General features: G+C 38.3%; 2 protein-coding genes, 1 long non-coding RNA gene and 2 pseudogenes across 14 annotated transcripts; 2 read left to right on the top strand and 3 right to left on the bottom strand.

Moving 5' to 3' along the window:
* Positions 1-31,948: 31,948 nt before the first annotated feature.
* Positions 31,949-40,312, bottom strand: LOC100059205 (14-3-3 protein theta pseudogene; annotated as a pseudogene).
* An 85-nt stretch (positions 40,313-40,397) lies between these two features.
* LOC138915116 (putative uncharacterized protein C6orf52 pseudogene) lies at positions 40,398-44,793 on the bottom strand (annotated as a pseudogene).
* Positions 44,794-84,412: 39,619 nt separating this feature from the next.
* OSBPL8 (oxysterol binding protein like 8) lies at positions 84,413-280,741 on the top strand. 11 transcript variants are annotated; one of them, XM_070254189.1, is made up of 26 exons: positions 84,649-84,783; positions 150,823-150,931; positions 151,705-151,782; positions 161,961-161,999; positions 168,883-168,919; positions 176,688-176,825; positions 220,770-220,840; positions 226,196-226,273; positions 228,634-228,735; positions 230,766-230,969; positions 233,283-233,367; positions 234,951-235,122; positions 237,013-237,250; positions 237,851-238,035; positions 241,275-241,356; positions 241,659-241,757; positions 243,549-243,645; positions 252,354-252,452; positions 254,749-254,846; positions 257,122-257,211; positions 258,464-258,600; positions 260,203-260,388; positions 260,704-260,791; positions 272,455-272,560; positions 274,663-274,765; positions 276,492-280,741. In XM_070254189.1, exons 2-26 carry the CDS (start codon positions 150,890-150,892, stop codon positions 276,619-276,621), a joined length of 2,784 nt encoding a protein of 927 aa, XP_070110290.1. In that variant the 5' UTR covers positions 84,649-84,783; positions 150,823-150,889; the 3' UTR covers positions 276,622-280,741. The 11 variants fall into 11 exon arrangements, with proteins under 11 accessions (XP_070110291.1, XP_070110295.1, XP_070110296.1 ...); XM_070254194.1 differs by lacking the exon at positions 168,883-168,919 and having other exon boundaries at positions 84,643-84,783; XM_023631859.2 differs by lacking the exon at positions 151,705-151,782 and having other exon boundaries at positions 176,697-176,825.
* On the bottom strand, positions 116,054-123,813 carry LOC138921233 (uncharacterized). The gene is made up of 2 exons (XR_011433651.1): positions 123,692-123,813; positions 116,054-118,417 (listed from the first exon to the last, which is right to left on the bottom strand). It is a non-coding gene; the product is annotated as an uncharacterized lncRNA (long non-coding RNA).
* A 1,435-nt stretch (positions 280,742-282,176) lies between the features above and the next one.
* BBS10 (Bardet-Biedl syndrome 10) lies at positions 282,177-287,234 on the top strand. Of its 2 annotated transcripts, XM_005606489.4 has the most exons (3): positions 282,177-282,523; positions 282,981-284,592; positions 286,147-287,234. In XM_005606489.4, the coding sequence occupies exons 1-3, from the start codon at positions 282,339-282,341 to the stop codon at positions 286,147-286,149; spliced, it is 1,800 nt and encodes a 599-aa protein (XP_005606546.3). In that variant the 5' UTR covers positions 282,177-282,338; the 3' UTR covers positions 286,150-287,234. The 2 variants fall into 2 exon arrangements, with proteins under 2 accessions (XP_005606546.3, XP_001488893.3); XM_001488843.5 differs by having other exon boundaries at positions 282,981-286,507.
* Positions 287,235-288,358: the final 1,124 nt, after the last annotated feature.

Raw genomic sequence — 288,358 nt, 5'->3', positions numbered from 1 at the left:
ATCAGCTATGGACCGTGGACTATCTCCTCGGAAAGAATGTGCGGCAGAAGCATAGTAGTTAAATGCCCACAGACGCTGGGCTCTGAGAGCTCCAGCTGATTGCATGGTCACTGTTTGCGATCTGCTGCTGGCATCTGTTGCCATTTGGCACAATGCTAATGGACTACCCTTGGGAGTCAGACTGGATGCTCTCCTGATAACTCACTTCTAAAATCACCTAAGCAAGTGGAGTGACTTTTATTTGCCAGCATGAATGATGCCACTGGTGAAAGTCATGGGTCCACGTTGTTAAAGCAATGTGGATTTACTATAACTTCTGCATCACTCAGATTAGGACCAGCGATTAAAGGGCTGCTGCTGTCAAGAGCCAGATACCAACAGCTTTGACTAGAAGCAAAGAGGACAGGTCATCATCTCAGCAGAGGGCTGCCTAAGTCAGTGCCTCCCGCCCAAAGGACCCATTAACATGAGAAAAAAGGCTTTGGAAATCCACTAGTTTCATACCTCCTGGCCTTGCTTAGCTGACCTTAGTGAACTATTTCTTTTCTGTGATTGTGCCTGGACCTTCCTGTGCGATGGTGTAACCTTTGCTTGCTTTTTCCTCTCACCCGATAAAGGAGAGGCTTTCCATTTCCCTTTTTTGCCCAACAGGGACTGTCGACATATCACATCCTTCTCTTTTGCCAAATGGCATTTAGATGCCATACTCACACACACACACAAATGCACGCGTTCCTAGGGTTAGAACAGCAAAGGGGCTGTCTGCAGGGAAGGCAACCAGATTATGGAAAAGGGAGAACACACCAGGAGCTGTTTCTAAAATACTCATTGTACTGAGAAGCGCTCCTCCTCTGGATGACTGTTCTGTGACCCCAAAAGCAAAGAGATGGGCTTCAGCGTTTCCACTGAAACTTGCTATCTACAGCCAGGTCAGGGGGAGGAGTTGTGGCCTGGAGGCAATGTTGGGCAGTGGGGAGTGTAATTTAACACGCCCACCTCCTTTCTTAACTCAGTGTTGGCAGGCATCCCACTCTGAATGCAAGTGGAATTCAGACATTTCAGGCTCTTCTGGTGAGCCACAGGGGTGAGGCTGTAAGAATCTGCAAGAGGGAAGGAGGAGCCCCCTGGAGAGACAGAGACCCTCCCGGACATTGCAGCTGTAAGAGCGGAGGGGCAGTTCTGAGGATATGTGGTCTCCTTAACTCAGATATGCCCTCAGATCAGGCCCAGCAGACTCATATTCCACAGGGTGACAGGACAGCTAGTAGAGAAAAACTGTGAGTAAAAAATGTTCATTCACAAAAATTCGGTGAGACAGCAGCACTGTACTGGTAAGTTTCTAGAAGGAGAAAGGGACAATTCCCACATGCGGCGGCACATCCAGGGCTTTGCTGTCTCGGCAGCATCAATGTTACTGAACCTGAAGTGAGTTCGCTCACCCGTTGCGCAGCAAGCCAATCTCTGACACGGGGGGTGGTGGAAGAAGTAGGAACTTTATTTTTGCACAGCGCTGAGCAAGAAGAGAGGGCAGCTAACGCTGAAATCCCAAACTCCCCGAAAAGCTAAAAGGAAGGGTTTTTATTTGGGGCTTTAGGTAGGGGAGGGGGAGCATATGGCCTTGCTGGTCGGAGCTTTCCCACCAGCCTGTCTTTGGCCTTGAGACATTGCAGAGAGGAGGGAGCTCATGACCTTGCTGGTCAGAAGCTTTCCCACCAGTCTGTATCTCTTTGTGGGGAGGAGATAGTCCAGGTGCTTGTCCTTGGTGGTGTCTGTCTCCATGGAGGAGGGTGGATTCTGGAGCCAGGAAGCCAGAGAGTAAGCAGGGAATGAGTGTTTTGGTTTTAACCCCATATATGCTGGGTTTAGTGTGGGGAAACTGATATCAGGGTGGATATCATCAAGTGCCAGGAGTCAGCACTGCCTGCAGGCCCAGCCAGTGAAGGGACAGCAGGGTCCTCAGACCTGCTCTACCCAGAGAAGGGGGCTGACATGCTCAGGAGAGAAGGACCGGGACAGAGGATGGAAACAAGCGACGGTTGCTGTTGGCCGACTGACCAGCCTTGTTTGGGGAACTCGTTGGGGAGACACCCCGGGACCTTCATGAACACCTGGGTTGGGGGCGACCTTTGCAGAGCTCTGAGATCCTGCGTTAGCAGGCCGAGCCAGAGCCAGCGGGACCAGCGGACGCCCATCTTTCCTGCATGCAGTCGCCCTTACGGAGGGCAGGGCGTAACCGGGAGAGCAGGCTCTGTGCAGCTCCCCTTCCAAGGACGGAAGGAGACCGTGCTCCCCAGGACCAGCGCCTGAAAGGCTTTGGCCCAGGAGTGGCACAACTGGAACACGCTGCCGCTTTAGGGAGCTGCCAACCAGCTGACGGTGTCATTGAGAACATCGCTAGGACTACTGACCATTTTATCGCTCCACTGAAGGAATTAAACTCCTGTTATTAGTTCTGGGATATTGTCGGAAAATTGTTCTAACATTTAATTTCTGTAGCTCTTTATACATTTATTCCTTTGAGACTTGGTTCATCCTCGGTGTTCAGAGACAGCATCTTCAAAGAGCGCCCATCTGGGTCAATTCTCCGTGCTTATCTTCCACGGCATTTTGTGCACTTAATTTAAAATCTTGTTTTTTTATTGCAATAATTGGCTTATATTCCTGTCTCCCTTAGTGAGGCTATAAATTCCTCATGGAACATATAGACAGGGATCATGTCAGACACGTAAATTATTTGAACTAAACTCTTTATAGCCTTCCTCATTGTCAGAGTAAGCTCATATCACTGTCCCCCAAAAACGTCAGTTCAAATTTTTTGTGAATATCCTACCATGGCTGAGACTGGTAGTTATCACCCAACGTATATTTTCCTCTTCTTCAAAAGTAATAAAAACCTGAGGTGGGCATAGGGCAACCCAGTAAATACTACATTTCCCAGATCCCTTTGCAGCTAGGTGTGGTCATGTGACAAAGATTTGGCCTTTGGGATGTGAGCAAAGTGTAGCATATCGCTCCCAGTTTGCGCCAGGAAAGGGGAAGAGAGTACCTTCCTTCCTCCACATCCTGGGGCTTGCTGCCTGGATCAGGGATCTGGGGATGAACCATCTCTGCCCTTAAAGACAAAGGTCCCCCTCTAGATGTGGTGGGAAAACCAGTGAAAAGGAGCTTAGGACCTGACAACACAGTCATTATCTGCCCTGGACTGCTCACCCCCGAACTATAATGTGAGGGAGAAATAAACTTCTATCTCATTCAGATCATTGAATATCTGAGGATAACTACTTTGTTTGGTGTGTGGTGTACATAAAAACATTTATTCCATGAAACAAGCCAGTGTTCTTATTTAGCATACCTTGCAAATGCTCTTGGCACAAAATAATAGGAAGAAGTTTAATATCAAACAATAAATAACCACATTAAGTCAGTAGCTGGTATGTGAAATTAGCAGGATCCCTTTTATAAGCTATAGAATTTCTAATATTTTGTCTTTTTATTTGTTCATAATTGTGAAATGAGGAAAGACTTTTCCCTTTCAGCATTCATCACTTCCACAGCCCACTGTCTACTGCTTAGCTATCCATTGGTCCGACTCCAGGAGTACTGAGGTCAAATTTTCTATTTCCTGTCTTTCTGATGCCTGCAGATCACTAGAGCATGCTGCCTTCCTGCCCCAACTCGCTTGCTCTGAAACTCACAGATCACATGCTGACCTCTGATAAAGTGTAATGAGAAACAAGCTTCAGTTTCTCTCGTAGTCACCTCCTTCTCTTCTTTCTCGTTATTTTATCCTCCTCCCCTCACTTCATTTTCTATCCCCCACATGCCAGTTACTTCCCCCCGCCCACCAGTACTACTGCCTTGTGCCAGAGGGAAGTGCTCATAGTATCCCGGGGAGGCTTTTGTATCCCCAGCCACTTCTGAGACTGCTGCTTACCCGACACACTCTCCGTGTGCCGAGCGGTCCCACTTGGAGGTCCTGTACGGCCTGACCACAGTGCCAGCAAGGGGGCTGAGGCACAGTGGTTGGGCCCTGAAGAACCAGAATGACCCTATCCTGAGGTGATAAGAAATGTGTAAAGATGAAGGACAAGTTTGCTAGAAAGTCCTTTAGAGAGAGCAGAAAGTCAAATGCCTAGGGCGTTTGAGCTGACATCATAAATAGGCAACAGAGCTCAAAAATCAAAAAAAAGAATGAAAACTCAAATTGGAGTTGGAATCAGGGTTCCCACATCTCAGACCATTTCAGCTTCCTTGCTGGAATGTGATCAAATCTATATTTTGTCGTTTTTGGGTTTGAACTGAAGGTAGAGAGAACTAGTTTACTCATGGCGTACTGCCATCGTCAGTCTGGGCAAGGGCTCCCTCTTATGTGGTTTTGTTTGATGTTCCCCCTTATTCTTTGATTCCTACCCTTATTCCTCTCTCCATCATAAGGACCCACTATAGTGTATATATACTATACATCCTTGCATATGTCTATACTCTTGTAAAAGATGTGGTATTATTTTGTGTCTGTATTTGTAATATGTAAATTCCAAATTATGTAAAGTAATTATGTGAAAGAACTAAATAGAGAGGGCCTGGAGTTCCATGTGATTTAGGGAGGACCCTATCCCCGTGACCTTCTGCAGCTTCGTTGTCAATAGTGACTATGTCAAAGTGAAGAGAGCGCCCTGTGCTAGGAATGCAGGGGAGCTCCCAGAGCCCTGTAGGCTTCTCAAAAGATTCCCACTCCTTACCTCACCACACTCGTTTACCACAATCTGCCTGTTGACAGACTAAAAGAGCTAATTCCATATACCCTGTGTGTTTTTTCTGTCCCACAATCCTTGTACCACTGGGCTTGGAGGTGCCCAGGAATCTTCACGTCAAGAATTGTGAGAGGGCTGAGATTTTAGCCTACTTGCAAGCTAAAAGTTACCCTGCCACGGTTTCATGGATGTTGGCAGAAGACACAAGACCCCTGGGTCGGAGACAAAGGACAGGTTATTATTCACAGCAATAGCAGTGGCCAGAGTATCATCCTTTTTCTTGTACCAATTCCTTAAAGCGTGATTCCTGCGGAGTGACACAAAGAGGGTCAGGCAACACATGCACACGTGGGGCTGCATTACAGGAGAGAAACCCTGACCTTAGGGGACACAAATCTTTTAAAATAGGTAATAAGCCTGCCTGTCTTTGCCGTATAGGGAGACATTATTTTTTTTATAATGGACAGTAAGCAAACCTGCCCTTTGTTATCACTATCTTCCAAAACTGTTTGCTATACAAACATCCTTGAAAAGATATTCCAGAATGGGCAGTCTGTTCACAAGACATGCAGAAACAAACATAAGACGCGCTTGAGATTGTCTCCCAAACCTCCTTGTATGTAATTTTCCTTCTCCCCTCCCTAAGCACCCCTCTGTGAAACTTATAACATCTGATAACCCTTTTTTGTTGCAATGGTCTATAAATCTTATGTTACTCCCTCTCATTTTCTGAAGATTTCTGAAGAAATCAGTGTATTGATTATCCTTTTAATACAGTAGCCTTTTGGTTCCATGAGTGCTTCTCCTCCAATGATCTTAACCTCTACTCTGTTTTCTGATTACTTGTGAAGTTGAACATCACTTCATGTGTCACGTGTTTGGGTTTCCCCTTATCTAAATACCATGTTCATATCTTTTACCAGTTTTTCTCTCAGGTTTATCATTTTCTTGTTTAATAAACAAAATATCTTCTCTATTGTAGATATTTATCCCTTGTTGACTTTAGTTGTTTCAAATATCCTTTCCCAATCTGAGATCTGCATATGAACTTTGCCTATTATATCTTTTGATAAATGGAAGTCCTTAATTTTAATGTATTTTCCATCCATTTCTTTTTTATCTTAGAGTTTGTACTTTGGGGAGTTGGTTTAAGAGTTCTTCCACGCCCTAAAGCCAGAAAAATAATCTTTTCCATTAGCTTTTCAGATTTATCTTTTCCACTTAAGACTTTAATCCAACTGGATGTCACCCCTCGAAGGGCCATAAACACATATGTACTATATTTGTGATATTAAAATTTCATTGGGAAAGGAGGAAATTGGGGGGGGAGTCTAAAAATGTTTCTTAAGAGGACAATAGTGAAGAAGAGGTTGAGGAACACTGATACAAGCTAAGAATCCTGCATTACTTTTCTCCGTAAAGTGACGTTTCCCTCATATTATCTATTAAACACTTTATCCATCCTTTCTCCACATGCGCAGATCAGCTGTCTGATGCCTCCAGTGAACTGGCCTCTCTCATTGCCCTTTTTCAAAATGGCTTTAATTAGTCATAATATATTTACTCTTCTTAGACATGTCGGAATAAGTAGATTGAATTCATTTGTTTAAAGTCCCACTGGAATTTTCATTGGAATTAAATTGATTTTACAGGTTAATTTTGGAGAACTGACTTTTTTGCACTGTTGCCATCCATTCCATGAGCATGGTGCAGCACTCCATTTATCTAGGCCTTTATGCCCTTAAATAAATTTAAAACTTTTTCTCCAGAAAGATCTTATTCATTGTTTATTTGGTTAAATTCATAGTTTATAGTTGTGATTGCTATTAAGAAGGGCATCATAGACTCTGTTATATTTTTAGTTGACTATTGCTGATGCAGAGAAACACTCCTGATTTTTGTGACTGGATCTTGTGTTTGGCATTCTTGTGAAATGTTTTATTAGATCTATAATCTTTCTGTTGACTCGGGGTTATCTCATCTGGAAAAAAAGAATGAAAGAAAAGAGAGAGGAGAAAGAAAGGAAGGAAGGAAGAAAAAAGAAAGGAAGGAAGGAAGAGAGAGAGAGAGGGAGAGAGAGAGCAGAGAGAGAGGGAGAAAGAAAGAAAGAAAGAAAGAAAGAAAGAAAGAAAGAAAGAAAGAAAGAAAGAAAGAAAGAAAGAAAAAGAAAAAAGAAAAGAAAGAAAGAAAAGGAAGGAAGGGAGAAAGAGAAATAAAAAAGAAAAAGTTGCGTCCTTTCTCTGAAGTAGGTAAGGAGAAACCAACCATCCAGTGACCTACAAATCGCAAGCGGAACAGTGAGTTGAACCCTGTGGAGCATATTATAATAATCAGCCAGTCTAGTTTAATGGCAGAGGTAATTTCTGCTTTGCATTTCAATGATCAGCTTATTCAGTTCTGCCTAATAAATACCTATAATTACCTTTGTAATGCTCAGTCCTTTTTTTTGCCACATAATTATGAATTTCAGGAACGTGTTATGTTACAAAAGGGTAGAAGCGCTTGTACTGCCTTGCCTCAGTGAGCAGAGCGATAATCAATACTCCATGGCCTTCTTTGAACAGCCACACTTAATGACCTCTGAACATTCTCAACGGTGCTCACAGTGAGAAGAAAATTTAAGCATGTGTATTAGAGGAGGAAAAGAATCTCTCAAATAGTTTCCTAAAGGATGACACATCAAAAATGACTAAGTCAAAGTGATCATTTTTGCCAGTTGATTCAAATTTATTGCTTAATAAGAGCTTCAAGAGATTGATTGCTTGGAGAATATACACACCATTCCCTGAATCGAACAATACATACAAAATAAAATTATGCTCCATCATAATGTACTTGGACAAGGTTTCCACACAAACACATGACTATAGAAGCTGGGAATTTCCCAAAATATGCACAAGAAATCTAGGTACCTTTAGAAACAAGTTCCTGAAAATGATCAAATTAATTGGACAGAAAATTTTTTTACCACCTAAAAAGTCCAAGAAATCACTTGGCCAACAAGTGGTTTCTACCAGAATAAAAGCATGGCACTTGGCAAAATTTAAGCAGATGTACTTTAAACACCACCAAATAGATTCTGCATAAAGCTTTTTAAAGCTAAATGGAATTCAGAGCTAAGACACACAGAAGAAACACTAAGACTAACCCTGATTAAAGAGAACAGACTTCTCTGTCCACTATGTGGGACAGATGGAAAGGCAAATTTGTAACAATGGGATCCTCTCAGCTGCCCTCCGCTGAGTAGGCAGGGCACAAAGCAAAATACAATGGCTTAGCGAGGAGGGAGAAAATCTTAACAGAAACATCTTTATGAAGGCGATCCTGTGTAATTCTTTCAGAAAATATGAGAAAAACGTGAGGTTTAAGGGAAACATTTTCTAACAAAACATTCAAGTAGTGATTTAAAATAGGTCATCATTAAAGACAGCAGCGCTGCCAGTGGTATTGCTAATTCATTATCCTTCAGGCATATCTCTGTGAAAACACAGATTCACCCTATGTCATAACTATGAGCAATTGGCAGTCAGGAATTCTGTGTTCCTCTCGCATTTTGTTTCTTAATCTCATGCACCCAGCACAGTGCATAGGTATGTGACAGGCGTTCACAACCTTGGAAATGCTTTGTGTTTTAACATAATGAAGTTATATGACTTAAAACTTTGCCCTATTTCTAGATGTGTTCATTATCATTGGGTTTGTCTGTCTAATAGGCATACATCTTATTCTGCCTGAGCTGTATGCCTTGAATTAGTTCAGTCTAGACCAATTATTCTAACCCCCAAGTTGGACTTTTAAAACTCTGCCAGATGTTATTTCACGGTAGTTTCCCCCAAACTGAAAACTTTGCCAAGCACACATTATGCTGTTGTATAATTACAGCTTTCCAGTGCTCGGTGTGGTGTCGTGAGCCCCGGCCGTAGCTCATTGAGGGGGCACGATCCCAGCGCTCTCCTCAGTGAGGACTGACCCACCAGAGGGGCGTTTCTGCTGTGAGTTTTTATCTACTTCAATTGACAATAGATATGGTTATTGCTAGGACTCCAAATTTTGAGAAAGTTTGATATTCATACTGCTTTTGAAAGGACCTTTGGAATATCTAGCATTATACCAATATCTTAGACCTATTATTTCGGCTAACGATTACTGAACATTAATATTATTTGAGTAACACTTCAATGTTTTGCTTCTTTCCTCTGGTGGGCGCCTGGTGGGAAAATGACAAGGGGTGAAATGGTACAAAAGTGTGCAAGTCTTAAAGAACTGTTCTCTGGAGAGTTATTGCTCACTAAATTTTCATAATGGCTAGGGCATATTCACACCTCAGTAAATTACACTTGCCATCCTTCCATTTATGTATGTTCTAGCTTCCAACACCTCTCTTTAAGAGGCACAGGAGTTAGTCTTTAAGTAATTGGTAGTTGTATGTTCTCACAGGGATCAGGATTGTCCTGGAGACGAGGTGGTAAGTCTGGGAGGAACCTGGGGGTGGCAGCAGGAAGCCTTCAGTTGCCTGGGTGTTTCCTCTCTAGGGAGCCTCGTGTCTTACTGCTCCCTCGTCACAATTACACGTCTCTGCTGGGCTACCGCGCCTTTGCCTATGGTTCCTCTAGGATTTACTTGCTTTACAAGAGAGGTTAAAGACTTAAACATATGGCACTTAACTAAAGCTCATAATATCAATAACTGAAGAAATTTAATTTTTTGTGTGTGAGGAAGATGGGCCCTGAGCTAACATCTGTTGCCAATATTCCTCTTTTTGCTTGAGGAAGATTGTCCCTGAGCTAACATCTGTGCCCATCTTCCTCCACTTTGTATGTGGACGCCTGCCACAGCATGGCTTGATGAGCAGTGTGCAGGTCCACGCGGGAATCTGAATCGTCGAACCCCAGGCTGCCAAGCAGAGCACAGGAACTCAACCACTACGCCAGCGGGCTGGCCCCAAGAACTTTAATTTTTTTAAAAGAAAATGTCCTGAAGACTATTATTTTACCTTCCCTTATAGAATTGTCCTAAATAATGGGTTAATACTTTTGTACATTATTTCACACTCGTAAAGCTCTGTGAAACTCAGGAAGAAATCTTTGCAGGTGTCCAGTGTATATTCCATTTTACTCCAAAGCACTCAATATTTCAATTCAGAGAAACTGACTTTTAGGGAATCACCTTCAGTTTTCAAGCTATTCATAATTTACATTTTAACAATATACTTTTAAATATTCTGAAGATGAAAGCCATATTAAGGCTCTCTTTCCATTTCCAAATGCACATAGAAGTAATTTTCATCTATGTGGTTAAAGTTATGTGTGCTCATATAGGCGGGAGAATTAATCTTAATTCAATAAAAGTCTTCTTGGTATTATATAAAAAGATGCTTACCAGCAGAATAAGTTAATAAATTATAGTGGGCTTCTATTTTCTGTGCTCATTTTCAGACTTTGGTTTGACCAATAACATAGACACACACACACTTTTCTTAATGCTAAATCATGTTATAATAAGGTTCCACTTAAGACATCTTGACACTTCCGTTGCACTGGTCTTGTGACCATTATAGAACCAAGTGACCATTGTGAAACTAAGTGATGGGCGACATAAAGAAAATGGGCCTCTCTTGACAGGTGCTGATGAAGGGCAGAAATGTCAGAGCTGCTTGAGACCTTGGAGATCCTTTAGCCCATTATCACCATTTGCAATCCTGAGTCCACCTGACTTGTAACACTCAGACTGTCTCTAAAGGTAAAACCTGACATCATCATCATCCAAGGGATTATTAAAAGGAAAGTCTTTTGTTTGAATAAACAAATCAGTTAGTAGCTTGCAAAAAGAATTACCCTTACAGTGTTCATGTAGACACACACCGTGTAGTATCTGATTATTAAGGCCTACAATCGCGAAATGTTTAATGAAGACTGAGTCCAACGTGTCACCCACAGTTTATTAGAAATCTCTTATAGGAAGCATGTGGATTAGATGCCATGAGTCATTTTAAAAGTTAATGAAAAGAAGGAGCAGAGAAGGGAGGGACAAAGAAAGAAGACAATGCCCACCCTCCAGAAACTTACTTCCAGCCAAAAAAAAGGTATTGCTATTGAAAACTTGTCCAAGCCTTCATAAGCATTCTGTACTGTGTCTGTCTCTGCCATTACATGGAAAGCACTTGGAGGGCAGGGAGTGCACCTTGCTCACTGATTTATCTCCCAGAGGGAGGGCCTTCTGTCAACAGCATGTGCTCAGTAAATGCTTTCTGGATTGAAATGAATTCCGTCACTATTATGGTGCATCTAAACGCCAATAATAGGATCAATCCTGTCTTTCATACACCATTTCAGACTCATTAATGTACATCCAATAAAGTTTTGCATAAAGCATATTATGTTTTTTAAACAACAGTTGGCACAAGTGGGTTTAAAATACTTGAGGGAAAAGTACATGATGAAAACATTCATCTGTTTTTTTTCTTTTTATTAAGCTTATGATAGTTCACAACCTTGTGAAGTTTCAGTTGTACATTATTGTCAGTCATGTTGTAGGTGCTCCACTTCACCCTTCCCCCCCCCCCCCGGTAACCTCCAATCAGTTCTCTTTGTCTATAAAAACATTCATCTTTTTAAAATCCTCGTTGAATATTTTAGATTAAATATCTGTATGATTTTTTTTGAAGTGAATAGTAACCGATGTAGAAACACACTCATTGACATTCTTGCTAGTCGTTTAATTGTGATTCTGTAGGTAAGCAGGCAATCTCAGTCAAAGATGGATGCTTTGGCTCTGCATGCCTTTACTAAGTTACAGCAGGTTGAGAGGGGGGATAGCTGAGTTAAAGGCAAGGAAGGGTTTATAAACGGGATGAGGCCCCTGAAGACACATGATCAGTGGACAGACATTTGGTCCGTCTAATGGAGACAAGGGTGAGGTTAGGCTGTCGTGGAGGACGGCCTAGGAGGAATCGGCCAGAAGGAAGAGTTGGAGGAAAGGCACAGAGGTGAAGGCTCAGGGTCCACTTCCCTTGTGCTGGAGACCTGGGTGCCACTGTGGGTACCAGCTGACAGTGGTTTCTGTTTTGTTTGCTGTGCCCGAGGGCTTCTTGGTGTCTTGCCTTATCCCCCAAGTCTCTTTAGCACTAATGTCTTGCTTGGCTCTTGCCAGCCCCACCCTCACCCCCAAATAGCTGAACCCTCCCACCTCACCCCAGAACGTGCTCACCACATGACTAACTTCCCAAGCGCTGGCCGCCTCTGCCTGGTTGTCTGGGCTCTGGGTGAACTTGAGTAAGTGACTTAATCTTTTCTGAACTTTGATTTGCTTACAAGTAAAATAGGAGAAATAATATCCATGATACTGGTTTGCTGTGAGGATAAAGCAGTAATGTCTGTAAACTGCCTAGTATGATGCCTGACACAGGGTATGTGCATTCCCTTCTGAGCTCTGTCTACCAGCTGGGACATCCCTGCTATTATGCGTTGCTATCACCTTCACCCTCCACACACACCCAGGCACATGGACTACTTTGCTGACATACCCCCATTTTCTGTTGGCCTTCTCTCCTGGCTGTGCTCCCTGTGCCAGCAGCCGGCCACGCCTCTCCAGCGGGAGACCTCATCTCTGGTGCGGGCTCCTCCCAGGCTGCAGCTTCCTGATGACAAGTTATGTCCTGAAATAGGATGCTAGGAACCTGTAGCGGGGAAAAGAGAAAGCTCGGGGAAACAGAGCTGTTTTCTAATATTTGAAGACCTCACTCACAAGCAAGGAATTAGAACAGGGTTTCTAAACATTTTATACCCTTTGGGGGTCCAGGGAACCTTATGGAAGCTTTCTTAGAGTAATGTATTTAAACGCACAATCTGTAACACGTAGTGTTACAAGGAAACCAACTGTATTGAAATACAGTTATCAATCATACTCAATGGACAAAAGCTGAAAGCCATCCCTCTGAGGACAGGAACAAGACAAGGGTGCCCACTTTCACCACTCCTATTCAACATAGTTCTGGAGGTGCTGGCCAGAGCAATTCGGCAGGAAAAAGAAATAAAAGGAATCCAAATAGGTAACGAAGAAGTAAAACTCTCGTTGTTTGCAGACGACATGATCTTATACATAGAAAACCCCAAAGAATCCACAGAAAAACTATTAGAAATAATCAACAACTACAGCAAAGTAGCAGGGTATAAAATTAACGTGCATAAATCAGTAGCATTTCTATACACTAACAATAAACTAACAGAAAAAGAACTCAAGAACTCTATCCCATTCACAATCGCAACGAAAAGAATAAAATACCTTGGGATAAACTTAACCAAGGAAGTGAAGGATCTATACAATGAAAACTACAAGACTTTCTTGAAAGAAATAGGCGATGACATAAAGAGATGGAAAAACATTCCTTGCACATGGATTAGAAGAATAAACATAGTTAAAATGTCCATACTACCTAAAGCAATATACAGGTTCAATGCTATCCCAATCAGAATCCCAAGAACATTCTTCACAGAAATTGAACAAACAATCCTAAAATTCATATGGGGCAACAAAAGACCGCGAATTGCTAAAGCAATCCTGAGCAAGAAAAACAAAGCCGGCGGAATCACAATCCCCGATTTCAAAACATACTACAAAGCTACAGTGATCAAAACAGCATGGTACTGGTACAAAAACAGGTCCACAGATCAATGGAACAGAATTGAAAGCCCAGAGATAAAACCACACATCTATGGACAGCTAATCTTCGACAAAGGAGCAGAGGGCCTACAATGGAGAAAAGAAAGTCTCTTCAACAAATGGTGCTGGGAAAACTGGACAGCCACATGCAAAAGATTGAAAATTGACCAGTCTTTTTCACCACACACCAAAATAAACTCAAAATGGATCAAAGACCTAAAGATTAGGCCTGAGACAATAAGTCTTTTGGAAGAGAATATAGGCAGTACACTCTTTGACATCAGTTTCAAAAGAATCTTTTCATACACTGTAACTCCTCAGTTGAGGGAAACAATAGAAAGAATAAACAAATGGGACTTCATCAGACTAAAGAGCTTCTTCAAGGCAAGGGAAAACAGGATTGAAACAAAAAAACAGCTCACTAATTGGGAAAAAATATTTACAAGCCACTTATCCGACAAAGGGTTAATCTCCATAATATACAAAGAACTCACACTGCTTAACAGCAAAAAAACAAACAACCCGATCAAAAAATGGGCAGAGGACATGAACAGACATTTCTCAAAAGAAGATATGAATATGGCCAATAGACACATGAAAAGATGTTCATCATCGCTAATCATCAGGGAAATGCAAATCAAAACTACACTAAGATATCACCTTACCCCCGTTAGATTGGCAAAAACATCCAAAACCAAGAACGACAAATGTTGGAGAGGTTGTGGAGAAAGAGGAACCCTCATACACTGTTGGTGGGAATGCAAACTGGTACAGCCACTATGGAAAACAGTATGGAGATTTCTCAAAAAGTTAAAAATAGAAATACCCTATGACCCAGCCATCCCATTACTGGGTATCTATCCTAAGAACCTGATATCAGATATCTCAAGAGTCCGTTGCACCCCTATGTTCATTGCAGCATTATTTACAATAGCCAAGACGTGGAACCAGCCTACATGCCCAGAAACTGATGATTGGATAAAGAAGATGTGGTATATATACACAATGGAATACTACTCAGCCATAAAAAAAGACGAAATTGGCCCATTCACAACAATGTGGATGGACCTCGAGGGCATTATGTTAAGCGAAATAAGTCAGTCAGAGAAAGACGAACTCTATATGACTCCACTCATAGGTGGAAATTAGCATATTGATAAGGAGATCTGATCGGTGGTTACCAGGGAAAAGGGGGGGTGGGGGGAGGGTACGGAGGGGGAAGTGGTGTACCCACAACATGACTAACAAAAATGTACAACTGAAATCTCACAAGGTTGTAATCTATCATAACATTAATAAAAAAAAAAAAAAGAAATACAGTTATCAGAATATTTTTAAAAACAAGTTTGCGATATAGCAACGTATATGATATTTTTATTAACACAATAAATAGCAAGTTGTAGCAGCAGGCCTCACAGCCTCCGAAATTGCAAAGCGACGCTGTCAATGATACGTCAAGATTTCTGGAACCACTGGAATGTGATACGAAAATATGTGTGATTTCTATTGTTGACAAAGTCATAGGGACTATGAAGACTATTGTGGTTTTTTGCCTCCATTCATAATTGAAGGACATCTAAATTCTGTTGGAGATAAGTGAAAATAAAGGTGTCATTTTTTTCCCATCGAAGTTCACAGACCCCTGAAATCCACGCGTGAACATCCTTGGCCCGGGCCTTGCCCGCACGCACCCTGTGTGAGGACGGCGAGGACCCTACGCTGGGCTCGTTCTGTGCCATTCCAAAGAGCAGGACGCGGCCCAGTGGGCTCACATCACACGAAGACGGATTTTAGTTCATCACGCTGAAGAACCTCCTAACAATTAAAAATCCTCGAAAATAACAGGCCACTTAGCGAAGCCATAAGTTTTTCATCACTAAAAACTATTCAAAAGAGGTCAAATATGATCAAGTAAGGATTTCTGTATTAGAAATGAAAGTTGGGGTTCCATTTCTATAAAATATAATGTGAACGATGCTTTCTGGAGATGTGCAATGCAGAGGCCTGCAGCAGCATCAACTCACTGAATTCTGACAGAATGCCAGGAGCTAGACATTATCTCCTAAATCTTAGCTCAGTTATTTTTAAATATCTTGGCCACACCAAGCATCTAAGACGTAGAATTCAAACCAAGGTCTTTCAGACCCCAAAGCTTAGTAGTTTCCATCTGTAAAATGGAGTTAATGACAACTACTTATAGGGTCACTATGAAGACTTCAATAAATAATATATGCCAAGTGCACACGTCAGATTATCGAGGATAATAATATTCTAAGTGCTTTACGTGCATTAACTCATTTCGTCCTCACAGCAGCTCTATGAGGTCAATGATATTATCATTTCCATTTTACAGATGAGGCAAGAGAGGCACTAAGATAGCTCGCCAAAAGTTGTACAGCTGGTAACTGGATTTGAACCCAGGCTGTCTGACTTGAGAGTCCGTGCTATGCTATGCTGCACCCAGATGTGGTACCAACAATTTATGTGTGCGAGAGATTGACCTCCCCAACCAGACAGTTATTGTTCAAGGGTAAAAAGTGGAACTGCCTTAGCAAAACTAGGGTTGTTTGGGGTGCATAAATTCAAACGAGGCCCACGGTTTTGTACATCGCTGCACAGCCCATAAACACTCTGCATTGAAGATCTCTGACCATCTTCCTAACCTACATTTACTGCACGTGCTAGTCTCTAAGCAAGGAAGACAGAGAGTTTCTCGCCTCTTCATTCTTATTCCTTCTATCTGTCCAGGCTGTTGGATGAGCCAAAAACAAATGACCCTGAGCCAAAGCAGAGAGATCCAGGCAGCTCTTCTCCTTCTACCTGACTGTCTTTGAGGGAGGTCAGCAACATTTACCTACATCCTTCTGCAAAACAAACACTGATCACTTAAAAGGACCTTATAATCTCGGGGCTGGCCCCGTGGCCGAGTGGTTAAGTTCGCGCGCTCCGCTGCAGGCAGCCCAGTGTTTCGTTGGTTCGAATCCTGGGCGTGGACATGGCACTGCTCATCAAACCACGCTGAGGCAGCGTCCCACATGCCACAACTAGAAGGACCAACAACGAAGAATATACAACTATGTACCGGGGGGCTTTGGGGAGAAAAAAGGAAAAAAATAAAATCTTTAAAAAAAAAAAAGGACCTTATAATCTCACTTGTCGATCTAGGCCCTTTCGCCCTCCTGCCATATCTTCCTTGTCACCTCACCTCCATCTGAGGGGCACAGCAAGGACAAAAGGAAATGTGAAAATTTCAAAGTAGTGAAATAAAAAACAAGACTTTTCAGTGTCCATCCCTGTTCGACTCAGAACTGGCTGTCCTGCCTCTCTTGCTTTCTTTCTTTTAATCGTTGATATTATTTTTAATCTCGGAAGACATCTTCTTCATAGTGGGTCACCGACAGTTCACTGCAAGGAAGAAACAAGAACCACCCACTCTCAGGGAAGCTTCATAATTTGTTGCTTCTATTTTTGCTAAGCTGGACTTCTCTGTCCCACGGTGGGCTCCGGGATGGTGATTCACAAGCTATTTATGACTTGCTATGTTCAAAGAGACTAGTAAAATATTTATTTCTGTCATTTCTCTCAAGAAGTCACTGAGTCCCTCACATCTCTCTCAGTACTTAAATGGCTATAACTTTGGGTAATATTATGACAATTTTCGGAAATGAATATAGGCTGGTAGATATAATGAGGTAGATTTGGTCAAGATAATTGCACCAAACACCTACTAGCCCACTACTTGCAAGGCAGTGTGTTAAACATGCAGACACTCTCTCGTCTGGTCCTTACGAAAGCTCTATGTGGCAAGTAGTTGACGTGGTTCCCATCTTACATGAATGAACAGACACAAGGTGACTGAGCCGTTCACCAAGGGCCCACCCTTGGAAAGTGGTAGAACCCGAATTCAACCCACATCTGTCAGATGCCAGAGCTCGAGCTCTTAACCCTCTATTTTCAGTGATGAGGGAACTTTCTCAACAACCCAGGTAGGCTGCTGGCAAGTAACGCTGAAGTATTGGGTTATAGCTATGCATTGGGGTCCTCTATCCCCTTATAAAAATGTACCCCAAGCTACTTTTCCTAAAAGCTTTTCAGGAAATGCTGTTAATACCTAGTGAGCACCTCCACATGCTGGTCAGTGCAAGAAAAATTATTTTTAGCAATAAGAAAACAGTCTTTTCTGGGGGTCAGTTTCATAAATGCTCCCCATCAGTGGGATCCAGCTGAGTCTGGCTGAAGCCACTGGGATGAGAAGCTGAAAATCTAAGCATGAAGCTCAGTGACATCTAAGACACACTCCACAATCTCCACTCTCAGGATCTCCTGAGAGGAGCGCGACCACCAGGCCAAGTCACAGGGGGGACAATTTGGACCTCAATAACCAGATTCAGATGCTCACTGTTTCTGGAAGGTGGCATTCACCCCTGGACAACATTCTCCTAAGGGACTCTCCTTTGAGGAAAATCTTTTTAGTGCCTCTGGCTATTTCTTGACTTTCTGGCCAGGTCTTCACATTTCAAAAATAACCATTTATGGAACTGCCAGAAGTTACTCACGTAATTTTTGTTAGTTCAAGTCAAGCACTTACTCCCTATTACTTAAGCTGCCTGTGGCTGCTTTGCTAAAGGATTGTTTCATCAAGAAACACTAGGCTTTACCTAATAATTCTATTTGCAGTGCAGAAGTCCAGAAATTTTATAGGACACTTGGTAGTAATTGCTGTAGTAAGAAGCATTTCATTGGAATTTATACTCTCCTTCTTTAAAAGAAAGATAGACTATAAATGTTGGAATCTTCTAGAAGGAAAAGGGGAAGTCAGGTTGGCTGAGTTGGAAGATTTTGTTTTTGTATTTCACAGCATCATCTTGACTTCAGTTTACAAAGCCTGAGAAGTCTTTAGATAAATACAATTAAGAAGAAAGTTTTTCTGTGAGCCAGAGAAGCATTTTAGTATTTGTTCTGGTTTATTTTTAATTCCTTTCCTATAAAACAATGAAAGATATTTTCTGAAACAAGAAGTGCTAATGGCTGATAAACACACAAAAAAAGTGTTCAATCTAATTATTGCAAGATTTTCAAAAAATCAACTTCAATTTTCCACCTGTGAATTAAAAAAGAGAGCATCAGTGGTTACAATGGTGTGGTTCTTACACAATTGGTGAGTTTAAATGGAAACTTTCTGACAAATTCTTTAGCAAATGTTATAAAATCCTTAAAAAGCTTATATCCTCATATTGTTTTAATCCAGTAATGTAGCTTCTAAAAATCCATTCTAAGAAAACATTAGCAGAGGCCAGCCCTGTGGCCGAGTGGTTAAGTTCATGCACTCCACTTCAGTGGCCCAGGGTTTCACAGGTTCAGATCCTGGGTGTGGACCTGGCACCGCTCATCAGGCCACGCTGAGGTGGCGTCCCACATGCCACAATCAGAGGCACTCACAACTAGAATATACAACTATGTACTTGGGGGCTTTGGGAGAAGAAGAAGGAAAAAACCCAAGAAAATTGGCAACAGATGTTAGCTCAGGTGACAATCTTTAAAAAAAAAGAAAAAGAAAGTTGCAGATAGAATCAATGATTTGCAAAACAAATGCACTGGTCACAACATCATCAGAAGAGGCCGCTCGTGTTGCTGAGACGTCTAACTGGTCGCTATAAACTTCAGTGCTGACAGCCGTCTTGCATAGTAATCCGAAGAACATTTTAGGCATGGAGTTAGAAAAACTCAGGGGTCAAGTTTTTGTTTGACTCTTATTTACCAAGTGACTCTAGAAAATTACTTTTTTGAGTCTGCTGTTTAACATTTTTGTCTGCAGCATAAAATACTCTTTAAGATGGCGGACTTTGGAGGCAGACTCGAATCCCCGTCCATATCTATTAGCCAGTTGAACTTGAGTAAGTAGCAAACCTCCGTGCCTCAATTTTTCCCTCTGTGAAAGGAAGATAGGAATAGTTCCTACGATATAGAGCTGTTTTGAGGACTAAATGAGTTACCATCTGTAAAGCTGGTTTGTCAGTGCTTGGTACCCAGCAAGCACTATGTCGCACTAAGTTTGAAATAAATCTGCACGATGAAGATAATAACCCCTTGTTCACCAAGGATGGAGGGATTACACGGGACGATATAGTGAAAGCATTCCATAAACTACAACACCCCATGCGATGTCACGTCATTATCACTGCCGTAGTTGGAAGTGAATGTCAATAATCTCACAACTGTATGGAAAACACCTTTCCCTGGTAGAAATGGGTGAGCGGTAAGTGACTTAGCAGGCTACAAAAAATTGGAACCTAAGTCTGCATAGGAGGGAGAAAGAGTTGGGATGGAGGAGGAGAGCATGCAGCCGGCCAATAAGAAGCAAACTGAGCCACAGAAGGGCCCAGGAATCAGAGGCTCCGAGGACCTCACTGGATGTCGGGATACAATTGGGCCTATAGGATGGTGACCGCCTTCATAAGCCAAGACTTGGGAGTCTCTCAACAAACTGCCCAGTTCCTGCCCAACTGCCCCCCAGTGAAGCCCACATGTGCAAACACACAGACAAGCCCCAATCGCACAAACAGGGCTTCCAGCACATTCTGTACCTTACACAAGTAAGAACCACTTAAGGTTCACTAGTTTTTTCTTTTCTTTTTCTTTCTGAGGAAGATTAGTCCTGAGCTAACATCTGCCACCAATCCTCCTCTTTTTGCTGAAGAAGACTGGCCCTGAGCTAACATCCATGCCGATCTTCCTCTACTTTATATGTGGGACCCCTGCCACAGCATGGCGTGCCAAGTGCTGCCATATCTGCACCCGGGATCCAAACCAGCAAACCCCGGGCCGCCGAAGCGGAACGTGCAGACTTTACCACTGTGCCACCAGGCTGGCCCCTAGGTTCACTAAATTTTTGAGGAAAACTTTTAACATGAAATACAAAGACCAAGCACCTTCCAAGACAACACAGAGGCAGTTTTCAGAGAACACAAGTAAACTTAAAACAGAAAGATTATAATCATATCCTCCAAAAGATAAAAAGTAAAGTATCCTTGAGACAAAACCAAGATATTTTTAAAAGGAATATTCAGAAAGCAGTAAAAGGACTTGGGCAATAAACAATAAGACGGTAGAAATGAAAAATCAAAAGCAAGCTTGAACAGGGGCCGGCCCTGTGGCCGAGTGGTTAAGTTCACATGCTCCGCTTTGGCGGCCCAAGGGTTTCGCAGGTTCAGATCCTGGGCACAGACACGGCACCACTCGTTAGGCCACGTTGAGGTGGCGTCCCACATGCCACAACTAGAAGGACCCACAACTAAAATATACAACTATGTACTGGGGGGATTCAGGAAAATGAAGGAAAAAAAGGATAAGATTGGCAACAGAGGGTAGCGCAGGTGCCATTCTTTAAAAAAAAAAAAAAGAAAAGAAAGCTTGAAGATATGGTTAAGCAAATTTCCTAGACAGAACGAAAAGATGAAACACGGGAGAAAGAAAATTAAAGGAGAAGCACAAGGCAGTTTTCCAGAACTGAAGGACAGGAGTTTTCTGATGGAAAGATCTCACTTAGAGTCCCACAAAAAAACAAAACCAAAGAACAGCATCATGAAATTTCAGAAAACTGGGGATTTAAAGTACATACGTACGAAAAGTTCCTTAAGAGGAAAACTAGCTCACAAAGGATTGGGAATCAGAATGGGATCAGAATTCCCGGGAGCAACCACTAGAAACTAGAAGGCAGTTGATGAAAACTTTAAATTCTAAGGGAAGATGATTTCTAATTAGAATTTTATACTTCTGCAAATTCTAAACCCATTGCAAAAATAAAATAAAGATGTTTCCAGATGAGCAAGGAATGAAATGATTTCCCTTCCATCTCCCTTTTCAGAAAGCTCCTAGGAGTGACGGGGCTCCAGTAGAATAAGGGAGAAACTAAGAAAGAGGAAGAAGGGGCGTGCACAGGAAAGAGGCCAGGGGCAGTCCCTCGAGGGCAGCGAAGGCAGGAACCAGGCAGCAGGCCGGACAGCAACCAGTCCAGGCTGGAGCAGGAGCAACGTTACCAAGGAAAACTGGGACCAGCAGACTGGCAGATGAGTTTGGTCATGTCAGAGGGGCTTTACAGACAAAAGCTGTGCCAGGAAGGAAATGTAATTTAATACCTATGTGGATCAGATAAGATTTATATTTATGGTGATAATAATGTAATGATCTGACATTAATTACACTATTACTAATAAATACTCATCTAACCCAGTACAGGTTATGTAACTATATTTGAGGCATGAGATTTGGAAAAGCATCAATGTGTGAGTGGGCAGGGGAGGGTGGTGAGAGAGGATCAAATCCTCACCTTTCATAACAGGAGGTTGTTCGGAATCAACTGAGAGAGGGACATAAGAGACAGACAGATGAAAATCAAAATATCAATTTCCTACCGAGAGACGAGAAGTGGGTCCAGGAAGATTTGGGGGGAAGTGACCCTAGGAAGTAAGTGAGGACATGGGAATGAGAGACAGGGAAGGGAGAAAAGCCAGTAAAGGATGTGTCAAATGTGTCAGTGAGGTCAATCCTGCAGCCGAGCTTCTGGGAAACCGTGTGGAACCCACCTTAGAACTGTCCCACGAGAGAATGGGAGTCTAGGCCCTCTCTCAGAGGAGCAAAGAGAAGCAGGAACTGTCAGCAGGATGGAAGCTGTCACTCCAGCCGCAGCAGGTGAGGGATACGCAGCGGGGGTTCACGGCTTCTGTCCAACAGAAGCTGGATTGAAGCGTGGAGGGTGAGCTTTCCACTGTATCAAGTGTGAGCTAGGCCGACTTAGCAGCTCCATCATTGGCCTCGCGCCCAGGGCAGACCCTGCCCCAGTAGCTCACGGAATGGGAGAGCGGAACAGAAGGCACCTTGCCTCAGGCAGGTGCTTCCAGGAGAGAGAGGAGGGGGCTGAGTGGACCTGCTTGCTTGCCAGGTAAGCCACTCCTCCCTGGAGGAGGGAGCCCCTGAAGGTCAGGGTTAACTGACCTCGGTCCACGTGGAGACACGAGGGCAGGAAAATGGAGGGCCCCAACAGAAATCAGCACATAAAGGCTAATACGGAAATTTAAAAAAAAAAAGAATATAGTGGTATTCGTGTGTTATAGCAGATTCTCAAGGTACAAACCTCGCCAAAAAAGCTCTCTATCAGGGAAAGGGAATCAGCACCCGGAGGAATAGAAGAGGCGCTGCTCTTTGTCACTATAAGCTTCATCAGACAATTGGACTATTTTAGTCTCCATACATGTATTATTTTGATAAAAATTTAAATATTAAATTTGAAAAAAACTATTAAGCAGACCCACTGCATCAAGGGGGAAAATGTTTTTTAAACCCATATGACAGAATAATCCTCATTTAAAAAATTCTATGAATACTTTTTACTTTTATAATCAGGAAAATACAAATACATACTAAAAATACTTAAAAAAATAAATAAAGTGAAGACAAGGGGCCGGCCCCATGGCTGAGTGGTTGGGTTTGTGCTCTCTGCTTCAGCAGCCCAGAGTTTCACTGGTTCAGATCCTGGGCGCAGACATGGCACCGCTCATCAGGCCATGCTGAGGTGGCGTCCCACATGCCACAACTAGAAGGACCTGCAACCAGGATACACAACTATGTACTGGGGGGCTTTGGGGAGAAGAATAAAAAGAAAAGATTGGCAACAGATGTGAGCTCAGGTGCTAAGCTTTAAAAAAAAGCAGAGCTGAGTTGGCTCGCTGATGTTGCTTCTACATGCTAGGCCCTTATCTGATGTTATCTCGGTAATATAAGAAGCAACAGTGCAAATAAATTTAAGAACATGAGTAGTTATACTATGCTGGTTCAAACACTCCTGCTTGGTTGAGATGTCTGGAGCCCATAGGATATAAATACTACTAGCAAGACACCAATGTGAAATGCAAGAGCCTCTGGATTTGGAGTCAAACAAACGAAACTGGAGGTCTGGCTCTGCCACCCACTAACTCTGCGACGGTGGTGGAGTTCTCCAGCATCGCTGAGCCTTGCTTTCCCTCTGCAGAAAGGAGAGAGGAACACTGAACTGGCAGGATTATTGCCGAGATGAAGTGAAATAATGTATGAGAACACTGTAAACAGCTATAGAACCATAGGTAAATATTTGAAAACTCTCCTTCAAATATTAGATTTTAAAGCCCAAATCTAATTATAGATAACCTATTAAAAGAAAAGTTATAAGGGAACATTTTTTTTATTGAGGTAATGTTGGTTTACGACATTACATAAATTTCAGGTGTATTTCATTATATGTAAATATGTGTAGATTACATCATGTTCACCACCCAAAGCCTAATTACCATCCATCACCACACACATGTGCCTAGTCACCCCTCTGACCCTCTCTCCCCCCTTCCCCTCTAGTAACCACCAATCTAATCTCGTCTCTTTGTGTTTGTTTGTTGTTGCTGTTGTTCTTATCTTCTATTTATGAGTGAGATCATATGGTATTTGACTTTCTCCCTCTGACTTACTTTGCTTAGTATAATACTCTCAAGGTCCATCCATGTTGTCACAAATGGCAAGATTTCATCTGTTTTTAATGGTTGAGTAGTATTCCATTGTGTTTAAATACCACATCATCTTTATCCATTTGTCCCTTGATGGGCACTTAGGTTGTTTCCAAGTCTTGGCTATTGTGAATAATGCCTCAATGAACACAGGGGTGCATATATCTCTATGCAATCATATTTTCAACATGAAAAAAAATTTTTTTGATAAGTACCCAGCAGTGGAATAGCTAGATCATATGGTAGTTCTATCCTTAATTTTCTGAGGAATCTCCATACTGTTTTCCATAGTGGCTGCACCAGTTTATATTCGCACAAGCAGTGTATGAGGGTTCCCTTCTCTCCACATCATCCCCAATACTTGTTATTTCTTGTCTTATCAATTATAGCCATTCTGATGGACATGAGTTGATATCTCATTATAGTTTTCATTTGCATTTCCCTAATATTAATGATCCTGAACATCTTTTGATGTGCCTGTTGGCCATCTGTATATCTTCTTTGGAAAAATGTCTATTCAGATCTTTTGCCCATTTTTTAAATTGAGTTGTTAGTTTTTGTGTTGTTGAGATATATGAGTTCTTTATATATTTTGGATATTAACTCCTTATTGGATATATGGTTTGTAAGTATCTTCTCCCATTTGTTAGGCTGTCTTTTTGTTTTGTTGATGGTTTCCTTTACTGTGCAAAAGCTTTTTAGTTTGATGTAGTCCCATATGTTTATTTTTTCTGTTGTTTCCTTTGCCCAGTCAGACATAGTATTTGAAAATATGCTAAGACTCATGTCGAAGAGAGTACTGCCTATATTTCCTTCTAGAATTTTTATGGTTTCAGGTCTTTCATTCAAGTCTTTAATCCATTTTGAGTTAATTTTTGTGTATGGGGCAAGATAATGGTCTAGTTTCATTCTTCTGCATGTGGCTGTCCAGTTTTCCCAACACTGTTTACTTAAGAGACTTTCCTTTCTTCATTGTTCGTTCTTGGCCTCCTTGTCGAAAATTAGCTATCTGTAGATGTGTGGGTTTATTTCTGGGCTCTCCGTTCTGTCCCATGGATCTGTGTCTCTTTTTGTGCCAGTACCATGCTGTTTTGGTTACTATGGCTTTGTAGTATATTTTGAAATCAGGGAGTGTGATACCTCCAGCTTTGTTCTTTTTTCTCAGGAATCCTTTGGCTATTGGGGGTCTTTTGCTGTTCCATAATAAATTTTAGGATTTTTTGTTCTATTTCTGTGAAAAATGTTGTTGGAACTTCGATAGGGATTGCATTGAATCTGTAGATTGCTCAGGAAGTATAGACATTTTAATGATGTTAATTCTTCCAATCCAAGAGCATGGACTATCTTTCAATTTCTTTGTCTCTTCTTCAATTTCTTTCAACAATGTTTTATAGTTTTCAGTGTACAGGTCTTTCACCTCTTTGGTTAAATTTGTTCCAAGGTATTTTATCCTTTTTGTTGCAATTATAAATGGGATTGTATCCTTGATTTCTCTTTCTGCTATTTCATTGTTAGCGTATAGAAATGCAACTGATTTTTGCATGTTGATTTTGTATCCTGAAACTTTACTGTATTAGTTTATTATTTCTAAAAGTGTTTTGGTGGATTCTTTAGGGTTTTCTATATATAAAATCATGTCATCTGCAAATAGAAACAGTTTCACTTCTTCCTTTTCAATTTGGATCTCTGCTATTTCTTTTTCTTGCCTGATTGCTCTGGCTAGGACTTGCAATACTGTGTTAAATAAGAGTGGTGAAAGTGGGCATCCTTGTCTGGTTCCTGTTCTTGGAGGAATAGTAAGGGAACATTCTAAAATTAAAATTTCATTAGAAAATTCATTTTAACTTAATGTGTATTTGAAGATAAATATTACCACCACTAGGGCTTGGCTAGTACCTTGACATACTTAAAACAATCTTGCATTTTTCACCTTACAATTTTTTATCTGCTTATAAAAGTAACACATTCCTATTGATATATCCTCAAATGTATCTCCCAAAAATAACTTTTAATGGCCACAAAACATTCCATTAAGCAGCTGTGCATTAATTTAACATCTTCCTATTGTTAAGAGAGTGCAATTGCTTCCAACTCTTCCGTATTATAACTAAGCTGGGTTCAATATGCTCCCACACAAATTGTTACAACCTGAGACATGATTGCCTATTGACTTATCTGTTCCACCACCCCCCCCCCCCCCCCCCCACTGGACAACAAGCTTTGTGAGGGACTGTTTCTTTTTGACATTGTTACTTAGTGCCTAGTATTTTCCCTGGCACATAGTATCTACAGATATCCGCCTGTGCTAAGTGAATGAACAAAGGGATGAATTAATGAACACTGGTATTTATCTCCCTAGAGAACTCAAAGGGTATTTCAGGGGAGCCTAACAAAATGAGAAAAGCTTTATGAAAGTGCTTTGTGTGATTTAAACTTTATTATCTTTTAATCTGCATGATTTTTATTGTTACCATAAACCAGAGCAACGAGAAGAGATGTCTGAGAGGCAAGTGTGGATGTTAGTGGGGGCGTGGAATGGGAGAGAGGGCACCACACACCCATTCCTCTCCTAGACACTGACAAACAGGCTCTATTTAGAGCCCTTTGTCTGCCTTGGCAAGGACAAAGCTTTCATCTTAATAGAATCTTCTGCTGGCAGTGCAGTAAGTAGCTGTTTCAAAGCAGGAAGGAAAAAAGAGAAAAAGGAACCGCTGTGGGGGAGGGGAAATTACGGAAGGAAAACATTTTTCTCATTTTCTACTTGAAGTATGAGTTAGAAATACACAAAAGGAAGTACATGGAAAGGAACGCAGCGTTGACTCTGTATTCCTAATGTCTATGCCCAAGGCCAACAAATACGTATATTTGCTAAAATCTGGATATGTGTGCCCTTCCAGAGCAGCACGTTGAAACCACACTGAGGTTAGAAAGCCTTGGAAGCAGTGTGCGTATTACAGGAGGAGTGCTGTGTTACAGTAGTTTCTGGCTTAAAAGGGCACAAAAGAACTTTCTGGGTGATGGAAATATTTCATATCTTGTTTGGAGTGGTGGTTACATGGGTGTATACAATTGCTGAAACTCTTCAAATTGAACACCTAAGATTTCTGTGCATTTTATTGCATGTAAATTATACCTCAATTTAAAAAATTAGGTAAGAGATCTTTCTGACTGCAAAACTAGCACACATTCACTCCAGAAAGTTTAGAAAATACAGATGAGCAAAACAACCGAACTAAAAATCACCTGGACTTTTACTGCCCAGAGATAATCACCCTTAACGTCAGAGCTGTTGTGATCTAGGGCTCCATTATCTCACCATCCCGGTGGTTAGGTCACCCAAGAAAGCAATAGCTATTATGATACGGGCATATTCAACTAACGACCTGACCACTTCTAAAATTACTCCCCACCCAACATCCTCCAGCTTGACGCTGGCTTCCACCCCACCCATCCTGTCAGGGTGCTTGTCAGGAAGCTGGTCCACGAATGTTGGATGCGAACATCCACAAATGTAATGGAATTCGACTCTCAAGTGGATTGTGAATTTTTTAAAAACAAGATGTGTTCCATAAAATCAGTTCACATAATGTTGGGAAACTGCCAGCTCACAGAAAAGCCCTCAAATTACCTTTGTTACAAAATTCATGATGGTACTACAAAGTCAAACACAAAGTGGCGAAGAATGTTGTGTCACACTGTCACACAATTTTGTCCAAAAGAAAAGCTAAAATATCAACATTTTAAATGTTAATTCCCACTCAAACATTTTAACAACTATTTTCTATAACAAAGCTTCTCAAATATTAATGTACATAAGAATCACCTGGAAATCTTGTTAAAATGCAGCTTATGGGGGCTGGCCCTGTGGTATAGTGGTTAAGTTCACGTGCTCTGCTTTGGCCCACGGTTTGTGGGTTCGGATCCCAGGCGCAGACCTAGCACTGCTCGTCAAGCCATGCTGTGGTGACATCTCACATAAAATAGAGGGAGATTGGCACACATGTTAGCTCAGCAACATTCTTCCTCACACACAGAAAAAACGCAGATTGTGATTCAATTAGGTAGAAAGAGGAGCCCTAGATTCTCCCAGCAGTGCTGATGCTGGCAGTCTCTGGGCCTTACTTTATTTTTTTTATTTATTTATTTTTTTTTAGGAAGATTAGTCCTGAGCTAATATCTGCTGCCAATCCTCCTCTTTTTTTTTGCTGAGGAAGACTGGCCCTGAGCTAAGATCTATGCCATCTTCCTCTACTTTATATGTGGGATGCCTACCACAGCATGGCTTGCCAAGTGGTGCCATGTCCACACCCAGGATCCGAACCCATGAACCCCAGCCACCGCAGCAGAACGTGTGAACTTAACCACTATGCCACTGGGCCGGCCCCTGGGCCTTACTTTAAATAACAAGACTGTAAAATTGTGGTTTAAGTAAATTCACTTTGAATGGCCTTTATCAATATGAATTACCTTTGAGTATTGAGAAACGCTCCCTATTCTTCCAGCTCTTTCTAATTTAGCTGTTCTGACTGTACAATACATGGGTCTCAGATTATAAACAAAATCACCTGGAGGGCTTGTTTAAATGTAAGTTGCTGGGCCCCACCCCCAGAGTTTCTCTCTTGGTAGATCTGGGGTGAGGTCCAAACACTGGCCTTTCTAATTAGTTCCCAGGTGATGCTAAGGCTGCTGGTCTGCAGACCACACTCTATGAACCATTGGTTTAGAATGATTGCAAATAACTTCCAGGGAGTTGCTCACAATACCCAAATTATACATTCTGCTTGTAACACCTGCAAAACAAAGGGGAAAACAGAAATTGTACAGATCGTATGAACAAGCTCCAAACATTTAACTATGTATTTGAATGTTCCTGTTATTTACTGAACTCAATGATCCAGCTCACTTCCCAAGGTTCAGTTTTACTTGTACATGTACGTCAGTAGTCTCCAACCATTGTGATTGCAAAATTACTTTTACTAATGATTTTCTGTAATTTGTATATTATTAGTTATATTTCTAGAGAGAGCAATGAGACCACATCTATTAGATCTGCTTAGATCACCGATTCTTTCTCACTTTGCGGCTCACAGAGGATTCCCCTCACTTTATAAGTGGTGGCTCTGCCATCTTCTTGTTGGCTACTTGTGCCGGCATCATTAGAATATGCTAACATATACACACACATTAGTATGAACTGCTCATCCCACACAGTTTGTTTGTATAGGTCTTTTCCGGGAGCCCTCTCATTCTGAGGGGATGACTTGGTTAAAACCAGTTCATACAACCTGTCGATGCGCTTCCTGAATTTGTAACCTGCAATACAACACAATAGGCAAATAACGAACAAACAACTTGGGCTTCACTGCAAACCCTCTCCCTCTGAGGAGCTCCCCTCAGGACACGGCAACCCTGTAATCACTACTCTTCGTGTTGTCATTCAGTAGACAGTGTAGTACAGAACCGCATCTTCATCCGGCACACAGGTGTGCTACTGGTCCAGAGCGCATCACGGGACGCTGTGTCAGATGCCCCAGGAGGAGGCAGAGCCGGCGGAAGAGAAGCGTCCTGGCTTCGGAGCCAGACAGTCTGCTTTAGATCCTGGCTCCACTACGCACGGTAAGCTCTGTGGTCTTACACAAGTGACTGGATCACTCTGTGCCTCAGTTTCCTCATCTGTACATGGGGATAATAACAGGACATATTTCACAGTGTCATTGTGAAACTCAAATAAGTTAATATGAGTAAAGCATTTAGAACAGTTCCTGGCACAAATTAAGAATGCAGTAAACATTAACTATTTTATTATGCCGTGAACACTGAACTGGAAATCGGAAGAGCTGGATTCGAGTCTTGGCTCTGTCGCTAATCAGTTTTATGACTTTAGACAAGCTATTTAACCTTTCTGAGCTCTCTCTGCAAGATGGGGCTCACAGTCCCCGCCTTGCCAAGCTGACAGAGCTGTGATCTCAAATTAAATAGTACATGTAAACCTGCCCTGACAAACCGTAAAGCACTATACAAACATGAGTCCTTCTTTACAGTTTTATTTCTCTTATATCTTAGTGCATTTCTACTATATGAAATGTTTTATAGTATAGAAACAGGGTCAAAGCAGGAAAGTATTCTTAGTGAACGCTTTCTTTTCTTACGTTTTATAGCCACTCATTCAGCAATTTATTTTAAATATTTTTCTGAGATTTAAAATCAAACTCACTAGAATAAAATTTCCAGAGCACCCTTTTCCCCATTAAAAAGAAAAAGGTGAAACATCTGGCCAGCACTAGTCCTCCAGCTGTGTCATGTGGTATAAAGAGTGTGAGCTTTGAGAACAGACCAATGTGAGTCCCATGTGAGCTGTGTGGCCTCACACAAGTCACTCAAGTTCTCTGAGCTTTGGTTTTATCACAGGGATAACAGTGGCTGCCCAACTCGCCTCCCTGGGCAGGACCTGGAGAGGACCTAATGAAATACCAACTTTCAGAGTCGCCACGGGTTACAGATAATATCAGATGTGTATCTAGCCCAGGAATCAGTGAACTTTTTTTTTTTTAGCAATGACTAAATAGATCATTAGACTTTGCAGGCCACGCCCCTCTGTCACAACAACCCAAACCCACCATTGTTGTGCAAATGCAACCACAGACAATACGTAAACAAATGGGCATGGCCGTGTTCTAATAAAGCTTTATTTATTGATACTGAAGTTTGATTTTCATATAAATTTCACCTGACATGAAATACTCTTCTTTTGATTTTTTTCAAACCATTTAAGTTTCCATTTTTAGCACAAAAACAGGCAGCAGGTTGAAACTGGCCTGCGGGCCATCGTTTGTTGACCTCTGGTCTAGCACAATGCCTAGCATGTGGCAGATAACAGTAGCTAATATTAGGCATATAAAGTTGCTTTATAAACTGTAAAAATCATTAGATACAATCTGTTGGCAACTTTCTTTTTTTTTTTTTTAGATTTTTTTATTTTTTCCTTTTTCTCCCCAAAGTCCCTCCGGTACATAGTTGTATATTCTTCGTTGTGGATCCTTCTAGTTGTGGCATGTGGGATGCTGCCTCAGCGTGGTTTGCTCAGCAGTGCCATGTGCACGCCCAGGATTCGAACCAACGAAACACTGGGCCGCCTGCAGTGGAGCGCGCGAACTTAACCACTCGGCCACGGGGCCAGCCCCTGTTGGCAACTTTCTTGTTCTCCCTCGTGCCTTAACGACTATGAGCTGTTGTCTCATTGTCACATCTGTCCTCTCTTGATACCTTAGGACGTAACGCATCTGGAATTGTGGGCTCGGCATCATCTAAGCATTGATTTGAACTCTCACCAAATCTTTTACATACGTCATATTTTAATTCCTTGTTTTTCAATAAAATATTAAGAATTTTCTTTTAAGGGGCCGGACAGGCGGCGCAGCGGTTAAATGCGCCCGTTCCGCTTTCCGGCGGCCCAGGGTTCGCCGGTTCAGATCCCGGGTGCGGACATGGCACCGCTTGGCACACCATGCTGTGGTAGGCGTCCCACATACAAAGTAGAGGAAGATGGGCACAGATATTAGCTCAGGGCCAGTCTTCCTCATCAAAAAGAGGAGGATTGGCAGATGTTAGCTCAGGGCTAGTCTTCCTCTCAAAAAAAAGAAAATAATAATAAAATTAAATTTAAAAAAAGAATTTTCTTTTAAGTAAAACAAAAGGTAATACTCTACATACTTTAGTAATACTGTAAAACATTCAGAAAATAGAGAAAAGTAGAAATAATGACTAGGATCCCTCACAATCATACTATGCACATCAGTTCCTACTTAGTTATGTTTTCTACCTCCCCACTTTGAGGGCCATTTTCTTTTTTTTAAAAAAAAAAAAGAAGTAAAGCAATAGCTAAGTAGCTAGACTTTCTCTGCCGTCTGTCAGCGTTATGTCACTTTCTTGCTCCAAACAGAGTTTCGCTTTTTTAAACCGAGTTGTTGCTGTTCTCCTCACCTTCGCTGGCCTGCGCCTGCTCCTTCCTGAGCTCTGTCCTCCCCACGTGTCCTGGGGGCGCAGCCTCTTTCTGTCATCCGCACACAGCTCCACAGCGCCCATCCTCTTCAGCACGTGTGTTTCTGTAGTATCTCCCTCATCAGCTTTACATGTGATTGTAATTTCTTATGGCCCATGGTTCCCTAGCCACACCAACCTAATGATAAAATGAAACCATATTAACAGTAACAAAAGTATTTTTTCTGATTTTCATTCCAACCCTCTATTGTGGGACTTCTGGCCGCTATCAAGGTGTCATCCAGTTGTCTCTAGGAAGATCATAGGCGGCAGGACCCATGTGCTCATAAAGGAGTCATGTCAGCCATCACCTGTGTCTGCCGTGATTCTCTCCTACCCGGGCCCCCTTTGGTGATATTTGCTGCCAAAGCCTCTGCTTCCCATGAAATGACTTGTTAGTGCATGACCATTGCCACTCTAGCAGGTGACACCTAAGGGTACTGTCTCCTAAAGCTACAACCTTTAAAATCCCTCCCACTCTTGGAAGTGGTTCCCACTGCTGCAGGGTGATGAGCGCTGGCCCCCACCGCTGCCACACCTGCCAGGGCTGGTCTGCACTGCAGACTCGCTCACTGTTAAAGGTGGGAGGAGTCTTCCACGCACTGAGCCCCTGCTGCACCAAAGTGCACTCAAGGCTTTTCTCTTGCGTGTGTTAGCATCAACAGATGAGTAACTATCTTGTGATCCTAGTATTTCACATAGTTTATTGAAATAGGGCTTTCATTTCTTGTATTACCCTCTCCCCAGAACTCTAACATGGGTTTATAGAGGCTGAGCCAGGGCTAAATCTGAGAGATAGGCACCATGCAGTACTAACTGTCCCTCTTGTCTGGCCAGTTCTTGGTGCAAATGCAAGAGCCCTGCTTTCTCTTCCTTTAGAATGAATTTTTTCCCGGGAGGCTCCTTTTCCCCGCATGCACAATCATGGAGGACGCATCTTCTGACACTACACAGGCAGGCATACTGAATACCAATGGTGACCAAACTTAGGTTCAAGCCAGAATCCTCCACTCCATCAGAATTCCACTTCTCACTCTCTCTCATTCTTTTTAATCTCTTGTCCATTTTTAATGATGTTGACCATAAAACCATAGTTATCTTTACTCTAGGCTTTTAGAAATATGTTTTCCAAAACCTCCCATATGTTGCTGGACATCTGTTGTTTTTGCGTGTCTCCTCAAGAACATTGCTCCCCAGGGGCTGGCCCCGTGGCCGAGTGGTTAAGTTCGCGCGCTCCGCTGCAGGCGGCCCAGTGTTTCGTTAGTTCGAATCCTGGGCGCGGACATGGCACTGCTCATCAGACCACGCTGAGGCAGCGTCCCACATGCCACAACTAGAAGAACCCACAACGAAGAATGCACAACTATGTACCGGGGGGCTTTGGGGAGAAAAAGGAAAAAATAAAATCTTAAAAAAAAAAAAAAAAAAAAAAAGAACATTGCTCCCCAATTCTGCCTTCACTCCCTTACATCATCAGTTTCCTCTCTCCACCAGATCCTTCTATCAACATATAACCTTCTCTCATTAAAAAAAGAAAAAAACTTCTCTTGACATCCCTTTTCTAGCTACTGCCCTATTTCTCTGCTCCCTTTTATTGCAAAAACAGATAGAAATAAACTGTTGTGCTGTTGTTGTTGTTAATATTTGTGGTCTCCAAATTCCTTTCTCCTCATTCTGTCTTGAACAGACTCCAATAGGGTTTTTCACGTTCGTACCATTTAAACTGCTCCTGTCAAGACCTCCAGGCAGGTAAATCCAGAGGTCAGTCCTTATTTTCACTTGCTCTCTCTTCATTTGATGGAATGATCTCTCCCTCCTCGAAGCATTGCATTCCCTTTGCCTCCAGGATGTCTCACCCTCTTAGACTGCCTCCTGTCTCCTCAGCTTCCAGTCTCCTTTGCTGCTCCCTTATCATCAGCCTGACATCTAAACATCAAAGCACCTCATTCTTGGAACTCTGTGTTCTCTGCTCTCTCTCCTCCAGTGGTCTTATTCATGGTGTTAAATACCATCTATTTACCAATAACTCTGCAGCCAAGAGCTCACCTGAATCCCGACTCACATATTCAATTGCCTATCAACATCTTCACTTTGAAACATAATAAGTGTCTCAAATTTAACGTGTTTCCAACAGAACTCCTATTCTCCTCCTACCAACATGTTCCTCCCGCAGTTTTCTCCATCTCAGTTAATGAGAATTCCAGCCTTCCAATCACTCTTGCCAAAAACCTCAGCATTATCCTTCTCACTTGCCTCCCCCAATTCACTACCTTCAAAATATATCCAGAATCTGACCATTTTTAACCAACTCCACTGTGATCAGTTTTGTGTAAACCATTAATAACTCTAATCTGGATTATGCATTAATCTCTTACCTAACCCTCCCTCCTCCCTTCGGTCTACATTTTAAATGTCAGCTAGATCATGTCGCCACCCTGCTCAGGCTCTCCAGTGCTTTCCCAGTTTTGAATAAAATCAAAGTCCATAGCCCACAAGACAGTTTACAGTCTTTGACCTCATCTCCTACTCTCGCCGGCTCACTGTGCAAGGTACGAACCCACATGCGCACCGCTCTTCCCTCACCGTCTTCACCCAGATACCTACAGAGCTCATTCTCTCACCTGCTTTGGCTCACATGTTCCCTTCACAGTAAAGCCTTTTCTGATAGCCACACATAAAATTGCAACCCCCTCCTCCCCAGCAATCTCTAGTCCCCTTCCCTGATGTTTTCCTTCACAGCACCTATCACCACCTGAAATAGCACATATTTTATTAACATAGCTCTTTATTGTCTCTCTCTCACCTCAACTAGAATGCAAGGTCCAACAGAGCAAGGATTTTTGTCTATATTGTTCACTGTTATACACCTGGAATCTAAAATAGCCCTACATATAGTGGGCACTCAGTAAATGTTTGTTGAATGAATGAATGAATGAATCCACAGCACCTATAATTCTTGTAGTGGCACCTTAACTTTCCTTCCTGGAACTGTTCCTTTCAGTCTGCTAGCGCTGACTTTCCTTCCTCAGCTGCAGACCTAGTATGTTATAGTCCTACTCCCATCCCCTCACAGGCCGCACAATTGGTTTACGGATGGGCCTACAACACAAAGGTGTCAAATAACGCTCAAATCTCAGACTTTTGTGCAAACTTGGGAAGGAGAGGCTCTCTTTCTCATGCGGTTGCTAACCTTGCAGGACAGAAGCCCAGAGCTGTTGGAGGTCATCTTGCCACTATGAGAGGTGACCCTGTCTTGAGAATGAAGCCAGCCCACAGGAAAGCAAATAATACCAACAGAGAGGTACTGATTCCTGATGACTTCGTTTGAAAACTTGGATCCAACTGGACCTGAGTCAATTTCAATTGGATTCCTGCCACTTACAAGTAAAAGAATACTAACAAATTCAGAGCTACTCCCAGGGTCCAACGCCAATATGACAGTCTCTTTTTCTCGATATTCTTGTAGCTTCTACATACTTCACTAACCAGTTTTTCCTTATTAGTAAAAGTCAAGTCTAGAGTACAACTGCTCCCTCAGTCTTCTGAGGAGTAAAATGATCAGAGAGGCAAGAAAGAATTTTTCAAATTCTCTGCTTTTGGTAGAAAGGAACCTTCAACAGACATGGGGATGGCTGCAGTCCCTGCTCTGTAACTGGCCTCTGCACCTGGAATTAGAAAAGCAGCGTCTAGAACATCTGCCTTGCTAGGTGGCACCCAGCACATTCCTGCAGTAATGCCACTTGCATTTCCCCTTTTTATACGGAACAAAATTATTTTCACTATCTCTATCCTTGGCTTTCTAGTTCTCCTTACAGGTGAACTTTATTTATGAAATCAGGAAACATTTGTTGAATCCAAACTCCATGCCTGGTACTATTCTAGATGCTGGGAATATAAAGATGAAATTTCATTTTGCTATCTGGCATTCTCTTGTCACATAGTGGGTGTTCAGTAAACATTTGTTGAGTTAGTATAAGTGGACACATTGATATGTAGAACTACTTGAATATTCATTGCATCTATTTCCTTTGAACAAGATGAACCTTTCTGATGGCATAGTTTAGTCCACTCTAACAAGTCTTGGCAGTGATGATGATAACACAAGACGTCGATTTGCAGAGTACTAACTGACAATACATGCAATGTTTTATTTATATTATCACTATTCCAGTCAGCAGTCTTTAGGTGGATGCGAACAAAGACTGATTCAAGTTAACTTTAAATAAAAGGGGCTTATTGCATACGGCAATAAGTGTTGTCGTATCAATTCAAGAATATCCACGAGTAATTGCTGGAATAGGAAGTGCCGGAGAGGAGTTCTGGATTCAAGGCGTTTCTGGGGACCTTAGCAGCAGGAATTTATGAACATGACCCTTTTGCATTATTGTTAATTATGGTGACTCAGTGGTATGCCACATGCCTGATTCTTTCTCTTATTCTCTGGTCAACTGGACACTGCTGGTTCAAGCAGCCCACGGCCAGAGGCACAAAAGTATGCTATTAAATGGCAATTGGCACTCACTGTGGGAAAGACTGCTGACAACGGTGGAGACTGGGGTGCATTTAAGGGAATTCAAGTCTTATTTAAAGGGGACTACCAATCATTGCCGTGTGGACATATGGATCTATTGTTACCACAATATCTGACTTATCACAGGAAGCTGAAAATCCTGAGTGAAATTTCTTAATTTTTGCAGGATGGCCACTAAGTAAAAGAAAAAGAAAAGAAAAGAAAAGAAAAAATAACTACATGGGCAAACCCCAGCCCTGTGCCAAAAAAGGGTTAACATGACAGTCTAACTGCTTATTCTTAGAAAAGCCTACTTGCAAGGTTGCCTCTTGGCTGGCATCTGGGAACCTGGATTTTGGGAGGTTCCCACCATTCCTGGAACTGATAAGAGCGGCTCACTGAGCCCAACCTGTTTGTACAAACAATATGGTTTACGCCGAGCACCTGCTCTCCTTCCAGAGTCTAGAATATTGGGACGTGCCTGGCAGAGGCTGCCTACATGACTCGGTCCCAATAAAACCCTGGGCACTGAGTCTCTAACAAGCTTCTTGGTTGGCAGCATCTCACAGGTGCTTCACAGCTTATTTCTGGGGCAATGGAGAACATCCCGTGTGACCCCACGGGACAGGACCCCTGGAAGCTTGGCCTGGTTTACCTGCACTGTGCCCCCAGATGCTTTTCCTCTGCTGATTGGCTTCGCCTCCTTTGCCATAATAAATCAGAGGCGTGAGCATGACGACAAGCTTAGTCCTATAGTTCCTCCTAGTGAATCATCCAACTGGAGGTGGTCTTGAGGACCCCTGACACAAGACAACAAAACTTCTCTTTGAGCCAAATCCAGCCCACAAGGTATTACTTTTCAACCTCTAATCTAAGAAGGCTCATGGGCAGTGCAGGTACCACCCCAAAACAAAGCATTTTTCATGCCTTATCTCATTTAATCCTCACAACAACCCTGCAAAATAAACATATTTATAACCCCACTTTATACACGAGGAAACTCAGCCTCAGAGAGTGTAAGCTTGCAAAAAGTCATATAACCTGTAAGGGGAAGAGGCAGGACTGAGAGCCGAATCCCATTTTATTTCCATATTGACTCTGTGAAATTATACTTCCCCCCTCACACTGAAATTTCAGAATCACTTTGTTTATTCTCCATTTCCTAAGTATAGCATTCACATCTCTGGAGCTAAAAGTATTCTTATCACTCTTCTTCTTTATAATATCTGCTTTTCTCTTATTCCATTCCAATCTCCCCTTCCTGTCAGCCATGAATGAGGCTTTCTGAGCCAGCAGAGAAAGAAGGAAAGGAAGGTGGAAATGGACAAGAAAGGGAAGGAAAACTCATTCTTTTCTGGTCTGGTCAGTATCCTTATAATAGGATCTGAAGTGATGTGGGGAACACAGGGTAAACGTGGGCTGGGGTCCACATTCAAGCGGCGGTGCGATAATTATTCTATGTCCTTGACTATAGAAGTACTTGTCAGGGGGCAGTGGTAGTTGTTCCAAGGGATCCATGGAGTTTGAAGCAGACTCTCATCCAGTATCCGAGTGACAGAGGCATAGTTTGGGTATCAGGATAAGATGGTGGAAAATGGATAGACAGGCTGTCAAGGCCCTAGCTGGGGTCCAGAACTGAGCTACATGCTCAGGAAAAATTGACATGAAAACCAGGAAGCTGAGAAAAGCCACACTCTAAGAACTGAACTTGCAGAGTCAAAAGTTAGGAAGGGAAAATGCATTTTGGTGGCTGAGCAAGTACTCCGGAAGCCCCCTCTGGTCCACTGAATGCCAAGCTTAGAACAGCAAGACTAATTCCAGCCTCTTTCTTTGAGTGGCCTTCTGATGATGATAGAACTGAGTTCATAAAGCTGAAGGTCTTGCTTATTACCCATGTCTGGGCAGAGCCAAACAAGGTAGGCACTGACACTTTCCACCTAGGGAATAAACCCAAATAAGGTTTGCCTAGCTTTGCAATATTGATACAACACTTCTCTGGAAAGATTCAACAAAGCGTACATAAACTCTATGTGAGACTCAGAGAGATACCATCTCAGTGAGGCTATATATTTTCCAAAGTAAAGAGTCACGTTACCGATGCAAATATCATTCCCTCACCAATCTAGTCTGTGGATATTTTAATGCCAGGTGGTCTCTGACTTATAAATATCAGGTTTGTGAGCATCCTGTCCAATTATGCACCCACTAGTACGTGCTGATATTACACGTGCCCACTATGTGCCTCACGGTCGTTGTGCAGAGTCAGAATGCCTGGTGTCTACTGAGCATTTACTCTGTAATTGGTACTGTTGCATTTACCCACGTTAACTCATTGCTCACAATAACCCTATGAGGTAAGCATCGCTATTGTATTCATTTTACAGGGAGGAAACCGAGGCACAGAAAGGTGCAGTGCAACTTGGAATTGTACCTGGAAGTGCCCTTGTGTCAAGCAACGAATGATTTAGAAAGAGAGAGCAGACACATTCACATTTAAACAACCAGTCCCACCGCCCCTCCCCGCCCCACGTTAGTGCAGAGGCTCCCTAATCCTGAGTATCTATGTCTGCCCTTTGTGCCAGTTGGCATGCAAGTTGCTCCAATGCCACCTCTTGACCAGCACAGGGAACTGTCTGACTCAGTACCTCCCCTATAATCTTATTTCTTCTTCTAGTGGGATTCTGTCCTACACCCCATTTTTTTCTAGTTTTAAAATTCCCACTTTACTCCATATAATGCTTAGCACATATCGTTTGCACTTGAAAAGAGATGGTTTATGAGACTGACCTAGGTAAACCACTCTAAGACATGCAGCCCATACCTGGTGAAATTTCCCGCGGTTGACTCCACACACGAATGGGTTTCTTTGCTACCCAGAATCCAAGTGGGATGAGGAACGGAGATGTGTTCAAAGACGACCTGCAGGAAGAAGGAGCACCCTCTGCGGGCACCCAGTTTTCTGTCCCTCTGCTCCTCACGGTCTTCCCCCGCATTGTCTGATGTCTGTCATGTTAGGCTGTCTCTCAGCTACCGCACGATGAGGGTGTGTCTCTGTATGAGTCTTCATTCAGCGCATCAAGTTCTGTGATGGCTTCATCAGAAGGGATTTCAGCCAGCGCGCAGGCCAGCTCTGGGTTATGACGGACCTCATGGTAAAGTATAGAAGAGTTAAGAGCCAGCCCCGGGTCGATCGGGTGTGCGAGTTGCATCTCTTTCTTGTTTAATATCAAAAGCCTTTTGGGAAGCTCCTTGGGAATTATCGAGAGTTTGTTTTTGATCATCACCACGTGCCACAAAGGTACTGGAAGTAATCTCCGTTTTCAAATAAAAGACTTTCTGGATCAGGTGCATTGGCTGTTAAGTACTTCACCAGCAATCGCAGGACAGTGGTGCAGAAGGATCTCAGTTCAGACTCACTCTCTCCCGATGGTTCTTGATCAGCCGCAACTTCTTGCGAGGGTGCTGGTTTTCCGCTCGATGGTGCTCGCGAGGACCCTGCCGACGGCCCTGCGGCCCTGACTTCGTTCTTACAGGCCGCCCGGGGCCGGCCGCGCTCTCGTGGGACCGCTCGGTGCGGCCTCCACCAGCGCCTTCCTGCAGGGGCCGCGTCAGCGCTGCGCTCGGCCGCCCGTCCCGGGCTCGCCCGGTCCCCTCCAGGCCGGCGGGCGGGCTGCGTGCCCGGCGAGCGAGGGCGAGGCGCCCGGGAGGGAGCACAGAGGGGGCCGAGCGGCCTCTAGAGCCGCCGCGGCTGCGCGGCCGGGTGATCCGCTTCCGGCGTTAGCAGAGGACCCTTCTGGGGAGAGGGGAGACCGCGGCCTACACCCCATGTTTAATTGATCTTTCTTCCTGTTTCCAAATCTTGGCTCATTCTCAGAAAAATTCGACTCCCTCTTTCTTTACCCCGTTTGCGATTCAGAAGTGCGTATCACCTTGAGGATCACACTCCTGACCTACCTGCAGGAGAGTCTCGATACTGGGGGTAAAATAAATGAAAATTAAAAACCTGAATTGAACGGGTTTGAAGGTTGCTCAAAGCCCCTCTCAGAATCACCAGAAATCCTCATTGACCACTGCACTCGTTTTCACTTAAGTACTTCTCCAAGCACCAAAATTCAAGATAAAGATTTCTTGTCCCCGGGCTCTCAGGATGTTCCAGTTAGAAGGAGACTTAGAGGTCATTTAGATCAGTTGGAGGTCCACCCTTTGGTCTAAGGTTCTCCCCTGTTTGGCACCTAAAATCTGTTTCACAGGGAGCCCTCTGCTGACCGCCTGGCTGGACTTCCTTCTCATTCTTCCCTTTCTCCACAGCTGAGAGATTTTCCCTGCTCTCATTCATAAAGGAAGATCTGTGTTGGTAGCTGGGGTGGGCTCCCTCCACGACTGGGCGTGCCACATTTCCATTCCCTCTGGCAGGTCTCCTGTGTTGTTGTGCTGGTCAGTTTATTTGCGTTACATCCTATCACGTCGATCACTTTAAGTCCTGGAAGTTTATATTTACATACAGAATCCAGTACATTCCTGGGAGAATATACATACATATATACACATATTTTGCAGAAACAAAAACAAAACAGGATACAATTAGAGTGATAGTTGGGTAGCTTAATGAACATCTTATCTTGCTTCTTTGGGGTCTCATCTGGGATTTGAGAGTGAACTGTGTCCAGAGCTGCCAGTGGCAATTCATGAGGCAGCCATAGAGTTCTTCACTTTTCACTGTAAGCTCTTTGTTTCATTGATCAAGATTCAAATGAAGATTTGGATCTTCCAGAGGGGCTTCGTCTTGACTTCTGGCCAGAACTGTGGTTTCCTCAGGTGTAACCAGTGTTGCAGCTGGGTGTCCCCTGGCCTCACGGGCAGAAGGAAGGTGGTGTCCATTTCCACAAGCTGCACAGCCGCAGCTGTAGCCAGAAAGAGAGCCACAGCCTTGCACATGCTCGTAGCAGTTGCCAAAGAGGTAACGCTAACAGGGCTGGAACTCCAGCTTCACCCTTTGCTGGTACCAGTAGTAACCATTTTGTGGGCCATGCCAAAACCTGCGAACTCTCCTGTCCAGCCGCGTGACAGGAGTTAACCCTGAGATGGGTTAACTGCTCGGCTTCTGTGGCCCCAGTTCCCCTCTCCACTGTCATTCCAGGGACACCAAGTGGTATACAAATGATGGCACAGCTGTGCACTGCTCTGGACGTGGGGCTTCAGTCGCGCTTCCAAGGCCTTTCAGTGTCTACCACCATTGCCCTCCAAGTAATTTCTAAAGAAGAAAAAAATAAATAAATTTCTCCTTTAATGGAGGCTTCCTCCTCCTGTCCCATGATATTTGGCAGTGGCAGAGCTGAGGGTACCCGGGGATTGCTGGCCCCATAATTTCATCAGTGTCCCCTCCCCAATTCTTTGATATTGACCTTTGACATTCTCTCAGTCTGATGTGAAGTACTTTGTAAAATCAGCTTTAAGGACGCTCTTCCAACCAGTCGGCAGCCTCTAATCCATCCCAGACAGTGCCTCTGGACGTGCCGTTGCTTCCTGGAGACCTTTAGCAGGGGATGAGTCAGAGTGGGGGTTGCGGTCTTTCCTAAAGCGGACCCGCCGTTTGAAGCTCTCTTTGCTCTAAGCTGGATAGACGTAGAGGTGCCTCAGTCTCGTCTCCATCGTTTGCTTGTGTCCAGGAGCAGGAGAACCCTGCATCGGAACCTGGCTTCTGCGCCAGCTCACTCAAGGGGTGTCCTTTGTGGCTAATGTTCTTCAGAGTTTGTGGTGTAGGGTCAGGGCCTTTCTCAGGTTCATTGTGGATAGAGTTGCCTTCTCTAATTAACTTCTTGCAATTGGCTTTAGTGGGTAGAGGAATGGGAAGGAAACTTTTTTAAATGTACTTTTACTGCAACCTTTTCTAACCTTTCGTTTCACAAGGGAAGAAGCCGAGGGCGGGAGAGGTAAGCTGATGAGGCCGGATGCACACAGCCGGAGAGGGGCGAGCAGGCTAGACCAGGGCTTCTGCTTTATAAGCTAATGCTTTATTTTTCCTGTTTTGTTTAAAAAGCAATATTGCAACGGTTTTTAAATACTGTCTTTCTTTTTAAAATATTTGATATTTCAACTACATTACGAATTCAGTTAATGGCCTCCCTTCAGAAATGAATTATTATTTAAATCAAGTTTTCTATGCGAAAATGCATTTCTAAATCCAGATAGTCAACTTCCTTGTCATCTTGGTCATTGGGGCCATTAAAATGCCATCGCCTGGGGGGCTTCAGCAACACGTGTTCATTTTTCACAGTTGAGAGGCTTTGAAGTCCAAGATCAAGGGGCTGGAGGATTCAGATTCGTGTCTGGTGACATTTGCAGATGGCCGCCTCTTTGCTGTGTCCTCGTATGGGGGCACCGGGTTGGGGAGGGCAGTTCTCTGGTTTCTTTTTTTTAAGGTTGGCACCTGAGCTAACATCTGTTTCCAATTTTCTCTTCTTCCTCTTCTCTTTCTCCTCTTCCTCCTCCTCTCCTTCTCATCCTCCTCCCCAAATCCTTCCCATACATAGTTGTATATTCTAGTTGTAGGTCCTTCTGGTTGTGCTGTGTGGGATGCCGCGTAGCATGGCCTGATGAGCGGTGCTAGGTCCATACCCAGGATCCAAACCAGTGAAACCCTGGGCCACCAAAGCGGGAGCGCATGCACTTAATCACTTGGCCGTGGGGCCGGCCCCATCTCTCTGGTCTCTTCTTATAAGGGCACCATTCATCATACGAACCCCACCTCAAGACCCCATCTAAACCTAAGTACCTCCCAGAGGTCCCATCTCCAAATATCGTCACACTGGGGATTAGGGCTTCAACATACGAGTTTTGATGGGGACGCGTATGTTCAGTCTGTAGCACTTATAAATCTTTGGAATAGGACCTAACACCTAGCAAAGATTTTAGGACACCAGTTGAATATTGTAAAATTCTTATGTGGAAAAAAATTGATTTCAGGCTTTCCTCTGAAGGGACAGTCCCTGCACCATAGAGGAAGTAGTGGAGTGGAAGGTTAGCCCACTCCACCATCAGCCCAGGTTTTAGTTCAGTGTTCAGATCCATCATCTGAGTAGCTCACATTACTAATCTCGCCAATATGCTCTTTTAACCATGCTCTCCTTATTTCTGTTTGGCTGTATCACCTATCTTCTGTCAGGAGTGGTATTAAAGTTACAGATAAATTATTGTCAGGCCATTTAAGAACATTAAGTTATATGAATGTTAATCATTAATAACGAAGACAAAAGTCCACAAGTTAGGAAACATTTCCCCAATGATTTGCTGTGGAGATAGAAAAAAAGCCCATCTTCAAACACTTTGGGGTACCACAGAGAAGATAATAATAAGAGCTACCACTTGGGAATTCTGTTTTCATGAGGAACCCAAGTTGCACAGGAAGAAAGTATGAAGAAGATTTGAAATTGATCTTAAAGTTCCTAGTACACCGTGACTAATACTCACCAGAAGCAGTGATGAAGCAAAAACTCTATCCCCAGCCCATGGTTTTTTCAAAAAGCCAGCCTGACTATATTACCCCACCACTCTCAGGAGGAGCCTTGAGCTGGTGTTTGAGCAGCTGCCCGGGAGCCCCTCTCCCACCCTCAGTCCTGTGCCTCGTCCCCACCGGTCCTTCAGTGGATAGACTACAGAGACTGAGATTCCAGGCTCTAGAGACAGACTGTCTGGCTTTGAGTTCCTGCTTCCTCATCTACGAGCTGTGCGGCCTGGAGAATCCAACAACTGGGAAATTCTTTTTAAAAAGGAAAACAATCAAGGGAATTGTCCAGAGCCTACATGCCCAGGAACAAGAGAGACTGGTTAAGAGAAGCTTCAGCGGGTGAGAGACTAAAAGGAAAGACACATACAGGAGCTTTCAAACTGTCATAAAATACACTTCATTCTGAACTCAAAAGTTAACCTAGAGAAACAATGAAGGAAAGAAATCCCGCTTCCTAAGAAATCAGGAAAAGCAAGAGAGTTCTCTACATGGACTGGAAGAAATGAAGAAGCTGTGGATCAGATTACCTTTGTGCCTACAGCTCGTGTACCAAGGTTTCCCCACATGGATTACAGCAGCTTGGTGCCTTCATTGCCTGACCGAAATGTGACAGGTGGATGACCCAGTGCGGACCAAGAGTAGTGAAGAAGAGTGAAGGCAAAGCCCATTCTGTGGACAAGGATGGCAAACCAATAAGCACCTGAGAAACCCTAGGCAGCTTTAGCTCAGGGATGCCCTGGCCCTGTTCCCTCAAAGATACACGGCCCAACTCACCCGCCGCTTGTTGGCCCCTCCTCGCTTCATGTTGCCCAGGCCTGGACTGGGTATCACACAACCCTAGAACCGAGCAGATCTCTAAAATCCAGGAGACATCATTCCAGCACCAGATAAGATAAATATTATTTGGTCATGCACCCAAAAGTGAGTTTGCTTTTCTCGCAAAATGATTTTTAGAGAGTTTTCTGCTTCCCTGAGAGTCCACAAAAATAAAATTTTTTCTTCAAGTAGCACTCTTGCTCAGCCCCTTAGACTCCTGATGAGCAGTAAGTTTATACTAGCGAAATGAAAGCCCTTTTTCTCATATTGTTTGGGAAATAATGGGAAATAGAGATCCATGGAATTCAACTACTTTCCCAGTACTCGGAATCAGTTAATGAAAATAAATTGGATGATAGTAAGAAGGATGGGTTTGAAATGGGAAGCAGTTTCCACCCTGACTGCTTCCAGTTAATGAAACAAAAGCTCTCACCTGTTTGTTTGAGGAAGGAAGCCAAGTTGTGGACGTGCCATTGACGCGTGCAGAAAGGGGGAGAAAAGCGTTTTGAAGCTCTTCCCCTGGCTTCGCGCAGAAACCGCACAAATATTTAATTACTTTTTAAAAAATGGAGAAGTCAATTTTAATACAATTACTAGGGAAGCAAACTATTAAGTTAGAATTGCAGACTGTTGGACGCTATGGGGAGCTTCTCAGAGGACGCAGCCCCAGCCTCCTCAGATTTGGCTATCTTTAAAAGACTCCTTTGTACAAATATTTTCCCAAGAGAGTTTTATAATAGCAAGAAGACAGTAGAGGATTAAACATTTTTGCAAGTGCTCCAAACTGAACAGGAAAGGAAGCCTGGTCCTTTTGTGCATGTGCTCGACCCTTTATCAACCCTTTATTGGAAACGCCTTCAGCTGCTGAACACTGTCTGCTGCTCTGTGAGGGGAGAAAAAAACAACTATCTCCTCTTTGCTTTTCTGAAAACTTTCAGGGGAGATAGAAAAGGGCAATGCCTAAATCTTACTAAAGAAATGCGTGTTCATTAGAACCTCTGGTAGCAATTGATAGAGACCCAACTGAGCTACATATGGGGGAGAAAGGGGATTTGTTACGAGGAATGAGGTTGTCTCACAGAACCCAAGGGCGGAGATGCAGCAGGACCGCAGTGGATAACTGGAACCAGGCCTGAGCACCGTGGGGAAGTCAGGGGAGGCTCTCCATCACAGGTCTCTGTTTCGCCTCCGAGTATCCAGGCTTCTCTCTCCCTGCACAATGGCTGCCTCTGTTCTCCAGGCCGCAGGGCAGAAATATCCACCATCAACAACTCCCTCCCTACATTATATCTCCTCTGTTCAAAGCAGTTGAAATCTTAGGTCCGGATGCCAAATTTCCAAGGCCGGAGTTTCATTGGCCCAGTCTCAAGGATGAGTGTCTGTCCCCGAGAGGAGGAAGGGTGTCACAGCTTAGGAAGACTATATATCCCTATGGGTTGGGAAGATGAGCCCCAAACTCCCAGAATATGGAGAAAGAGTGCTGTTCCCAGGAAGCTGGAGGAATGGGCAAACCATCACTCTATGGATGCCTCTCTGATTCAGGCAAATTCTCGCAAAATGGTTCTATCCTGGGCAATCGTATTTATACCTTTTATAGGTAAAAGTACCCTATTACATTGGAAATATGATGTACTCTGTATCAGTACCTTTCCGGCTTGTTATCAGTGCTTACTTGTGATGGGTGGTGTCTTCAGGGCACTATTGAACTAGCCTCACTCAAATAAATTTGTGTTCCCATTTCAACTGGTCCATTTGGAAGCAATAAGTTCATATGCTAACGTGTAATTCTGACCCACATAAACTGTCCATAAGAATATCAGATGTGTTTTCAAGCTAATAAGCCCTGAGAAGCAATGGCCTTCTCTTGTTTTACTGGAACATACGGAGGGAACTGGGAGAGAAGAGGCATTGTTTAATTTACCAAAGTTTGAGTACGGATATTTGATTTTTACCAGAGTGATCTATTTTCTTCTACCTATTTTGTCATAGTAATCCATGTTCTTAATTTCACAAATATGAAATAAAAGCCATTTAGGAAACATTCAGTAAAAAGTTGCTCTTGCCTATGCTTTCCCTCTCTGGGAGAGTTTGGAATTTCTACCGGAATATAGAGAATTGGGGAAGTTTTGTTTACTCAAGAAAATACCTATTCGTTTATTCAATGGACAAATCTCTATTAAGTTCTCTCTATAGCCTCGTGCTTGGCATGCAGTGACCAAGAAAATAAACAAATTCCTTCCCCTTCCAGAGATTACATTCTAGTGGGAGAGGCAGTCAATGAATAAGTAAATACATAAAATTATATCAGGTGGTGATCAACAATATAAGGGAAAATAAAAGCAGTAGAAAGGGAGAGAGTGAAAGTCAGCTAGCTTAAGCAGAGTGAATGGCCAAGGACGCCTCTTGGAAAAGGTGGTACTTGATGAACATCTAAAGGAAATGAAAGGAGTAAGCCAGGCGAATGTTGGACGGCAGTGGGTTTGGCAGCTCTGAGTTTTGGTTGACTCCCTCACAGGCTCCAGCGAGCTTCTCGAAGTCATGCAGCGAATCTTCCTGCAGGACAACCCTGGTTCAGGCAGTGAGCGCACTGGCTCCTGTCCCCTCCACCAGCCCTGCCACTGCAGGCTCTGGTCCTGCCCCCATGGTAATTCTCTTCGGCCGCAAAGCACCAACGACAATGCTAAGCACCTCAGTTCTTTGTAAGACTTTCTGGAGAATGCAGCAACTCTTCCGGCCAACCTTGATGACTACCCTAAGGGTGACTAGGGTGGGCTGGGGGATGTGTGTGGATAGGCGGGGACTTTTATTCTCATCCTCATATCTCCATCAGCTGCCCAGACAAGCCCCACCAATAAATATACAATCTAAGTTAGAGTGTACCGTGCAAGCAACTTCAAAATAAGTGCCCAACGTGAATCCCCCTCCACCTCAATCTCCTCAAACACACACACATACACAAAACAGAATGCTGCACCCGATGCACCAAATGGAAATTCTGGCACCGACACTGACTGGCCTCATATGGTTCCAGCTCATTTAGCTCTCACCAGCTCGCCTTCCCTACTGAATTCATAGTTCCCATGCTGTTGCGCGCTGGGCTCCCCAGGAGCTGACTCTAAGACTAAGCTAACGTGCGTGATGTTCATTAAGGAGTGTCTTGTGATTAGCCCCTGTGGAAGGGAAGGGAGCAAGAGTGGAAAGAGGGAGAAGTCGAGCTATGATGCAGTCCCAGTGACAGCCTTGCTGATGCCACAGGGAGTTCTAGACCTGGAATGGCCCTTCAGAGCTGTCCCAAGTAGGGCAAGATGGCCGCACCTTTATGCTTTCGCACTGATCAGTTATTTTCAGGAAGATTAGGCCACATAGAAAGGCCATGTGTACATGTTCCAGCCAGAAGCCCCTGCTGAGGCCCCACCCGATAGCCCACATTCTCCTGTACACATGCGGATGAGGAACCTCAAGGTGACTCCAGCCTCAGCCACAGTCTGACTGAACCCCAAGACCTGAGCCCAGTCAGCACCCAGAACCACGTGGGGTGATAAGAAAAAATAGACTGTTCTGTGCTACTGAGTCGAGGTGGGTAGTTCCACAGCTGTAGATAACTGGAACACGAAGAATCCTCCCAAGGGACTGAGGCACAGCTATCTCAACACGTCCTGGTCGGAAGCACTCATTGTTGTCTTCAGATCTAACCACCATCCCAAAGTTCCCTTCACGATTTCCCTCAAGAGACATTTACATCCTTCAACATAAGATCCTTAGATCTGCCTTTAACCTCCCTGAGGCAGACAAGCAGATAATTTTCGTGTAGTGAGTGGCAGGTAGATTATGACCCTGAGGACACTAGAGTAGCCACTTACGTTCTGTGGAGAGCATCTGCACTACACCACGGAGCAGGGCAGCTGCCTCCAGCGCAATATTGTAGTTTATTGCTCTGCCTTTTATCTACTCATATTTACTAGCTCATTCTGAGACTTTGTTACAACAAGCAAAAAGTTAATTAAAGGAAAAAATGTCAATAGTGAGAGAAAAAATTTTTCTTTGAGTTGATGGAAGCCACTGAAGGATTTAAACAGGAAATTAGCATGTTCCAATTTACATTTTAAAAACCATTCTGTTTCTGTTGTGTGGAGAATAGAAGGAAGGACCCAAGTTAGGAGGCTGTGGCAGTCATTCATCGCAAGGAAAGATGACAGACAGAAAAGAATCAGCAGCATGTGATGATGAGATCAGATATGGAAGGGAAGAAAATGAAATTATCAAGGATGATTTCCAGGTTTCCAGGATGAGCAGCTGGAAGGAAAGGCTGAAAGAGAGCGGAACTGGAGGGGAGGGAAAGACCAAATTTGAGTTTTAGCCATGTTCAAATTCAGATGTTTCCATGAATGAAAATACCAGGAAAGAGCAGTCAGATAATGCCCTCTGGGACCCAAAGAGATGTGTGGGCTGGAGGGGAAACAGGAAGAGCACGATCCAAGTTGTAAATGTGCTCCTGCATTCGTTGTTGTTTAATCAAATATACTTTTTATTTCCTTTAGCTTCTTAAAAAATTATTGCTCAATCTTGCAGAAATGAAGTTGTCTTACCTGTCAAGTTGCTGTGAAACGTCTGCCACCTGGTGGACAGTCATGAGGCTGCTATAAATCTACGTGTCCAGTGGAATCGAAACTGCTTGCTAAGTTCAGTAACAAATCTTGTCAATATCATTGTCTCCCTAACAAGCATTCACATCTTTATCTATATTTCTCATAAGGGGAAACTGATTGCCATGTTGAAACCTAAATCACAGAGAAGTGTGCAGCATTGAAAAGGTTTATAAAAGGAATCTTTAGTTTTATAAAGTGTTAAAACATAATTTCAAAAGCTGGATTTTCTAGGAGCTACGTTGAGAAGATGTAGTCTTTTGGCTCTTTAACAGAAAATAAATGCATGTTTATTTTTCCCCCAGGTGGCAGCCAGTGGGCGATGGAGCCGGCCTGCACAGGCTCCTGAGAGCTGACTGTGCGCCTCTCTTCCCAGCTCTGTGTTCGGGGACTCCTGGGCGGTAGCTTAAGACTGGCCACAGTGGGAGTATTTATACTAAAGAAACCAACAAAGACTTCAAATCAGAGGGGTTTTTTTCCTCCAGAAAGCCAGTTTACCAGCATTCTCTGCATGTATCTCTTTTCTCTCGATTCCACCATTAAAAAAAAAAAAAAAAGCACTCCATGGAACTCTTGTTAAAAAGAAAAGAACAGGGGCCGGCCCGGTGGTGCAACGGTTAAGTTCGCAAGTTCCGCTTCTCTGCAGCCCAGGGTTCGCCGGTTTGGATCCCGGGTGTGGACATGGCACCACTTGGCACGCCATGCTGTGGTAGGCATCCCACATAGAAAGTAGAAGAAGATGGGCATGGATGTTAGCTCAGGGCCAGGCTTCCTCAGCAAAAAGAGGAGGACTGGCAGTAGTTAGCTCAGGGCTAATCTTCCTCAAAAAAAAAAAAAAAACAGTTTATTTTATTTAAATACACATTTCCAGATTTGGGAGACCATAGAATCTTTCAGGAAATGCTATTTGAATTTTACATTTTTCTTTTCTTTTAGTTGGAGGAGCCCAAGTGAATTTTTAGAAAGTTGTTATTATTAAAATTGTTACATAAAAGTAATATATCTCATGTTTTGGGCAGTCTTAGTAGAACCATTAACAGTCCTGGCATTGGGATTTCTTGTAATGATGATTGTTAGCTAATCGGTGTGATGAATGACTGTATAGCTCCAGAATTGGGACCAGAAATCTAAAAGCTCTATATACACATCAACAGAGGAATACATGCTTTGAGACCTTCCTGGTCTGTTTTTAGAGAGGGGACTCCGGAAGTTTGTTACTGTATTTGTCCGATGCCTCAGAAAGAGTCCGCTGATGTTTTCTGAGGGCAGTGTGGTCAGGTACCTTTGCCTCTAGCTGCACAGTCTTAAAGAGGCCTAAACCGTGAATGTGAGGGAATTCGTTTTTTAAAGCCCAGATTTCCTGTAAACGTGTAAGGACCGGTCCTAGACATAAACTGTCGGGTCAGGGTCTTTACGTTCAGCTCTCCATCGTGCCATATTCTGAAACAGGATTTTCAGATCTTATGGGTTCCACAAGCCCTCAGATCAAAGAAAACGCAACTCTCTGCTTTCTGAAACAAGAATGAGTAGGGCTGTTTCATCTCAGCTGAGGTTCAACATGGCAGAGAAATTTCGCTGAGGGGAAGAATTCATAGGCTCCTTCAATGAACCTTCAGTGGTAAGAGGCGATACTGTCGTATAATTGGTGCAAGTGGATTGAGATGGGGATTCAAACAGAAAGGAGATTTGAGTTGCATCATATTAGGAGGCAAAGGAGGCAACATTTTTGGGTTCTTTTGTTTTTAAGATTTTATTTTTCCTTTTTCTCCCCAAAGCCCCCCGGTACATAGTTGTGTCTTTTTAGTTGTGAGTGCTTCTAGTTGTGGCATGGGGGATGCTGCCTCAGCGTAGCCTGATGAGCGGTGTCATGTCCGCATCCAATCCATGTTTCGCAGGATTAGAACCAGCGAAACCCTGGGCCGCCGAAGCGGAGCAAGCAAAATAACCACTTGGCCACGGGGCCGGCCCCAGCATTTTTGAATATTAAGGGTGACAATTAGAAAAGTTTTACTGATGTAATACATTCACAGCCAGAGAGTTTCAACATTCATTTCCTTGAGGAAGGCCATTTTTGTATCTTCTACATCTAGCTTAAAGCTTCAAAAGATATTTGTTCATTTTTTACAAAGTTTTACAGGTAAAAATGAATGCAATTATTTATTTAATGCCTGTTTTCCCAGGAGACTGACAGTTCCATGAGGTCAGGGATCACATCTGTCTTATACACACTGCATCCTCAGGGCCTGGCATGTAGTAAGTAATCATAAATATTTATTGAATGAACAAATAGAATATAGATATTAGGTACAATATATAGATACTGGATCCAAAACAGGTCCATTTAAATTTGTTTTGCAGGTATTCTGGCTTACCCAGAACGCCTTACTATTTTTTATTGGTGATTAGATAAAGGAGATTAGGTGGCCTTACTGAACCATCTTATGATATAGAGGGTTCTGATTTTGTGAGGGTCTGAATTTAATACAGTAAGGAAATTTTCCCAGTTTCTAGGAGTCATAACAGATACGAGTTGAGGGAAGACCCATTCTCTTGTTCTGTTTCAGGGTTCCTCTTCTGCTTCTCCTTTAGAGAACCTGAAGTCTGTGGTTCTCCTGAGTCAACTCAGTCAATACACTTTCCTCCCCTTTCATGGAATGAAGGAGCCTGAAATAAAGGCACAAGAACATGTCTTAGGCAAGGTTATGTGTCTTTACTTGTAAATAATTTCTTCCCTTCTTAATAACCAAATGTTTCTTAAATAGGTTATAGTCAAAGTTTATGATCTTCCTGGTCAACATGCCTATCATCAGAACTCTGAAGTTCTGGTCAACCTCACGTCTTTCCAGTTTCCCCTCATGCTGTTGGCAGATGGGTCTCCTTTGTGTGACATGATCACACCATATTTTTGCTTTTCTTCATGGCTGATAAACCTTCAAAGCTCTTTTTCACTTATACAAATGCTGTCAGTTCTAAAATCTCCCCCTCATGTCTGAGACATTCCATGAGAATTTCTTTGAAAACTCTGTCATAATAAACAAGCGGTATATCTTTGCAATGCAAAATGTCACACTCATTCAACCCTGGAGATAAAGGGATTAAGAGTAGTGTCCTAAGCTACTGCATGAGGAAAGTCCAGTGGTTTTACACAAAAAGTGTCACAGGTCTTTACTTATGTGACATCCATGCTCAATTTGGATTCCAAGCAGAAAGATGTTTCCTGTCAGAAACACTTTTTCTCATCATCACAGCTCAATGACCAGAGGAACATAGGATCATTTGCTACAGGGAGAGTGCAAACCCAGTACATTCAGGTCTGAGAGACTGAACTGAAGACTTATCCAGTCATTCTCAGCTTAAATGAGTAAAGATTCTTATATACCAGTACAATGAGAATGACAACAGTTTATTCCTTGGGATTCTTTCTAATATATGGAGTAAACAAAATGAGATGTGTGTAAACATTTTATAAAATGCAAAAGAGAAAGGGACTGAAAATTAGAGAAGTGATGTCAGCATCATGGCAGAGTGAGTTGCTCCCTTAGTCTCTCCTTTTTAAGTTACAACTACATGGACATTCATTAACCAGCAGAGGATTCCCTGAACACCACAACAAGACATCTGAGAGATCCACACAGGTGTACATCTGAAGGTGGGTGGACTGGATCCCTAGGATGCTGTGGAACTAGGTGAGCGCACCCCTCCTCCTCCCCAGCAGCAGGAAGCAAGGTCACAGATCCTCACACAGTGGCCCACATGACTGTAAGAGGAAGCGAGGACAGCCTGGCCTGTGTGAACACTTTCAGAGTTGCAGCCCAGCCTGCTGGAGCACTGACTGTGCCACAGCATACCCACCAGTGGGAACACTGTACACCGAGTGGCAGTGGCCCAGCCCACATGTGGACACCAGCCTCCTGAGCACAGTGCAGGTGAGAAGGTATCCCCGCCTGCTCAGAAAGTGCCCTGCCCACAGAGGACAGCAGCCCATAGATCTCACCAAGGATCATCTCAGCCCTTTGTAGGCACACCTCCTGCCCAATGTGCAGCTGCTCAGCCAGTCCCTGCCAAGCATAGAGGCCCTGCCTACAATGCCCAACGAGCCTACCCTGCACAGAGGCCCTGCTAACGTGAGCGCAATCTGCAGAGCAGTGGCAGCCAGCCTGGGCAAACGCAGAGGAGCCCTACCTGCACAAGTTCCAGCAGATGGGCAGGATCAGAGAACACAGCTCCTGCTCCCCTGCAGCAGTGGCAGGTAGAATCTGAGAGCTGATACTACCACAAATGCACCAGCAAAGGATCCCTTTATCAAACACCATGAAGAACTACATTAACACTTCAGAGCAGAGGAAAATGACAAGTCTCCAGAAGCCAATCCTGAACTCACAGAAATTTACAATCTAAATGACAGAGAATTCAAAACAGCTATTGTAAAGAAACTCAACAAGTTACAAGAAAACTCAGAAAGACAGTTCCATGAGCTCTGGAATAAAATTAATGTGCAGAAGGAATACTTCACCAAAGAGATTGAGACTTAAAAAAAAACAAATAGAAATTCTGGATATGAAGAACACAATTAGTGAGATAAAAAAATAATCTAGAGGGCCAGTGCTGGTGGCCCAATGGTTAGGATTGGTACTTTCCACTTTGCAGCTCGGGTTCAGTTCCTGGGCATGGACCTACACCACTCTTCTGTCAGCCATGCTATGGCAGCAGCCTATGTAAAAAAAAGAAAAAAGAGGAAGAGTGGCAGAATTAGTGATTTAGAGGATAGAAATATAGAAATTCTCCAGGTGGAGGAGGAGAGAGAACTAAGATTTTTAAAAAATGAAGAAATTCTTTGAGAAATATCCAACTCAATTAGGAAATGCAACATAAAGATTACAAGTATTCCAGAGGGAAAAGAGAAGGAGAAAGGAGCAGAGAGCGTGTTCAAAGAAATAACAGTTGAGAGCTTCCCAACCCTAAGGAAAGAACAGGACTTACAAGTACATGAAGCCAGTAGAACTTCTAACTACATCAATGCAAAAAGACCTCCTCCAAGGCATATAATATTACAACTGGCAAAAGTCAATGACAAATCAAAAATGTTAAGGGCAGCAAGGCAGGAAAAAATAACCTACACAGGAACCCCTCAATCAAAAGACGTAAGTGGCTGGATGGATTAAAAAGCAAGACCCAACACTATGCTGCCTCCAAGAAACACATCACAGCTCTAAAGAAAACACAGGCTTAGAATGAAGGGATGGAAGCCAATACTCCAAGTAAATGGTATGAAAAGAAAGCAGGTGTTGCCATAATTATATCAGACAAAGCAGACTTCAAGATAAAAAAGACAGTGAGAGAAAAAGAGGGGCAATATATGATAAAGGGACATTCCACCAAGAAGACATAACACTTGTGAATATATATGCACCTAACAGAGGAGCACCAAAATATATAAAGCAACTGTTAACAGACCTAAAAGGAGAAATTGACAGCAACACAATAATAGTAGGGGACCTCAGTACCCCACTTACAGCAGCTTACATCAGTGGATAGATCATCCAGACAGGAAGACAACAAGGAAACAGTGGCCTTAAATGAAATACTAGACCAGATAGACTTTATATATAGAGAGAGAGAGAGAGGCAGCAAGCGCGCGCGCGCGAGAGAGAGAGAGGGAACATTCCATCCAAAAACAGCAGAATACACATTCTTCTCAAGTGAACATGGGACATTCTCAAAGATAAACCATATGTTGAGAAACAAGGCAAGCTTCAATAAATTTAAGAAGATTGAAATCATATCAAACATCTTATCTGACCACAATGGTATGAAACTAGAAATCAACTACAAGAAAAAGCCTAGGAAGGTCACAAATATGTGGAGAATAAACAACATGCTACTGAACAACCATTGGATCAATGAAGAAATCAAAGGAGAAATCAAAAAATACCTGGAGACAAATGAAAACAAAAACATAACATACCAACTATTATGGGATGTAGTGAAAGCAGTGCTAAGATGAAAATTTATGGCAATACAGGCCCACCTCAACAAACAATGAAAATCTCAAATAAGTAATCTTAAACTACACTTAACATAATTAGAAAAAGAAGAGCAAATAAAGCCCAAAGTCAGCAGAAGGAGGGAAATAATAAAAATTAGAGTAGAAATAAGTGAAATAGAGACTAAAAAATCAATAGAAAGGATCAATGAAGCTGAGAGCTGGTTCTTTGAGACAATAAACAAAATTGACAAGCCCTTAGCCAGACTCACTAAGAAAAAAGAGAGAAGACTCAAATAAATAAAATCAGAAATGAAAGAGGAAAAATTACAATGGATACCACAGAAATACAAAAGATTATAAGAGAATACTGTGAAAAACTATACGCCCACAAATGGTATAACCTAGAAGAAATGGATAAATTCTTAGCCTCACACAACCTCCCAAAACTGAATCAAGAAGAAATACAGAATCTGAATAGATCAACCACAAGTAAAGAGATTGAAACAGTAATCAAAAACCTCCCCAAAAACAGAAGTCCAGGACCAGATGGCTTCTCTGGAGAATTCTACCAAACATTCAAAGAAGATGTAATACTATCCTTCTCAAACTATTCCAACAAAATTGAAGGAGATGTAGCACTTCCTAAGTCATTCTATGAGGCCAACATCACCCTGATCCCAAAATCAGACAGGGACAACACAAAGAAGGAAAATTACAGCCAATATCGCTGAGGAACATAGATGCAAAAATCCTCAACAAAATATTGGCAAACCAAATACAGCAATACATTAAAAGGATCATACACAATGATCAAGTGGTTTGTTTATACCAGCGATGCAGGGATGGTTCAACATCCGCAAATCAAACAATGTGGTACACCACATTAACAAAGTGAGGAATAAAAGCCACATGATCATCTCAACAGATGCAGAGAAGCCATTTGACAAGATCCACCACCCTTTTATAATAAAAACTCTCAATAAAATGAGTATAGAAGGAAATTACCTCAACATAATAAAGTCCATATATGACAAACCCACAGCCAACATCATACTTAACTGTGAAAAACTGAAAGCCATCTCTCTGAGAACAGGAACAAGACTAGGGTGCCAGAGGCCAGCCCTGTGGCCGAGTGGTTAAGTTCGTGTGCTCCGCTTCCATGGCCCAGAGTTTGCTGGTTAGGATCCTGGGCATGGACCTATGCACTGCTCATCAAGCTATGCTGTGGTGGCATCCAATGTAAAAGAACTAGAAGGACCTACAACTAGGATATACAACTTATGCACTGGCTTTGGGCAGAAAGAAAAGGAAGATTGGCAACAGACGTCAGCTCAGAGCGAATCTTCAAAAAAAGAAAAGCTTTTTTAAAAAGAAATACAAGGGTGCTCATTCTCATCACTCCTATTCAACATACTACTGGAGGTTTTGGCCAGAGCAATTAGGCAAGAGAAAGAAATAAAAGGTATCCAAATTGGAAAGGAAGAAGGGAAACTCTCACTCTTTGAGGATATGATTCTATATATAGAAAACCCTAGAGAATCCACCAGAAAACTATTAGAAATAATCAACCACTATAGCAAAGTTACAGAGTACAAAATCATCTTACAAAAATCAGTTGCATTTCTATACAATAATGATGAACTAGCAGAAAGAGAACTCAAGAATACAATCCCATGTACAATTGCAACAAAAAGAATAAAATATGTAGGAATAAATTTAACCAAGGAGGTGAATGACCTCTACAATGAAAACTATAAGACATCATTGAAAGAAATTGAAGAAGACATAAATATATTCCATCCTCCTGGATTGGAAGAACAAACAGAGTTAAACTGTCCATATTACCTAAAGCAATCTACAGATTCAGCGCAATCCCAATCAGAATCCCAATGAAATGACGTTCTTCATGGAAATAGAACAAAGAATACTAAAATTCATATGGAACAAGAAAAGACCCCAAATAGCCAAAGCAATCCTGAGAAAAAAGAACAAAGCTGGAGGCATCACAATTCCTGATTTCAAAATGTACTACAAAGGTATAGTAATCATAACAGCATGACACTGGAAGAAAAACAGACCTAGATCAATGAAACAGAATGGAAAACCCAGAAATAAAACACACATCTATGGACAGCTAATCTTTGACAAAGGAGCCAAGAACATACAATTGAGAAAGGAAAGTCTCTTCAATAAATGGTGTTGGGAAAACTGGACAGCCACATGCAAAAGAATGAAAGTAGACCATTATCTTACACCATACACAAAAATCAACTCAAAATGGCTTAAAGACTTGAACGTAAGACCTGAAACCATAAAACTTCTAGAAGAAAATATACGTCGTATACTCTTTGACATCAGTCTCAGCAGCATCTTTTTGAATACCATGTCTACTCAGGCAAGAAAATATTTGCAAATCATAAATCCAACAAGGGGTTAATATCCAAAATATGTAAAGAACTCATACAACTCAACAACAAACAAACAAATAACTCAATCAAAAAGTGGGCAGAGGATATAAACAGACATTTTCCAAAGAAGATGGCCAACAGGTACATGAAAAGATGTTCAACATCACTAATTATCAGGAAACACAAATCAAATCCACAATGAGATATCACCTTACACGTGTCAGAATGGCCATAATTACCAAGACAAAAAATAACAAATGTTGAAGAGGATGTGGAGAAAAGGGACCCCTCATAGACTGCTGCTGGGAACACAAACTGGTGCAGCCACTATGGAAAACAGTATGGAGATTTCTCAAAAAATTAAAAATAGAAACTCCATATGATCCAGCTATCCCACTACTGAGTATTTATGTAAAGAACTTGAAATCAACAATTCAAAGAGATTTATGCACCCCTATGTTCATTGCAACATTATTCACAATAGCCAAGATGTGGAAGAAACCCAAGTGTCCAAGAACAGATGAATGCATGAAGAAGATGTGGCATATATATATATACAATGGAATACTATGCAGCTATAAAAAGGACAAAATCATCCCATTTGCAACAACAGGGATGGACCTTGAGGGTATTATGTTAAGCAAAAAAACCCAGACAGAGAAAGACAAACAGCATATGACTTCATTCATATGTGGAAGATACACAAACACATGGATGAAGAGAACAGACTAGTGGATACTAGAGGGGAAGGAAGTTGGGGGGTGGGTAAAAGGAGTAAAGGGGCACATATGTGTGGTGACAGATAAAAATTACATTATTGGTGGTGAGCACAATGCAGTCTATACAGAAACTGGTAAACAATAATGTACACCCAAAATTACACAATGTTATAAAGCAATACGACTTCAATAAAATAACTGAAAAAAAAAGTGAAAGGAACTTACATTCACTGAGCACTCACCAAGGGCCAGGCGGCCCATGTAGAAGACTAGCACATGTGTTTTTCTTGGATCTCTGCTCACTGCGCTCCGTGGGAGCACCCACTGTAACGTTAATTTCTCAAACTCATTATCCTCTCTCTTCCCTTCTGTCAAGGAAGACCCCCACACTGGGATGCTCAGACTTGCTGTTAAGGTCCTTCTCTGCTCTTTGTCTGGATTTAAAGTGGTTTCCGAGGAACTTACCTAGCTCTATTATTTTTAAGTGACTTTCGCTACATTTTAAAACTGTTATATTTGCTCTTCTTAAGTTGTGGTATTTAAATTAAATCAGTTTCTTACTTACCATCTCTCTCAGTCTTAAATAAGGGATGGGAATTGTCATTCCAAGGGGGGAAAGTAGTTGTCCCAAGAAGGAGAGCCCCTCAATGGAGAAAAGACGGTCTCTTCAATAAATGGTTCTGGGAAAATTGGATATGGAAATGTCAAAGAATGAAACTAGACCCCTATCTTATAGCACTCACGAAAATTAACTCAAAATGGATTAAAGACCTAAACATAAGAACTGAAACCATGAAACTCCTAGAAGAAAACATAGGAAAAAAGCTCCTTGAGATGGGTCTCGGCAATGATTTTTTGGATATGACCATAAACAACAAAATAAAAAATAAACAAGTGGGTTCACATCAAACGAAATACCTTCTGCACAGCAAAAGAAACAATCAACAAAGTGAAAAGACAATGTATGGAATGGGAAAAAATATTTGAAAACCATATATCTGATAGGGGGTTAAATATCCAAAATATATAAAGAACTCATACAACTCAATAGCAGAAAAAACACAAATAATCCAATTACAAAATGGGCAAAAGATCTGAATAGACATTTATCCAAAGAAGATACATGGAAGGCCAAGAGAATACATGAAAAGATGCTTAACATCGCTAGTCGTTAGGGAAATGCAAATTAAAACCACAATGAGATATCACCTCATGCCTGTTAGAATGGCTATTATGAAAAAGACAAGAGATAACGGGTGCTGGCTAGGTTGTGAATGAAAGGGAATCCTTGTGCACTGTTGGTCAGATTGCAAACTGGTACAGTCACTATGGAAAACAGTATGGAGGTTTGTCAAAAACTTAAAAATAGAACTGCCATACGATCCAGCAATCCCACTTCTCGGAATATATCCAAAGGAGAGGAAAATACTAACTTGAGAAGATGTCTGTACCTCCATGTTCATAGCAGCATTATTTGCAATAGCCAAGACACAGAAACAATCTAAGTGTCCATCAATGGATGAAGGGATAAAGAAGTTGTGGGGTATATATACAATAGAATATTATTCAGCCATTAAAAAAGAGGAAATACTGCCATTTGTGACAACATGGATGGACCTTGAGGGCATTATGCTAAGTGAAATAAGTCAGACAGAGAAAGACAAATACTGTATGATTGCACTTACATGTGGAATCAAAAAAAAAAAAATCTAATTCATAGAAAGAGATCAGATTTGTGGTTACCAGAGGTGGGGAGGTAGGGGAAGAGGAAATTGAAGAAAGGTGATCAAAAGGTTCAAACTTCCAGTTACAAGATAAATAAGTACTAGGGATGTAATGCACGGCATGGTGACCATAGTTACCACTGCCAGACGATACACAAGAAAGTTGTTAAGACAATAAATCCTGAGTTCTCATCAGAAGGAAAAACTTTTTTTCTTTTTTTGTTTTCTCTTTTTATTGTCTATATGAGATGATGAATGCTAACTAAACTTATTGCAGTAATCGTTTAGCAATATATGTAAGTCAAACCATTATGCTGTACACCTTAAACTTGCACAGTGATGTATATCAGTTATATCCCAGTAAAAGTGGAAGGAAAAAAAGAGGGAGAGCCCCTGAGCGCAGGACTTTTGTAAGATAGATCTCCTCAGCAGGCATTAAATGAATCCACATACAATCCTATAGTAAAGACCAATAGTCCATGCTGAAAGGCACTATTTCCTCTTCATTCTGTGAAAAGGAAAAGGGAGGGAAGCAAGGCGATTCTTTAGCCATATAGAGTAGAAGAAACAAGGACTTTGAAACTACATAGAATCTGGTTTCAAATTTCATTCCACCACTTCCTGTTTGACCTTGGGAAAGTTACTTAACATCTTTGCATCTTAATTTACCTTATAAAAATCCAGATAATAAAATTTAGCATAATAAATAACATGTACAACTCATTCAATAAATATATATCACTTTATAAGAGCTGTCTTGGTGATATACGGATGACAGAAAAGCCACAGATCTCTGTTAGGTTTGTTTAGAGAGAAGCTCCATAGAAAATTACAATACTGACTGCATTTTTCATTTTCTGCTTTACGAATTGCAAATAGACAGTATAAAGGCAGTCCAGCTATAAGCACAACCTTCTAATACCTGTTAGGGTCCAGTTCTTGTAAGTGCTATAAAATTAGTTCCCCCTTAAGTATAGCCATTTCTGGGCCTAACAAGTAGAGAATGGAACTCTTCATGCCTCATACCACAGACCGTTCCTTTTTCTGACTTCCTGATTTCTTTGAATAGCATTACCCTTCTCCCAGTAACTCATGATTGAAACGAATCATTTTTGACAACCACTTCTTCCTCACCACCACCTACTGATCTTACTTCCTCATTGTTCTCAAAATCTGTCTCCACCCTTCTCCATTTCTAGGGCCACCACCCTCCTTCAGGCCTCCAATCTTAAAAATTCTTTTCTCCATTCAAGCCTCTTTTCTCTATCAAATTCTTTTCATCTATTGTTGCCAAATAAATCTTAAGCAAATAATGTTTTGATATTGAGTCTATTTCACCCCATGACCTCTGCCTTTTCTGAAACATCTTGGGTAGCTTCCCACTGCTGACTCAATGCACCAGGCCTTCCATGAGATGACCCTACACTGCCTACCTGGCCTTGTCTTTAATTTCTCTACCTGCCTCCTCCTTGCCTTTCTCCAAGCTAACAATGAATGTATGAATGAAACCTAATTCTACCCTGAAATACTAGGTTGATTCCTGGAAACAAGATCAAGAATTAAAATGAGGGGCCAGCCTAGTGGCACAGCGGTTAAGTTCTCACTTTCCCTCGGTGGCCTGGGGTTTGCTGGTTCAGATCCCAGGTGCAGACCTATGCACCGCTCGTCAAGCCATGCTGTGGCAGGTGTCCCACATATAAAGTAGAGGAAGATCGGCACAGATGCTAGCTCAGGGCCAGTCTTCCTCAACAAAAAGAGGAGGATTGGTGGCAGATGTTAGCTTAGGGCTAATCTTCCTCAAAAAATAAAAAGAATTAAAATGAAATCATTAGAAGATTAATGTGGGGTTTGATTAGGTAGATAAAAACAGAGGCAAAGAATCTTTACTGTGGCAAGAAGAATAGAGGGTTGGAAATGGGGACCTGAGCTAGAACCAAGAACAGAATGTGATGGGTCATGATTATCAGCCAGCAGAAAATGTTGATGAGAGAGCAGTTAGGCCAGGATTGGTTAGAACAGCACAGACTCTTCTTAGAAAGTCAAATTGTGTGGAAAATTGGTTGCTACAACTTAAGACTTAGGTTTGCTCTTAGCCTAAGTTAAACGTGGTCTGCAGACCCCATGGAGTCCCTGAGAACCTTTCAAGTATCCACAAGGTCAAAACTATTCTCACGATAATAGTAAGACATAATTTACCTTTCTCACCATGTTGATATTTGTCCTATGATACAAAGACAACGGTGGTAAAATCCCTGGTATCTTAACAGAAATCCAGGCAGTGATACCAAGCTGTGCTTGTGGTCATCGTATCCTTCATTGCGAGATACTCGAGAGTTTCTTTTAAGAATAAGCTTCATAAAATAGTAATAGTTATTAATTTTATTAAATCTGAACCCTTGATTACATGTCTTTTAAAATTTTTGTGAGACAAAATGCATAGAGCACTCTTACTGCATCCAGGGGTTGTCTCAAGGAAAAGGATTTGTGTGATGAATTGAAAGCTGAACAAGCCACTTTTCATGTGAACGCCATTTTTACTTGAAAGAATGACAGACAAATTACAGGTATTCAGCCTTGGGTATTTGGCAGACATTGTCTCAACGCTTAGTGAAATAAGTCTGTCACTTTAACAAAAATGACTTACAGCATTTGTTGTTAAGGAGAAAATTTGAGCATTCAAGAAAAATTTAGAATTTTGGAGAACTTGTATCCCTCCCTGTGGCTTTGGCAATTTCCTAATTCTTAAGGACTTTTCTGATGAGACCAGTGGTGATATTAATGAATGTGAGTTTTTGATATTTCAAAATGAAACGTGTCAGCATTTGGAGGATGGGCATAACTCGGTGAACCATTATATTCCAAATGACCAATGCATGATGTTACAGAATAATGCATTGGTAAAAGGTCCATTCAAAGTTCAAGGTACACCATAATACACCAAATGGATTTAACATCACAGTATACAAATGTCCATTCATGTGGTTTCAGATTCCGCATTGCTACTAACCTTGTAGAGTTTGGTGGTGTGATATCAAAGAAGAATATTCGCAATTGTCTTTTTAAAACACTATTAAAATGGTCTATTCTTTTCCAATTACATATGTGTGTGAGGCTGTCTTTTCTTCACTTATTTCAATCAAAACAACATATCTGAACAGACTGAATACAGAAGTAGATACAAGAATCAATCTGTCCTCTGTTAAGCCAGACATCAAAGAGATTGGCAAAAGTGTAAAACCAATACCACTCTTCTCACTAAGTTATTTTGGAAAATACAGTTAGTTTTCATGAAATATGTTATTTATGTTAAAATATAATGGGTTTATTATGGTAATTTTTAAAGGAATCAATAAACTTTTAAAAAATTATCAGTTTTAATTTTTAATATGGTAAATATCAACAAATATAATCCACATAGACAAAAGCTGTTTGGAATTCTTCACAATTTTTAAAAGTATGAATGGATCCTGAGACCAAACATTTAAGATCTGCTGCATTTGACAGCCCCACCCCAGGGCAGCCTTCTGAGGTCTTTTGGGAAACAGAGGTTAGCAAACAGATAGCTCCCCTGTGTAAGTGGTTATGTTTCCATCATCCAGAAATTGTTCAAATCTATCTTGGGTTGAAGTGGCAGAGAATCTAAGAGTCAGATAAAGTTAGGATTACCTGCATCACCTGGTTTATTGATGTCTGATCCAAACTTTAGCTTTATTTGGTCAGAGTTCTGATGCCCCCACTTCAAGGTAGCGTCTAGAAGGCAGACTTGGGCCTAGGCTTAACGGCAATAGAATCTCCAGACTAGTTGCAATGTGTGGATTTGAGTGCTGAGGTCCTAGGATTATTCTTCTGAGTCATATTCTTCCTATCTTCACTAGTTAGGTGATCAAGTGGTCTAAACTCACCATCTATATCATTCACTAGAATGGGAGTGGAGAGTCATTAGCCTGTTTGCTCTCAGATCCATCATTCCCAGCCCTTCCCTCACTCTACTCTGAATTGCAGGACATAATCAGGTTAAACTATATTTCCTAGTATCCTTTCGCCAATGGGCTTCTGGTTAGGTTCGGCCAATAGAAGGCACTGGTGGGAGTCTGGAGGGGAGAATGAGGGGAAAAGCACCCTACTAGTAAGAAAGAGGCACAGTGAACCATCATATACAACACTTGGGGTGACCTGGAAGGCTGCTAGTTTTGAGTGGAATCAGGAAAAGAAATAGTTACTGGGTACAATTACGCTTCATCTATGCACTTGTGAAACTAAAAAAGAAGTTATCTGCCTCCAACATACCCAACATTCAATGGTGGGACAGGTTTAGTATGACAGCTATAGACATTCCAGTTCAAAAGGGGGGAAAGTGGAAGGTAAAAAGAAGTCCCTGCTCCATAGCAGTTTTGGAATGCAGCTGGGTGAATGTCAGGAGTTCCTTGATTAGGTTCTTTGGCTTGGATATAATCCCCCATGGCTCTTGGCTCAGCCCCTTGACTCATCTTTCTTTTTTTGTGGAAGGTAGCAAGTGTTCCACAGGTAAGTAGTTTTATCAGCCTACTTCTTGCCAGTAAAATTTGGGGGGTCTGACAGCCTCCTTTTGTTTTGTGTTCTCTCTGTCCTTCTTGTTCCAAGTCCACTGTTTCTGTTGAAATGAATTTCTCAAGAACTTTGTGGGTCTTCATGTGTTTCAATGGGGTTCATACCCTTAGACAAAACCCACACGATCCAGAAACTGTTTTATAATAATCCCACCTCTATCTTTGGCTCCTGCTGAGAGCCTAAAGGCTTAGGAACAGCATCTTTAAACTTCTTAGAGACCCGGTGGTTTGACTGAGAGGATCGGAGGCATGCCCTCAATCTCTTGAAATGGTCCTTTGTGTGACTAAACACCTTGGCCTTTTGATCTCTTTGAGGTTTTAACAAAAAGTTGTAGAGCTACTCCCTGGACATTTTCTCTAGAACAGACTTTTCTGACAGTGTTCAGAAGCCATCTCCTAGCATTAGCATTTGTTATTATCTGGGGGGGATGGAGATTTCAAAAGCATCAAGTCCTGATCCCTTTCTGTTTAACAATTCTTTCCTTAAATGGTCTCTCTTTTCTTTCGTTTTTACTATAAGTAGCAAGAATAAACCAGTTGTCACCTTCAACACTTTGCTTGGAAATCTCCTTAATTATATAACCAAGTTCATCACTTACAAATTCTGCTTCAACATAACTGCAAGAGACAATTTCACTAAGTTTTCTGCCATTAGATGACAAAGATTCTCCTTCCTCTAGTTTCCAATAACATGTTCCTCACTCCCTTCTGAGCCTTTAACAGCAGTGTCCATATTTCTACTGATAATCTGGTCATGGAAGAATGTTGAAGAGCAGGATAAAGGAAGCCTAAAACACCATGACCAGCCTCCACCCACTGCTTAGTTCCAAAACCACAGACACATTTTTAGGTATTTGTTACAACAGCAGCCCACTTCTAGGTATCAAAATCTGTATAAGTTTCCTGTATCTGTGTAACAAATCCCATAAACTCAGTAGCCTAACACAACACACATTTATTATCTCTGTTTCTATGGGTCAAGAGTCCAGGCACAGCTTACTTGGGGTTTCCACTTTGAGGTGTCTCAAGGCTACATTGAATGCCTTGGCTGGGCTGTGTTCCCATCTGGAGGCTCGACTGAGGAAGAATCTGCTTCCAAACTCTCTCAGGTTGTATGCAGAATTCATTTCACTGCAGTCGTAGGACTGAGAGCTTCAGTGGATTTTTGCTGGCTGTCAGCCAGAGGTTGTCTTCAGCTTCTAGAGGCCATCTGAAATCCTAGCCACAAGGTCCTCTCCATAGGCAGTTCACAACATAGCAGCTTTCTTCTTCAAAGCCAGCAGTAAAGTGAGAAAGAGCAATTCTGCTAGCAAGATGGATTCTTACATAAAGTAACATAATGGTGGGAGTGATGTATTCCATCACATCTGCCTTATAATGTAACATAATTATAAGAGTAACGTCCTATCATCTTTGTCATATGCTATTGGTTTGGAGCAATTCACAGTCTCTGCCTACATTGAGGGGTAAGAGCTTAAAGAAGGGCATTAATACAAGAAGGCAGGGATCATTGGGAGTTACCTTAGGGTCTATCTGCCACATGGGGCAATGGGAGCTGGAAATGTTCCCCTCTTTTTCACTCAGGCAGACAATGCTAGAAGACTTCTAGACAACTACTCAAGGATCCAGAAAAATGAGCCCTACTTGCCTACAACAATGTCTAGATTGATCATGTACTGTTGAATTGGCTTTCCTTCCTTCCATGTTTTCATTTCCAGTCCTCCACTCTTATTCATTGGGGTCTCTTCCCAAAATCCACTACCTGCACGTGAATTATCGTCTCAGACTTTGACTTCAGAGAGGAAGCCAGGTTAAGATAGAAGGAGTGAATAAACCTGTAGAAATGTTACAAAATAGGAGGGATGGTAAGCAGGAGGCTTTTTTCCGTAGAGAAGAATTATGCCTGCCCCTCTACCACCACCCTGCCACCAAATGATATAATTTCTCCGAACTATCTGTAATGAAGCAATGCTAAAAGTTCATGGAAGAAAGCACAGAAAAGGATTCCAACATATGGTATCTTAACTCTCTCTTCCATAAAGCCAGAACTTGCCTTGGATACTGGATTGGGCTAGGCTGTCAAGTGGAGCTCAATTAGTTACCATTATATAGAGAGATAATTCTATCAAGTATGAACCTGGCAGAGCTTGACAGCTCAAAAAGAACCACAGAAGTATTTGAATATAAAGGAGAAAACTATTAAAGAACATTTATCACAAAAAAAAGCACCTGTTTCTTTAGTTATCTCTATTTTCATGGTGCCTGCCATCTCAAGTAGGACTACCATTCTCTCAATTCTGGTAGAGTGACTACCATGCACTCCACTTTGGCCAAGTTATTTGTCAAACTGTAAGAGTGTAATGAGATGACTGTCAGGTCATAGGTTTGGGGATGGGGGCATGGATGGAATTACAAAGAAAGGAAAGCCATCACACTTGGGGAAAGAGTTATGAGGAAGGAAAACCAATGGAATGCGTAAGAAAAGGACATAAGTCACAGTCATCTGGACAGCATGCCCAGCACAGTGAACTATAATTCTCCATAAAACTTCTAAAATGATTGCCTTAAGATTACACTGGCTTCATGGTCAGAGTTCTCATCTCCTTTCTTAGAATTGAGCTGGTGCTCTTTGAAACATCTTAAGAGAGGTGGCTACAATTAGCTGAGTATTGAATGTACAGGCCCAGCACTGAGCTAATTGCTTTGCATGCAATTTCACAACATCTTTATGAGGCTAGATGCTATTATTATCCTTTCCCCTAAGTATGGGGAAACTATTAACCTCAGTTAGGATATTGAGTAACTTATCCAAGGTCACATAGCTAGTAAATGACAGAGCCAGGACCCAAGCTCATGTCTGCTGACTCTGAGGTTTAGGCCTTTGATCATGCATCACACTGCTGCCTGAGGCTTCAAGATAGGAAGTCTCAAAAAAAATTTTTAATATTTACAAGGAATTTAAGTTTTTAGATATCTCATTTTAGTCTCAAACTAGTGAGCTTAAAATTTCTATTCTTCTCTGGAAAATGAAACTAATCTACAGTGACAAAAAGCACATCGGTGGTTACTTGAGGCTGGGAGAGGCCTGGGAGAGACAGGAGGAAGGAAATACAAAGTGGCACAAAAAAATTTGGGGGAGCGATAAATGTGCTCATTATGCCAATTGTAGTGATGGCTTCATGGGTGCATACATATGTCTCATCAAGTTATACTTTAAATATATATAGTTTATTGCACACCAATTATACTTTATATTACAGATGAGGAAATAGGTATCAAGCAGTTCAAGCATCTTATCCAAGATTAGCCAGAGACACAGTAGCAAGGACAGGATAAAAATACAGTTTCTAAGATTCATGAACAAGTACTTTTTTCCCCTCTCAATTTGATAAGTTATTCCCACATTGTTTCAAATGGGATTTGAAGAGATATGAAATATGACGTGTGTGTTATAAAAAGAAGATGACCAAGTTTAAGAACTCTTGGTTAACCTACATATCTCAATTGAGCACTGGGAATTCATTTGATGGAAAAGTTCAATTCTTCTCTTTGGAAGTTTGTCATCTTGTGCAATCTACTGAGAAACATGTATTTTTAGGAATTCTATAATTCTGTGACCAGCAGGGGGCAACTAAATACTTCAGAAACAGCATCTTGTACAGGATAACAAATTAAAATTGGAGACTGTTAGCATTCTTAATTGTTTAGGAGAACTGAATTCCTTTTAAAGTGATAATTAACACCTAGCTACACATTCTCACAACGTGGAATTTGTGAAGCTAATTAGAACACTCCCCTAAGTAGACAGGTTATAAAACCACATTGTAAGGCTTATGTGTGGCAGATTGTTTTGGTTGTTTTTTCACTCTACAAGATTCTTTGAAAAAATCTATGTATTTTATAATCAATGAGTTTTTTAAAACTTCTTGTATTATAGAAATATAATAAACATTGATTTATTTCTGTGGGTCATTCTAGGATTCTGCTATTTCACTCGACATTCTAAGATCAAAATAAATAGAGTTTGCATAGGATCTTGTTCTTAACCTAAAATTTAGCAAAGTATCATTTCCTAACCTTCTTTTATAGAGGTTGTTATATTAGACATGGTTCTCCAGAGAAACAGAACCAACTATATAGAGAGAGAGAGAGAGAGAAATGGATAGAGATTTAGTTGTATCAAGGAATTGGCTCATGCAATTGTGGAGACTCAGGGAAGAGTTGTAGTTCAAGTCCCAAGGCAGTCTACTGGCAGAATGCCTTCTTGCTTGGAGGAGTCCAGTCTTTGTTCTATTAACTCCTTCAACTGATTGGATAAGGCTCACCCATGTTATGGAGAGCAATCTGCTTTCCTCAAAGTCCACTGATTTAAATGTTAATCTCATCCAAAAATACCTTCACAGAAACATCCAGCATAAAGTTTGACACACTATCTGGGCACTGTGACCCAGCCAAGTTGACACATAAAATTAACACCATCGCGGTTATCTCATTTGTTTATACCACAGTCCCAAAGTTGGAAGAGATCTATATGGTCAAATAATCCAACCTTTCTCCAGGTGCAACTGCAATGCCTGGCACAAAGAGAGTATTCAGTAATGTATGCTGATTTGGATTGAACTGAATTTAAATAAATTGAATGAAATAGCACTAGTGGTGACTAGATCCTGCCAGGCTTCCAGTATGGTGTTGGGAGGCAATGTGGTGTAGAGATTAAGCACAAACTCTGGAGCCAGATTATCTGGGTTCACATAATGGCTCCTGTGCTTACTTTCTACATAACCTTGGATAAATTGCTTATCTTTGCTAAGCCTCAATTTCCTACCTATACAAGAAAACAGTAATAATAGCTATTTATGGTACACGTTGCTAGTGTTAATCAATAATCAGTTCTATTTCCCTTCTGGGCACTCAGTGGATTGACTGTATTTCTCAGCAAGCCTACAATTGGATGGGGTCATGTGACTCAGCCTGGCCAATGCAAAATTGTAGAATTCATATGTGTCAGTTTCAGGATGAGGCCATGAACTGCAGATATGAAATTCCCGTCTCTCTTCCCCCACTGGGGCAATCCTGGAAGAAGACCCTTGCCAAGATGGTGGCACTACAAGGTGGAAAGAACCTGGATTATCATGTCATCACGTGGAGGACAGTTGCCTGCAGACAAAGACAACTTTTTGGAACAAGAAATAAATCTGTTTAGTTAAACTATTGACTTTTTTTTTAACTGCAGCATAAGTTAGACTATTCTATCCTGTCTCATAGAGCTTGTTTTGATGATTCAATGGATATTATATGAGAATTGCCTGTTTGATAAGCAATAAGCACTCAAATGTTATAATTATTATGTCAAATCAATCATATCAGCTTTGAATATAAAACATTGCTCTGCTGTTGATTACTATAACAATTCAAAACTCAGCCCAATTAGAGCACCAGGTAACTTTAGTTTAGAGTGTTCTAACTCTTTAAACTTCTCCGTGGAACACTGCCTAATACAGAGTAGACATTCATGAATAAATGAACAAATTTCTATTTTGCTGATGCTCTGATAATTGCTGTCATTCTTTTCTGGAATCTTTTATTCCTTTATTGTCAGACTGGCAAGATTTCATTTTCCATTTATTTTGTTAGGCCTAGGTCCTCATTAAATAACCACTTTTGGATAGCATTGTCCTATCAGTAATGGAGCTTAGCCAGTGACAGCTGCTCATATGTCTTAACTCACTTCTGAATTCAGAACTAATTGATATGGAGCCAGATAGATAAAGCTGATAAAGCTGCTTGGACACTATGACTTCAATGCATAGCCACAACCAGGTTTTTTAATACTTCTCCCCAAGTCCAAATGGGAGATGATATACCAAAGGAAAAATTGGGTCTGCGGGACAGATAAACGTAGGCAGAATCACTGCTTTACACTTAGCGAAGTCAATGGAAGAAAGAATGAAGGTTAGGCCTCAGGCCTGCCTCTAGGAGGCAAGCGTGGGCCTGATTTATGCAGGTTTAGTTTATTATACAGAATGAGGAACAAAACAGAACATAATCTGTTGTGGGCAGGTAGATTTGAAAAACGTGGCAAGAAAGGGGCTGGGTCTTATTTTCTTCTCCCCAAATCACCAATTAAATAAAATACTCTTTCTCCTTGGGGAAATTGTTAAAAAATGGAAGTTCCTTTTCCCTAAAGTTCTGAAATAAGAATATTCCTATTTTCAGCACCAGATAGGGGAGCATCTAAATATATAAAACAAATATTAACAGACCTGAAAGGAGAAATAGATAGCAATACAATAATAGGAGGAGAATTTAATATTCCACTTTCATCAATGGATATATGATGCAGACAGAAAATCAATACAGAAGCATTGGCTTAAATGACATGTTAGACCAGAGGGAGATGATAAACGTATACAGAATGTTGTGTCCAAAAGCAAAAGAAAACACATTCTTCTCAAGCACACATGGAGTATTTTCCAGGAAAGATCATATAATAGGCCACAAAACAAGTCTTAAGAAATTTAAGAAGATTGAAATCATATCAAGCAACTTTTCTGACCACAATGGTATGAAACTAGAAATCAGATACAGGAAGAAAACTGGAAAATTCAAAAATATCTGAGGACTAAATAACATGCTACTGAACAACCAACGGGTCAAAGAAGAAATCAAAAGGGAAATCAAAAAATATCTTGAGACAAATGAAAATGGAAATAGAACATACTAAAACTTGCAGGATGCAGAAAAAGCAGTTCTAAGAGGGAAGTTCATGGTGACAAATGCCTAGATTAAGAAACAAGAAAGATCTCAAATAAACTAATTTTACACCTCAAGGAACTAGAAAAAGAAGAACAAACTAAGCCCAAACTTAGCAGGAGGAAGGAAATAAAAAAGATCACAGCAGAAATAAATGGTGTAGAGATTAAAAAGTTGATAGAAAAGACCAATGAAACTAACAGCTTTTTTTTATTGAGATGGAATTTACATATAACATTAATTTCAGGCATACAACATAATAATTCAATATTTGTATATATTGTGAAAGGATCACCACAATAAGTCTAGTTAACATCCATCACCATACAAATTTACAATTTTTTTTCTTATGACGAGAGCTTTTAAGATTTACTCTAGGGGCCAGCCCCACGGCCGAGTAGTTAGGCTGGCATGCTCCACTTCAACGGCCCAGGGTTTCGCTGGTTTGGATCCTGGGTGTGGACATGGCACCATTCATCAGGCCATGCTGAGGCAATGTCCCACATGGCACAATCAGAGGCACTCACAACTAGAACATACAACTATGTACTGAGGGGCTTTGAGGAGAAGAAGAAGAAGAAGGGAAAAAAAGAAGATTGGCAACAGATGTTAGGTCAGGTGCCAAACTTAAAAAAAAAAAAAAGAATAAAAGCTCAAGAGGCCAGGCCAGTGGCGTAGTGGTGAAGTTTGGCATGTTCTGCTTCAGTGGCACACAGTTTGCAGATCTGGATCCTGGGTGCAGGCATACACCACTCATTTGAAAAAAACAGATTTACTCTAACAGCAACTTTCAAATATACAGTACAGTATTATTAACTATAGTCACCATTCTGTTCATTACATCCCCAGGACTTATTTATAACTGGAAGTTTGTGCCTTTTGACTGCCTTCACTCATTTTGTCCCCATCTCCACCCCCACCCCACTTGACCTCTGGCAACCACCAATCTGTTCTATTTGTGAGTTTGGGTTTTTTTTAGATTCTACATATAAGTGAGATCATACAGTATTTGTCTTTCTCTGTCTGACTCATTTCACTTAGCATAATGCCCTCAAGATCCATCTATGTTGTAGCAAATGGCAAGATTTCCTTCCTTTTTATGGCTGAATAACGTTGCTATATATTTATCTGTCAGTGGACACTTAGGTTGCTGCTGTGTCTTGGCTATTGTAAATAATGCTGCAATGAACATGGGAGTGCAGATGTCCTTTCCGGTTTGTTTTCATTTCTTTCAGATAAATACCCAGAAGTAGAATAACTGGGTCATATGCTAGTTCTATTTTTAATTTTTGAGGAACCTTCACACTGTTCTCCATAGGGGCTATACCAATTTACATTCCTGCTAACAGTGCACAAGGGTTCCCTTTTCTCCACGTCTTCTCCAACTTGTTATTTCAACATCAAAACCCATCAATTATTTCTTCAAAACATAGCTCTATCTTAGTTTAGACCACATTTAGCTCTTGCATGGACTTTAGCACGAATCTCCTGTCTCTCCGCTTCCTCTTTTACTCTCCTCCGGCTCTCTACAGAGAAGCTAGACTGATCTTTTTCAAAGCAAATTTGTTCAGGTCACTTATCCGCCAAAAACAACCCAGTGGTTTCTGAATAAAATCTAAAACTCTAACCATGCCACATAACCTCCTACAGGATCTGGCCTCCATTTACTTCTTCAATTTGATTTCCAGCCAGGCCTGTTTTGCTCACCACAGTATATATTCAGGTCCTAGCATAATTTGACTCTCAGAAGGCACTTAATAACTTTTGAAAAATTAATGCATAAATGGAGACGATGACGTAAGTTTTAGACATATTTGGAGTGAAATGTCTAACTGGAGATTATAATCATTAGTAATTTCATAAACAATTATGTTGCTCAGAAGAGGACTACGCTAGAGATATACATTTGATAGACTAAGAATAATGAGAACACAAGATCCATTTTCTCCCCTCTTTTCTAGGAAGAAGATGTAGAGTGAAAAGAGAAGAGGGCTGAGTATGGACTTAGGGGGCAATTAAAGAAACAGAGAGAAAGATAACATTGCAAAGGAGACTGAAAAGTAGGGTGTCAGAAAAGTAGGAGGAAAACTAAGAGAATGTGATGACATAAAAACTGCAGAGGAGAATTGCCGTCCAAAGGCAAACAAGAGATGCACAAAGGAGTTGCCAGTTGGTGATGACTGCGAAGGTGAGGAGGCTAGGTGGGTCTGGTGCTAAGAGCCGTGTGCAAGATGCACAGGCAAAGGAAATCAGTGGGCAAAGAGAAGAAGCAACCAGCGGGGCTGTTGCTCTGGCAGCCTCCGTCCTGGAGCGTACAGTCTCGTGTTGAGGATGATTCAGAAGCTATATGCAGGCACAGTAGGAAATAGTGATTTTTGAAAAATAACCCTTTGTTGTTATAAAAGCAGTATATGCACAGAGAAAGTCAGAAACTGTATATAAGCAAAATAGGAAAACAGAAACAACTGTATTCCCCATCCAGAGATTACTACTGTTAACAGCTTATTGTATATCTTTCCATATCTTTATTTATCCCTATATATGCATATATATTAATAAGCATTTTTTAACTAAAGTGGTATCATACTCGTGCAGTTTTGTAATCTATTTACTTTTTTAACATTAACAGTCTTTACCAAGTCAATTTTCTTATCTAAAACTCAAATTCAGGTTTTACCATTAGTCTCTGAAATATCTTTACTTTGAAAATTAGTAACTAAAAGTAAAGAATTATTATTTATTTTTACTTTCCTGTGGGAACTATATTTCAGAGTAACCAAATGGTTCCAGGTAATAAAAGCAAGTTCTAGTTTACTGAAGAAAGTCAGAATTTAGAAAGAATAGTGGAATTAGAATTATTTAGCAATTCTTATTGAAATTAATGACTCGTGTAAGGGTTTTCAACAGGTATTAAAGCATGAGGTGTGTGTTTGAAGGAGAACTGGACATCTGTATGGTATCAAAGTAATGCCATACAAATCACTTCCTAGTCACAAGTTGATAAAGTAAGGATGAGACTGCCACGTCATTAACTCAGTTATCAGTCTAAACATCAACAACCGTGCATCGACCAAAGAGCATGAAAGACGCTATATAAAAATATACAACATCACCCAAAAGTATTCTAGCCCGAAACGCTTAACTTGAAACCATCAAGTCTTTACGTCTAATGTCTTTCAAAGGAAGATTTCAAAAAGCCATTTTTACATCTATCAAAAGTTACAGACAAAATAAGATGCTCTGGGTTGCCAAGCAACACCGTGAAGGCAGAAGAATAAGGACATGTATGCATTAGTGTATTGTGCTTAGAGAGAAATTTTGTTTTACCCTGAGTCGTTGTATTTAGGAAATAAGTTTGGCAAGAGAGGACTGGCTTAGGGTGTTGACTCTATATTTTAAGAGGTGGTTTTGTTAGAAGTCTTACTTGAATGGAAAACACAACTCTGAAATTGAGTCTGTCTCCTGGTTGCTAACAAGGTGGATTCATTCTCACATCACATGTGACATCTTGATATTCGAGTTGGGGATTGTAGATTCTTAAGTAAATCTGCTTTCCTGGCCTGAGGTTATGCTCGCCTACGTATTTTCTATAATTCTCAGAATTAGGCCAGTTGCTGCAAAAGCTTTGATATTAGTGGAGGTTGGTAGAGTGTGTAGTCTGTGTGTAATTTTCTTACAACTGAGTAGAGTGAAAATACAGTTAGTAATATTGTGTAGAATGCCATATTCCCAAAAGGTAGTAATCATAATAATTTATATTTTCTTGAGTTCTTTCATTCTTATAACAGCACTGTAAAACAGATTTGTTTTAACTCCAATCTACAGATGAGGAGAAGAGCCACGGTGAAGTCATACGGCCAGCAATGCTGGGGCTGGGGTTAGAACCGAGCTCCATCTGGCTTTAGAGTTGGAGTTTGTCCCCTCTACACTATACTACTTCAATGAGTCAAATCTGTATTCATGAGCTTTGTATTATTGATTGAAGCGATTTTGAGATTTTCTTTGGACCTAATTCTAACGCATAACAGTCTCTGGATTATCACTGCTAACCTAATGGGAACATCTATGCATGAAGTGAAATACTTAGTTCTTGTCAAATATTAGCACTAAAGAAATAAAACATTAACAGAATACTTTCGATTTTTTTCCCCAGATTACAGTCACTGCTATTCAAAGCAAAGCCTAAACTTTTACTTGACATTTTTTGCTACTTTTTATGAATTTGACAGTTGTGCATTTGGAATCTGCTCAGATTCCATTTGTAGCTGAAGCATGTGAATGCAAGGAGATCAGTACATCTGCTTGTTAGCATCTCTAATCTGTATTGCAGAATGCTTTCTATAAATTTGAGCATGGTAGCGTGTTCAATCAGATTTACCACGTCATATGCTATTAGGCCTTTCACAGTGCTTTAACAGAAGTTTGGAGCAAATAACAGGTAGCATGAGTTGCTTTTGATTTGAATATTTTTACTAAAAAAATCACAGACATGACAAGGAGGAAATGATTACTATATTTGGTTAAGGGTAGAAAATAAGAAGCAGTGGTTGTGGAGTACATTCCCATGAACTTCGCCTACCGGTAAAGAAAAGAAAGTGGCGTATTTTGAAGGTTATTTTCTAAAGCAATAGCCCAGTTGTAGAGTATGTCTCTAAGAAATGAGACATTTAAAAAAAACAGCATAATCACATATCATCATCATACCTAAGACAATTAATAATAATTCCTTAATATCATGTAACGTCCAGCCAGTATTAAAATTTCCCTGATTGTCTCACTAACGTCTTTTTGTGAAAGTGGTTTGTTTGACACAGAATCTAAAAAAGACCCATTTATTGCATTTGGTTGACGTGTCTAGTGAGTCTATTTTAATCTATAACCGCGCCCTCCTTTTTTTCTTTGCCTTTATTTGTTGAATAAAGGTCATTTTCTTGTAGAATTTTCCCTGTTCTTAGTTTAGATAACTCTATTTACATGGTGTACTGCTTTTGTAATAATTTAAGGAAGGGAGGGGTTAGGATGCAAATGATGTCGGGTTCAAGACCATTGTCTAACAGCAAAAGGAAGTTAGTGGGAAGTAATCAACAATGTGGGACCCCAGGGGTGAGCTCTTTGGCCATGTCTGGAAAGGAATTGACATTCAAAGATGAAGTCTTAAACAGAGGTGTGCCAACTCCAGTGCATTTCCAGGAGAGCATAACAGGGATTAAGGCTTAAAGGAAATGACCCAGGGAACGGGATTGGGAGTCGGGTCTCCACTGTGCATGTACGAACACCAGGCGAAAGCAAGGCTCCTGGAGGAAGTAACTGAAAACAACTAGGGAGAATAGCAGCAGGGCCCAGAACTGAGGGATGAACCTGACAGGAATGCAGTGGATAGACGTTACTGGAATACAGGGCAGGTGCCCTCTTTCTCCACCTTGTCACCTCTGAGCACCAGTGTTCTGGAGGGGTAAGAGAGACATCAAATGCTTAGGAGATCTGGCAGAGGCATCAGGTGGGACCCATACTTGTTAGGAGGGCTGGGGAGATGGCTGCCACCTGATAATACTGTATGTGTGTGTGCATGGCATCTTCACACCCAGCAGAGAACAGCAGGAATGAAAGTTTGAAGCTGTTAGTTTATAGGGCAAGGCCTCCTGCTGGCTTCCCATTCCTTTCAGGAAAGAGACGGAGTAACCCACAGATACTTGATAATTTTTTTGTAAACAGGATGGGACTCTGACCCTGTAAAAACTGATATGATAACTCATTAAATTAAAAGAATTATGTACAATTTGGTTTATACAAATTGAATTACTTGTCACCTCTCATAAAGTTTATAGATGTATAAACACAGGTCGAACAAAGCTAACCAGAATACTCTATACCAGGAATATATAATCTTTTATATGTTAAAAGATATAAAGAAATAAAAGTCATTTGGACATTCTGCAGTGAAATTATAGAGTTGGTTTTATCAAGAATTATAAAAGTAAGTATGTTTTGAACAATCTCCTATGGTTGAGGGAAAGAAAGAGAGCAAAGCTTTGGTAAAAAAAGTAAGGTATAATTTCTTTGCATTATAGTTACCACAACTTGGGAAATTTAAGGGAGTCTGTGTTCTATGGTTCCCGCGTTTACATGATTGTGATAAACAGCTTTTTCTACACTCTCTTGAAATTGAAATTAAAATCATAGTTATACCTGGAAATGTTTAGTCTGGGTAGCTATCAGAAAGAAATGGGCTCTTCTTCTTCTTTTAAGAATTTATTTGGAGTTTAGGATGCCCTCTGAGCTGAATTAAAACTCGGCAGTCAATCCTTATACCCTGAGCATAAATTTCGAACTACTTCCAGAGATGGTGTTAAAAGTCATAGCACGCACTTAGTTTTGAATAGGCAACGTGGGTGGAAAGAGTAGGCAGAGCTTTTCAGTAAGACTTAATTGTCTTTAACCTGTGAATACACAATTATATAATTTGTTATGCTGAACTTTCATTTTTAGACTTCTATGGTGGGAGTCATTAATGCTTCATAGTTATGTGAAAAATAGTATATAATTCTGCTTTTTATTACTCTAAATCATGATCTCCTAAATACATGCTAATTTCTTAGTTTGATTATTAATAAATCATCTTCATTGGTACATTATGCAAATTTGAAATACTAAGAATGTCATTATGAAGGAAAGCACTTAAAATGCTGCACCAGTGAAGTTATTTAAAAAGAAAATACCAGTAAAATATTAATACAATTTTGCCTATATGGATGAGAAAAGAGGAAAAAAAATAAATGGAAATGTTTAGTGTTTTTGTTTTTAAAGGCCTATCCCAGATGGAGATAATAATACAAATGAATAAAGTATTTGGTCTGATGAGGTCTGTGTAATAGTAGGTATAAGGTGAGAATGTGATTGGGCTTATTCTGATATTAGGCATATGAGTGATGGTCATTTTTTCTTTTAAAAATACTATTAAAATAATTTTAACAGTTCTTACTGTTTTGCGTAGTCAATGGTTTTTAGATTTATGCAAATATTTGTGCAAAAATATTCTTCCTTTAGTCCCAACTCTCAGACTTTCCATTTGGGATCATTTTATTTTTATCTGAAGAATGAAATTCCTTCAGATTTTCTATTAGTGAGAATCTATCAGCAGCACACTCTGCTTTTGCTTGCCTGAAAATACGTTTATTTTGGCCTCGTTCTTGAAAGATCTTTTCAACAGGTACTGAATTCTAGGTTGACGATCATTTTCTTTTAGCCCATTGAAGACGTGATTCCACTGTCTTCTGGTGTCTATTGTTACTGAGGAAAAGTCATTTATTAGACACTTTGAAGATAATCCGTAATTTTTCTCTATTTTTAAGGTTTTCTTTCTCGTTTTTGCTGTTCTAAAGTTTCATTATGATGTATCTAAGTGTAGATCTATTATTCTTCAAGTTTCTTAGGATTTGGGGGCCTTTCTAAGTCTGTGGGTTGGAGTCTTTCATTAGTTCTGGAAAGTTCTCAACTATCGTGGAATTTTGCCTCTGCCTCATTTTCTCTTTCCTGTTCTTCTGGAGCTGTAACTAGATTGATTTGAGATCTTCTCACAATGTCTTCTGTGTCACTTAAAGTCTCTTTTATATTTTTCATTTATTTTTTTTTTCTGTTGCATTTGGGATAATTCCTTCATCTCTGCCTCTCAGTTCACTGGATTGTACTTCTTCTGTGTCAGATTTTCAAACTTGCCTGCTAGGTTTTAAATTTTAATAATTTATATTTTTCAATTCTTTAAGTTCTATTTTTTTTCAAATATCTTCAGTCATTCTTTATGGTTTCTTCTTCTCTTATTTTTCAAGCTTGTTTTTTATTCCTTTATTCATACTTTATGAAGTTATTTTATAGCCTGTGCCTGGTAATTTCAGTATTTGAAGTCCTTTTGAATCTATTTCTGCTGTCTTATGTTTGTTTCTCACTGATGTTGCCTTATTTTATTCTGTGTTTGTTATTTTTTAAAATGTGAGCTGCTCATTTTCCTCGGAATTTTATTTATAATCTTTCTTTAAGGTTTAAAATGAAGATGGGTTCCTCCAGAGGGTTAGCATTTGCTTCTGCCAGATGTCCGGGAGCACTATCAGTCAAAATCATTCTTCAGTAAATTATTAGCTTCAGCTGTTTTGAGATTGCCCAGGTAGTATAAATTCAAGTTACATTTTTGTTTTTTATTTTTTTGTTTTTGATGAGGAAGACTGGCCCTGAGCTAACGTCCATTGTCAATAGTCCTTTTTTTGCTTCAGGAAGATTGTCCCTGAGCTAACATCTGCGGCAATCTTCCTCTGTTTTGTATGTGGGGTGCCACCACAGTATGGCTTGATGAGCGCTGTATAGGTCTGCACCTGGGATCTGAACCTGCAAACCCCAGGCCGCTGAAGCAGAGCACACAAACTCAACCGCTACTCCACTGGGCCAGCCCCCAAGTTACCTTTTTGTGTGAGAGCTGGATTGTAACTCCAAATTCTCAGATACGATTTTGCTTTTCCCTTGTCTACTAGGTACCAAGGTCAAAAACAGTTAATTTTTTTTGTAGACCCTGGGGAAGCATGTGCATGCTAGTAAGGGGCAAGTTTATTTCTAGCACATCTTTACCCTGGATGAACAATCCTCGGAATCACAGCTTTCCCTGCATGTGCAAGGCAGGCCATGGGTTCTGTCTCTTATAAGGCCATGAAACCAAACCTCACATTGACCGGGTTGGGCAAGTACCCTTGGAGGAAAGGCTGGCTTTAGTTTGTGCTCAGCTCTCTAGGCTTCAGCTTTCATTTCAGTTTCTGACCTAATAACTTCTTACTTTACTGCCAGTTAATCAATATATTTAACAAGATCAAAAAATATTTTGTCAGGATTTCTATTTGTTTTCAGTGTGATCATTGATTAAGGTACCTAGTCCACGATATTGCCCAAAACAGAAGCCTATATTTGTTTATTATCCAAATTTTCTTTGAGGGATAGTTCTTTTTTTTTTTTTTTTAATATTGGTACCTGAGCTAACATCTGTCACCAGTCTTTTTTTTTCTTTTTTCTTCTCTCCAAAGTGCCCCCCCCCAGTACATAGTTGTATATTCTAGCTGTGAGTGCCTCTGGTTGTGGCATGTGGGACGCCGCCTCAGCATGACCTGACAAGCGGCGCCATGTCAGCACCCAGGATCTGAGCTGGCGAAAGCCAGGGCCGCCGAAGCAGAACACGTGAACTTAACAGCTGGGCCTCGGGCCAGCCCTGAGGGATATTGCTTTAAAACAAATAACACTGCACAGAAATACTTAAAGTCTATATGCAAGAAAATCTGTAGATTTTATAAACAGACTACTTTTTAAAATAAATTTTAGTTTATCTGGTTGACTATTTTGTAAGATGTCTACTTTATTTTATTAAATAGAAGTTTAGATATTATTGTTCTATAGTGCACTTAGCCTTTGAACCACTAATCTGTTGGTTCAAACTCACTTTAGATGATTTTCGAGATTATGCTATACAACGATTTCAAAAATCTCTGTGATTTAGAATAAATATTTGTTTTACTCTTGTTTCACATTAGCAGCTGTGGGTCAGCTGCTGCAAGTACTGCTCCAGCAGAAAGGTCAATTTCAGGTCCGCTCCACCTATCTTCTCCTTCTGAGACTCTATTTGGAACAGGTCTTTCTCGTTGCAGGCAGCCCAAGACTAAGAGAGCCACCTCAACACTGCACTCAAATTTAAAGCAGTTAGCATGTGTCACATCTGTTCACAAACCATTGGCTAGAGCAGGTCACGTGACCAAGAGTAATTATACAAACTACCACAGTCTTCAAAGTTGTGTTGAATAACTTATTCATGTTTGAGATTGCTTTCAATCTCAATCTTCTTTCAGGAAATGAGGATTTTAGTGGCAAAATAAGTGTCTAAATAGGTTGATTAAAACAGAAAAAACCCTCACACCAAATCTCTCTAATTCTAGGTTAGAGTTGGAATAGATTCTGTGGGAAAGATTATCATGCCTGTCAGTGCTTAAACTTCTTTGGAAAAGAGAACTCATTCTTAGAAATGCATAATTAATTAAACACTAGGCAAAAGAGAGGAATTCTCTTTGGAGTTAAAATTGGAGAGTTATAATAAAAAGTTTTACTTTACTATGTTACTCTTAAAATCACTGTAAAAGTAGTGAACTTGCATGGTATCTCTTTACATAGGAAATGGGAGTTACTGGATATTTTTCTGTTATAGTGCAGGATCACATATTACAGTTTCTGTTTCTGTTGTGATTACATTGAAAATGCTAGCCTGAATGATTTCTTGGAATTATAGAATATTAGATTTGAAAGGCTCCGAGAAGCATGTATTTTTCAACTGTAGTATATTGATACATTTTGTTGCAGTTGTGAGGTATGTCAAGAATCATAAATATTCATGACAAGTAACTATTATTAGCAATGGTTAGAGAAGATTGTGAAATGTATACTTACATTTTTTTTTAAAGATTTTATTTTTTTCCTTTTTCTCCCCAAAGCCCCCGCTACATAGTTGTATATTCTTTGTTGTGGGTCCTTCTAGTTGTGGCATGTGGGATGCTGCCTCAGTGTGGTTTGGTGAGCAGTGCTATGTCCGTGCCCAGGATTCGAACCAATGAAACACTGGGCCGCCTGCAGCAGAGCGTGAGAACTTAACCACTCGGCAACGGGGCCAACCCCTATACTTACATTTTGTTTTCCTATAATATATTCACTTTCACTTACTTGCATTCTGATTTTTTGTTTTGGAATGTGGCTGAAAGGATTTACAGCTAGTTTGGCAAGAATTTGCATAATCCTGGATATACCATGGCTATTTGTTTCAAACGTGAATATCATCCATTGGAAAAAAAAGTTGAGTATCATTCCCTAAAGAGCATGTTAGCCCAACGCCCTACTTTTATCAGAACTTGAAATGCAGAAGGTACTTTATCCAGTCACATGTCTAATTAGCTAAGTCTATAATTTAGGCCTCCTTGCTTCCTGTACAGTGCTTCCCATTTCAGTAAATGACCGTTTGTTTTCAAGAGCCAATATAAGAAAATGGGGCTAAGGTGGGAGAGGATTAAGCAAGGCAATTTGCCTTTTTCTAATCTTTAGTCTCAGTTCCCAAAGTAAAGGACAAGCAGAGAGAAACAGAGCCCAGATGGTATATTTTGCATGTTATCTACGCTTTAGGGACATTCTTTTTCAAATCTATTTGATTGCAACTCACAAGAAATACAGTAAAAATCACAACATAAGTTACCCTCTCACCCTCCATAACTGAAACAAAAGTTTCACGAAGCAATTCTTGTCCTTACCAGGTATGCACTCTGATCTTTTATATTCTATTCCATTCTCGCCTATGAACTTAAAAAATGAAATTGATTTTTGAGTCAGTTCGAAAAATAATGCTTTAGAAAATAGGAGACAAGTTTCAATCTCTTGGCAAGGTCCAAAGTTACCAGCTTTGCTGAAATAGTATCATTCATATTAATTGAACTACAAGTTAATTTGAACTACAAGTACAATCTCTGACTTCAGAACAGAACCTGTAGAATCTTTTCCTCATTGGAACAGTAGCTCATTACAATATCTCATAGATTCCAAGAAGCATTGTTTTTCACATTGTAACAACTCTGAATTCAAGATGTGTCTTAAAAAAATCAGTGGCATGGCATAGTTTAGTTGGCAGTGTTCCTTTTCCTTCTTGGGTAACATGAGATAATGGTGAGTCTTAAAAGTCCATGATTTCTTAGACTTTCTACGAAATATATTAATAATAAGGGTTATATAGGCCAAACTCTATTGCTTATTCATTTCAAAGCATCTGGCCTATCAGAATGCTTTTTGATGTCTTGTGAAGAAAATGTCATGAAGAGATGAGAATTTCTTAAGAAAAAACCTTAGTTCTGGGCTGGAAGGAAAAATGTTACAAACTGAGTTATTACGGAAAGCTTTCTCATGGGCTTTCATTGTCAGCAGGGTTTGACTGGTTTGCTTTTCGACCTCCCTTATTTCTGTATTGTAGACTTTCTTTCGGTAACTAGCATCCCACCCTTTTCCTCTCATCAACAGGGTTGGGCGGAGAGTCCTCAGACCACGGTTAAAAAGGAAGACAAAAGGTTATGTTCAAAAGCGAAGATACTTGAAAAAAATCAAAAATCAGGTTTTATTTTAAAAATGGGACGAATTGCCAAATTCCTGTGTGTCTGTTTAAACCGCCACCAACTAACACATTGTAAAACTCCATGACTGTAAAACTGGCACGAAGGATCCTGAACATGACTAGGAATAAAGATAGTTTGCTAGGGTATTTTCATGCCAGCGTGATTGAAATGCACCATCCTTTCTTCAAAAATAAAAACCTCTAAAGCAGAAAACAGTGAATTAAATGCCACAATTAACGTGCCACTAGAAATAGGAACAAGTAGTTAAACTGCTTCCAGCCAGACACACGAGGCCTCCTTTCTCCTCTGTTGGACTGTCACTCCGGCGCGGCCCCGCTGGCGGCGTCCCCGCTCGGCCCTGAGTGGCGCCCGTCGCGCGGCCTCCCCCGACCGGGCAGGGGCCCTCACGCCCGGTCCCGGGTCTTGCCTCAGCGCGTCCCGGGGGCTGGCGGCGGTGGGCCGCCTGGGCGTGTGGAGGCGACGCCGGGCGGTCGCCCTCAGGCAGCACCTGGCGTTGACAGTTGCCCCGCGCGGCCCCGCCCGGCCTGCCTCCGGGAGGGAAGCTACCCGGCCCCTCCGCGACGCCTCGTGACGGGAAGGGGGCGTGGCCGGCGCCCGCGGGCCGGGGGCGGGGCCGCCGGGGAGGGCGACGGCTGCCAGGGCCGAGCGGCGCTGGGTGCCCGAGAGGCGGCGGCGCGGTCGATGACAGCATTAGGTCGCGACGCGCTGCTGGCCGGGCGGCGGCGGTAGCTTTCGCCGCAGCGGTAGCGCCGCCGGTTCCCAGCAGACGGAGGGAGGGCGGGGACCGCGGGCCGCAGTCCCGCCCCCTCGCGGGCCGAGCCGGCAGCGCCTCCGCGGCTGCGAGACAGCGCCCTCGGTCCTGGCTGGCGCCCCAGCAGCCGCCGGCGACAGCGGCCGAGCGAAGTTGGGGTCCGGCCGGACGCGTGCAGGACTCCCCAGGAGCCGACCCCGCGCCTCGCCTCTCCGGGGGCTCCGCACCGGTGAGTGTGGCGGGGTTCCACGGACGACTGCACCCCCTCTTCCCTCGTTCTGAGCTCGGGCTGCGGGGACGCGTTCCTCTTGGCTTTGTCCCCTTTCGGAGCGGCGGCTTCTCGAGGCTAGCGGGGACGGAGTGCGCTGGGCCCGCCGGGGTGCGCCGGCGCCCGAGAGAGCCGCGGCGGTGCCGGGCTGCGCGCGTGGAACGCCCCGAGGGTCGCCTCCTCCCGAAGCTCGGGCGCCCGGCGGGTCGCGGGCAGCCCCCGCGCCCGGCAGGCTGGCGCTGTGTCACTGGTGCGATGAAGGCGAGGCGCCCGTGTCCCTGTGGCGGCCCGAGGGGCTGCGCCGCGCACTGCAGAGCGCGCCCTTGAGAGCCGAGGGACGCGCCTCCACATCCCGGGTCCTGGGCCTGCTCGTCGTGTAGCAGGAAGCGGAGCCTCTGCTGCGCTCGCGGCGCTGAGCTGGTTTCCGAGCGCGCTCTTGGAGCGGAGTCGGGCCCCGGCAGCTTCAGGCGGAGCTGCCGCGGTTCACGGAGCCGCCCACTCAAGGCGGCCGAGGCAAACCGCGGGACGGGCAGTTTCCGCTCGGAGTGGTGTAGCACTCTTCTTTGTGGCAGGCATCTGCGTGGAGCAGCATACCCGGTTTCATTTTACTCAGTGCTGTCTGAAATGATAGGTACCTTGGGCTCCTATTTAAACAGATGGGAAGACTTACCCAACTGATGGTATCAGCGGGTTTGCGTTAAATAATTTAATGAAGTTTTTGCCTTCCTGCTGCTGGAAGACTTAAATGACTTCTAAGTAGTATTAGAATGCTGAGTGTATGGAAGGGTTATTAGTTTTTATTAACCTCCCCTGAAATTTAGCGTCAAATTAGTGCCACTTTTGGTATTTTCAAATAATCATTTAAAAGTTTTTTTTTTTTAACCTCCGTTCAGATTCCAAAGAGAGAGGAGAAACGTGGGCTTGTTAGCTTTTCTCCATCCCGTTAGGTGTCATTTACAGTTGATCATGCTGAGAGACTATGGTCAATTTCTATGCTTGCTAGAATCTCTTTTGCAGTGAAATTATTAAGATCATGCTAGTTTTATAAAACAGGTTGAGGAAGGAAGAGTAAGGGCATGTAATTTGTCCTCTATTAAAAGCACAACTAATTTCAAATGCTTGTTACCCCCTTTTTGATAGCAACTATGTATGGAATGACTACAGCGTGCCTGTCCAAGTACTGGGAAAAGAATAGATGAAACATAAGAACTACCTTTTAGGTCTTTAATTATGGAGATTAAGTTGTGGTCCAATTCCATGTGAACCATTTGAGCCGAAATACGTTGTACACAGGTGCTTAGAAATACCTGTTTAATTAGAAATGGTGATGGTTTATTTCTCTTTTGTTGAATCATATTGTATCTGTCATCTGTGAAAAGATGCTACTATACGTTTTCAGTTAGGATGTTATTACAACTTTAGAGGCAATCAAATATGTTTCTTACAACACATTTATGGCACTTAGGAATTTGGCAAACTAGTTTCTTAGTTTGTTTTTTAATTGAAAAACTTTAAAATATACTTTTGGGATAAATGTACAATTCTTTGTAATGAAGTTATGTGTTTGTGCTGATTTAAGAAAAAAGTGATAAAATTATGAATTTACAAAATCTGCATTACAAAACAATCTTTCTTGTTAAACAACAAATTGCAGAATTTCATTAACTAATGAGTGCACTTAGTACATATAAATTTGATTTGGTTCATAAATAGTCCTTCAAGAGTAGGTTACTTGAATTGAAGCCTGAGTGACAAAATAAGGAATTGATACTTAGATGTAGTTTTCCAATATTTTTGGAAAATTCTTATCTTAATAGCAGCACTTGAAGTATTTTTAATATTCAAAGCTGAACACATTTATAGCAATGATCTTGGAGCACTGGGGGATTCAAAAGTAGAAGATATACGTTGTACCTTATGCTTGTGAGTATGGCCTACAGATTATGCAGAAATACAACTTGAATTAGAAAGCCTCTGAGTACTTCATTAATAAAGGTGGCTGAGTGCAAGGAGATTGATGGAGGTGCTCGATTGGAGCCATTGCCGCTGAAGTATAGTTTCCTTGTGGATAGGACACAGAAAGAGATGTCTGGACTGATGTTGTGTGAAGATTTCGTGTCAGTATGTGGGAAAGCCCTGAGAGATTTTAGATCTATCCTTCCTTCCACCTCGGTCCCCACCCCCTCATATATCCTCTCAAAGGCATGAAGTTGAAGGTCTCGTCTGCAAGACATAGAAGGGATTTTTCCTCCCTGAAAAATGTTATCGAGTTTGCAAGGGAGAAAGCTTTGTTCAGAGGCTTTGGAGGGAAGGAATCCTTGTCCTGGAACAGCATACTCTTATACCTTATGTTCTTTTTCCCTTTGTTGAAGTTGCAGACACTGTAAGCTCTCCATAACAGCAAGAACCTTGTCTGTTTTACTCACCGTTGACTCTCCAAGTGCTTAGTAGTTACTGAATGAAAAACTGTAGTTGCACATATATGAGTGGAGAACAAAGATGGAGTATGTGTTAATAAATTCCAAATTAAGTACAAGATGAGGTGAGAGAGGAAGGACGTTGGCTTGGGAGGAGGGAGCAGGTCATTTAATCTGGGAAACTTTCTTGGAGGAGGTGATTTTTGAGTTAGGTCTTGCTGAAAGCTGTATACCTGAAGATAAGCAGGTATTCTAAGGGGATAGGCAGCATGAACCAAAACATTTAAATTGTACTGGTAATCATGTCAGATTGAGCACAGGGAGTCTTTTTTGGTAACACTGTGAAGACTTTTTCTCCTCCGCTTAACAGCTGTTGCCTCTCTGAGATAAAAAAGATTGGTACCTTATAAGAGCTAAGACTTAGAGTACTTGAGTTTTGGAAGTGACAGTGGTACTGTGAAAGCAGGAGCATTGAACTGAGGGTCAGAAAATTTGAATTGGATTTCTCATTGCATCTTATACCAGCAAGTGCCCTTGGGCAAATCACTGGACGTCACTTTTCTCACTTGTAAAAAGAGGATAATAATCCTTATCCCACATGAGTTGGGAGAATGAAATCACATAATGAATATGGCAGTACCTACCTTAGTGTCTAACACATAGGAGAACTTCAACAGAAATTATTTAAAACATTTCTTTGTCTTTAGACCTTTAAAAAATGTTTTGGCATATTTATCATGAACTCTAATGTCTGCTTGACCTTTGGGTACCCATGGTATTTACCTTTAAATTTATGAGTATCAAAATTTTAGATGCTTAGCTTTCTTTCAGTCAAGCACAATGTTTTCTCATACAAATGAGGTTTAATTGTGTTACTTCTTAATGTTACCACAAGGAATACTAGATGCCTCAAATTTTTGAAGCTTTACGTAAGGGATATGTGTGGCTGAAAGTCTGAGCCTTTAGGCTTTTCTTATCTACAGTCATCATTTTTGAAGAAATTGCCCTTGCCTATCATGCCATCTAGCTATTCATTGTGAAGAAACGGGATTTTCCTACTATTAAGGAAAAAAAGCCCCCAGAAATATCCTCTGTGTTTAGTGGTCTGAGTGACTAAACCATGAAGGATCTCTGCCTGCTGTCCTTTATTTTAGAATTCAGTATTTTTTGAGCGGGCTGATAAGACTTCTGCATCATTTCTTATCTAAGCTTTTTGCTCCAGTAGCTATTTGTTCTTTTGTGAATCTCAAAATTTCATTATACTTTGTGGACTCTTTGTAGTGTTTATAATCCATGGAGCAGTCTATCCTTTGTATAATACTTGGAAGGAAATTTTATTATAAAAAGACCAAAAAGAGTCTTGAGTCTTGAAATGATAAAGAAGACTGTTATCCACCATCTTCTGTATTCACAAAGGATTGGAAAAAAAGAAAAAAGGTTTTTGAGCTTGAAGACTCTTTTCGGATAAAAAGGAGAAACTTTTTGATTTAGTGTTATTAAAAACATGATAGATTCAGAGGAAGATTGTTATAGCTCCTGAAGGTGTCTTAGTAGGAGTGATTGGTCATAATAATAATAACTAATATGCTAAACTATGTGCCAGGTACTACTTTAGAAGTACTTGACGTATGTTATCACATTTAATCTTCACAGTGATCCCCCAAATCAGGCTGTTTTCTTGTCCTTTTTTAAACTTCAGGTACTGAGATTAACTAGTAGGTAATGGAGCCAGGATTTGAACTAACCCTGAGTTGCAGGGAGGCTAAGCAGCAGGGGATGGAGCCTACCAAAAAGATCTGAATTCAAGATTTAACCTGACCTCTGACTTCAGAGCCGGTCCTTTTAACCACCACTTTATACCGCCTTGTGTAGTTTATTTGCACTTGCCCCTTGTGACGGATCTTGACCTTTGTGATCTTTCTGAGTCTATTTTGACTGTATGATTTGGTGAAAATACACTTTGTAATAAGATGGCCTACAGCCTTGATTTTTCTTTTTCGTTTCATGTGCATTTGACTGACATGTTATTTTTTAAATCTTAAAATACTTGGAGTAAAGCAGATAATCCCTTATTGTTTATTCACTTGCCATTTTCTCACTAGGAAATTCCAGACTAAGCTGGAGATATAAGAACATAATGATACAGTATTTTAAGGTGACTTGTTACAATTTTTAAAATTTATACTTTTTTTTTAAGGAGTAAGATTGATGCACAGAATTGGTATGGGTGGTTTTTTTGTAGGATATTTGAGGAACACAAATTTATGTAATTGAAATTTATCCTATTGAAATTTCAGTTTCCATCATTAAAGTAACTGGTTTTTTGGTTGTCAAATGCCACATATTAGCAGGAGTAGTTTATCAGATTGCATAGTGTTTTACAAAGAAGGTTCAGGCCCCTGTGGAATTGGTGAAAGCTGTGTAGGGACATTTTGGTGGGGTGGGAGCATGGTAGATCTGGGGAGAGAGCAGTCAAGTCTAAGTAACGTTATTACTGGGTAAGAGCAAGCAGGTGGGATGCTGTAGACGTGAGGGCACAGGTACATTGCTCAAGTGAAGATAGGCTGAGGGACTTCTGAAGACTGGCTTTGCTTGCTGTATAATTTTGCCTATTGTTTTGACTATAATAATATTTAAGAGTAGTACCAGAAGTAAAGAAAGGCAGTGCTCTGCAGCACAGTGGGGAGTTTGTAATAGTTCCTAGGCTGTTTTGCAAGATGTGGCTGCTTCATAAGTATTCCTCGATGATCATGGGAGGACTCTCTTACTCCCTGTTGCTTTAGAAATCTAGAAAGGCAGAGTAGCACAGTCTCTGGAGCCAGACCGCTTAAGTTTAGAACTTGCACAGCCACTTGGTGGCTTATTGTCCTGGCCCCAGCTCTATGCTGACTTGAGGTGGCCGTAGGGGAAGAAAATGATGTACTTAGGTAGGGTGAGGCCCAGAGATACACCCCGTGAGTTTCTCGTGGTCCTTATGTGGTCTGAAAGAGATCTGGAAGTTCTCACATAGTCCTAGTGAGGGAAATAGAAGTTAACAGAGTGAGAGCCAGCAAGCCTGTCATGAGGCTACTCTTGTGAGAGGGACCATGCAATAGGGGTTGTGGGGAGGGTGGCTGTGGCAGATCCAGCTCAGTGCCGACCAAAATTTATACTCCGTCTTGCTGTAGTATAGTTAACACTGGGAAGTGGTTGCTCAGCCAGGAAAACATTTCTCAGTCATTCTCTCCTCTACCCCCATCCTCCCTCCCTGTATGTAGGTGGGGCCATGTGAATGGAAATTGCCGTGTTGTCGCTCCTGGGTTGAAGTGGCGGAAAAGCAGGTGTTCTTTCTCCATCTTCTCTTTTCCAGTCCAAGGACCAGATGCAGAGGCTGGGGCTCTTAGAGGATCCCAGAGCCATAAGATTGGAAGGATCTAGAGTCCTTAAATTACCACGTGGAAGAAAGCTGTGCACCAAGCAAGAGCACCCACAACAGATTGTAATTTTAATGAGAAATTTTAGTTGTGTGAGGTTACTGAAAATTTAGGGTTTATTTGTTAAGCAGCTAATGTTTCCTTAACTGTAGGCATGGGCTGCATAGAAGAGGTAGTTGAGGCCCTAGAATAGCCACACCAGCAGGTGTGGCTGACGGGCGGCCAGCTTAGGAGATCTACTGGTTGCTGTTCCAACATACTTATCAGCATGTGCCATTAAGACTCTGTCAAACCTCAGAGGCCCATGAGCACCCAGAGCGCAGGCTATGGGTCTTTATTCATACCAATCAGAACACTCCCTGTGACCACGAAAGCTTTCCTCTATGCCCAGATACCATCATAAGAGTGAGGAGCAGAGAGAAACTATAAACACTTTTCTATAGACGTCTGAAGAGTTTCCTTAAAGCAGGGTTTCTCCAGCTTGGCACTCTTGACATTTTGGGCTGGATAATCCTTTGTTGTGAGTGGTTGTCCTGTGCATTGTAGGATGTATAGCAGCATCCCTGTCCTCTACCATTAGACGCCAGTAGCACCTCCCCTGATAGAACCAAAATTGTTTCCAGACATTGCCAGATGCCCCCTGGGGCAGCAGTCAGCTCCTAGAGAACCACTGCCTTGAGAACTGAGTTAACCTGAAGTAAATTATTTTAAACTGAAAGGAACTTATCTTTAATTAAAGGACTTTTTCTCCTCTTAGGAGATAGGTGGAGTTCATGGGGAGGTTTTGTTTGTGAATATGCAACAAAGGAAGCCCTGTTGTTTTTATAAAACACACTAGTTTCTATTGAATGTTGATTCACACCTATTTACTTATCAATTTAGACATTATCTTGATTTGCCATTTTTTCTTCCTTTTTCCTTTTCCCTCTAAACTGTTAGCTACACTTTTTATTGTCGAGATAAACACATTCCCCCAAACCCCTGCAGCCGCAGCTGTCATGTGCATAGAGGTTCTCTCTACATGATGGAAAGCAGTAATTTTGATATTATGACTATGTAAGTATTATTTAGTGCTGGGCCAGGTTGTGTGCTCAGATTATTATTTCTTTTCTACAGATCCTATTAAGCAGTCCCTAGGCCACTTGAAGAAAAATGTTGATAACATCAGTGTCCAATGGATTTTATTTTATTTATTTTATCAGTTGCTCAAGATCTTGCCATTGAATTAAAAAAATTTGACATGACTCCCTGTTTTCTTGGTATTTCTAATTGCCCCCTTTTCTTGTACCGTATGCCTTGGTCATAGTCTCCCCTTGCCCCCAGTTCTTCAGCATACTACCAGTTGTGTTGTGTTTCCTATTTATCTGGAATTGCCTATAATTCTGCCTCAACTTGGACTAGTTGCCTTTTAGGTCTCTTCCTGGAACTTTCTTTCACTGTACTCTTGAATTGATCCATTCTATTAAAGATCTTTGATTTTTCCTAAATTTACTTGATCTTTTTTCTGTAGTGCATCCTCAAGTAACTTCCTAAAAAAGGTGATTTGAAAGCAAACTTTCTGAATTATTCTATATAATTGCAAATTATATAGGTTGCAAATAATTTTCCTTTAGAACCCTGAGAGCATTGCTCTGTTAGCCTCTAGCATCCAGGGATGCTGACTGGCAGTCGTAGGTCATCTAATTTGCTGTCCTTTTAAGGCATATTATTTATTCTCTCTGAAAGCTTTTAGGATCTCCTCTGTTTTCTTTCTGCTACAAAGTCATAATGAGGTGTGTAGGTTGTTTCTGTTTTGTTTTGGTTATTTGTTCTAAGCACTCAGTTGCTCTTATTGTCTGAATCAATTCCTCTTCAACTCTAGGACATTCCCTTCTGTTCTGTCTTTGGTATTTCCCCTCTTCACTTTCTTGTTTGCTGCTTTGCTCTTCAGTAGGCAGATGTTTTCTCTCTTGGATTGATCCTCCTTAGCTCATTTTTACTTTCATATTTTGTGATTCTGTTTGTTCTGTGTTCAGGGAATTATTTTTTTTCCCCTAATTTTTGGCTCCCTTTTGGGGGGGTAATCTATGAATTTTCTTGTTCTCATTTCTTTTCCTACCATTTTTTCCCCTTATTTTATGTTGTGATACCGTCTCGAGTCTCAGAATATGTAAAGTAGATTTTTAAAAGATATCTTGTGTTTCCTCAATTATCTCCGTTTCCCCTCTGGTCAGTTTTATGTTTGTTTTTGTAGTCCTTCTTTTTCACGCTTGGTTTTCCTTATATGCCTGATGATTCTTGATTGTCCGTTAACATTTCAGAAAGAAGGACTGGGTTCCTTGTCTGGGTCTGCCCGCTCCCACCTGTTCCTTGGACTGTTTCCGCTATTAGGTTTTTCCTTGGAGTAGGAATTCTGGCTACAGCTCTTTGGGGGCAGGACAGTAGAGCGTGGGACTTCTCTATTGACAGGCATTGTTTTAGGCTAAGAGTGAGGGGAGCTAGCTTCCAGGCTGTGGGCCCTCTAAATGCCAGATGGGAAGGGTTTATTTCTCTGTGCTGGCATGTCCCCACTTAGCTTTCCCTAGATAGTCATTCACTTTGTTTAGACAAAAGCTGGCTGTCTTTCTGCCTGTGGGTAAGTGTCAGTTGTTTAGCTGCTACTTGGAGATGAGGGATGGGAAATGTAGTTGTCTCTCATACAGTCAGTTAAGTAATATTTAATTTTCCTGTTTTTAGCCCCACTAGTCCCACCCTTTGCTGTACCATTTGTTTTGCAATCATGCTTCTTTTGGGTCCTATCAGATGTATTGGTTCCCACCCTTTTGCATCACTCTTAAAGGATATAATGAGGCTGTGCTTCCTCTGCTTGTTATGTCAATCAGTCTCACATCTACTTTCATCTTCTGGAAATTTTTCCCTCTCTACTTCTATCACCAGTTTTAATTTCTTTGCTCTTCTGGTTTTCTTTTTGTAGAAATTGTTTTATTTCAATGGGATATGTGGAGTAACTGGAGGGAAAAGTTATATTTAGTCCACCATCTTCTATTGGAGTCCTTTTCCAGCTTCTTAAACAGAAGGTAGAGAACTGTTGAACTGTTTTTCTGTTAATGCAGGTTTATTCATAGGAATTGTGATCATGATACTGTGTTAAAATACAGTGATGTTCCAACACTATTGATTTGTATAGTTCTTTGTATGTTTATGCCAGTTGGTCCTAAAACTTGTACTCTTTTTGAATTCTTGTTTGCTTCTTAGTTTTTGTATTTCCTCTTAAGTTGTCATCTACTCCAACTTGCACATGTCATTTATGATTCTCTTGCCATTTCTAGTTTTTTACTTGGAAACTGAATGAGACCTTTTAGAACTGTGGATAAAATAATAACTTTGCTCCAGAAAATGGCATATCACCTTTAAGCCCTTGTCTCTTGTGACATTTTGATTATTCAGAAGTCTTTACTTATTTTCTGTTTCTCAACTGTGTCTGGACAGGTGGGGTGTTGTTCTTTTTCATTTACTTCTTGTCTGAGTTGTTATAGCTACTTTGGCTTATTAGGTATTGATATTTTTCCCTATAACTTTCTCTTCTCTTCTACCTTGTTGTCTTTAGTACTTCAAACGTTGAGCTTAGATTACCTGGCTAGTTCATTGGAGGCCTTAATTTTCATCTCCTTCTTTCATTTTGTACTCATAAAAACTTCCCAGCATGGTTTTATGCTTTGTTTAGCTTGTTTTAGTTCCCAGTTTCTTGAATCTTCAGGCTCCATATCGATTGACTCTAAATTATCCTGGGCAAATACATTTAAATTGATCTGATTCTTTGGCCTCTCTTCTGTGATATTGCTGCGTTTCCCCATTAATCTTGTTCAGTTCTTTTTTCATGAGACTCTCTAGTTCTTTCTTCAACAGCTATAGTTTTGACTGCTGGAATGTGTGTCTTGTATGATTGGAGTTATAGTTCTCCTGCAATCAGAAATTTTCACAGTCCAGATTTAAAAAATGCCCACTGCTTTGAAGTTGAAATCCTCTCAGAAGGATTGTGATTTGGAAGGCTTAACCCCCTAGATTTGGCCTGATTATATAAGATATTGTAGAACCCACATGGTAAATACTTATTTGAAATTTAAAGTAGCTTAGAAAATAAACTGGCTCTTGTGCAGCTTCTTTATTTGCCTGATGTAGAGGAAGTCAAAGTTGTAAATATTCCCTGATGCAGTTGACATCTTTTTACTGATTATTTTGTGAACTTTCTCTATGTTCTGTAAAACTCCTGATTTTAGAATCCGGAGATTCAATTAGATAGTGGTTAGATATGTCTCTTGCTTTATCTGTTTCATGTATTCTAAGCATTTTCCCATTCAGATATCTGTCATGATTAATTTCCTTCTTGAATGACTCATTACAATATCTTTTTTTTTTAAAGATTGGCACCTGAGCTAACAACTGTTGCCAATCTTCTTTTTTTTCCTACTTTTTCTCCCCAAATACCGCCAGTACATAGTTGTATATATTTTTTTTAGTTGTGGGTCCTTCTAGTTGTGGTATGTGGGACGCCGCTTCAGCATGGCCTGGTGAGCGGTGCCATGTCTACGCCCAGGATCCGAACGAGCGAAACCCGGGGCCGCTGAAGTGGAGCGCATGAACCCGACCACTCAGCCACAGGGCTGGCCCCTCATTATAGTATCTTTTATTGCTTTTATTATGTTTATAGTTTTGGTACTTCTCCTCACTGTTCCTGAAATTTTAAAATAGAATCTTCAGCATTATATAGATAATAATTGGACTGTCTTCAAAAGTTTGATTATTTGGGAAATTATGGTTTTCATATCTTTATTTTCCCAAGAATTTATGCTTAGGATGTAGGAATTAAAAAAGAATATCCTGTCGTTATTGAGGAAAAATTCCTCTATGAAAACAGAAATCCATTTAAGAGGTTGATTGCTTAACATACTTAGTGTTTTAACTAGCAAGCTCTTGTTTATTTGGTTATCTTTTGGTGTTTCTTAATTTACAGTAGTAATAATTAGCCTCTTCAAACTCACAAGTTGAAATTCATCAGTGATACATTTTGTGGCTATGAGACAAATTATGATTTTAATTTAATTCAGAATTCTTCCATTGTCATCGTATTGACCAGTTTTCTTGTAGGAACAGGCTTTTACTATAAGAATTATCTCCATAGTTTCTCATTTTTGGTAGTCATTCTTAATTTAAGTATTAAAAATTGTGTTGGTTCTCATAGATCCTTTTTGAGTTGGCGTGCAGAAGTGTAATTATGTGTCTTGGTTACTTACACAATAAATTAAAGATGATGAGTACTTTAGTTGTGGTAATTTATACCTTGAATTCAAAACCCAGAAACATCTAGGCCAGAGTTGGGCACTCAGATACTCATTTTTCTTTCATGCCCAAGATAGAAAGCCATTACTTAGTCTGTATCAAAATAGGAGGAAATTGCTTTTGGGATTGAATAAGAAAGTCAGTAATACAATTCCTTGAGATTATCTTGAATTAACTTTAGATCTTGCATTTCAGTCTTTGATTCTTAATAAAGAACCCTCAGCTTAAGTATAGGTGTGAATTTTACTTGCAGGAAACTGGGTAACTCTTTTGGTTTATTATAACCAGTTACGTACTTAATAAATGAGAAGCACATTCATTTTTTTCTAGTATCTTGATTTAAAACAAGGTTCATATTTTCCTTAGAAAAGAACTTTTAGAGAAAACAGTGAAAATTTATGCAGAATGAGGTAGTTTTAGCTGTAATTTAAAATATGAACTTTAAAAACAGACTTAAAATCCAAGGGAGACATTCAATATATAATAGGACTAAATTATTAACATATGATTGCCAGTGTCATATTTGTAAGCACTGTCCTTAAGAAGCCTTGAGTAATTACTGTCTCAGAAACCCTCTTTGAGACCCTCTGTCACAGGCTTGTGCAACCCAGTTACAAACCCCAAGCGATTTAGTAAACAGACGCACTGGGAAAATAAGACACCTGCCAGAAGTATTGTCTTTCCTGTTAAGCAACTATGTGACCTTGGCAAACCACATAGTCTTTGTGGGTCTTAGTAAAATGGGGAGTTTAGAACAGATAGCCCGTAGGTTCTTTTGCGGATTCCTTGAAGATGTTAGGGACTAGAATTCCAGTCAGATAATATATTATGTAATATAACCCTTATATTAGCTCTGAAATAGATGGTTTTATTTACATTTTACAGATGGAATTATTCATGTTGTACAGACTGGGTGTTCAAGTAACATGCTCAGTCATGTAGCTTAAGTCATGTCTTAATCTGTAGTTTGTAGTAAATGTGCATTTGCATTATAGCATCTGTTATGCAGGAAATCAGAAGTCAGGGATCAGCCCTGTCTATGAGTTGTGCCCAAAGTAGAAATGTGACCAGTTTTTAAATATATGTACTAAAAGTTGCGTGTCTAAGAGAGGACTGGTGTGTTCAAAGTTAGCTAGAATTTATTTTAGTAATGTCATTGTTGTTCAAAAACACTTTTGGAACCATTCTTATGGCCTTTCTGTAGTGCCTTCAGCCTCATTCTTTTAACCTATATTTTACGGTGGCAAATGACATCTTTTGAGAATGGATTTGATATTTGGAAAAAGTGAGAAGTCATTCTGAACCGAGTCTCATACATAAAATTAGGGATCGAAATGAGGAATGCCATTTTTAGTTAAAAATAAGCAGTGATCAAAGGGATGAAACCTATTATTTTTGTGTCATTGATAAAGTAGCTAAGAAAATAATTAGGAAAAAGGAGTTCCAAATTGTTTTGTGTGATGGCAACTTGAAATGGTTCCTAAAAATGTCTACTCTGAATGGAGATAACCTTCATTTGAATGTCAGTTCTGCTTATATTAGTTACAGTTTCCTCGTAAGATAGTTGTACCTGTTAGTTCTCCGTTGGCCACTTAGGCCAGGGCTGTGGTGATTTAGCCTGTACTTCAGAGAAAAAAAGAGTTGGTGAATGAATTGTACATGGCAGGTATTCTTTTCATTTTAAAGGAGATCAGAATCTATAAAACATTTATTTGCATAATAATTTAATTCTTGGTTATATTCATATTTATTATGTAATTTGTGCGTATCTGTGTTTAGGTTTAATTCAAGGCAGCTACCCCATCCTATTTTCTATCATGAACTAAAACCACCGCTGTTGCTAAGCCTGAGTGTACTCTTTGATGCAGGTTTACATGTAAATTATTTTTTTTGCCAAAATTATCTTAGGCTACATTATAAACTTATATATTACTCAATGGCTTTTGGATACCAGTGCTGTAGTCCATGGTTGTAGATGATAAACAATAATCTGTGTGTATATGTTGTTGCTGAGGAACTTGTGATTGGAAGATGTCATTTTCTCTGAAGGTATTATTTTTCTTGATTTGAACTCCCAGATGATGGAGTTTAATGAAGATCCTTATTTGTAAGTATTAAAGGATACTAAAAAATGCCTCTACTCCCTTTTTAATAGTACTTTTCCTCTTGAGGTTTCAAAATAATTTAATGTGACAAGACTATTAATTGAACAGATATTTGAATGCAAGTCACTGTACAAGGGGCTGAAAATTCACTAGGAATTAGAGAGGCATGTGACCTCTTTGAGCTTGTGTGTGTGGGAAGAATGGGTTTAGTTTAGAAAGTAAACTAATTGCACAATTCACTGTGTAATCACCACTGTGGAAAGTGCTTAGATGAAGAAATATAGGGTGATAAAAGAATTTGCTGACATAGTGGGGGAGGGGAGCCAAGGAAGGTGACTTAAGCTGAGGGAAAAATGAAGAATATTTCTGGCAGAACATCTTGTTTAAATATCCTGGAACAGCAAGGAACTTGGCTTTTGCTAGGAAGAGAGAGTCCACTGTCTGGAGTGTAAGAAAAATGAGAATGATAGCAGTATGGTGCTGTAGGCAAGGACTGGGTCATGTGAGGCTTGATAGATCATGTTAAGCATTTGGATTTTTGTCTTAGGATCCTCCGAAAACCAGTAGAATATTTTGAAATGATCAGGTTTAGAATGATCACTCTGAATGCTGTGTAAAGAATGGTTTGGAGATGACCAGAGTAGATGCTGGGAGACCCATTAGGTTGTGTTGAAATTAAGACACCTCTGGTTTATCCAAAGGAGAATCCTATAGGCCAGTCGTTTTCTGAGTGTGTGTCACTTGGCAACTTATTAGAAGTGCAGATTTTTGGGTTCTACCCAGACCTATTGAATCAGAAACTTTGTGGGTGGGGCTCAGAAATCTGTTTTTGAACAGGCCCTCCGGACGATTCTGATGCATCCTAAAGTTTTTGAACCTCTGCTGCAGATCATTAGATATATGGTTTTTGAATGTAGGAGAAAGTGCTAGGCTGGTGGTATAGTTAGGGAGTAACTGCATGAAGGTGGTAGTTGAAAGTGAGAGGAAGAGAAGAGGCTCTAATGGAATGAAACCTTGAGACACTTTAGTGTCAAAGTCCTGGACAGATGAGGGGGCTAATGAAAGAATCAAAAGGTTGGTTAGAGGAGAGTCTTTGAATAAAGCTGTGGCTGAGTAAGTATTAACTTTGAAAATGCTCTTTGTATAATTGTAGTAGAGTTACAGAGGTGGACACCGGCTTTCAATGTGTTGAGAAGGAAATGGAGAGAGGAGGAGTGAACGGAATAAAATTTACTCATTTAGGACATCTTTACTCTTTGGACAGATATTTAGTATTCCAAAATTATAAGAAATAAAAGTAAATAACCTTGAGTGGCAGCTAACCAGCAAGATTCTGTTGAGAACCATATAATAAAATCTCATTGTTTGGACATATTGGTTTTGAAATTCATAATTTACATAGAAGAATGAGCTCAAGTTTACCATTGTTTTTACTGTCTTGCAAGGAATGCCATAGTAAATAATAAAGTTCCAGGAGGTGGGTGGGGTTTTTTTTTTAGCCTACCAAGAATGCTGTTTTTAACATGATGAAAACCTCTTTTGCAGTGTGCATTTATATAAAAATAATTTTTAAATTACAAATACTCTTATTCAAGTACACTAATTGACTTTCTATTACTATTATGTTTCTAAAGAAAAATGTCTTTAAAAACGTTTTATAATTCAGACTTTTACTTTCTTTAATTACCTTAACGTGTTAGAACTATTCTAACATGTTAGTGTTATGCTGTTCTTAAGGGAAGACCATATTTAATGTGAAGACAAATGAAGATAATTTCAAGGTCAACCCCAATTACAAAGTAATATCTTTGGAGGGGTGTGTGTGTGTGTGTGTGACCACGCATGCACACAAAAGTTGGAGAGGAGAGGAAAGGGAGAGAGAGGGAGACTGAGACTGAAGTCATTTTGAAATGCATTTTCTTTTCTGGATGAAATATATGTCTAAATTTTTTTTAAAAGAAAAATGTGGTTATTACATCAACGTGCTCACTATAAAATGCAGCAACTGTAGAAACTTATAAAGTTAGTTTCTGTTGCTGCTAGACCCCACTTTATGTACAAAATAGCCCACTTATTAGCAGTTTGGTATTATTCTTCTACATACTTCTCGCTCTCTGTACACACTTGTATTATAATTTTTTTTAAAACAGAGCTGGGATTATAATTCTGTTCTGTGGTTTCTTCCCCCAAGCAATACATCTTAAATCTAAAAGGCTAAATCGTAAAAGTCCCTTCCATTGAGTTTATATTTTGTTCTTAGAAAATTAGCCTGGGACTTAAGAGAATTGGGTTCTGGTCTCTTTTTGCTCCATGATCTGGGGCAAGTCACTTAACCCTTCTATGTAGTTTCTTACTCTGTAAAATTTAGAGATGGTGAGTGGTTGAAGATTTCGGATAGCTCTAAAATTCATTTAGGAACGCTAGGATTTCAGAGGGCAGACATTTCCTTGAATTTTATGTGGAAAGTGATTAATTTAACCCACATGTGAATACTTAAAGGGATACGTTCTTGCCAAGTTAAAAACAGAATAGCTGGGGGGAAGGGTGTTAGCAACAAGATTCAGAAAGATGAACTCCTGTCATTTACTAGTGTACTCAGTAGGCATACCTGCTGCTTTTAGAGTAGCACTGACCCAAAAAAAGCTTTCTTAGAGCCGATTAAATTTTTTGACTGAAAATTCGCATGCCGTTTTTGGGGTGTGGGATTTGGGTAGGTCTGTGTTTAGTTGGACCTGTTGACTGTTCAGGGGAGATAAGACAAATGAGACTTAAAGCCCGCTCAGCATTTTTTAAGGAATTGCCCTATCTTCTCTCGTAACTTCTCTCATGTCTTAGAAAAGCTAGGGCACTAGGATAGGAGTCTTTGACGTGAGGCCAGGAGCTGTGCTCTCTACTCTGGCTTTCTGCTCTGAGGTTATTGGCTAAGGAAAGTTTTCACTAAAACCTTGAGGAGGCAAAGCAGTCTTAATTTGAAGAATCTTTGGGTGAAGGTGTTCTGCTTTGAATTAGCATTGCTGCCATCTTATTAATATTACATTGATTTAAAGAGAGTTTTTGTTTTTCTGCTTTCAGTGTCTTAAGTTGCCGATTTTATTTCCTTTTAATTGTTATGTTTTTAGTTGTTTTCATCTTTTTTGTCCGTAGTGTTCTTTGTCCACTAATATTTTATGCACTCTTTTTTCTATTGAGGTCATATTGGCTTTTAACACTGTGTGAATTTCAGGTGTGCATTATTATATTTCAGTTTCTGTATTGATTGCATTGTGTTCCCCACAATGTAGTCTAGTTTTTATCTGTCACCATATGCACTCTTTTCTTGTTCTTTATCTTTAGCTTTTCATTTTTCTAATATTTTCCTGTCATATTTATATATTTTAAATTTCTTTGCCCTTTCATTTGATTTTTTTGTTTAAACTCTTTTTAAAATTTATTTTTTCCAAATAGGGTTTTATTAAGGCAGAGACGCAAATAAGCATAAAGAAGAATGAGAAAACTAATGACTCCAACAGTGGCTTGCCCAGGGAGAGTTTTAATTTAAATTTACTTTTTATTAGTATGTGTGTATTCTTTTTTCTATAGACATAGCTGTTGGGTGGCATGGTTCTAAGGTGGATAGCCCAAAATATACTTCAAACTCTATGCAAGAGATTCAGGATAATTTGTTTCCCTCTACTTATCCAATAGTAGTCCTTAGGGCTTCTCAGAAGAGACTTGCTTTTCCCTTACCTTTTAAACCTCTCCCTCAAAGCTCTAATCTGAGTAATGCAGATGCACTCCAGGCACATTTCCCATCTCTAAATAAAATAAGCTTATTTCCAGTGATAAAGCCTTTGAACTCCACTTAAAGGGACTGCTCTCATGTTGCCTGTAATTTAAAAAGTTTCACAATCTTTATTTTAAAAACAGTAAATAATCTCTAGCAGTATCAGCCTCCAAAAATCTTTCAACCAAAAACAAAACAAAAAACAGTGGGAGGTCTTAACTAATATTTTACTGCTAATCTTATTATTAAAAACTTTTTTCTAATTTATATTTCTTAAAATAAGAAATTCCCTTTTTTTAGTTTATGTATAGAAAATGCTTTGAAAAGTATTTTATAGTATAAAATACTATCATCATGAAAAGAAATGTTAAAGGGAAAGTCATTTGTGATTCTGAATGATATAACACATCAATAATTTTTTATGTGTTTGTAAATAGTTCAGCTATTACATTGATATATAGCATATGGGCTCAAGAAAGCAAAAGTAGTTAAGGTCATTCTTTAGTTTGTAGGTGTTCTACCCTGAGCCAGGCCTCTAACTGGATATTGCTGTGATGCAAGTGGAGTAGATCAAACCTTGTTTGTTAACTTGAGTTAATTTACTCCTGTATCTTTCTTGTCCTCACCACAGCTACGTTGCTGCTCCTCTGTTCAAAGGTCAGCATTATTGCCCTTAAATATGTCCTCTCTCCTTATGCATCTCATTCTCAGTCTACATTTCTGTACTTGTCTCTCATTCTGGCAACTAAATTAGCTCAAATTATTACTAGATAGCTTGGCTGTCTCTTCCCAGAAATAAAGCATTGAAAAGACACTTTTCTGTTCTATGTATATAAAATATAGAAAGGAATAACTATGCCACATATGTAAAATCTTAATAAAGATTTAGGTTAATTTAAATGCCATAAGAATGCCAATCCTGCATACTTTCATTAAACACTTTTAAATGTATACATGTGAAAATACGTTAAATTATAAATGCCCAAGAATCCTGATCTTGGTCACATTAGGTCTCTTGAAAGATAATTATGTTCTGATACCTTATAAGTAGCATGTCATGAGATAATTCTTATTGCAGCTGACAGTTTTTTAGGGAGTTTTTTTATATCTTGTTTTCCAAAATAATCACTTATAAAATTCAGATTCTGGAAAATGTAAAGGCTTTCATAATTTCAGGAGCATAATGACAGCTGCACAGCAAGTCCATATGTTGCTTAGCTATAATTATATTTTAATAATTATTTTTTTGCAGGGGAAGAACTGTGGCTAACCTCCAAGAGACTGAAGCTGATGATTGTAGGCATTCATATTTTCGCAACAGAGAGAGCTTTTTCTTTTTTCTTATTTTAAACAGTTGAATATATGCTTGTATCATAGCATCAACTGGATGAAGTTTTCTATTCTGGATCCTACTGTAAAATTAAAATGAATATTTGCGTCAGATGGGACGATTACCCTGGTTTTTTGTTGTGGCCGTATATGGACTTGCTGCCACAGGCATGTTAGTTTTGCCATCGCCTACACATGGCTTGCTCCTTCCCATCTCTGTTCTGCACGTTACCATTCCCTCCACCTGCGGTGCCTACCTTCCTTCCCATCCATTTCCTTTTCTCCTTTGAAAACTGGTATCTAAAATCATTTCCTCCAGAAGTTCTTTCATGATTTACTCCATGTAGCTGTTATATTTTCTTGGTTTTGCCTTAACACAATATGGATAAATACAGATTCAATTAATATGTGTTGTGTTTCTGAGATGTACCAGGTATAGTGTTAAATTAACTGTCATTTAAATTTCAAAGCTGTCCTGTGAGTTATTCCTATTTTACAGATGAAATAAATTCCCTCAGTGATATTCCTAGTTTTAGCTTTGCTAGCATTTGACCTTTTTTTGTGATATTAAAAATATTGCTTTTTTACAATGTTATTCTGCCTTTCTCTGTTTCTGTAGTTTATCCTTTTTTCCTCTCTACCACTTAACCTACCATCAGCGTTTAAAAACAGCCCCCAAATTCAAACCTATTTTATTCAGATATAATTTACATAGAATGAAATGTACCCATTTTAAGTATATAATTTGATGCATTTTGACAAATATATGCACTCATGTAGCTACCAGCACAATCAAGATAGAAAACGTTTCCATCAGTCCCCAGAAACCCTTGTGCCCTTTCCGCTTAATGTCTCCCCTTCCCCACTGACTCAGGTCTCTCCCAGGCAACAACTCATCTGGGTTCTGTTCACTGTCTATTGTTTTTGTCCATTCTAGAATTTCAGATAAATGCAATCATACAATATATACTCTTGTCTAACTTCTTTTGCTCAGCATATGTCGGAGATTGTTCCTTTTTATTGCTGGATACTATTCCAGTGTATGAATGAATATACTGCAGTTAGTTTATCTATTGATAGACGTTTTACTTGTTTTTAGTTTTTGGCTGTTAGAAATAAAGCTGCTATGAAAAATCCATGTACAAGTCTTTGAGTGGACGTGTTTCCATTTCTCTTGGATAAATACCTAGGAGTGGCTGTACTATTTTGCATTCTCATCAACAATATTTGAGAGTTGCAGTTGCTCTACATCCTGTCAAAACTTACATTGTCAGTTAAAAAAATTTTAGCCATTCTGGTGGTTGTCTGGTAGTATCTCACTGTGGCTTTTCATTTGCATTTCACTGATGACCAGTGGTATTGAGCCTCTTTTCATGGGTTTATTGGTCTTTTTAATCTTTTTTTTTTTTGTAAATTGTTTAAATATTTTGTCTATTTAAAATTTTTTTTTCTTCTCATTGACTTTTAAGAGTTCTTTGTGTAGTCTGGAACCTAGTTCTTTGTCATATATATGTATTGCGCGTATTTTCTTCTAGTCTGTGGCTTGCCTTTTCAATTTCTTAACTCTGTTTTTGAAGAGGAGAAGTTTTAGTTTTTATGAAGTTCAGTATTACTAATGTTTTCTTTCATGGCTTGTCTTTTTAAAAAATTTTTATTGAGGTTATGATAGTTTACAACCTTGTGAAATTTCAGTTGCACGTTATTGTTTGTCAGTCATATTATAGGTTCACCACTTTTTTTCATCCTTTGTGCCCACCGCTCCCTCTTCCCCTGGTAACCACTAATCTGTTCTTTTCATCCATGTGTTTGTTTATCTTCCACATTTGAATGGAGTCATACAGAGTTCGCCTTTCTCTACCTGGCTTATTTCACTTAACATAATGCCCTCAAGGTCCATCCATGTTGTGAATGGGACAATTTTATCCTTTTTTATGGCTGAGTTGTATTCCATTGTATATATATACTATATCTTCTCTATGCAGTCGATGGGCACTTATGTTACTTCCACGTCTTGGCTATTGTGAATAATGCTGCAGTGAACATAGGAGTGCATGGGTCTCTTTGAACTGCTGATTTCAAGTTCTTTGGATAGATAACCCAGTAGTGGGATGGCTGGGTCATATGGTATTTCTTTTTTTAGTTTTTTGAGAAATCTCCATACTGTTTTCCATAGTGGCTGCACCAGTTTACATTCCGACCAGGAGTGTATGAGGGTTCCTTTTTCTCCACAACCTCTCCAATATTTGTTATTTTTTGTTTTGGTTATTTTAGCCATTCTAATAGGTGTAAGGTGATATCTTAGTGTAGTTTTGATTTGCATTTCCTTGATGATGGGTATCTTTTCCTGTGCCTATTGGCCATCTGTCTATCTTCTTTGAGAAATGTCTGTTTATATCCCCTGCCCATTTTTTGATCGAGTTGTTTGATTTTTTGTTGTTGAGTTGTGAGTTCTTTATGTATTATGGAAATTAACCCTTTGTCAGATATATGATTTGCAAATATTTTTTCCCAGTTAGTGGGTTGTGTTTTTGTTTCAATCCTGTTTTCCCTTGCCTTGTAGAAGCTCTTTAGTCTGATGAAGTCCCATTTGTTTATTCTTGCTATTGTTTCCCTCATCTGAGAAGACATGGTGTCCGAAAAGATCCTTTGAAAACTGATGTCAAAGAGTGTACTGTCTATATTTTCTTCTAGAAGCCTTATGGTTTCAGGTCTTACCTTTAAGTCTTTGATCCGTTTTGAGTTTATTTTTGTGAATGATGTAAAAGAATGGTCTATTTTCATTCTTTTACATGTGGCTGTCCAGTTTTCCCAACATCATTTGTTGAAGAGACTTTCTTTTCTCCTTGTATCTTCTCAGCTCCTTTGTCGAAGATTAGCTTTCTGTAGATGTGTGGTTTTATTTCTGGGCTTTCAGTTCTGTTCCATTGATCTGTGTGCCTGGTTTTGTATCACTACTGTGCTGTTTAGCTTACGATAACTTTGTAGTGTATTTTGAAGTCAGGGATTGTGATACCTCCAACTTTGTTCTTTTTTCTTAGGCTTTCTTTAGCAATTTGGGGTCTTTTTTTGCCCCATGTGAATTTTAGGATTCTCTGTTCTATTTCTATGAAGAATGTCATTGGGATTCTGACTGGGATTGCATTGAATCTGTAGATTGCTTTGGGTAGTATGGACATTTTAACTATGTTTATTCTTCCAATCCACGTGCATGGAATGTCTTTTCCATCTCTTTATTTTGTCATCAGTTTCTTTCAGGAAAGTCTTGTAGTTTTCATTGTATAGTTCTTTTACTTCCTTGGTTAAATTTATTCCAAGATATTTTATTATTTTTGTTGCGATTGTGAATGGGATTGTGTTCTTGAGTTCTCTTTCTGTTAGTTTGTTATTAGACTGTAGAAATGCTACTGATTTATGTAAGTTGTTTTTGTACCCTGCAACTTTGCTGTAGTTGTTGATTACTTCTAGTAGCTTTCTGATGGATTTTTTAGGATTTTCTCTAAGAGCATGTTGTCTGCAAACAGTGAGAGTTTCACTTCTTCGTTGCCTATTTGGATTCCTTTTATTTCTTTTTTCCTGCCTAATTTCTCTGGCCAAAACCTCCAGTTCTATGTGGAATAAGAGTGGTGAGAGTGGGCACCCTTGTCTTGTTCCTGTTCTCAGAGGGATGGCTTTCAGTTTTTCCCCCTTGAGTGTGATGCTGGCTGTGGTTTTGTTATGTATGGCCTTTATTATGTTGAGGTACTTTTCTTCTATACCCGTTGTATTGAGAATTTTTATCTTAAATGGTTATTGGATCTTGTCAAATGCTTTCTCTGTGTCTATTGAGATGATCTTGTGGTTTTTGTTCCTCATTTTGTTAATGTGGTGGATCATGTTGATTGACTTGCGGATGTTGGACCATCCCTGTGTCCCTGGTATAAATTCCACTCCATCATGGTGTATGATCTTTTTCATGTATTGCTGTATTCGGTTTGCCAATATTTTCTTGAGGATTTTTGCATCTATGTTCTTCAGTGATATTGGCCTGTAATTCTCCTTCTTTGTCTTGTCCTTTTCTGGTTTTGGGATCTGGGTGATGTTGGCCTTGTAGAATGTGTTAGAAAGTGCTCCATCTTCCTCAATTTTCTATAATAGTTTGAGAAGGAAGGGTATTAAATCTTCCCTGAAGGTTTGGTAGAAATCTCCAGAGATGCCGTTTGGTCCTGGACTTTTATTTTTGAGGCATGATTTGTCTATTTAGTCTCCTAAGAAATTTTTGTCTACCCCCAATTTGTGATGGTTTTTCTCTCACATTTTATTCTAGAAGTTTTATAGAGTTGGCTTTTATATTTCACTCTGTGATTAATTTTAATTTTTGTGGTTAGTGTAAGAGTCAAAGTTTTTTTCTTTTAATGAATATATATTTTTTATTGAAAATATTTTTCTATTGGTGTTCCTTGACACTTGTTGAAAATTAATCAACCATATATGTGTGGTTCATTTCTGGGCTCCCTATTCTGTTCTGTTTATATATATGTGGTATGCCATTATCACACTCTTTTACTTTATTTTTATAATAAGTTCTGGAGATAGTGTAAATCCTCCAACCCATTATTGTTTTGAAAATATAAAAAAAAACTTTGCATAATTTACTCTCTTGCCCTTGTTGCTTGTGTTTGTGTAGGTGGTATTGATTTTTGTTTTTCATTTACTTGTTTTTCTTAGTTTCTGCTTTCAAAGATGTTGCTGCCCACAGGGGCCTTGTGCTTGGTCTTGTCCAGGGCAGACACTGTTTGTATTAAGGAGGATGTTAAGTACTCTGAGCTGGCGAGAGGGGATTAGGTAGTAGTCATGTTCTTGCTTTTCCTCACTCTCATGGGTAGTAAACAACTCTAGCTTCCAGTGGTACATAGGATTTTTGAGAAAGTCTGTAAATTGGGGTTGCAGTAGCAAAAGTGTGTACCAGAAGCCAAATGTTTAAATACCAAATCTGGAACTTGACAGGAAATGAAATTGTAACACTTTTCAACTGCTTTAAAATCATATCTTTCTTTTTCTCCCTCTCCTGTTTCTCTTTAACAGAAAGTCCTAGCCTTGGCTAAAACAGTCTTTTGCATATGTGAGAAGCTCTCATGGCAGTTGCCAAAATTGTAGTGTGTGCTTAGTGGGAACATGTTGATTGAAGAAATATGTTCTATACAGATTGTATTTAATTTCATTTCTGACCACATGTAAATAGAAGTAAAAAATCCTAAATTAATGTTTACCATTCTTGGTCTCTGAAAGGTACCCAGATGCTTTCATTTTTCTTCTTTTCTTAAACTGCCTTACTTTAGAGTAAAAATAATAGGAGAAAAGGTAAACGTAACAATTCAATTATGTATTGATTCTTACTTACCAAGTCAATAATATATATTCCATGTGTATTCCTTCTGATTAAATTGTGTGCATCGTAGACAGGGGTTTTATTTTCCATTTATTTTGTATTCCTTTTTCTTCGCTTCTCACATACTGGAAAAGTTGATGGATCCTGATTATGTATTTTATTTAACTTGTATGAATGTGTCCTAGCCTATAGTAGAAATACATGTGTATTTTTTTCTTCCTACTGAAATCACATTTCTCCTTTGAAAGACGTTTCTAACCTTTGCACTTGACACAACTTAGAATTATTGAAAACAGGTGGGCGATGAGGTAGCAGTGGGTTAATAGCTTCCCCTGTTTAAGTTGTTGGTATAGGCTGATTGTGGTCCAGGGCCTAAGAAGGATTGGTCATCACTCTGTGTCCGCTCTCGTGTTTGCTTTATAAAGACTGCAGTAGATTATAAGATCAGTCAGACAAATGGAACTGTCAGTCAGCTGCTGAAATAGATATTTTTAGATATGTCTCTCTTCTTAGTACTAATCATGCAGTTGACCACAAATCCTTCATTTGATGGTGGGTGAGAAGATATGAAGCAGGAGCTCCGGAGGAAGTGCCTTGGATAGTAAGATCCAGATTCAGACTAAAATTGAGGTAGAGATCATATTTCTGATTAAACACAGTTTTTTCTCTTTATGATTCTGATGAAAACCTGATCTTGCCTGATGTTCATATGATAGATCTTATTTAATGGAATTAAAACATGTAGGTGAATATTACACTATTGTTGTCTTTTTTCTTATGATAGCATATATGATGTTTTATGTTGTAGACCTGACATTGATTTCACTTTTGTAAATTTATTTAAAAATATTTTCAAGTTAACTTTTATTTTGCTTTGTTATTCAGAGGTCTCCTGTTTTGTTAATAAATGGTTGAAATAGCATCTATCCATTTAGGGATCTTTGGTTCAAGCAATGGGAAGCTTTGGCTAACTTAAATCAAATAATTTACCAGAATGATAAGCTCATATTCTCTGAGTTTTAGAAACAACAGACTCGAGCAGCTTCAGGGATTAGAGAGCGGGGAGCAATGGATAGTCTTTATGGAACCTCTGTTAGGAGAGAGAGTTCTTCTCTAATTGTTTTTCCGTTCATGTGATCACTCTGCTCATGATTCAGAGTGAGACAGATAGGGCCTGATTGGCCTACCTTGGGTTTATCACCCACTCTTTGGTAGGAGAAGGTGGAATACCAAGATGGCATGAATTGGAGGAAGGATGCTTTCCTCAAAGGAAGATCAAGGTGCATGTTATCACACAAAGGGGAAGTGGATGTGGACAGGTGGAAAAAGATCCACTACTGCTCTACAGAGGTTGACATAATATTTCTTTATCATAATATTCTAGGTTGACATAATATTTCCTTAATTTTATAATACAGTATTAACTATTTCTTGGCTGAGCCCAAACCTTTCAGCCTTTATAGATTTGTTGTGATCATAATATGGCATTTATTAAGTGCCCCTGAAGACTAGACTGCTTTACACTTCAATTGCTTTTCCACTGTCTTTTGTTCATACCCTTAAGTGAATGATTTAAACTATCTAGTCTTAATTGCTTTTAAGAATTTTTTCTAATTTCCTTTATTCAGTTAATGAATTTATTTTTCGGTAGTTGTTATGTGCCAGATACTGTGCAAGAAGGTGAGTTTCAAAAATAAATACCAGCTTCAGGCTTCCCACCTCCCCCCAGCTTCATTGGAATATAATTGACATATAACATTGTATAATTTTAAGGTGTACAATGTGATGATTTGATAGATGTATATGTTGTGAAATGTTTACCACAATAAGGTTAGTTAACACATCCTTTACCTCACATAATTACCACGTTGTGTTGTTGTGGTAAGAACCTTAAAGCTCTATTATCATAGCAACTTTTAAGTGTACACTTCGGGATTGTTAACTATAGTCACCATGCTGTACATTACATCTTTGGAACTTATTTATCTTATACCTGGAAGTTTGTACCCTTTGAGCAACATCTCCCCATTTCTCCCACCCCTTGGCCCCTGGCAACCACCATTCTATGCTCTGTTTCTACAGAGTTCAGTGTTTTTAGATTCTTCCTATAAGTGAGGTCATACAGTATTTGTCTTTCTCTGACTTATTTTACTTAGCATGATGCCCTCAGGGTCCATCCATGTTGTTGCAAATGGCAGGATTTCTTTCCTTTTTATGGTTGAATAATATTCTATTATGTATATATATATACACCACATCTTCTTTATCCATTCATCTTGGACATTAGGTCTTTTCCATATCTTGGCTGTTATGAATAATGCTGCAGTAAAAATGGAAGTGCAGGTCTTTTCAAGATAGTGATTTCATTTCCTTCAGGTAAGTACCCAGAAATGGAATTGCTGGATCATATGGTAGTTCTATTTTTAATTTTTTTGAGGAACCTCTGTACTTTTTCCCATACTGACTGTACCAATTTACATTCCCACCAACAGTGCACAAGCGTTCCCTTTTCTCCATGTCTTTGCCAGTATTTGTTCTCTTATTTTTTTGATGATGGCCATTCTAACAGGTGTGAGATGATACCTCATTGTGGTTTTGATCTGCATTTCCTTGATCATTAGTGGTGTCGATCACCTTTTCATGTACTTCTTGGCCATTTCTATGTCTTCTTTGGAAAAAGTCTATTCAAGTCCTCTGCCCATGTTTAAATCAGATTTTTTTTCTATTTAGTTGTATGAGTTTCTTACATATTTTGGATATTAATCCCTTATCAGACATAGGGTTTGCAGATATTTTTTTCTCATTCCATTGGTTGCCTTTTCATATTGTTGATTGTTTCTTTTGCTGTGCAGAAGCTTTTTAGTTTCATAAAGTCTTGTTTATTTTTGCTTTTGTTGCCTGTGCTTTTGGTGTCATATCAAAAAAATCATTGCCAAGATCAATGTCAGGGAGGTTCCCTATGTTTCCTTCTGGGAGTTTTATAGTTTCAGGCCTTACGTTTAAGTCCTTAATCCATTTTGAGTTGATTTTTGTGTATGGTGTAGGAGAGAGATCCAGTTTCATACTTTGGCATGTGGCTATTCAGTTTTCCCAGTGCTATTTATTGAAGAGATTATCCTTTCCCTGTTAATATTTTTAGTTCTCATGTCAAATAATAGTTGACACTATGTATGGGCTCTCTGTTCTGTTCCATTGGTCTGTGTGTCTGTTTTGATTATTATAGCTTTGTAATATAGTTTGAAAAGAGGAAGTGTGATACCTTCAGCTTTGTTCTTCTTTCTTAAGATTGCTTTGGCTATTCTGGGTCTTTTGTGGTTCTGTATGACTTTTAGGATTGTTTTTTCTAGTTCTGTGAAAACTGCCATTGAAATTTTGGTAGGGATTGCACTGAATCTATAGATGGCTTTTGACAATATGTACGTTTAACAATGTTAATTCTTCTGATCCATGAACACAGGATATCTTTATATTTATTTGTGTCTTCTTCAGTGTCTTTCCTCAGTGTCTTATAGTTTTCACTGTATAGATCTTTCACTTCCTTGGTTCAATTTATTCCTAGGTTTTCTTATTCTTTTTGAAGCTATTGTAAATGGGGTTGTTTTCTGTGTTTCTTTTTCAAATATTTCAAAATTAGTGTATAGAAATGCAACTAATTTTTGTATATTGATTTTGCATCCTTTAACTTTACTCAATTTGTTTATTAGGTCTAATAGTTTTTTGGTGGAGTCTTTAGGATTTTCTATATACAAGATCATGTCATCAGCAAACGAAGACACTTTTGCTTCTTCCTTTCCAATTTGGATGCCTTTTATTTCTTTTTCTTGCTTAATTGCTCTGGCCAGGACTTTCAGTACTGTACTGAATAGGAGTGGTGAGGGAGCACCTTTGTCTTCTTCCTGATCATAGTGGGAAAGCTTTTAACTTTTCATTGTTGTGTATGATGTTAGCTGTGGGTTTGTCGTAATGGCCTTTATGTTGCTATATATATTCCTTCTATACCCAATTTGCTGAGTTTTTAAAAAATCTTGAAAGGATGTTGAATTTTGAATTTTGTCAAATGCTTTTCTGCATGTACTGAGATGATCATATGATTTTTGTCTTTCCTTCTATTAATGTGGTGCATCACATTTATTGATTTGCGTATGTTGAACTATCCTTACATCCCAGGGATAAATCCCACTTGATCATGCTGTATGATCCTTTTAATGTGCTAATGAATCCTGTTTGCTAGTATTTTGTTGTGAATTTTTACATCTATATTCATCAAGGATATTGGCCTGTAGTTTTCTTTTCTTGTGGTATCCTTAGCTGCCTTTGGTGTCAGGGCAATGCTAGCCTTGAAAATGAGTTTGGGAGTATTCCCTCCTCTTCATTTTTTTGGGAGAGTTTGAGAAGAACTGGTGTTAATTCTTTAAATATTTGTTAGAATTCACCTCTGAAGGTATCTGGTCCTTGGCTTTTCTTTGTTGGGAGTTTTTGATTATTGATTCAATCTTTTTACTCGTTATTGGTCTTTTCAGGTTTTCTGTTTCTTCCTGATTCAGACTTGGTAGGTAGCATGTTTCTAGGATTTTCTCCATTTCTTCCAAGTTGTCCAGTTTGTTGTATATATTGTTCATCATAGTCTCCTATGATTCTTTGTATTTCTGTAGTATCAGTTGTAGTGTCACTTTTTTCATTTTTGTTTTAGTTATTTGAATCTTCTCTCTTTTCTTCTTGGTAAGTCTAGCAAATATGTCAATTTCGTTTGTCTTTTCAGAAAACCAACTTAGTTTTGTTGCTCTTTGGCGTTGTTTTTGTATTTCATTTATTTCCTCTCTGATCTTTAGCTTCTTCCTTCTGCTAACTTTGGACTTAGTTTGTTCTTGTTTTTCTAGTTCCTTAAGTTGTAAAGTTAGATTGTTTATTTGAGATCTTTCCTTTTTTTAAATTTAGGCATTTACCACTGGAAACTTACTTCTTAGCACTGCTTCTGCAGCATCCCATAAGTTTTGGTATGTTTTATTTCCATTTTCATTTATTTCAAGATATTTTTTGATTTCCTCTTTGACTCATTGGTCCTTCAGGAGCATACTGTATAATTTCCACATATTTGTAAATTTTCCAGTTTTCTACCTGTTGTTGATTTCTAGATTCATACAGTTGTGGTTGGAAGCAATGTTTGGTATGATTTCAGTCTTTTAAAATTTGCTAAGACTTGTTTTGTGACCTAACGTATGATCTGTCCTAGATAATACTCCGTGTATGCTTGAGAAGAATATTCTATGCTGTGGATAGAATGTTCTGTATAGGTCTGTTAGGTCTATTTGGTCTAAAGTATAGTTCAAGTCCAGAGTTCTCTTATTGGTTTTCTGTCTGGATGATCTATCCATTGTTGAAAGTGGTGTTTTCAAGTCCCCTACTATTACTGTGTTGCTGTTGCTCTCTTCAGATCTGTTAGTATTTGCTTAATATATTTAGTTGCTCTGATGTTGGGTGAATATATATTTATAATTGTTATGGCCTCTTGATGAATTGACTCCTTTATCATGTAATGACCTTTGGCTCTTGTTATACTTTTTTTTTTTTATTGAGTTATTGATAGGTTACAATCTTGTGAAATTTCAGTTGTACATTAATGTTTGTCAGTCATGTTGTAGGTGCACCACTTCATCCTTTGTGCCCACCCCCCACCCCACCTTTCCCCTGGTATCCACTAAACTGTTCTTAGTCCATAATTTTAAATTCCTCATATGAGTGGAGTCATATACAGATTATCCTTCTTTCGCTGGCTTATTTCACTTATCTTGTTATACTTTTTGACTTCAAGTCTGTTTTGTGTGATAAAAGTATGGCTACACTGACTCTCTTTTGGTTTCCATTTGCATGAAATATCTTTTTCCATCTTCTCACTTGGAGCCTCTGTGTGTCCTTGAAACCAAAGTGAGTCTCTTATAGGCAGCATATAGTTGGGTCTTGTTTTATATCCATTCAGCTGCTCTGTGCCTTTTGATCAGAGGATGTAATCCATTTACATTTAAAGTAATTATTGACACATAGGTAGGGACTTACTTTTGCCATCTTGTTAATTATTTTCTGGCTGTTTTGTAGTTCCTTTCTGCCTCTCGTGCTTTCTTTGTTTGTGAATTGATGATTTTCTGTAGTGGTATGCTTTGATTCCCTTCTCTTTATTTTGTGTGTACCTTCTGTAGGTTTTTGTTTCGTGGTTACTCTGAGGATTACCTGAAATTTCTTATAGATATAACAGTTTATTTTAAGCTGATAACAACTTAACTTTGGTCTTATAAAAAACTGTGTTCTTTTTTTCCTTCTCCTTAACATTTTGTTTTTAATGTCACACTTTACATCTTTTTATATTGTATATCCATCTACAAATTATTGTAGCTATAGCTGGGTTTTTGTGTGTGTGTGTGAGGAATATTGGCCCCAGCTAATATCTGTTGCCAATCTGCCTCTTTTTGCTTGAGGAAGAGTGTCCTTGAGCCAACATCTGTGCCAGTCTTCCTCTGTTTTGCATGTAGGATGCTACCACAGCACGGCTGTAGTCTGAGCAGTGTGTACGTCTGTGCCAGGCATCCAAACCCATGAACCCCAGGCCGCCAAAGTGGAATGCGTGAACCTAACTACTATACCACTGAGCCAGCCCCCATAGCTATTTCTTAGTACTTTGGTCCTTCCACCTTTATGCTAGAGTTAAGTGGTTAACTAAGTTAACTAAGTTAAGTGGTAACTAAGTTAAGTGGTTAAGAGTATTCTGAATCTGACTGTATACTTTCTTTACCAGTGTGGTGTTTATTTTGTAAGTTTTCATGTTACTAATGAGTGTCCTTTAGTTTCAGCTTGAACAATTCCTTTCAGCATTTCTTATAAGGTAGGTCTACTGGTGAAGAACTCCCTCAGCTTTTGTTTGTTTGGGGAAGTCTTCATCTTGCCTTCATTTCTGAAGGGCAGTTTTACTGGGTAAGGTATTCTTGGTTGACTGTTTCTTTCAGCACTTTGAATATATCGTATTCTCTCCTGGCCTGCAAGATCTTTGCTGAGAAATCCACTGATAGACTTATGGGGGTTCCCTTGTATACAAGAAATGCTTTTTCTCTCCCTGCTTTTAAAATTCTCTCTTTGTTTTTGATTTTAGACTGTTTTATTTTTGTGTGTCTTGGAGAAGATCATTTTGTATTGAAATTTTGGGATAACTTATTAGCTTCATGAACTTGGATGTCCATATTTCTCCTCAAGTTTGAGAAGTTCTTAGCCATTATTTCTTTAAGTTTTCTACCGCTTTCTCCCTCACTTCTCCTGCTGGGACTCCAGTAATGCACACCTTGTTTCTTTTAAGGGTGACCCATAAGACCCGTAGGTTTCTTCATTCCTTTTTTTTTCTTTTTGCTTCTTTAACTGGAAAATTTCAAAAGATCTGTCTTCAAACTCATGGATTATTTTTTCTGCTTGGTCTCATCTGCTGTTGACACTCCCTATTGAATTCTTTGGTTTAGTTATTGTATTCTTCAGCTCCAAAATTTCTGTTTGTTTTTTTTTAATAATGTTTTCTATCTCTTTGGTGAACATCTCATCCTGTTCTTGTATTGTTTTCCTGATATTGCTGAATTGTTTGTCTGTGTTCGCTTGTAGCTCTCTGAATGTCTTTAGAATGATTATTTTGAATTCTTTCTTGGGCAATTCCTGGATCTCCATTTCACTGGGGCCAGTTACTGGAAGTGTACTGTATTCCTTTGGTTGAGTTATGTTTCCCTGATATTTCGTGATCCCTGTAGCTTTGTGTAGGTGTCTGTGTATGTGAAGAAGCAGTTACCCCTTCCCAACTTTATGGATTAATTTCAGTAAGGGAAGATTTTCACCTGCAGGTGGGGCCATGCTGGAGCATACTGTGACTCTAAGTCTAGTGGTGCAGGGTGCCAAGTGCAGGAGCATGTGGCAGCACTGGGTCTGGAGGTGGCGTGGTGGCTCATTTGCTCAGGTCATTAGGGTTCATAGCACCAACAGTTGTGTGTTCCTTGGCTAGTACTGCGGGGAATCTGCAGAGGCTTCAAGGGCTGTTAGAGTCCTCAGTGCCACCTCCAGGTCCAGTGGCTAGGGTCCAGGGCAAGCACTATTAGTGGCCAGAGCTGGTGATGTGCACACACTCAGCTTCAGGGTCCAGCTTCAGGTGCCTGTGTAGTGGCAGTTGTGGTTGCAAATACACATGTAATGGTAGGGCCCAGAGTAGGCAGCAAGGGCTGGAGCCAGCTGCGGGCACACTGACATCTGAGGGGGCTTGGGTCATTGGTGTGCACTACCATATGGCTGCTGCGTCTTGCCACGGGTGCATAGCGTCAGAGGCCAGTGATGGGGGTCAGGTCAGGCGCAGGCGCACAGCTGGAGGGGTTAGCTGCCAGTGAGCGAAGTGTACAGGCCACTGACAGAAGATAGGGTCTGATTTGGACCTGCAAGCAGCTCCAGTGGCCCCGGCTGTTGGTGTGCTCTTCCATGGCTGCATGTTCCACCCCAGGTGTACTTATGGCAGTGGAGTTTGGTGTCAGGCATCAGGCCAGTGGCATGCAAATGCACAGCTGGAGTGGGTAGTTCTGAGCATGCACATGGTAGTGGAGGTCAGCTGTGGGTGTCTGGGCTGACATTTTCCACTCTTGCAGCTGCAAAGGCCTGGGTTGGCTGCTGGTATGGTCCCAGGCTCCAGTAGAGGCAGATGAGGGGAAGGTGTGGGGAGGAACTCAGGCAAGTGGGTGTCACTGAAGGTAAATAACCGTGGGGCAAAAGCTGGTGAAATCTGCAGGTGGTCTGCAGCTGCTGTGCTGGCCGTTCGTTTTTTCAGTGGAGAAAGCTGCCAGGATCCTCTGCAGAGCAGGGCGCTGGGAGCAGTGGTCACTCCCACTGTGTGGCCAATATTGGTTACCTCCTGCTATTCTTTATTTTTCTTACTGTCTATATGTGTCAGCTCTGCCCGTCTCTGGGTGGGGTGAAATCAAAGCAGGTCCTTTGTGCAGTGCCCAGAAGGGCTGGGGAAGCTAATTGCTCACTCTGCTTTTCCTTTCCCGGCAAGGGGAACTTTTTCTAGCTAGGGATTTCCCTCTTGGTGCCAGGGGATGGATGATGTAGGCAAAATGAAGCTGTTTGCCTTCCCTTTTTGTGTGGTTATTCTCTGTTTTTTGGTTCCATTGTGTTGCTGAAGTCTTTTAAGTGGACTCCAGATCTCTCCCAAAGCTGTTTTCGTTCATGGATAGCTGTCTAATTGTTGGTCTTTGTGGGGAGACAGAGGCTGGGGGCTCCTATGCCACCATTTTGATGCTTGGATCTTTTTGAATGATGGTTAACTTTGATGTAGGAGGCATTCAGTAATTAAGACTGGACTTGACAAGGTGTGATTTATATGTAAAAAGATTCTTCAAATTGTTTAAAAGCAGATAGAAAAAGTTTGCTAATCACACCTCTCAGTAGACATTTGCAGAAATGGTTTTAGGAATGGCTTGTGAATCACTGATGATTTGATCTATTATTAATGATAACATATAGCTCTACATGAAATGTTATGAGGTGTTGTATTTGACAGTAGCTAAGTAGATGGGGATGAACAGACTGTTGGAAGATAATTCTCTGTTGGTGTCTTGTGTTTCTGCATGTCTTGCAAATAAAGCACTAACTGCCTTTTGTTCTGGACTTTTTTTCAGGGATATTTGGGTAGTGATTAGCCCTGGAAGACAGAGATAGTGTCTTCCTCCTGAGGAAAGGGTAGGCATGCTTGCTGCCCATTATAAAAAATATGGGCTTCCTAAGCTCAGAGTTCTTCTCCTGTATTGCTTCTGTAGAACCCACTGCTTCTGTAGACATCCATCTGGGCTCGTGCACGTGGCTCCCTTGGGGCTTGGTGTGGATAACTGGAAAATGCAGGAAAACAAATTGTGAACATTTAGGAGGATTCTCTAAATTGATGGCTTTGCAAGTGTTTTTAAGCTTTGCTTCATTTTAAAGAACTAACACTAGAGATCTCAGACAATGTATTATAACTGTGGTTTAAGCAAGAAAGATGATGCTTAACTCTAATCTGTAGATCCATAGTCAATGAAAATGCCATTCTATCAAAAGATTGGACGTGTGTGTGTAATAAAATATTTAAGATATATAAATATTGCTTTGATTACCTACTTGAACTGATTTCTTTTTTTTGAGGAGCTGACTGTGCTGGTCATGTAAGGGTAAAAAAAGTTTTAACTGAATTTGAAAAAACTTAGAAAACTGTAGTGTGTTTTATTGATCTTTTGTGGTTATTGTCAGCTGCCTCACATTCTTTTTTCCCCTTTAATATGTTACTTTGAAGACAGGTCCTAGTATGGACCTTAAAGTTGAGACGGATGGTACCTTACAATTTATATTCTTCTGCATTGCAGTGGTTATGTCAGCAATATTTAGACAAGTGGTAAAACTGCTGGCTGTTAGATTGTAGAATGTTAGAGTTGTAAGGAATCTGGGTAATGTCCATTTTAGCTTCATAATCTTACTTATGAGGAAACCGAGGCCCAGAGATAAAAAATAGTTTGTCTAGATACCAACGAAATACAAGAGATCATAAGAGAATACTATGAAAAACTATATGCCAACAAATTGAACAACCTGGAAGAAATGGACAAATTCCTAGACTCCTACAATCTCCCCAAACTGAATCAGGAAGAAATGGAGAATCTGAATAGGCCAATCACAAGTAAGGAAATAGAAACGGTAATCAAAAACCTCCCCAAAAATAAGAGTCCAGGACCAGACGGCTTCTCTGGAGAATTCTACCAAACATTCAAAGAAGACTTAATACCTGTTCTCCTCAAACTGTTCCAGAAAATTGAGAAAGATGGAGAACTCCCTAACACATTCTATGAAGCCAACATCACCCTGATCCCCAAACCTGACAAGGACAACACAAAGAAGGAGAACTACAGGCCGATATCACTGATGAACATAGATGCAAAAATCCTCAACAAAATTTTGGCAAACCGATTACAGCAATACATCAAAAAGATTATACACCATGATCAAGTGGGATTTATACCAGGGACACAGGGATGGTTCAACATCCGCAAGTCAATCAATGTGATACACTACATCAACAAAATGAAAAACAAAAACCACATGATCATCTCAATAGATGCAGAGAAAGCATTCGACAAGATCCAACACCCATTTATGATAAAAACCCTCAGTAAAATGGGTATAGAAGGAAAGTACCTCAACATAATAAAGGCCATATATGATAGACCCACAGCCAACATCATACTCAATGGACAAAAACTGAAAGCCATCCCTCTGAGGACAGGAACAAGACAAGGGTGCCCACTTTCACCACTCCTATTCAACATAGTACTGGAGGTGCTGGCCAGAGCAATTTGGCAGGAAAAAGAAATAAAAGGAATCCAAATAGGTAACGAAGAAGTCAAACTCTCGTTGTTTGCAGACGACATGATCTTATATATAGAAAACCCCAAAGAATCCACAGAAAAACTATTAGAAATAATCAACAACTACAGCAAAGTAGCAGGGTATAAAATTAACGTGCATAAATCAGTAGCATTTCTATACACTAACAATGAACTAACAGAAAAAGAACTCAAGAACTCAATCCCATTCACAATCACAACGAAAAGAATAAAATACCTTGGGATAAACTTAACCAAGGAAGTGAAGGATCTATACAATGAAAACTACAAGACTTTCTTGAAAGAAATTGACGATGACATAAAGAGATGGAAAGACATTCCTTGCACATGGATTGGAAGAATAAACATAGTTAAAATGTCCATACTACCTAAAGCAATATACAGATTCAATGCTATCCCAATCAGAATCCCAAGAACATTCTTCACAGATATTGAACAAACAATCCTAAAATTCATATGGGGCAACAAAAGACCGCGAATTGCTAAAGCAATCCTGAGCAAGAAAAACAAAGCCGGCGGAATCACAATCCCAGATTTCAAAACATACTACAAAGCTACAGTGATCAAAACAGCATGGTACTGGTACAAAAACAGGTCCACAGATCAATGGAACAGAATTGAAAGCCCAGAGATAAAACCACACATCTATGGACAGCTAATCTTCGACAAAGGAGCAGAGGGCCTACAATGGAGAAAAGAAAGTCTTTTCAACAAATGGTGCTGGGAAAACTGGACAGCCACATGCAAAAGATTGAAAATTGACCAGTCTTTTTCACCACACACCAAAATAAACTCAAAATGGATCAAAGACCTAAAGATTAGGCCTGAGACAATAAGTCTTTTGGAAGAGAATATAGGCAGTACACTCTTTGACATCAGTTTCAAAAGAATCTTTTCAGACACTGTAACTCCTCAGTTGAGGGAAACAATAGAAAGAATAAACAAATGGGACTTCATCAGACTAAAGAGCTTCTTCAAGGCAAGGGAAAACAGAATTGAAACAAAAAAACAGCTCACTAATTGGGAAAAAATATTCACAAGCCACTTATCCGACAAAGGGTTAATCTCCATAATATACAAAGAACTCACACGGCTTAACAGCAAAAAAACAAACAACCCGATCAAAAAATGGGCAGAGGACGTGAACAGACATTTCTCAAAAGAAGATATGAATATGGCCAATAGACACATGAAAAGATGTTCATCATCGCTAATCATCAGGGAAATGCAAATCAAAACTACACTAAGATATCACCTTACACCCGTTAGATTGGCAAAAACATCCAAAACCAAGAGTGACAAATGTTGGAGAGGTTGTGGAGAAAAAGGAACCCTCATACACTGTTGGTGGGAATGCAAACTGGTACAACCACTATGGAAAACAGTATGGAGATTTCTCAAAAAGTTAAAAATAGAAATACCCTATGACCCAGCCATCCCATTACTGGGTATCTATCCTAAGAACCTGATATCAGAAATCTCAAGAGTCCGTTGCACCCCTATGTTCATCGCAGCATTATTTACAATAGCCAAGACGTGGAACCAGCCTACATGCCCAGAAACTGATGATTGGATAAAGAAGATGTGGTATATATACACAATGGAATACTACTCAGCCATAAAAAAAGACAAAATTGGCCCATTCACAACAACGTGGATGGACCTCGAGGGTATTATGTTAAGCAAAATAAGCCAGTCAGACAAAGACGAACTCTATATGACTCCACTCATAGGTGGAATTTAGTATATTGATATGGAGATCTCATCGGTGGTTACCAGGGAGAAGGGGGGTGGGGGGAGGGCACAGAGGGGGAAGTGGTGTACCCATAACATGACTAACAAAAATGTACAACTGAAATCTCACAAGGTTGTAATCTATCATAACATTAATAAAAAAAAAAAAATAGTTTGTCTAAAGGTCCACAGCTAGTTCTTAGTAGAGGCGCGGAATTGAAATGAGGTTTACTGATATTCTTTATATCTCATCATGCTCCATTACACCAGGGAAAGTGAATGCCTCAGGAATGGATGTAGGGATGAAACAGTTTGTGGCAAGGTCTCCCAGTATTTGGTATAGTGGTGTGAGATGACTTTAAACAGTACATTGCTGAACGTTTTTAATTTTTAAAGTTATGCATTATGTCTGTTAGACAAAATGGGACTTATGGCTCAAACCAGTAAATTCATGAATTTTATTAGAAAAGGCTAATTAAAGTTAAAATAAAGGTGAATAAACAAAATTAAGTAAATAACTATGCTAGTAGTACATGGCAAAAATTGTGAATTTGGTGCACCAATGACTATTGAGAAATACTGATATAGAGAAAAATAGTCAGATTCATATCTGGCAGCATATGGCTGTTGGAGAAACATTTGAAAAACATTCAATTCCGTTGTGCTATATATTGGTGAATAGATACCAATGATTTAATTGAGTATTTGCCTATTAATGTTAATATTTTGTTTAACGTATACATCTCTTTTCTCCTCTTGGGTTATTTAAAATATCTGTCATCACAGTGAGACATGTAGTACTCTTTGGCTACGCCAGAAGTTTGTTTTGAGGTTCTTTGAACTCAAATTGAAGTAGGATATATATGAACAGTTAGCAATGATGGAAGGCAGAATAAATAAGCTTTCACAAAAAAATTGATGTACAATTTATATTCACTAAAGTGCACAAATCATAAGTGTATAGCTCAGTGAATGTTTATGTGTGTATACACCGGGGTTTCCACCACTCAAGTCAAGATAGAGGACATTTCCAGCCCCCAGTAGGCTCTCTCATGCCCTCTTCCTGTCAATAACTCCCCCTCCAAGGATAATCACTTATTCTGACCAATTCTTCTTAAGCTCCTAGAACTGTGGTTGACACTTAGTAAGTGCTCAAAAATATTAGTTTAATAAATGAATGAGGTCTTAAGACCCTATATGCTTCAAGGGATTCTTTGTACATTAGAATTACTAACTTTGTAGCTTGTTTTCCCTTTATAGTGTTTATTTTTTTCCCTTTATAATTTTTTTAAAATGTTTAAAATGTTATTACATTTGGCCATTTTTCTATATTTCTTGTGCTCCCTCAAAGATAAGTTATTTCTTCATGCAGTAGGTAAATATTCCATTTTCAATTCCCCCTTCATAATATGACCTAAAATGTTTGTCTTATTTGATCTGCAGTTAGTTTTGTTGTGGTTCTAAACTGCTATCTGTTTTCCAATTTGAGAGTAGACATTTTAAAGTTCAAATAAATCAAGTATTGGGTTAGGACCTTGTCCATGTACCTTAATCATATCACATTTTTTTTCATGTGTTATAGTTGGATTTTACTTAGGCACTTTTTTACTCTTTTAAAACTTTGAGTTTTAAACTAGTTAATTTGGGGGCAGTCCTTAAGAAGCAGCAAAGTCATAGTCTAATTTAGTTAAAAGATTAAAGATTTAACCTATTAATATGAAGGGCAGGGTCATTTGCTCACAAATGAGACAAGAGATTATCAAGCTTAAATGATTCTGTGAATAACTAGTGCATCATGGAAAGGGATCTCAATGCCACTATCATTGATTTATTTCTAAACAGAACTAGACAAATTTCTCGTCTTTGAGGAAGGTTGATATCTCTTGAACCTGATCTCTAATTATGCTATTTCTAAATAGGAAAAATTTATACCACTTTTTTCCCTCCCAAATTAAAAAAAAAATTGTGGTAAAATACACATAATACAAAATTTACCGTCTTAACCATTTCTAAGTGCTGTTCAGTACAAGTTCAGTGCTGTTAAGTACATTGATATTGTTGTGCAGCCATCACCACTGTTCATCTCCAGAACTGTTTTTGTCTTGCAAAACTGAGACTCTGTATCATTAAACAATAACTCCTGTTCCCCCTTCCCCTAGCTCCTGGCAACCACCGTTCTACGTTGTTTCTATGGTTTTGACTAGGCTAGATACTTCCTATAAATGGAATCATACAGTATGTGGTTTTTTGTGACTGGCTTATTTTACTTAGCATAATGTCCTTAAAGTTCATCCATGTTTTAGCATTTGTCAGAATTTCCTTCTTTTTTAAGGCTGAATGATATTCCACTGTATGTTTATACCACGTTTTGCTTATCTGTTTATCCATCAATCGACACTTCCACATTTTAGCTATTGTGAATAATGTTGCTATGAACATGCATGTACAAATACCTATTTCAAAACTCTGCTTGCACTTCTTCTGGATATATACCCAGAAGTGGAGATGCTGGATCATATGGTAATCCTATTTTTAACTTTTTGAGGAACCACCATACTGTTTTCCACAGCATTTGTACCATTTTACATTTCCACTGACAGTGCACAGTGGTTCCAGTTTTCCACAACCAGTTTTTTTTTTTTAAATATTTTCAACTTTTTTTTTTTAAAGATTTTATTGTTTTCCTTTTTCTCCCCAAAGCCCAGAGGTACATAGTTGTATATTCTTCGTTGTGGGTCCTTCTAGTTGTGGCATGTGGGACGCTGCCTCAGCATGGTTTGATGAGCAGTGCCATGTCCGCGCCAGGATTCGAACCAACGAAACACTGGGCCGCCTGCAGCGGAGCACGCGAACTTAACCACTCAGCCACGGGGCCAGCCCCTCCACAACCAGTTTTTAATGTACTTATTTTGATAGAAACATTAGTCTTGTTATTTACACTCCTTTACAGTCACAGCATGTTTGCATAATTAGGACTTGAGTTTTGGCTGCTGTGAAAACCCAAGGTATATGTTATGAACAGTTAAGGTTATTATCATTCACACTATGTTAGTGTTGATTTAGTGGGTGTAAGAAAGATTTGGACCCTGTCATTGGATTCCTAAAGTACAAGAAATGCTTTTAGGAAGAAAATGGCAGATAAATAAGGTGATGGAAAGAAATTCTTTGCCTTTGCTATCCAATGCATTATTCTTTTGAGAGCTTTCTTGTTCTAGAGCAGAGGATGTCACAGTTGTGCCCGCTCTAATTGCTTCCCTGCCGCCTTACCCTATGGTGACTAGGAGAAGCAGGACTGAATGGATCCTCACCAATGGTCTATTTTCATTTCTTAAAAAGATCCAATTAGTAGCATGTTTAAATGTGAGTTGTGAAATTCAAAATACACAAACTTGAGTGAAATAGGGCTGTTCTTATATTGACTTAATTTTTTTTCCTCCTGTCCTTCCATCATCTCATTATCACTGATGTAATAGATCTACTATGCAATATGTGGTGCTGCTGGAAACATAGAAAGATATATGAGTGGCCCCCTACCTTAGGGCTTATACATACTCTCTGCTTGGAATATGTTTCTTGCCATTCTTTGTTTAGCTAACTGCCACTCATTCTTCAGGGCTCAACTTAAAACATCACTTCTTATGAGAAGCTTCCCATGACCTCATGGACTCTACATGAGGTCATGGACCATGTGTAGTTTGTGCACTTTGGGTCTCTAGAGGGTAGCATGATGCCTGGCACTTATCAGGCACTCATTAATTTGTATAAACTCACTCTTATCTTTAGATCTAAATCCAAAAGAGCTTTGGATCTAAATGAGAGAGATGGATACACAAATATTTAGAAATACAGTGTGATCACTTCTGTACTGGAAGCATTTTAAGGGCACAGAGGAGGAAACAGCTACACTAAAGGAGAAATGAAGTCCATTTGCTCCTGTCCCTTTTTAGAACTAGTATGATGTTAGTATGTATCTTTCAAGTTCATTCATTCATTTAAAATATTTGGGGTATCTGTTTATGCCAAGAAGTTCATAACAAAGCTTTCCAAAAAATTAAATTACACGTATTTTGGATCTTATAGCCTTTTGTTTAGAGTTGTTGTCTTTGAGATGTTTTATAGGATGGTGTGTGGGAGATAAGTGGGAGGGGAAACTGATTCTTTTTCCTGGTGGGTTTTTATTAAATAATAAGCTCTTTGTATGTCATTTTGATTTTTGGGGTTCTTGAAGCCAAATATTTAAAATTTACCATTGTCATCTATCTCAGCAAATATAACCTGTTTGTATTATATGTACAATTATAGTGATATTCTTAAAACAGTTAGTTTAAGTACCAGGTGATGGAAGAATATAAGTGAATGAATACATTGATAAATAATATTTATGTTAAAAATTTGTAATGGACATTTGATAAAATTATTAATTTACCTTTATTATTAAAATTTCATTTGTAAGTAATTAGCGTAAATATATTCAGGAACTTGCCTGAAATTTTAAAATTATAATTACCTCCAGAAACATATTCTAGAGAGCATGAAAATGGTTATTTTATTAGCCTTTGTGCTTTAATTTTTTTCTGTTGCCTGCTTTTATATTGTCACCTTTCTATTTCAATTCTACAGTAGAATTGAGTGTGAAGAAGATCCAAGTTATCTTCTACTCAAGCAATGTAGCTGACATGTTATAAGATGATCATATTTAAAAAGTGATTCTACATGTATCCAGTGAATAGAATTAGGGCATCAACTCACTGTAATGTAAGAATGCTAAACTTTAAATTTGATGTATTATGGCATATTGTGTTAGATTTAGTGGGCCACTTGTTTTTTCTAAAAAGCAATTTTATCAGAAATTCAGAGTTTGAAACCTCTAAAAGGGCTTTTACACTCCATTCCCTGCCTACGTCTTATTTAAATTATTTTTGCCTTAGAATAGTGAGGTATTTTTAATTGTAAGAATAACGCATTTAGACATATGTACAATAAACAAATGTAGGGTTCAGTATATTCTTGCAAAGCAGCCCTTGTGTAAGCACTGACGAGGTCAAGAAATGGAACGTTGATAGCTTTCAGAAACCCTGTGTCCCATCTGAATCATTACCCATCCATCCTCCTCAGAGATAAACCATTATCTGGATTTCTATGCCATTGATTAATTTGTCTTATTTTTGAACCCTATTTGAATTGGATCATATATATACTGTTGTGTAAGACTTAATATTTTGTTGATGAGAATGATCCATATAATTGTAGTTTTCTTTTGCTATAGAATATACCATTGTTTGAATTTACTACAGTTGTTTATATCTTCTACTGTTGATGGACATTCCCCCCTCCAGATTTTGGCTATTGCAAATAATATTGTTGTGCATGTTTTTGTATATATTTCTTGGTGTAATTGTGAATGCATTTTTTCAAATGTTAGTGTATAAATCTGAGAGTGGAACTACTGTATCTTTGGGTCTCGTATCTCCAACTTTAGAGGAAAGATAAGGCTAAACTGTTTTGCACAGTAAGTACTCACTTACTGCTCTCAAACATCAGTGTGTGAGAGTTTTTATTCTTCCTTGTCTTACCGATACTTGATATTGTCAGTCTTCTTAATTCTAGTTATTCTTATGGGCTTGTAGTAGCATCTCTGTGGTTTTAGAGCTCATTTCATGGACTTATTAGACATTTGAATGTCCTCTTTTGTAAAATGCCTGTTCAAGTCTCTTCCTCATTTTTTCTGTTGGGTTACGTGTCTTTCTTATAGATTTATAGGAGTTCTTTATAGTCCAGATATGAGCCATTTATCTGTAATATGTGTGGCAGCTCCCTTGTACACTGCTACTTACCTTTTCCCTAGCTTTATGATGTCTTTTGATAAATAGAAGTTCCTTTTAATGTAGTTTATCACTTTGTATTTATGATTAGTGCTTTGTTTTTAAGAAATCCGTTCATGTCTTTGAAGGTGTTCAAGATGTTTCTGTAGGTTTTATTTGATTAGGGAGGTTTCCTTCTATTTATAGTTTGTAAGAGTTTTTATCATGAGTGGATATAAATCGTATCAAATTTTTTTTTAGCATGTTACAATGCACATATCCTTTTTATTATAATGTGGTGGGTTATATAGATTGATTTTTTTTTTTTGAACAAACTTGGTTATGATGGTCATCCTTTTTACGCTAGATTTGGTTTTTAGATACTCTGTTTAGGATTTTGATATCCGTGTCTTGAGTCATAATTTTCCTGTTTTCAAATGTCCTCGTTTAGTTTTATATCAGGGTTAAGCTCGCCTTATAAAACTACCCGGGTAGTGTTCCTTCATTTTTGCTTTTCTGGAAAAACTTGTGTAAAGATGTCTGTCTCCGTCCCCTTCCCGCCCCACAGTGTTGGATAAAGTTCACTAGTGAAGTAATTTACAATGGGAATTTGCTTTGTTGGAAAGTTTTTTATTATGGATTCAATAGGATTATTCTGATTTCCTGTTTGTTCTTGTGGAAGTTTCAGTAAGTTGGATTTTTCTAGGAATTGGTCTATTGTAAATTTTCAAATTTATTGGTATAGAGTTATTTATACTTTCCTTTTAGGATGTTTTTAACATTTGGAGGATTTGTTATGATGTCTCCTTTACCAATCATAATACTGGTCATTTCTGCTGTCTCTTTTTTTTCCCCTTGTTTAATCTTACCTGGCACTTGTCAGTTATATTCTTTTGAAAGAACTAACTTTTGACTTTGTTGATGTTTTTCTCTTTTGTGTTTTAGTCTTCTATGTCATTTATGTCTGCTTTTTGTTGTTTTCTTCCTTTTACTTTGTTAGGTTTAATTTGCTCCTCTTTCTAGTTTTTTCGAAATCGGTGATTAGCTCTTTGATTTTCAAACTGCCTTTTATAGATATAACTTTTCTCTGCAAAGATGTCCCATCTTTGGCTATTGGAAGCCCCTTTGAGTTGGCTGCTGAGTCTTCGTTATATGACTCCAGTGGTCTTCGATGGCTTTCTTGCTTGGATATGCGAACTACTGGAGTGTAAGATACTCTAGGCTAACTTGTGCCTTTGTTGTCTTAGACCTGGAATGTGCCATTTCACCAAGAAGCCCTGGTGTCTTTTAATGAGAAACGATATTTAAAGCCCACAGACTGGGTACTAAGATCTGATTGCTAGTGGGTTGGTTGTTGTTTCTATGTGCTATTTTGCTATTTCTTTTAAAACACATAGAACTACATATTTCACTTTGGAACGATCTTTTTTCTTCTTGAGGTTTTAAAGGAGAAGTATGAATGTATAGTAAGAGAGGTCTTATGCAGCCTTCTGTCACTTGGCTTGATCCTTCTGGGAAACTTACATTACTTTAAGTGAGTTATATTCTATTGTTCATAAATACTTTCTTTTCTGTATCCAACTCTGCAAAATGTCCAGTGATTTATATATATGATGGAATCTTGCCATAACCAAAGTTTATTTATTTTCAAGCTGGCAAATTACCTTTCTAATCTATTCCTTTTCCACACATTTTTAAAAGAAAAATAATAAACTATATGGTAATTTATTTGAGATTACTTCAGTTATTCTCTTTATTCTTGCATAGAATTATGTAGCTATTGGGAGATAATGTAAACTAATTTTTTAGTTTTAGTTTTTAGATTAGTGACGAAATCTAAAACCAAATAGATGTATTTCAAAAAAATGTAAACCTCCGTTCAAAATAGACTGCATAAGTTAAGAAAACCCTTAGATTATAAATATTTATAAAAGTTTCTGCATTAATTAATGCTAGTTAGTTTTATTTATATGTTCTACTTCTGGTGGTTACTTTGTATTTAATATAAAGGGACTTTTGCAAGAGTGTTCTTAAAAAATTTTTTTAATTCTCATTCTACCATGTCTAGAAACCTGAGTTTAATATCCTCATGTGCTGCTGCAGGTACTATCATGTACACACCTTTGTGGTAAGGCGTATTACATTGTGGTATACTGGTCAGTTTATTTGGCTGTTTCTCAGCCAGGACAGGAGTGATATTTATTGTTCTCTCTATATCCAGAATCTAGAGGAGTGTCTCCTACATGACAAGAAGTAAATAAGTACTTGATGAATGTGTTTTGGGCCCTAAATAGGACACACAGTTGTGGTGAAGCAACAATAGGTATTAAGATTTATAAACCATAAGTTTTATGAATTATATATATTAGTGGTTGATCCAGAGCTAATGGGAAATGGAAATTGTTTTGTACCTTGCAAGAAACTTAGTAGTTGTGATTTCCTATTTTTTATTGAACTTAGGCTAACACTGTTGGTTTTCCTCTGGGCAAAGTGCTGACAATATTGTTTTGGCTGGATTCTGCATAAATAGTGTGTATTTTATAAAGCAACAGATCACAAAAATCTTTAGTACATTTTTCTTTGTGCTTTTTATTAGTAACCATTGGATGGATAATTGAGATATATAATATATCTGAAACAATGCATGTATCTTTAAGTATTAAATAAATTTGCCAAATCAGAAGATGTAAAAAAGTATTTGGACACCCTTCTAGTTCAGAGTTTAAGTAATTTATGGGGTTTTAATATGTTGTCAGGTAGTCGTTAAATAAAGGTGGACTAGATTATAATCACTTTGTGAAATAGACACACATATAAGCACAGTAGTGTATGTTTATTTAATGTCTATGAAATAGCTGCTTTTTTATGAGTGTTTTTTGGGAGGGGGTAGTGCTTGGGAATACCTGCATACCTACATGCTCCAGAGAAATCCAGGTAAGTGGAGTCATCTAGATATTGTCCCTCTTTTCGCTTTTATATTTTTAGGTAATTTACCATGTCTTTCCCTCTTGTAAGAGTTACTGTGATTAATTCAGTCTGTGTCCTCTCTCTAGCTCCCAGATTGCATATCTTTCTCACTCATCTCCCTAAAGGTATACAGCCACAGTGGGTTAATTTGCCCTGCACATTCCTATCCCATTTCCACCTTACCCATCAGTGTCCAGCTTTTTGCCTGCCTTCTGGTCTTCCATTATCATCATCATCATCTTAACTGTTTTTGTTGTTATTATTTTTAGAATGGAAGGAATCTTAACATAATTCATAGGTGCCAAAATATTATACTCTTGGAAGCACATGTAGTACACTATTTTGCAATAATTTTAATGAAAGCCATTTGAATAAATAGACTGCTTTAATCAAGAAATCCACTTAGATTTTTTTTCCTTTCAAAGTGCTTATAAATAGGACTTTGGTGCTAGCTTGCCCTTGGGGAACTGTCACATTTGTATAATTAATTTCTCGTTATATTAGGCTTTCCTTTAAGATTTGACCTAGTGTAAATCTTGTAGATTAGTTCAGACTAGCTAAACCAAGTTGTGCTTATTTGCAATCTAATTTTTCTTGTCAAGTTGACAATAAGTGAGATTAATATTATTGAATTTAATCGTAGTTTCCAGTGATAAGATGCCAGTATTCTTTAGAACATGGTGTTTTCATTGATAAGCATTCTTGCCTCAGAGAATTTTTGTTTTTGTTACATAATGCATTTAACAAAACAAAACAAAACAAAACTTCTGGGGCATCCTGTGAGATAGGAAGCCACAAACTAATCACATATAGCTTGTTGTTACCTTCAGATGCAGCCATCACTCAATACAGCATCATGAGGTTGTTAAGATTGAACAATGTTTGTTAAAGCCTTTAGCCTTGCTCAGCCGATGCTTCTTCCTTTTCTCTGTGACTAAATAACAATTTAAGCCTAAAATAGAGAAGATTTTTATAAAAATTACTTTCTCTAGGAACTTTCTTAAAGTGTACACAATGAGGCACCAGTTCCTCAAACAATATCTAGAGTACTGATAATATAAGGAACAAAAGAGGGAACATGATCTTCTTTAGACTTAGGGATCAACTTGTAATTATGTTTAAGTAAGGATGCAGGGCTTGCTTTAGCCTGGCAATTTGGAGAAAGGAATCTTCAGGATTGTGATATGCTGTACTCTTTTACAAAAAATTATTAGACATTCTTTTTGGTTATAGAAAGAACATACACTGTTTAAAAAAATTAAAATGGGAGTGAGGTCAGTAATCATGGTGGAGTGAGCTCTTCCCGTAGTCTCTGCCCACTAAGATACAATGAAAAGGACATTCATAAACAAATAGAGGACATTCACACAACACAATAGGCATCTGAGAGATCCATGCAGCCTTAGTTCTGAAGGTGGGTATGCTGGGCCCTCCCAGAAGGCAGTGGAAGGAGGTAAGGGGATCTCCCTTCCTCCCAAAGGGCGGTGATCTAGGGTGTGGCACCCTGCACAGCAGCCGGTGCATGACTCTGAGAGGAGAGGGGGGAAAGAGTGGCTCTCTGCAGGAATTCCTTTGCTCTCAGAGTGGCCTCTCAGTGCGTGGAAATGCTGCACATCAAGGAGGCTAAGCAATCGCGGGGACTTCTTCACCAATCTGAGCAGCCCAGGAGGGCAGACAGCAAGTGCAGAGTGGGAGCACCAGGCATCATGCATGTGAAAAGAAGTGCTACTCCCTGGTCTCCTGCTTAGAGCACCACGTCAGCAGTCAGTTAAAGCAGGAGACCCCTGCCAGAGCACCTGTGTGTCTATATGTGTAAAGCAGTGGCGGCTAGCAGGCAAATGCATGTGGGCCCTGTCGGCACAACTTCCAGTGGACAGGCACAGCTGCCAGGGATCACAGTGGGCTCAGAATACACAGCTCCTGCCTCCCCAAGTGGTGGCAGGTGGAATCAGGGATCAGATACTACCCCTGTGTGGCAACACAAGTCCATCCCATCAAATAGCATGAAGAGGTATATTAGCACTCCAGACCAGAAGGAAACTACCAAGAAATCAATCCTGAAGGCACAGAAATTTATAATCTAAATGACAGAGAATTCAAAATAGTTATCATAAGGAAACAATGAATTACAAGAAAACTCGAAAAGACAGTTAAATGAAATAAGGAATAAAATTAATGAACAGAGGGAATTCTTCACAAAAGAGACTGAAACTATAAAAAAAAAACCATCAGAAGTATTGGAGGTGAAAGACACAATACATGAGATAAAGAAAAATCTGGAGTCCTTAAATAACAGAGCTGATTTATGGAGGACAGAATTAGTAATTTAGAGGACACAAATATAGAAATGCTTCAGATGGAGGAGAAGAGAGAACTAAGACTAAAAAGAAATGAAGAAATTATCTGAGAAATTTCTGACTCAATTAGGAAATGCAACATAAGAATTATAGGTATTACAGAGGGAGCAGAGAGGAAGAAAGGAGCAGAGAGCTTGTTAAAAGAAATGATACCTGACAACTTCCCAAACCTGGGGAAGGAGATAGAATTACATGTAAAAGAAGCAAACAGAACTCCTAATTACATCAATATAAAAAGACCTTTTCCAAGGCATATATTAATAAAACTGGCAAAAGTCAATGACAAAGAAAAAGTAGTAAGGGCAGCAAGGCAGAAAAGTAACTTACAAAGGAACCCCTGTCAGGCTTTCAGTGAATTTCTTAGCAGAAACCTTACAGGCTAATAGAGAGTGGCATGATATATTCAAAATTCTGAAAGGCAGAAAATTTCAGCCAGTAATACTCTATCCAGCAAAAATATCCTTTAGATATAATGGAGAAATAAAAAGTGTCCCAGATATACAAAAGCTGAAAGAGTTCATTGCCACAAGATCCTGCCCTACAAGAAATGATCAAGGAGGCCTTCATACCCGAATGAAACAACAAGGGGTTTATAAAGCCTTGAGTAAGGAGATAAATAGGCAGACAAAATCAGAAAATTGTAGCTCTCTATCAGAACAGGTTAGCACACAATTATAACATTAAAAATAAAGAGAAGGAAAACATCAAAAATAACTATAATCTCATTATTTTAACCACAAACACACAACACAAAATGGGATGAGTTGTGACAACAATAACTTAGAAGGGGAAGAGGGTGGGGATGGAACCTATGTAGACTAAGAAAATAAGAGGCTATCAGAAAATGGACTATCTCATCTATAAGATCTTTTATACAAACCTCTGGTAACCACTAAACAAAAAATCAGAACAGAGACACTAATGATAAATAAACAGGAAACCGAGAAAACCATTACAGAGAATCACCAAACTGAATTGGCAGTGAGAAATACACGAGATGAGAAACAAGGGAAATACAGAACAACTCGAAAACAAATGATAAAATGGCAGATTAAGCCCTCATATATCAGTAATCACTTTAAATGTAAATGGATTGAATTCTCCAATGAAAAGACCCAGAGTGGCAGGATGGATTAAAAAACAAGACCCAACAATATCCTGCCTCCAGGAAACACATCTCAGCTCTAAAGAAAAACAAAGGCTCAGAGTAAAGGGATGGAAGACAATACTCCAAGCAAATGGCAAACAAAATAAAGCAAGTGTTGCCATACTTGTATCAGACAAAGTAGACTTCAAGATAAAAAAGGCAAAGAGAGACAAAGAGGGGCAGTATATAATGATAAAAGGGACACTCCACCAAGAAGACATAACACTTATAAATATGTATGTACTAACATAGGAGCATGAAAGCACATAAAGTAACTATTAACAGACCTAAAAGGAGAAATTAACAGCAACACAATAATAGTAGGTGACCACAACACCCAACTTACATCAATGGATAGATCATCCAGATAGTCAACAAGGAAACAGTGGAATTAAATGAAAAACTAGATCAGATGGACTTAATGGAGATATATATATAAAACACTCAATCCAAAAACAGCAGAATACACATTCTTCACAGGTGCACATGGGGCATTCTCAAAGATAGACCATATATTGGGAAACAAGGCAATCCTCAATAAATTTAAGAAGATTGAAATCACATCAAGCATCTTCTCTGTGACCATAATGCTGTGAAACTAGAAATCAACTACAAGAGAAAAGCTAAAAAAGTGACAAATATGCAGAGACTAAACAACATGCTACTGAACAACCAGTGGATCATTGGTGAAATTAAAGGAGACATAAAAAAATATCTGGAGACAGACGAAAATGAAAATACACCATACCAGCTCATGGGATGAAGCAAAAACAGTCCTAAGAGGGAAATTCATAGCAATACAGGCTCACCTTCACAAACAAGAAAAATCTCCAATAAGTAATCTTAAACTACAACTAAAAGAACTGGAAAAAGAAGAACAAACAAAGCCCAACATCAGCAGAAGGAGGGGAGTAATAAAATCTAGATGAGAAATAAATGAAATTGAAACAAACAAACAAAAAAAACAGTAAAAAGGATCAATGAAACTAAGAGCTGGTTCTTTGAGAAGATAAGCAAAATTGACAAACCCTTAGCCAGACTCACTTAGAGAAAAAGAGAGAAGGCTCAAATAAATAAAATTAGATATGAAAGAGGAGAAATTACAGTGGATACCACAGAAATACAAAGGATTATAAGAGAATACTATGAAAAACTATATACCAACAAAGTGGACAATCTAGAAGAAATGGATTAATTCTTAGACTCATACAACTTCACAAAACTGAATCAAGAAGAAACAGAATCTGAATAGACCAATCACAGGTAAAGAGATTGAAACAGTAATCCAAAACCTCCCCAAAAATGAAAGTCTAAGACCAGATGGCTTCTCTGGAGAATTCTACCAAACATTCAAGGAAGATTTAATACCTATCCTTTTCAAACTATTCCAAAAAGTTGAAGATGATGGAACACCTCGTAACACATTCTATGAGACCAGCATCACCCTGCTCCCAAAGCCAGACAAGGACAACACAAACAAGGAAAATTACAGGCCAATATTGCTGATGAACATAGATGCAAAAATCCTTAGCAAAATATTGGCAATCCAAATACAGGAATACATTAAAAGGATCATACCCCATGATCACGTTGTATTTATCCCAGGGATGCTGGGATGGTTCAACATCTGCAAATCAATCAATATGATACACCACATTAACAAAATGAGGGATATAAACCACATGATCATCTCAATAGATACAGAGAAAGAATTTGACAAGATCCAACATCCATTTATGACAAAAATTCTGAATAAAGTGCGTGTAGAATGAAAGTAACTCATCATAATAAAGGCCATATATGACAAACCCACAATGGGGAAAAACTGACAGCCATCCCTGATAACAGGAACATGACAAGGGTACCCAGTCTTGACAGTCTTATGCAACAGAGTACTGGAAGTTTTAGCCAGAGCAATTAGGCAAGAAAAAGAAATAAAGTATATCCAAATTGGCAATGAAGAATTGAAACTCTTACTATTCACAGAAGACATGATGGTTATATATAGAAAACCCTAAAGAATCCATTGGAAAACTATTAGAAGTAATCAACAACTACAGCAAAGTTGCAGGGTATAAGATCAACTTACAAAAATCAGTTGCATTTCTATGCCTAAATAACAAACTAACAGAGAAGTTAAGAATACAATCCTATTTACAATTGCAACAAAAAGAATAAAATATCTAGGAATAAATTTAACCAAGGAGGTGAAACACCTATACAATGAAAACTATGGGACACTATTGGAAGAACTCGATGACAGAAAGAAATGGAAAGATATTCCTTGCACATGGATTGGAAGAAAAACTATAGTTAAAATGTCCATGCTACCTAAAGCAATCTACAGATTCAGTGTAATCCCAGTCAGAATCCCAATGACATTCTTCACGGAAATAGAACAAAGAATCCTAAAATTCATATGGGGATACAAAAGACCTCAAACCGCTAAAGCAATCCTGAGAAAAAAGACTGACTTCAAAATATACTACAAAGCTGTAGTAATCAAAACAGCATGGTACTGGTACAAAAACAGACACTCAGATCAATGGAACAGAATTGAAAGCCCAGAAATAAAAAACACATATCTGTGGACAGCTGATCTTCAACAAAGGAGCTAAGAACATACAATGGAGAAAGGAAAGTCTCTTCAATAAATGGTGTTGGGAACACTGGATAGCCACTTGCAAAAGAATGAAAGTAGACCATTATCTTTTGCCATACACAAAAATTAACTCAAAATGGATTAAAGACTTGAAGGTAAGAGGTGAAACCATAAAACTCGTAAAAGAAAATATAGGCAGTACAATCTTTGTCATCGGTCTAAGGAGGATCTTTTTTTTTTTTTATTGAGTTATTGATAGGTTACAATCTTCTGATATTTCAATTGTACATTAATGTTTGTCAGTCATGTTGTAGGTGCACCACTTCACCCTTTGTGCCCACCCCCCACCCCACCTTTCCCCTGGTATCCACTAAACTGTTCTTGGTCCATAGTTTTAAATTCCTCATATGAGTGGAGTCATACACAGATTATCTTTCTCTTGCTGGCTTATTTCACTTAACATAATTCTCTCAAGGTCCATCCATGTTATTGCAAATGGAATGATTTTGTTCTGTTTTGCAGCTGAGTAGTATTCCATTGTATATATGTACCACATCTTCTTTATCGATTCGTCTGTTGATGGGCACTTAGGTTGCTTCCACGTCTTGGCTATTGTAAACAGTGCTGCAATAAACATTGGGGTGCACAGGACTTTTGGGATTGCTGACTTCAGGCTCTTTGGATAAATACCCAGTAGTGGGATGACTGGATCGTATGGTAGTTCTATTTTTAGTTTTTTGAGGACTCTCCATACTGTTTTCCATAGTGGCTGCACCAGTTTGCATTCCCACCAGCAGTGTATGAGGGTTCCTTTTTCTCCGCAACCTCTCCAACATTTGTTGCTATTAGTTTTAGATATTTTTGTCATTCTAACGGGTGTAAGGTGATATCTTAGTGTAGTTTTGATTTGCATTTCCCTGATGATCAGCGATGATGAGCATCTTTTCATGTGCCTATTGGCCATCAGTATATCTTCTTTGGAGAAATGTCTGTTCATGTCTCCAGCCCATTTTTTGATTGGGTTGTTTGATGTTTTGTGATTGAGTTGTGAGAGTTCTTTATATATTAAGGATATTAAGCCTTTGTCAGATATATGACTTGCAAATATTTTTTCCCAGTTAGTGGGTTGTTTTTTTGTTTCAATCCTGTTTTCATTTGCCTTGAAGAAGCTCTTTAATCTGATGAAGTCCCATTTGTTTATTCTTTCTATTGTTTCCCTTCTCTGAGAAGGCATGGTGTCCGAAAAGATCCTTTTAATACTGATGTCAAAGAGTGTACTGCCTACGTTTTCTTCCAGAAGCCTTATGGTTTCAGATCTCACCTTTAGGTCTTTAATCCATTTTGAGTTTATTTTGGTGAATGGTGAAAAAGAATGGTCAATTTTCCTTCTTTTACATGTGGCTTTCCAGTTTTCCCAGCACCATTTGTTGAAAAGACTTTCTTTTCTCCATTGTATGCCCTCAGCTCCTTTGTCAAAGATAAGCTGTCCATAGATGTGTGGTTTTATTTCTGGGCTTTCAATTTTGTTCCATTGATCTGTGCACCTGTTTTTGTACCAGTACCATGCTGTTTTGATTACTGTAGCTTTGTAGTATGTTTTGAAATCAGGGATTGTGATGCCTCCCGTTTTGTTCTTTTTTCTCAGGATTGCTTTAGCAATTCGGGGTCTTTTGTTGCCCCATATGAATTTTAGGATTCTTTGTTCTAATTCTGTAAAGAATGTCATTGGGATTCTGATTGGGATGGCGTTGAATCTGTAGATTGCTTTAGGTAGAATAGACATTTTAACTATGTTTATTCTTCCAATCCATGTACATGGAATGTCTTTCCATCTCCTTATGTCGTCATCCAATTCTCTCAGAAAGGCCTTGTAATTTTCGTTATATAAGTCCTTCACTTCCTTAGTTAAATTTACCCCAAGGTATTTTATTCTTTTTGTTGCGATTGTGAATGGTATTGTATTCTTGAGTTCTTTTTCTGTTGGTTCATTACTGGAGTATAGAAATGCTACTGATTTATGCAAATTGATTTTATACCCTGCAACTTTGCTGTAGTTGTTGATTACTTCTAACAGTTTTCCAATGGATTCTTTGGGGTTTTCTATATATAAGATCATGTCGTCTGCAAACAGCGAGAGTTTCACTTCTTCCTTCCCTATTTGGATTCCTTTTATTCCTTTTTCTTGCCTGATTTCTCTGGCCAGGACCTCCAGTACTATGTTAAATAAGAGTGGTGATAGAGGGCATCCTTGTCTTGTTCCTGTTTTCAGGGGGATGGCGCTCAGTTTTTGTCCATTGAGTATGATGTTGGCTATGGGTTTGTCGTATATGGCCTTTATTATGTTGAGGTAGTTTCCTTCCATGCCCATTTTGTTCAGAGTTTTTATCATAAATGGCTGTTGGATCTTGTCAAATGCCTTCTCTGCATCTATTGAGATGATCATGTGGTTTTTATTCCTCAGTTTGTTGATGTGGTGTATCACGTTGATTGATTTGCGGATGTTGAACCATCCCTGTGTCCCTGGTATGAATCCCACCTGATCCTGATGTATGATTCTTTTGATGAATTGCTGAATTCTGGTTGCCAAAATTTTGTTTAGAATTTTTGCATCTATGTTCATCAGTGATATTGGCCTGTAGTTCTCTTTTTTCGTGGTGTCCTTGTCAGGTTTTGGTATCAGCGTGATGTTGGCCTCATAGAATGTGTTGGGAAGTGTTCCATCTTCCCTAATTTTTTGGAATAGCTTGAAAAGGATAGGTATTAAATCCTCTCTGAAAGTTTGGTAGAATTCCCCAGGAAAGCCATCTGGTCCTGGGGTTTTATTCTTTGGGATGCTTTTGATTGCTGTTTCAATCTCTTTCCTTGTGATTGGTCTGTTCAAATTGTCTGCCTCTTCTTGAGTGAGCTTTGGGAGATTGTAGGAGTCCAGGAATTTATCCATTTCCTCTAGGTTATCCATTCTGTTGGCATATAGTTTTTTGTAGTATTGTCTTATAATCTGTTGTATTTCTGCAGAGTCTGTTGTTATTTCTCCTCGCTCATTTCTGATTTTGTTTATTTGAGCTTTCTCCCTTTTTTTCTTTGTAAGTCTGGCTAGTGGTTTGTCAATTTTATTTATCTTCTCAAAAAACCAGCTCTTTGTCTCATTGATCCTTTCTACTGCCTTTTTCGTTTCAGTAGTATTTATTTCTGCTCTGATTTTTATTATTTCTCTCCTTCTGCTGACTTTGGGCTTCATTTGTTCTTTTTTCTCTAGTTCAGTTAGGTGTGCTTTAAGGTTGCTTATTTGGGATTTTTCTTGTTTGTTAAGATGTGCCTGTATTGCGATGAATTTTCCTCTTAATACAGCTTTTGCTGTATCCCATATGAGTTGGTATGGCATGCTATCATTTTCATTTGTTTCCAGGTATTTTTTGATTTCTTCTTTAATTTCTTCAGTGATCCATTGCTTGTTCAGTAGTGTGTTGTTTAGTCTCCACATCTTTGTGCCTTTCTCAGCTTTTTTCTTGTAATTAATTTCTAGCCTTATAGCACTATGATCTGAGAAGATGCTTGTTATTATTTCAATTTTTTTAAATTTGTAGAAGCTTGCCTTGTTTCCCAACATATGGTCTATCCTAGAGAATGTTCCATGTGCACTTGAGAAGAATGTGTATTCAGCTCCTTCAGGGTGGAGTGATCTATATATGTCTATTAAGTCCAATTGTTTTAGTTTTTCATTCAGCTCCACTATTTCCTTGTTGATTTTCTGTCTGGATGATCTGTCCATTGATGTGAGTGGGGTGTTGAGGTCCCCTACTATTATTGTGTTGTTATTAACATCTTCCTTCAGGTCTGTTAATAGTTGCTTTATGAATCTTGGTGCTCCTGTGTTGGGTGCATAGATATTTATAAGCGTTATTTCTTCTTGATGAAGTGTTGCTTTGATCATTATATATTGTCCCTCTGTGTCTCTCTTTACCTGTCTTATTTTGAAATCCACTTGGTCTGATATGAGAATTGCAACACCTGCCTTTTTTTCCTTGCTATTTGCTTGAAGTATTGTCCTCCACCCCTTCACCCTGAGTCTGTGTTTGTCCTTGGGGCTGAGGTGTGTTTCCTGGAGGCAACAAATTGTTGGATCTTGTCCTTTAATCCATTTTGCCACTCTGTGTCTTTTTATTGGAGAGTTCAATCTGTTCACATTGAGAGTGATTATTGATGCATGTGGACTTAATGCTGTCAATCTGTCACTCATTATCTTGTTTTCCTGTGTTTCTTTTCCTGTGTGCTTTAGACTACCCATTTAATACTGCAATTTCTTATGCTGGGTTTCTTAGATTTTTCCTTATCTATGATTTGTGATTCTGTTCTGTACTTTATTTTAGTGTCTACCTTGAAGTTTGTATTTAGAATCTCATGTATAATATAGTCTATTCTCTGGTGGTCTCTTACTTACTCGACCAATACTGATTTAGACCCTTTGCTCTTCCCCTCCTAAATAATTATTTTCATTTTTTATTCCAACTCGTCTTATTAATTTGTAGTTAGAGTGCTAAGATCGTCCTTGTTTTGGTAGTTTCCTTATTTTTACCCTAATGCTATAGTTGAATATTTGCTATCCTGTTCTGGTTCTATCCATCGGTCTCCCTAGTCTGTGGCTTGTGTCCCCTTTCTCCCTTTTTTCTTTTTTCAAGTATGAGAGCCTTCTTGAGGATTTCTTGTAATGGAGGGCTTTTAGTTACAAATTCCCTTAACTTTTGTTTGTCTGGAAAAGATTTAATTTCTCCCTCATATCTGAAGGAGATTCTTGCTGGATAGAGTATTCTTGGCTGAAGGTTTTTATCCTTTAAAGCTTTGAATATATCGCTCCATTCTCTCCTAGCTTGTAGGGTTTCTGTAGAGAAATCCGCTGACAGTCTGATAGGGGCTCCTTTATAGGTTATTCTCTTTTTTTTTCTTACTTCCCTGAGTATTCTTTCCTTATCATTCCTATTTGCCAACTTTACTATTATGTGCCGTGCGGTGGGTCTTTTTACATTGACAAATCTAGGAGATCTAAAACCCTCCTCTACACACATTTCTCCGTTGATCCCTAGATTTGGGAAATTCTCTTGAATAATTTCATTAAGCACACTTTCTGCTCCATTTTTAAGGAGGATCTTTTTGAATACCATGTCTACTCAGGCAAGGGAAACAAAAGAAACAATAAACAAATGGGACTACATTAGACTAAAGAGCTTCTGAAGGCAAAGGAAACTAGGAACAAAATGAAAAGACAACCCACCAACTGGGAGAAAACATTTGCAAATCATATATGTGACAAGGGGTTAATCTCCAAAATACATAAAGAACTCATACCACTCAACAACAACAAAAATAACCAACCTGATCAAAAAAGTGGGCAGAGGATATGAACAGACATTTTCCCAAAGAAGATACAGAGATGGCCAACAGGCACATGAAAAAAATGTTCAACATCACTAGTCACTGGGGAATTGGAAATCAAAAGTAGACTGAGATATCACTTTTCACCTGTTAGAAGGGCTATAATTACCAAGACAAAAAATGGGAAATGTTCGAGAGGATGTGGAGAAAAGGGATCCCTCATACTTTCCTGGTAGGAATGCAAACTGGTGCAGCAACTATGGAAAACAGTATGGAGATTTCTCAAAAAATTGAAAATATAAATACGATATGATCCAGCTATCCCACTACTGGGTCTTTATCCAATGAACTTGAAATCAACAATTCCAAGAGTCTTATGCACCCCTATGTTCATTGCAGCATTGTTCACAATAGCCAAGATGTGCAAGCAACCCAAATGCCCAATAGCTGATGAGTGGATGAGGAAGATGTGGTATGTATATACAATGGAATGCTACTCAACCATAAAAAAAGACAAAATTGTCCCGTTTGCAATAGCATGGATGGACCTTGAGGGTATTATGTTATGTGAAATAAGCCAGACAGAGAAAGACAAATACCGTATGATTTCACTCATATGTGGAAGATAAACACATGGACAAGGAGAACAGATAAGTGGTTACCAGAGGGGAAGGGGGTTTGGGAGTGGGCCCAGGGGGTGAAGAGGCACATTTATATGGTGACTGACAAATAATGTACAACTGAAATTTCACAATGTTATAAGCTAGTATGACCTCAATAAAAAAATAAATAAAATGGCAGGAAACACTACCTTTCTTCTCCTGAAGCCTCCTCCCTAGAGCCTAGTGCTGTTAAGTTTGTTTTTAATTACTGTTTTAAGTTAAAAGAATACTTTCATCTTTCCAGATGTGTTATCATTTGAACGTCTCTTGCTTTCACCTCTGAAAGATGAGGAAATTAGTGTGCTTCTACTTTAAGCCTGCAATCACCCTCTCCCTCCAGGATTTTTTGTTATACGTTTTTAGATCTAATCTTTGACTTCAAAGAAAATACTAAAAACTTGTATCTTGACATATTAGTAGTGTCTCTTCTCTTTGTTCCCTGTTATCATCGGTGAGAAATTCAGGGCTTATCCTTAATTTTATCTTTTCTTTCCTCTTACTGTTCCCTTTTTTATTCATGTTGTGATTTGATTTTTACATTGTGTGTGTGTCTTCTTTGCTTTTTATATACGGTAATTCTGTCTCTACATAAGGTAATTATATAGAGTAATTCTGAAAATTGAAAACTGGAAGTTGGGATTCATTTATTCATTCTATAAATATTGATCCTAGTATTCAAGTACCCCAGGCTCTGAACTCGGTCCTATTTCTGTTTGCATGTTCCCAAAGAGAGCTCATCCAGTCTCGTGGTTTTAAATTCCATCTATATGCTGGCCCCCAGTTTACCTTTCTAGCCTGGCCTCTGCTCCTCAGCCTCACATCTGTGTGTTCAACTGCCTTCTTGCTATCTCTCTTCAGATGTCTAACTGCATCTCAAAGTGAGTATTCCCCACAGGAGCTCCTGATACTCATCCCTTCTCTCTCCAAGGCTCCCCACAATGTACTCCCTGTCTCTTAGTGGCAATTTCATTCTTCAAGTTGCTCACACAGAATCTTCCTAAGTTCCTGTCTCTTTCTTTTTTAAAACTCATAGTCTATATCTGGTTCATCGACAAATCCTTTGACTCTATCTTCAAAATGTTTGAAGAATTCGACACTATTCACCACATCTCCTGCTACTATTGTAGCACAAAGCACCTTGTTGTCTCTTGCATGGATTATAGCAATAGTGTTCCAATTTGTAATATCTTCTCAGGCAGCAGCCAGAGTGATACTGCATAAGTCAGAGTCTGTTATTTTTTTACTTTCCTTTCAGTGGTAACTTTCCATTTCATTCAGAGTAAAAGTCAAAGTCCTTTTGTCCTTTGAGGCTGTCTGTGATTTGAAATGTAGTTATCTTTCTGTTCTCATTGCTCACTACTCTCTTCCTTATTCCACTTGCCATATTAGCCTCGTTGCTATTCTTCAGACATGCCACATGCTCCTGTCTCAGGATTTTTGTGCTTGCTGTTTTCTCTTCTGCCTGGAAAGGTCTTCTAGATGGTTGGGTGGCTCATCCCCTCATGTAATGAGATCTTGACTCAGTCAGTCCTATCTAAAATTCTCCCCTACTCCTGTGACATGTCATATAATTCCTCCCTTCTTACTTTTTTCTTCTTGGCACTGATTACTATCTTATACACAATGTGTTTTAATTATTTAATACTTTAAAAATTATCTGTCAAGCCAGGTTCATTGATGAAAACAAATTGCTATAGGTACTTTAAGCAAAAGGGAAATTAATAAAGGGAATTGGATGCTTATAAATTTATTGGAAAAGCTGGAGGTGTGGAAGTTGGAAGGGCATTCCCGGCTTTCAGGTTAGTCACTGCTGCTGGTGAATTGTAGCTGCCTGGCAGTACTAAATGGGGAACTGGCCAGGGGAGCATTTGGTGATCACTGTAAAACCTCATGTCTGTTAAAGCCCCTGTATCTGTTGACTGCCATCAGAAGAAGAATGGTCTGGTTTCTGTTTCCTTTCTGCCTTCCAGATGTTATGGAAATGCATTGCATTGGCCAAATGTAAATCACATGCAGAATCCCAGAGGCAAAGATATTTGCAAAATGGAGTTCTTATGTTTTTAGCTTCTGTGATACAGAGGAGAGCACAGAAGGTGATGAGAATAAATGATGAGATAAATATATCTATATCTATATTTATATGGATAAGATAAGAATACACACATATCTATTGTATTAGTCAGGGTTCTCCAGAGAAACAGAACAGATAGCATGTATGTATGTACAGAGAGAGGGTGGGGGAGGGAGGGAGAGAGAGGGAGGGAGAAAGAGATGGATTTTATTTTAAGGAATTGGCTCATCCAGTTGTGGGGGCTGGCAAATCTGAAATTTGCAGGGTGGGCTGACAGGCTGGAAACCCAGGGCAAAGTTGATGCTGGAGTCTTGCGTCTGAAGGCAGTTAGGAGGCAGAATTTCTTCGGAGGAGGAGGCCCTCAGTGTTTTTCTTTTTAAGGCCTTCAACTGATTGGATGAGGCTCACCCACATTATGGAGGGTAATCTACTTTAGTCAGAGTCTAAATCACATCTAAAATTACCTTCACAGCAACATCTAGACTGGTGTTTGACCAAACAACACATAAAATTAGCAATCACTGTCCACCTGTTGTCAAATTGGCACCCATGTACGTCTCCTTGAACGGAGGCTGAATTGTTAGGGGCTGAATTGTGTCTCCTCAAAATTCATATGTTTCAGTCAGTCCTAACTCCCAGTACTTCAGAATGTGACTATATTTGGAGATAGGGTCTTTAAAGAGGTAGTTAAGTTAAATTTATGAGATCGTTAGAGTGGATTCTGATTCATTATGACTGATATCCTTATAAGCAGAGGAAATTTGGACACAGACATATACAGAAGGAAGACCAAGTGAAGGCAGAAGGAGAAGAAGCCATCTACAAGCCATGGAGAGAGACCTCAGAAGAAACCAACCCTGCTGACACCTTGATTTCAGACGTCTAGCCTTTAGAAATTGTGAGAAAATATGTCTCTGTTGTTTAAGCCACCCAGTCTGTGGTACTTTGTTATGGCAGCCTTAGCAAACTAGTATAGTACTTAATCTCCAAATAAAGACAGTTACAGGGTCATGTTTCCACTTAATATGATGCAGCTGTCCTGCATACAATGCACTAACCCTTTCCTCAGAAGGGGATGCAAAGTCCTTGCATTATGTTCACTCCTCTTGGTATTCTGTAACTTAAACACTGATGTAAAGTTAATAGTCATTGAACACTATGATGTAAAGTCAGTGCTGCTTATGTTACATGATAAGTGGATAAGAAAGGGAGGAAAACAAAGGTATTTGATACATACACACAAATATGTTCATAACAAAATTAGGAAGAAAAATACTCCTAGCAATTCTCACTCCTATAACTGGTCATGAACTGATAGCTAGTATTTATAACTATGTTCTTCCATTACCCATTCCGTATTCCTCGTTGCCCTTGGTAAGCACCTCAGCTGGTCATGGTTCTTTACCTGGTGGGGCAACCCAAACCTTCATCCCTGAAGGCTCTGGGCCATTAGTAGCCCTGTCTGGTTTGGGTTATTGTAGTTTTCCACTGATTTTAATCACAGGGCTTGGTGGTACTCATGGAAGCCCTTAGGGATCATCTGTATTTCAGACATACTCTTCCTTACCTCCGTTGTGGAAGAGTAGTCCAGTTTCCCCTTGGTCATCAGGATCAGTCACCCCAGCCTGCACAGTAGCTCTCTTCTTTGCCTGTTGATTCAGAGGCATGAAGAACCCTAAGTGGCTAGGTGGCAGTCTTAACTTCCAATCCAGTGGAATCATTGTTGTGTCTCCTGGTGGATGCATTCCTCTCTTTGGAAACTAAGACCTGTAGGCCAGCAGAGCATAAGGTTGTGGAGACAGGAAGCAAAAATTTTGCTTAATGGGTCAATAGGGATAATAATAAATGGTGTCACTCACATTTTCTTCCTCTGACTGCTGGATCTGTGAATCCTGGCCATGGGAGAAACAGCATATGTTGACATTGATTCAGAGTATATACAGCCTTCTGGGGAACCTCGCCCCAGCCCTGCAAAGTATTGCTGCTTGGCTGGTGCTCTGAGTCTTCAAAAGGCCATTCCACTTTTCTCTCAAGCCAGCTGCTTCAGGATCATAGGGAACATGGTAAGACCAGTGAATTCCATGACCATGGGCCCATTGCCACACTTGTTTTGCTGTGAAGTGAGTTCCTTGATCAGCAGCAATGCTGTATGAAGTAATAGGATGTTGGATGAGGCATTCTATAAGTCCACGGATGGTAGTTTTGATGGAACCATTTTGTGCGGGGAAAGCAAATCTGTTTCCAGAGTAATTGTCTATTCCAGTAAGAACAAAACACTGCTCCTTCTGTGGTGGAAGCAGTCCACTGTAATCAACCTGCCACCAGGTAGCTGGCTGATCACCCTGGGGAGTGGTACCATATTGAGGAGTCAGTATTAGTCTTTGCTACTGGCAGATTGACACTCAGCAGTGGCTGTAGCCAGGTTGGTCTTGGTGAATGGAGATCCATGTTGCTGAACCCATGTATAACCTCAGTCCCTGCCACCATGGCCACTTTGTTCCTGAACCTATTGGGCGATGACAGGAATGGCTGGGGAAAGAGGCTGGCTTATGTTCACAGAATAGGTCATTCTGTCCACCTGATTATTAAAATCCACCTCTGCTGAGGTCACCCTTTGATGAGTATTCACATGGGACACAAATATTTTCACTATAAAGGGCCAAATAGTAAATATTTCAGGTTTTGTATACCACATATGGTCTCTGTCACATATTCTTCTCTTCTCCCTCCTTTTTCTTCTTTATTACAACTATTTAAAAATGTAATAGTCATTTTTAGATTGTGTGCTGTAGTTTGCTGACCTCTGGCTTAAATGGTGAAAAAATGCAAGGTTCAGTTAAGTGAAAATTATATTGGGAGGAAATCCACATTTCCAGATTGTGAAGGTTAAGGATGGCACAGCATTAATTTTAATTATAAATTGGGATAAAGCCAAGAAAGTCTTAATAAGGCAGCGAATGCTACACAGACGACAAACACACGTATATGCACATACATATGTGTGTGTGTGTGTACATTACATATATACACACACCCATATAGAGTCATTCAAGAAATAGTTACAAATTACCTAAAAATTTATAGCAAGTGAATTGCCAAAGTTGAGGTCACAAACTCAAGTGCCTCCAAGGACCTGACAGATAAAAGAATGAATTTTGGGCTGGCCTGGTGGCGCAGCGGTTAAGTGCACACGTTGCGCTTCGGCGGCCCGGGGTTTGCCGGTTCGGAACCCAGGTGCAGACGTGGCACCTCTTGTCAAGCCATGCTGTGGTAGGTGTCCCACATATAAAGTAGAGGAAGATGGGCACAGATGTTAGCTCAGGGCCAATCTTCCTCAGCAAAAAGAGGAGGATTGGCGGCAGTTAGCTCAGGGCTAATCTTCCTCAAAAAAAAAAAAAGAATTTTTTTTCTGGAGATATACGTATATATAAAATAATCTGGCAGTCCTCACCCACTGAGATATAAAAGGATACACTCATGCTAGAGATAGACCCAGGGGGTCTACACTATGGAGTTTTCATCACTGTGACTAGACAAGCGAGGATCACCAGACACTTGAAGAAAACCCATAAGACAAAAGAGAAGGATCAAGATGAGGAACTAAAATGACTTTAGAAGAAACAGGATTCCCTGGAGAGAAGAACAGTGAACAGCAGAACATTTACAAGAAAATCTAGCTTGTATTCCTAGAAAGATTCAAAAGAATACCACAACTATAATGAGAACAGGTTACTAATGTGTAATCAGGAAATAAGGAAGTCATTTTTTTTGTGTTAAAAAATCATTGATAAAAATAAGAAGTCTGTGGATGGACTGAGGAATAAAATGGACTAAAGACCAGTTTGGTAACCTGGGAAATAAAGTTGATAAAATACTAAAGGATGTAGAACACAAAAATACAAATAAATGAAAAATACAAAATTAAAATTAAGAAATATGGAGTTCCGATATTTGCCTAATACAAATTCTAGCAAGAAAGAATAGAGAATAGGAAGAGAGAAATAATTAACAAAAAAAGCAGAGGAAAACTTCTCTGAACTGGAGAAAGATAAAGTCGTCAGTCTGAAAAGAATTCCTTGAGAGCCGACAGGATTAATCAAGATAACCCACACCTAAACAAATTCTTGTGTGATGTCATAACTAAATTCCTGCGTATTTCCAGTGAAGATGGAAATAATGTGTCATTCAGTGATCATTTTTCTTCTTGTTTAACTGAGTAGGGTAGATGTAATTGTTCTTTGCCTTTTATGAATAATTTCTCGCAGGGCTAGAGAAGAGACATACATTGTCAGATTTATGTAATATTTTGGTATTCATTGTTTGGTAACAGTTCTGTATTTTAAAGTGTCAATCGTTTGGCAGCAGTAGATTTCCATACTATATGCTTGCCCCTAAGCACTTAGGACCTTGAGCTCCCATAGCACTTTGTTCAGATGTCTTATATAGTACTTGTGTAGTGATTTATTTACAGTAGATCTTTTATTGGATTGAATTCCTTTATTGGGGAGGCATGCAGTAAAACTATGTTAAATGATTGAGCTAGATGGGCTATTTTATTTACTAATCACGTTCTTGGTAATGTTGCAGAATTTTTATCTTCTGTTGATGTCTTCTGCATATATGGTTTGTTTTTTCTCATGGCATTACCTTTTAGCATACTGTATAACTTACTAATTTATTGTTTATCTCCTTCTTCTAGAATATAAGCTTCATGAGAGCAGGGTTGGTTGTTTGTTTTGCTTATTGATGTATTCTAAGTGCTTAGTATAATGCCTAGGAATGAATGAATTCCTGAAATGGAATGGACAGGATGAGAAAATTGGAAAAATATTTTTGAAGTTGAAGTTTCCTATGGGAATTTTGTTATTTTGTTAATAATATTGCCGATTTCTAGAAGATAATATCTATCAGTATTCAAATAAGAATTTTAGTTTGCATCCCATAGACATAAATAATTTTTGTATCTTTTGCTATTTTGAGTTATTACTTTATTCTTATAGATAATTGAGTTGACAGTATTAGTTCAGTACAACAAATGTTTATTAAATGCCTACCATGAGCTAGCACTGGATAGACAGACAGATCAGTAAAACACAGTCTCTGCCCTTGAAGAGATTGGATCATGAGAACAAATAACTACAATGCATTGTAATATATGTAGTGAGGAAGGTTTGTAAGGTTTATAAGTTGAAAGGCAACTTAGCTTGGGCTAATCTTATTGTGTTTGGTTTTGTTAGATGTGTTAAGGAAGAATTATTAGAAAAGTTATAGAGACTTCTGAATATCTATAGTTTACTGTAGGAGTTCAGCTTGGAGAAAAAGACTTGTGATGAAGACATACTTCTAAGACTTTTCAAAATAAAAATAAGTATAAAAGTAATACATGTTCATTGTAAAAATTGAAAAATACAGAAACACAAACAGTATATAATGTTCTGTCATTTGATTTTTCCACTTAATGTGTTCTTCTTTCCAGTTTGCTACATATAGATCTTCCTCATTAAGAAAAAATTGTTGCATGATATTCAATTATATGTCTGTAGTATAATTTAAGCCAGCTCCTAATGATTGACATTAAGGTTGTTTCCAGTTTTTCCCATCATATCTATTAGTTTGTTGGATGTGCTTGTTTATATATCTTTGTGCATTTGTATAAGTGTATATGTGGCATAATTCTTAGCCTTGAAACTGCTGGATGAAAGCATATATATTTTAAACGGTCCTCTAAAACTTATGATTTATATTCTTATCGTAAAATTATATGAGGATACCTGTTTTCCTACATTCTCACCAGTGTTGGATATTAGCACACTTTTTAGTTTATGCCAATGTAATAATGAAAAAAGTTATATTTAACTTTATTTCATTAATTGTATGCAGTTTTAAGCATCTTTTCAAATTTTGAACAGTCTCATGTCTTTAACCTTGCTGTTGCTATTCCTCTTCAACTTGGAATATTTTCTTTTTTCCTTCCATTTTTCTCTGAATCTTTATCATTCTTCAAGGCCTTGTCAAAATCTGTTTTTTCCTTTATTGGATTTCCCAATAACCTCAGTGTAAAATGATTTCTCCCTCCTAATATAGCTAATGCTCTGTCTTCCACTTAACATAGTTTTATACCAGTCCTAATACATATGATTTTCTTCTTCTAGGATTTCCGAATTTACAGGATGGCTGAACGTTAATGGAGAGAGAAGCATAGACCTATCTTCTTTCACTATGGAGGCAGGTCTGGCAGATGGAGAACCTGACCGAACTTCGGTGAGTGGTTCAATTACAGCATAATAAGGTAGTATCGTCTGTGGCTATAAAGTATTTGATAGAAGCCATGATTTTATTTAAAAAAATATATTTAAAACAAACTTTTGAAAGGATAGTTTAAAATAATACTTTAACTCCTCTGTTGATATGAAAATTACAGATAGTTTAAAGCTTGTTGGAGCACAACCGAGTCAGTTTTCTGAAATTTCTGCCCCATCTCCTCCCACTCTTCCCTCACCTTCACAGCCATATAGTGTAAGACATACTGATATAGTAGTTTGTGTTTATGTTTTTCCCTGAAAACTTTGTCTTAGTGAAACAAGAGGATGTTAACAGTTGAGGAGATTAAATGCCTCCAAATCTCAAGTCACATGCGGCCAGGAGCAGATAAAGGGAATGAAACAAAATAATTAGGAATCAAGAGCAGTTGCCACATTTATTCTTTCTGTAAAAACATAAAGATTTAATAAGCATTGCTGCCTTGTGATTGTGATTGAATTGTATTCTGAAGTTAAAATAAATAAGTAGGCGTACTGGATAGTATACCTTATCTAATAAGTAAAAATCAAATTCACCAGTAGGGTAGATTAAATGGTGATTTATCATTGTACAAAAACATTTTGTTCCACGATAATTTTATTTTCAATTCTCCTGTTGCTTTTGAGAGAGTCTATTAAATATTGATTTATAGACTCTGTGAAGAAGGTTTCTGCTACCTAAAGGAATGTTGCTCCTGGGTAACGTAGTCAGCTGGTACCTCTATGGTTTGTTAGGTGGTGGATTCTTGGACAAATTTCTGTTGTTGGAATAGTGCGGAGGCCAACTTTCCTGTCTTTCACATTGCTGTGGAGGTGAGAGTCACTGTCATATTGAGGTGTTTGTAAATTTTAACTTAGTAAATGTCCTTTGTTCTGGCTAAAATGTAGGAACAGCCTAATGATTGATAGCAAAATGCAGTTTTGCTTACTTGTATTAACTTGGTCCTAACCTTTCTTGAATTTCTGGTTCAAACTTGTTTTACTTTCTTAAATAGTCAAAAAAAGTTAAGCTTTAAAATCGTAACTTGTTAATAGAGAATAAAATGGACATGGAAGTAACTTGATGTATGAGGAAGGTTATTGTCATGGCGATTATAAATGGAAAACTGATGGTAGGTTATTTTATTTTTACTATGATTTCAGCAAAAAGTTAAGATTAAAGCCTTGTCTTAGAACATGATGTTTACTTTTCCATAAATAGCTTCTTATTTAAAGCTAATGGACTTTCTTAAGTTCTTTTAGCTAAAATATTTTAAATCTCTTAGTGATAATGAAAATGCATTTTCATTCTTTTACTAACAATAATTGCTATTTTCTAAGTGTATGCTTTGTGAAACTGTCCTCATAATAGCCATTAAAGGTAGATATTTGTCTATCCTCACTTCATGGATAGGGAAATGGGCTCAGGGAGGTTAGTTATGTTCTCTAAGAGCTCACAGTTGGGCAGCTGAGGTTTGTTTGTCTCTGAATATTTACTTTGCCATTAAGGGTTGACTTCGTACTTGTCTTTCTGAATAGAATTGCTTAAAATGTATTGTTACCTTTTAAAATAAATAAGTAGATAGTATTAAATTCTTTACCAGAATACCTGTGCTGTAGTAATAAAGTTGTAATCATTTTTTATTTTAAATTCTGTTGATGTTGAGAGGTTGGAGCAAGTTATTTAAAAAGCAGAGCAGTTTTTTTCTTCTTTTCATTGTTTCTTTTATGAAATATTGTAGCTCATTTTAGAGAGAATACCAATAATTTCAATAAGAACTGCTGAAATATTCTGTATTTAAAACTAATCTTGAGGTCCATTTTGAGTTACTTATTTATAAAAAGCACCTTTGCGCTGTGCGGCCTAAGCCAGTTACTATTTAGGTGTAGGAGAAGTGGGATGAGAGCAGGGGCTCTGTAGACATTTAGCTACTTGTTAAAATCCGAGCTCTGTCGCTTAGTTGTATAACCTAGTTAATTAAATCCTCGGGTTTCCAGTTTCCTCATCTTTTAAATAAAAATAATAGGAATATCTACCTCCCAGACTTCTTTTGCGTTTTAATTGAGATAATATATCTATAAAATGCCTCTTACAAAGCTATGCACATTGTAAACATCTAATAAATAAAAGCTACTATTGTTATTGTTAATATAACTGTTAAGATTAAGCCTTCTCTTCTGAAAGATAAATAATTAGAAGACAGGAGAGACAATAAAGCACATTGAAAAAACCCTAGGCTATTTGGTAATTTTGGCTTTACGCTTTCTCTGGATCTCAGTTTTTCTGCCTAAAATATTGAGGCAAATACTCTACTTCAATAAAAAATATATAGGGAAGAATACTTGTCCTGCTTACTTGTTACGGACAGTTTGACCTAGTGAAACCAGAAATTTCTTTGAAAATATAATGCAGTGTGTCAGTACGAGGTGGTGGTGTTTTTAAAAATCTGATTGCATGCACTGGTTTTTAAAATATTATTAGTAAACTTTTTTTGAATGCAGCCTTTGTGCAAAGTACTATGCCAGATGAAGGGGATGCCAAGAGATTCACGATGTAGTCTGTCTGAATTATGTTTATTTTGGGAAGACTAGAGGAGAAATGGATAGATAAGACAATAACAGTGTTTACTAGGTGTTAAATGAGGGCCATATACAAGGCGTAGTTCACAAGTTCTGAAGCTTGGGTCGTTGCTCTACACTGGGGTGGTTAGAGAAGCTTTCTTAAAACATAAACTTTGAATAACACAGGTAATAGGGATCATGAGATTGAAAATGAGCAAGGAGAACATTTTAGGAAGGGAGGATAGCAAGAGGCAAGGCTAAGTGGGGAATTAATTGCTCAAGGTTTATTCAGGGAAAACTGAGTAGAAAAATTGATTAGGTAGATTGGAAAGTAGTGGTATTTACAGGAATAATGATTGATGTGGCAGATAGATACTAAACTTATGGAAGTCTTTGAGTCCCAGACCACAGATTTTGAACTTGGTCCTGTAGGCTGTGGTATGTCATTGACTCTCTTTATGTAGTTGGATAAGATGAATCTGGAATCAGATATAAAATGATTTGGATGAGTGAGAGATAAAGATATTAATTAAGATACTATTGTAGTAGTCTTGGTTGTGAAGTTGTCAAAGCTTGGGCTCAGTCTGACCTCATTCATTTAATTTTCTTCTTTCAAAAGTTATCATGAGATAACTTTTTATATATATATTTATTTTGAGGAAGATTAGCCCTGAGCTAACATCTGCTGCCAATCCTCCTCTTTTTGCTGAGGAAGACTGGCCCTAAACTAACATCTGTTCCCATCTTCCTCTACTTTATATGTGGGACGCCTGCCACAGCATGGCTTGATAAGTGGTGCGTAGGTCCGCACCCAGGATCCGAACCGGCGAACCGTGGGCCACCAAAGCAGAACGTGAAAACTTAACCACTGCACCACTGGGCCGGCCCCAGAGATTACTCTTTATGTTTTTAAAAAATTCATTTGCTTATTCATTATCCCAGTTGCCTATAGTTATATTTTTTGTGGTAGTGTTGTTTGTCTTAGGTGGTAAATACTGAAAAACATGGATTAAATTTCTCAATGTGGCACTAATATACTGTAGGACACAAACGTACATTTAATATATGTCCTAAAATATTTTGTAAGAGTCCAGAATTTATATCACTTTAGAAATTAATCTCTAAGGAATTGTCGACACAGATGGTGAATGACTATTCTATAGATAAGGGAGATATGGTGACCTTTACTTGAGCTGTGCTGAGGGCAATAATCTGGAAAGGCAGTCTCCACAAGGAAGAAAGCATTCTGGAGAAGCATGGTTTTCAGTATAGTTTTATACCTTTATAGAACAAAGAACATACATTAAACACACCCAGGATACACATTCACCAAAGTTTCAAAGAGATATTGAGTTGCAGATTAGCAGGTCAACATGCAGCTGATGTCTCCTGAGGGAATTTATCTTCAGGAGTACTGATGTGGGTGTTACCAGTAGTACTGTAGGAGGGGGAGTATGCATCTTTATCTTCAGAGTGCCTTCTTTTACTTTTGAGATAACGTTTAAGGCATGCTTTACTTTAGTGGTAAAAGCACATGTACAATGTATGTTTGATAGGTCATAAGTCAGATTTTTGTTTAGGCCAAAGTAACTACTCCATATACTTCAATATGTGAAAATTACTTATCAAAATGCTTAAAGTGTAGGAGTCAATTTTTATTAATAGATTGAGGTGGACTAAATAAGTGAAATATCTTTTTAGATTTTAAAAAATTAGAATATCTTCCTTAACTTAAGGAAAGTCTTACATCTTTTGAATATCTAATATGTTATTTCAGTTACCAGAGGAAACTGCTTTTTAAGTTCTATTATAAGTCAAAATCTTTTGTTGTATTAAAAATTGATTATATAAGTGGCTTTTTAGAAGAGAATAAAAGTTTTAAAAATATGTGTGAATCTTTTTAGTATTATAATGGGCGCTCAATTCAGGAAATCTTTCTTAAGAGTCTCATTTAAATTGGGTGCTTTGAATCAAAGCCTTTCTGAAGTAGAAGGAACCACAAAGATGATTTCAATTATTCTCAGAAGGTGGTAAATGAGTGTCTTCCTGATGGACCTAGAGATAATCCAACTTCCTGAAACTTTGATTTTGCATACTTACTGGGTAAGTTTTTCATGATTGCTGTGATTTGGTGTTCATAAAGTAAAGTTGGTATTTTATTAGAGTTTATTGAGAGCTTTAAATCATATTCTCAATGTGGCTACTATATGTAACATTTAGCAACATTGTACAGCTTGTGTATATGGTCGTGCAAATTAATAGAATTGCTCCAATTTTTGGTAATGTCAGATATTATTTTTAGTGGGTCACAGTTTTTAAATGTTGCTATTTTTGTTAGGAATATTAATAGTTTAGCTTCATCATTATCTTTATTGATTTAGTATATTGTGTGGTATTGGTGATAGCATATTTGTAATGACAGTATTTTTGGTGCGTAGTTTCCCAATAACTGGCCTTTAGAGCATTTATGCATTCAAGTCAATTGTAAATCCATATGCCATTTACAAATCCTCCCACAGTATTCTTGTAAAATGGGACTTGGTTGTTCTTATTAGATTCCATCCCCTGCTGAAAGGTGAGAATGAGTGAAGAAGGGTTGTGAAGTCTCTTGTCTCATCTATAATAAATGGGCTTCAGTCAAAGTTTGAGGGCCACCAAATTTGGTACATATTCTCATCTGATACTTGAATATCCTTTGAGACCTGCCTACTAAGTGTTTGGCTAATGCTTAAATACTTCAGAATTGCCTCTGTAGAGGCCTGTTTGATTTTCTTCCCATTTCATAAAGACTGTGCTACCAGCAGAGCCTTTTGCAAACCTGAGTCCCCCTTAGTCTTTGTGGGAAACTTGGAGATCATTTAGTCTAATGATCTGCCTGATGTAAGAATTCTGTCTACAGTATTCCCCGATGGCCAGTGGTCCAGCATCGGCGTGAACACATGTAGTTACAGGTAACTCAGTATCTCAGAAGGCAGCGGAAATCATTATAGTTGAGCCAAAATAGGCTTCTCTGTTAAATGTCACTGTTGGTCATTATGCTAGTTTCCTATTGCTGCCTTAACAAGTTACTGTAACAAGTTACCACAAATTTCGTGGCTTAAAACAACACAAGTTTATCATCTTTCAGTTCTGGATATCAGAAGTCTAAAAGCAAGGTGTTGTGTTCCTTCTGGAGGCTCTGAGGGAAGAATCCATTTCCTTGCTTTTATCAGTGTCTAGAGGTTGCATTCATTCATTGTCACATAGCCCCTTCCTTCCATTACGTCAGCCTCTGACTTGTGTTGTCACATCTCCTGCTACTCGCTTTTATCTTCTTAGCTCCTTCTTATAAGGACCCTTGTGGTTACATTGGGCCAACTCAGAGCGCAAAGTCCCTGGTACAGTGTAAGATAACACTCACGGGTTCCAGGAATGAGGATGTGCACATCTTTGGGAGGCTCTTATTTTGCCTATCACAGTCATAGTCCTAATCTCTGTGCAACCCAGTCTAGTGGAATGGGTCCTGCTGCTGGATAATCCAAAGTCTGTGGTCTGGTGGGGTATCTCACCTAGGTAGTTGCCAGTTAGATGAAGCCTTGAATACTAATTTAACAGTTCGAGTTTTCTGTTTTTAAGGTAATGTCAAGCCACTGAATTTTTTTAAAGCAGAGAAACAACTTATGCAGAGTTGTGGTTTACTTAGCAGAATTATGGAATATTGGAGGGGCAACAACTGAACATGAGAGTTATCTGGAGTGTTTTGGAAAATCCCAGTACTCAGGCTGCACCTCATTGAATTTGAGTCTCAGAGGGTGAGATGCAGACACCAGTACTTTTTAAAGTCTCTCAGGTGATTTCAATGCACAGTTAAGGTTCAGAACCATAGAAATAGAGGCGGTTAGCACAGGGAACAAGTTAGCATGCAGTTGTGTAATCTGTGTAAAAGACAATTAAAATCTGTAGGGTAGTAGCAGCAGAGTAGAAAATACTTCCCTTCTGGATTTTACTTCCTAGAATTCTAGAATCTGTACTCTCCATATTTGGGTTACTGTATTTGTGTGGAGAGAAAAAAAAATATGTTTTATACACTTACTATGTGCCCCTACCTGGGCTTGACATCTCACACACTTTCTCATTTAATCCTCTCCACAATACTGTGAGGTAGATATTACTCTGATTTTAGAAATGAAGAAACTGAGGGTCTGAAGGGTTAATAATTTTCCTAAGATCGCATAGCTAGCCAGGAGGTTGTGGTAGGATTTAATCGATACTCTCATTCTGTTATTCTTGTCATCGAATGCAAAGGCTAGTGTTTTTGTGTTATAATCTCACCTATATTACACCTAGCCTTTCAAACATCTTTTAAAGTTTTTACGTGCATTATCTAATATAATGTATGCTTTTAAAACTATTTGGTACATGATCTTTTTTTTTACCCAAAGCTTTCTTCTTGTAACTAATTTTGACTTTTCTATCTGAGATGAATGTTTTGGCATTTAGGCAGCATGTACTGGTAGTTGCTGAGACATCAAGAGCAGTAGCTAACTGCCTTTTTATGTGAGGTGGATAGATATTATGAGTCATGGATGTTGACGTTTCCATATTATTATTAGCAGTCTTATCTATGGCTTCATACTGAACAACATGAAATACTAGTTAGTGATTTGTTAGAAGTAGAACTCTGGAAGCAAAGAAGGTAGTTGTGTAGTCCAAAGGCCAAGATCATGGGTGTAATTATTTTAGTGGACAGTTAACTTTTTTCTTGTTTCATAACCATAGACTTCACTAACAGTCTCATCAGCTACATGACGTTAGTTACAACTGACATATTGATTGATTTTGAACTTTGTACTTGTATGTGAAGACCTTGATGAAGGAGGTTGGTTTAATCATGACAAGAGACCACCAGTACCAGAAGAAATATGACTTACGCTTCACTACCAGAAACTGGTGGTGAGTCTGTAACGATGTTATTTATGAAGGATAGAATTATTTAAGAAAAAGGATAGGGGAATTCCTAACAATGGAATTTGGGCATATGATGGCCAAAGACTAAAAGTGGAAGAAAATATGAATATGCTTTAAGTTACAACTAAGGATATTCTTAGGGTTGAGGTAATTTTCTATGTTGAATTGTTAGTATAACAGAATTTTAGGACTGTAATAGATCTCATGAGCAAATAAGAAAACTAAATTCAAGGTATTTATTCAAGCTTATATTAATTCAAGTTATAGTTTGTGTATCTATATTAAGCACACAGAATGTTAAGTTTTGGAAAATACAAAGATGAGCAAGACTTGTTTTTTGCCATAAGAGAGTTTAAACTAATTCATTTAATTTAGAGGAACTCAGCAAACTAGCTGTAAGAAATTCTTTGCTAGGAATTAGGGCTATAGTAATGAGTAAGCCTTTTCTTACATTTATTCATTCAGTGTTTGCTGAGTGTCTACCATGTGTCAGACTCTGTGCTAGTCTTAAGGGATACAACACTGAACAAAATAGACAAAGTTCTTACTCCAGTGGAGCTAACATCCCAGTGGAGGAAGACTAAAAAGATGCGTAAGTATGTTCTGTGTTGTGAGATGATTGTTGGGATGAAAAATAAGCAGGGTAAGGATAGAGTGTATCAGAATATGGGATAAGTCTTGCTGTTTTCTACAAATATCGTGTATGTCTTCTGCTGAAGTGGCTTTTGAACCATATGCTAAAGTAGTTTTCTGGGCAGAGATGAGAGCCAAGTGTGGAGTTCACAGGTCTGTTAGGCAAACTGTGGTGGTTAGGCTGTAAGTGTTGAGGTTCAGGGAAAGATGAGTGAGGGATCTTTCTCCCTCCTCAGGCGGGAAGATGGAGATACAGGAGCAGCGTCCCTAGGAATGCCTGCAGCTCTGTGGGGTCTCTTCTGCAGTTCTGCCTGATAGTAGGATGCAGTGACAACACAGATAGAGTATCAGTTTATTATGCCTGGCTAGGGTGTAGTATCCATTTGTTAGGCCTGGCGTGGAAGGTCAGGAAAGCCCTTTCTAAGGATGTGATGTTTTATCTGGGATAAGAAGAATGAGTTCACTAGAAGGGTAATTGGGATGGCCTTAAGGAGCAGGAGCTCAGGAGAGGTTAAGATGGGAAACTAATTTAGGGAGTGGTCAGTGAATAGAGCCCATTTAAAATTCAAGTCAATGGAATCATCTAGGGAAAATATGTTGAATGGGGACAAAAGCGATTCTAGGATGCAGCTTTAGGGAATAATTGTCTTAAGGGGGCAGATGGGGATGGTGCGAAGCAGAGAGAGGCAAGAAGAGAAAGGAGAGAAAATAGCTTGGAAACTGAGGAAAAGGAGAGAGTTTTGAGAAAAAGAGTGGTCAGTAGTGGCAGATGCTAGAGAGTGGTCAGTTAGGTTGAACTGGGGGAAGGTAAGATTGTGCTAGACCTGAGATATCCATTAGGGTAGCCACTTATGGCTAATTTACATTTAAATTAATTAAATTAAATAAAAAATTCAGTTCCTCAGTCTCTCTAGCCACGTTTCAAGAACTTAATAGCCAAATGTAGGCAGCTATCCTATTGGACAGTGCAGATGTAGAATATTTCCTTCATTACAGAAAGTTCTATAGCACTGTACTAGACTATTATAATAATAGGGGAAAATTAAGTAAAATTTAATTTTTTTAAATTTATGATAGCACTAGAGAAAAATACTATAAGATAACTAACTATGCATTGTCAAAGAATTGGTATTAGGAAGTCAGAGTTAGGGAAAGATAACTTCAGCTTGGACTTTGGTAGCAGAATTAGTCATTTGAGTTGAGGGTTCAAGGAACTTTTGAGCTCTTGAACAGGGAAGAAAAAGAAAGTAGGGAGGAAACTGCAGGTCACTGGGAGCAAATCAGTTTTACTAGACAGAATTTAGATAAGTGGAGTTTGGGAGTTGCAAGGCTATCTCATAGGAGATCAAAACATTTCTGTGAAATGAATAATTGGGCCAAATTGCAGAAGATTTAAATATCAGGGTTAGGGGCTTATCTTGTAAAGAATGGGTGCTATCAGACATTTTTAAGTGGAGGAGCAACATGGCCAAAATGATAGGGAATTAATTTGGTAAATTAATCCTTCCCTTCTCTGTCCTTTCTTAGTCTTGGTCAGTTGTTGTACAACTAAGTAATTCTGCCTTATGTCTATATACTGCTTTAAAAAAAATCTGCAAAGTACACTCATGTAAACTATTATTGAGCCTCAACAGTTCTGGAAAGTTGTAAGGTTTAATAATTATCTATTCACAGAGGAGAAATAAACCTCAGAGAAGTTAAATGAGTTGCTAATGATCAGGCTAGCTTGAAGAATGAATAATATTGGGTAGACTTGAGATAACTGATCTCAACGTCAAATAAATTACTTTATAATAGTGCAGCCTTCAATATATGGTGATCTTCTTGCTAGTAGGGACCATATCTTTATTTGTTTTGAATTCTAGTACCTAGCATAGTAAATGAATGAGGTGAGATTGAATGCAGGGACATCTATTGAAAGGGAGATAGAAAAGTTACGAAAGGAGGCCATGTAGGTCTGGTGTAGGTGGCATTAATGGGAACTGAAAGAAAGGACTGGACGTGAGATAGACATTGGGGTCTAAGTAAAAATCATTAGAACTGAATAACTTGATCAGAAGTTGGGGGAAAAGAGAATTTCAGATGATTTAAGGGTTTAAGTCTGAAAGACTGAGAGAAAGATGGTTCTATTGAAAGAACTGGGCAAATTGGTGCAGCTGCTAGTTTCTGAGGAAAGCTACTGAGCACTATTTTTGACATAAGGATGTTTTATAAAGCAAGCTCAGAGCCCTTCCTTTGATAACAAAATTTTAGAACCAGAAGTTAATTAGCAATTAATGTCTGAACATACAGGTAGCAATGTTTTAGAATGAAGTTTCAGAGATAGGCTAGGTCTGCAGAAGAAACTTGGAAGTTGTTTGAATAAATGTAATTAAATGAGCCTTGAGTAGGAATGGAATCTGCAGAAAAAGAGCAGGTAAAGAAAGAACAAATAGTTGAGGACTGAACGCTGGTTACAGCCACTTACTCACTGAATGGGAGGACAAAGTGGAGGCAAGAAAACGGGAGAAGGGACGCCGGAGCAGGGGAGTATTTTAGAAACCAAGGGAGAAGAGGGCTTGCTTAGTGGAAAGACTGGCAGAACTAAATTCATGCAGGGAGAATACGAACTGTGGAAAAGCCCCAGGACATTCCAGAGAGGACTACACAGGGTGGCAGATAGACTGTTATTTCCAGAAGCCTCAGGATTTTTTTTTTTAAAGGACTTAGTTTCCAGTATAAATGTACTATTGTACTTTTTTTTTTTTTTTGCTACTTCTTGAAAGGTTAAGGCGCCACTTGATTCATTTGATAAACTCTGAGTGCTCTCTAGATTCAGATTCAGGTATATGAGAGAAAACCACGCCTGAGAAGATTTGTTTTTTTTTTAGATCTTGCCATATTCAGAAGTTGCTGAAGTTCAAGAGACAGTGAGTAATACATGGTGCTATGTTTGAAATGTTAACATTTTTATGTTTTTTAAGGATTTCAAGTTGGAATCTTAAAATATATTTTTCACTGTATTTAATCATAGATGATTTTGTCACTATGAGAAGTAGCTAATGTAGATTGAAAAGATCAGTTTAAAAAATTGTTTCCTTTTTTCCAAAATGTAAATAGGTTAAATCTTTTTTGAATATAAAAATAATGCATACGAATGTGGCATATTTAAACAATATAGAAAAATATAATAAATAAAATCCTACCTTATAAAGGTAACCACTGTTAATATTTTGGTGGCGTCTTTCTTAAGTTTGTTCATATGTGTATATCTTACATATGAAATTTTATGAAAGTGGAGTCATATACAAACTTTTTTATAACCTACTTTTTTTTTTTTTTTTAAAGATTTTTATTTTTTCCTTTTTCTTCCCAAAGCCCCCCGGTACATAGTTGTGTATTCTTCATTGTGGGTTCCTCCAGTTGTGGCATGTGGGACGCTGCCTCAGCGTGGTCTGACGAGCAGTGCCATGTCCGCGCCCAGGATTCGAACCGACGAAACACTGGGCCGCCTGCAGCGGAGCGCGCGAACTTAACCACTCGGCCACGGGGCCAGCCCCTTTTATAACCTACTTTTAAAAGTGAATATATAATAGATGTTTTTCAGTCAATGAAAAAAATGACTACATAGTATTTCATTGTGTGAATGTATTATTTGTTTAATACCCTGTTTCAAATAGGTTACTATTTTAGATTACTGTAAATGATGATGTGATACCTATCTATGCACACGTCTTTTTGAACATGTTGGATGATCACCTTAGTATACACCCCACAGTGTTTACTAAGGTGATCATCCAATTCCTAGAAGTGGAATTGCCGGATCAAAAGCGTGATTAGGTTATTTTTAAATACCTGCCTGGGAGGCCAGATCATGTTCTCTAACAGTGATAGGCTCCAGTTCCTAGAAAAATATTCCCTTAAAATCTTTCTTGTAAAACTCAGGGATAAAATGTGCACGTGTGTGTTTTGCAGACAATTGCAGGAATATGAAAAATTCAGTTAAGTATGGAGTGATGACTCCTGTTGAAAGAACAAACAGATCTCAGCTGCATTATGTATCCCTCAGTGAAGTTTCTTACTCTAAGGGCCAAAGATAACACTAAGTAGAGCACTCAAGATGTTTTATATAATCCTGCTTCCCAACTGTGGCTTCTCACAGCCAGCTGCAGTGGGATTGCTTCTATGAGTACAACCTGATCAGTTTTATTGGGGGAAGAGGTGCCACCTGCTTGAAACTTTATTTTCAATTTGTGCTCATATCAGTGTTTGATAAGCTCTTTGTACTTTCACTTACGCTCAAAAGATGACTTAAGTCAAATCAGTATGTATGTCAAGTGGGAAGTGCTGTGCTGAAGGCAGTGGAATCAAGCTATAGATCGCAGGCATTGTTTTTGTGTTAGAGGGTGGCCATCTGTCCTGGAGTGCTCAGGACTGAGAGGTTTCCCAGGATGAAGGATGATGATGAACTTCTGCCTATTCTTCTATATTTCTTTCTTTCTTTTTCTTTTTTGTGAGCAAGATTGTCCCTGAGCTAACATCTGTGCCAGTCTTCCTCTATTTTGTATGTGGGACACCACCACGGCATGGCTTGATGAGCAGTGTGTAGCACCCGGGATCCAAACCTTCAAACCCCAGGGCACCGAAGCAGAGCATGTGAACTTAACCACTGTGCCACTGGGCTGGCCCCGTACATTAATTACGATGGTCTGGAAAATATTTAGAAGTAGACTAAAATAAAATCTCATTTTTTGCATAATGCTCTTTTCTTGAGATTTTTAGACTAAGATCAGTAAAGATTTAGATAGTGGTATATTTCATGCTTTTAATTAAAGTATGTTGAGTAGTATACTAATTAATAATAAAAAGGAAAATTCTAGACATGTTACTATTATTTTACCATTTTCAGCCCATACCTTTTGCTAAAATAGAGAATTGATTTATATGATAAAGAAATTATTGAGATGACTTTGTGGATGTTGTCTAAGGGATAATGGTAAACATGGTAAGTTACTCAAATAGAGAAAATGTTTCCCTCATATCTTAATGGTCTTTTGCTCTACAAGCTGAAGAGAAGTTCCTGGATTATTTGAGATTCTAGTAGTATTTTGGTTCTCTAACAAAACCAAGAAGAGTGGCTAGCTTTTTTTTTTTTTAAAAAGATCTTTCTAGATATTTGTGTAGAGTGTTTCTACATCAGTAATTTCACATTGTCTTTCTTCATGTGTTACACACCATGGAACTACACAAATTAGACCAGGTCCTACAAGTAGTAAGAATAGGAAGTTAGTAGGGTGCAGTGTGGCCATGTGCAGAGGACTTCAGGGATGTAAGTTACTTGGTAAAATTAACATGTAATCTTCAAGTACTTGTGTCCCATTTCCCATTAGTATCACTTGCAAGCCACTCTGGGAGGATGATTTCACTTCCATCCCAATTTAATGCCTTTGTATCCACATCCTTCTGGGGAAGTTTTCTGATGCCATGCTTATTTTTCATTGTGTTTCTGCTTTTATTTGGAGTGTTTCAGCTTGATTCTTAGTTCTTTTGTTCCATCGTAATATTTGTTTTCTAGTGCCTGTTTTATCCTGTGGCATTTTTCAATCTGTGATTAAGCCATTGAGGTCGTATACCCTAACTCTCACATATCATGATTTATACTATTTTCTTACCAGCCTGAACCTTTCCCTGTACAAGTCTGTCCAACTGCCTACTTGACATTTTGACTTGGATGTCTAACAGGCATTTCAAACTTCAGCTGTCCCAAACTGAGCTGCTTATATTTCTCCCTGTAAACTAGCTCCTGTCTTTGCCATCTCAGAGAATAGCAGTTCCATCCTTCCAGGTGCTCAGACTCCAGCATTTGACATCATTTTGATTCCTCTTTTTTTCTTTTGCCTCATACTCGGTCTATTTGAATATCCTGTTCACTCTACCTTCAAAGTTTTTCAGAGCTTGACTACTTCTCATCACCTTCCCTGCTACCACCTTGGTCCAAGTCTCCTTCATCTCTCCTCTGGATTATTGCAGTAACCTCCTCACTGATCATACCCTTGTCCCTCTAGTCTCTTTTCAACATGGCAGCCAGAGGTATCTATTAAAACATAATCAAATCATGTCACTCCTTTTCTTGAACCATCCAGTGGCTTCCTATCTCATTCAAATAAAACCAAAGTCCTTTACAGGGCTACGCCCTATAAAGTCTGATATAGTCTGGCACCACATGTACGTATTTGACTTTGTCTCCTCCTACTCTCCTACTTGCTTGCTATGTTCCAGCTCTCTGGCCTTGTTACTGTTCCCCAAACACTCCAGGCCTGCTGCCATCCCAACCCTCCACTCTTCACTTGCTCCTCCTTCTGCCTGGAAGACTCTTGCCCTGTATGTCCTTATGGGAGGTTCCCTCATTTTATTCAGTCAGCTTTCTTAGGCCACCCTGTCTAAAAACTTACCTCCCTCTTCCCTAACATTTTACATATCCCCATTCTCTGCTTATTTTTCCTTAGTATTTATGCTATATAATGTACGATGAATTTTTGGTTGTATATTATGTTATTGTTCATCTCCCCCCTAGAACATAACTAGCACAAGGGCAAGATTTTTGTCTACCTTGTTCACTGCTGTGTCCCTCAGTGCCTAAAATGACACCTGTCTATATAGTAGTTACTCAGTAAATATTTGTTGGATGGATAGAAGGATGATGGATCAATGATAGGAATAGACAGATAGTAATTATTTTGATTATTCTTCAGTGCCTCATTCTGAAAAAATAGGATTAATCCAGTAAAATCAGATTTATATGACACAAACATGTGAAGATATAAAGTTGAGAGCATAATTTGGAACAAATATTCAGAAGTTGCTGTGTGTGCTAGAAATTATTTTCTAGGAATAAACAGTCAAGGAGTACAGCTGTGCAGAAGTTGACATAATGCTGTTAATCAACAAAATTTGAGAATATAACCAAACTTCACGGTGACAGTGAACATAGTCTTTTACTCTAAATAGAAGACCAACTCAAAAACCTTCACATATGATTGCCCTGTGAAATGAAATATTCCCAACCACGCATAGACACTTAGAACCATTGCTGTCCTTTAGGAAGTTACTACTAAATTTAGGGAAGCTAGTAATTATTCATATCAATATAGGAAGATTTTTTTAGAAGATGTCAATGAAGCATTTGCAAAGTTTGCCACAGTTGCCTCTGTCATTTTCCTAACTTCTTTCAGTTTTCCATTATTATCGTAGTTATTTATTGGTGTGTACTCATTCCCAAATTAAGTGGTGTAAAACAACAAGCGTTTGTTATTTTGTAATTCCTGTGGGCCAGGAATCCAAGAGCAGCTTTGCCGGATGTCTCTGGCTCAAAGTCTCTCATATGGTGGCAGTCAGGCTACTGGGGCGGAAGGCAGCTTCATCTCATCTGAAAACGGGACTGGGTGGATTGGGTGGGGTGGGTGAAGGTGGAACATCCACTTCCAGGTCACCTAGTGTTTGTGGGCTGACGTCACTTCTTTCACCTGTTGGACCTCTCTACAAAGCTGCCTTGTGACGTGGCAGCTGGCTTTCTCCAGGGTGATGTATCTAAGAGAGAGTGAGAGATGGCAAATAAGATGCAAGTCATAGTCTTTTTGCAATCTAATCTCCAACATGATATCCTATCTTTCTGCCTTATTCTCTTCGTTAGAAGTGGTTCAACAAGTGCAGGATACACTCAAAGAGAGGGGATCACTGAGACCGTTTTAGAGATTGCCTACCACATGCTTTTATCTCTTCCCACATGCTTGCTAGTTGTGATGACATGGCCATCAGTAATAAGGACTTGACCACAATTAGTTAATTGTCACCAAAGTTGTATTTTTTTAGTTTATCTGTGAAACTGAAATCAGTTTATAAATGAATGAGCTTAAATGGGGAACTACAGAAAAATGAATACAGCCGGGCATTGCTTTATGATGGGGATGCATCCTGAGAAATGTGTTATTAGCCTATTTTGTCATTGTGCATACAGCATAGAGTGTACTGAAGGGGAACAAAATTTGCCACCTCAAAATATGTCTCTTTAACATGAGGATTATTTTATAGGCTGATCATTTTTAAGAAACAAAAGACTCAAGTTTTTCTCATTACCTCCCCTTAACTGCCTAAAAGAGTTCAGATAAAAAACCTGTCTCAGGAAACGAGCTCTCACCTTGGCATAACATGAACTAGGGGGTAGACAGGGAGGAACCTAGAAAAGCCCATTTGTTGGGCTCTCCTCTGTGTTCTTCTGTTTCTGTGTGGCCAAACACTTGTTTTCCAAACGTTTGCTTCTTTTCCTACCTGTGAATTGCCTTCCTTCCCTTTGAAGTCTCTGACTCTCCCCACCCCCAACATCTTCTTTTGTCTTTAACTAAGGATGATATTTAAGGTGAGGGCTTTGGGCATTTTGGTGAGTTCCTTGGTTTTCTTGGATTTCTCCCATGTATACTTGTTATTAAACTTTTTGTTTTTCCACCTGTTATGCTGTCTCATGTCAATTTAATTCTTAGGCCAGCCAGAAGAACCTAGAAGGGGAGAGGAAAATTTCTCCCTCCCCTACAGTACTTACACAAACCTAGATAGTATAGGCTACTACACACCTAGGCTAGATGGTACTAACATTATGGGTCTGCCATTGTATATGCAGTTCATTGTTGATTGAGACGTCATTGTATGGCACGTGACTGTAGAGCAAATGCCTCCAAAGGCACTAGAACATAATTTCAAGCACTGTGAAATAGCCATCACTTTAGGGAAGTAACAGGGCCAAGATTTTTTCCAAAGAGACAACAGAAGCACAAAACAAACAACTGCTACCTTTTTTTTTTTCTCTCACAGCCAATTAAGATTCCCTCACTCCCTGTAGATACGACCAAATAATAATGTAATCAGTGTGAATTTTCTGTTTTTGTTGTTACTTTAGTTTTGGTATGTTACCATACTTGGTATTTGAAATGAAGGAGAGCTGAGGACTCTGTTCCTACCAAGGGACACCAAACCACTTGTCCATAGGTGACATTTAGTGTAATGTATGTTAAAATAGTTACTAGACAAAAGGTCAGCAGTCTAGCTGACTGCAAGTTATTCATTTGAGAATTGGGTCTTCTGACTTCCTAAAGACCAGTAGCTCCAGAGGATGTGTTTGATATTTCGTGGGTCCTAAGAAAATGTGGTCTGACTTAATAAAATTTATCTTTCTAATCAATATTCCTCTTTGATTTTTTGCCATTTGAGAGAAAAGTTCTACTTTGTTATGTCTTTCTTAAAACTCTTTGCACAGTGCTTGGCGTATAATAAGCACTCAGTAAATGTTCCTTTCTTTTTTTCTGTGTAGTGGTAACTGCTTTCATGGCATGCAGAACTAATATTTAATAGTGCATGAGTGTTATATATTTTTAAACCACTTAAATTTAAAGAATGAATAACTTTGGGGCTGTCCCTTACTTTTTACCGCTCCTAACCCATATCTTGAATTATAATTGAAAGTAATTTTTGACTTGAATAATTTTAAAAAAAATACTTGGGTGATTTCATTTTTCTCTTTCCTCCTTCATTTTCCAAAATTAAAACTAATATTTGATAATGCGTAAGCCACGATCTTTTTATGTGTGGAAAAGGAAATTCCTTGTGAATTATGATTATTAAGATTGACATGCATGTGCTTTCTACTTAGAAACTAACGCTCTTTTCCTTGTCCTTTTGTTTCACTGCTGCTTCAATCCTGGTGCATTGTGCTTCTTCCTGGTGTGGATTGTATTTATGTGCTGCTCAATTACCCTGCACTAAAAGCTTCTTGGGGATAGCAAAGATGTCCTTGGGCCATCAAGTAAGTAGCTAAAGTTGGAATGGCGTGTCTGGGGACATGATAATATTTTGATTTGTACTTACTAAAGGTAAATGGTATTTCTGTTTTTCTTTTTTTCTAATTGGATAAATTTGACATGTAACGTTGTGTAAATTTAAGGTGTCCAGCAAGTTACTTTGATACCTTTGTCTATTGTGATATGGTTGCCATTGTAATGAGTTTTATCGTATTACATACATATAGTATAATATTGTTGTCTGTATTCAGTATACTGTATATTAGATCTCTGTGGCTTATTTATTCCTTGTTACAAGTTTGTACCCTTAAACGCCATCAGTCTTATCCCCCCAGCTCCCAGCAACCACCATTGTACTCTTTCTTCATTTTAACAGGTTTGACTTTGTAGATTCCACATATAAATGATATCATATAGTACTTGTCTTTCTCTGTCTGAGTTATCTTGCTTAGCATAATGTGCTCAAGGTCCATCTGTGTTGTCACAGATGGCAGGATATCCCTCTTTCTCATGGCTGAATAATATTCCATTGTGGTATTTCTGTTTTCATTATTAAGTCTTTAACTTTTCTTTCCAAGCATTGAAATACAAAGTAGAGATAAAAATGGTCATTCACTGCCTGTCTGTTTCGGTGTCCATCTGAGATTGATAGACAGTGTTTGTATATTTACGTCTTGATTATCTAAAGATGGATTATTTACTTAGCCCATTATGTGATTCATCATTTAGGATGTCTTCTTCATAGTACCCTTTCTATAATCATCACAAAGCATAAATCAGACTACTTTGAGGCTGGACATGATACACGAAACTCACTGCCATATGAATATGAGAAATACTGTTTTATTTTATCAGAATTTTTACGTGATAGATAATTATGAAAAAAATTTTATTTATACTTTGGGAATTACATGAGTGAAACATGTTTCATCTTAGAGACTTGGAAGATGTACTCATTAAAGTTAGTTCCAACAAGATTTTTTTTGGCCAGACACTGTGCTAGCTTTGGGGGATGCATGATGAACAAACATGTGCCCTACCCCTAAAGATCATTAGAGTCTAGTTGGGAAGTTAGGCCCATGAATAGATAGTTTCAAATCATTGTGACAGGGGCAATTTTTGTATTAAAAATAATAGAATTATTGAGGTGAAGGGAAATTCAGAGATCATGTAATAAAGCATTATTATTATTGTTTATTTGGTGAGGAAAATTGCCTTGAGCTAACATCTGTGCCAATCTTCCTGTACTTTGTGTGTGGAATGCTGCCACAGCATGGCTTGACCAGCAGTGTGTAGGTCCGTGTCCAGGGTCCGAACCTGCAAACCCCAGGCTGCCAGAGCGGAGTGCACAAACTCGACCACCACGCCACCAGGCCAGCCCCAGAGCATTAATTTCATAGATGAAAAGGGTGAACCTAAGAACTGAAATACCCAAGGAGGTAGAATTGGTTACTAGGCAGTGTTTCTTCTACTGATTTTCAAAAACCAGAGTGAAAATATCAGTTTGCTGAATTCAAGTCTAACCAAATAGTTAAATTTTACTACATCATAAATCGGACAAAGATTTTAACTTTATTGAAGAGCAATGTGGAAATTATATTGATTTAGGAAGTTTTAATGTCTGTTCCTAAATAGTTATTGATTGTTGTCAGTTCACCACTTTGGGGCTCATGTTTTCATTGGCTAAAGGAGGAGAATAAGTAAGATAATGGCAAGGTTTCTTCTAGTTGTGGAATTCTTTAGTCTAGATCACTTGCTGTTTGTTTCTAATGCTGGTTATAGTTAACGTATGTAAAAAGGGAGATGATTTAAAGTAATACGCTCAAATTCCTTTTTTTATTCTTAGTTGCAGCATTTCATAAAATTTTAAATGTATTGTTTATTATACAGCCAGTATTATTAGAATGTAGAAACTTTAAAAGTAGAAAAAAGTATATAAATCCCAAAACATTTTTATGTTTTCTTGTTTAGCCCTACTTGTGATACCTGGCAGATATTTTCAGTTACTTTAATTACCTCGTACATTTAAATGTTGGCTCAGGTGAACTGATTTGCACCGCTGAACTTTACAAATAGCATTGAAGTTTAAGTATCAATGGAAATGGTTCTGTTTTAGGAAGTGGGTTGTATAAATGGAGGTCTTTAATTTCTACTTGGAATAGGAAAAAATTATTGCAGTTATATATTTTAAGCATATATTAATAAAAATATGCAACATATGTTAGAGATGAGTTTATATTGTAGTTTGCCAACTATTAAAAGGCAGGAGCTGTATAATTGTTTACTGGAGACCATATATCTTTTAGAGTGAAAAGTAATTTCATATAATACTATATTAGGATCTGTACTATAGAATGAAAAAGCTACAGTGATGTATACCAACGTATTTAAATGCTTTGAGTATTTGAGAAAAGGTATACCATCTGTAAGGGGAGCCTTAGGATTTATATAGAAATTATTTCTGACTTTAATTAATTCATCTTATTTTAGCTTTCACTTAGATTAAGGGAAAACACCAGACTTTGAAGCTTGTAAAATTCTTCAGATTTTATATTGATGAGTTGAATTCAGAAAGTAAGGAATATATTTATCGAATCATATTCTTTTTAGAAGTTGTAGCTGGTATGTTAATTATATTACTATTAATTATTCTAGTGTGATTAGTTTCTACTGTACTTAAGAGAGTAAAGCAGTATGAATAGCAAAGGTTACTTTACTTCCACTACAAAGTAGAACCAGCAGAGGGCACTGTAATGCTGTCTTTATTAGGTGAGGCAATTGATTGTAGTGTCAAAAACTGTACTGGAATCATGCAGTGATTCATTCCGCAATGATCTGTCCGGTCATTTAGCAAGTAGTTATTGAGTGTCAGTTTTATGCCAAGAGCTCCAGATAAAAACAGTCGCTGCCCTTCTTGAGCTTATATCTGAATAGTCTACTATTGAACCACTGATGGAGGGCATCAAAAGGATTTTTGTGTTTTGCAGATCCTCTTTTGTCTGTGTAGTTGTTAGTGTCTGAGAATGAGGTAAGAGAAAACAAATAGAAAAATGGGCTTTCTGTTTTTTTCTAAAGAAGTGCACTCTGTATATTGCTGCTTCTACAAACTCTTTCAGTTCCAAATTATCAAAATCATAAACAGTATATACCTCAGTCAATAAAGGGTTAGAAACAGGTGAATAGAACTAAATTTACTCTTCTCAGTTGCTTTTCCTTTTTATATAATGAAGTTATTCAAGACATAGATACCTGTGTCTTACTGATAGGATACTGAAGCATACTTGAATTCTATTAGTTGTTTTTCTCATAGTGTGTTTTAAATTAGCCTTAAATGTGCTGTCTGATACTACAAAAGAACATATGTAGCATATGTAGATTATAAAGCATAATCATACAGTGAGTGTGTGTTGAACCCACCACTCAACTTAAGGACTTGAATCTTCCAAATACCTCATGTCCATCCATGTACTGCTTCTCTCTTCTGTGCCTGCCCCCTAGAGGTGAAGACTAATTTGTATTTTTTGTTTATCATTCTTTGCTTTTTTAAAAATAGATTTGTGATCTTTTAATTATGTATGTATCACTATGTGTTGCTTGGTGTGTAATTTTATAAGAATAGTATCATGCTGTATGTCATCTTCCAGGACTTGCTCTTCATAGTTAACATTTTATTTCTAAGATTCAGCCACGTTGTTGAGATAGACATGGAACATTCCTTTTCAGTGCTATATACTATTCCATTATATGCATATACCACAATATATTAATCTCTTTTATTTTCAATTGATGAATATTCAAGTTGTTTTGAATTTTGCTATTAGGAACAGTGTTGCTATGAACATTCTTATTCTTGCCCCTTGGTATGCACATGTAGGAATATTTCTAGGTATAAATCTAAGAATGGAATAGTTGGACACATAGGGTATGCTGGAATTCAGTTATACCAGACAGTTCTAAATTGTTTTCCAAAGCACTTGCATCAGTTTATCCTCCACCAGCAGTGCTTAAGATGTGTTGTTGATCCCATCCTTGTCGGTATTTGGTATTATCAGACTAATCAATTTTTCTCAGTTTTACTGAGTATAAAATATCTATTTCACTGTGATCTTGATTTTTATTTTCCTGATTACTCAAAAAGATGAACCTCTTTTTGTATATTTTTTGGCCATTTGCATTTCTTCTTCTGTGAAATCACTGTCCAAGTTTTCCCCCCATTTTTCTATAGCATTGTTGGTCCTTTTCTAATTGATTTGTGGGAGTTTTTTTTTTTTTTTAACAAACGTATTCTGGATACCAACCCTTTGTTAATTGTATGTGTTGTAAATATCTCCTCTTGTTGGTTTTTTGTTTTCCCCAGGAAGATTGGCCCTGAGCTGACATCTGTGCCAATCTGCCTCTATTTTATGTGGGATGCCACCACAGGGTGGCTTGACAAGCGGTGCTAGGTCTGCACCCAGCATCTGAACCCACGAACTCTGGGCCACTGAAGCAGAGCATGTGAACTTAACCAGTACGCCACTGGGCTGGTCCCATATCTCCTCTTGTTTTGTGTTTTGTTTTTTGAATTTTGTATTGTATCTTTTGATTAAATGAATTTGTAACTTCAATATAGTAGAACTTGTCAATTTTTTCTTTTTTGGTTAGAGCTTTGTGGTGTCTTTTTAAAGGAATCATTAGTTTGTAGTGATATTCTCTTATATTTTTTTCCTAAGAGTTTTCAAATTTCAGGCTTCCAGCTTTTTACATTTATGTCTTTAATTTTCATAAAACTGTTCTTTGTGTGTGATATGAGGGTAGGGATCTATTTTCCAACATGGAGAACCAGTTGTCCTAATATCATTAATTCAATAGTCTTTCTTTTTCCTGCTTCTGTTGTGTATCTAGCCTCCATATATGCATGGGTTTGTTTCTGAAAGCTCTCTGTTATGCTCTGTAGGTCAATTTCTCTCTCTCTACATTAGCACCATACATTTTTAATTTCAATAATAATTTTTAGGAATTAAATGGATCTTGGATTTAGTAATCAAAGGAGCCACCATATGCTTTATAATAATGAAGTTTCATAAAAATATAAAATGTGTCGATTGATTTATTCAGTCAAATTCTATTGAACAACTTCAGTATGCCAGGAACCATACCAGGACTTGAGGATTTGCGGGAAAATAAGGCAGACAAAACTCCTTTCTCTTGTGGTATTTACAGTCTGGTGGAAAAGGCAGACACTGAACTGTAGGGGAGGAAGACATTTCCTCTACCTGCTCTGGGTCCTTCTGGCTGGAGAACAAATTAAATTCACATGAGACAGAATAACAGGAGAAAATTAAACAAAGCTTTATGACGTGTATACATGGGAGAGGCTCAGGCAAACTGAGCAACTCGCCAAAATGGCGGAAGTTCTTCCCTTAAATACCACCCTCAGGTAAAGTCAAAGGAGGATGTTGGGGATGGAGGTAGTTGATCATGGGAGGTTACCAAAAAGTACAGTAGAAAAGGATAGGGTTATTATGCAGATTTAAGTCCTTGCCTTCTGCATTAAGTTTCTAGACATAAGGTCATCACCCCTTCTTTCTGGTACAGAGAGGGAGACAGCTTTACAGATGGAGATTTCCCTTACAAATGTAAATATCTCTTGACAAAGGGTAAGTAAATTCTACTTTTCAGAGTTTCTTTCCTGTCTGCAGTTTTTAAAAGTAACCAGCCCCAAAATAATCCTCATGCCAAAGAGACATATCTTGGGGTGGCCAATTCCAGTCCCTCACAAAACAAATGATAGAATTTCAGATAGTGATAAGAGCTACAATGAAAATCAGGTAGGATATAGTGATAGAGTATAACTGTGAAGGAGAGGGCAAAAATAAAAAAGAATTGATACATTGTACTATATTAAATGAAGAACTTATTTATCACAAGGCACCACAAAGGACTTTTCTGAAGAGAAGACGTTTGAACACAGACAACAAGTGATTAGAGGGGTCACCCATCAAAGATCTAGGCTAGGAGTGTTCTAGGTAGAGGCAATAAGAGATGTAAAGGCCCAGAGACTGAGGCAAGATGGCGTGTTTTGAGGAATACCAGAAGGCCATTTCGGCAGGAGCCAAGTGAATAAAGAGGAGAGTGTTAGAGAATGAGGCTGGAAAGATAAGCAGGGGCCAGCCACAGTTGAATCTTCAGGCTGTGGATTTTATTGTAAGGATAATGGAAAGCTATTGACATATTTCTGTGGGTGCAGATCTGATTTATGATTTACAAAGATTGCTCAGGCTTCTGCCTACAGAATGAACTCTACACAAGTAAGGAGCAAGGTGGCAAGTCTGGAGACTAGATAGAAATCTGCCGCTCTGACCCAGTGGAAAGGTAATGGTGGCTTGAACAGGGTGGTCGTTGTGGAAGTGGGGAGAAGGAGAAGGATTCGAGATAACTTCTGAAGGTAGATTCTGAAGCTCTCACAGATGAATTGGATGTGAGGTGTGAAGGAAAGAGAAAAGTTGAAGAATATGTCTAAGGTATTTGGCCTGAGAAAGTTGTCGAGGGGAATAGTGATTCCACTAACTGAGATGGGGAGAGGTGGGTTTGGAGGATAGGCAGAGTCAAGAATTTTGTTCTGGATAAATTTGAGATGCTTGTTAGAATATAGAGGGGATTATAAGGCAGGCAATTGGATATGTGAGTTTGAGTTCAGAAGGAGATAGAAATTTAGGAGTCATCAGCGTATAGATTCTGTTTTTATGGACTTGATGGGAAAATAAATTTTTTATATTTTGGATGATAAGTGAAAGTGTGTTTGAATTTTTACTTTGAAATTTAAGGAACTAAAACATAATTTTGAAAACTTGAGCACAATAGAAAACATGTTAAAGCAATTTGATTTAAAAGATATGGTGATAAAAATGTGAACGTGAAGTTCTGGTTAAGTTAAAAATTAAGTCTAGAGTGAAGACAGAATCATTCTCTCTCATGATAAAACTGAAGTTTTTGTACACTGAAAGCACAAAAACATAAAATGAGAGAATGAGGAGATCCTAGGGCACATGGACTTGCTCACGATTTTCCCTATTCCTTCATTGAGTATTTTTCTCTTTTCTGTCCTCTCTAGAACTAGCATTGCTTTCCTCTATTAGTAGCTTGACCAAATGTGTGAATATTGGCCTTAAACACTATTTAAATTGATTATTGGGGTGGCAGGCTTTTAAGAGACCAGACCTTGGAACCAAATGGTCCTGAGCTAGAATCTTACCTCTATTACATAGTCTTAGGCAAAGCAATCACTGAACCTCAAGTTTCCCCATCTCTAAAAGAGGAATCATACCTACTTCCCATGAAAATTAGAAATCGGAGTAGAAATTCTAGTGAATGTAAAACAGTATTTTAAACTGCTACTAATTTTGGTTTTTTGTGTGTTTATTGACCATTTGTATTTCTTCTGTGAAATTACTTTGTTTTTTGCTTGTTGTTCTATTGACAAATATAAAGAGTTAACAGCATAGCAAAGCTTGGCGTACTTTTCATTATCAGTTGAATATGTGTTTTCATTTTTATAATGTCTATAATTTGTATAATTTTACTCATGCATACCTGTTAATTCCTCTTAGATTGATAGCAAACTAAAATTAAAAGAAAACCAAACAATTATGCAAATTTATGAAAGTATTGAGTTGGTAAAATGAATGAAATCATTGGGGCCATTTCAGTCATAATCCTTTTCCATGTTATTAACTATGCCGTTATGGAAATCTGTGATGCAAGTACTAATTCTTTTTCCCCTTTTTCCTTGAGCTGTGGTAGCAAACAGTGACGAATCTCAGCTTCTGACACCAGGAAAGATGAGTCAGCGCCAAGGGAAAGAAGCGTACCCAGTGCCAACCAGAGATTCGTATCAGCCATCTTTCAGTCCTGCAAGTCCTCACAGCCAAGGTAGGAAGTTGTGTTTTTCATGTATTGTTGTTGTTGTTGCGGTGGTTGTTTTTTGAGGCAGATTAACCCTGAGCTAACATCTGCCAATCCTCCTCTTTTTGCTGAGGAAGACTGGCCCTGAGCTAACATCCATGCCCATCTTCCTCTACTTTATATGTGGGACGCCTACCACAGCGTGGTGTGCCAAGCAGTGCCATGTCTGCACCCGGGATCCCAATCGGCGAACCCTGGGCCGCCGAAGAACATGCAGACGTAACCACTGCCACCGGGCTGGCCCCAGTTGTTGTTTTTAAGCGGAGAATAGCATTTGGGTCTGTCATAACTTTTTTCTTTCTAGTTATTTGGTTCTGTAGGGGTTTTTGTTTGTTTTATTTTGGTCATCCATAGTTCTTCTCTTAGAATGAGTACATTTTCCTTTAGACTCCTTTTAGTCCTCTTATATACTCCAACATTCTTGGTTAGTTATACCATGCTTCTAATTCAGTGATTATCAACCTTTTCGATTAGGACTACTTTACACTGGTAAAAACTTTTAAAGACCCAAAGAGCTTTTGTTTAAGTGGGTTAACCTATTGATATTTACTGTATTTTAAATTAAAACAACATTTAAAAATGTTTATTATCCGTTTAAAATAAGAATAATAAACCCATTATACTTTAATGTGAATAACATATTTTTATGAAAAATAACTGTGTTTCTTTCCCCCCCTTCCCCCAAAAATTGGGTGAGAAGAGTGCTTTGGTTTCCCACAGGGTCTCTCCACCTTGGCACTCTTACCTTCTTGGGCTGGATCATTCTTTGTCGTTGGGGCTGTCCTGTGCGTTGTGGGATGTTCAGCAGCATCCCTGGCCTCTATCTGCTACATGCCAGTAGCACTTTTCCCAGGTGTGACAACCAGCAATATCGGTAGACGTTGCCAAATGTCCTTTGAGGGACAAAGTCATCTTTGGTTGAGAAGTACTATTTTACAGTTTTTGCAAATCTCTTTAATGTCTAACTTTAAAAAAGACACTTGGATTTTCGTATCTGCTTCTGCAATCAATCTGTTGTGATATAATGATTTGATTGAAATATATGAATAAAATCTGGCCTCACACACATATCTAGTCAGAAAAGGGAGTTTACATGAATAGCTTTTCTATGTAATTGTGGATATTCTTCTTTGATACTACACCAAAACTTGACAAGTGTTAGTTTCTTAAATGCTGCTTGTAATATGGAATCTGAAACTGTATCTAAGCTTTTCTTACTCCATTAAATTAGAATCCATTGATCTATCTTGAATTTGAATGACTCTTTACTCATGCATGATTTTAAAACATCATGCATTAGTCATTTGGAAAATAGTTGCTGACTGTATTCCGATCTACCAAATGCTGACATATTTTAAATATAATACAAAGAAGTGCTTTGTGTATACTTCTCATTTTGTCACACAGAATATTCAAACCAGGTGTACTCAAGGTTTAAGATTAATTTTTATGCCTTGTGAAGGACATTTGTAAGTGAAACTGGCCTCCTTTTACTGCAAGGGCATGGCGTGGCAGTGAAGAATTCAGTGAATTGGTGCCTCTGCCTTGATTTGTGCTAAGGTGCCAGCAGTTTTACGTAACATTGCTTTTGCGCCATCAGTGAAAATGTCAACACAATGAAAAGTCTTATGAAACTAGTTTTGACTTTGCAGACCCTCTAAGGGAGTCTTGGGGACTCCCAGGGATCACGGATCTCATTTCCTAACTCTTATTAGATTCTGCTTCTTAGCTAAAGTTTATTTAGTCGAATCTTTGAACTCTCCTGCGGTACTACTGATAGCTGTGGTAGAAAGACTTATGCTTTTAAAACTGAGAACTTAAATTTGGTCTTTGAAAGCTAATATACACTTAAATTATCGAGTATTTTTAAAAATTAAATTGTTAGATTTTGGTATTGCTACTGTTGAATTATCCTTTCTAATTAGGCTTTAGTTACTTCTTTTTAAAAGAGTATTAACTGGTAAATAGTAAGTAAAGTTCACTTTATTTCAGTGGAAAATGTTTTTCTAGTCAAGTGATAGATGGAAACATTTTTACCTAGCATTACTGGAACTGGAAAATCTTTATATAACAAGATAGAAATAATTACTGTTAACACTTATTGCTTAGTTGTTGAATAGACTTTTGGAAAGTTAGCATTTTTCTTGTCAAAATGCTTTTTTTTTTTTTTAATTAAATTTTTTCTTTTCTTTTTTTTTTTTTATTTTATTTTTTCCTTTTTCTCCCCAAAGCCCCCCGGTACATAGTTGTGTATTCTTCGTTGTGGGTTCTTCTAGTTGTGGCATGTGGGACGCTGCCTCAGCGTGGTCTGATGAGCAGTGCCATGTCCGCTCCCAGGATTCGAACCGACGAAACACTGGGCCGCCTGCAGTGGAGCGCGCGAACTTAACCACTCGGCCACGGGGCCAGCCCCTCAAAATGCTTTTTTGAGGCCTGAAAGTGGATATATGGTACACAGTAGTGTAAATAAGCTTCATTAATATAAAATCTGAAAGGGTGCAGCTTATGGGTTTTTTTTTTTTTAATGTGCAACAGAATTTTGACCGTAATAGATATGGTTCATCTGATTCATGTATCTGTGTATTATAACATCTAGAGGAATTCTTTTTTTTTTTTTCTTTGAGGAAGATTAGTCCTGAGCTAACTACTGCCAATCCTCCTCTTTTTGCTGAGGAATACCGGCCCTGAGCTAACATCCATGCGCATCTTAGAGGAATTCTTTAACTTGCAAGTTGATGCAACAAAAGGGTTAGGTACAATAATTAAAACTACCTTCATTTATATCTATCAAGAACATTTTCAGGCAAACAGGGAACCTGAGAGAATAGTACAATGAACACTAATATTCCCATCATGTAGATTTAAGAAATTATTAACTTTTCGTTGTGTTTGTTTCATTTTATTTAGAGATGGGGCTGGAATATTTAGAGCAAATTATAGACCTCATGATATTGTACCCCAGAATACTTAATGCATCTCTAAAAATTAAGAACATTTTCTTGTATAACCATAAAACCTTTATTACCTCTGACAAAAATTAATGATAGTTACTTACTATAACCTAACATCTAGTCCATATTCAAATTTCCCCAGTTGTCCCCACGTCTTTTTACAGTAGGCTTGTTGAAACCAGGATCCAAGTAATGTTCATACATTGTATTTGGTTGTTATGTTATTGTATCTCCTTTAATCCTGAAGAGTCTCCTTGTTTACTTTTATTTTCTGTTGTGCCTTTGACTTTAAGAAACTGGGTCTGGAGGCGGGCCTGGTGGCACGGCGGTTAAGTGCACACCTTCCGCTTTGGTGCCCGGGGTTCCCTGGTTCGGATCCTAGGTGTGGACATGGCACCTCTTGGCATGCCGTGCTGTGGTAGGCGTCCCACGTATAAAGTAGAGGAAGATGGGCATGGATGTTAGCTCAGGGCCCGTCCTCCTCAGCAAAAAGAGGAGGATTGGCAGCAGTTAGCTCAGGGCTAATCTTCCTCAAAAAAACAAAAAAGAAAGAAAGAAGAAGAAACTGGGTCAGTGTCCCTAAAGAGTGTTTGACCTTTTGGATTTGTTTGATTGCCTCTTTGCAGTATTGTTTAATTTGTTCCTCTGTCGTCTATATTTCTGTCAACTAGAAGTGAAATACAAAGGCTTGATTGTGTTCAAGTTGAACATTTTGGAAGATTGTTTTGTAGGGTGTGTGTACTACTTCATGCTGCATCACATGAGAATCAGTTAGATCTGATTGTCCCACAGTTAGGGATGTGAAGCTGATCAATAGGTTCAGGTGGTGACACCTAATTGAAAGTTGCATCTTTTCTCCTCTTATGACCTGAAAGTAAAATAGATGAAGTTGGCACCCATCAACTTTTCACTTACAAATGTAAGTACCCTTTGATGATCATTGAATCAGTTACAGTAGGGGTTGAAAAGTGGTGATTTTCTACTCGTCATTATTTTTACATGTGTTACTGAAGTTTTTCTGTAAAGAAGAGATCTTAATTGTCTTAGGGCTACTTAGTAAACGTTGAAATATAGTTCCCACAGGAAGACAGGATAAGCGGTTATTTCCTCCTAAGTACCAGTTTTTAGATTAATTATTTTGGCCTTTAAAATTTTTTTTACATCATAAAGAACTCATCTATTTTATTATACTCATTATGTTTGAATCATTGGTGAAATGAAGATAATAATAGTATCTACCACATTGACTTTTATAAGGCTTAAAATGAGTTAATACATATAAAAAGCTTAGAACTTAGATAACCACTCATGATAGCTGATTAATAATACTAACAATAATTATTGTCATTACTATTATTATTATTTTAAGTAAATGATTCTATTTAGGTTGGAAGCTGATATTTCAGTCTTTGCTGTACTTCAGCATCTTATAGAGGCTCATTTAGAAATTCTTTTAGTGTAGATGGCCCATGTATAATTTTTTATTTTTTAGTTATTTTTATTATTTTTTAATTTTTGCATTTAAAGCAGCCACAGTGTTATATGTTGATTTGCACCTGAATGTTCCTGGGTGGGTTATGGCTAAATTAATATTTATAGAGTGACTTACATATTGAACTCAACCTATTGGCTTTTCATAATGCAAAACATCTCCCTCTGGTTTACCTACTGAAATTTCCTATCATAGTTTTCAGAAGTTTCTTTAAATAATATATCCAGTAACTCTTGGTTATGGTGAAGATAAACTGCTGGAGGAGATAAACAAATGTCTAGAAAACCTCTTTGATCTGTCTACCATGTGTCAAGTATTCTTGGTCAGTGTTTCAACTTCTGAATGGAAAGAATTAAGAGTTCCAAAAACTTATTGATAGTGATAATGACTAACATTAAAGCTCCTCATGTCTCTGAGTGCTTTTTCAGGCATTAGCTCCTGGAATTCTTATAAGAACTTTATGATATATAAATGATCCTCTCTATTTCACAAACAAGGAAACTGAGCAGTTGGTAAGAGTGATTTCCTTGCCCCAGTGCACACAACTGGGATGTGATAGAGCTAGAATTTGAGCCTAGATGTTATGACTCCAGAGCTTGTTCTTTTTAAGATTCAATCAGTTTAGTCTTAAATTTTTTGAAGCTCAAATTTTTGAAATTTTAACTCTATCTTGTATGTCTTTTGATATAACCCCATAATGTGTACAATGCTTTATGTAGAGATAATTGTTTTCGGTTGTTTTGAGTAATATCTAGGAGTGCAATTGTGGAGTCATATGGTGAGTGTTTTACTTTATAAGAAGTGGCCAGACTATTTTCCAAAGTAATTGTGCTATTTTACATTCCTCCTGGCAGTGAACGAGCATTTCAGTTACTCTGTATTCTCAATCTTTATTATTTTTACCCATTCTAGTGAATGAGTAGTAATATCACAGTGTGGTTTTACTTTGCATTTCCCTGATAACTGATAATGTTGAACATCTTTTTACATACTCATCGGGCACTTGTATATTTGAAGTGTCAGTTCAGAGTTGTTGCCCGTTTAAAAAATTGGCTTATTTGTCTTAAAACGTTGTCTTATTATTGAGTTTTAAGAGTTCTTTATATATTTCAGTATCGTCCTTTGCTAGCTTTGTGTACTCTATTTTCTTCCAGTCTTGTCATGCCTTTTCATTCTCTAAATGATTTCTTTTAATGAACAGATGTTTTTAATTCGGGTGAAGTCCGATTTATCATTTCTTGTCCTGTGACTCAAGTTGTTGTACATATTGTTGTTTTTTCTATTAAAGAAATCTTTGTCTACCCTAAGGTTACAAAGAACGTTTTCTGGAATTTCTTTTAGAGGTGTTGCAGTGTCAAGACTCTGCTCTCTCTTCATTTTCATTCTTACCGTCACCGTCTTAGATCAGGTCCTTATCACTTCATGGCTCTATTACATAGTACCACAGCCTTCTAACTTCTATTAGGACCTCGCTCTCCTACATGCCAGGCTCATCTTTTTTAACAAAACAGCCAAATAGAAAATCATTGTTACATGTTAAGATGAGATTATGATGGGATTGGGGTTATTATAGTTGTGTATGGCCAGAAAATACATGGATCCTATGAGGTAGGTATCTGAGGGAAATAATATGAATAAAGAGAAACAGAAGATTGTAAATGAAAATACCATGTTTTATTATTTAAACTTGTAACTGAAAACTTCACTGGATGCCTACATTTATATCTCTTTCATTCTCAAAATGTCAGTGCCAACTATTGCCTAGAGCAGTGGCTTCTGAGTTGGGCTGTGTCTGAGTATCACCTGGGAGCTTTGCTTAGATACAGATTCTACTGCAACTTTTCAAAATCTCTACGGTGAGGTTGTGTATTTATAAAGCTCTCCAAGTATATCTGAGTAGCAGCCTTTGGACAAGCAAGTGGAAACCAGCAGTCAAGAGCATAAATTGCAGATTCTGTGAGCTGGTAGTCAGAACTCTTAGAATGTTTAATTTTACTCTACCCTTCTAAATTCATTTTGTGTCTCCCCTCATCGTGAACCCAGCTAGATGGCTTTCTTCACTGTTTCCTAGCAATACTGTGCTTCTATTTATCCTCATCCTCCACTGTGGAAAGTCTTCTCCTTTCCCTTTGCTTGTCTAAGTACTTCTCAAATCCCAGGGTCCTGTCGGTAAAAAAAGGCCTCCTAGTATGGGTCAGATCAAGAGTGCTTCTGTAAAATTCTTTGTTGAGACCTCAGAAAGATTTAAACAATGCCTCTTAGAGCCTTTCAGCTAGACAAAAGGCTTCAAAGAGTCTCAGAAGCGTTCCTTTTTAGAACGTCTCAGCTAGTCAAGCTTCTAAAGTTCTTAAGTCTGCTGTCTCACAGCACCATGACACTCAGCCCAAAGTAGAGAGTGGCCTATCTCAGAGAGATTTGTGGATGTGGCATCTGTCTATTGGGGTTAATTCCAATAAAATTAATAGGAAGCCCAGAAATTTTTTACAAGAATGGTACTATTGAAGCACCATCAACTTAGAAAAAGCAAGACATAATTCAACTAAAAAGAGCCTTTATGTGTGTGGGAAATCCAAATCTTGTATGGGCAAGAAGCAGGCTAAGAAAGCTAAACTGTTGCAAACGTGGACCGTTTCTTATGAAATAGGAAGAATGATTCAGAAGATGCAGCCAAGAGCCCAGAGGGCATAGTCAAGAGCCACAGAGGACTATTTTCAGGGAACAGAACTGTGTTCTAATCAAGTTGCTGATGACATGCACCTGGCAGATTTCACAGTTGCTGTGACACTGTTACATGTCTTCTGTGTAACTCCTCATCCCCTACATCTTTTGAACTCAAGTGTCTATTGGAATCCTATCTTTGGCTTACTGCAGTGGGGCAGATAAGTTATCTTTTGAGGTGATGGGATTTTGGCTTATGAGGAGCTGTATCTATAGAGCTGTGTGTGAGCAGCTAAACCCATCTGCACTTGAACCTGATTTAGAGAAGATTCTGGCCTTACAGCCAATGCTGTAATAGGATGACATTTTGGTGGGAGGCAGTATTGAGTGTATTTTGCATTTGGAAGGAATGTGAATTAGGTGGACTGTGGTATATTTCATTTTCAAAGATGAATGCAACAGTATCTTGTATCTCATGTGCTCTTTGACTAGTGTCCTTACAACTTGCTCATCAAGAAATGGAGTCTATTCCTCCTCCACTCCTACCCCTATTGAATCCAGGCTGGCCATGTGGTTATTATGACTAATAGAATGTGACAGAAGTGACATTCTAGGATTTTTGAGACCAGGTATTAAAAAGACCTGGTACCTTCTGCTTTTGCATATTGGAGGAAGCCATCTTCCATGTAAAAAGTCTCACTATCCAGGTACTACCATGCTGTGTGGAAACCCAGCACACACAGCCCCCAGCTCTTCTAGTTGTTCCAGATGAAGGACCAGACGTGTGACTGAGGAAACCATATTGGGTGTTCCAGCAGATGCTCTGTGGATCAGAGACAAGCCAGTCTCCCTTGCCTAAATTACAGATTTGTGAGCAAATAATTTTAGTGTTTTAAACCACTAAGTTTTGGGTCATTTATTGCACAGCAATACATAACTGTAATAGTAGGGAACACAAAATGATTAGAGTTGCATTTATAAATTTAGAAGAATACAGTGTATGTGAGAAGACTCATTCCTAGACTGCACTGTCCAGGTGAGGCGAATACAGCCTGGATGAGAGTGACAGTGATGGCAACTAAAAGTGTGGAGAGACGCTTAGAGGGAAATTGGTCAGGGATTAGTGATTGATTAGGTGGGGGTGACATGGAAAGAGAGAAGGAGGAATCACCAGTGACTCCTAGATATTTGCTTGAGAAACTAGGTTAGTAGTTTACCTAGGTAGGGAACTAGGGAGGGAGACCATGTTTGGGGCAAAGATGCTGAGAACTCCAATTTTGGACATTGTGAGTTTGAAATATTTTAAAGTTATCCACTTGGAGTTATTCAGGAGGAAACTGGCTTTATGGGTTTGGGATTTAATAGACAGTTCTGCACTGGACATGTCAATTTGTTTTTTGTTTTGTTTTTTCCAAGGAAGATTAGCACTGAGCTAACATCTGCCAATCCTCCTCTTTTTGCTGAGGAAGATTGGCCCTGAGCTAACATCCATCCCATCTTCCTCTACTTTATATGTGGGACACCTACCACAGCATGGCGTGCCAAGCAGTGCCATGTTTGCACCCGGGATCCAAACCGGTGAACCCCGGGCTGCCAAAGCTGAACGTGCACACTTAACCACTGTGCCCCCGGGCTGGCCCCTGGAAATGGCAATTTGAAAGTCATCTGCCTAAATAGAGTAATTGAAGACAGAAAGTTAAAACAATCATGTAGATTAGTTTAGTCATTCCCAGACGGCATTTTTTTTTAATGAAATAGAATAGGATCAAAAGATTAGAGCTTATCTGTGAAATTTTTATCTGGTACTGATATGTATACACACACTCACACATGCACACACTTGACGTAAAATATATTTCTCATTGTGAGTTGTGAAAAGTTTGGGAAGATGTGTATCTTGAGAAAAGAAGAGAGTTGGAATACAGTCCTAAGAAATGTCAACATTTAAGGATCTGATGGAGAAGGGATTGGCCAAGGAGAGTTGTAAAGTGGTGTTGTATCCCAGAGGAACGAAACAGAGTTTTACAAAGGAGAGGAGTGACCTACAGTTCTATATACAGCACAAAAGTGAGGCCAGGTAAGACAACTGAAAAATTGTCCATTGACAAGATAGCCTGGGTAACTTTTGTGAAGTCAGTTTTGAAGTCAGTGATGAAGGCAGAAGCTAGATGGCAATAGAATGAGGAGTAAGAAAGATAAGGAACTGGAGATAATTAAGATAACAAATTCTTTTCGGAATTGTGCCCCTTAGGAAGGGGGAGAAAAGTGTGTGGTAGCTAGAGAAAGACATGGGCAAAAAGGAGATTTATTTTAAGGTAGGAGATATTTGTGCATGTTTAAACATTGACAGGCAAAGTCAGTAGAGAGAAATACAAAATATTGGAGAAAGATGGGGGAATTTATAAGGCAGGTTCTCAGAGAAGGCAGCATGGATTGAATCCAGCGTGAAGGTGAAAGGATTGATTGGACTAGGAATACAGCTGGAAAGTGGAGGAGCCGTGATAGTGAGATTGCCAAGTAGTGTTTAGGCCTCAGTTGAGGTTTGTATCAATCTGCCCTAGTGTGGGATTTTCTTCTGTAAGGTTACACTTTTACTAGGTGTGTGCAGTAAAAGAATAGTGGCAGAGTGAGTGTGGGATGCTGGCAAGGGAGTGGAGGTTTAATGGATGAGTTTGGTGAATTGCTTTGCTGGAAGTGGTGGGATCTGTAGGAGGAAATGTCAGAATCAGTGGGTGGCTTAGAGGCATTGTGTGGGTGGCTTTGGGGGCTGAGACAAGGGCTGTCCAACAGAGGAATACTGAACTGATAAAATAGTGGAGGATTAGAGTAAAAGGAAGAAAGTTGTAGAGAGTAAATGTCTTTGTTAGCTCCTCAGGGCAGAGTTTGTCTTTTTTTTTCCTTTTTTTAAATATTCCCCCGTGCCCAGCGTAGTACCTGGAACAGAGCAGGAACTTTTGTGTTTAATAAGAGAATAAGTGTCTTTATTGAGCATTTGTTATATGCTGGTCCCTGTCCTTGTGAAACTTACAGTCTCATTTCTTAATGAATAAATGCAATTTTGGGGGTGGTCTTCATGTGCTGGAAGCCTGTTCTCCAATATGAACCTCACATGGAATATTGTTCCTGTGTTTGCTAAAGAGAGAGTCCTACAAGATAGTGGATGACCATGTAGCAGGAAAAAAATGGCATTTGTTTTGGTGCTTGCTGGACTCATATGAATATCTCATTTTTTGAGTACTTACTAAGTTTGGTTATTATGTTAAAAGTTGTATGTGCCACATTATATTTAACTCTTGAAACAGCCCCATAAGACATAGGCACAGTTACTATAACTGCTTTAGAAGTGAGAAAACTGAAGATTAGGGATGTTAAGAAATTTGTTCAAATTTACAAGTCTAGTAAATATCAGAGGCAGGTTTCAAACTCAGGACTGTCAAGGCCCATAGACTTAACTAATCCACTTTGTCAGAGTGAATTACAGTGTCAGCTGTTTTGTTTTTTGTTTTAGATGTGCTTAGTGCTAGAAATTTATGTTTTGCCAGTGCTTTGGAGTGACAAAGATTCTTACTGTTCCTGTTTTCTGGCTGAGTCTCCTTCATGAATATTGATTCATGTCGTTTAATGTAGGTCATTATCCCTTAAAAACAATTCTTAAGTTTGTTGTTTGCAGTGTAGTTTCCTTCTATCATTTTAGGATTTTCTCTTCTTTTTTTGGAGAAACTGGAGAGACTGACTCTCCTCACTAAAGCCCACACACATCAAGACAGTCTTTTATTTGTTTTATGTTAGATTATGGTGGTAAATCAGATTATCCCAAACATTGTGTATTTGCTGGAGTTTTTCCCATATTCAAAGACTGAGTACCAGTTTACTTCAAAATAGTTTTGACTTAAGTATGATTACAGTCTTTTAAATAGGATGGTATTGGTTTTATGCTGATTTGTTTGAGCTTAATGTATGTCAGTTGTTTCTCAAGAAAGAAAGACATGTAGATTAATTAGGCTTGTTGTCTCCCTTTCCCCTCTACTTTTGAATAAGGACAATGCCAGGAGAGCCTAGAGACTAAATTATAGCTCATCTCATGGATAGTCGTCTGTTCCCTCTGGATCGTGTTTGAGATTGTCATCAAAGCTTGCTGAGTTACTGTAATTTATCTTGTAGCTACTCTTTCATTCTTTGGTCCTGATCAATTTTGCATGCTTTTGTTTTTAAAAAAACATCTTTCAATTATAATGATTTGTGAGCGAATATAAAATATTGCTTTGCCAAAACTAAAATGAGTTCATTTCAAACTAATTTTTAAATGTTTAAAATTTAAAACTTTTTGAAACTACAAGTTTTACCTGCATAGTCTTGTCAAAATTTAGGCCATGCTCGGTTTATCTAGGCTTGAATTAAAATGTTTATGCTTCGTCTTGTGTTTCTCTTACCCTTTAGTAAATTCTCTTAAGCCTACAGAATCCCTTCGCCTTGAATGCTTTGGCAGCATTACACATGACATGATGGGTCTGTATCTACAACTTAACAGAAAACTGCAAAGTAAACGAGGACTCTTTTTGCAGAGAGTTTACTAGCGTGAAAGTGTTGTACCAGATTACTCGGTGACAGTTTTGGACACTGCTAATATAATCTCAGGTGATTAACACAGAGTACTTTCATTAAAGCCGTTCGCAGACAAAAGGAGGCCTAGAAGTCAGTTTTCTCCATGAATGGAAGCGACTCCTCCTTCCTTGGTAAGGCATTTCTAGGGTCAATTTTGAACGTATATGAGACCATACACACGTAACATATGTGTTCTTGAATATATGTGTTATATTTCATGAAAGTTGTTGTACATGAAAGAGAACTTGAATTTCTCCCTCCCCATCTTTAATGTTTTTTTCCTAAATACCATACATTGATCTATAGCCATAGATTGTTTTCTTTAGAAATAGTATAGATCAGAGGTTATGTTAATTTTCTTCTGAGGTTTTGAATCCTCAGTATGTTAGATTTCTGAAGTAATTACATAAGACACAGTTGTTTGCTGGTTTGAAATGCTTTGTGTTTGGGTAGTTGCTTCATAGAGCTATGAAAGTACCTATTAAATAATGAGACAGTATAAAATTTGGCAAGTAAAATAAAAATAAAATATTTTTCTAAATTTGTCTTGTGAAATGTTGCAATATCTGTGTTCTTCAACTGTTCCTATGCTCCTACAGGGGAAACGGAAATACTTTGAGAGAATTTATTGAAAAGTGAGAATGAATAATTCAGCTTTGTTTTAAGCATCTTTATAGAGATGAGAAGAGTTGTCTCATTCTTGCCAAGCCTTATTAATTGCTTCTTTAACAAAGCAGCAAGATGCGCATTAAGAACCATAGAGGATACTTTTTTCCCCATAAACACCCTTTATATATATATATATATTTATTTTTTTATTTTTTACTTAAAATAACATTAAAGAATTGTCAAATATTCCCTTCAGTAGTTTGTCAGCTCTTTTCTGGTGGATTTCTCCCATTTGTTTCCAAGGTCTGAGGGGTTGAGATCTCCTTAGCAAGAGTGGTAAAAGAATTGCACCTCTAGAGTTGACTGCTACAATTTTCCATTCCCTATTTGACACATGTAGAGGGAAGCTTTCTGCATTTTTAATAAAAGTATAGCAAGATATTACCATTTTAATTTACGAAGTAATATTTGCATAATTTTTCAGAGAAGATAAACTGTAATTTCATAGAAATTTTTCTGTTTCCTTTTCCTTTGGTTGTTATAACTTTGAACATACGCACATTTCATTTAAGAATGAAACAGTGAAAGGTTAGCAAACTCATCTCTTTCCAGGAGAAGGAAGTATGTTTGTGGGTACAGGATTTTCCAAGGGTCTCTTCCACCAGGCTGACCTTTATTTAGCCTGCTTGGCTTATATGTCTGTAATGGAAAGTGAGAACAAATCAAAAATGCCATCCTCAGCCGTTATCTTCAAGAATTTAATTTGTAATTGGGAAATTTAGGGACAAGAATTAGGGAAAACATCAGGAAACTTGAAAACATGTAAGTGAACTTTCAGTTCCTGTAGCATGGCAACCAAATGTTCAGAGAAAACTTTCCTAGTAAGAACATCAAAATGCTGAATACAGTGTTTTAAAATTTTATTTTTAAAGTGTGGCCAAACTGTCAGTAAATAAGGGAATTAATAGGAGGAGCATAATGATTGAGAGAGTGGGAGTCCAGAGAGATGATGAGCTCTGCAGCCACTATTTGTCAGGCACTTGCTGATTCCTGAAGATCTAAAGCTTGGGGTTTTAACAAGAGGAAGGAGAAGAGGCTTGTGGCCCTTTCATGATGGAAATTTGGATTGGGGATCTCTCCACATGAAGTTAGGAGTCCTGAAGGGTAGCATTCTTAGTTTTAAAAAACTGGAAAACGTGCCCACAGGGGAAGATGGTGGTGTATTTGCCCCTCTTGGTGTTGACTCTAGGTAGAATAGGGGAGAGAGAAGCACAGATACACACTTATGTAGGCTTGGGACCAGAATTCATACTATCTCTTTGGCAAAAACAAAAACACCCCCAGTTTAGTTTAAAGTGATCTTGGGTTATGAGTATTCTCAGGTACCTGGAAGAATTGACATACATCTTCTTTTAGAGGGGAGTAGTTTAAACACAGGCCTCAAAGAATGACATATGAATTCCTAATTGAAAATCAAAAAACAAAACAACAATGAGCTGTTATTATGCACCTGTTAGAATGGCTAAAATCCAAAGCACTGACAACACCAAATGCTGACAAGGATGTGGAAAAATAAAAAAACACATGAAGTAACAAGCCACCATCAGAGAGAATCTGTGTAAACTACTTACCATCCAGACCAAAGTCTGCACCAACTGGAATTATAAGTTTCAGAATGTAATTTAATGGGTTAAAGGCAATATTAAAGAAGATAATGCTGAGAAACCTTCAGAATTGATGAAAGACAACAACCCTCTGATTAAGGAGACCTCACAATTCCCCAGCAGAAAATCTAAAAAATAATAGTTTTGGTGCTCATACTTGACAAGAAGGAAGGCTGAAATGTGGAGAATTAAGTAAGCATTTAACTTAGAAAAATAATAGAATAAACCCAAAGTAGATAGAAGGGAGGAAATAATAAAGAGAGTAGACTTAGTTGAGAGTATAAGGAAAGACAGAGTTGGTTGTGCAAAAGGCTAATAAAATTATCAACCCTTTGGCAAGATTAAGAAGAGAAAAGAGGAAATAAACATCATTAGGAATGAAAAGGGGACGCAAAAATATAGGCAGATGTTTAAAAGATAATATATACAACTTTAAGTCAATAAATTTGAAAAACTAGATGGAATGACAAATTTCTAGAAAGATTATGTCCTGAAATTGACTCAGTAACAAACAATTCCAGTGACTTTTGTAATCTAGTAATATAGATTACCTTTACAAAGACAACATGAAGCCCAGATAGTTTTTTTTTTTTTTTTTTTTTTTAAAGATTTTATTTTTTTTTTCCTTTTTCTCCCCAAAGCCCCCCGGTACATAGTTGTGTATTCTTCGTTGTGGGTTCTTCTAGTTGTGGTATGTGGGACGCTGCCTCAGCGTGGCTTGATGAGCAGTGCCATGTCCGCGCCCAGGATTCGAACCAACGAAACACTGGGCCGCCTGCAGCGGAGCGCGCGAACTTAACCACTCGGCCACGGGGCCAGCCCCAAGCCCAGATAGTTTTACAAACAAGTTCTACCAAACATTTAGGGAGAAAAACAATTCCAAACTGACATTAATTCATTTATTCTAAAAAGCACCCCCCTCCATTTTAACATCTGTACGGTTGGGTTGGATCTTTAATTGATGGTGTTTTACAACTTTATTGCCATTCTTAAACACTTCATATCATTTCTGAATTTGGGATGTGTGTTACACATCTTATAATTGTCATCAGCCTCCTTCCCTCCTCTCATATTTTGTATCATCTCTGAAGACAGGAATGTAGCTAATAGTTGATGGCATCTTAGAATTGATGAAATTGAAAAAGAAGTATTTCCCTAAATGAGGCTTGTATTTGAAAAGCAGACAAGGACGTTACAAGAGAGAAAAGTTACAAGACATTCCTGCTCATGAACCTACATGCAGAAATTCTAAACAAATTATTAGCAAACTGAATCAAGCGAGATATAAAAAAATAATAATACATCATAAACACATTGGAGTTATTCCAGGAATGCAAGGATGGGTTTCATATTAGAAAATCTGTGGTTGTCACTTAACACTTGAAGAGAAAAACTGTCATCATCCTACTAATAAAGAAAACATATTTGAAGATTTTAACATACGTTCATGATGTTAAACAAACTCTTAGCAAATTAGGAATAAAAGGGAACTTTCTTAACCTAGTAAAGCAAATTAGGAACAAGAAAAAGTTGTGTACCATCTATACTTCATTTCAACATTGTATTTGAAATTTAGCTCGTGAATAAGGTAAAAAGAAAAGTAAAGGAAAAAATAAATTTTCCTTTATTTGCAGCTAGTGTATTGTATAGAACCTCTCCCAAATTCATGCATAAATTATTAAAATTATTAAGAAGTTACTGGATATATGTTAACTGCAGCTCTTTGTACCAGTAATAAATTATTAGAAAATGCAATTTAAAAGATATCACTTAACAGAGGCTGGCCCCGTGGCCGAGCGGTTAAGTTCGCGCGCTCTGCTGCATGCGGCCCAGTGTTTCGTTGGTTCGAATCCTGGGCACGGACATGGCACTGCTCATCAAACCATGCTGAGGCAGCATCCCACATGCCACAACTAGAAGGACCCACAACGAAGAATATACAACTATGTAGTGGGGGGCTTTGGGAGAAAAAGGAAAAAAATAATAAAATCTTTAAAAAAAAAAAAATACCACTTACCAGAGAGTGACATCAGCATCATGGTGGAATGAGCTCTTCCCTTAGACTCTTGCCCCTCAGATACAATGAAAAGGACATTCATAAATGAACAGAAGACTTTCACACAACCTAATAGATGTCTGAGAGACACATGTGGCCATACATTTGAAGGGGAGGTGCCGGACCCCATCAGAGCAAGTAGAAGGAGGTAAGGACATCTCCTTTCCCTCCCCAGCAGTTACCTAGGGCACAGGACTGCATGCAGCTCTGAGAAGAGAGGAGGGAGGGACAGCTCTCTGCAGGGATTCCTTCACTCTCCAAATTGCCTCCCAGCCATAGGAAAGCTCCACACAGAGGAGGCTAAACCATTGCAGGAGTGTCTTCATCAAGCCAGCGCCCAGGAGGGCAGCTGGTAAGGGCAGAGTGAGAATGCCCTTGGGATCATGCATACGAAAGAAAGTGCTCCTCCTGCTGCCAGGCACACCAGGTCAGCTGGTCAGCCAGAGCAAGGGACTCCTGCTAGAGCACCTGTGCATACATCAGTAAAGCAGCAGCTGTGAGCTGGCAGTTGCATATGGGCCCTGTCAGCATAGACCTCAAAGGACAGGCACAGATGCCAGAGATCACGGCGGTCTCAGAATACACAGGTCCTGCCCCCTGTCCTGCCAGTCATGGCAGCTGGAAGCTGCAACCAGATAATACCAATATGCAAAGGCACAAATCCACACCATCAAATAATATGAGGAGGTATATTAATATTCCAGACTAGACGGAAAATGACAAGCACCCAGAAATCAAACCTGAAAGCACAGAAATTTGTGATCTAAATTACAGAGAATTCAAAATAGCTGTCATAAAAAACTCAACGAGGGGCCAGCCCAGTGGCATAGTGTTTGGGTTTGTGTGTTCCACTTCCATGGTCCGGGGTTCGCATGTTTGGATCCAGGTGCAGACATAGTATTGCTTGTGAAGCCATGACACAGCATGGCAGCATCTCACATAAAATGGAGGAAGACTGGCACAGGTGTTAGCTCAGTAACAGTCTTCCTCAGGCAAAAAGAGGAAGGCAAAAAACAGAAATTAGCTCAGGGCCAATCTGCCTCACAAAACATCAAACAAAAATTCAATGAGTTACAGGGAGATTCAGAGAGACAATTCAGTGAAATCAGGAATAAAATAAATGAACAGAGGGAATTCTTCACAAAAGACATTGAAACTATGAAGAAAAAAACCAATCAGAAATGTTGGAGATGAAAAACACAATGAGATAAAGAAATCTCTGGAGTTCTTGAATAACGGAGCTGATATCATAGAGAACAAAATTAGGAATTTGGAGGACAAATATAGAAATGCTTCAGATGGAGGAGGAGAGAGAACTAAGACTAAAAAGAAATGAAGAAATTCTGCAAGAAATATCTGACAGACTAGGAGAGAGTGGAATGATATATTCAAAATTCTAAAAGACAAAAACAGCCAAGAATACTCTATCCAGCAAAAATATCATCAGAGGTGATGGAGAAATAAAATTTTTGCCAAATAAACAAAAGCTGAGGGTATTCATCACCACAAGATCCCCCTACAGGAAATGATGAAGAAGGCCCTCATACCAGAAAAAAAAAAAAAAGAAAGGATTTATAAAGCCTTGAGCAAGAAGATAAATAGGCCAACAAAATCAGAAAATTGCAGCTCTCTATTAGAACGGGTTAGCAAAAACTTAATTATAACGTTAAAGATAAAAGGAAGGAGAACATCAGAAATAACTATAATCTTGTTTGTGGTTAAAATAACCACAAACTCACAACACACAATGGAATAAATTGTGTCAACAGTAACTTAGAAGGGGAAGAGGGAAGGGATGGAACTGCTTTAACTAAGGAAATAAGAGACTATCAGAAAATGGACTATCTCAGGTATGAGATTTTTTTATAGAAACCTCACAGTAAACACTAAATAAAGAGCAGATACGCAAATGGTAAATAAAGAGAAAACCGTCATAGAGAACTACCAAACTGAATTGGCAATCCAAAATACATGGGACAAGAAAGAAGAGAAATACAGAACAACCAGAAGACAAGTGATAAAATGACAGCATTAAGCCCTCATGTATCAATAATAATCATTCTAAATTAAGTGAATCAGATTCTCTAATCAAAAGACACAAAGTGGCTGGATGGATTAAAAAACAAGACCCAACAACATACTGTCTCCAGGAAACACATCTCAGCTCTGAAGACAAACACAGGCTCAGAGTGAAGGAATGGAAAACAATACTCCAAGCAAATGGCATTCAAAAGAAAGCAGATGTTGCCATACTTGTGTCAGACAAAGTAGACTTCAAGATAAAAAAGGCAATGAGAGGGGCCGGCCTGGTGGTGCAGCAGTTAAGTGCACACATTCCGCTTCGGCGACCTGGGGTTCACCAATTCACATCCCAGGTGTGGACATGGCACTGCTTGGCAAGCCATGCTGTGGTAGGTGTCCCACATATAAAGTAGAGGAAGATGGGCATGGATGTTAGCTCAGGGCCAGTCTTCCTCAGCAAAAAGAGGAGGATTGGCAGATGGTAGCTCAGGGCTAATCTTCCTCAAAAAAAAAAAAAAAGGCTATGAGAGACAAAGAGGGGCAGTATATAATGATAAAAGGGACACTCCACCAAGAAGACATAACATTTATAAATATATATGCACCCAACACTGGAACATCAAAGTACACAAAGGAACTATTAACAAACCTAAAAGGAGAAATTAACAACAATACAATAATAGTAGAGGGCCTTAACACCTGACTTACATCAATGGATAGATCATCCACACAGAAAGTCAAGAAAACAGTAGAATTAAACGAAAAACTAGATTCGATGGACTTTAGATACATATAGAACACTCCATCCCAAACCAGCAGAATACACATTCTTCTCAAGTGCGCATGGGACATTCTCAAAGATAGACCATATGTTGGGAAACAAGGCAAGCCTCAATAAATTTAAGAAGATTGAAATCATATCAAGCATCTTATCTGACCAAAATGCTATGAAACTGGAAATCAACTACAAGAAAAAAGCTGGGAAAGTGACAAATATGTGGATACCAAACAACATGCTACTGAACAACCGGTGGATCATTGGAGAAATAAAAAAATATCTGGATACAAACGAAAATGAAAATACATGATACCAACTCATGGGATGCAGCAAAAGCAGTGCTGAGAGGGAAACTCATAGCAATACAGGCCCACTATAACAAACAGGAAATATCTCAAATAAGCAATCTTAAACTATACCTAACATAACTAGAAAAAGAAGAACAGACAAAGCCCAATGCCAGCAGAAGGAGGGAAATCTAAATTAGAAGAGAAATGAAATTGAAACCAAAAAAACAGTAAAAAGGATCAATGAGACTAAGAGCTGGCTCTTTGAGAAGATAAACGAAACTGACAAACCCATAGCCAGACTCACTAAGAAAAAAAGAGAGAAGGCTCAAATGAATAAAATTACAAATGAAAGAGGAGAAGTTACAATAGATACTACAGAAATACAAAGGATTATAAGATAATACTATGAAAAACTATATGCCAACAAATTGGACAATCTAGAAGAAATGGATGAATTTTTAGATTCATACAACCTCCCAAAACTGAATCAAGAAGAAATAGAGAATCTGAATAGACCAATCACAGGGGAAGAGATTGAAACAGTAATCTGAAACCTCCCCAAAAATGAAATTCCAGGACCAGATGGCTTCTCTGCAGAATTCTATGAAACCTTCGAAGAAGACTTAATACCTGTCCTTCTCAAACTATTGAAAAAAAGTGGAGAAGATGGAACACTTCCTAGCACGTTTTATCAGGCCAACATCACCCTGATCCCAAAGCCAGACAAGGACAGCACAAAGAAGGAAAATTACAGGCCAATATCGCTGAGGAATATAGATGCAAAAATCCTCACAAAATATTGGCAAATTAAATACAGCAACACATTAAAAGGATCATACCCCATGATCAAGTGGTATTTATACCAGGGACACAGGGATGGTTTAACATCTGCAAGTCAATCAGTGTGATACATGACATTAACAAAATGAGGAATAAAAACCACATGATCATCTCAATAGATGCAGAGAAAGCATTTGACAAGATCCAACATCCATTTATGATAAAAACTCTCAAAGAAATGGTTGTATAAGGAAGTTACCTTTACTTAATAAAGGCCATATATGACAAACCCACAGCCAACATCATACTCAACTTGGAAAAACTGAAAGCTGTCCCTCTGAGAACAGGAAGTTCAAGACAAGCGTGACCACTCTCACCACTCTTATTCCACATAGTACTGGAGGTTTTAGCCAGAGCAATTAGGCAAGAAAAAGAAAGTATATCCAAATTGACAATGAAGAAGTAAAACTCTCCTTGTTTCCAGAAAACGTGATGTTATATATAGAAAACACTGAAGAATCCATCAGAAAACTCTTAGAAGTAATCAACAACTACAGCAAAGTTGCAGGGTACAAAATCAACTTAGGAAAATCAATTGCATTTCTATACTGTAATAATGAACTAACAGAAAGACAAGTTGAGAATACAATCCTATTTACAACTGCAACAAAAAGAATAAAATATCTAGGAATAAATTTAACCAAGGAGGTGAAAGACCTATACAATGAAAACTATGGGACACTATTGGAAGAACTCAATGATGACAGAGAGAAATGGAAAGATATTCCTTGCACGTGGATTGGAAGAATAACTATAGTTAAAGTGTCCATACTACCTAAAGCAATCTACAGATTCAATCCCAGTCAGAATCCCAATGACATTCTTCACAGAAATAGAACAAAGAATCCTAAAATTCATATGGGGATACAAAAGACCTCAAACCGCTAAAGCAATCCTGAGAAAAAAAAGACTGACTTCAAAATATACTACAAAACTATAGTAATCAAAACAGCATGGTACCGATACAAAAACAGACATCAGATCAATGGAACGGAATTGAAAGCCCAGAAATAAAACCACACATCTGTGGACAGCTAATCTTCGACAAAGGAGCTAAGAACATACAATGGAGAAAGGAAAGTCTCTTCAATAAATGGTGTTGGGAAAACTGGACAGCCACTTGCAAAGGAATGAAAGTAGACCATTATCTTTTGCCATACACAAAAATCAACTCAAAATGGATTAAAGACTTGAAAGACGTGAAACCATAAAACTCCTAGAACAAAATATAGGCAGTACACTCTTTGACATCAGTCTTAGAAGGATCTTTTTGAATACCATGTCTACTTGGGCAAGGGAAATGAAAGAAAAAATAAACAAATGGGACTACACCAGACTAAAGAGCTTCTGCAAGGCAAAGGAAAACAGGAACAAAATGAAAAGACACCCTACTAACTGGGAGAAAATATTTGCAAATCATATATCTGACAAGGGGTTAATTTCCAAAGTATGTGAAGAACTCACACAACTCAACAACAGAACAACAAACAACCTAATCAAAAAGTGGGCAGAGGATATGAACAGACATTTTTCCAAAAAAGATATACAGATAGCCAATAGGTACATGAAGAGATATTCAGCATCACTAATCATTAGGGAAATGCAAATCAAAACTACACTGAGATATCTATAACCTTACACCTGTTAGAATGTCTATAGTCACCAAGACAGAAGGTAACAAAATACATACACTGCTGGTGGGAATGCAACTGGTACAGCCATTGTGGAAAACAGTATGGAGATTTCTCAAAAAATTAAAAATAGAAATACCATACAACCCAGCTATCCCACTACTGGGTATTTATCCAATGAACTTGAAATCAGTAATTCAAAGAGACTTATGTACCCCTATGTTCACTGCAGTATTATTCACAACAGCCAAGATGTGCGAGCAACCCAAGTGCCTATTGACTGATGAATGGATAAAGAAGATGTCATATATATACAATAGAATACGACTGAGCCATAAAAAAAGACAAAATCATTCCATTTGCGACAACATGGGTGGACCTTGAGGATATTGTGTTAAGCGAAATAAGCCAGATAGAGAAAGACAAACACTGTATGATTTCACTCATATGTGAAACATAAACTAGCACATGGACAAAAAAGAACAGATTAGTGGTTATCAGAGAGAAAGGGGTTTGGAGGTGGGCATAAGAGGTAAAGGGTCACACTTATATGGTGACTGACAAATAATAATGTACAACTGAAATTTCACAATGTTATAAACTATTATCACCTCAATCATAAAAATATCGCTTAAAGTAACAGAAAATAAGGTACGCAGCAATAAATCTAACGAGATGTGAAATATCTTTGCATAGAAGAGTATAACATTAAGATTATGTTCTTAATAAATGGAGAGACATACCATGTTTCCGATAGGAAAATTCAGTATAAATAGCATGTCACTTCTCAAGTTGATTTTATCTGTTCAATGTGTTTTGAATCCATATCTCAACAGGATTTTTTAATGGTACTTGATAAGGTTCTCCTTTACTCTCTAGGGAGAGCAAAGGGCAAGGAAGAGTCAAGACACTCATGAAGAGGCAGAGCCAGGCCAGCGTCAGGGTTACTTAGTACTTACTGTAATGCTCTGGTAAATAAGACTAGGGGTGTTGGTGCTGAAATAGACAAAGAGACAAAGCACAACAGAGATGTAGAAAAAGACCCAAGCATACATGAAAACAAAGTTTTTGGTTTTAGGAAAATTAGTTATTCATATGAGAAAAAAAAATGAAAACAGATCCTTCCTACTGTACACAAAATCGATCCCAGATTAAATGTGAAAGATAAAGCTTTTAAACTTCACAAAATATAGAGAATATTTTTATAACCTTGGGTTAAGACATTCACACACCCCCCAAACAGAAAAGAAAACTGACAGTCTATCTCATTGAAATTAATAACATTTATTCATCAAAAGATACCATAAAAATAGTGAAGAAACAGATTAAAATGCATGTAACTGACAAAGAATTAATATCCAGGAAAAGCAAAGTACTCCTGTAGATCAACCAGAAAGGCCAAAACCCACTAGAAAGATATCCAAAAGACATGAATAGCTGTTTACATAAGAGGTCACACAAATGGCCAATAAGTGTGAAAAGATGCCTAACATCACTGGGAAACTGACAAAGGGAAATGAATACTATAATGAATTGCCATTTCACACTGACGAGATTGAAAAAATTTTAAAATCTGACGATTACAAGTGTCAGTGAGGATGTGAAATAGCAGGAACTCTCATTTACTCTTGGTGGAAGCGTATGTTGGTAGAACCATTTTGGAGAACAGTTTGGTTCCAAAATACATAGTAAAGGTGAAGATGAGCACACCGTAATCCTTAACTTTTACACTCCTTAGTATATCCTAGACCTAATGAAATTCTCACAAATGTGTACCAGCAGAATTGTTTGTAACAGAAAAGAAAATGTGGGAAAACCCAGGTGTCCATTATCAGTGGAGTGAATAAGTATTACAATATATTCATACAGTGGGATACCATACCGCAATGAAATGAATGATTTAAAGCTGCAGGCATCAGTATGGAAGAATATACAAAACAAATTAAAGTTTGTGCAGTATGATGTTTATGTAAACTTTAACGACAAGTAAAACGAGTCAGTGCATTGTGTAGGGATAGATACATGGTAAAGCAATGGAATGAGTAAAACAATTTGAACAATGGTTAACTGCTTAGAAGGGAGCATGGTGCAATCAGGCACACATGATAAGCTTCAAAGGTATTTGTCGTGCTCTTTTTCTTAAGTTGGTGGTTATTACCTAGGTTTTCATTTTTATTAACAATGTTGAAAATGTATATATGTTATATATACTCTTGCGTATATGTATTTAGAATAAATGCATTTCTCTTTTTTCACAGTATAGCCTGTGTACTGCTGCTGGTCCCTGTGGTGCTTTCCTAGTTCTGTAACTTGTTGTTAGTGACATCCGTCGATTCCAACTCCTAGTGACCCTGTGGACAGCAGAGTGGAACCTTCTTGGTCTTTCTGTGCCATCCTCTCACCTCCAGAGCTATATCAGACAGTGCTCCACTGCTGTTCGTATGATTTTCATGGCCAGTTTTTTTGGAAGTAGGTGGCTGCATCCTTCTTCCTAGTTTGGCTTAGTCTGGAAGCTCCACTGAAACCTGTCCACCATGGGTGACCCTGCTGGTATATGAAATACTGGTGATATAGCTTTCAGCACCAAAGCAACCTGCAGCTGCCACAGTATGACAATCGATAGGCAGTGGTGTGGTTCCCTGATTGGGAAATAAACCTGGGCTATGGGGATGAGAGCACTAAATCTTAACTGCTGGACAGCCAGGGCTGTCTAGGTCTATAAGTAAATGAGAAAAATAAGTACACTATTATGAGTTTTTCATTAAGTGAAATTCCTTGAATGTAAAGGACTGTCCTTTATGATGAGATTGTAGTCTTCCCTGTTATATGATATTTAATGTCCCTTTATGAATTGATGGAGATTGTGAATTATAGATTTAAAAATGTATATTATGTCTTATCAAGATAAAAAGCCTGATAGCAGTGCCACAATTTTGGAGGGAAATCTTAGTGATTCACAAAATTCGAAATCTAGGAACCATAGGTATATGTCATTTACCTGTGTGAGGAGATTGTGGGCATAGGGTAAAGATAAGGAAATCCTTGTATTTTTGATGGAGTAATGGACTGTGAAGTTAGTTGGATATGTGATTACAACTGTGGAACCAAAATAACTTCTTTAGGATCTTGTTAGGCTCATCATTAGGAAATTTCTGGAGTGTGGCAGCATGTAATTTAATTTATGCCCAACTCCAAAGGTCCTAAAGTTGAATGGAGTCTCTGGTGGATAATAAGGAGATGTAAGCATTGGCGTCAATATGTGAACATCACCTGGGCGAGGGAATGGAGAGATCAGTGTCCATGCTTGCCATCTTAGAACAAGCAACATTGTCCTATTACTTGGTTCCCATGCTTGGAGAGAAGGGCTGCAAGAGTAGTTACTTGGAGAACACTAAGAGACTTAAATGGGTACCGTGGGGAATGAGATCTTCTTTGTCTGTTATGTTTTGAGAACTTAGTTATATAGGAAGAAAGAGTAATAGCTTTTTTCTAACATGATACTTGCGCAGCTTTCTAGTGGAAGAATCCTTGAAACATAGATGTTTTTTGTTTTCAGTTGAGTCCCTGATTTACAAACTGTTCTTATATGTGAAAGATGACCTGGTTGAGTGGCCTGTGTCCCATAGGCCCCCCTTTCTTCTGCACTATCATTGAGATGTGCACCATTTTTTCCCTTCCTACCACAGATCCTATTGTTCCCTGGGAGTATCTTTTTTATCCCTGGTCTTTGAGTCTCACCTTGCCACAAAACTGCTTGATGCTGGCATCTTTGTTGGCAGGTTTAGGGAAAGGAGAGTGAGCACAAGGGGGAAAGTAAACACTGCTCCCATGGCTGGATTCTGATCTTGGCTCTATTGCTCATTTAGTGTGTGACCTTGAGCATATGTCTCTAAGAGCCTGCTCACCTTATTGATAAAACCAGCATCCTACTGCTTTTATATATCATATTGTTGTTATTTGAGTCTATTGAGAATATGTATGAAAACATTTTTGATGGCATATTAATTACTGTATAATTATGAGGTAATAGTATGATGGTTACACTGATAGATACTATATTAGTTTAATACATTTTCAGTTAAATAGATTTTTATGAACAGTCTTATAAACCTAAGCATCTCATGTAACGTTTACTTTGTGGGAATAGACTGAGTTTCAATCAACTTTTAATAAATGTGTATTCACATACACATATTGAAAGCTCAGTAAGAGCAGAAACTAGGGATTATTATGTTCATAGCTCTCTTGTGCTTAACATAGTTCCCAATATGTGGTGGGTGCTCACTAAATTTTTGTTGAATGAGTGATTATATTATATATATAATTATAAAGAACTTTTCATTCAAAGTACTATCTTACAGTTATTGCAGTGAGTATGGATATATAGACAAGAATGCTATCCAGTCTAAAGTTGTCTTAAGCTGTCCTTTTAATTTTGCATGTGCATTTGCGTAAGCTTTTATGTTGAGAACATATTTAATGCTGAGAAGCTTCAGACTTATTTTTGGGGAAATGTAGGATACAAGGTGTTTGATCATCTTGAGATTTTACTAGTTATAGCTAAGAAACTGCTTTGCTTATTGGAGGACAGAAATTGATGGAGAGCTTTATTGTGTTTTCTATTTTAAAGCAAAGGTCATTATCACCATCTCAATTTATTTGTTCCGTGAAAGGTTATTAATAGACTTGTTTGCTAAGCCTGAGCTGCTCCGATGTGTGAACTGTCTTCTTCTTTGAATTGCATGCTCTGTGAGGGACCTTACTGCTGAAATTGTGTAGTACCCCTTTCAGAGGTTTAGTTCATTTTGCAGGGTAGTGGTTCTCTTCGTGTTTGGATATAGTGCTTTCTTAAATTCATGTAGATTGATTTTTGTTTCAGTATTTTGATCTTTTTCCAACTCTTCTTGATGCTTTAAGCCTTTAAAAATCTCTTAAAGCCTAGGTTTGTTTTCTTGGGATTGAAGGTAAAGTATATAGCTCTTAAAATACTTTCATCCTAATTTAAAGCAATGTATTTTATCATGAGTGTGCCTATGGAACTTTATAGAATTTAAATGGATCTTCCAACTACCAAATTAGATTATTTAAAAATATCAGCTGTCTTTGCCATTTATCTGTTTTTTAAATAAAGACCATCAGGAATTGGTCCAGGGAACTCGTTCAAGTTCTGATACCACAGTGAGGTGCCTCCTGCAGTCCTCATCTCTGGCTCTGTAGAAAGAGAAACTAAGACTGGGCATTTTCTTTGGACATATAGCAGGAACATCTAGAGAATCTTTTTAGTATGGCCTTTTGTGGTTTTTCCCTCTGCTCAAATGTCTGCTATTTTAGTAAAGAAAGAGCCACAATATATGTAGTTGGTCTCTTCAGTGGCAAGGTGGTAATAAAATATTATAATGAGTTCTTTTTAATAATAGAGAATTTCAAAAGAAATAATATTGTTTGTTTACGTCAGTGTTTTCCAATTTTGACCATGACCCATGTAAGAAATACATTTAACGTCACTACCCAAAACATAATGTGTATAGTTTACCCAAAACATGATGTATATAGCTAGTTATATAAAAAACCTAAAACAAATGATTCATGAAACAGCTTACCTTTTAATCTCAGAGTATGATGCACTCTAATATTTCCTATCCTGGCCTGTTGTGTTTGATTTTAAACAATGCTATTTGTCACCCACCAAGTTGATTTTTCAACTTAGCAATGAGTGGTGACTTGAATTTTGAAAAGCATTTTAAAATAAATATGTTTATCCATAGGTCAAAATCTATTTCTAGTGTAAATGTCTCACATGACTTTCAAAACTATTTTGATGATCTTGCAACATTCTTTTCTCTAATTTTTACTTGTTTTCATATACAGATAATATAGTGTAAACTGGGAAAAATGTTAGATTAAATTGTTAACCCGGATAAGTTTTAAGAGTGTTGAGCTTTGCTGTAAACTTGACAGTAGTTGAATCCTGCCAGCGTGACACAGTAAAGAGAATGCAAGAGGTAAATCCAGCTTGAGCATAGTTTGATCCTTAGTCTGACTTTAAAGTTAATACAAAATCTGTAGTGAGTATAAGTAATTCTGAAATTAAATTGAAATCACAAGAGATATATAAAAATGTTTTAAAAATAAGTCTTTGGTTCTTGGGGGTTACAAATCTAGGGTTTGGTTTTAAATTAACAGTTGCCTTTAAAAATTTGGGTTTTTTTAAGTGTTTTTTTTCATTATTGAAGAAGGGAGTATTTGTGATTACCTTACGAAGTTAATGTCCAGCAGTTTGTTATATCCTATCATAAGATCATTATAGTATAATTGTTTTCTTTGGATTAGATTATAGACTCGAAAAATGTAAGTTATTATTACTACCTTACATTTACAAAACACTTTATATTGATCAAAACATATGTACATATGTATGCAGTCATGCATTGCTTAATGATGAGGATACATTCTGAGAAATGTGAAGTTAAGTGATTTTGTCGTTGTGCAAACATCACAGAGTATACTTACACAAACTTAGATGATATGACCTACTACACCCCTAGGCTCTATGGTGCTAATCTTTGGAAATCACTCTCATATATGCCGTCCATCGTTGACTGAATCTTCGTTATGCAGTGCATGACTGTATTTATATTTATCCTTGCAATTGTATGATGTGTAGGCAAGGCAAGTGGTAGATAATAATTGAACCAAATATAGGATCCAGAAATATTAGCTCCTAGTGTTGTTTCCACTGGTTCTAATTGAAGTAATGCTTTTTTAGTTTACCAAGTATTTTCATCAAGTATTTTGAGTTTACCAAGTATTTTAAAATCTTTAACAAGGCTAATGGAAGCTTTGTGAAGTTTGTGTAAATACGGCTACTGCATTTATTTCACCACCATTCAGATGAGGTGGGAAAGATGGAGTTCTTATTTAAATTTCCAGATGATTAGGCCCCAGTGATCACATCTTAGGGGAGAAAGGGTATAGATAACCGATTTGAGTTAGGATTACTCAAGTGAATGCAAAGAAAGGATAAAATGGTAACAGGTGGCTAATAGGGAGGGGAAAATAAATCCTGCTAATTATATCACTTTATTTAGTAATATTTTGTTATTCTTATCTGCCTTGCTTCTCTGAACTACTGAATTACAAACCTGGACAAAATAACAGCCTACATTTGTGGAGTGTTTTCCATATACCAAGCAACAGTCTAAGAACTTTGAAAAAAAATTTATGTGTATATGTATAATGAAATGGTTATGCATATATTTTATAGAATAACCGTAAAACCAATACTTATGTACCTAGCACCCCACGTTTAGGAGAGATCATTGCCAGTACTTTAGAAGTCTTTGGTCTCTCCCAATCCCAGTCTCTTCCCCATTTTGCCCTCTGCATGCCCCAGGTAACCACTATCCTTACCTTTGTGTGAATTTTTTTTTTCCTTCCCAAAGCCCCCCAGTACATAGTTGTATATTCTAGTTGTGAGTGCCTCTGGTTGTGCTATGTGGGATGCCGCCTCAGCATGGCCTGACAAGTGGTGTCATGTCCGTGCCCAGGATCCAAACCAGCAAAATCCCGGGCCACCGAAGTGGAGCGCGTGAACTTAACCACTCAGCCATGGGACTGGCCCCTGTATGAATTTTCATGCTTTTTTAATCCTCAAATAATGTTACCTTTACCTGTGCATGTCTACACAATTTGGAGTTTACTTTGAAAGACTGACTAGTAAGCACAAGCTCATTTTGGGAAGGAAGGGGCAATCTTGCCACTATTTGACAGAGCTTCCCAGGAAAAGATAAACTGAACAAGGTGTCTGGGCTATAGGTTGGCTTTGATTTCTTTGAGAGTTTAACAAGAGCCTTTGCTATGGAAAACATTGGGCGGGATCATTACTGAGTCCTGGGAAATATCGGGTCCCTCATAGCTTGCAGTTTAGGTCTTACACACTTGTCAGTATATATGGTCAAGAAAGGCGAGAAGGTAGAAAATAGAACACTTAAACACGCGTTGTAGAAGACAGTGACAAGAGAATGAGCAGGCAGGCTGCAGACTGGGAGAAAATATTTGCAAAAGAAACATCTGTTAAAGGACTGTTGTCCAAAATATACAAAGAATTCTTAAAATCAACAATAAGAAAACAAACAACTCACTTCAAAAATGAGTGAAAGACCTTAACAGACACCTCACTAAAGAAGATATATAGATGACAAATAAGCGTATGAAAAGATGCTCTAGGCGTATGTCATCAGGGAAATGCAAATTAAAACAACAATGAAATACTGCTACATACCTATTAGAATAGCCAAAATCCAAAATACTGACAACACCAGTGTAGAGCATAGGAACTCTCGTTCATTGTGGGTGGGAAGGCACAATGGTACAGCCACTTTAGAAGACAGTTTGCTGGTTTCTTACAAAACTAAACCATACTCTTATCATACAATCCAGCAGTCATGCTCCTTGATATTTACCCAAAGCAGCTGAAAACATAGGTCCACACAAAAACCTGCACTAAGATGTTTGTAGCAACTTTATTTTGTAATTGCCAAAACTTGGAAGCAACCAAGATGTCCTTCAGTATGTGAATGGATAAATAAACTGTGATACATCCAGACAATGCAATATTATTCAGGGCTAAAAAGAAATGAGATATCATGCCACGAATAGACATGGAGGAACCTTAAATGCATATTACTAAGTGAAAGAAGCCAACCTGAAAAGGCTTCACACTGTGTGATTCCATCTACGTGACGTTATGGTAAAGGCAAAGCTATGGAGACAGTAAAAAGATCAGTGGTTGCCAGAAGTTGTAGCCAAGTAGGAGGGATGAATAGGAGGAGCACAGAAGATTTTTAGGGCACTGAAAATACTCGGTATGATACTGTAATGATAGATACATGTCATTATACATTTGTCCAAACCTGTAGAATGTACAACAGCAAAAGTGGACCCTAAGATAATCTTTGGACTTTGGGTGATTATGATGTCTCAGTGTGGGTTCATCAGTTGTAACAAGTGTACTCCTCTGGTGGTGGAAATTGATGAGGCAGGCCATGCATATGTGAGGCAGGGGGTATATGGGAAATAGCTTCCTCTCAATTTTGCTGTGAACTTAAAATTCCTTTAAAAAATAGAGTCTTTAAAAAAAAAAAAGAACACGTCAGTGTATTAGAAGTATCCTCAGCTTATCCAAACATAATGGCCTGTGGAAAAGAAAAGAAACTTCATCAGCATACGGTCGAGACAAACCAAGGTCAGAAAAGAATTTGGGCAAAGCTCACCCAAACAGCTTGTCCTAGGATTAAAAAGAGATGGTACAGTGGTAGGGGACTTTTTGGTGATGACAGCTCTTTTATATTGAATGTCCTGTGTCCTGTATTCCATGCATTCTTAATTTGCTGTCACTTTTTGGTAGAGTGTGTATTCTAGTACAGCGTTTCTTAGCTAGGGTTCTGTGAGGGAGTAAGGCCTATAGAAAATAATTTAAGTGACTATTTCCTCAGTTCTCCCAAGGATATGGTCATGGTTAGAGCCATTATAGATGCATGGGAGAAAAAGTTAATTCGTTTTGAAGAGTGGATATTTTAGTACATTAGACCTAATTCTATTGTAGAACCCCAGGTGAGAATGGCTACTCTAACAAACTCTTTAAAAACATGTGTGGAAAGTACATTTTTGAGACCTTGTATGTCAAAAAATATTTTTATTTTACCCTAAGATATAGTTAATCCTTTGGCTGGGTATGGAATTCCAAGTTGGATGTCTTTTTCCTTCCAATTTTGAAGGCATTGCTTATATTTTTGTGCTGATTCCAGTATTATTATTGATGTCAGTAGCTTATCTGATTCCTGATCTAAAGGAACTTGAGGTTGTGAGTTATCTGCAAAGGGATTCTTTGGTATAAAGAGGTTTGGTTCTCAGTTTTTAGCACTGCGGGTTTGTGGTTTGGCTCTCTTGGACCTGCAAGACAGTGACTACTTATTTCATGCTTTCCAGTATCAAATTTATGTTGCTGGGTGTACTTCCAGATTGGAAATAAGAACTGTGATCAGAAAAATCAATCTAGGGTAGATAAAGAGGGTGATTGACTGGAGCTTTTTAACTTCAATTAAGGTAGATTAAGGTAAATGGATTTGAATATAACTAGGAAAGAATTCTTTGGAATTTTAAAGATTAGGTATAGAGAGACAACATAGTGTATTATTTTGGCTGTAGGTACTTTCCTGTTAGATATAATGATGTGGGATCATACCAGTCACTTAGTTTTAACCTAGTAAAGAGAGATATTTCTATTTGTCACTGTGATGATAAACTTGCGTTTTTTTTTAATTGGAGAGTTTTAAGTGGGACATACTTACTGGTAGATTATGTATTTTGCAAAGTATAAATGTAATGAAGAGGAACTGTAGCAACTCATATCTGTTTCAGAGAACACATATTGGAGCATACAGCATTAATGATGATGTCTTTCTAATCTTCTCTGGGTTGGTTTGAACTAACACTGTCTTAATGACTCATATATCCCTGCTAGAGGTAAAACTTACATGTTTATTCTTTGCTTTAACTGTTGGAATCCATCAAAATTGTACGTGAAAGAATATCTTTCCTCATGAAATCTTAATCATGCCTGAGGCAAGCAGTAGATTAGATATACATCTGGAAGCTTCAGAAAAGATAAACAATGTTATATTTATATCCACTTTTGCAGTAAGCAAAAACTGGAAAGGAAAGAATCGGGAAAGTGGTGGATACTACAAAAACACAGTGGGTATGGGAAAAGAAGAGAAACTGTTTTTATTACTTCATCCTAGATCTCTAAGTATTGATCTTGCTTTGTTTTCCTAAGGCAGCAATTCAGTGCAGGGCATTAATGGTTTAATAAAAAGGTAAAACATTAGTGGAATAGCCTTTCTTGTTTATCAGTTCTTTTTTAAAAAACCCAGCAGCATGGCTTAAGTGCCTTTTCTGTCAGTCTCTTTCTTTATCTGTTTATTGCTGATTTGACAGTCTCTGGTCCTTCTCCTTTGCTGTTAAATGTGTGTGTCCTTTGTTTTTGCTGGTGGGTTTTGCTACATTTGGATGTGAGGGAAAAGCCTGTCATTGCCTTACTGGTCTAATTAGCCTTCTGGGTGAGCATATACATTAAATAGGCCTTCTAAGCCATGAAAGAAGAGAGCTCACAACAACGTAGATTTTCTTCCTGTGCTGCGGTCTCGCCTGTTTTATTTCCTCCACGAATTGATGGCCGAAAGCTTGTCCGGAACGCTTCGTTTGGAGGATACAATGAACTTTCTCCTTCGTTGCCAGGTTTGCTTGTTTAATCTTGCATTCTTTTCTTAATTTCTTGCCGACTTTCCATAGAAACAAACCAGACGTTTTAACATCTTAAAACTGCTTTCATTTAAACAAAGCAATTTTATAGTGAAAGGTTAGGTTTTAGTAACTGCTGTTATATGGCTTGGTTTTTCCATATTTTCTCGTACAGTCTCTTAAGCTCAAACTCGAGAACTAATGATTCAGTAAAGTATGAATCTTGTATGCTTATAGCATGGATTTTTGCTTTAATTATAGAAATAAATAGTTATTATGACCCTTTGATAAAATTAAAACCTTTTCTGGACTTGAGATAAATGTAAAATTCTATAAATAAACAAATTGCTCTGAGATTTTTGCAAATGAAACCCAGATATTTGATGTGGATATTTGTTTGGCTATTTTCTGCAGAATGGTAACTATAATAAAATTGATGTTTAGTTTAAGCTTTAATAGCTCATGTCCTGACTAAAGTGAAGAGTTCTGCCCAAGTATAATTTTGGAAATGCCTTACTTGTTGTTAGATGTGTTTGTGTATGATTAGTTTTTGTGATATGTATTTTTAGGGTAATATGTATTAAATGAAATTAGGCATTTGACAGTCATGAGTTAAACATTAAATAGTTGGTCAATGAGATGAAGGTATAAGTTGTTCATTTATTGATATTTATTGTAGCAAATATTTGGGTATATATTTTAAAAATATGAACAGTCTTCTTTGTTTTCTTTTCAAAATTTTAAACTGCTACATAATTATATCTACTTTTTAAAGGTTATATTATTTTTAAAAATAAAAATATTCTTTGAATACTCATGGCAAAGAAATATTGACTGAAACTCATGCTTGCTTTAACCATTTTATGACACTTATATTTTGTTAAATTTCAATTGTATTTTCTGTTTTCACACTAACCTTTATTCTTGATTTTTGTGAATATTCATGTTGATAGATGGTATATGAATTCTTTTGAGATAGTGAAACACCTTATAGAAGGTATTACCTGGGCAATTAATTTATTATAAGTTCACTAATTTCATTTTCTTTTCTAACAGTGTTTCCAAAAAGAATTGGAAACCACAGTCCTGAGCTGTTGCCTGAGTAGCATAGCTTTGCACAGCATTCCTGACCTGCATTTAGTCTTCCCAGTGTAACGTGGTTACTGTCATGCTTCTGACGTTCTCAGAATGGTGCAGATTTTAGTGTTTGTCTTTGTCCAGAAGGGGCTTTGAAAATACAACATACTGGAATTTTGTAATGTTGTTAAATACTCTCTTTGCTTTGGCAATCTGACTTAGTTCCATTTCTCTGTTTCTCTCTGTCTCTTTGTTTTTTTTTAAGCCAGAAGCTTTCTGGCACGTGTTTGCTGACCTTCATGCCATGAGTCTACTTAATATTAAAGAATAATCATGTGACCCTAATGACCAATAGAAAACTTCATTTTCCGAAAGTTTGGTGTTTACTTAATGAGGCAATTGAAGGCAGAATTGTCAGTTTATCTTGTCAAAGCTTATATTGAAGGTCATCCTGGATTGATCTGTTTGGATGGAAAAGTAAACGGTTGGCTTTGTTTACTAGTTCCTGAAACAGAGAAAGTCGTATTCATTGGGTTGCTTCCGTGTTCCCCTCAATACGACCAACAGTGTGTTGCAATCAGCCATGTTAAAAAGCTCTTTAAAATATGTGTTATTTTATCAGCTAAGAAATAGAATGGTATTAGATACTTCAGAGAAGTGGCTATTTATTTATTAAGTTAAAAGTAAAATTATGGTTTCTTCTGAGACATTTCTTTGTACTGAAAAAAAATTTTTAGATGCGTTTTTATTTGACATCATTAGAGGAGGAAAAGTTCTAAATTAGTGATATTTAAAGATAACTTTGTCTTACTTCTTTGAGCACTTTTTTCATTTTAGTTTTCTTGAAGAAAATCTCTCTCTTTTTTTGTTGTTTTGGTCACTTCTACCTTAAGAAATATATTGATGTTTTGAGATATAATATAAAAATGGTACCCATTGCCCATGTACTCATAGTGACACTATAGTGCAAATTTTTTTTTTCAGTTCGTGTCTCTTTGTCTCTTTCCTTAATCTCAAGTATCACTTCTAGGTATATTCATTGGACCAGTCTCTAGAGCAGTACCTAAAAATCGGAGTAACTAAACTTTGAGCAAAGATATCGTTTATAGACAAACTGTGAGCTTTAGTGCACAGATAGATTTCTTTTTAGAGTGTGTGTGTGTGTGTGTGTATATATATATATATATTTGTTTTTTCAGGAAGATTAGCCCTGAGCTAACATCCACCACCAATCCTCCTCTTTTTGGTAAGGAAGACCGGTCCTGAGCTAACATCTGTGCCCATCTTTCTCTACTTAATATGTGGGACACTTGCCACAGCATGGCTTGATAAGTCGTGCATAGATCTGTGCCCGGGATCCAAATGAGCGAACCTCAGGCCACTGAAGTGGAGCACACAAACTTAACTGCTATGCCACTGGGCCAGCCCCTCTTTTTAGTATATTTTGACTTCTCAGAGGTTTTTTTTCCTGTGCAGTTTCTTGATTCGTGGCTGTATTTGGTATAGTTAATTTTAATATAGCAATTCTATATTTTGCAAATACCTATTAACTCTACATTTGTAGATACCTATATCTAATCTCATTTCATGAGACTGAAGCAGCATAAAGCTTACTTTATTATATCTAAACATTAATGAACCAAATTTGTTACTGAAGTATATAAAAAGGTTATACCTTATCAATGATGATAGCACTTGTATCCTGTTAACAAATTAGAAGTTAAGGACAGAGTGCTAATTTATTTAGGAATAATATTCCATTGGATTAGTAGGAGAAAATAAACTCTATGTACTACTGCTTTATTGGAAAATATCTTTATCACCACAGATTTAAGGAAGACTTTCTTAAGACCAAAAAGCACTAACACTTAAAGAACAAGGTTGCTGAATTGACTACATTAATATTAAGAGCTGTTCATCAAAATAAACCATGCAGAAAATAAAAAGACAAGCCACAGAATGGGGAGGTATTTGTAACGAATATAGCTGGCAAAGGACCAGTACCTGGAGTACATCAAGAATTTGTGTATATATGTCAGTAAGAAAAAGATAGACAATGAGTTGGGTTTTTTTAGTGAGGAAGCTTTGCCCTGAGCTAACATCTGTTGCCAGTCCTCCTCTTTTTGCTTGAGGAAGATCCGAACCTGTGAACCCCGGGTGCCAAAGCGGAGTACACAAACTGCCACCTGACTGGCCCCAACAATGAGTTTTTAAAAAATGCACAAAGGGGAGCTGGCCCCATGGCCGAGTGGTTAAGTTCGCATGCTCTGTTGCAGGAGGCCCAGTGTTTCATTGGTTCGAATCCTGGGCGCGGACATGGCACTGCTCATCAAGCCACGCTGAGGCAGCGTCCCACATGCCACAACTAGAAGGACCCACAACGAAGAATATACAACTATGTACCGGGGGGGCTTTGGGGAGAAAAAGGAAAAAAATAAAATCTTTAAAAAAAAAATGCACAAAGGATCTGAAGAGGTTCTTCAAGAAGAGAAAACTAAAATGACTAGGTAACATATGAGAAAATGTTCAACGTCATTAGTCTTCAGGGACATGCAAACTAAAACCTCGTTAATATACCATTGATATACCCAACAGATTGACAAAAATATTAAAAATTTGTCAATATTGATGTTACTGTAAATATAGAGAAAGGAGAACTCTTACCTGCTGTTAGTGGAAAAATAAACAAATTGATAAATAATTTGGTATTCTTTTTTCTTTGTGTACACCTTATTATATTTCAAATTCTGTGTAGATTACATCATGTTCATCACCCAAAAACTACAATTTGATATTCTTAAAGTTGAAGACACACATACACTGTAACCCAGGAATTCTACTTCTAGGTTTAAACCCTAGAAGAAACTCACGGATATATATGTCCACCAGGATACATTTCCAAGAATATTTGTAGCAGCATTGTTCACAAGAGGGACAAACTAGGAGCAACTCAAATGTCTATCAACAATATATGGATAAATAGTGATATAGTCATGCAGTGGGATGCTAATAGGCAGTGAAAACAAATGAAATACCCACTGTCACACACTGGTAAATAATGACTGCAAAAGTCAAGATAATTACTTTTGAGTAGAAGAAAAGTAGGTAGTGGTCAAGAGTGGCACTGGGGGAGATATTATGAGATGCTGACAATTCTCTATTTCTTGATTTGGGTGGTAGTTTTGCAAATAGTCACTGTATACATTAAATTACACATGTTTTATGCAATTTTCCGAAGGTGTTCTGTGTTTCACTATTTAAAAAACCATCACAAGTAAAAGTGGAGTCCATTTCTATTAATTTTTGGATCAAGTTTATCAAATTTTTATATTTGAAAGGATAAATAAGCATAAGACCCTCCCTTTCAGGAACTCACAGTGAAGTATGGAACATGAACATGAAAACAAATAATTGAAGTATATTGTGATAAATATGGTAGTACAAATGTGTATGAAGTACTTTGTGTCTCAGAGCAGGGGACAGGTAACTGTGCCTACACAGTCAAAGCAAGGCCTCCTAGAACAGGTGGCTTTGCGTCTTGAGAGGCACCCTGGCATTTTAGAAACGGCACGAATTTTAAAGTTGGACCCAAGTTTGAATCAGCTCTGATACTGTCACTTATTGACATGAGTCAAGTCACTTAATTTCTGTTAGCCTCAGTTTTTTAAATTATATAAAATATAATTAATATTTGGGAGTTTTTGTGGTGGTGTTTTAGAGATTAGAAAGTAACGCATCTAGCATAGTGTCTTACAATCACAAGTGTTCCTACAAATGGTTTCTTTATTGTTTTCATTAATATTATTATGTTAGTTATCATTATAATTGTCATCATTGTTGATGAATGGATCAGAATTAGCCAGGTGCAGAATAAGTTAAAGGAATATAGATTAAGTGAGAAAGGATGTCGAAGGAGGAGAGATCTAGTAAACTGGAAGAATAGGGGCTGGCCTAGTGGCGCAGCCGTTAAGTTCGCACGTTCCGCTTCTCGGCGGCCCAGGGTTCGCCGGTTCAGATCCCGGGTGCGGGCATGGCACCGTTTGGCACGCCATGCTGTGGTAGGCGTCCCACATATAAAGTGGAGGAAGATGGGCACGAATGTTAGCTCAGGGCGAGACTTCCTCAGCAAAAAGAGGAGGACTTCCTCAAAAAAAAAGAAAACAAAACTAGAAGAATAAGGAAGGATATCTGAGTTTTTATTTATTTATTTTATTGAGGCATAATTTACATATACTTAAGTGCACAGCTTTTTCACTTCTTAGTTATGTATAGGCACGTGTAACTACTTCCCAGATCCCCAGACTTCCTCCTGTCCCTCCCAGTCAATTCCTCCTACAACAGAGGTAAACCACCATTCCAACTTCTAACACCATAGACTAGATTTGCCAGTTCCTAAACTTTATATAAATGGAATCCTACAGTATGTATGTTTTTTTTGATGGGGAAAGGTGGCTGCTTTCACTCAATATTATGTTTGTTGTTTTGTGTAGTAGTAATTGGTTTTTTTCCATTGCTGTGTAAATTCCATTGTGTAAATATACTATAATATATTCATTTATTCTACTATTAATAGCCATTTGAGTTGGCTCCAGATTTGGGCTATTTAAATAAAGCTGCTTGAACATTTTTGTGCCTGTCATTGATGAACACACATGCTCATTTCTGTTGGGTTTATCTCGGAGCAGAATTGCCGTGTGTTAGCATATGCATGCGTTCAGCTTTAGTGGATACAATCAAATAGTTTTCCAAAGCGGTTATGCCCCTTTAGACTCCCACCAGTAGCAAACAGAGTTCCAGTTGCTCCGCCTTCTCACCTGTACTTGGATGGTATTGACCTTTTAATTTTAGCTATTTTGATGAGGACATAAGTTTCTATATCATTGTGGTAGTGGGGAGGATAGTAGGAAGAGAATTGACTACCTAAAATCACTAGCAAGCAAACTTGGTGAGAAGTCATGATCTGAAACTTTTCTGCATTATTGATAATGGTCAATAATATGTTATAGGCTTCAGGATTTTGACTATAAATATCACTAAACTTTTTTAAATAAAAATAATTTTAAAGTAATTTTGAATCCCCATACTTGGTGGAAAATACATAAATGCCTAAGAAGTATTTTGGCAGAGCCTCTTTGGCTTCTACTAAATATACTTTTGTCACTGACTTTTTAAGATAAAGATTATTTTGCACGTTTTTAGGAAACTAGCTTTATCCAGTCTAAAGACAGAGTCCCTAGTGTGACGCTTTTTGCTTCGCTTACCTTGGAATTGCCCTTGAAAACTTAGTGTACAGTATGGCAATATTTTCTTTTTAAGGGTTTTGAACCTGTTTCTATCTTCTTTGCATTTTTTTTATGCTGATCGTCTACTTATTTGCCCTTAGTTAAAGCGCAAAAGTAGTTGACCAGACTTAGCATTTTGCTTTATCCCTCTATACTTTTTAAAAATATTTATTTGTTTATTTTTGTGAAGAAGATGGCCCTGAGCTAACATCTGTGCCAATCTTCCTCTATTTTGTATGTGGGATGCTGCCACATCATGGCTTCATGTGTGGTGTGTACATCTATGCCTGGGATCTGAACCAGTGAACCCCGGGCCACCAAAGCTGAGCACACGAACTTAACCACTACACCACCGGGCCCCCAATTTATTATTTGTTTTATTGAGGTAACATTGGTTTATAACATTACATAAATTTCAAGTACGCATCATCATATTTTGATTTCTCTGTAGATTACGTGATATTCACCACCCAAAGACTAATTACCATCCATCACCATACACATGGACCTCTTCACCCCTTTTGCCCTCCTCCCTCCCCGCTTCCCTGCTGGTAACCACCAGTTCAATCTCTGTCTCTATGTGTTTGTTGTTGTTGCTATCTTCTGTTTATGAATGAGATTGTACAATATTTCACTTTGTCCCTCTGGCTTATTTCGCTTAGTGTAATACCCTTAAGTTCTGACCATGTTGTTGCAAATGGCAAGATTTCATTTTTTTTTATGGCTGAGTAGTATTCCATTGTGTAGATATACCACATCTTTTTTATCCATTTATCTCTTGATGGGCACCCAGTTTGCTTCCAACTCTTGGCTATTGTGAATAATGCCACGATGAATGTAAGGGTGCATATATGTTTATGCATTAGTGTTTTCATGTTCTTTGGATAAATACCCAGCAGTTATCCCTCTGTACTTTTACATAACTTGAAAGTCATCAGATCAGCTTTTAAAATAATTTGATTTTCAAATTAGAGGTATAGAGAATCTTTTAGAATGGGATTCATATATTGGGTTTGACAGATAATATAGAATTGTGGTTTATGAATGTCCTTTTACAACATTTGAAACTTTTTACAAGACATATTTGTATGTTGAAGAGAGAGTCTGTTTGGGTTTTTAACTTCTACTTTTGTTTTAATTTACTGTTCTGTTTTAAAAATAATATGTGAATGAGGCTACAATGAAGTGGGTATTTTTCCTGATCTTGTAAATAGATAGGTCTAGATTCAGCTGAAACTAAGACCTCACTAGAGAAATTGAAGTGAAAATCTGTATTTACAGGACTAAAAGAAAACTTTTTTTCATTTACAGTATATATTTTTAGAAAATCTTTTCTTCCATATGTATTTAGAACTTTCAAGTAATTTGTTAGTTCATTAGTATTAAGAATTACTTGCTACAAAATTTTTATTACTCTGAATAAATATCTTAGAATTTTTAAACTGAATTATGTAACTTTGGTTTCTTTTACACTAAAGTTTCAAATTCCAGTAAGTTTTCATTTAAAATTCCATGCTGCATTTATGAAACAGTTTTTTTCGCTAGTATTGGGTTTGAGTGATCCTTCTCCTTACCAGAAAAAGAAAAAAAGATTCCTTCTTCATACTACATAAAAATTTCAGTAAAATGTCTGGATTATGAAAATGGAGTAGATTTGTTTTTAGCTGATATGAAACCAAATACAGAATAGATGGTATCGTTGATATGCTAGAAATGATTTTTAAATGCTTCAGGCACTGGTGCTACTGATGATTTTTTGTGTTGCTTTATGAATAATAGTTTATGTATTTTTGGTATAGGCTTTTATTGGACTCAGAACAAGTAACTATAGGGAAGAGTTAATATTACTTGCCCTCAAAAGTTGAAAGAACTTCATTGAACTGAGTACAGGCACACCTTGGAGATATTGTGGGTTTGGTTCCAGACCACAATAGAACGAATATCTCAATGAAGTTCGTCACATGAATTTTTTGGTTTCCCAGTACATATAAAAGCTATGTTTACACTATATTGTAGTCTATTAAGTGTTTATTAGCATTATGTCTAAAAAAGTATGCATAGCAAAAGAAACTTTATTTATAAAAAATGCTAACCATCATCTGAGCGTCCAGTGAGTCATAATCTTTTACTGGTGGAGGGTCTACATCTAGAGTTACTTCTCCCACTGAAATCTTGAACCCCTCAAAGTCATCCACGAGGGTTGGAATCAACTTCTTCCAAACTCCTGTTGATGTTGATGTTTTGACCTCTTCGCATGAAGCACAAATGTTCTTAATCACATCTAGAATAGTGAATCCTTTCCAGAAGGTTTTCAATTGACTTTGCCCAGATCCATCAGAGGAATCACCATCTATGAGAGCTACAGTCTTATGAAATGTATTTTTTAAATAATAAGTCTTGAAAGTCGAAATTATTCCTTGATCCATAGGCTGCAGAATGGATGTTGTGTTTGCAGGCATGAAAACAACATTAATCTTGTACATCTCTGTCAGAGCTCTTGCGTGACCAGGTACATTGTCCATGAGCAGTCATATTTTGAAAGCAATCCTTTTTTCTGAGCAGTAGGTCTCAACAGTGGCCTTAAACTATTCAGTAAGCCATGTTGTAAACAGATGTGCTGTCAGCCAGGCTTTGTTGTTCCATTTATGGAGCACAGGAACAGTAGATTTAGCATAATTCTTAAGGGCCCTAGGGTTTTCAGAATTATAAGTGAGCATTGGCTTCAGCTTAAAGTCATCAGCTGCCTTAACCCTTAACAAGATTGTCAGCCTGTCCTTTGAAGCTTTGAAGCCAGCCACTGACTTTTCCTCTCAAGCTATGAAAGTCCTAGATGGCATCTTCTTCCAATAAAAGGCTGTTTCGTCTATATTGAAAATCTGCTGTTTAATGCAGCCACCTTCATTAATTATCTTAGCTAAATCTTCTGGGTAATTCGATGCAACTTCTACATCAGCACTTGCTGCTTTGCTTTGCACTTTTATGTTATGGAGACAGCTTTTTTTCTTAAATTTCATGACCCAACCTCTGCTCGCTTCAATGTTTTCTTCTGCAGCTTCCTCACCTCTCTCGGCCTCCATAGAATTGAAGAGAGTTGGGGCCTTGCTCTGGATTAGGCTTTGGCTTCAGGGAATGTTGTGGCTGGTTTGATCTTCTATCCAGACCATTAAAACTTTCTCCGTATCAGCAATAAGGCTGTTTCACTTTCTTATTGTTCATGTGTTCACTGGAGTAGCCCTTTTCATTTCCTTCAAGAACTTTTCCTTTGCATTCACAACTTGCTAACTGTTTGGCGCAAGAGGCCTAGCTCTCAGTCTGTCTTGGTTTTCAACATGCCTTCCTCACTAAGTTTAATCGTTTCTAGCTTTTGATTTAAAGTGAGAGACGTGTGACTCTTCCCTTCACTTGGACACTTCAAGGTCATTGTAGGGTTATTAAATGGCATGATTTCAATGTTGCTGTGTCTCAGGGAGTAAGGAGGCCTGAGGAGGAGAGAGATGGGGGGATGGCCAGTCATTGGAGCAGTCAGAACACACACAATGTTTATTGATTAGGTTTGCTATTATATATGGGCATAGCTCATGGCGCCCGAAAACAGTTATGATAGTAACATCAAAGAGCACTGACCACAGGTCACCATAAGAAATGTAATAATAATGAAAAAGTCTGAAATATTGCTAGAATTACCAAAATGTAACACAGAGATACAAAGTAAGCAAATGCTGTTGTAAAAATGGCACTGATAGACTTGCGTGACACAGGGTCGCCACAAACCTTCAATTTTTAAAAAAATGCAGTATCTGCAAAGTGCAGTAAAGTGAAGCACGTGCAATAAAGTGAGGTGTGTCTGGGTTTTTTTACTGCTCCTTTTATGCCTGCCACATGAATCTCAGGATTAACATTTCTCTAATTGTACTCTAATAAGATTCGTTTGTTAATTGCTTTTGGCCGACTACATTAATGTGTTACATCATCACAGGGATGTGTGTATGTTTATCCCAGTGCACTCATGCATTTAGGGTTTATAGTTTTATAATTTATATAATAATAGTCAGTGACAATGATACCATTAAGGGAAAACATTCATTGAATATATACTATGTGCGAAATACTGTGCTAAGTTCTTTCAATGCATCCTCATTTAATTCTCACAATAAATATATAGATTTTTTTTTTAAGTCTGTCCCTCAATCCAGATTTACTTCCCTAGTCTTCCTTTTATCACCAGTTCTGGAATTTTTCCAGTTTGGCAAGAAGTGTGAAAAGCATGTTGAGTTGGTTCTGTCAGTTCAGATTCTTTGTTAGAGAAGAGCTGAAAAGAATAAAAGCTCCATGAAGCCTGAATTCATGCAGAGTGCTCTAGGAACACAGCAAGGAGCTGTTGAACTTGATGAGTTCAGGGAAAGACTTCATGGCCTCTATAAGCCTTAGTTTATTCTAAAGAATTATTATACAAGAGGTGACCACTTAGAAGTCTTTAAATGGTAATAGTTTAAAACTGTCTGTTCAGTCAGGCTTCTTGCACTGATGTACATCAAATATAATGTATATTTGAAGTTGAATGACTTAAATGCATTGCCTTTTAACAACTATATATGCTTTTTCAATGCCTGTTATGTGTTCAAAGTAATAATACTGTGATAATGACAATGTTTTTAAAGGTTTTGAAAGAACAAAGGAAGACATTTCTCAGAATAAAGATGAATCTTCACTTTCTATGTCAAAGAGCAAGGTAAGCATATTGTTGTCCCCAAATATATGATTATGATATTTTTCTAATATTAAGATGAGGGAACTGACACTGAAATCCTATCAGATTTTTATGGAATGTTTTTATTTTGGTGTATCTAAAGCTTGTGGTATGTGTGAAGAAAGGAAACTCCCACTGGAGCTGATTTAGGGGCTGTTGGTTACTTGGAAATACAGCCTGTTGGTTAGCAGTGTTCTCTCCCGAATGATATTGTTTCCAGTGTCTGCTACAGCATTACTTCTCAAACTTAAGTCTAAGGGTTCCATTCACAGAAATTCTCAGGGTTCATATTTTTTTAAGCAAAATTCTTACCTGTTTTGGGTTCATTCAAATCACAATCAAAACATGTACATTTTACTAGTTAGAGGCCAAAGATGTCTTGCAATAAGAGCCTGCAATTGAGAGACACTTTCTTAGAATGAGACATAGTTCTCTAAATTAGTAGTTCTCAAACTGAGATTCTTGTACATATTCTTAGGTCTGTTGAGAATTTTTCTTTAAGTACATATTCAAATTTGAGAAACACGGATGCATTGGTTTCCCTATGGGTTTGTAATTCACTAGAGTTTCTATAATTTGTCAAGGGATACGACTTTTGACTGTCATTTCTGGTCAGGTTTAGTAGCAGGAGAAGCTCTTATGTTTGTGGAATCAAACTTCAATGACTGTAGGAAAACCTGTTTCTTAAGCTAGTAAATTCTCTGCTATTCTCAGCGGTAGGCTTTGCTTTTAAAACCCTATATTTTTTGTCCCTATTCTTGGGGGTAATTGAGAAGATTCCATGATATGTTTTTATGTATAATTTTACACAAGTTTTATTTGCACTCTTCAGTATTCATTACATAAAGGTCCATTTATCATAAATGTAAAAGTACTTCGGATGGAAGTTAAATAGTACTTTGTATGTATATAACATACACATGAGAAATGCCTTGATCATTTTGTATGAGATGTATAATTAAAGAAAATTGAAGAGGAAATAATTTATTCGTGGGTCTGCCATGGCTAGAAATACAGTGAAATTTATAGAATTAAAAAACCTGTTTTCAAGCAGTTCATACCAGAATTGGTGAAAGTATGGTATAATAGTCAAAGCCTAACCACATAAACCCCAGTCCTACATACCACAGCCACCCATGCGTAGTCTCTAAATGGGGGGACCCGAAATGACACTTTACATACCTTAATGAAGCAGTGTGCATTAATGAGGAAAACAAACATAGGCTTCAGAGCTTCCCTTTGAGTACAAGAGCACCTAGTAAAAATGACTCCTTAAATTTAAATCGATTAAAATTAAATAAAATTAGAAATTCAGTTCCTCAGTTACACTAGCTACATCTCAAGTGCTCAGTAGACACTTATGGCTAGTGGCTACCATATTGGACAACTCAGATATAGAACATTTCTGTCATTCAGAAAGTTCTACTGTACAGTACTACTTTAGAGTCAAAAAAGTGACTTTGAATCTTGACCCTCGTACATTACCTATGACTTCTTAGATGCTAATTATGATGATATTAGTAGCTACTTTGTATTAAGAGCTTGATTTGTATCATTTTAACTCTCATAACAATACTAGAAGACAGGTATTATTGGCCCCATTTTATAAGTGAACAAACTGAAGCTAAGAAAAATAACTCTCCAAGGATCAAAGTGGTGAGCTGGAATTCAGAGGGGCTTCGCATTTTTTATATGTGCAAGGGAGATAAGATCTACCTCCCAGATTGTGATGCTGCAAGTGCCTGACAAAGGACCTGGTTAAGAATAGGTATTTAAGAATTCATTTTCTTCTTTTGAATAAAGAATTACAGTGAATGAGTGGGATTCTCAGCAAGGTAACTATTTGGTATAAGTTAAATTGTATTCGTCCTGTTATTTTCCAAGAGCTAAAACTTACTGATTTTATCTTAATTTAGATTTAATCTTGGTTTATTCTGTTATCTTAAGAGGTGCAGAGTCACTAATTTGTCCTTAAATATTTTAATATATAATCTACTTTGTTGTTTTTCAGACCCATCCTAAAATGTATGCATTTATCATTAAACCTCATTCTCATAGAATTCTGAAGATTTTATTCTTACCTAAGTAGCTTTGGGAAACAAAATTTTGTTATTTCTTCTATGATTGATCTGTATAACTGAAACCATCAAACAATTTTAACCATATACTTTTTTAACTTGATGCAAAAAGTATCAATACTGTCATCTTGGTCATAGGATTTGATTGAGGTTAAGTGTTATTTCTTAAAATACGTAATTGAGACCAGTAAGCACAATGGAATACACCCTCCTTACTGCTTCCCCCCCAATTTTTTAAATAAAGGCAGTTCTTGTTTCTCAGTCATCCTATAAATGAGCAAATTGGAAAAATCAGTTAATCAAATCATCCTATCTTCCTGTTAGCATTTTTTAATGAATTTTTAATTGTCCATCTCAACAAAAGGAATTGCCAGCATGAGTAATGTGTCTAGTGGGATAAAAGAAATCCTATGATAAGGATAAGGGGCTTCTGAATCCAGATCTCTTGACTTGATTCCAGCCATCAATCTGTTTGTCTGTAGGTTTGCTAAATCATTTATCACTCTCTGTAAAAAATATATTTACCTGGACATTTAAAAAACCTTTCCAAACCAAAATATCTGATACAGTCATAGTAACATCATTATTGTTGTATTCCTTATATCTGCAGTATTTTATTGTTTTCAAAGCAAGTCAGAAGTGTTCTCATACAATACTATTCCATTTATCTAAAGGTCAGATTTTTGACAGTGCTTGCAATCTAGATTATAGAACCTGAATCACAATATATACCAAGTATTGTGTTGAGCATATCATGCACTCTATGTCAGAACAACCCTGTGAGTTAGTAGGAATATCCTCATTTTACAGATGAGGAAACTAAGACTGAAAGAGATTGAACAACTTCCCAAAGTCACATAGCACATAAGGGGACAGCAGTTAAGTAGGGAAAAGGAAAAGAAGGAAAGAAAGAAAAAGAAGTAAAAATATAACTTGCTGAGCATTCTAAGGCCCTTTAACGAAGAGACGAGCGGTACTATACATTAAACCCTGTGCTTGTCATTAAGATAGTGGTCAGTAAGGTTATAAAAGGAGGAAAACTTAGTCTAGTAAAATATTTCCAACAAAAATAGTGTATGGTTTTTGGTATTTTAAAAAGTAACCTGTTGATTCAGAAAACTTAGAGAGGAATGTATTAAAGAGACTGTAGAACTTGGTCACTGGATCATTTTTTTGTCTGTTTTTCAGGACTAGCTACACTGTATGGCAGGGGTTCCTTGAAGTGCTCTAATATCAAGATGTGACACCCTTATGTACTAGAATCTTTTAGGAATCACACACCAGATCTTGTCAAGTTGGGGAAACAGATTTCCTGTTGTTTATGAAGATGTCTTAAGTTTGAGTGACTGAGATTCTATATGAACAGTTTTAAAGGGTGAGAAATCATATAGTGAGATGGCTCAGAGCATGAGACTGGGAATTAGGTAGATCAGGGTGCAAATCCCAGCTTATCTCCTTACTGGCTCTGTGACTTTGGGCAGTGATTTAATCTGTTGGTCTTAGTTTCCTTATTAGCAAAAGGAAGATACTATTACTATCTCATAGGGTTGCTTTGGGGATTGAATGAGGTAGTACACAGAAAGTGTTTAGCATAGTACTTAGTAAACAGCCACTAATTTTCGTTAGCTTTTAAGCTAATATTTTAGTATTCTTCATTTAATAGTATCTAAAGAGTACGGTATAATACACGTTTTCCTCTTAAGCTCTGGGAAATAGAAACCATCATATTCCTCTGACAGTAGCCATGCCGTCTTTGGGTTCCAGGGTCAAGGAGAAGACAGACACCTGTTTGGCTTGAGGAATTTTGTGAAACTGTTTCGGTATCACAAAGTATACTATTGTCATGGCAGTAAGCAATGTGATGTTTCAAGTCCAGTTCTCAAAGGAGTAACTTGAACAAAACTTCAGTTAGGTTGATCCCACCTTCTCCACTGAATGTAGTTTGCAGTTCCCTTCTGGTTCAGCCAGTTATTACCATCACTATGATAACCCATATTTTATACTAAGAGCAGAGGCATTTTTAGGAGAGATGAGAAAAATGAGCTGCAGATATTAGTTTCATTTTTGTTCTATTAATTCCTCAGATATTTATTGAGCCCTTCCTTTTCCCCAGGTGATAGCTGGGTATCATTGGTGAATAAACATGGTTCCTGCCCTCATGGGTCTTAAAATTGAGTGAGGGAGTTTATACCCAAAGCTTTTTATCCTTAATCACATCTAGTGATATTATGCAGATCTGGCCATTCAGCATTTGAAAGCCACCATTTGGATTAAGCCCCCATATACTTTCTTGGCACTAGGAGTAATGCTAAGAACTTAAGTACCTTCTCCCGTGTCTAACAATCGGCAAAATTGAAAATCATAGGACATTGAAGGAATGTTTAATTTCACTGTTCCAGGATTTATAGAAGCAGCTTTTAGTTGTATGCTCTTCTGCTCTGGTGAAAGAGTGTAGTGTCCTTAAAGGGGTGCCGAGTTAGGAGACCAAGGTTCAGATTCCTGCTATATCGTTGTTTGGAAAATCATCCTCCCCCAGCCTCCCTCTCAGGATTTGTAAAATGCAGGTAAAACCACTTGTTATGCCTGTTTTTCAAGGTTCTTATGAAGATCAAATGAAAATATGAGGTATAAGCAAAGTCCAGAAACACATTTAAGGCATTAATAATAATTTAGGGGCACTGGATAGGTAGGAAGTAGTAGGTACTAGGAATGTTAGTTTTTGAACACTGTACAAATTAGATGGTGTTTTAATACTATCTAATCTGAATACTATTTAATCTGAAGATGTGTATATTTCTTCCCTTGGAGAAGGAGTAGCAACAAGGCAGTGTATGCAGCAATTTATTAGAATGCACAGGGTTTGGTTTTTTTATTTAGACTATTTCACCTGTTGCAAAATAACGTTGCTTTGGATACTTTTCTCCTAAGCATAACTAAATAGTGGTATACGTTTCTTAGAAGTATCCTGGAAAATAGAATGCAAAAATTTACACATAATTTTATATAACCTCTCATTGTAGATTAATTTCTTAGTTTTTATTTTTGTTTTTGTGTGTTTACTGTGGATTTGTTTTTAAACCCAAATGCTGTACTTTAGGGAAAATCGGTATTTGAAAATTGGCATTTGCTTAAATTACAGCAATAAATGGGAAGAATGTCAGACACATAGCCTTAACATTGATCTGTATATGCCATATGTGTAGAATAAGTGAAGGTTTTAATTATTATTTCTCTTTTGTTCATTTTTATGTGCTTTCAGTCTGAATCTAAACTTTATAATGGCTCGGAGAAGGATAGTTCAACTTCCAGCAAGCTCACAAAAAAAGAATCTCTCAAGGTTAGTTTCCACATTTATTTCATAACTAACATTATGCTTTGCATATGTTTGTGAAAGTAGCCTAATAAAATAAATAAATACAGACAGTCCACAATTCACAATGGTTAGACTTAGGATTTTTTGACTTTACGATGGTGCAAAAGCAATACATGTTCACTGGAAACCATACTTTGAGTTTTGATCTTTCCCCAGTCTAACAACATGCTGTATGATGCTCTCTGGTGATGCTGGGCAGCAGCAATGGCCGCCACAGCTCCCAGTCAGCCCCACGATCACAAGGGCAAACAACTGATGCACTTAGAACATTTGTACCTAGACAGCCATTCTGTTTGTTACTTGCAGTACAGTGTTCAATGAATACATGAGATTTTCAACACTTTATTAGAAAATAGGCTTTGTGTTAAATGATTTTGCCCAACTATAGGCTGATGTAAGTGTTCCAAGCACATTTAAGGTAGGCTAGGCCAAGCTGTGATATTCGGTAGGTTAGGTGTATTAATGCATTTTTGAGTTGTGGTATTTTCAACTTATGATGGGTTTATCTGGATATAACCCCCACTGTAAGTTAAGGAAGATCTGTATGTGTCTTCCTAAAAGAAGAAAAAAATACCCAGACAGGCACACATAAAAAATGTTACTGTTTGTCTGTCACACTGGAGTCACCTTAAAAGGCTGTCTCCTGGCTCGCCCAGCGCTGCTTCAGGCTTCACCTGGCCACTGAGGACGAGGACTGGGTATCTCTGCACATCGTACCAGAGTCAGGCTCATCGCTGTGTTGCAGAACACCTGATGGGAAGCTCTGGTATCTTTTGAAACTAGAGTTTACTGACTGCTAGGTCTTGGGCTGAATTGGCCCACAGGTAGACATATTTTGTTTGGCCTACACAGTGTTTTAAAAATTTGAGCTAACAAATCAAGTTCAGATTTCTTTCTTCTCTTTAGAAATATGCAATATTGGGCCTGCCTTCCAGAATGGCCATAGATCCTGGAGCTTAAGGAACACAAGCTTTCCAGCTGATCCCTGTGTAGTCTATTTTACCCCGTTGTTTTCTTATCTGATCCTGTATGCATTTGCATTTGCATTTGCAATCCCATATTAAATTAACTGTTAATTCAGATATGCATATTAATAAAGACCAAAAGTCTCCAGTTTTTCAGCTATAGAATTATTAATTAAAAGTCTCTTTACCGTTAAATGCAACTAGGAAGATTTTGTGTTATAGTTAAAAAAAATATATATCACTGATAGATTATCACCACTCTTCTCCCATCTGTCTAATAACAAGAAAGCAATAATAAGACTACATTAATCCACTGCTGCTTTCCCAGATTATCTTCAGAGTGACTTATGAAGGTAAAATTTGATGTTTTGAGTCAATTAAGTTCATCGTGCTTTCTTAATTATTTATATCTTACATATTAGTATCAGGAAAGAGAGCAAAATTGCCAGTTGTAAGCAATTGTGACCTTGTTTGTAATATGAAAAAGCTGATAACAGAGTAGACTTCCATCAGGAAGAGAACGTATTATTAAGAAGAACTGTAGAAGCAGTACAGAAGCTTAGCTGGTGGTTAAGCTCATGTCTTTTTGAGCCGTCTGCCTCTGCTTGAATCCTGCTTCCATGACTTTCTAGCTGTGTGATCCTGGGCAAATTACTCTCTGTGCCTCGGTTTTCTTCTCTGTAAAGTAGGATAATAATAGTCACACTTCTGAAGGTTATTGTGAAGATTAAATGAGGTTAATACATGTAAAGTGCTTAGAGCAATGACTGGCGCACAGAATGTTCCCAGTAAATGCTAGCTCTTGTTATTTTATTCATACTCTGAATCCTGTGTAGCTGTTAAAAGAAGGAGGTTGACATGGAAACGCTCCAAAAAATATTGAATGGGTGAACACTTTAAAAATGTGTTTAATAAAACAAAAACACAAAAGCAGTATATTTCTGTAGGTTGTGTGCATAGAAAAGTCCTGCAAAGATAGTGTTTTCGAGAAGGCTAACTAACATTGATCAGTTCTGGGGATTGGAATAGGATAGGGTATACTAAAGACGGCTTTTAGCTTTATTTGTGTTGTTTGAAATTTTACCTCATGTATCATCACATAATTTTAAAAAGATAAAATCCTTTAAAAAGATGCAGAAAACTGGACTAGTAATCAGAAAAACTAGATTCTAACCTTATTTCTCTGAAAATTCCTTCCAGCTCTAAAAAACAATGAAAAATAGTTCTTTTACCCTAACATGCTTGAATTCTGAAAAAGACTTAGAATTTTACACTCTATAGTCTACAGAGCTAAAAAATTGAGAAGAAATTTCCCATTTCTAATGAATTTTAAATTTTTCTATTGTTTTTCTAAAATAGGTGCAAAAGAAAAATTACCGAGAAGAAAAGAAAAGAGCCACAAAGGAATTACTCAGTACAATCACAGATCCTTCTGTTATTGTTATGGCTGATTGGTTGAAGGTCAGTTTGTGTTGAATTTTGAGTTCACATTGCTGGGTGTCTACCTACTAGAATAGGAAAGCCCAGAGGACACCTACAGCCTGCAAGATGAAAACAACTCCAAGGATGATTGGTGTTTCCTGACAAGCTATTAATTGTATCCCAAAGGTTCTACATTCCAGTCTTAATGGGGAGAAGGAATCTTAGTGTCTCTCTTGACAATAACATCAAATATGGATAGCAGTTCTTTTAAAAAGGCTTTTTGATTTGTATGACATTATATAGTCTAATCAATATGCTGTGAAGAAATAATTTGCTATTCAAATTATTTATTATTATAGTAGACTTGGTATATGCATTATTGAGAAGATATGACACAAAGTTAATATGAAAGTTATCATTTGAAAAGGATTAATTTTCAGTAAGACATCCATATGGCTGTTTCCATACCTTATTCTTCTGGCCTCTGGTTATCCCCACTTATTTTTATTTCCTTTTCTATCATCCCAGTCACTCTGTCCTCTTTCTCACTCTTATCTGAAGGATATTTGGTAGGAATCTTACAGACTACTGCTAACTTTAAGAATGACCCTCTGAGACCCTTAGGCCCAAGAAGTTTCAGTACTTGGCATCCACCTGAAAATCACCCCAGCGCTGAAGTCTGTCCACTTTCGCAAAGAGTTAGTTTCCAACCTAAAATCCTTATGAGATCTGTCATGAATTCTCTTTCTAAAATGGGGTCTAGTGACAGTTTCCCTGATAGTTCAGGTAATCTGGGGTCTTCTTCAATGTTGTGCTGAAAATACCTCTGACTCATTTTGGCTCTACTTAGAAGTCTGTAAGCTCCAGAGCTCACCTGAGTTTTTCAGAGCTAAACCTGTTCTTGTCTTTGACATTGGGTTTCCCCAACCAACTCCCCCAAAGTTCCAACACCTCCCCTGGCTGACTTTGTAAACCTTACCTTCATTCTGATAATTTGCTATCCACGTTCTGCTGTCACATCTCCAAGATTCAGAATATCTCAGGTTAACTGTTCCTTTCACTTCTCTTGTCTTTCCATCTCTTTTAAATATACACATACTTTTTCTTAAAGATTTTCCCTTTTCTTCATGCCTGGCTCCAAACTCCCTCTTTCTAAATTTTTCTTGTTTGAAGTTTCTGTGGTATGCCTATTTGGGGGGTTTGGGGGCCCTATATTTGTTTCATAATTTAGGTAAGTGCATTAAGACAAGAGGTGTTTTATATTAAATAAAAGTGAAGATAATTCTTAGTTTTTAATCTAAATAGTATATGACTTTTCAGTATTGTAAATTCAGTGATTTGCATAGAAATACTTTTAATGGATTACAGAAATAGAAATTGATAGGAAAAACTAGTTATAGACTTATTGTTGAGATAGCATTAAATCCTAGGATGAGGAACATTTTATGGACTAAAGAGAGATTCATGTAAATTGTGTTTTAAAATTTCCCCCAAGAAATTTGTATGGCACACTTTATGTGATTACTAAGAACAAAGTAATTAGAGAGGGTAATGTTTGGGGCTGGAAGGACGTTCTTCCCTCTTCCTACCACCCACCGAATATTTAGGGAATGCCTGGTGCGTGCTGACAGTGTTCTCAGCACTGTTGATGTAGCAGTAAGGGGGAAGAGTCTTAAAAGGTAGAATAATCTTATATTCACTCAAGTAAAGTTACAGCTGTGACAGATGCCAAGAAGAAGAGAATCTCGGTACTGGGAAAGTATATTTTAAGGACCCTGACCTGGCCCAGAAGGTTAGGAAAACCATTCTACTTAGTACGTTATTTTGAAACTGTTGACCCAGGCTCTCACTAGAATTTAAGTTCCTCAAAAGCAGGAGCCATGCTATTTTTGTGTTTATTTGCAGTACTTGCCATTTAATGGCTTTTTAAAAACTATATACTGAATCTAAAGCTACATTTTATGGAAATTGTAGATTAAAACATCCTATTTGCCATTACGAGATTTGTATCTCGTAGAGCAGAAGGAAGAAAACAGCTTTATTTCTTAAATAAACTTATCTTTCTGTAGATTCGTGGTACTCTAAAGAGCTGGACCAAGTTGTGGTGTGTGTTGAAACCTGGGGTGCTACTGATCTATAAAACCCAAAAAAATGGTCAGTGGGTAGGAACAGTCCTTCTGAATGCCTGTGAAATCATTGAGCGTCCATCAAAAAAGGATGGCTTTTGTTTCAAACTTTTTCATCCTTTGGAGCAATCTATTTGGGCAGTGAAGGTAAGTAAGCACTTGTTACATAGGTAAGGTAAAGATGACAATCTATGAGTGGAAGTGAGATAAATAGATTAATCTAAAGGTTGCTGTCCTCTGCCGGGGCTTATAAGTTTGTTTCGATTTTCAAGCACATCATTCCTCTGTCTGTGTCTGCCCACAATGAAATGTACACCAGAAGGGATTGTTTACCTTTAAGATCTAACTTAAAAATTTCTCCAAATATGTTTCTCAAATTTACATTGTACCTTCTTATCTCTTGTCTGCGGGGATTCAGTTTGTACTGTTTTCTTTTTTAATTTGCACTTTGTAATATTGCATCATGTTTACTGTAAGTGCTTTACTCTCTATCAAAATTGTAAGATCCCTTAGAATGGAAGCTACCATTTGTTTTTGTGGTCTTTCCTGCGGTGATATAAGTATATGGTAAGAAACCTATAAACAGAAGCAGTCCCACTTACTCTTAAGACAGCAGCTGTCTTTGAAGATGGAGCTCTAATGCTTTTATAACTAAAAGCATTACTGTGGTCACTCCTGTGTTGTAAAAGCATAAACTTAATCAGGAAAATAGAAATACCTTATTTGTTTAATCACCAAGGAATTCTACAAACAGTAGACATGCAGTATAGTACATGCTAACTCAATAAATGAGTTTAAGTTTTTACAAAGTGATCATTGTTTTAGTTTCTAAGAAGGTCACTTACACTCAAATAAAGGTTTTGGAGCTACTTATTTAAGGAAAACAACCTAATTGAGATTAGGGCTAACTAAAAGTAGCTTCAGCTTTTTGATTTTTTAAATATTGCTTACTTAGGCAATATACGTACGCCTAGGAAAAGACGTGGACTTTTTACCTTTATTTCCGTAGTCTGGAGTCGTAGCAGGAATAAATTTAGGATTACAGGGTTAGTTCCATTCTAGGATTAGGTACTTCCCACAGGGGAAGGAATTTAACCCATAGAACCTCTTATATTTATATATCATGTGATTCTCAAGTGAAAAAAAGTTACTTTCAAAACATTTTTATGTACAGTGTTTATTCTTTACTACTACTCTTAGGAATTGTAAGAATTATAATGAATTTTTAAACATTAAACATTTTTAATGTCAAATTTATTTAATTCCAAATATTGGTGAAAGGGAAATTTGTACAAGTATATGAACATCAGAATATTCTCCACAAGCAAAACCCACTTAGGACATTGTTTAAATTAGCTTCAAAGTCAGTGTCTGTAATTAGGAAATAGTAATGTTTATGAGTTCTTAATTGGTGTAAGGGACTCTTTTGAGCATTTTTACATGGAGTAATCTTTATTTAATTCTCACACCTATTAGGAGCATACAGTTTACCCCCATTACCCAGATAAAGAGGTTGAGGCCTAACAAGGTTACTTAAGTAATTTTTCTAGCGTGGAGCCAAGATTGGAACTTAGGCAGCCTGACTCAAGGTCCTGCTCTATACTGGTTCTTGGAACTGGCCCATAACTTATAAAGCTATGTGAAAATACCCAAGGGATATGATGGGACTTGTTAAAATCGTATTGTTTCTGTGTTTTTGATTTTGAATCTGCATCTTTACTTCCTAATGTTTATGCTTTTTAAAATCGTTTTATTCTTTGATCTGACAACTTAAAAATTTATGCTTTTTCTATCAAAATTATACTATAAATTCAATCCTCAGGTTTTCTTTCCAGATAAGAACTGAGTCCACCTAAGATTAGCCTTGGTTGATACCGGTTACTGTAGAGTTCGTGGTGGTGTGTACTCTAAAACAACCCCAACCACAACCAATAACAACAAAATTCCTCTTTGTTTCTTGTTTCTGGAAAAATGAAATTAGCTTTTATAGTTGGTATTTATAAACAAGATTATCAGTTATAAAATGGAGCTATTTTTCTCTAGACCTAATCAAAATTCATTTTTCTTTTTCTTGTAAATTGTAACTGTATTTCCAGCTGCTTCTTTAGGCTTCTAGAAATTTAGTATTTCTTATCTGAGGAATGGAAATTCTCTGTTAAATTAAAATTTGGTCTAGTATGGTAAATTTTAGGTTTCTCTTCAACATGTGAACAATATGCAGAAATAATATTTTATAACCATAAGTTGTTCAACTTTCTGGTAAGGAGGTATATTTGTTGGAAGAGGAAAACTTTCCTTAATACTTAACATTTGCTTTCTCATGAAGCATGAAATTAAAGCTTTGTTTCCTTTTAAATTATAATCCATGCCTAACTTAGATTTTACAGATAATAATGGATAATATAAAGTTGAGATTTCATAATACTGTACATCATTTATCTTGTTTATTTTGCCTTTAAGGGTCCAAAGGGTGAAGCAGTTGGATCCATAACCCAGCCCTTACCCAGCAGTTATTTGATCATCCGAGCTACTTCAGAGTCAGATGGTAAATACAGATTTTGATGGATTGGATTTTTGCTCCTTTTTTTTTTAAAGAAAAATTTTTAGCTTTTTTTTTTTTGCTGAGGAAGTTTCACCCTGAGGTAACATCTGTTGCCAATCTTCTTGGTTTTTTTGGTTGAGGAAGATTTGCCCTGAGCTAACATCTATGCCAGTCTTCCTCTTGTTTGTATGTGGGTCATTGCCACAGCACGGCTGATGAGTGGAGTAGGTCTGCGCCTGGGATCGGAACCTGCAAACCTGGGCCACCGAAGTGGAGGGCGCCAAACCTAACCACTACACCACAGGGCCGGCCCCATTTTGCTCCTCATTTTTAAGGATTTATTTTATATACCACTGTGTATTTTCCTTTGGGAACATCTGTCTTTAGTGTGGTATTTGCAGCAGAGGTATTGTAATCATAACTTGCTTAGAACACTAAATATAATTAACTTGGTCAACAAACAGTGAAATCTGATGGGAAGGAAGCATTGTATCATGAATGGTAAATTAGCACTCTGGAGTTTTCTTCGTCATCCTCCGTTGACACATGAACACCTTTTTGACTTGGTTAGTGTTCTCTGTGGTAACTCATTGTTTTATCATTGTAGAGGTATGTTTAATACTATTTGTATTTTATCACCAAATATTAACCCTTACAAGACACATGTACACTGGTTGAGGTTTTTTTACATAAGACATTCAAGTACAAACTTCTGTTCTTTACTTAATAACTTAATACTTAGCTCCTCTAGCAAATATGGAGCTTTAGTTACATGAAAGCAAGGTAACTTTACAACTTTAGGAGTTCATAGTGGATTTCTTTCTCACTTTTATGTCTTATAATTTAGGCTAGCTTAACCTAGGGAATCTTGTAAACTTCCAAAGTTTACTTTTACCAGATGATTATTTTTAAAATTAAAATATTATAGGCATGTGCTTTTGTCATGAAAGTGTTTTACTGGGCTGGTATCTCCAGCAGATCTTGAAACAAACATGTATGAGTTTAGGAGCAACTAACAATTTTTTCCTGCTAATACTGTTCTAAATTTTAATTTAAAAAATAAAGTTATTACTGTTTCTATTAATATGGCAGTTACTGACAGTATTGTATAAGCATTTTCCTGACTTGAAAATTTTGAAACATGTAAGTAGAATGGATGCTAAACCTGAGGATAGACCTTTTATCCACAACAAAACATTATTTTAGATGGTTTGTTTATAGTAGCAACGTAACCCCTTCAGTATATTTTATGTACCTTTTTTGGTACCTTCAAATTATACGACATGTTAATGTTCTAAGATTTTAAAAATAAGGTACATTTATTTTCAGTTAGATGTAGTTTCTAGTGCTTGCTGTGCTGTTCATTTGCCAGTGGTTTCTAGATGCTTAGTATGTAAAAAGCACTTATTATACTGAAAAATTGCATTGAGAAATCCTGGTAAGATTTTATGTTCAAATTAACTTTTCCAGTGCATGTTTCTCAAAAACATCATAATACGTTTAAAGCTTAGCAGTGTTAAGTTAAAATGAATGCTAGTGTGGATCGTTTCTTGAGTTATACTGCTTATAAATCTGTGTTCTTCTAGGAAGGTGCTGGATGGACGCTTTGGAGTTGGCTTTGAAGTGTTCTAGCCTTCTTAAACGTACAATGATCAGAGAAGGAAAGGAACATGACCTGAGCATTTCATCAGAGAGCACACACGTGACTTTGTATGGCTTGTTACGTGCTAACAATCTCCACAGTGGTGACAACTTCCAGTAAGTAGATAGTGCCACTAATTTGGTGATTATTTTGAGGCTGTGTTGTTCACTAGGTTAGTAGGCCGGCCTGGAATTTTTCTGGTGTATCTAGCATTGAAACTTGGCTGTCTTCTTCCCATTATATAGCCGAAGGCCTGGTTTAAGATTTGTTTAGTTGTTGTGATAAGGTGTAGAAAGTTACTTCCTTGATTCCAGCTAATGTAAATTACTTGTTCTTTCCCAAATACAACCATGCTAACCATCTACCTTGTCTTTGTGCGTGGTGTTCCCTCCATCAAGAATGATTTCTAGTCCTCCTTGCTCTTTTTTCCTGTCATAAACCCATGTTTCCTTCAAGACCGATTTCACCTTTCCTGCTTCATAAAAATGAGATGTAACCTGTCCTTCTATTGTTGTTCTATAGTACTTTTTTTTTTGGCACTTGATTTGGTCTACCTGGTATTTGTGGGATTCTCCTGTTACATTGTAAGTGTTTTGAGTTGAAAGTGTATCCTGTTTGTGGTTTTATTCCCTGAAGTAGTCATTGTAGTTAATACTTTTCTCCAGTGAAACTCAGAAGCACTGTTGGAGACTCAGAGGTTTGTTGAGGTTAAGATCTCTTCTGTTGCTTTGCAGGAAAAATAGACTTCCCCTTTTCCTGTCTTGCCCCAACCCTCAGCTTCTGCTCTGCAGCCTCTTCCCATCAGTGTTGAGGTTCCTCTCCTCAGAGTTAGGCTGCTCCTCTCCTCTCCTCCATGTAACCTGAGCTGAACATTTTTTCCTGTCATTTGGCTTGACTCTTTTTTCTTTGCCCTCTTTAAAAACCTCCGTTACCTGACCTTTTACATCCTTTCTTTGCAGATCTATAGTCTGGAGCTTTATCTTAATTCCCAGTAGGGGAACCTGAATGGGATAGCATTGGGGGGTGCAACTGATATAGGGATGGGGTTTTTGTCAGGGCCTCTTCCCAAGATGTTTTCCTCGAAGCTCCTCAGCTATAAACAGTCCATTATTTTTACTGACTACCAGGCAATCTTTAAATGCTCTTACTTGGGGATCTTAAAAATTTATCTGTTTCACATATTTATTCATTAAAATTTTTGAGCCTCTTTTCTGTATTAGAACCATAGGTGTTTTCTGTATGATTCACCAAATTGTCTATAGGGAGGTGAATCAGATATAATCCTAATTTTGAATCCAGTACAACAGTTTATATTAGCTATGTGATCCTGGAGAGATGTTTTGTTTTGTTTGAAACCTATGAAATGCCAGGCAGCTATAAGTAGTGGGAAGATAATAATGACCTAAACAACCAGGGGGGACCGAGGGTAATATGGGATCAGGAGAATTTAGAGGGTGAGAACATGACATCCAGCTGGGGAGTCAGGGAAAGGATCAGTATAACAGACTTTACAAAAGTGGAATCAACATGTCAACCTGTTCATTTGGCTGTGTGACAGAAGACGGGCTATGAGTTGATGCTGCAGAGGTGAGGGAATGGGAGCTTCCTTTTGAGACTTAGAGTCTGTTTGGATGTAAGGGACAGGGAGTGGAATTCAAGTGATGATGTTTGCAAAACTTTAAAATCAACAAGAGGTGGTCTAAAATTTTGCTTTTGGAGTTTTGCCTCAAGTGGTAGAAAGGCAAAGAGCTCAGTGCCATCTTTTAGTACTTCCAAGGTTTTAATTTAATTTCTCAGTGCCTCCATTTGCTAACCTGGAAAGTGAGAATAATAATATTACTTATCTCAGGATTATTTTGCAGGTTAAATGAGTTACACGATGAAAAAACTTAGGCCAGTGCCTGGCTCGTAGTAAATTCTCAGTAAATGTTACACATCATTCTTATTTATAAATTAAATATTCTTAACCTCCTTTATTCTTCCTCATAATAATTCTTTTCTTTAAGGTTAAATGATAGTGAAATTGAACGACAGCATTTTAAGGACCAGGATATGTATTCTGATAAATCCGATAAAGAAAATGATCAAGAGCATGATGAGTCTGACAATGAGGTGATGGGGAAGAGTGAAGAAAGTGACACAGATACATCAGAAAGGCAAGATGACTCATATATCGAACCTGAGCCCGTGGAGCCTTTGAAGGAGACCACCTACACCGAACAGAGCCATGAAGAACTCGGAGAGGTGAAAGTTTGTGATCTTCAGAGATTTTGGTTTTCTAATTCTTGGGACTTTTCAAATGAAATTGAAGATACTTGTTTGACCTATTGCTCATTTTCATGAAAGAGAATATTTATATGATGCCTATTTTGTTTTAAAAGTTGCATACCTATGGAATATATCAGGATTTATAAACAACTAAACACATATACTCACACAAATACCAATATATTCTATTAAATTTAAAGTTTACGTTTTCCTCAGGTTTGCCTTTGAAATAGGATACTACTTGATGTCATTGCCAGGTACAAAGTAAATACAAGGAAACATGAGTTTATAACTTTCTTGTTACTGCTAGTGCATAGAAGTAAATATGGTATAAAATAAGAGAGGATAATGTTTTTTATAATGAATTCTTTGTATATAGCATTCACTTTGATGTTTCTTGCAACTACTCTTTTTACCTAAATTTCACAGCTATAGACTTTATTTATTGCCTAATGTATTTTAATACTTAGAATACTCCTATAGATAATTCATATTTTCAACATTAGCTGTCTTGTCTACATATCTATGTGTCTAAAATAAATATACTGTTTCAGTATTTTTTGTTAATTACTAAAGGCAGGTGAAGCTTCTCAAACAGAAACTGTGTCTGAAGAAAACAAAAGCCTTATCTGGACTCTGCTGAAACAAGTTCGTCCTGGCATGGACCTCTCCAGGGTGGTTCTGCCTACATTTATTTTGGAGCCTCGTTCTTTCTTGGATAAACTTTCAGATTACTACTATCATGCAGATTTCCTATCTGAGTAAGTGGATTAAGTGGATTCTCATTTCTTAAAATAAAACACACTTGATGATTTTAGAGGTTTTCAGAGTGCTAACTTCAGAGGTTGTGCCTTACCAAATCAGGCCCTAATGAGCTGGCACTCTCTCCTCTGCCACTTCTGTAGTTGACCTTAATAAGGAGCACGTTTAACAAGTTGCTCTGATGTTTCCATTCGTGAAGTTGAATTGAGAGATCACAAGCTTGCCAGGGGGACAGGAGCTCTGTTCCTCACCAGCTAGTGCTGCTGTCGTGGCTCCCTGACCTGTTCCCTGACCTACCCCAGGGAGAGGGGTTGGCATTCTTCATTCTCCTTCACCTTTGTCCTCATTTGGGTCCCATCCTGGGGCTCGTGCTTTTGTTTATGCTTATCTTCTCTGCATGCTTGTGACGCATGTGCAGCTTACCACGACTGGAACGCCCTGCCAGTTTCTGGCTCATGGCATAAATTCCCCACTCTCCTCTTTGCTTTTCTTTCTGCCAGCTGATCCTGAGTGTAATTCTGCAGGAGGCAGGCATAAAGGAGATGAGGAGGAGCTGTCCACCTTTTTCCCAATAGTTCCTTAGAGAACCAGTAAAAACCGGCAACTTTGTGCATGCCTTTCCAAGTTTCATCTGTTACCCACCCCATTCCAGCAGCAGTTTCAAGGCACAGTGTTTCCTAAGATACTAAGTTCTGGCCCTGTGACCTGATTTTTAGATTCTGCATCAATATCTGTATTCAGTTTATTAGTTGCATCATTAGCCTATTAGTTGCATTAATGAACATTGCAAAAAAAAATCATAAGCTGAATAAAAGGATAATTGATAGACTGGGCGATTTTGCAAATTAAGTCATAAACAAAGTGTTAATCTCCCTAGAATAAAAAGGGCCCTTAGAAATTGAATGAAAATGCTCAAAACCTAATAGAAAAGGAGTGGAGGAAATGACCAGGCAATTCAAAAATGGAGAAATAGAAACAGTCCTTAAACATGTAAGCCTCACTCAAAATAAGGAAATTGCAGATTCAAACTATAATAAGGTATATTTTTCATCCATCACGTTGACCAAAAATCCAAAAGCTTTTATACCCCAGTTCTCCTTTATAATTTATTATAGTTCTTTCTTTTATAGGTCTAGAAATTCATTTCTTTCAGAATATGAGGCGTGTTCCTGTGAATGACAGTAAGATCTTCCTGAGAGCTGCTCATTTTCCCGAATTGAAAGATTGCACTTTTCTGGCCACAGACTGTTGCCAAGGCAGTGTGGGGCAGCAGGCACTCGTACAGTGCTGCTGGGTGATCCGGACTAGCACAGTGCCTTTGAAGGGAAGCTGGCAGTGTTTACCAAAATGATAGAGGCGTTCAGCCCTTTGACCCAGTAATCCTGCTTCTGGGAATAACTCGTACAGGTGTAACTACACATTTACAGAATGACATATATATGCAAGATTGTTGCAGCCAGGTGGGGAATAGAAAAAGATTAGCTAACTCAGGTGTCCAGCCACAGCTGACTGGTTAAATAATGTGTGATACATGCACACATAGGAAGAACTCTATAAACTGATTTGGAGGGATCTTCAGGATTATTTGAGTGTGCGAAAAAAGCAAGGTACAGAAGAATGTAGTTTGCTACCTTTTTTTTTCTATAAGAAAAAGGTACCTATTCATATTTGCTTCTTTATGCTTAAAGAAAAGTGTTTATATAAAAAAAAAAGCTTAAAAAAAAAGTTGCCTATAGAGGCTGGCCCCATGGCCGAGTGGTTAAGTTCGCGCGCTCCGCTGCAGGCGGCCCAGTGTTTCATTGGTTCGAATCCTGGGCGCGGACATGGCACTGCTCGTCAGACCACGCTGAGGCAGCGTCCCACATGCCACAACTAGAAGAACCCACAACGAAGAATACACAACTATGTACCGGGGGGCTTTGGGGAGAAAAAGGAAAAAATAAAATCTTTAAAAAAAAAAAAAGTTGCCTATAGGAGGTAAGTAGGAAGAGTATGGAGAGATGGGGCGATAGCAAGACATGTCTACTTCTTTGTATTGCTTTGAGTTTTGAACTCTGTATTCTATATGTATGTAATTTTAAACAAAATTGCATAGTAAGAGAATTTAAGCTCCACTGTAAGATAGGAAGAGAGCAATCAGAGTCGTTACTCTTGAAAATACAACTTTTCCACTTGGCACAGTTGTCAGTAAGCCTAGGCCTGGCCTCTTCCCTCTGACATTTCATCTTCAACAGACACCACACTGGCCCTTCAGACATGCTCTGGGGAGTAATAAATGGTTAAGTTGTTTTATATATGTATAACAATTCTTGGAGAATATGTATATATGAAAACGTCTCAGTAGAATTCACTTCTGACATACACAGTCAATGTTTTGCAATGTTTATAGCAGCAGCAGAGGGGCAAGGGGGCATGTGAGTCATGGCTTTTAAAAATTTCTTCATTAAAATTAAAATCATTCTTTGATTATCTTTATATTGATAGAGTTTGTTCACTATGGATAATCAATTGGGAGCACATAGGGGAGGTCGAAGGCTAAACCCTGGTTAAAACCTTTCTGATTGGTTTAAATTATTTTAAATCTTCTGTATTTGTGATTTGAAACTTCTATTTTGTACTAGGGACTAAAAAGTCATACGATCCTATACTTAGGGAGGCCCTTTGCATGGGCAAGGCTAGTACCAGCATATTGTCCTCCCTCGTGTACTACAGCGCTCACCAGTTATTGTTGATCTCCTCTAATTGACATCAACAACTGAGAGTAGACTAAATCCAGTGAGCATGGTCCTTCCCTGACATACGGGACTGAAGGCTTCCAATGAAATTGTTAATGAAGCTGCTTGGCCACTGCCCATCATTGCGAATGCTAGGCATCACGCAGTGCTTGAATCTCAAAATCTGTGTTTACTTTTATCAGTCACAGTTTCTCACAGAACCCCCAGCAACATAAGTGGTTCTGCAGAACCCCAGGAGAGAAGCCTTGGTTTGGAGAGTTTCAAAACTACTTGAGCAAAGACCTGGGTCATTTGTCAAAGAATAAGAATAATTGGGAGAAAAGTCACCAGATTATGAAAAATGATTCTTACAAAGTGATTTACGTGGTTGTTTTTGCCATCTATTTTAAATATGAATTATGCTTTCCAATTCTATATAATACTCAGTTGTTGACTTGATAAATATGAGGGAGAATTTGTGATATATTCTGTAAAATTTTCATGTATACCATTTTGTTTTTTAGGGCTGCTCTCGAGGAAAATCCTTATTTCCGTTTGAAGAAAGTTGTGAAATGGTATTTGTCAGGATTCTATAAAAAGCCAAAGGTAATATTTATGTTTTACTTTCTTTAGCCTTATATGAGTTCTTTATTTTTCATGTTATCTTTAGATTATTTATTAAGGATTGCATTACAGGGCCTCTTTGAGTTAGCAGAATTGCAAAATACCTGGTCGTTTAGATCTGTATTATGGTTTAAGTTATTTACCTTTATTTCCTATCACTCACTACTGTGAAATTTTATAAGGATAGCTCCCAGATGATACAGTTAGTTAAACCCATCTTGACTGGTTTAAACTATTTTGAATCTTATGTATTTGTAATTTGAAACTTGTATGTTTTTTACTAGGGACTGAAGAAACCTTATAATCCTATACTTGGTGAGACTTTCCGTTGTTTGTGGATTCATCCCAGAACAAACAGCAAAACTTTTTATATTGCTGAACAGGTATTAGAAATGCATGTTACAGAAACAAGACCACTTTGGAAGTTATTGGGTTATTTTTATAGAAAATATTAACTCAGTAAACTCACTGTTGATTAACCTTTTTAATAGTGAACATTTGGTAAACATTTCACCTTTAGTACTGAATACTAATAAATACCATACTCATAAGTATTACTGTTACAGTCATGGAACCGTAGGACCAAAAATAAATCAGTATTTTTTTCTGCTTCTGTCCCATTTGGGGGGTATTTTTGGCAAAAATTCTTGAGTGGTTCTCCAGTTCCTAAATCAAATTTACACCCATTTGTCTGGAATTCAAGGTCCTCCGTATCTTTCTAAATTTATGTCAAGTTACATGCTTCTCTGAGCCCTCTACAGTAGTCAGGCCTGTGCGTTCACCATTAGGTAACCTGACATTGCCCTTCTTTTGCCTCATTATTTTTAAATTCAGTTCTCCAACCCCAGTATTTCTGCCCAGCTATTTTTTATCTAAATAGACTCTGACCCACTCATCTTTCATGATCCAGATGACTGCAACTTCTGGTGATTTCTCCCGTCTCAATCTTCTGTGTTATTTTTTGTGATTATCCGTTATGATGTTACTTTAACACTTGTATTGTATAACTTTTTACAGAATATTTATTTCCCTAATTGAATCGTTAGCTCCTTGAAGGTATACCCTCCCCATAATGCCTCTCCTTTTGTTGTACACATAGTAGGCAATCAGACAATATTTCTGAGTTTTATTCTTTCATAATTTAATCATATGCATCTATATTCATGATTCTCAGTCTTAACGGCAGTCCTAAGAAACCTGAGGAATATGACATTCTCTCTCACTACCAATGATTCCTTAATTTAATAGTTCTCACTTAGAGTGTAAGGAGGATGAGGAGACAATGTGTTATTTGAAAAACCTTCTTCTTCCCTAGAGATTCAATTTCAGATTGAAACCACTCATCTATATTAATTCTTAAAAAATTAATGATAATACCGTCTTGCATTTTAGTTCATTGTAATTCATTACTAAATTGAGAAGCTTGAGAAGAGTTTAATTGATTTTAGCTTTGTCTCATTTTTCAGAAAACATAAGATGTGTATATATATTGAAAATACTAGATTGTTAACCTGTTTGTCAAAGCTTTTGTTAGTTTCCTACAGCCTGTTCAGTAATCTGTATGAAGATAGCCACTGTATTAGTTATCCATTGCTGTATAACAAATTACTGCCAAAACTTAATGGCTTAAAACAATGCCCATGTATCGTCTCCGACAGTGAAGGTCAGGGATCTGGGAGCTCTTAACTGGGTGGTTCTGGCTCAGGGTCTATCAAGAGGTTGCAGTCAAGATGTCGCTAGCTCTCTAGTCCTCTGAAGGCTCACCTGGGCTGGGAGGCTCCACTTCCAAGCTCATCACCTGGCTTTTGACAAGAAGACTTAGTTCCTCACCACATGGTCCTCTCTATAGGGTTGTTCACAACATGGAAGCTGGCTTTTCAGAGCTGAGGTTCTGAGAGAGAGAGACACCAAGATGGATGCTGCCTTATAACCTAATTTCAGAAGTGACACACTATCACTTCCACATAAACTAACTTTGGTACAGTGTAAGAGGAGCCCACCTACTGGTTGTAACACCAGGAGGGTGGTTTCTATAGTCAACAGTATTTAATTTTACTACTTACCAAACGTTTCTTCTTATTCATTATTAGAATATACTGTTAAGACAAACTTTTGATAATAGCATAATAATATGCTTATGTTATTCTATTTTATGGTTTTTCTGTGTTCAACAGGTGTCCCATCATCCACCAATATCTGCCTTCTATGTAAGTAACCGAAAGGATGGCTTCTGCCTTAGTGGTAGTATCCTGGCTAAGTCCAAGTTCTATGGTGAGTTTCCCCTTGTCTCAGTCTGCACCTTTCCGAAAGGTAGTATTTTCTGGTGAGCTTTTATATAGACAACGTCTTGGGCTGTTTTCAGCAAGAAATTCCTATGTCATTTTAAGTATCATCTTTATTTGATTAATGGCCTTTCTTTAACAGTGTTTTTCTTTGCCCATTCACAAATAGAGATATGACTCATTTTATGTAAGTATTTATATGTATATAATTTTATGTAAGTATGTATATAATTTTACGTAAATATTACATACATGTAAATTCATCACAAATACTACATATCAAAAGACAGAGTAATGATTGCCCACTGTGGCTAGATGCATTTATTTTGCCTTTAGCTCTACTAAGGTTTTTTAAGCACTTCAAGGTACCTGAGGGATTGATCTTTCTATTTAGTCTTTGACTAGAGAGAGATTCCAAGTACAGTTAGAATACTTGGTCCAGGGTCAGTCAGTAATGATCCTTAACCTCAGACCAAATAACATACTAATAAAAACTGTTATAAATGCAAGGGAAAATAGAGAAATAAAGTTACAGTAGGAAACCTTAATCTCAAAACTGCAACAATTCAAACAAATCATAGCCCAAAACTATACACCAGTAGAAAATATATAACGTTAAGTGCTTTTGTTTTTTTTTTAATGAACTTGTATATGGAGAAAAATCAATGAATTAACTTTCAACTGAAGAATTTTAAACCTGAGAGAGAAAAAATTATGGTAAGATAGGAAAAATAAAATACATCAAGAGAAACCCAAGGTCTACTTTCCTGAGAGGGTGGAGAACGACAGATAAGTCTGTGACAGGGAAATATAACAATAGTTTTTGACCCAGGAGCATGGTGTATGCCTTTATTTTTCTTTAAGATGTCTTTTATTTCCCTTGATGTTTTTGTTTGGATTTGGGTTCTGGTTTCTTGCCTAGTTTTATGTCTTACTTCTTTCAGAGCATGAATGTTGTCTTCTGAAGGTTACGTATATTTGTCATCCCTCCCCACGGCACCTTCAATCCCTCCCTGCCCCTGGTCTGGCCAGTGCGAATGCCTTTTATGAGTGCATGCTCTACCCTCCTCGGCGTCTTTGTTGCGTGCCCGGTGCATAGCTCACTTCCTGGGATTACTTCAGCAGCTGGCCTTCTTTGTTCTATGTTGTAGTATAGTTTGTGTATATCAGAGCTATCTGTTCCTTTATAATTTCAAAGAATTTATGAAATTCAGGCTTCGTAGGGGCACTTTTTTGATTACTTCCTCATTTCTTCTTTGATTACTGACTTGCTCAAAAGAAACTTCTTGTTGGGTGAGTTTTGATAGTTTACATTGTTCTAGGAATTAGTTCATTTTCTTGAGTCTAAATTAAGCTAAATTTAAAGACATCTGGGCAGGGTATATTCTTCTTAACAAGTAGTCTCTCTTTCTTGACATTTTAATGTAGTTAAATATCAATTTTTCCTTTGATGGTTTTTGCTTTTGATGTCGTGTTAGAAAACCTCACTTCAGCTTACACAATAATTCACTTACATGTTCTCATACTTTTATGCTTCCATTGCTCTTTAACTTGCTTGGGATTTATTTCTGTGTATATAGTATGGGTAGAGTGAAGCAAGATCACAACTTTCTTTTCCCGAAAGCCCATTAATTTTCCCAATACCTGATTTATTTATCATGGGTTTTAATGGTGTTATTTTCTATTTCAAGGGCTGTCTTTTCTGATCTATTGATCCATCTTTTCTTGTACCACTGTTATATGCCCTAAGAACCACTTATTTTTAAATGGCTTCTAGTATTCTGTAGAGCAGATAAAATGTAGGTACTTAGCCACTCTGGCTAAGTTGGGTTGAATAATTTATCATCATTTGGGAGAACTGTTTGTGTTTTTCAGGTGGTATTCATGAACTACTAATTTCAGTATCACTTCTAGTATTAGTTAAAATTTTGGCATCCTGAACTCCAGTCTTGACTTACTAAATCAAAATTGCCGGGCTCAAGAATACATTTTTAAAGTCTCCTGAGGAAATTCTAATGTACACTAAAATTTGAAATGGCTTATGATATACTGTTAAGTGGAAGGTGGAGTATAAATAATATATGCACTGAGTCAACTCTGCTTTTTTTTTTTAAGATTGGCAGCTGAGCTAACAACTGTTGCCAGTCTTCTTTTTTTTTATGTCTGCTTTTGCTTCCCAAATCCCCCCAGTACACAGTTGCATATTTTTAGTTGTAGGTCCTTCTAGTTGTGGCGTATGGGACACCGCCTCAGCATGGCCTGATGAGCAGTGCCATGTCTGTGCCCAGGATGCAAACGGGTGAAACCCTGGGCCGCCGAAGTGGAGCACGCAGACTTAACCACTTGGCCACAGGGCTGGCCCCTCAGCTCTGCTTTAAAACATGCATACATTCATGCATAGGGAAAAAAGATGCAAGGAATTATATTAAGATTTTATGATTACCCTGGATGATGGAATTATGGGTAATTGTTTTGGGTTTTTCAACTTTTCCATGACGAGCAAGCATTTCCTTTAAAATAAGGGAAAATTCAGTTATTTTAAGATCCATTATGGTTATGAATACTATATAACACAAGAGAAATGATTTTATGATGTACTAATACACGTAAAAAGTTGGATACAAACAATCTGCAGTTTCACTGAATTAAGAATGTATGTGGATAATAATGATTGAATAAGGTCCTCCTAGACCAATCCTTCTCCTCTAGGCATCTGGCCGTAATACAAAAAACAGCTTCCTGAAGACACTGAAGAGAGAGCAGTTGCGGGCGAATTCTGCGGGAAGTCCACACTCGTAGAACAGGAATGAAAAAGAATAAATCCCTGTTTTCAGGGCTTTAAGCCTCAGGTCAGGTGCAGTTAGCAGGTGCACTGGTGGAAACATTGCAGTCTTTCTGGCCTGGGGAACCAGATGCTAAATTAAGAGAAAGCATGGCCACTGGACAGACAGCGGGGATCTCAAAAGGAAAAGAGCCAGAAAGGGGGGTCTCAAATTCTCTCTATCCGCTTCTCTGGCTAAATCCAGAACAGAACTGCCACCCAAAAACAAAGTTTGTAATTCAAGTCCAACCAAATAATTGCCTGCTAAAACAAAGGAACAATTCTCAGTGGAGAAAAATAATAGAATACAGAGTCTCCACAACTTGACATTTATAATGTCTAGGATAAAATCCAAAATTACCTAACTTTAAAGACCCAGGAAAATAGACCATATTCTCAAAGGAAAAGAAAATCAACTAAGACCAACCCCAAGATATAGTGTTGGAAGTAGCACACAAGGATTTTAAAGTGGCTATAAGTACCCTTTAGTAAATAGAAGAAAATATGGTCACAGTGAATGAAATGAAATAGGACAGCTTAGCAGGAAAAGTAGAAATATATTTTAAAAATCAAATAAAAATTCTAGAACTGAAAAATTCAATATTTGAAATTAAAAATTCATGAAATGAACTTTACAACAGAATGGAATGACAGCGTAAGTGACCTTGTAAATAGATCAATAGAAATTATCCAATGTGGAAAGGACAGAGAAAAATTATTTTTAAAAATGAATAGAGCCTCAGATCTCTTATATCACATGTTCTAATACATGGGTTATTGGAGTCCCAGAAAGAGAGAGAAAATGAAACAGGAAAAAAGTGAGTTTAAAAAGTGATGGCTAAAAGTTCTCCAAATTTAATGAAAGGTATTATATTATATATTCAAGATGCCCAAAGAACACACCAAGCAGCATAAACATTAAGATGCTAAGCTATGACACAACATAGTCAAACTATTGAAAGCCAAACATCAAAGGGAAATCTTGAAAACTTAAGAGAAAGCAATCTAATACATTTGGGGAAACAATGATTCTGCAATGACCCACTTCTTATTAGAATCTATGAAGAACTCAAGAAAGTAGAACATCTCTGCAGTGTTGAAAGAAAATAGCTGTCAACCCAGAATTCTATATCCAGTGAAAATATTCTTCAAGACTGTAGACATTATCAGATAAAATAAAACTAAAAGAATTTGTTGCCAGAAGACTCATACTACAAGGAAAGCTAGATAAAGTTCTTTAGGCCAAAGATAAAGGGGACCAGATAGAAACTCAGATCCTTAAAATGGACAGATTATCAGAAATGGTAAATATCTGGTAAATACAAGGACATTTTTTTCTTGTTTTTTCCTCTCAGTTTGTTTACAATACATATTTCTGTTCAAAACAAAAATTTCAACATTGTCTTGTGAGTTTTATAACATATACAGATATAGCATATATAACTACAGCATAAAGGCTTAGAGGAGAATGGACCTACAAGTTACAAAGTTTCTACATTTTATACAAGTGGAATAATTTAACTGTAAGTGGACTGTGGAATTTTAAAGATAACTGTTTGTGATCCCTAAAGCAGTGGTCCTCAACTTAGGGGCAGTTTTGCCTCCCAGGAGACTTTGACAATGTTCGAAGACATTTTGGTTTTCACAGTTGGTGTATTTGGTAGGTAGAGGCCAGTGAGGCTGCTAAAGATCCTACAATGCTTAGGAGAGCCCACTACAACAAAGAATTGTCTAGCCCAAGATGTCAGGAAAGCTGCTGTCGAGAAACCCTACCTTAGAGCACTTGTGCCACACATGTGCACATTGTGTGCACACATCAAATAATGCCAAGAAGTACAGGTAAAAAGCCAATAAAAATATTGAAATTCTGAAAGAGAAAATTCAGATTATTTTAAAAAGTAGCAGGAAAGCTTGATCAAGGAACAAAACTCAGAACAAATAGAAAATACATAGTAAAACGGCAGACGAAAACTCACTCATTATGATTACATCCATGTTAATAGCCAAAATAATCTAATTTAGAGACAGAGATTGTCAGATTTAATAAAACAGCAAGGGCTAACACACTTTAAATTTAAAGACACAAATAGTTTGACAGTAAATAGATGGAAAATGTTAAAAGCTAAACTATGCAAAGATTAAGTTCAAGTATGATTGTCTATATTAATAGAGTAAATTTTAAGTTACAATGGGTTAACACAAAAAAAGAGAAGCGTTTCATAATGGTAAAAAGTTTAGTACATTAGACAAGCATAATAATCATAAATGTCTATATGCCTAATCACAGAACTTGAAAATACATGAAGCAAAATAGAATTAATGAGGAAGATATAGACAGTTCGAAAATCATAGTTGTAGATATTAACACTCCTCAGCAAATAATAAGACAACTAGGTGAAATATAAGCAAAGATATATAAGACCTGAAGAACATATCTACCACCTTACCCTAATTGACATTTCTAAAACATCACAGTCAGCAATTACAAAATACACATTATTTTCAAGTACATATATGGTGTTTTTCACTAGTATAGACCATATGTTTGACCATTAAACAACTCTCCATAAATTTCGAAAGACTAAAATCATGAGTTCTGCAACCTCAATGAAATAGAACTAGAAAAAAAGAATAAGATATCAAAGGAAACTCCAAATATTTGGAAATTAAACAACTCACTACTAAATAGTTAATGAGCCAAAGGAGACATTAGAAAATATTTTGAACTAAATAGTAATGAAAATACAACATATCAAAATTTGTGGGATGCAGCAAAATGGTGCTTAGAGAGAAATTTATAACTTTATAAAAGGAGAGAGATCCAAATCAGTGATCCACCTTTTTACCCTATTATAAAAAAAGCTAATTAAATTCAAAGTAAATAAAAGAAAGGAAATATTGAAGAGCAGATAGTATAGAAAGTAGACAGTCAATACAGAAAAGCAGGGAATCCCAGAGTTTAGACTGATCAAGAAAAAGGAATACAAATTAGGAATAAATGAGTGGAATCATTGCTGATCCTACAGACACTAAAAGGATGATGAAGAAATTTTATAGACAATTTTACGCCAATAAGTTTGATAGCTTAGATGAAATAGGCAAATACCTTGAAAAACACAAATTACCAAAACTGACCCAAGAAGCAACAAGAAATTTTAATAGCCTTAAATCAGTGAAGGAAATTGAATTACTAATTTAAAATCTTTCTTCAAAGATATGCTCCAGGCCCAGATGTCTTGAGTTCTTCTAAACATTTAAGGAAGAAATACCAATTCTATACAACTTCTTACAGAAAATAGAAGAGGAGGAAACACTTCTCAAGTCATTTTGTGAGGCCAGCATTACCCTAATCCCAAAATCAACATTACACGAAAACTACAGAGCACTCTTTATCACGAATATACGTGCAAAAATCCTTAAATTATTAGCAAATCAGTATATATAAATGGTAATACACACATATGAGGATATATAAAAAGGATATATATCATGATCAAGTGGGGTTTATCTCAAGACTACAAGGTTGGTATATGATCTGAAAACCAACCAATGTAATTCATGTTAGTAGAAGAAACTGTGTCATTTTAATAGATGCAAAAAAGACATTTCACAAAATTCAACACCTACTCACGATAAAAGCTCTCAACAGACTAGGACTAGATTAAAGTTATGTATGGAAAATATACAGCCAACTTCATACTCTTAAGGTGAAAATTCAATAATTTTTACTTAAGATCAGAAACAAGGCAAGAATGTTCATTCTCACAACTTCTGAACAAAATGTTATTAGAGGTCCTAGCTAATGCAGCAGGCAAATTAAAGAAAAAAGCATGCAGGTTAGAAAGGAAGAAGTTAAACCATATACGTACCTGATCTGTATAGAAAATCCTCAAGAATATGCAAAAAAATTGACCAAAACTACTAGAATACGTGAAGTTAGTAAGGTTGCAGGATACAAGGTCAAAGCACAAAAGTCCTTTGTATTTCTATGCAGTAGAAGTGAACCCTTGCAGAATGAAGTTTTTAAAAACACCAATTATAATAGTATCTGAAACATAAAATACTTAGGCATAAATTTAATGAATTTTTTTGTTTGTTTGAGGAAGATTAGCCCTGAGCTAACATCTGCCACCAATCCTCTTCTTTTTGCTGAGGAAGACTGGCCCTGAGCTAACATCCGTGCCCATCCTCCTCTACTGTATATGTGGGATGCCTTCCACAGCACGGCTTCCCAAGCAGTGCCATGTCTGCCCCAGTGAACCAGCGAACCCTGGCCACCGAAGCAGAACATGCAAACTTAACCGCTGCACATCTCGCTGGCCCCAAATTTATTTATTAATTAAGACCTGTACACCAAAAACTCCAAAACATTGCTGAGGAAAATTAAGATTTAAGTACATGGAGAGATGCACTATGTTCATATATTAGATTTTTTAATATTGTTAAAATGGCATGAAATGTTGATACAACAACGTGGATAAACCTAAAAAACATTTTGCTAAATGAAAGAAGTTAAACACAATAAACTACATATTCTGTGAAGCCATATATACAAAAATTTTAGAATTGGTAAAACTACAGTGATAGAAACCAGACCAGTGGTTTCCTGGAGCTGGAGGAAACAATTGACTGCCAAAGAGCCAGGGGGAACTTCTTGGCGTGATGGAAAGTTCTGTATCTTGATTGTGGTGGTGGTAGTTACATGACTGTACACAATTGCTAAGACTATCAAAATGCACAGTTAAAATGGGTCATGTATGTAAATTATACTTCAATAAAACTGGTGAGGGCAAAGAAAAATACATTTGGGAGAAAAGCTAGAAGAAAATACCATGAAATTTTATCATTTTGCTGGGTTATGCATATTTTTAATTTTTCTAAATTATAGTAGTATTATGTCAATTATAAGTACTTAAAGCTTAAAACTTGACTTTGTTATTGTTAGTACTGTCAAGTCGATTCGATGTGTAGGCACCCTGTGCACAGCAGTGCAGAACCCTGCCCGGTCTCTCTGCACCTTCGTCTCACCTTCTGCTCTATCAGATACTGCTCTGCTGCTATTCATAGGGCTTTCATGGCCCATTTTTTTGGAAGTGGGTGGCCAGGTCCTTCCTCCTGGTCTGTTTTAGTCTGGAAGCTCTACTGAAACCTGTCCGCCATGGATGACCCTGCTGGTGTGTCAAATACTGGTGGCATAGCTTTCAGCATCACAGCAACAGGCAGCTAGGCCTCAGTGGTGAAAGCACCAAATCTTAAGTACTAGACCACCAGGGCTGGCTAGTGTGACTTACAGATAAAAACATAATGGTTTTATTAAAAAAGTGGAAAAATTAATCTATATAGTGAAAGAGTCAGTATTTTATTGTGTTCTACATGGTTAAGACTTTTCTTGGATAAAGAGCACAGATTAATGGTTACCAGAGGGGAAGGGGGTTGGGAGGTGGGTGAAAGGGACAAAGGAGCACATATGTATGGTGATGGATAAAAATTAGACTACTGGGGGTGAGCACGATGAAGTGTATTCAGGAATTGATAAATAAACAATAATATACACCTGAAATTATGCAATGTTATATACCATTATAATCCCAATAAAATTACTTGGGGGAGAAAAAAGATTTTTCTTAAGAGCCTCATATAAAATAACATATAACAAGCACATTACTCTACCTTTTAAAAGTACTCATTTTGTAAGAATGGGAATATGGATCAAATAATGTTTTGGATATAAGATAAATGTATGTTTGGCACATTAAGATTGAGACATTTTTAAGACATTCCACTATAGATGTCTGGTTGGTGTCCTAAATATATTTTGTTTGTTTTGAAGTGGTTGACTGAGTTTTGCGAAATTTAATAAACAATATTTATTTCAGGAAACTCATTATCTGCAATATTAGAAGGAGAAGCACGTTTAACTTTCTTGAATAGAGGTGAAGATTATGTAATGACAATGCCATATGCTCATTGTAAAGGTAAATATTTTCCATAATTGACTTAGACATTCCTTAAACCTTCTCTTTAAGTAAATGTATATGGCTGTAGTTTGTTATGTTTTGAGATTGGTGGAGTCAGCTTTTGTTTGAAAGTGTCTTTGGTTTACAGATGCTCAAGATATTGCTGTCATCTGCTGAATATTTCTGTAGTGAATTAATTCACCCACAGTGGGCTTTTTATGACACACTCTAGTTGGAAGAGGCTGATTTATAATAATAGAATTTCATTTGCCTTATGTGCAGGTTTTAAAATTTGATGAAACTGCCCTTATTTCAGAATTTATAAAAGTGATTTTCATTTTCTACACCACTATTCCTTTTTTAACTTTTAATTTACTGCTTTTCATTGTACTGAGTCCTTTAAAAAATTTTCAATCCTCATTTGGCAATTTTTAAAAATTAATGTATTAATACTTTTTCTCATTATTTAGGATACAGATAAAGATATTAAACAATAACTATAATTTTTGACGGGCCAGGCTCCCAGCTGTTCTGTGCCCTTTATGTTTGTAAACTGATCTAGTCACTCCAGCAGCCCTGTAGAGGAGTTAATGTTATCACTGTTTCATGGATGAGGGAAATGAGGCACAAAGAGGTTAATTTGCCTGAGCTTAGCTAGGATGCGACAGTCAAGATCTCTGCAGTCTGCAATCCTGTGCTAGAAAGCATCAGCTTAAACACTCAGCTTGGTCATTATTACCCTCCCTTCCAACTCGTTTCTTAAATATAATTTTTTGGGTGATTATCCTCTATTTTAGGAACTGATTCATGAAAACATTGAAATCATTTCATATGGCCTCATTTCACAGATGAGAAAACTGGAAGGGTTAAGAATTTTATCCAAGGCCAAACCAACTAGTTTTAGTAAGAATGCTGAGACTAAACTCTAAGCTTGTTGACTCCTATCCACTGTACCATGAATCTGCCTAGTACTAAGTACAGGAGTGGCCAACTTGTGGCCTCAGGCTAGATAATTCTCAGAGGTTCCTGTATGGTTCATAAAATAGGCATGAAGTGAAATATCTGAAATTATTAATTGAATTGATAAGAAATATGTTTTAAATTTTGTATCATTTGGAATAAATAAAATGATATTTCATGTAGATACTCAGTGCCATCCATACCCAAGGAGCAACAGGAAAATTCTTTTGTAGCAATGTTTTTATTGTGCAGAAAAGCATGAGCATAGAAAACAATGGTTATTTTCTACCCTTGTGTATTTTCTAAGATGTGTTCCCCAAACCACTAGCCTCACAAATTGTTTTACAAAATAACAGTTTCATAGCCAAATAAGTATGAGACACATTGCATAGTGTTCCCCTCTTGGAAATTAACATTCTGTATTTGCATATTAAGGCTACCTCAACAGTTTAGTCCAAGAACAGATACACACACGCACAGCCTGTTTAACTTTCTTAAACTCAGAATTTCCCCAACTGTTTAGCCACAGAAACTATTTTGGGGGATTTTTAAAGTTTGTCTGTCTTACTTGTACAGTTGATTCTTGTTTGCAGTAGTTATGTTCTATAAGGTCACCACAAACACTGAATTAAGGCATACTGAACCCTTGCTCCCAGGGGAAAATACGAGCTCAGGTTCCTGCGAGCCTCTGGTCACATTTTCATCAACCAACCAATACATAACCTTATTTCTGTTTAAAGACACCTTGTTTACTATATAGTGTTGATTCATTAACATTTAACTAACAGCCAACAGCACTATAATTCATACCTTAATCAAGCTTTCACACACATATTTTCTCTGCAAGGTACATCACAGCCTTCTGTGCTTGGGCACTTCAGCACTACCTTTGGGGGCCATTTTAAATAGTAAAATCACCAACAAAAAGCACAAAAATGCAAAAAATGTGGCAGTAAATATACTGCAAAAAAGACTTGTTTGCCACATGAGAGATGAAACCAAAACGCAGAGTGTCACTTTGTTTGACCTCAGCTGTCAGTGTGCACATTGGGCAACTCAAATTTTTCGCTGCTCTGTGCATATCCACAAATGACTGCACAAGTACTGTAGATGTTGATTTTGGGATTACTAATATATTTTAGTGAGAATGTCAGTTGGCAGATATGGATCAACTGTTATCTATTTAAATCCTACAGAACCAACTTGATGTGTATATTGTAGATTTTGGGGTGTAGAACAGAATACCCTTCAATTATTAGTTGCTTCTATATGGAGATTCGATTTTAAAGCTCTGCTTGTTATTAGCCGCTGTCTCTCTTTCTTCAACGTTTTGTCAAAATTGTTTTTTCTTTAGGAATTCTTTATGGCACAATGACACTGGAACTTGGTGGAACAGTCAATATTACATGTCAAAAAACTGGATATAGTGCAGTACTTGAATTCAAACTAAAGGTTAGTAGAGAATGATAGGAGGTATCGCCTATTAAGGAAGAGTTGTGCTATAAATATTGAACAAAGAGCCAGTTCAGTTCCTAACTGAAGACTATAAGAACACAGAATTCATGCAAGGGTGGCCCTGGAAGATACAAATCAACACAAAGCAGTCATTTTTTGTTTTTCATTTTAATTAATAAAACTCTTGGTATTGAGGCTGGCCTGGTGCTGCAGCGGTTAAGTTTGCACATTCTGCTTCGGCGGCCCAGGGTTCGCCAGTTCAGATCCTAGGTGTGGACATGGCACTGCCTGGCAAGCCATGCTGTGGTAGGCGTCCCACATATAAAGTGGAGGAAGATGGGCACAGATGTTAGCTCAGGGCAAGTCTTCCTCAGCAAAAAGAGGAGGATTGGCAGCAGTTAGCTCAGGGCTAATGTTCCTCAAAAAAAAATACTGTTGGTATTATATAGGAGATGAGATTTAAGAAGTGAATGGATAGAAATTTTTCAGTAAATTAAACCATTGCTTTACAGAGTACCAGAAAGTATGTATCAGCTTACTGTGTACAGTAAGACAGAGTTGTATTAGTTACTATTTCTGCCTAACAGTTTACTCTAAAACTCACAAGCTTGAAAACAACCATGTTTTGATCCTTCAGTGTTCTTTGGGTCGGAAATTTGGACTGGGCGTATTGGGGATGGCTTGTCTCTGCTACGTAATGTCTGGGGTCTCAGCTAGGAAGATTTGCAGGGTACTACTGACTTGACACTTGGGGCCTGGAATCATCTGAAGGCTCATCACTCACCTGTCTGATGCCTGGGTTGGGACTGAAAGACTAGGACTGCTGAGCTGAGCACCTGTATACGTGGCTTTTCCATGTGGCTTGGCTTCCTCACAGCATGGCGGCTTCAAGGTAGTCAGACTTCTTAACTTGGCAGCTCAGGGGTCCAAGTGCAAGTAGTGTCCTTGTGAGCAAGGCAAAAGCTGCATTGCCATCCTTGACCTAGCCTCAGAAGTCAAATTACATCACCACCATCCTCTATTGGTTAAAGAGTTATAAACCTACCCAAATTCAAGGGAAAGGAATGTAGACCCTACTACTCAATGGGAAGATGGCAGGGTCTCATTGAGGAAGAGCATGTGGGCTGGAGAGGGAAGGATAGATATGATTGAGACCATCTTTGGAAAATCCTGTCTCCCTCAGAGTGAAAGGCAAGTTTAAGACCTTTTCACAGTGTCAATTGTTGGTGCAAGATAGTACATTGTGTTCAGATAAAAATATTTCTATGAACTATTTGATGTTTATTACTAAAAATTGCTCCTATGTTGATGTCCAGCCGATCAGCAACTTTGCTCGAATAAAAAAGATCTCTTTTAAGTATTATTGGATGCAGTGCTCTTTGTTTGATTTTTTTTTCATCTTAGCAGAGTTTTTACTTGTATGGTCATAATGATATTTGAAAATCATGACTAAAGAGGTCTTAAGTAATTTATGATGCCTTTAAGGATTAGATTGGAGCATCAAAATTTTGTCACTGAGGAGAGACATCAGTAAGGCACTGTAGTAACTCAAAGTCTGTTCCTTCTAATTTTATTTTTTGGAGGGTCCTTTGGGTTGGGTATTGTTTTACTGTTTCGTTTTGAAGGAGGGGGTGTTATTTCTTTCAACAGATGAGTTAAGTCCCTTACGTGTACTGAGTTGCTGTTGCTTAATATATTGTGACATTGACAGACTACAGTCTTGAGTCAGAAGAGAGTACAGGACCTGAGTCAGTTACATCAGTGTGATCTTTTCAGCATGTTTATTCGGACTTCACATTGTCTGTTTTTACCTATTTTTTCCACAGCAACAAATTCAAATTTCTTTTTTTTTTTTTTTAAAGATTGGCCCTGAGCTAACATCTATTGCCAGTCCTTTTTTTTCTTCTTCTCCCCAAAGCCCACCAGTACATAGTTGTATATTCTAGTTGTAGGTCCTTCTAGTTCTGTTATGTGGGACACCACCTCAGCATGGCCTGATGAGCGGTGCTAGGTCCCCTCACAGGACCCGAACTGGAGAAACCCTGGGCCGCTGAAATGGAGTGTGTGAAATTAACCACTTGGCCACAGGGCTGGCCCCTCAAATTTCTTTTTATTGAACATTTCTGACTAAAATTGGAGTCAATATTTCACCATTTGTGCCGTCAGCAGCACTGTAACTAAACAATTAACTTTTTCTGTTGTTATTTGTCTATATTATATGTAAATATAACTTAAAAGTAAAACGTCTCTTTAACATTTTCTTTCTTGAAAGCCATTTCTAGGTAGTAGTGACTGTGTTAATCAAATATCAGGGAAACTTAAATTGGGGAAAGAAGTCCTAGCTACTTTGGAAGGCCATTGGGTAAGTGTTTTTATATTTTAGCTTTACAAAAGAATTTTATTCTGTGGGAAAAAATTAACAATAATTTCATAAGCTCACTTGTTTCATTGCTTAAAGCATCACTATTCAACATAAGCTTCAGCTTAACAAATATTTTGGTGTTGATCTGTTATCAGCAATGTTTAGTTTTATGTAATATTTTATCTTTCCAAAACTTGAAATCAATAAAAATAACTAGCTCTTATATATCACCTACTATTAGGTGCATTGTTTAAAAATGTTCCTCATGTTAACTCATTTAGTATTTAATATAATAACCCTATGAGGTGGGTACTGTTATTGTCCCCATTTTACAAAGGAGGACACTGCGGCACCAAGAGTTTAAATAATTTGCTCTAAGTAAGAGGTGGAGCAAGAATCCCAGGCAGGCACTCTGGCTCGAGGGCTGTGCTTGCACGCACAGCAGTGTACTGCCTCTCACCTGGAGGGAAGAGGCATTTCCAGTTAGAGGTATACTTCCTTCTGAGGAGCGTGGAAAGGAAAATAGTGGTATATGAGAGCAATGGCTTTTATTTACTTCTCTGCCGACCTGAGTTCACATGTATGTAATTTTGTGAAGAGGAGGTTAAATGAATAAAAAGGATCCTATCAGGCGACTGCCTTGACGTACTCTGACTGTGAACACCGACTGTATGCTGTTTTCTGCATTATAATAAGCAGAAAATGATGAGAAATATAATAAGAAAATGAAACTTGATCTAGAAATTCAACGAAGAGGCCACATATGCTCTGTAATTTTACTTCTATCTCAATAGCATTTGGGAAAAAGATAAAAAGTCTTTTTTAAAAAATGAAATTTCTAAGATTGTGCTCAGATTTACAATGCTAAGAAAGGCTCTGTCTGGTTTTTCTACATACAGTGAGTCGCAGGCGGTCCCAGCACCTCCCTGTGGCTGCGGCAAACACTGTGCTCTGCTTGGACAGTCTGGAGATGGTCTGGAGGCTCTGCACGGAATTGCTTGAAATAGGTTATTAAGCAGAGCTTGTGCAATCGGTGAACTTCCTGTGTATTCACTCAGATTTTAAAATGACTAGTGTTGCATATTCAATCTTAATGTTTTTCTAAAAATGACAAGAGATTTGGGGCTTTTAGGAAAGTGCTAGTTATATTTGTTTTAAAAATGTGTTTGTGGGATTAGGTATCAGGAAGAAAGTATTAGGTATTATTATATTACTATACTATGTAACCCCTTTTAATTTCCTTTAAATATAGGATAGTGAAGTTTTTATTAATGAGAAAAAGACCGATAATTCAGAGGTTTTCTGGAATCCAACACCAGACATTAAACAATGGAGATTAATAAGACACACTGTAAAATTTGAAGAGCAGGAAGATTTCGAATCAGAGAAGTAAGTGTGCCGTTTTTCAGCTACCTTCATGATAATCAAAGACTATTTTTTCAGTCCCTCAATAGTGTGGTCACTTTTCTCTGTCTTCAGTCATATTTGAATCTGGAAAAATAGTTTAACATTTGTGGGATGCGACAGGATTCTGTTTTGTATACGTGAAATACAAATCATGCTGCTTTTCTGCAGCTCAGAACCAAGTCTCCCCATTTTTTCCTTTCTCTTCTAACCTATTCCAGGGCCTATTTAAAAAAAAACTTTTATTTTGTTTGCATGAAATTATGGGACTAAGTAGTGATTCTTGGTTTTTCTGGCAGCTGTTTTCTAACCTGGGTTAGGCATGTAGAACTCTAGGTGAAGGGAGTGGTGCAAAAATCTACTTTTGTTTTATTTTCCATGATACAAGAATGGTGCTAGATGTGCAAGCTTGTATAGAATTTACATTAGTTGGGTAATAATTAAGGCCATAGTTTCTGTTCTTAAATCATGAAATTCTTGCTGTATCTCTAATACTTTGGAACCAGAAATATTTTATACACATTGCACAATTTTATTCTTATTATATCTCTTTGTGTTAGGAGAAGGAGGCGTCTGTGTAAAAGATACTATGCTAGGTACTTTATACACATTACATAGTTTAGTCCTCATTACACGTTCCCACGTGCATTATCATTCTCTCTCACGGGGATTCAAGTCTATATGTACTTTCCTTCTACACTCAAAGTTGAGGTGGTCAAAGATGGAAGAATAGGTATGCGCCAGTTCTAAAAATTTTGTTTCAGCTGTAATCACGTGATGCTCTCTGTCCAGAGCGAAGCTTTGCCAAGTTAGACAACAATTTTTGAGGTGTGGCTATAATTTAACTTCTTTTAAAAGATGAAGAAAACAAGTCGTAGGATAAGTAACTTTAAATTCACCAGCCAAACAGTGGCAGATCTAGTATTTAACCCAAGCCTACGTGATTCCAAAGCCTTTGTTCTTTCACTCCCAACATGCTGTCTTCCCAGATAGGTGGAAGATAGATACAGTTTTATTTATCTGATAAAAAACTAAACTTGAGTAGGTGGGAAGATTTTACCTCAGTCTTCTTTTCTTGTTAAATAAGTAGTTTTCAACTCTGGCTACACATTAATATTATCCGGGAAACATTAAAAAAATACTTGGGCCCACCCCCAGAGATCCTGTTAAAAGTTCCCTGATAATTGCTGCATCCAAGGTCGAGAAGCCTGGCATTACACTGTTGGATCTTTGAGTCCAGTGGATCTTAAACAGTATGTAGAAGAATCAGCTGGGGAACTGGTTAAAAATGTAGATTCCTGAGCCTTCATTACACTCCTGTCATCTTGGGTCAGTACCATTCATTGCCATACATTCAAGAACCCATGTAATACATTGCTCTTGCCAATAAAAAAAATTAGTCTCCATTGTATCTCTCTACTCATGGCACCACTTGTTACATCTGGACTCATTTTTAAGCATCTGAGCAAGAACTTTGTCAAAGCCAAAAACCCACATGGGCATCATTTTCTTCTCAAGGGGATTCAAGCCTATTCTATATGGAGTTGATTTTCTGTTGTTTTAATACTATTTTTGTACACGTATTAGACTCTGGCAGCGGGTAACTCGAGCCATAAATGCCAAAGACCAAACAGAAGCTACTCAAGAGAAATATGTCTTAGAAGAAGCTCAAAGACAAGCTGCCAGAGATCGGAAAACGAAAAATGAAGAGTGGACTTGCAAGTTATTTGAACTGGATCCACTCACAGGAGAATGGCATTACAAGTTTGCAGAGTAAGTAATTGAATATATTACAAACATATGTCAGCATAGTGTGTTGCCTTCATTTCTAGAATTTTTATTGTTAGTTTTTTTATTGTCATATATATAAATTAGTATGAGATTTTAAATTTGATGTTTCATTTATTATAAATTTAACTCCATGATAGTAGTTAGCCTTAAAATAAGCTGAGGCTCAGAAGATTAGATATGACAAACCTAAATCTTAAGCTAGGTTTATAATTACTAATGAAAATCTAATCAAATAGAAAGTTTTTGAAAAAGCTTTCAGTTAGTTATTAAACAAGTGGCTTTTTTTTCATTTTCTAGTACCCGACCATGGGACCCCCTTAATGATATGATACAGTTCGAAAAAGATGGTGTTATCCAGACCAAAGTGAAACATCGCACTCCAATGGTATGTAATAAAAAGTAACCTGATCTGCTAGGCATATAAGTCTTTTAAATCCTTAGTATCTTTGGCTGCCAACATTTAAAATTTCGTTTCAAAATTTAAAATTTTGGGTAAGCAAACTGGCAGAGTAAGCAGCTCCAAGTTCCTGTCCCCACAAAGAAACATCAAAAAGCAAGCAGAATCTGTCAGAACCAAATTGGCCAAGACTCTGGAAAATAATAAGAGATTTGCAGCAACTGAGTGAACACTGAGTCAAGAAAGAGGTGACTTCAAAGCAGTAGGAAATCTTTAGAGTATTTTTATTTGCCCTTGCCCCAACACCTCCCTGGTGCAATGGCAGTCTTGAAGGGTCCCAACATTTCCAGTGTGAGTCCTGATTCCAGAGGCAGCAGAGCAGACCTTATTCACAAATTGTGTGTGTCTGTTGTAACCTGTCTGGGGGCTCCCTGAAGGATTTGTGCAGGGCACACATCTCTGTTTTGTCTAATTCAGAACTCAGCCAGAGAGCTACAGGCATTGCTTGAAAATATTGCAAGCCCAATTAATAACCTGCAGATAGCTGGGGCAAAAGATTAATGCTGAAACCTTACGACAGACCACGTAAGGCCCAGGAACAAAAGCTGAGGAAAGATTCTTTGGGAAACTAGGGCACTGAAAAGCCCCGTGAATACAGGGGAATTTAGGAAGCCCTGCAGATGCGCAAGGCAAGATGCTTATGCTCTAAAAAGACCTGAGAAATCTCTAAGCTTTCAGCTTAGGCTGAAATATTAGCCCTCAGACTAATAGCTAGGCTTGGTGCAAGCCTGGCTAAGTGTTAAGGGAGTATCTGTGCACAGAACCAGACTGCCAGTATGGAAGAGTATTCTTTTTGTTTTTGTCTTTATTTGTTTAGCTACTGGTGTTCAAGGAAATTTCTGTCAAAATACTAGTAGAAAACAAACTAAGGAACAGAGACTTCAATGACCATGTACAACAAGGAAAACAGGCTTTGGAAAAACAGTCTGAGAAATTCACTGAACAAATGGAGCACAGGCATACCTCATTTTATTGCACTTCACTTTATTGTCCTTCGCAGATATTGCACTTTTTACAAATTGAAGGTTTGTGGCAACCCTTTGTCAAGCGAGTCTGTCAGCACCATTTTCCCAACAGCATTTGCTCACTTCATGTCTCTGTGTCACATTTTGGTAATTCTAGCAATATTTCAAACTTTTTCATTATTATATTATGGTGATCTGTGATGAGTCATCTTTGATGTTACTATCATCATTGTTTTCAGGTGCCACAAACCACGCCCATATATGACAGTGAACTTAATCAATAAATGTTGTGCGTTCTCACTGCTCCACTCACTGGCCATCCCCCCATCTCTCTCCCTCTCCTCCAGCCTCCCTATTCCCTGAGACACAACAACCTTGAAATTGGGCCACTTAATAACCCTACAATGACCTCTAAGTGTTCAAGTGAAAGGAAGAGTCACACGTCTCTCACCTTAAATCAAAAGCTAGAAATGATTAGTGAGGAAGGCATGTTGGAAGCTGAGACAGGCTGAAAGCTAGGCCTCTTGTGCCATGCAAAGGAAAAGTTCTTGAAGGAAATGAAAAGTGCTACTCCAGTGAACACACGAATGATATGAAAGCAAAACAGCCTTATTGCTGACACAGAGAAAGTTTTAGTGGTCTGGATAGAAGATCAAACCAGCCACAACATTCCCTGAAGCCAAAGCCTAATCCAGAGCAAGGCCCTGACTCCTTTGAATTCTGTGGAGGTTGAGAGAGGTGAGGAAGCTGCACAAGAAAATATTGAAGCTAGCAGAGGTTGGGTCATGAGGTTTAAGAAAAAAGCCATCTCTACAACATGGAAGTGCAAGGTGAAGCAGCAAGTGCTGCTGGAGAAGCTGCAGCAAGTTATCCAGAAGATCTAGCTAAGATCATTAATGAAGGTGCTACACTAAACAGCAGATTTTCAATATAGACGAAACAACCTTCTATTGGAAGAAGATGCCATCCTGGACTTTCATAGCTAGAGAGGAGAAGTCAGTGCCTGCCTTCAAAGCTTCAAAGGACAGGCTGACTCTCTTGTTACAGGCTAATGCAGCTGATGACTAAGTTGAAGCCAATGCTCATTTATCATTCTGAAAATCCTAGTGCCCCTAAGAATTATGGTAAATCTACTGTTCCTGTGCTCCATAAATGGAACAACAAAGCCTGGATGACAGCACATGTTTACAACATGGCTCACTGAATAGTTTAAGCCCATTGTTGGGACTGACTGCTCAGGAAAAACAGATTCCTTTCAAAATATGACTGCTCATTGACAATGCACCTGGTCACCCGAGAGCTCTGACGGAGATATACAATGAGATAAGTGTTGTTTTCATGCCTGCAAACACAGCATCCATTCTGCAGCCCATGGATCAAGAGGTAATTTCAACTTTCAAGTCTTATTATTTAAAAGATACATTTCATAAGACTGTAGCTGCCATAGATAGATTCCTCTGATGGTTCTGGGCAAAGTCAATTGAAAACCTTCTGGAAAGGATTCACTATTCTAGATGCGGTTAAGAACATTTGTGATTCATGGGAAGAGGTCAAAATATCAAGATCAACAGGAGTTTGGAAGAAGTTGATTCCAACCCTCATGGACGACTTTGAGGGGTTCAAGATTTCAGTGGGAGAAGTAACTGTAGATGTGGTGAAAACAGCAAGAGAACTAGAATTAGAAGTGGGGCCTGAAGATGTGACTGAATTGTTGCAACCTCATGATAAAAGTTGAACGGATGAGGAGTTGCTTCTTATGGATAAGCAGAGAAAGTGGTTTCTTGAAATGGAATCTATTCCTGGTGAAGATGCTGTGAAGATTGTTGAAATGACAACGAAGGATTTAGAATATTACATAAACTTAGTTGATAAAGCAATGGCAGAGTGTGAGAGAATTGACTCCAATTTTGAAAGAAGTTCTACTGTGGGTAAAATGCTATCAAACTGCATCACATGGTACACAGATATCATTCTTTTATTTTTATTTTTTTTATTGAGTTAATGATAGGTTACAATCTTGTGAAATTTCAGTTGTACATTAATGTTTGTCATTCATGTTGTAGGTGCACCACTTCACCCTTTGTGCCCACCCCTCACCCCACCTTTCCCCTGGTAGCCACTAATCTGTTCTCTTTGTCCACATTTTTAACTTCCTCATATGAGTGGAGTCATACAGAGATTATCCTTCTGTAACTGGCTTATTTCACTTAACATAATTCCCTCAAGGTCCATCCATGTTATTGCAAATGGAATGATTTTGTTCTGTTTTACAGCTGAGTAGTATTCCATTGTCTATATATATCACATCTTCTTTATCCATTCATCTGTTGATGGGCACTTAGGTTGCTTCCATGTCTTGGCTATTGTAAATAATGCTGCAGTGAACATTGGGGTGCATAGAACTTTTGGAATTGCTTACTTCAAACTCTTTGGATAGATACCCAGTAGTGGAATAGCTGGTGGAATAGTATGGTAGTTCTATTTTTAATCTTTTGAGGACTCTCCATACTGTTTTTCCATAGTGGCTGCACCAGTTTGCATTCCCATCAGCAATGTATGAGGGTTCCGTTTTCTCCACAACCTCTCCAACATTTGTTACTATTAGTTTTAGATATTTTTGTCATTCTAATGGGTGTAAGGTGATATCTTAGTATAGTTTTGATTTGCATTTCCCTGATGATCAGCGATGATGAGCATCTTTTCATGTGCCTATTGGCCATCCAAATATCTTCTTTGGAGAAATATCTGTTCATGTCTCCAGCCCATTTTTTGATTGGGTTGTTTGATTTTTTTGTTGTTGAGTTGTGAGAGTTCTTTATATATTATGGTTATTAAGCCTTTGTCACATATATGACTTGCAAATATTTTTTCCCAGTTAGTGGGTTGTTTTTTTGTTTCAATCCTGTTTTCATTTGCCTTGAAGAAGCTCTTTAGTCTCATGAAGTCCCATTTGTTTATTCTTTCTATTGTTTCCCTTCTCTGAGAAGACGTGGTGTCCGAAAAGATCCTTTTAATACTGATGTCAAAGAGTGTACTGCCTACGTTTTCCTCTAGAAGCCTTATGGTTTCAGGTCTCACCTTTAGGTCTTTGATCCATTTTGAGTTTATTTTGGTGAATGGTGAAAAAGAATGGTCAATTTTCATTCTTTTACATGTGGCTTTCCAGTTTTCCCAGCACCACTTGTTGAAGAGACTTTCTTTTCTCCATTGTAGGTCCTCAGCTCCTTTGTCGAAGATAAGCTGTCCATAGATGTGTGGTTTTATTTCTGGGCTTTCAATTCTGTTCCATTGATCTGTGCACCTGTTTTTGTACCAGTACCATGCTGTTTTGATTACTGTAGCTTTGTAGTATGTTTTGAAGTCAGGGATTGTGATGCCTCCCGTTTTGTTCTTTTTTCACAGGATTGCTTTAGCAATTCAGGGTCTTTTGTTGCCCCATATGAATTTTAGGATTCTTTGTTCTAATTCTGTAAAGAATGCCATTGGGATTCTGATTGGGGTGTAGCATTGAATCTGTAGATTGCTTTAGGTAGAACGGACATTTTAACTATGTTTATTCTTCCAATCCGTGTACATGGAATGTCTTTCCATCTCCTTATGTCATGGTCCAATTCTCTCAGAAAGGCTTTGTAATTTTCATTATATAGGTCCTTCACTTCCTTAGTTAAATTTACCCCAAGGTATTTTATTCTTTTTGTTGCGATTGTGAATGGTATTTTGTTCTTGAGTTCTTTTTCTGTTAGTTCGTTATTAGAATATAGAAATGGTACTGATTTATGCAAATTGATTTTATACCCTGCAACTTTGCTGTAGTTGGTGATTACTTCTAAGAGTTTTCCAATGGATTCTTTGGGGTTTTCTATATATAAGATCATGTTGTCTGCAAACAGTGAGAGTTTCACTTCTTCCCTCCCTATTTGGATTCCTTTTATTCCTTTTTCTTGCCTGATTGCTCTGGCCAGGACCTCCAGTACTGTGTTAAATAAGAGTGGTGATAGAGGGCATCCTTGTCTCGTTCCTATTTTCAGGGGGACGGCGCTCAGTTTTTGCCCATTGAGTATGATGTTGGCTGTGGGTTTGTCATATATGGCCTTTATTATGTTGAGGTAGTTCCCTTCTATGCCCATTTTGTTCAGAGTTTTTATCATAAATGGCTGTTGGATCTTGTCAAATGCTTTCTCTGCATCTATTGAGATGATCATGTGCTTTTTATTCCTCAGTTTGTTGATGTGGTGTATCACGTTGACTGATTTGCGGATGTTGAACCATCCCTGTGTCCCTGGTATGAATCCCACCTGATCGTGATGTATGATCCTTTTGATGAATTGCTGAATTCAGGTTGCCAAAATTTTGTTTAGAATTTTTGCATCTATGTTCATCAGTGATATTGGCCTGTAGTTCTCTTTTTTCGTGGTGTCCTTGTCATGCTTTGGTATCAGCGTGATGTTGGCCTCATAGAATGTGTTAGGAAGTGTTCCATTCTCCCTAATTTTTTGGAATAGCTTGAAAAGGATAGGTATTAAATCCTCTCTGAAAGTTTGGTAGAATTCCCCAGGAAAGCTGTCTGGTCCTGGGGTTTTATTCTTTGGGATGTTTTTGATTGCTGTTTCAATCTCTTTCCTTGTGAGTGTGGTCTGTTCAAATTGTCTGCTTCTTCTTAAGTGAGCTTTGGGAGATTGTAGGAGTCCAAGAATTTATCCATTTCCTCTAGGTTATCCATTCTGTTAGCATAGAGTTTTTCATAGTATTCTCTAATAATCCATTGTATTTCTGCAGAGTCTGTTATTTCTCTTCTTTCATTTCTGATTTTGTTTATTTGAGCTTTCTCCCTTTTTTTCTTTGTAAGTCTGGCTAGGGGTTTGTCAATTTTATTTATTTTCTCAAAGAACCAGCTCTTTGTTTCATTGATCCTTTCTACCACCTTTTTTGTTTCAATAGTATTTATTTCTGCTCTGATTTTTATTATTTCTCTCCTTCTGCTGACTTTGGGCTTTATTTGTTCTTCTTTCTCTAGTTCAGTTACGTGTAGTTTAAGATTGCTTATTTGGGATTTTTCTTGTTTGTTAAGATGTGCCTGTATTGCAATGGATTTTCCTCTTAATACAGCCTTTGCTATATCCCATATGAGTTGGTATGGCATGTTATCATTTTCATTTGTTTCCAGGTATGTTTTCATTTCTTCTTTAATTTCTTCAATGATCCATTGCTTGTTCAGTAGAGTATTGTTTAGTCTCCACATCTTTGTGCCTTTCTCAGCTTTTTTCTTGTAATTAATTTCTAGCCTTATAACATTATGATCGGAGAAGATGCTTCTTATTATTTCAAGTTTTTTAAATTTGTAGAGGCTTGCCTTGTTTCCCAATATATGGTCTATCCCTGAGAATGTTCCATGTGCACTTGAGAAGAATGTGTATTCTGCTGTTTTAGGATGAAGTGATCTATATATGTCTATTAAGTCCAATTGTTTTAGTTTTTCGTTTAGCTCCACTATTTCCTTGTTGGTTTTCTGTCTGGATGATCTGTCCATTGATGTGAGTGGGGTGTTGAGGTCCCCTACTATTATCGTGTTGTTTTTAACATCTTCCTTTAGGTCTGTTAAGAGTTGCTTTAAGAAGCTTGGTGCTCCTGTGTTGGGTGCACAGATATTTATAAGCATTATTTCTTCTTGATGAAGTGTCCCTTTGATCATTATGTATTGTCCCTCTATGTCTCTCTTTACCTGTCTTATTTTGAAATCCACTTGGTCTGATATAAGAATTGCAACACCTGCCTTTTTTTCCTTGCTATTAGCTTGAAGTATTGTCCTCCACCCCTTCACTCTGAGCCTGTGTTTGTCCTTGGGGCTGAGATGTGTTTCCTGGAGGCAACAAATTGTTGGATCTTGTTCTTTAATCCATTTTGCCACTTTGTGTCTTTTTATTGGAGAGTTCAATCCGTTTACATTGAGGGTGATTATTGATGCATGTGGACTTAATGCTGACAATCTGTCGCTCGTTATCTGGATTTCCTGCATTACTTTTGTATCTCGTCCTGTGTGCTTTAGCCTACCCATTGACTACTGCAATTTCTTATGCTGGGTTTCTTAGATTTTTCCTTATTTATGTTTTGTGGCTCTGTTCTGTTATTTAGTTTAGTGGCTACCCTGAAGTTTATATTTAGAATCTCGTGTATAATATAGTCTATTCTCTGGTGGTCTCTTACTTATTTGGCCTAGACTGATTTAGTCCCTTTGCTCTTCCCCTCCTAAATTATTATTTTCATTTCTTATTCCAACTCGTGTTATGAGTTTGTAGTTAGAGTGATAAGATCGTCTTTGCTTTGGTAGTTTCCTTACCTTTATCCTAATGCTATAGTTGAATATTTGCTATCCTATTCTGGTTCTATCTGTCTGTCTCCCTACTCTGTGGTTGTGACCCCTATCTCCCTTTTTTCTTTTTTCAGGTATGAGAGGCTTCTTGAGGATTTCTTGTAGTGGAGGATTTTTGGTTCCAAATTCCCTTAACTTTTGTTTGTCTGGAAAAGATTTAATTTCTCCCTCATATCTGAAGGATATTCTTGCTGGATGGAGTATTCTTGGCTGAAGATTTTTATCTTTTAAAGTTTTGAATATGTCACTCCATTCTCTCCTAGCTTGTAAGGTTTCTATAGAGAAATCCACTGAAAGTCTGATAGGAGTTCCTTTGTAGGTTATTTTCTTCTGTCTTGCTGCCCTGAGTGTTCTTTCTTTGTCTTTCATTTTTGCCGTTTGTACTACTATATGCCTTGCAGTAGGTCTTTTTGCATTGACAAATCTGGGAGATCTGAAAGCTTCCTCTACACACATTTCTCCTTCAATCCCTTGATTTGGGAAGTTCTCGTCTATAATTTCATTAAGCACACTTTCTGCTCCATTTTCCTTTTCCACGTTCTCGGGAATTCCTGTGATCCTTAAATTCTTTCTCCTCATTGAATCCACTATCTCTCGGAGATTTTCCTCATTTTTTTTTAATTCTTAGTTCTCTTTCTTCCTCTGTCTGGAGCCATTCAGCCTGTCTATCTTCGATTATGCTAATTTGCTCTTCTACGGTGTCTACACGGGCATTCAGGGAATCCGTATTCTGTTTTATCTGGTCCATTGTGTTTTTCATCTCTAGTAATTCTGTTTGATTCTTCTTTATAATTTCAGTCTCTTTTGTGAAGTAACTCCAGAACTCGTTGGCTTGTTTCTCTATCTTTCTCTCTACTGCATTGACTTTTTTGATTATAGCTACTCTGAACTCATTTTCACTTAGTTTACCTATTTCCAAGTCCTCAGGACTTAATTCTGTGTTTTTATTGTTTTACTTCTGGTCTGGGGCTTTTATAAATTGCTGGATGGTAGAGGAGCGGTTTTTTTGCATGATGGTAGAATTCAGTTGCAGTTACAGCCTGTCGCCACTAGATGGGGGTCGAGAGCCGTGCAGTCTGAGCTCTCCGCCTTCAGGCAAGATGGCGGCACCCAGCACAGTTTGCCAGAGGTGGGCGGAGGGGCTGTTTTTCTCACCTGCCGATCTGGATTCGGATCAGTTCTGTTCTCTGGTCTCCCAGGGCCCTGGCATGATGAGGTCCCCACACACAGAAGCTTTCCCCTGTCAGCGGGTTTCCACTGTACTGGCGGCAGGAGTCCTGGATGATTCCCCAGTCGCGCGGCCCCTCCCTTGCTCCTTCCCGCACCCACGGCAGCAATCCCAGTCTCTAGGGGAGGGAGCAAAGTTCTCTCTTACCCCATTCCAGCTCCTCTGAGGCCGGCAGCAGCCTCTCCGTCCTCTGTCTTTTTGGTGCTGTAGGTCTCTGACCATCTGGCATTAGGTTTATTAGCTGAAATTCAGTTTTTTTCCAATCTTTTGTTGTAATTTGGAGGAGAGAGAGTCCCAGGTCAGCTCATCCCGCCATTTTGCTACGCCTCCTCCCAGAGATATCATTCTTGAAAGGAAGAGTCAATTGATGCAGCAAACTTCGTTGTTGTCTTATTTTAAGAAATTGCCACAGCCACCCAACCTTTAGCAGCCACCACCCTGATCAGTCAGCAGCCATCAACATTGCGGCAAGACCCCTCCACCAGCAAAAAGATTACAACTTACGGAAGGCTCAGATGATGATATGGCTTAATTGTTACAGAGTCTCTGTTTGGGATGATGAAAATGTTTTGGAAGTAGTGGTGATGGTTGCACAATATTGTGAATATACTTAGTACTACTGAATTGTGCACTTAAAACAGTAAAATTTATATATGTATATACACACACACGTTATCACAATTTACAAATTCAAAAACATTTTAAATTTTGTTTCTTCCTTTAACAACACTAACATGATAGAGACACCCAGGGCATCTGTATTTCCTCCTAAAGGTAGAGTTTACTGATTACAATAAATCTTTGTATACCAAGAGTTAGAGTGCTGACTCCCTTTGTCATTAATGGCTTCTCACCAGTCTTCATCAACCTCCAATTTGAACCAACTCTAAGAATGTGGATTTGGATTCAGATGTTCAGTTTTCAACCAAGAATTACAAGGCATACAAAGAAACAGCTTCCTGTTTAAAAGGAACAAAATAAATTGACAGAAATCATCCCTGATTAAGTCCAGATATCAGATTTACCAAAGACTTTAAAACACTTTTCTTAAATATGGTCAAAGTGTTAAAGGAAACAGGGACAAAGAACTAAAGGAAATCAAGAAAAAGATGTATAAACAAAATCAGAGTATCAATAAAGAGAAATTATGCAAAAGAACGTAACAGAAATTCTGGAGCTCAAAAATACAATAACTGAAATGAAAATTTCACTAAAGATACTCAGCAACAGATTTGGGCAGGCAGAAGACAGAATCATTAAACTTAGGACAATTGAAATTATCCAGTCTTAAAAAAGAATGAAGAAAAGTGAACAGAGCCTAAGGGACCTATGGCACAACATCAAGTGGATCATCATATGCATTAAGGGTGTCTCAGAGAAGAGGAAGAGAAAGAGGCAAAAGAATGTTTGAAGAAAGAAGTCCCCCAAATTTCGTGAAAGATATGAATCTACAAATCCAAGAAGCTCTACAAAGTACAAGTAGGATAAACTCAGAGAGACACACACCATGACATTATAAGCAGTGAGGGGAAATATCACGTGCTCATCTCAATTGACACAGAAAAGGCATTTGACAAAATCCAATATCCTTTCATAATCAAAAAAGTTTTTTAACATACTCAGTGGTGAAAGAGTGAAAACTTTCTCCCTAAGATCAGGAGTAAGACAAGCATGCACACTTTCACCACTGCTACTTAACATTGTACTGGAAGTTCTAGCTAGAGAAATTAGACAAGAAAAATAAAAAGGCATGCAAGTTGGAAATGAAGAAGTAAAACTACCATATTCATAGATTACGTGATCCTATACATAGAAAATCCCAAAGAATCCATTAGAAATATGCTAGAGCTGATGAACAAATTTAGCAAAGCTGCACGGTATAAGATGAACACACAAAGATCAGTTGTGTTTCTAAATACCTGCAATGAACAATCCTAAAAGGAAATTAAGAACGCAATTCAATTTACAGTACCATCTGAAATGGTATGTACATTGTCTTTTTAGACATTATAAAATTTTAAGTCTCCATGACTTGAAGAAGGAGGGTGCACTGTGGGGTGAATCCAGAACCTGCCTGCTTATTATTTATTTTCTATAATAGAATTATGGAAATTTTATTTTAATTTTAAGCACATGAATAAGATTTTGCAAAATTATTTGAAAGAATAGGTAATTGGAGATAATTCCTATTTAAACAGTAAACAGGTTAAGAACAGAGTAAAAAGACTTAGGACCACTGACTCCCTGTTTTTCTCAGCATGTGAATTACCGTGCTCTTCTGATTCAAGTTTCTTCCTTTGCATTTGGATTTTTACATTTAGGACTGATTTCCAAAATTGCAAGCTTATTAATAGGAGAGAGTCTCAAGTTTATTATTTTAAGGACAATTTAGTTCGAGTTGATGGTTTGATATACTTTTGAATCTTGTGCATGCACTCAAGTACTTTCATTTTAAGTTTAAGCAAATTTAAACCATGCTCTGCAAAATACTATCATTTCCATTTATTATAAGATACTTTCTAACATTGTCCTGATATTATTAAAAGTAAATAATCTAAATAATCTTATTAGAAACCCAACATCATTCATTGGGGATGTTTCTAATGTTGGGAACAAGATAAGTGTGATTAAAAAGGAAACTATTATTTAACATTCAACTGGAGGTACTAACTGGTGCAGTAAGAAAAGGGGGGATCCATATTCATATTTGCGTGTGCACAAAAATGTCTCTTGAAGAATATACAAACTAAAAGCAGTGAGTGTCTGTTTAATCGGGGAGAGACTGGGTGGATAGGGGTCAGGAGTGGAAGGGAACTCTTCATTATATATTTTTTTATACTTTAAATTAAAATTGAATAAAGTAATTTGATTGTATATTACATCTTATTTCTTAAATTTTAAGTAGACTATTTCATCTTTGTTTTTATTTCTTAATGTTGTGCTCATGAACAGATAGTTTTGACAGTTGTACAACATTGGTCTTTAATTACAAAATTTGGTGCAAAATCACATAATAGCATTTTTTTTTTAGGTTAGTGTCCCAAAAATGAAACATAAGCCAACCAGGCAACAGAAGAAAGTAGCAAAAGGCTATTCCTCCCCAGAACCTGATATCCAGGATTCATCAGGAAGTGAAGGTAAAAATATTTACTGTAGACTATTCACTATAAGAATCTAAATTTTTAAAAGGATATTACTACACTGTATTTGATATATGAAAGTGTTTTTTCATATTAACTCAAGAAGCTATGTAAGAGTTTTGGTGGGAGCAGGGATGGTGTGCAAGAAAAGCTATTATACATTATAGATAAATTTCAAGACCAGGCCACAAGGTAAAGGCATGGGAAGTGAAAAAAGATGAAACATGCAGATCAAGAAGCACACTGGGGGCCGACCCCACGGCCTAGTGGTAAAGTTTGGCATGCTCCACTTCTACAGCCTGGGTTTGCAGGTTCGGATCCCAGGCATGGACCTACACCACTCACCAGCCATGCTGTAGTGGCAACTCACAAATAAAGTGGAGGAAAATTGGCACAGATGTTAGCTCAGGGCTAACCTTCCTCAGCAAAAAGAAACAAAACACCACACCACACTGTAATACTGGCTCCAATGCTTTGTTAGCTTCTGAAAAATTGTTGATGATTTCCTAGATTCAGTGTAGGAAGCATTTTTTGAGCTTTGAGCTCAGTTCCATGCTTGAAAAAAATTTTTCATTCTCAGAATAAATTGTAGTGTTTAGAAGTCACAGGTAAGTCTAAATATAACTATATCAAAATTATGGACTAAATTAGTGTGCCATTCTTATTCAAGTCAGATAATGTGTAAACTGTCTTGAACTACAAGAAAAGATTAAGGTAATGTCAAAGATGTTCTGAGATAAAGTTTTTCTAAAGCTATAGCCTCTACTAAGCTCACACTAAGTTGGGGAGCTCCTTTTTACAGAGAGAACACTAGAGTGAATAAATTATAAATGCCAGGGAATTAGTAGATGAGAAAGTAGTAAAGAGTTTAAAGGAAAGGAAGCTGAATTCAGTTGGAGTGAAGGTTCTTAGAGGAACCTGGATGAATTATTAGGATTTCTAATGGATTACACAGCGATCTAGGCTTGAGGGTTCCAGGGAGGGGGAAAGATACTGGAGGAGAAGAGGAAGAAAATGAATAAAGGTTTAAAAGCAGGGAGTCACGGGGTACTCGTGTGCTGGAAGAGAGTATTAGTAGTTATACTGTTGTTCCCATTTTACAGAAAAGGAAACTGAGACACAGGTTAACCTGCCCAAGGTGACATACCCATAAGGCAGTATATATATGTTCCATATGCAGGTATTTTGGTTCCTTAATTCACTGTCTCATCCACCCCACTATATTACCTATAATGTATCAGCTGACCTTTATCGAGTACTTAACGTGTGCCAGACTGGATGTTAAACACACCTTACCACAACTGTGTGAAGTCTGAGTTAGTGGTGTTATCCCTGTTTTACAAATGAGAAAGCTGAGACGTGGAGAGAGGTTAAAATCCGAACAAAAATGGACAGGAAAGAATGGATATGAGAGGGTATTTGGGAAAACAAACAAAACAGTTTGCTGGTTGACAATAAAAATTTCTAGAAGAACTATCAAAATCTACTGAAAAGGGACCTCAGAAAGCTGACTTCTTCAGATGTAGGCAAATGGGCAAGAGACAGAAGAGAGTAATACCTTCCCCAAATTAATATATGTATTTTTAATGAACTAATTGTTTTAAAGATTTTATTTTTTATTTTTCCTTCTTCTCCCCAAAGCCCCCTAGTACATAGCTGTACATTTCAGTTGTGGGTCCTTCTAGTTGTGGCATGTAGGACACCACCTCAGTGTAGCCTGATGAGCGATGCCATGTCCGTGCCCAGGATCCGAACCGGCGAAACCCCGGGCCACCGAAGCAGAGTGGGTGAACCTAACCACTCGGCCACGGGGCAGCCCCTTTAGTGAACTATTTTATCTATTTTAATTAGTTAAAAAACAAAACTGATGTCATCCAAAATTTAACTAATTTGTGATTACCTTAAATACATGTCATGTGTTCTAGTTTTGAAATGATATGATTGAAACTTCAAAAATGCAGAGTATTAGTATGTTAATCTCTAACCATAAAATAATGCCTAGGAAAATTTGTATTACGTGAGAATCATTAAGCTGAAATGTAGACTGTTTGTAATTATGGTCACTATTTTAACCAACTTCATTCTAAATGTCTTTTTAGCTCAATCACTAAAACCAAGTACAAGAAGAAAGAAAGGAATAGAACTGGGAGACATCCAAAATTCCATTGAATCTATAAAACAAACACAGGAAGAAATTAAAAGGTAATGTGTACTGACAGTGACTATTCATTTGAGTCCAGAGGAGTAGTTAAGAATCCTGTTACGTGAGAAATCATAGGCAAACTTTACATTTTTATGACAGTGCTAAGCTAAAATGGAACCTTGGCTTCTGTCACCTGAGGACTGAAACTTATGAAATTCCTTCAGCACTGAAATGTTGGGGGGGAGAGGGAGGGTGGTTATTTGTCGTCTGTGAGGGTAGATTTGGAATCTGCCTTATTGCTGTAGCATACTAGGAATGCAGTCTCCTTTGTACATGGCTGTTATTTAATTGGAATGCACCAGTTCTTCAAATATTAAAATACTTCCATAACGGTGGGTAAGCAGCAACTATCCTGAGACCTTTGAGTGTTCCTCTTGCAGTCCCAGACCCTTCCCCACACATACCTCCCCATGATCCTACAACTAAAGGTCATTAACAGTCAGGAAGGTTCCTTGGAGGGCAAGGGAGCCTGACCCTGTTCCATGGCTAAGGCTGGCATGAGTTCACATTGGTTGCCTCCCATTGCTATATCAGATTTAAAAGTTTTTAATAGTAGCCAACCTGCTTTTGTGTATTCAGCACCCAGTGCTAGATGTTATACAGGATTAAAAAAACAAAAAGTTATTTGCTCTGCTCTTGGTGATCTTATGGCTCCCATTTAGTTGCTCTTCTCATCTACAGCCTCATCTCCTGCCATTCCCTACACCTGTCCCGCACCCCAGTCCTATGAAACTCCTCACATCTCCAGAATATACCGTGCTCTCTCATATTGGGATCTTTCCCCACACTGAGTCCACTTCTTAGATTGCCCTTCCTCCTCCCCTGCACATCAAGAAAATCCCTATTTATCCTTCAGAATACAACTCAAATGCCAGCTTTTTCTAACGTTTCTGCTCACTCACCCTGCCCTGTCGAGTTACTGATCCCTCTGTTCAGCCTGTATAACTCCCCATCCATACTCATTTTGAGCGCTTACTACACTACAGAGCTGTGTGTGTCCACCTCTCGTTGACTGGGCACTCCTTTAGAGCAGGGAGCGCGTCTTCTGCATCTTTGTGCCATCAGCCCTTATATAAAAGTGCTCAGCTTTCCTAATTTAATTCTATTTATAAAGAGTGAACCTACTTGTTCATTTTGCCTTTCTTTCTCTATACTGGTAAAACACTTTAATAGAAGAAATCAGAAAAAGAAAAGGTTTTCACTAATCAGCTCTTTTTTAGCCAAAAGCACTTAGGGTGGCATGAGGATAATGAAAGCTCATTTCTTGACTAAATTACCATTTATTTTTGTTGGCATATAAAATGCCTCTAGAGCATAAATCTGTTTTATTAATTATTTTTTCCTGGGGAATTTAGAATTTTTCTCCAACTCTACCTCTATCTCCCTAAAGATAAAAGAACCTTAGTAGGCCAACTAAGCAGCAAAATTGTTGTAAAACTACCGTGATAATAGAGAAGGCGATATACTTCTATGTCATCAAAGTTTAATTATTTTTGATGCACGTCACTAGGTGACATTCGGTGCAATGTAGAATACAGATTTAGACAGGACCTGATAATGGCTCCACATGGCACCACCAGCTCCCTGTTCAGGTTGTAGTAATTGATTCAACTAGTTACTTTAGATAACGTAATTGCGTGCTACTTAACCATATATCAAACTGTGAGTTCTATGCTAACATTCTTTACAGATAATTTTAAAATTTATTCTTGCTTATTTTTTTAGAAATATTATGGCTCTTCGAAATCATTTAGTTTCAAGCACACCTGCCACGGATTTTCTGCAACAAAAAGACTACTTCATCATTTTCCTCCTGATTTTGCTTCAAGTCATAATAAACTTCATGTTTAAGTAGAAGTTCTTTACGGTTGAATCAGTGAACTCGAATGATCAGATATGGCCTGGGACCAATGTTCAAGTTGGTTTGGTCTTTATTAAAATGTCACCATATTTCTAAAACAAAAAACCTTAGAGATAAATGTAGAGGTGTTGACTTTTCATACCTTTTATCCTTGACCTGAAACAAGAGCTATGCTATTGGGTTATTAACGTGAGCTGTGTGTTAAGTGCCAGAACATTTCTAGCTTTTGTGAAAATATGTCTACATGTGAGTATAATAAATCCACATGTATACATACTTGTGTCTTACGTATACCCGACAGTAGTCTTTGTATTCTATAGTGTGTTCTGAGATATAGCTTAATGTTGTTCATAAGGAATATGTATCAATCTTACAAATATTGTGCATAGTAATCTATTTTCTTCATAAAACAGACACGAAACAGAATGAGAAATGATGGGATAACAGACATATTATAAATAGTTCAATACACTGTAGTGTTAAAAAAAAATCATTTCCAAGGCACCCAGCTCAAGTGTCTTCTTAGAAACAGCAAGAACGAACTGTGGTCAAAATTGACATATTGAGAGAGACAAGGTAGCAAATTGCTTTTTTAAAAGTTTACGTAAGAATTTTTTTAACCCCTAGAATTTAATATTTATAGATAGAAGCATAAATGTACCTATGTGTATATCAACATAAACTAGTATGGAGCTACTTGGATCTACTGATTATATATTTCTTATCAAACCTATATAATACCACCTTAAGCACTTACTGAAAAAAGCGTGGTCAAAATTGATTACTGTCCTTTTTTATTTTTGTTTCTTTTAAACTCAGTTGGTCCAATAACACACAGGCCAAATTCTAGAGATGTTTATAGGGCATATGAAATGCTGATAATTCATGTTTTTTCATTGTGAAAAACTTATTTAGCTCTCATTTAGCCCCTAGTGTGTTCAGTGAATGAGTAGAATAGAAAACATTATAACCAATATTTTACTTCAAAAGCCAAATAAGAGAAAGGCGATAAGAAAAGACACTTTGTTTGGTGGCATTTCTGTGTACTTAAAATTGGTTTCTTTAAAATGACCAATAAGTTGAGCATCAAGTTCTGAAGTTTAATTCTTTATTATCCTTCTCTGTTCTTAATAACTGCATTCTGTGGCAAAACCACAATTCTTCAAGATCCCTTTGTTCAGGCTCAGGCAAACTTTTTCCTAATTTTTTTTCAGTTTAATATTTTTATTTTATGTTTTTACTTAAGTATTCATAGTCCTCAAGAGCAATTTTTGCAAGTGTAGTTAAGCTTAGGAACATGTCCTAAGATGTCTTAGAATCCTGAAAGTATAGATTTTGAAGTGGTTATTAATGAAAAATGAAGGCCGGAGAGAATAATTGCTCTGGCTCCATTTGCCTTTGACAAAGAAGAGATTGTGAGACACTAGTAAAATGACAGTCTAAACTATTTATGCCATGATAAATATAAAATCAAGGAATGATTGTTAAATTATGAAAACTGAAAATGAGAAAAGAGCTTGCTTTTTTTCCCCTAACCAATATAGCTATTTTAAGTATCCTTAGGTTTTATGAAGAGCAATATGCCATGTATTTTTGGCAGAACAATGTATTCCATATGTACACGTGAAAACATTTTTTAAATTGATTAAAACATAAATAAGGTATACCTGTACCCAGTATAGGTATGACTACACTAAAACAGGTGGGAGTTTTTGTTTGTATTTCATAATTGTCAATATAATTTTTACACTCACTTTTCTCTTACCAACGTTATTCTCAACTGCCTATTCATTGATATGATATTTGTAAATATTGTATATCTTGATCTTTTTTATGGTTTAAATTAGTATTTATATTATATATAACGATTGGCTGATCTTAAAAATTATTTCATCATTAAACTCTGAAAACTTAAAATTTTTTTGGTGGTAACCCCCCACTTTGGGGTTTTAGTCTTATCCACTTGTGGGTTATTGTCATTTGGTCTAAATAGTGTTTTATTTGTTTGAGTCTCTTCTAAGATTGGAAAGATGGTTATTTTTTTATTTTCTTTTTAGAGCATATGTTATGAGTTCTTATTAAACCAAGAAATCAAAACTGTTTCATGAGAAAAAGCATGGTAACTCATGACTGTTTCTTATACACTAAAGTCATCTATCTAATGTAATAATCTCCTTATGCTTTTAGTTGTATGAGTTCCTTTCTGTGAACTGAACACAAAACTCAGGAATCGGTGGCTTCGTTTTAGAGCAGTACCTGTGCTTACACTAGGCTTAGTATGTGAACTCTTTAGAACACATAATCTTGTATTTAGCCCCATAGGTAATTGACTTGGAATGTTCTCTATCTGAAATTTACCTTCCTTCACACATGGATTCATAAACATGATTTAGTTCCCACTTGTCTGAGAACCTCATGATGTCTTCTAGGATTTAAGACTAAGACCAGTTTTTCTCATTTGATCAAAAATTTTATTTTTTCACATGAAAATTTAGGTGAGTAGTAATTATTGACATGTGCATTTCTGTTTTAGTTGTTGAATGTGTACTATGCCTTCAGTTATCGACCATGTAGTGAAATGTGGCTGGCCCAGGAAAAGACGATAAATAGGGCTTATGAAATAAGTTTCAGCAATAGATATTTTACTTGTATTTCATGTCAGTACTTTTGTGTATCGCTTATAAAGGTACAGTGTAATCTTTGTCACCATTCCATTGAAAAAGTTGGCCTTGTAAAATACAACCCTCATTTAGTATTCACGCTTTTGTGCCTTTAAGAAAATATTGTCATTTTTGTGTTATAGAACTATAATATGATTCAAAGTGTTTATTGGTTTAATTGTCATAAAAGGGTCATATCTCTGTCATTTTATTTCCTTTTATATAGCTATAGTATATTTAAACTTAATGCTGTACTTTTATAAGAGTTTGTCTATTTACCTATTTCAAAAATTCTGCACTCTCAGACGTCATTGAAATAGACTTGTCAGATTATTCTGAGTATTGTAAACAGTGCCTTTTTGATGGAATTCACAGTTTTGGGTGTCAACTTGTGCCATATACACAAAATTCTGTGGAAGGCAATTTTAACTTTTTGAAGAATATCTTAGTCAAATATTTAAGAAAAATGTATAAAATTCCATTTTTCCAGTGTTTAGCATTTCTAGTGAGCAATGAATATATTTTTGGTTTTTTTGTTTGACATACAGGGATGGTGGCATTACTGATGAGCCATACATGATGCTGCAGATTATTCTGAATTATGTCAAATGTACAGAAATCAAATACTAAAATTAGCATTGATACCAAATTTTCCAATTTGAACCAATGGGGGGAACCCCACACAAATCACTGTTTACATTTCAACTGCTATCTTTTTTGACTACACGGAAATAGAGAATCTTTAAAATGTATAACCTGCCACTGTTGTGTAATTAGGTTTCATTTTGTTTACCAATTGGGTGAATTTAGTATATTTCATTTACTTTTTGTTACTCCTAACATACTATTTGTTTTGTTAGTTTTTAATTGAAGATGGACTGTTAAAATCGGATAGGACCAGTGTCTCCTTCATATGATTAACATATTTAGAAGAGCCACAAGAAACCCATGACAAAGTGAATGTGAATATACTTTCTAAAATATTTAGAAAATTTTATCTTTCTGCATTTATCATGTAAAATTACTTTATATTACAATATTGAAACTTATTTAAAGAAAAATGCCACGAAACATTTGAACTGATGAGCCACAGAACTTCAGTTGACATTTTTTTCACTTTTTAGCATGCTAAATATACATCTAAGTTAAATATCCTGTTTAATGGTCATTTATAAATTCAAAAACTACCACTGGTCAGTTTTGTATAATAGAATAAAAGTATGTTATCTGCAGTGTAAGTACAGCACACTGTCAAATTCTTTTCCTTAAGGTTTATAGTAAATGTACAGATAGTCATAGGCTACTGTTTTGTAATGTATTACATTTCTAATCTATTATTCCTAACCTATTATAAATGTTTGCAGAGACAAAAGAATTGAATTTTTCTAACCACCTGTAAAATTATGCTAACTTCTACAAGTAGGCATTCTAAATAAAATTTTAAAAAAGGCAAACTGTGATCAGATGACTTTGCATATAACATGGTGACTAAATTTCTTAATTTTTAAATTGAAAAAAAAAAAACTGGGGGAGGGGGGTTGTTGTGACGATGGCGCAGGCTTGGCAGGGTTTACCCGCTAGACCCCTAAGGTCTGCTTTCCTTGGTGCTTTATAGCCTTCTCTTTATAATTTTTTAACTTCTCTTTATAACTCTTCTCGAGGACTCGAGTAACCGTAAGTGGAAGTCAGCCCGATTTTATAGATGAAGCATCTGAGGCCCAGAGAAGTGAAGTGATTCCAAAAGCCACAGTAAGAGCGAGCCAGCACAAGTTTAATCCACGTCTGACTTCAGTGTCCGTTCTCTTTCCACGGTACAGTAAACAGAACTCGGATCGGAGCGTTTTAAGCGTTTGGAATAATCCACTACCCAAATCTATACCGAGTAATGTAACCCCTTTGTGATGGGTAGAACCATAAAAAACGAACCTTACTGTTAAACAGGCCTATCTACAAAGCCCATCTGAAGTTCTCCCCTCAAGTCACCTATCCGTCCACGCCGGGTCAGCACAGATGAGCTCCCAGCACCCACTCCTCCCTGGCTGCCGTCTCTCCCTCCTCCTCCTCCCCTCGCGCTGCCGTCCTCAGGGGCCGCCGCCGCCCGTTAACCGGGGAGGGGGGCCTCAGCTCGCTCCCGCCCTGTGCGCGGGAAGACGGCCCCTCGCGGCCCGACCTCCCCGGAGCGGCGAGAGGGGGCGGCGTTTACCAGGAACACCGACCGCCTCGACCCCCGCCCTCTCCCGCGGAGGGGCTGCCCCGGGGCCGCGGCTCGGGGGCCGGCGCGCCGTGCCCACGGCCTCCCCGCCTCCAAACCGCGTACAGCTCTAGCTCCGTTCTGTTTAAGACGAGAAACGTGGAGACGAAAGAGGTTACTGCTGAGCGTCACAGCGAAGTCAACGGCAGAGCAAACCCGGGTCCCAATCTCAGGCCCCTGCCCTTAACCGCTGCGTCCCTGAGCGCGCGCCTGTGCAGTCCAGGGAACGGCCGCTCCGCCGCCGCAGCGCAGCCGGGGACCGTAGCCGCCGTGTTCGCGCGCACTACCGGTCACCACTGTCACGGAGCCTGCCCAGCGGCGCCTCTGCCACGGAACTCACTCGTGCCGGCCCGCGTTTCACGGCGAGGCCAGCGCACGGGACCGCTTCCGGAAGGACGGAGAGCGGGCCGGACGCGCAGCTGCGGCCGGCCCTCCCGCGGGCCCTTCCCTCCAAGATCGGCCGACCTTTCCAGAGGCGGGAGCTTCCTGGGAGACGAGGGGTTTGGCGGCCGCTGAAGCCAATGGAGGGGAACAGTGCCCCTGCGGAGCTGAGACGGCGCTGAGTCTCCGCCCAGGCACAGCCCCGGAAGCCCTCAGCGCCCTCTCCGCTGGCTAGCTAGAGAACTGCCCGGCCGCCTGCGGCGGAAGAGCAGCCCCCTCGCCCAACCAAGAAGCCGAGCAGCCCCGGCTTCCGGTGTCCGCCCCGCCCCTTCCGCTTCCGGCCGGGCCCCGCCCGCCCCCTCCTGGCCGTCCTGAGGCTTTGCAAGCAGTGATCCGCAGCGGCCAGAAGCCGAAGGGATATGGCCGCTGCGGCGTCTGTGAAGGCAGCGTTGCAGGTGGCGGAAGCGCTGGAAAGCATCGTGAGCTGCTGTGTGGGGCCCGACGGCCGGCAGGTTTTGTGTACGAAGCCCACCGGCGAGGTGCTGCTCAGCCGGGATGGAGGCCGCCTCCTGCAGGCGCTACACTTAGAGCATCCCATAGCCAGGTACCGGCGTCCTGCGCTCCAGCGCGTTAGAGCGTCCCATAGCCAGGTCCCCGCATCCCACGCTCCGGACCGTTAGAGCGTCCCATTCTCCAGCGCATAGAGGGGCACCCCTGGCCTTCTCCCTAAACTTGTCCGAGAGGCTGTGCTCCAGGGAAAACTGCCCTTGGTTGAGACCAGTGTACTCGCGGGTGTCGAGCGCTGCTCAACGGAACGCTCCCGGATGTCAAATTTTACCAACTCCCAGGAGCAATTCTCTCTCCTCTCATCCCCCCTCCATCTCTAGAATCTTGAAATAGAACAAAGTAACTTGAAAAAAGCAACGCTAAAACTAAGGACATCAAAGGAACAGTGTTCTCATTTTATGCCTATAGCTGTGAAAACATGGTTTCGACTTGATCCAGATCTAGGAAGGCAAGCCTTCTGAGTATCTGAGTTGCTTTGTGTTTTTTTTGTACAGGATGATGGTGGCATGTGTTTCCAATCATCTAAGAAAAGCAGGAGATGGTGCTAAAACATTCATCATCTTTCTCTCCCATTTACTCAGAGGACTTCACGCAATCCCAGACCAAGAAAACGGTTCTTTGGTTTCCGAAAATTCTCAAACCCTTGGAAGGCATTGGAAAAATTGTTGTCGGTGGAAATTTATTTCCCAAGCTCTTCTAACGTTTCAGACACAAATATTAGACTATGTTATGGACGAATACTTAAGTAGACACTTTTTGTCCATCTTTTCTTCATCCACTAAAGAGAGAACATTGTGTAGGAACTCTTTAGAGTTGCTCTTAGAAGCATACTTTTGTGGAAGAGTGGGAAGAAATAATCACAACCTTATTTCACAGTTGATGTGTGACTACTTGTTCAAGTGTGTGGCTCGTGAAGGCGGGTTTGAAGAAATGTTTGAGTTGGTGGGTGACTGCTTTGTAGAGCTGAACGTTGGTGTCACCGGCCTTCCTGTTTCAGATTCCAGGATCGTAGCTGGGCTTGTGCTTCACAGAGACTTTTCTGGCTACTGTCCAGCAGATGGTGACATAAGAATAGCGCTAGTAACAGAAACCATTCAGCCTATTTTTTCAACTTCCGGATCAGAGTTTATTCTAAATTCAGAAGCACAGTTTCGGGCATCTCAGTTTTGGATTATGGAAAGGACAAAAGCAATAATGAAACATTTGCAGAGTCAGAATGTAAAATTGCTCCTGTCTAGTGTGAAACAACCAGACTCAGTGATTTTTTATGCAAGACTGAATGACATATCGGTGGTGGAGTGTTTATCATCTGAAGAAGTTTCTCTTATCCAGAGGGTCATTGATCTTTCTCCCTGTGTACTACCGCAGGCCTCTTCACGGTGTGAAATCTCTAACACTGCTGTGGTGAAATTTTGTAAGCCCCTTGTCCTTAGATCCAAAAGGTATGTTCATCTTGGCTTGATTAGCAAATGTTCCTTTGCACCACATTGTCTAGTTCTTTGTGGACCAGTACAAGGTCTTGTTGAACAACATAAAGATGCTTTACATGGAGCATTTAAAATGCTTCGGCAGCTATTTAAACACCTGGATCTAAACTACTTGACACAAGCCAGCGACCAAAATTATACATCAAGTCCTCTTATTTATAAGAATAGTAGAGAAAGTAATCAGTTACCAGAAATTGTTAATGGCTCACTACAAAGGCCATATCAGGGCACAGTTGTAAAGAACAAAGATAAACTGGCAAAACCTCAAACATATTTAAAAGTATATTCAAATTTGGTAGTTCCAAGTATAGAATTAGAAAAACATTTTCCATGTTCAACACCAAAAGTGACACCAATGGATACATATCAGACAAATGAAACATTGAGATGTTTATCTCCAAACAAAACTGGGATAATTGATTACGGTGAACCATTTCCTGAGAGTAATTCTGCTAATTCAACAACAGAAAATACTAGAATAAAAATTTCTTATGAAAATTTACAGGTCACAAAAATTGCTGGCAAGGGGAGCATGTTACCAGTGAGATACAAGTCCCGAGAGATGTGTTCTTCCCGGAGTTACTGTTTCTCATCTATACCAGCAGGGAGTGTGTTGCCGGTGGGTGGTAATTTTGAGATTTTGTTACATTTCTATCTTCTCAACTATGCCAAAATATGCCAGCAATCAGAAGAAGCCACTGTTGGTGTGATAGTAGCTAATGCACTTTTAGGCATTCCCAAAATCCTGCATAAGTCTAAGAAAGGAAATTACAGCTTTCCACAAATGTATGTAAGAGCGCTCCACGCACTGCAGTCCGGTCAACCCATGGGAAGCAGGCAGACAGGCTTGGAATCGGTAGTTGGTAAATACCAGTTACTAACTTCAGTTCTTCAGTGTTTGACAAAAATTTTAACCATTGATTTGGTAATCAATATTAAGAGACAGCCTCAGGAAATTTGTGATCAAGATTCCGAAGAGGAACTATAAAACTGGAAGTTTTTTATTAACCAGAGTTTTACTCCAACTCAAGCTGTAAAGTAAGGCAAGCATGTGACCAGTGATTCTCAAGTCAATTCAGTCTAGTTAGGAAAACAGGATAACTTAAAAGTCCTTAGAAGAAGTATACTATGAGGCCACTGGACGTTCAGACACAAACACCAGACTGCGCTGTGGAACGAGACCGAGGGAGAAGCCTGGATGGGGGAGCCAGGATCTGAATGTGCTGTCTTCCGCCTTTATGTCCCTGTCCCTGTGTCTCCGCTCCTTCTTAGGCTGTGTGCCTGGGGGAAGGTGTTTCTTTATAGCTCTTGTACTTTCCGGTTTTTTTCACTCTCTTGTCCCTCATCTTTCTGTGTTTAGTTCATAGAATCATTTAATCTCAGATGTGGAGGGGATCTTCAAATGCCATCGTATTTTAATTGTTTATAATATAAAGCATATTATTTGCTTCATTTAAGATAATTTATTTCCCCTATTCATAATTTCTAAAGCAATGAATAAAAAGTCTTGAGTTTTTCCTCAAAAAGCGTATAAATTAAGTTAGTTTTTACCTTTATGTGGCCCTTGTTTATTTCTATTTCATGTGGAAAGCATGGACAGATTTTCACCATCCATACAGCCTGAAAATGTGTCACTAGAAATATGACTTTGTGCATCGTGAACTTATTTTCATTTCTGTAGCTAAAAGTTTATTCCAGAAAGGATATGAAATTTGTACTTTTTATTTTCTCCTGGTCCCTAAGAGCTTGTAAAAATAATTCAAGTATTTGGGGGGTTTTTTTGTGTTTGGTGCATGGCCAGAGTCCAATAGTAAAAAACAACTTAAGAATTGTTTATTTCTAGTGTGAATTTTTTTTTTTTTTTTTAAAGATTTTATTTTTTCCTTTTTCTCCCCAAAGCCCCCCGGTACATAGTTGTGTATTCTTCGTTGTGGGTTCCTCTAGTTGTGGCATGTGGGACGCTGCCTCAGCGTGGTCTGACGAGCAGTGCCATGTCCGCGCCCAGGATTCGAACCGACGAAACACTGGGCCGCCTGCAGCGGAGCGCGCGAACTTAACCACTCGGCCACGGGGCCAGCCCCTCTAGTGTGAATTTTTAAATGTTTATATTTTATTTTAAAGGTTTATAAATGCAAATATAGCTGTGGGTAAGGACAGTGTCTTCTACTTTTAGTAGTTCTCTGTGACACCCAGGACAGTGCCACGTTGACAGAGGCTCACCTCGGAGATCTCGCGGGTTCCGTTCCAGACCACTGCGGTAATACGGATGTTGTAATAAAGTGAGCAACATGGATTTTTTTGGTTTCCCAGTGCATATAAGTTATGTTCACACTATACGGCAGTCTAAGTGTGCAATAGTATTGTGTCTTAAAAAATGTACGTACCTCAATTAAAAAATACTATATTGCTAAAAAATGCTATCATCTGAGCCTGCCGCTAGTCATCTTTTTGCTGGTGGAGGGTCTTGTAAAAAACGCATTTTCTGCCAAGTGCAATAAAGCGAAGCTCAATAAAATGAAGTAGCCTTGTGCCAAGTGTTCAGAAGCGCTTGTGGAATAAAACCGTTATCTGCGATCTCTTCTCCTAAATACACGTTCCCAGTTTCCTAATTCAATAAGTTCTGGCTGAGCGCTTCCTCTGTGCCAGATGCCGAATATTCTGTGGGAAACACAGATCGGTTCCTGCCTCTGTGCCCCTTCCCTCAGAGGGCACTGGATAGACAGGGACACTACTTGCGTTGAGATTAAATTTAGGAAAACATAAAACATTTAATTACAGTTAAACTTGAAAGAGTGCTAACTAGTGTATTAAAAACTAACATCCTATCATGCAATATCTCACAATCTCCTACATTAAATATAATTTAAGTTTTGAAAGTTTTATGCCATATGATAACATTATTTCATTTCTCTGAATGTGGAGAGACTAAATTCACTCTCCTACTGAATTCATAGACGTGTGAGCCTGCAGTAAAATTGCAGTATAATTTTTCCCATTCACTTTTTTTTTCAGTTGCCTGTCAGGTCATCTGATAGTTTTGCTTTGTTTTGTCGTTGTTTCTAAATACTCCTCCATCACTGAAGGCACTCAAAGACTTTTCCAGGCACACCTTGCACACGGCGGGCGTTTTCTAACTAATTTCTAGGCTGGGAGCCCCTTTGTGAGCTGGGGCTGGGTCTCTGTACGTTTGGCTTCTAGTCTAATCTCCGACGCACAATAGTCAATAAATGTCTGTGGATGAACTCTGTTGAATGAATTAGCCATTTGGTCCTCGTTGATGAAGTCATAATTATTTCTATCAGACTTTCATGGACAAAGGATCTGTTTGGGGGAGAAGACGCAGAAAATGTAGAAGAAGTCTACACAAAGCAATCTTTCTTATTTTAATTTTTAAAAATCCCTCAAAAATGATGAAAGGCTTTCATGGGTTGTCCTTCTTTACAGAGAAAGACCAGGGGGTTTCCATCACTGGGCTAGACAGAAGAGCGCTTTAAAAATAGAACTCCATTGTACTTAAGCCCTCTTCCACAGAGGATGTGCAGTGACCTGCAACAAGAACAGACAAAGTTATGTCAGTGTCGCAATCCAATGTACCCATCAGGATAGATGCGGAGAGGGCTGATGGCCACTCTGAGTTTATTATAGCCAGCGTTTCAATATATACATAGCTTACAGCTGTTAAACATACACAGGTGTTCTGGATGAAGTAATTAGTGAATGCCAGTTCTTAGTGATTTCTCAAGGAGCCCTCCCTCGGCCTCTGTTTTGATATTACCATGTTTTTGCTGTGCTCGTATATTTTTATCTCGGAGCAGGCAAGGCCTCCTAGGCAAGGGCTCCTCCTGCTCCCAATGTCGATATGGTGTCTCCATCTGTGCCCCCGGGCGACCGATGCTTGGCTTAGGTTGCCTCCCCCTGGAGGTCTTACCCGTCATTGGCTAACCGGCCTTCTCACCTCTGGGTCACAGTTTGTTGGCAAGCCTTTTCCAGTAATTATTAACCCTTCCTGCATCAGGGGCGGCTACAAGTTACAGTAAAATCTGAATAAAAATTAAAGAATCAAAACCAAAGGAAATGTGAGGATGATTAAAAGTCAAGAGCATGTTCCTGTTTTCTGTTGCTGCATAATGAATAACCTTGAAACTTAGCAGATTTAAATCACTATGTCATCACCTCTCATGGCTCTGGGAGGGGCCTGGACTGAGCTGCGTGATGCCCTGGCTGTCTCCTGTTGGTTGAGGCAGTCACAAAGGTCAGCCGCAGTTCAAGGGGAGGGAGTGCAGGCTCGGGCGCTCCACGGGAGAATGTCAGTGTCACAGCTTGGGAGGCGCGGGCGGCGTGAGATGTATTGAGGCAGCTATCTTCGGAAAACACAGCCTGCTACA

Source organism: Equus caballus, chromosome 28, assembly GCF_041296265.1.
Source record: "Equus caballus isolate H_3958 breed thoroughbred chromosome 28, TB-T2T, whole genome shotgun sequence".
NCBI classification, from domain to species: domain Eukaryota; kingdom Metazoa; phylum Chordata; class Mammalia; order Perissodactyla; family Equidae; genus Equus; species Equus caballus.
This window is presented reverse-complemented; position numbering and strand designations above follow the sequence as displayed.

Bases quoted from the DNA above. Each gene is read 5' to 3' on its own strand.
- OSBPL8 (XM_070254189.1), top strand. From the start codon at position 150,890: ATGGAGGCAGGTCTGGCAGATGGAGAACCTGACCGAACTTCG. The intron at 176,826-220,769 runs GTAGGAAGTTGT...ATGTTTTTAAAG, and splicing joins TGCAAGTCCTCACAGCCAAG to GTTTTGAAAGAACAAAGGAA. The intron at 228,736-230,765 runs GTCAGTTTGTGT...ATCTTTCTGTAG, and splicing joins TTATGGCTGATTGGTTGAAG to ATTCGTGGTACTCTAAAGAG.
- BBS10 (XM_001488843.5), top strand. From the start codon at position 282,339: ATGGCCGCTGCGGCGTCTGTGAAGGCAGCGTTGCAGGTGGCGGAAGCG. The intron at 282,524-282,980 runs GTACCGGCGTCC...TTTTTTGTACAG, and splicing joins TTAGAGCATCCCATAGCCAG to GATGATGGTGGCATGTGTTT.